The 288358-nt window shown below is 38.5% G+C and overlaps 4 protein-coding genes across 6 annotated transcripts; 3 read left to right on the top strand and 1 right to left on the bottom strand.

The window, feature by feature from the left end:
* The first annotated feature begins 40689 nt into the window (after positions 1–40689).
* LOC146004736 (uncharacterized) lies at positions 40690–43827 on the top strand. Its single transcript, XM_083143697.1, has 2 exons — positions 40690–40775; positions 42551–43827. Exons 1-2 carry the CDS (start codon positions 40703–40705, stop codon positions 43360–43362), a joined length of 885 nt encoding a protein of 294 aa, XP_082999823.1. The 5' UTR covers positions 40690–40702; the 3' UTR covers positions 43363–43827.
* Positions 43828–56398: 12571 nt separating this feature from the next.
* LOC146004845 (pickpocket protein 28-like) lies at positions 56399–136891 on the bottom strand. The gene is made up of 9 exons (XM_083143869.1): positions 136389–136891; positions 100260–100505; positions 94255–94468; positions 75302–75572; positions 73289–73348; positions 67869–68061; positions 64044–64135; positions 63305–63394; positions 56399–56592 (listed from the first exon to the last, which is right to left on the bottom strand). Exons 1-9 carry the CDS (start codon positions 136889–136891, stop codon positions 56399–56401), a joined length of 1863 nt encoding a protein of 620 aa, XP_082999995.1.
* A 15381-nt stretch (positions 136892–152272) lies between these two features.
* Positions 152273–280097, top strand: LOC146004992 (uncharacterized). Of its 3 annotated transcripts, none has more exons than XM_083144096.1 (6): positions 152273–152510; positions 252945–253120; positions 271477–271658; positions 275498–275677; positions 276365–277754; positions 279742–280097. In XM_083144096.1, exons 1-6 carry the CDS (start codon positions 152500–152502, stop codon positions 280032–280034), a joined length of 2232 nt encoding a protein of 743 aa, XP_083000222.1. In that variant the 5' UTR covers positions 152273–152499; the 3' UTR covers positions 280035–280097. The 3 variants fall into 3 exon arrangements, with proteins under 3 accessions (XP_083000222.1, XP_083000221.1, XP_083000220.1); XM_083144095.1 differs by lacking the exon at positions 152273–152510 and adding an exon at positions 182725–182830; XM_083144094.1 differs by lacking the exon at positions 152273–152510 and adding an exon at positions 230074–230307.
* A 7358-nt stretch (positions 280098–287455) lies between these two features.
* Positions 287456–288052, top strand: LOC146004844 (uncharacterized). The gene has a single exon (XM_083143868.1). The coding sequence runs from the start codon at positions 287456–287458 to the stop codon at positions 288050–288052; it is 597 nt and encodes a 198-aa protein (XP_082999994.1).
* The last annotated feature ends 306 nt before the right edge of the window (positions 288053–288358 follow it).

Raw genomic sequence — 288358 nt, 5'->3', positions numbered from 1 at the left:
GGAGGCACGAGTGGTTCGGATCCCACTTTAAACTGTAGGTTCAGTCCCAATTAGACTTACTGTGCATAAAGTGGACTTAAAACAACAAATCAATCAATGTGGGATGTGCTCCCTGGACATTTTCCAGAGCTGACCGAAGCCTTGTGAAGGGAGCTAGTGTTTCCAGGAAATAACCATGGTGCACATTTCACCCTCCTTACAACTTTGGTTGTAGTTGATCTAAAGGTCCATTGGACTACGCTTCTTGTAGAGCTACAAATGGTTCCTTTCTGTTAATGTTGAAGTATTGTCATTCCATTGTTGATATAAAAATCCATATTTACACCTTCAGGGGGCGTTCCACTTTTCTGCTTGAGGGGGGTGTTCGTCAAAATTTGGGAGAGTGTTGGAGGGTGTTAGGGGTGTGTGGATAAATCACTGGGTCCACCAACCCGTCGGCCTCCCCTCCCGACGCCCCTAGTGAGCTGTGATTAAACCTGTTTCACATATTTTTCAGAAATTCCAAACATTTGAAAAATTCTGGTTCGATCATATCAAGGAAAGACTCTCAACATTGTCTCCCTGTATTTTTTTTGTTATTAAACCTTTGTTTCTGAAATTGCATTCTTAATACAACGTACAGTTACGGACACTTCTGGGTTGTAATGAACCCCATTAAAAGTCAATTCCAGAAGTGTTGGTGACTGTACCGCAAGTTTCGGAGGGGCGGGTTGAATACTTAAAAAAATAGAATTACAAATACCGCCAGGAAACAAATTGATAACGTAGTGGTAACGTCCTTGCATTGTAATCAAGACTTCCAGGGTTCGATTCCCGGCGGAGGCACATAGTGGTTCGTATCCTACTTTAAACTATAGGTCCAGTCCCAATTAGCTTTGCTGTGCATGAAAGTGAACTTAAAACAAAACTCAATCAATCAGAGCGGAGACATGTTGCAACAATTATAAATTCTACCCATTGCAACATTCTCTGTCGCAAATCGTTCCACAGCTCGCTCTTTATGGAAAAAGCGATAATCAAGAATCCGAGAACATCCCGTGCAGGGGCGGCGACAGGGGTGGGCACAGGTAGGCAAGCGCCCGTCCATAAATTCCTGTGCCCACCCGATTTCCCATCCAATCAAATTCACTAAGTACTCTTCGCAACATCTTAATTGACAGCCCTGAAAAAATTCAGAGTCCTTGATTCGTAAATTTGACAACATAGCGCTTCAGAGTCCACAAAAAGTATCCAACTTAGCAACAGTTTTCCTTTCTGAACGAAAACGCTCTTGTGAATTTCTTTCATTCTATCACATTCCATGAAGTTAGAAACCATAAATCAGTAATATAATACGCAATTAAGTCCTCCTCCGTAGTCGAGCGGGTTAAGGCGTTCACTCGTCTTGAGATCGTTCGCTGCGGGACGGCGTAGGTTCGAATCCGGCTCTGGTCGGAATTTATTCGGCCTACGTATAGGGCCGGTGGCAACCCACCATCGTGAGGAAATTGGGAAGCTCCGAATGAGTGATCGTAACCCGGTCAAGAAGACCTACAATAACGGCTGGGGGTTCGTCGGGCTGATCACCCGTCACCCCAATACTGGTCTAAGACCTCCACGCTCTAACAGGTGACGGAGGAACAGTGTGGGAGGGAGACCAGCAGTCGGTAGGTAAGCCCTGGCCCTTCATGGGCTGTCGCGCTATGGGTTATTAATACGCAATTAAACAAAAATCGTAAATTGGAAATACAAATGTTGATATTTTTTTAAAAATGGTATTCGTTCTGAAATCGAATATAGGGGAATTTATGTGCAGTTGTAAACACTGAACTCGTTCTCCACCATCTGGAGAGAATTGAAATCACATTTCAATGCAATGAAGCAAATTTCTCTCGATTTTAGGCAAAATCACAGTAAAGATAAAGTGCACAATACCGGACGATTCTACAAACTGCGTCTTTTCCCTGATCTGTGGCGAAAAGAGTTCGGAACTCCGGCAAAATGTTATTTCAACTGAGACCAACTTGTTTTACAAAGTCTGACGTTAGTAATCTTCTGGAGCAGTTGGTTAGACGGTCGTCTTGTTATACTTTTTCGTCAAGAACTAAACATCATAGGTTCAAATCTCACCCACTCCTGATTCTTTTTTTATTGTTATTTACCGAATACGAAGTGGTTTAATAATGAAATAGGTATAAGATTATATTAAATCACTGCCAATATTTATGCAATGCATACCTCGGGAAAGTTTCTGCTCATCTTGATTTTTCAGTGATTGGCAGGATTTTTGGCAATACGCTTCTTTTCATTCAGCTGTCAAAAGCTATGTTAACACACATTAAGAATTATTATATCATAAATACATGTTCTTAAACAGCATGTTGTAATCAAGGTGTCCCCGTTTTAATATCAGGTGGAGACTCATTGCACAGTGGTTCGGATTTCCTGTTTAAACTGTAGGTCCAGTCCCGATTAGCCTATCTGTGAATAAGGTAGACTTAAAACAACGACAACAACAACAACAGCACCCATAAACACACACATACCATCATACACACACCCACACAGATACGACGTTCTTTGTTTGTGTTCTTCACTTCGGATACGTTGGATTTTCAAATGATACACCCACAAATATTATGCTATGTTCAACGTTTGAAACTACCCACCTCAGACTTTACATCGCATCTTTCTGCATCCGGAAATGCTTTGTCATAAATTACAAGAGAAATCTAATAAGTCGATGAAGCCCGTTGTTTGGTGGTTGAAACTACTAAAGCAAAGGGGAAGATAGTAACTAAGTGATAATGTAGATTCCTTGTTTACTTCAAGGTTACATAAAATATACCTCAAGGTTTTTCTTTATAAATCATTCATCTACTTTCCGGTGGAAGCACATAGTGGTTCGGATCAAACTTTAAACTGTAGGTCCCGTCCCGATTAGCCTTACTGTGCATAAAGTTGACTTAAAACACCAAATCAACCAATACTTCTCCTTTCAGAGTGGGCCTTCTACGATACTGTAGTCGGCCAGCATCCGAAAATACAGTTCTGCTTCGCGTACACCAGAGTATAATTTCATTTAATATTGTGACTAATTTTACTTTAAAACCACAGATGAAAGCGATAATAGTGTCCAGAAAAAGAACCTCAAAGTAGTCTTCACACAAAGTATTTTAATCCATTTGCCAAACATTGCAGTTATGAATAATATTATGCTTTTCCATTGACCGTATTTTCGATTTATGGTGAATTTGCTAAAAGGACCATGTCAAGAAATTTAAATATGTAACGTTTACTAGTAAATGCATTTAAAATGAACGAAACAACAGGGGAGGACAAAAATAAACATCAAAAATAAGTAAAAATGTAACAAAAACTGATGAAAATACTTACAAATAAACTAAAAGCCAAAAAAAGGCCGAAAAATGCAAAAAAAAAAAAAAAAATAGAAAGTGTTTTCAGGCTCTAACTGAACGGAAACGGACATGATATCAGGTTTAGCATTGTTTTTAAGGGTCAGAAAAAAAGTTGATTTTTCATCAACTTCCGGACCATAATTATTAATTATGACCATTGGAAAGGTTGGAGGGGGCTTACTTAATTTTTTCTTGCTGAGGGTTCGTATCGTCCCATATCTCCACTTTCTAATACAGAAAAAAATCAAGTTCATATTTCGAAAATGACTTGCAGTTTTCCACCACGAAAATATGTTTTCATAGTTTGAAGTTCGTTAGTATTATCTTACAAGGTTTCCATTGTTTTAATTTCGCACATATTTTATATTTCATACGTTGAATATCCCTTTCCTCTCTCTTTTCATACAGTGTTTGGAAAAAAGCTGAAGTTTCTTGGTAACCGGTTCTGGTTCAAATGACTCCTTTTCGCTCTCCTGTTCCTACTTTAAACAAACAACAAAAGTCTTCGTAACTAAACGATTGCTTCTTCAAAACAAGGAATATTTACACAATTTACAAAATATGACAAAACACCAATAGACATGTTCATCATCTTTCCCTTTAAACTTTTCTCGATTTTTTTCTGAATTCGATTCCTCATGAAATTTGCCATGAGGAAATTATAGACATGACATTATGTGTGAATTTGTTTCTTCAAAGTGGTAGCTAATCATAGCATGACATACTTAGGGGAAAGGTAGCGTGCTTGATTCTCGCGAGTCAGGTAGTAGGTTCGATTCTCCAACTTGGCAGGATTTTATCGTTGTATGTAAAGTTTATCCACCATTCTAAGAAGTTAACATTGGTCTCTGTATTTCACGAGGTGAAAGGAAATAGTAAGAGGAATTTTTTTCGATGATAGGAGGAAGTCACATGCCACGTGGAATGGGCAGAATCAAGTTAAATAGAGCTAAATCTGTAATGGTGGTTTCGAATATTGCAAAGTTAGTGCGGAAAGTTAGTTATATCTGATACTCGTACTTTATGTTCAAAGAAGACAAAAATTTTAGATACAAAGGCAGTGACGAATTAACGATCATTATGAGGTTTTGAATTTTTTGTTTGTCACTCACTATATAAATATTTATCAGTAGTTTCTTTTCAAATCGGCCTCCGTCACAATAACCATTTACTTATATTAATTGGAGATTTACTATTATTTCTAGATGCATGGTAAGATGGTGGAGAGGGGATTGACAACAGTCATTACGAAGAAACGGACATAAAATTACCAATTTTATCTCATTAAACGCTCTCCTTCGTTACAGTAATGCACCACATCACTACTTAACATAACTCTATATGTTTGTTTTAGTATATCGAAATCAAATAATCAATATTTTAGGTGTCAATAAAGAAAAAACAATACATAACTTAAATAACATTACATTTTGCATCCTGAATACATATATATATGATTTGCGAATTAATCATGATGTGTGTGTTAACACAACATATGAACAATATCTAAAAAGAAAAGTTTTAACCTTTAATACTGGAAATCTGCAACATCTCAGGGGAAATATGAACAGAAGGAACGTCCCTCAAGTGTGCATCGGATTCATTTTTTAAATATTCTAATATCAACGGTCTCTGTTCAGCAAACAAAAAAGGAAGGGGTGGGATTTGAACCCGCGGCCTTTCACGCTTGACGAAAAATAAGGATAGTAGCGCCAAAACAATTGCTCTACCCTAACTTAATGACACTGTACCCTTAAAAACATGTTGACTTTTATGAAGACTCCCACCTTGCAGTGTTTGTGGCGAATACTATTTATTTAGTTAGTTACCCTTCAATCTTGCATGTAGAGTGCTACCCAATAGCCCAAAAATTCTCAAAAATGCAATATTGAAAGGTACAATGTTAAAAGAAGCTGCTACCGTGATATTATTAATTCGCCCGGCCCAATGTAGGACCCTGAATCTCGTGGATCGATTTGTTTCTGAAATCCTCCAGGACACAAAACAACTTAAATCGCCGAGTGCATGCAATCTGGGTTAACGTAAACTTCTTGAGAAATGGGGGAATCGTCTAGTTCCCCCTCCCAAGAAAATTACGTACGCCCCTAAACAACCCAGGTAAATTCTTCCTAAATCGCTAGATCAAGCTACCTCCACTCCCTCTGCAAAAGAATAATCAATTAGCCTATTCTTGGATTGATCAAATTTATACTTCGTTTAAACAAACTTTTATTCATAAACAAAATCGGTTTTTTGTAAAAAGGAGTAACAATGACTTGATTAGTACAATAGATTCAATGTTATAAATTCTGCAAAATGTAACAATTCAATGAAAATCCTCAGAGTCTATAATATTTACAAATTAGAAATAAGCGGACCTCCAAGTACTTCTTTTACCTTCATTTATCCCTTACTTTACCCTTTTTTTTTGTTTATAGTTCCCATTCAAACAACGTACAATAAACAACAATGATCTCTCCCCAAAATTTAGTTCATATATACGCGCATTTTAAATCCCTTCCCAAATCTTCATCAACTATTAAAACATTTAAATATAAATACCTACACCCACTCTTGAAATACGTCTCAACAATTATGGAAAGAATATTTGAGATGATGCGGAAACAAGTCACTGATCAGGTTAACTTTATAAAAAAAAAGGGATACACGGAATATTCCAGCCGGTCACGGAGTGGAGAGACAAAAAAAATATATATATATAATTTAACACTACTTGATTTCTTGCGTAATAACCAATGCAATACTAGTGGATCATCAAATTAGAAGGAATAATCTGTTATTAAACAAGTCGTGTAAGCGAACTACCAAAATGAATTTGACAAAAGCCCCATATTGACCTTCCTCCTTCCCCGTTACGCAACATGGCAAAGATGCTGATGACTGGGACCTTACGGCAGCTCAAACGTATAACGTTAGCTTAAAACCATGCCAAATACGCAACAAAGGGGGAGGTAAAAGGTCGGGCACCTTTTTCGCGAAATATTAAGTTTACCTGTCGTCTCTCCGCTCGGGCTGGCAAGTGATCCTGGTCTGTCCTGAGTAACGCGTGTAAGAGATCTGTTTTGTGACTGTTCGTTCTCCCAGCTCCCACCGCTGGTCAAACGACAAGTCTAGATTACGCATGCGCGATTGACGAGGCGAGGCAGCAAACGGCCTCTGTCGAGAAAAACTGCGTAACTTTATAGATTACGTAACGATCCATGACTTGTTTCGGCGCGTGACGTATCTCACTCTCGTATGTTAGGAGAAGAGAGTGACTGTGGCGGGATGATATTTATGTAAAGTATATCAACCGTCACAACCTCCCTCTGCTCCGAAAAATCCAGGTCACACAGGCATAGATTTAACAATAGACAACCATAAAATTACACCCCTAAAATCACTAAATACATATTCATGAAATTGCAGCAAGTAAATTTTTATAAATGTGTATATAGTCTTTTCGTTTTTTGTTTTTTTGTTTGTTTTTTTTTTGCAAATTTTTTCTCCCATTACGCCCATAATGAACTACAAAACCCAAAAAAAAAATTTGATAGCCGTAAATATTGAATTAATTATATATATATAAATGAAATCCAAATCATGATTAGATATAAGCCACTAATAATTCAGAATTATACACTTCCTTGTGGCAACCAGTCAACAATGCATTAGAGGAGATCCACTCCGCAAATATAGCCGTAACACATTTTAATAAATATATGTAAAAGTGTATAAGACAAGATTAAAATAAGATCATATAGTTGATCTGAATAAATATTAGGAGAATGTATCTCAAGATATAGATGATAATGAATATATTATAATACTCTGATGATGAAAGACTGGCAATAATAAGAGGCATTATGGGCCCATATCTATACATACATATATATACCACTTATATAATTCAATGAGGGACACCTATATAGCACCACACAATTGTATTATTTCACTGAAAATTTTTTTTAAAGAAGGTGTCCTGCTTTTAACAAAGTTTCTGCCCTACGAATATATTTCAAGTTTATAAAATCCCATTAATTCCATGGTGTTAAAATAAATTTTACCATATAACATATGATGTCACACAATAGAGTTCCTGGTGACAGAAATCCTAATAAATGTTCATGTATAATTACAATCGTCTTCTAAGAATCCTTATGCTTCCTGCACAAGGTACACAAAGAAGAGAAAAACTCGACGAAAATTTGCATATAAGAAAAGGGGATGCTTAATTCTGTAATCGGGAACATCCAACACAGTTCATGCATTGTACAAGGCAAGACGTGTATATAATCCAATTCCAAGGAATCCTTAAACTATTCCATCTTCTTGAACAATGTAATTTCTTTTTATCACAAATTACATACCTCAAAACATTTTTATCAAGGGAAGTATCATCACTAGAGGCATTTCAAACAGCACACTAAGGTCACGATGCGGCTTATTATTTTTTTTATTTTGGTCACAATCTGCACATTAGGTATCGTAATTTCTTCTTCGGCGTAAAACACTATCTGCAAAACATACCTGAGGAACACCAGAGTCAATCGGTACTAATCCCAAGTATCCGTACTAGAATCCTTATCCATCAGGGGTCAAAGAGATGCAGAGGTGACGATCTGTGTGGAAGAAAATTTAAATCCATTTTTGTCTAGTGCAGTAGATGAGCGAAGATCTCCAGATAGACGACGGTGACGTATGACTGCAGGCAAAAAGGCAGAATCTGATAGCAGGGCACTTGCATGAAGATGTCGATATGCTCAATAGGTGTAATAGGTCATCATGGTACAATTCTCCGCGAAACGATAATATGAAAATAAATACAAACCAAAAATTACTAATAAGAAGAGAAAAGAAGGAAAAACAAGAATTATAGGAAAGAAGAAGAAGAAGAATACCATATGATTAACATATACACATGTGAATTGCTACCAGAAGGTGACATTATACGTCTAATGCATAAAGTTATTAGTTGTTTACATTATAATCAATGTGTCTACGATCATTATTAATGCTCTGATTAAATCTGCCTCCGGACCGTACATTGGCCGGTAATTTAACACGGCAGTTAGCCTTAACATGGCCCCATTTTGAACATCTATAACATTGTTTATTAAGTCTAGAACCACTAGAAGTAGGTATATTGCCTGTGACCTGATTTGAAGTTGTCGCCATCAACCTATGATTCTCATAATCCATCCTTTCATCATTTACAGGAGCGCGTGAAAAATTCCGCTCCAATGGGGAAATTTCCTGAGCTAATGCAAGTAATTCCGAAAGGGTAGTTGGTGTTGGTTTAAACAACAAAAATCCACGAGTGGTGGGGTGTAGATTTTGTAAAATGGTCTGAATCAAAACAGACTCCTCCCATATAATATTTAATGCATTAGCACAGTCAACTATAGCTGAAGCAAATGAATATAGCGTTTCGGATGTTTTTTTGAAATCTACAAACATTAGAATTTATAAGGAGGGTAAGGATATTAGAAGTCACTAATGTTTTCCAAATTTGACATTTTAATGCAAACCACGATGCATTTGCAGCCAAAGCCTCACGCCACAACATTTTGAGATTTCCCCCCGTTTTTCTGAGGACATTCGTTAAAATTAGTGATTCCGGGTACATATTTACGCTAACAATCAACTGAACTGATAAGACGAAGAAGAATAAATTATTACTAACTTCTCCGTTACATAAAGACAGTGCATCGATATCGGCATCCAAATTGCGTTACATTACTTTATTTGACAATGATGATTTGAATCCCGATTCTTTGGGGTCCTCAATGTCTGATTTATCCGCACCTGTTTGAGCGGGTGGGGTAAAAAGTACTTTGGGCATTTTAACATAATCTGGCCGCTTGGGAGTAGTTGTAGGATCTAATTGAATAAAGCCCTTAAACTGAGACATGACGTAGGCAGGTTACAAATAACAATCAATTTTATAAGTCTGTCAAAAGGAGCTGGAAAAAAGACTAAAGATTACTAAAGATTACACTCCGCAATTTAAGTTCTCCATGCCTGCTACCATCTTTTTGTGGCGAATACTATTTATTTAGTTAGTTACCCTTCAATCTTGCATGTAGAATGCTACCCAATAGCCCAAAAATTCTCAAAAATGCAATATTGAAAGGTACAATGTTAAAAGAAGCTGCTACCGTGATATTATTAATTCGCCCGGCCCAATGTAGGACCCTGAATCTCGTGGATCGATTTGTTTCTGAAATCCTCCAGGACACAAAACAACTTAAATCGCCGAGTGCATGCAATCTGGGTTAACGTAAACTTCTTGAGAAATGGGGGAATCGTCTAGTTCCCCCTCCCAAGAAAATTACGTACGCCCCTAAACAACCCAGGTAAATTCTTCCTAAATCGCTAGATCAAGCTACCTCCACTCCCTCTGCAAAAGAATAATCAATTAGCCTATTCTTGGATTGATCAAATTTATACTTCGTTTAAACAAACTTTTATTCATAAACAAAATCGGTTTTTTGTAAAAAGGAGTAACAATGACTTGATTAGTACAATAGATTCAATGTTATAAATTCTGCAAAATGTAACAATTCAATGAAAATCCTCAGAGTCTATAATATTTACAAATTAGAAATAAGCGGACCTCCAAGTACTTCTTTTACCTTCATTTATCCCTTACTTTACCCTTTTTTTTTTGTTTATAGTTCCCATTCAAACAACGTACAATAAACAACAATGATCTCTCCCCAAAATTTAGTTCATATATACGCGCATTTTAAATCCCTTCCCAAATCTTCATCAACTATTAAAACATTTAAATATAAATACCTACACCCACTCTTGAAATACGTCTCAACAATTATGGAAAGAATATTTGAGATGATGCGGAAACAAGTCACTGATCAGGTTAACTTTATAAAAAAAAGGGATACATGGAATATTCCAGCCGGTCACGGAGTGGAGAGACAAAAAAAATATATATATATAATTTAACACTACTTGATTTCTTGCGTAATAACCAATTCAATACTAGTGGATCATCAAATTAGAAGGAATAATCTGTTATTAAACAAGTCGTGTAAGCGAACTACCAAAATGAATTTGACAAAAGCCCCATATTGACCTTCCTCCTTCCCCGTTACGCAACATGGCAAAGATGCTGATGACTGGGACCTTACGGCAGCTCAAACGTATAACGTTAGCTTAAAACCATGCCAAATACGCAACAAAGGGGGAGGTAAAAGGTCGGGCACCTTTTTCGCGAAATATTAAGTTTACCTGTCGTCTCTCCGCTCGGGCTGGCAAGTGATCCTGGTCTGTCCTGAGTAACGCGTGTAAGAGATCTGTTTTGTGACTGTTCGTTCTCCCAGCTCCCACCGCTGGTCAAACGACAAGTCTAGATTACGCATGCGCGATTGACGAGGCGAGGCAGCAAACGGCCTCTGTCGAGAAAAACTGCGTAACTTTATAGATTACGTAACGATCCATGACTTGTTTCGGCGCGTGACGTATCTCACTCTCGTATGTTAGGAGAAGAGAGTGTCTGTGGCGGGATGATATTTATGTAAAGTATATCAACCGTCACATGTTTCAAGCACATTTTCTCGACAAGTCGTGAAAAATATAATTTTTTGACAACTGTTCGATATTATGCAAGGTATTGTAAAAAAAAACTCCTCACAAATTTGCTACTTTCTTCACAAACTTGATGGCAATTTCCTGCAGGTGGAGAAAAACTCTATTCAGTGTTTCAAACCCCTCAAATTTCAAGTCGAGCAAGCAGAATCGTAAATATTCCTCAAGGTACTTTTTCCTATTTTTTATTTCTGTTTGATTGTGTATTATAATCGCGGTTTATAGTTTCTAAGTTCATGGAAAGTGTTAAATTGAAAACTATAGCAGCATTTTTCGTCTAGTGGAAGGACCTACTCAAAGTTGGCTACTCTCACCTGGAGCTGAAGTTTACGATTTCCGGACTTAGAAGTCTTTCGGGGCGGTCAAATAAAATGTTGCGAAGAGTAAATATGTACTTACTATGCACCATAGGCGTGCGCAGACACTCTGATTAGGGAAGTGGGGGGGGGGGAGTCTTGATGAAAGATCAGTTGGGTAAGAAAACCTCATTTCATCTCACTTTGTATTGTACCGATGGATATGAAACAGGGAAACATAGGAAAATGCTTCACTTTCTTTAAGAGCAAAATATCGTTTAATAACGACGATAAGATTTCTGTACACTAAATTTCTAGGAGAAAGCATAATAATATAGGGGCTGTAAGGGGGGGGGGCAAGGACGGCCACACCCTTCCTTTAGAAAACGAATGTCAACGAAAAGTACATATTTCTCACGTGTAATTTGATTTCAGTCACAGTAATTTACATTAATTATTATAAATAAAATGCAGGAACACAATAATTACAAATTCAAGTAGTGTTTTATTAGGGAGCATTACTATTATCGGGGTAATATGCCTCGTTTACCTTTCCGAAAAAAAAACTTTCTTGCCCCTTTGTGGAAAAAATCTGCGGATGTTCATGATTTAGGGGGGATTGCCCCCATTTCCTTCGTGCGTACGCCCATTCCATGTACTATGTATTTTGTACCCCCATTGGTTACATTGAAAAGGTTCAAAAATTGTATTTTCAAATGCAAGGGTAATTTCATTTTGTATTTCACTATATAGTTCAATAAGACTGCAACGTGTATCTGAATGTTTACACTGTATGACCACTTTCTTGAAGTATATCATCATGGACGTCCAGGGGGAGGGCAAGGGGGCACAACCTCCCCCCTCAGTTTTGGCACCTTGTTTCCCCAGTTCTGTAAAGTTGGATGCGTGTCTCATGTTTTCTTTATTTTGAGCATCGCACCCCCTAAATTTCTTTCCGCACCCCCTCAGCACCCCTAGATGATTAATTCTGGCGCCGCCACTGTGCACAAGTGTTTTGAACATAAATATGTTGTCTAGCGTGCTATGGCCTTTCCTGAATCCAGCCTGGAAAGGGGAAATTTTGTTGAAAATTTCTGTGTCTTATGGTTTAAGATTATGTGAGTGTGGATAATATCCAAACCTGCAGGAAGAACACATCTTACGTCAGTCTCCAATACGAAATGATAAAAACTTCTGGTGAGTTGGTTTAAAAGAAAAAAATGTACCCAGGATTTTCTGAAGGGAGAGGGGTTATGCATACTATTTTTGGTGTTCAGTCTTAATTTTGCCATCGTTTTCTGTCTTTGACGTTCTTTCTTAAGGAGTACTTGGTCAAATTGGGTTATGACCCCACCAACCCTCCCTTGGGTACGTCACTGGAGATAAACGAGTAAGCTTTTGATCATATTGGGGGACGAAACATTAGATGTGTTGGGAACGGAAGGGTTTTCACTGTGCATTAATTGTTTCGCGATCCAGCTGTATTCGAGAAGACTTGCTTCGTTTCATGCCGATATATGACAAAACCGCGGAAGCTGTGACAGACAAGTTTGAACAATATGAACAATTTGGTGGGTTTCGGCTTTTAAAAGAGCTGCAAACAAAGGAGGACAAGATACATTAATGATGTTCAGGCTCGAATCAGAAAGAAATATTCGAGAACTGTCTGCGTCCAGTTTGCAGCCCACAGTTTGAATCTCGCGTTGTCAAGTATATTATCTATCCCGTGCAAGTGTAACACTCAAAGGCACCATAGATGTTTTGATGCCTGATGAGAAGAAATGGACAAACACGCATACTCAGATGGTTCCGGCACACAATGTTAATGCATGGAAACAAGGGAGTCGAGTGGTAAAAAAAAAAAAATCCGATTTCACGTTCTGATTAAAATGGCAGCCTTAAACAGTGGCAACGATTTAGGGGATAGTTGATCCCCATTATTTTGCCTCCACAGTATGGCCTCTTAATCCTTGGCCTTCTCTACCAAGAGAAAGTAAAATTTCCACTGGGCTTAAACATACAATTGTGAGGTTCTATCTATACCCCTTAAAAAGATGGTGTTCAGCCCCCCCCGAAAGGAATTCATGGATATGTGCCTGTACTAGACCATAAGGTACCTGAATCCAATATGGTCGACAGGTTCAATCGCGTCATTCGGACAGTCTAAATTACGTACTACCGCCATTTGTTGAATTTACCATGTAACTACTTGGAAACAGTAAGTGGACCATATTAGATTCAGGTACCTTACGAATACTGGCACCTCGCCTTATTTACTTCATTGTTTCCCTCCCATTTACGAAACTGCTCGCATATACCTGTATTATTTTACTTAGCTTTTCTGCCACTCTTGGCAAACCGAGACCCGCTCATACACACATAGTAAAGGCAAGGTAAGTTCCCCGTGAAAATAGCACCGTGCTACATGAAGACACATTTAGGGGAGGTGGGGGCGGGGCCTCACACATTCTGGATCTCGGCTAGTTTTTGGATGTGATATGATCAGCACCACGCTCCGGCCGCCTTTACCTTCCAGAATTGGCCCTAGTTACAAATTGATTTGAGGCTGGGTAGCCACAGAGCCGTTTTATGCGGAGACAAGGACGGAAAAATTCCGACCTTAGATCACCCACCTCGGAAATCGAACCCGGGTCTCCCACGTGGCAGTCAGACGCCCTACTGACTACACCACCGCGGCTGTCACACATATATATGGGTGTATAAAATTCTGTTGGTAGTTTTCTTTATTGGATCATTTTATAATTCTATATAGTCTATCCTTATGTTCTGATAGTACGTAGCATTATGCACTTTTATGGATGTATGGCAAAAAGCTGTTTAATTTGACAAGATAGAATGCAATTTATTAAGTTAAATGTAATTCTACTGCAAATAATAATTATTTTTTTCAAAACAAGAGCTTCCCAACATGTTCCTTTGCAAAATGAAACATTTATGAAATGCAAGACGAAGTACAGTCTCGCTCACTTCTGGATTTTTAACCATTCTGGAGTATTTATGTCTGACCGCCAAGCCCATTGTGTATAGACAACACAACTAACATTGCAAATCTGCGGGTTGTATACGGTTGCATATCTCGCAAGGAGAGGCTGCGGTTTGGGAAATTGACAGAACTTCTTGTATATTCTGTCCCCGGTATCTCTGTAGAAAGACCGCGCATGGTGGCAGAGAAGTGGGGCGGGGATCGAGTGGGGAGAGCGAAGCAGTACACGCTGCTAGAAGGCTGGTAACTGCAGTTGCTTCCTCGTCCCCTCCACGCAATCCTATTCCCTCTAACATGCTCATTGGTGGATTCGTCTAGCATCACTACTTGCGCAGAGACTTGTTTTCGTTTGCTTCTCCAGAGATAGACGGGATAGGGTAACCTACCACAATAGGGTACCCTATAGGTATTGATATGCCAAGGTACTAGCCAACGATTTCAGAGGAAAAAAGCTTCGTCTTTTATTTTGTGTGCAGATTGTCTAGAAATATTTTGTCTTCAATACTCTTACGACAATTACCAATCTGGATCGTGTAAAAAATGTAAATAAATGCGTTGATTGTAAATAGCATTGTTCTGTTTTGAATCTTTTGTCAAATATGACATGTCGATAATTTAACATACAAGTGTTTTTAAAAAATGAGAAAATTGGAAGAAAGTATGGTGAAAAAAATATTTTACTAAATATTACTGAAAACATTAAAAAGGAGTAATTCCACCCAAAATTTAAATATATTTCAGTTCATCTTTATTTCGATATATTATTAAATGAAATGTAACAAAAGCTGTTCAAGATAATAGAAAATGCGCGATAATCGAACCCAGAATCTTCAGCGCGTGAAACTGACATGCTACCACTGGACCACTTGGAAGTCGGAAAATCTCTTCACTTCATGAGGTGCACTTGGAAGCTTCGAAACTTCGAATCGTTTTTCCCTCGGAAGTGGCTTGTTAGTGCGCGCTAGTACCTTAGCATGTCAAAACGTACAGGATACACTACCACCACATACACTGTAAAAAAAATACACTTTCTGCACACTTTTGGAACACTTCCTAGACACTACTTTTGATCACTTCTTGTGCACATTTAATGTGTACATTAAATGTGCACAAGAAGTGTACAGGAAGTGCTTCAATAGTGTACACGAAGTGCTAAAAGGTGTACAGGAAGTGTACAAAAAGTGCAGCAAAAGAAGTGTACAGGAAGTGTGCAAGAAGTACTTCCAATATAAAGGTATCCCAAAAAGTGTGTAAGAAGTGTGCTGCAGAAACTACTTTTGATCACTTCTGGTACACTTTACACATTTGGATCACTTGTTGCACACATGAGATATATCGCAATTCAGTACTCATACTTAGTTTCTAGAATAAAAATACAGTTGACTCACATTTAACTTGACAATTGAAGGAGGAAAAAGCAACAACTTTCAACTGTCAACCTTAAATTTTGTGAGATGCGTGTTTGTTTTTCTGCGACACACGTACCTTTTTTTTTTTTTTTTTTTTTTTTTTTTTTTTTTTTTTTTTTTTTTTTGTCGTCCTCGTTTTCCATATAGAAGGCTACACCTTCTCTTTGGTAAGTGAATTGTTTTCATAAATGTTTTCCCTTGCAAGGTGATGGTCTAAGTGTGTTTTCAGTATTGAAGTGGTACAGATTTACTTATTCTGGGGGTAGTTCACTTAGATGTTATTTATTCAGTAGTGGGAAAATTACTTGTTAGGAAAGTAATAATTTGCTATGGTGCGGCATGTGTTGGATATATCACGTGCCGTAGTTCCGGAGGATGATGGATTATATACAGCTGGTAATCAGGATGCTGTGGATCTATCAGGAAGGTATACATGGTTAAGAGATGCTGTAATGGTGTGCAGTGGTAAGTGGGAAGGCAGTCGTGTAGAGCATCTTCGTACATTGTGCTGAGAAGTTGTGGATGGTGCGAGTTCATTCGACCAGTTATATATTTGTGACGGATGGCTTCGATGTGGGTTGTGATTTCGGGAAAGGTTATTCGCTCGTACAGTAGTCGTGTAGGACTTGGTAGGACTACTCTGAAGGCCAAACGAAGAGCATGTCTTTCCAGAACTTGTAGTTTGTGATAGAATGAGTCTGGCGCTGATATCCATGCAGTGTGGCCGTAAATTATTGCTGGTCGAAGGAAAGCCTTGTAGGTATGTAGGACAACCTGGGAGTTGAGTCCCCAGGATGTTCCAATTAGCCGTTTGAGCAAGCTCAGACGATTTGTAGCTTTTTGGACGATGTTGAGCAATTGAGGTTTCCATGTTAGCTTGGAGTCAAATATGACTCCTAGGTATTTTGCAGTGGTGGCAGGCAGAATTGGCGTTCCCCGTATTTTGATGTTTAATAATGTTGGGTTCCTTTGGATCTTCGAGCGACAGCCTGTCTGTAGAAACACCAATGCTTGTGTTTTGAGAGCATTTATTGTGAGACGCCATGTGTCACACCATCTTTGAAAGGAGTTTATAGCTGGTTGGAGAGTTTTGTTTATAGCTTGGATGGTTGAACAACAGGCGAGAAATGCGGTGTCGTCAGCGAATTGGTAGATAGAAACTTGTGGGGGTTTTGGCATATCGGCAACGTATAGTATGTAGAGTAATGGTGATAAAGCAGCACCCTGTGGAACGCCAGAGTAAGGGAAAATGGGGTATGACATCGCTCCATTTACAGTGACATAAGCGACCCTATTTGTTAGAAAGCTGTGTACTAATCTGACATAGCAAAGCGGTAGTTGGAATTTATGGAGCTTGTAAATGAGTCCAGTATGCCATACTTTGTCAAATGCTTTTTCCAGGTCGAATAGTACTAGACAGGATGGTTTGGAAGTGTTGAAGTGATTTGTGATGCGAGTCGTTAGTTTTAACAAATTATCAAGGACACTGTGTTGAGGTCTAAAGCCTGCTTGGTGCGACGGAAGTAAACTGTGTGCTTGTAAGTGCATGTGTATGCGTCGAACAATGATGCGTTCGAATATTTTGCTAAATGTTGATGTGAGCTGAATAGGTCGATAGTTTGTGGGGTTGGTACTATCTTTGTGTGGCTTTGGAAACATTAGAACTTTCGAAATCTTCCAGTCTGTCGGGTAGTGTCCTGTGCGGAGGATAAAATTGTATATAATAGCCAGAAAGGACAGCAATGCAAGCGGGGCCTGTTTGATCAATACGTATGTGATATTGTCCAAGCCGGGAGCGGTGTTTCTCTTCCTACGCACAGTATTGATAATATCGTCTGTTGTAATAGGAACAGTTAGAGCATTATTAGGATCAATATCGTGCGTATTGCTGGGTTGCAGTTGCCTGTTATTGGGGTTGGTGACTCTGTCAATTTTGGTCTGGAGGCGGAGATTTGGAGCTAATTGTGGTGTTGGAGTGAAAGTGTCTTGCAAGACATTTGCGAAGGCATAAGCTTTTTCAGTGTCGGTGTTTAGGGCTGCGTCCTTGATTGTTATTGGATAAGGAGTACTACTGGATTGTCCAGTGAGCACCTTGAAACGTTTCCAGTATTTGGTGGGATGGCTTTCATCACTCAATTGGTTGCACGTTTCAATCCATCGACGTTGTTTATAAGCTTTTATATAGTTTTGTACTGTACGCAGCCATTGACGGTGTAAGTTAAGGGATTCAGGATTTCTGGTCTGGAGGTAGTCCCTGTATGCTCGTCGTGATGCTGTGATTAGGTGAAGATATTGCGGAGGTAGCTTTGGTTTGTAACTATTCAGAGTGGTCGTAGGTATGTTAGTGGTTGCCGCACTGGTAATCTGAGCAGTAAGATGTTCCACCGCCGTATCGAGTTCCTCTGAATTGTTTGGTGGTGGATGCGGTTGAGAAAAAGCATTCTGTAGCTTTTCACTATATGCCTCCCAGTTCGCTTTGTTGTAACACCAGATTTTTCGAGGTTGTATTGTACTGCTCGTATTGCGGTTACCAAGATTTAAGGTAATTTTCACTGGGTCATGGTCACTGCCGATGGAATCCAGCACAGATATGTTCAAGCAGGCACTTAGAGATGTTGATGTTATAACAACGTCAGGGGTAGTGTTACTTATGGGACGTGTGGCTCTGGGCAGTACATGGAATTCTGCTGTAGTGTTTTGGTCCAGAAATTGTAAAAAGTTTGTTTTGTCTTGCATGGTTCGACTATGATAATTGATGTCCGCTGCTATGATATAATGTTTGCTAAGGGTTTGGATATGTTGAAAGAATTGGTATGGAATAGTCTCCCCTGGTCTTACATAGATGGTAGCAAAAGTAACGACCCGGGATGGAAAATAGATGGTACTAGCAGTATGTTCTGGCAAGTGGAAGTTTGGTGGGAAGGTAACTGTTCGATATGGTAATTTTCTATCTACTCCAATTGCTGTGCCGCCGTTTACTCTTAAGCCCGGCGGACCATCGTGGCGTAAGATGTTGTATGGTGGAATATGACAGATCATTTTTGGAGCAAGATAGGTTTCGTTTAGCGCAAAGCAGTGAACAGATTCTTCCAAAAGCAGGTGTTGCAATAAAGCTTTTCGTTTAGAAACTGATCGGATATTTAAAAATAGAAAATTATACATATTCCGTACTGCCATATTCAAAACCTTAAACCGCAGTTTCCAAGTGGGATATGTGGAAATGCACATGAGGACCAGAGTATGTTGCATGGAGTTGCAAGTTGAAAATTGTTTTTGCAGATGCTGTTACTTGGGTTAATATGTGCGTTCTTAAAAATGGGTGCACATTTTGGAGAGTCAGGGTGAAGAAACGTATTAGATCTTCCACTGTTACTGGATGTCGTAGTGAATTGTCAGGTTCTGTAGCAGTGTCATTGGTGCGCAGGGGAACTGTTAGGTCAGGGTGTTCAGGGATTGCATCTGGCTTGGCTTTGCATTTGTAACTGTATGTAGGATGGTTTTCCGTACATGTGACACATTTTGGTGGAGCAGTTTGGTTTTGACATTCTCTGGTTGAATGGGGTCCTGAACAGTATCCGCATTTATCTCGGTTTGGACATGCAGCAGTAGTGTGCTTGTTATACTGTTGGCATTTTTCGCACCGCAATGGAAGAGGTTGTTGAGAACGGGATGGTTCAACTTTGTACCTGCGTCTGTATATGTATGCTCCACTGTGTAGTAGGGTGTCTACAGCATCTTGTGAGTCCGTTAGGACCCGCACCATGTATGTGGGTCCGGTGTTATTGCGAATACGGATACATTTGCGGATTTGTACACCTTCGCATTCCAGTTCCTCAAAAATCTCTTCGTCTGTTAGACTAGGTTCTACACCCCTGATGACAACTGATAGTAGTGGGGATTTATGTGGTGGTGGTGGTTGTTTTTGAATGGAAGCATTTAGTGTTTGGATGTTTGCTTTGGCTCCATAGATTTCAAAAGAAGCTTTGTTTCTAATTAGTTTTGCAAAGTCTGGATCTGGTGATTTCAATATGATGCCATTACGGGTGAACAGTATTTGTGCAATTTGTGCCCTTGGCACATACTTAGATGTTTGTTGGAACACATGTTTTGCTGTATTGAATTTGGTGTCGTAATTGGTGAGCAGGAAGTTGTATAAGCTGTTATCCTGTTGTTTGGATTTTAGTTGGGTTGCATGAGCTGTATTTCCTGTATCTCGTTTAATTGGTGATCTAGATCGTTGACGTTGAGGTAATCCTTCATAGGAATTGCGACGTCGGTGTTTTGTGGAATAGCTGGACGTTTGCATTGGATCATTGGTACTTCGTGAATCGAGCATCGTCTCGGAGTTTGGACCGTCCGTCCGTTTAGTACCTCCGGTGAAGGTTTTCACCCCTTCTCGCTGTCGTAGCAGCGTTGCAGGAAGACCATGATGCATATCAGAAGACCACAACCGTGAGTTGTTTATATGATCCAATAGAACAAACGCAAATCCTATGGGAAAAGAGGCACAAACTCAAACCAACTGACAACTCAATCCAATGAAGCGAATCCAAATTCCAAACTAATTGTAGAGCCCAAGACAAAAGAAGAGGAAGGATGAAGGTAGTAAGGGAAAACAGTTTCAAAAAATAGTGCAAGTCGTATGTCTGCTCCACTCAACGTGTTCAACCAAAAAGGTTCCTCGCAATCACCTAACCACCGTATAGGCACAATTGGTACCGTTTGTCCGTTCCAGACTTACGGCTTCCACCTGGAATAATTGGCCCACGATGCGTGACACAAGAGAGACCGACTTACAATTACCTATACCTGATGACACACGTACCTTCTACTTATAGAATATAGTCCAGAATCAAAAGGGTTGCTCATGGGAGATTCACTTTTATTCACTGCAGTACATTTTCTTCTTTAATTTGTATCTTAGATGTTCACATATTTTTCGAAGAGTGTTAAAGCACAATTTTTCACTATGATTACAATCAAACGTATCATTATTTGTTGTACAAAAACTTATGTTTCTTGTACACATTTTGACAGAACCATCTAGCGGCCGGTGTAGGAACAACCAGCCCCCGAAGTTAACGATCTGTTTTGGTGTGCTTTAAAGATGAATAGTTCGATTTAAGAAAATCTATTAATTTCCTCGGAACATTCAACTTGCTCCTTCTTCAATTTTAATGAGATTTATCCAATTATCAAATTGGTACATTAAACAAAAAAGTATTGATAGTTTCATGATGCAATTCGATTTCCATGTGTTCCAGGAAAAAAATAGTTATATTTTGTTATTGTTTAATGTTGCTTGCTTTCAAGTGTGTTACTGCTTTTAATAATGAAATTGATTTATGTTAATAAGATATTCATTTGTCAAAAAAGTATAAAATAACAATCGATATGACCAACAACACAAAATGAAATCATGTGCTACAAAAGTGTAAAAGAAGTGTACAGACTTACTTTAAACAAAAGTGTACAGAAAGCGTTGAAGAAGTGCACACAACTTTGAATGTGTCCCCAAAGTGTGCAACAAGTGTACAAAATTTCGTCATTTCGGGTCGCACACATCTAGAACACTTTAAGTACACTTTTGCAACACCTTCAGTACACATCTTGTGCATATTATATGCAAGAAAGTGTACCAAAAGTGTACAAGAAGTGTATTTTTTTTACAGTGTAAAGTTCTGTCCCAAACTCAATTTTCTAAGCTGTAACCTCGTTTTGTGAGATGTAAGTAGTTTTGATATACACTTGTAAGTAAAAGTTAATGAATGCTGTTTTCTTTATCAATTCTTACTTCATCGTATTTTGTGGGATATGGGACATGCGTTTGCCTTCACAGCGAAACTCTGCGAGACCGAGAACGAGACGAGCCTGTGCTCATCTCGTCTCTATACCATGCGCCATAGGATCATATAGGTGGTAGGAATCCTTACAACGGTGAATGTCGAGGAATACATAGATGCTTATTTGTGTCGATAGGTGGTATGTATGGAGCATTATTGTGAACCAATAATGCTAGATGATAATGTATTTGAAAATTCGCGTAAACAATACTTAACATCCCAGGAAACAACCTTTCGATTGTTGCCGTGTCGGCAAAAGCGTTTTAGGGTACGGATGTTCTTTTCAAGCTCTCCGCTCAGTCACACGGCCTCGCACTCAATCATGAATTCGAAAGTTGCTTTTGCCCCAGCCGACCACCTGGCTGCAGCAGCCCTACAGTCTTCGGACGAAGAGGCGACCTTTGGATGCTGCTGGTCCAACCTCCCCTGCGCCCTCCGCAGGCGACGGAGAAGAAGGACGAAGAAGATGCCTTCCACCTGCGTCTTCCATCTGCAAGAAGGAGGAAGAGAGGTTGCCGTTCCTCTTGAATCGGCACCTCTTGATGACCGCGTGGTCTCCGATGTTCTTCACGACGAACCCCGGTCCTCAGAAACACTTGTTCCGGTAGTTGGTGCATCTCAAGACTTAGAGACAGTAGTTTTAGATGCCTCCCAGATCGCATCTGCCATATACACAGGCTGTGATGAGGCAAAGGTAGTAGGTAAACATTCCAGTGATATTTGTGATGAGCGCTGCCCAGGAACACTTGTTTCTCTGGTTTGCGCATCTGAGGATGAAAAAAAAGTAGTTTTAGATGCCTCCAAGATCACTCCTACCATATACACAGGCAGTGACGAGGCAACGGTAGTAGGTGAAAATTACAGTAATGTTTTCAGTGTTTCTCAATGCAAAAGTCTAAATTCAGTCGCCTCCGGTCAAACTGTTTATTACGCAGGACACAACGAGGCAAAGTCTCTTCCTGACCAAAACTATTCTATTATTGACATTATTGTTTCCGACATCTCACCAGATAGTGACAAAATGGCTGACATGATGGTCGCCTCGAATTCCATCCAATCAAGTTTACCATGTTCTGTACGCGAGATGCCCCTTGCGGAGACATTTCCATTTGCAGTTCGTGAGATTTGCAAAGAACTCCGAAATTATGATTCTTATATAAATGCGTCGGTGCCTCGGCAGACGACGCCAGTGCCACTACCACCAGTGGAAAGTGATTGTATTTCCATCTCTCACGATACATTACCCGAAAGTGACGATAACTCAGATAATAATATCTCTATCGAGAAGGATGATTTTGCGGTTAACTTAGGTACTTCTACTGATCGCCCTGCGAAACCATTTATTGAAGACAGACCAAGTGTTCCACATCCTTCAGCACACGAATCAGGCACAGGTGAGCATCACAAAGTTACAGTGAAAGATGAAAAAGGTCTTCAACTTATTCTGCCACCCAGAACTGACAATGAAGGCTCAGTTGTTAGTGCTTCTGAAGCCAGCAGCTACGACACTGTACACGCTGTTGCCCAGCAAGAGGTGTTGACCACATCCCAGGCGAACGAACCGAATGCTCCCACCGAGCTGGAGCAGATGTGTCTCAGCCAACCAATTGACCCAAATAAGCACAAAATAAAGCGTCACAACGCTAACGAATCTCCTCGAGAAAACTACCCTCAGATGGAAGCTTCTCTCCCTGAAGTCTTGAATACCATAGCATCAGCGCAGCAAGTATTGGACAAAACTGTAGCACCAGTAGATGAAGACACAGCAGACTCAACCCATTCATTGACCGCCGAGCTGAAAGAGAAGTCCTTCAGCAAACCAATTGACCCAAATAAGTACAAAACAGTGCGTGACAACGCTAATGAATCTCCTCGAGAAAACTACCTTCAGATGGAAGCTTCTCTTCCTGAATCCTTGGATGTTATAGCAGCGGCCCAGCAAGTGTTGGAGAACCCCGCAGCACCAGGCAATGAACAAAAGGCAGACTCAACCCATTCATTGCCCGTCGACCTGCAAGATATGTCTTTCGGCGAGCCAGCAGAGCGAAATGCGCAGGAAGCATTGAGTGAATCAGAGGATGAAAACATCGCAGACTCAAGTGATTCATCGACGAGTTCTGATGAAACTTCCTGTGACGTTCCGGCCAGCCAAAAGAAGAAGAAGAAAGGAATGAGCTTTCTGACTTTCCTCTTCTCAAAAAAGAAGATGAAGAGAAATAAAATTCTCACTTTCTTCGTTACTATGTTGTTGCCAATCTGGCTGATCTGTTTCATTGTAGTGCCCCAAGCTAACTCCTGGGATCTGGAAATCACGCCCATTCCTGTTGTGAAATTAGCCACACAGACATTCTTTACCCAATGGCAATATATGATGCCAATTACCCTCTCGTTCTAGGACGAACGCGTCACCCAGCATATGTGAATAATATGTCGAAAGAACTTCAAGAACAAGTACTTCCAAACGGCTGGCTTGAATCAAGCCTTGAAAGTGATGAACCACAGCTACATTCGGTTGTGGTGCAAGATAAAGTGGAATGTGCACTAAATCTTTCATATACGGCATACGATGTGCACAAACATCATACTGAAGTACGGTATGTTGTGCCGAGACAGAGCATACGAAAGACCGACCATTGGGATCGTGTGTTTGAATTCAGCCTTGAAGTCGTTCCTAGGAAGCAGCAGACGTTCGGGGGAACTCTCGTATTTGAAGTTACTCTCGACGACGTCTGCTCACCAGTAAGTTTATTTCTTCAGTCGCCTGTGTTACTCCCAATTAATGAGTTTTCTCTTCAGGAAGACCAGTGTCCAGTTATGCTCGTGGTTCCAAGCATCGACAGCGGACAGTTCTGCCCTCCTTCACGTGTAGAGAAAGGTGAACATAACTGTAACAAAACAGTCGCAAATGAACGTAACTATATTTCCCTAAACGTTTGTGAAGAAAATGAATTTTGTGAAAGTGGTGTGTTCTTGAACACGCCTGATAAGGACACACAAGAAAAGCAAAGACGAGAACATTGGAGTGTCGTTAATAAATACGACTTGCCTCGAACTTACCCAGGATTAGTTTATCCGTTTCGGGTCACTGTAGGAATAGAGCATGGAACGGAAACACCGCCAAGATGTTTCTGCGAACAAAAGCAAGATCCTTTGCATACATTCCTCTGCGCTTTCCTTGGCGCCATGCTGTGGGCGGTGTATCTGTCGACGCATCCGAATACGGAATATACGTTTCCACCTTTTGAGCGCTCTCCAGAAGAATAGTAAAAGCCGATCGAGAATATTTTGAAGAGGAATAAGGAAGCCTACCGGGCACATCTGTGGGCTTTGGGCTTGCAAAAGTCACGTGAGCTGGCTTCTGCCCCGCATGCCAGCAGGCACAACAGGACTTTAAGTTTCACCACGCAGACGGATGGCGAAGAAATAGGCCCATACTGTAGGGAACTGACAGAGAGGCCACCGAGGGAAAGTCATTTCAAAGTCATCTCTTGGTTGAAGCGTGACAGAGTACTGCCTCGCCCAGCCAGACGCCGCAAGATGACCCAGTTTGTTTCATCCAGCAAGAAGAACGACAAGTTTTTGCAGCAGGCCGAGACAGATGTTGCAGAGACTCGCGAGATGCCGGAGCCACTGAAGTCTTGTCTGAAAGACCCGGTGTCGAAACCCCGAAAGCTGCGTGTGAAGTTCACGTCACCCGCTGAAAAGGATTAACGTGATGAGCCGCTTACCCTCACGCAGTCTCTAGGAACCTCCGATGACCCAATGGAAGATCGTGGTGTTCAGGAGATGAGAGTTCCAGCGCCTGGAGACAAGGAAGAAGCGGCAGTTGTGGATCGCGGCACCCGAAGGAGGGGATACCGTCGTGTCCACCGGAAGACCAAGAGGAAGAAAGACGAAACAATACTCCCCGCAGCGGAGTCGGAAACACAGCACCATGATCAAGTCTCTCACACCAGATGAATCACTATGTACACTACCTAATTCAAATATTAAAGTCAGGAAGAAGATTTATAGAAACGATCAATATTTGTTCTCCTTCAAAGTACAATTGTAGTAGATTTTGTACAATAAAGTTACAGTGTAAAAGTATGTGAGCACTCTTGATTCAAATATGTAATCTTGAAATATTATTGCACTGCTGGAGTAAAAATGAAGCATTTGAGATCTGTGAAACAAACAGACAAGTAGACACAACAAAAATAAAATTTAATATAAGAAAGGCTCCAAAATAGTCTGTAATCTTTGCCATTTGTGCACCTATCAATTGGTATAAACATTAACATAGTAAATGTCCAGTAGGTAGCTTTGCTGGGAGGAACCAGGCAACGTCTAAGTCTACAGTGCTTCAGAGGGAGCAGATTCCGTTGCGGTAGAACTGACAGAGACGATTTCACGCAGGTAAAACAGCGACAGCGAAAAATCAGGCAAGGCCAGGCGGGCTCCTGGTACAGAGGATCTCCATGGCGGAGTGGTCATGTCGACCTCCGTGGCGAAGTGGTTAGCAGAGCTACAACGCCAGGGGTTCTGGGTTCGAGTCCCGGGTAAGGCATGGGTATTTGTGTTCGTCCAGTTGATAAGAAACAAAGAAAAATGTAAGAATTGAAAAGTGTAAAAGTGAGAAAAAGAGTGAATGGTGGGGGATACCTCCGTGTAGGGGTATTTCCTTTATAAAAAAAAAAGAGTGGTTAGCACAGCGCGCTACAACGCCAGGGGTTCCAGGTTCGAGTCCCGGGTAAGGCATGGGTATTTGTGTTTGTCTGTCTTAGTCCAATTGATATGAGTGAAAGTCGTGTGAATGATGGGGAATACTTCCGCATAGGGGTATTCCTTTTATGGAAAAAAAATGGGTGAGCAATGGCACGGTATGCCAGAAACCTGGGTTCGAGTCCTGGTCGGGCCTCTATTTTTCGCTTAAGGATTTCTAAGTAGTACATCTGTGTGTGCCTAATCTTCAATAAATGTTCAGTGTTTGTGTTAAAATGTCTTTATATCGGGAGATAGTTATTTCTAGAAAACGCCTAAAGATCACTGGCACACAGTGTTATTTCATGTAGCCTATATTCGTTACGTCTTAGTACCCGGATGAGCTCCAATATATTACGTCCCTATCCTGGGTTTCGTGGTGGTCAAGTCGGTAGGGCATCTGATTGCCACGCAGGGGACCCGGATTGATTCCCAGAGTGAGACGTCTAAGGTCGGATGATTTTCGGCCTTATCCCGCTCTGAGGTCCACCCAACCTCAAATCGATGGGTACCTGGAGGCAACACTTGGGGTTAAAGGTGACTGGAGCCTGGCACTGATCACATCACCTCCAAAATGTCCGAGATAGAGAATTTGTGGGGCCAACCCCCACAGCCCCTAAATGTGCCTTCATGGCACGGTGCTATATGCACCGGGAACTTTCCCATATCCTGGGTTTCGATGTACACATATGTCTGTGGGTGTGCAATATATTGCTTATCTTCGACATGTTCAATGCATTACTTATATTTGTCCTCCTCCGTAGTCGAGCGGGTTAAGGCGTTCACTCGTCTTGAGATCGTTCGCTGCGGGACGGCGTAGGTTCGAATCCGGCTCTGGTCGGAATTTATTCGGCCTACGTAGTGCCGGTGGCAACCCACCATCGTGAGGAAATTGGGAAGCTCCGAATGAGTGAGCGGTAACCCAGTCGAGAAGAACTACAACAACGGCTGGGGGTTCGACGGGCTGACCACCCGTCACCCCAATACTGGTCTAAGATCTCCACGCTATAACAGGTGACGGAGGAACAGTGTGGGAGGGAGACCAGCAGTCGGTAGGTAAGCTAAGGCTCTCAAGGGCTGTAGAGCTATGGGTTATTATTATTATTATTTTCCATTATATTTCATGCTTAATTGGAGAGTATAAATATGCTCGATACGCACTATCCTCATGTTCATTAAGTTTCTGTAACTGCTCTGAATTTGAAAATAGGGAACTGGTTCTCATCCACCTGGAGAGAATTGCCGTCATATTTGAATACAAGGAGGCAAATTTCTGATGATTTTATACGAAATTTTTAGTAAAGATACCTTGCACAACACCAAACGATTCTGCGAAGTGTATCTTTTCCTTGGTCCTTGACGAAAAATTTTTCGAAACTCCGGCACAAGGTTGCTTCAAATGAAATCAGCGTGCTTTACTGGCCTTTTCGTTATTAATCTCCTGGAGTAGTTGGTTAGATGACAAAACTTTTTTTTACTGTTTTCGTCAGGAACGAAACATCGTAGGTTCAAATCCAACCCTTTCCTGTATTTTTTCCTTTTATTTACCGAGTACGAAGTGTTGTAATAACGTAATATAAGATTATATGATATTAAAGTAAATATTTATTCGATGCATATTCAGTACCAGGCGATTGGGTTCCAAAACTGATGGGGCAAGGTGACAAAACTGGGGGGGGGGGGGAGTGGCAAGGACAATTTACTTTCCCTTGGTAGATAAGGTTTAGCAAAGTGCGGGGGCAACTGCCCCTCCACACACCCCTAATCGTCGCCACTGTGCATGCCTCAAGTAATGCTTCTACTAATGTTCTTAATCTTTCAGTGATTGGCAGGATTTTAGGCAAAAAATTTTCTTTCATTCAGCTGTCATAAGTTATGTTAACATATTTTAAGAACTTATATGTCATTAATATGTTTTCTTAAACAAGAGGTTGTAATCAAGTGGTTCCGGGCTCGACACCCGGTGGAGGCACGTTTGCACGTTCGTCCGGATTCCAGTTTAAAATGTAGATCCAGTACCGATTAGTCTGTCTGTGTACAAAGTAGACTTAAAACAATAATACAAAAATATATACAAATAGAATGTTATTTGCTTGCCTTCTTCACTTTGTTTTCCATGATACAACCTCAAATTTTATGCTACATTCAGCGTTTGAAACTACCCACCTCAAAATTAACAACACATGTTTCTTCTCATACCACGCTGCATCTTGCTTACTGCGATTAAAATATCAGAAAATGCTGGACGAAAATTGCATAAATATAAACGGAAATTGCTCAGAAATGTAGATAAGTATTCTCGTCCAAGGCAGTCTACTTTCTGAAAAGGCTTCCGCAAAGAAGCAAGATGTTTGAACCAACGACTTGATTCCGCAAACAAACACGATCCCCCTGCGGAACGCCGACATTCTCGCGTTATTTTAAGTACTCCGTTCGAGAGATGAAGACATAGGCATTTCTGTAGAGGTGTAGTATAAAGTGGAAAACTGTAGGTAGGGGAACGGAAGGCAGCGGCTTACGTAAATTTTCATTGCTAAGCAATTATATATATATATATATATATATATATATATATATATATATATATCAATTTTATAACACAGAAAAGTCAGGTTCATATTTCCAAAATAACGTGAAAATCAATGCCGCTTGTCACAACGAAAAAAGATTTTTCATAGTTTGTAGTTCCTTGCACTTGTAAGCTTTTCCATTGTTTTAACTTCACACATGGGTTCGAGTCCGCCTGGGTTCAGTCTCTTGGTATTTGGTCTGTGTATAGGACCGGCGGCAACACACCAAGGTGAAAACAAAAATTGGGAATTTACGAGTGAGTAGCGTAATCCGGTCATAATAATCTCCTATAACGGCTGAGGGTTCGACGTGCTGACCCCACGTCACCTCATTACCGGCTGAAGAACTCCACACCTCTAGGTAGGATTGTGGGAGGGAGACTGGCAGTTGGGAGATAGGCCAAGGCCCTTCGAGGGCTATGGCGACTATACTTCGAGGAATGTTCCTTTAGCTCAGTTTGATTTTCTCTGACTCAATACTTGTCACGTGTTAAAGTCAGTGGGAGAAGCAGGTAAGTCTCGAATTTAGCTGCAAATCAGTGCCTTCGTTACAGGAAAATCCCCAACAAACCAAGGAAATAACTAATGAATGATAATGCTTTACGATCTTTAGTTAAAAATAGGTGAACGAACTTCTTTCGATTTTAATCTTTAAAAGAAAACAGTTTTCCAGATGGAATAGGTGTATGTATGAATAGCAAACAAAAAGTAAGATATCGTATTAGCTGTGGAGTTCACTCTGTTGTAGCTTTGTGGCGCATTCGGTAAAGGCACCTATTTACAGATTCACTTGTTTCTGTGATAAGGGTTCCATCCTCACTTCATCTGGATATTTTTATTTATATTAAGACATTTTATTATATAAGACAATAATATATGAAAGGCAACCAACTGAATAAGTTGGACCTTCTTAGGGGAAAATGTGCAGAAGAGACATCCCTCAAAGTGTGCATCCGATATTTTTACAGTGTTGAAATATAAACTGTCTCTGTTCAAGAAAAAGAAGAGGAGAGGGTGGGATTTGAACACGCGACCTTTGAAGCGAATGGCAAAATAAAGGTACCAGCGTTTAACCAACTACTCTATATTAACTTACTGACAACGTTCCCTTAAAAACACGTTCACGTTTATGATAAAATCGACCTTCCTGTGTTCCAGCACGTTTTCTCAAGTCGTGAAAGAAATGATTTTTTGAGAACTCTTCCATATTGTGCAGGGTATTGTAAATAAAATGTCGCATAAACTTTTCAGAAATTTGCCTCTTTCTACTCAAACTTGATGGCGATTTCTTCCAAGTGGAGAAAACAATTGTTCAGTGTTTCAAACCTATGTGATTTCAAGTCGAGCACGCACAATTGTTACAAATCTGCAAGATTCTTATTCTTATTCTTTCTACTATTTACTATTTCTGTTTGAGTATGTATTATATTAGCGATTTATAGCTTATAAGATAATGGAATGTGCGTTATTGGAAACCTTTCACCACAGCGTTTTTCATCTAGTTGAGAGACCGACTCAATGGGCCCGTTCCGAAAGTCGCACGAGTTTAACGCGTTAAACGAGTTATGGTAACTGACCGTTCCATAAGTGTTTCCGTGCGTTTCGTGAGTTCCATTATGCTGTCCCAAAAGTCGCATTCCGTGCGTTTCGTGCAAGAACGAGATTCACCAAACGCACGGGCCAGGATGCTGGTTTGTTCCGTGAAAATCGTCTGCTCCTTGCAGACAAAGCGCCTGCTGATGGATTCAAACTGCACTAGTTCGGAAAATGTATTATAATTTTAACAGATAGCGATATGAAACAACATGCACAAGATAAGTATGCCTTGACCGTTCTTAGAATGTGATTAAAATGAGTAACAGTGGCCATAATAGAGTTTATTTTTGCCATAAGGACATTCCTTCCGCTGACGCCATGCGGAAACTTTCTCTAAACAAAACGCTGCGCCTGCGCTTTCGCCTAGAGTGTCCCATAAGTCCGTAAAATAACTGGTTTCACCAGATTCACGAGCCTAGTTATTTTCGTTGAATGCGTTCGTTTCGTTAAGACTTTCGGAACGCACCCAAAGTTGGCTACTCTCACCTGGCACTGTAGTACAATGTTGCTAAGTTTACGAATTCAGGACTTAGAATTATTTTGGGGCGGTCAATTAACATGTTGCGAAGACTGCATATACTTAGAGATATGTGAATGTTACAATAAATAAGTGTATTCTGTTGTTCATTACATGTATTTTACTAATGAATATTGTTTATACTAGAAATGTTCACATATCATCATCCCATAAATATCTGATTTAACTTTGTCAAAGAAAGCAAAAGGAATTACTAGAAATCTGGAAACAAGAAAACTGTGACCAATTGAATACTTCTATGATTAGAAGCAGGTAGTGGACTTAGGAGGCGCAAAATTATGCAGGGTATGGTCAAAATGAGATCAGGATTTAGGGTGAGCTTGAGAGCTGCAGCTCCGGGCCTTCACTGGGAAAAAAAACTGCTTTGAAAAGTACCACATAAAGGAAAAATTAGGTACTTCGGATGTGATGAAAAAATGTAGAAATACGTATAACTAACCACCTCTTCTAGCTTGGCGAAAAGTTATAACTGAAACTGTGCAGGGGATTGGGGTGAGGTGACAAAAGTGACATTGAAAATACAACCCCCCACAAATTATTATTTTGACTGTGGTTCCAGGCACCAGAGACTCGTTCGCCTGCAAGATTAATGTATTCAGGGTATACTACGCAGGATAGAGGTCGACATTTGAGCGCTTTCGAAAAGGTCACGCCATACAACCCCAAGTCGTCTGTGAAAAAGAGATGAATTACCGAGTATAGTGATCAATTTCGATGAATTCCTTGTGTCCAAAATCACATTCTACAAAATGTAAACTATTTGTTACCTCAGTGCATGTGTTCATCTAACCATACGTGTGTTACTTCTCCCGCATGATTAACGAAGACTTAGCTAACAGATTTTTCAATGTTACTTGATTATTACTTTTGAGCGATATTTTGTCAAAATAGCCTTTCTTAAGCCTGAAGATGCTGTATGCAGAAAGAACCAAGAATTGGCTTTTCCGTGTGTGCGTGTGTTTACATTCCCAATAAGACATTAATTTTAATCCAAATATCCAGTGGCGGTGATTAGGAGGAGGGGGAGTTCCCCCTCCGCCACATTTTGCCACTTGTTCTCGCCGCACTATAACCTCTTAATGCAAAGACTTTTCTACCATAAAAGTGAACTGTCCATGCGCCCATGTTTTGGCAACCGATAGCCGTTACTGCAAACGTTCAGATTACATTTGTCAGTTGTATAGAGCGACCACAAGGAAAAAAACCTTGGACGAAAAGTCCCCGTGCAGCTTTCCCTTCTTCCGCTCCGCTCGGGCCATAAGGAAGCATGGTCCACTCTCCCCCTCCCCTCCTCGCGGGAGTACGGTGCACAGGAGTCGCGGGTCTGCGCAAGGTTTCTTTTCTTGTGGTTCCACTATAATAACCTTGTAAGCCAAGAAAAGTGATCATTAACTCCCAAGTTTCAGCCAGAAACTAATATGATAAGGAAACATGCATTTAAATTACGAAAAAGTAATTTAATCCTTCACCATTGTATATCATCACAATTTCTATCACTGTCGCCTAATATACAGGGTGTATCAAAAGGAATCATCCAATTTGGCAAGTCTATATATCTGAAACAAATAAACATATACAAATATTTTTTTTTTTTTTTGCCCATGAAAGTGAAACTCAAAATGTTTTTGTTGCCTCTTCATAGGTGTTCAATATGCCCCCCGTGAGATACACGGCATATGTCCATACGGTATTCAAATTTTTCCCAAACTGCAGCTAGCATGTCTTCAGTTACAGCTTCCACAGCTGCTGTTTTGCGATGTCTCAGTTCATTCATTGTTCTTGGTAACGGAGGCACATAAACGGAGTCTTCTAGAAACACCCACAAGAAATAATCACAGACAGTCAGGTCAGGTGACCTTGGAGGCCAGTAATGTAACGCTGCATCATTTGGTCCAGTGCGACCGATCCATCGTTGTGGAATGTTTTGATTTAAAAATCCCCGCACTTCCCGATGCCAGTGTGGCGGTGCCCCATCCTGTTGGTAGATGAAGTCATTCGAATCAGTCTCCAACTGTGGGAAAAGATAGTACTCAAGCATATCAAGGTAGGTTATTCCCGTCACAGTGTTCTCTGCCATGAAAAATGGACCGTACACCTTGGTTCGGGAAACTGCACAAAACACATTCAATTTTGGAGAGTCCCTCTCATGTTGTACAACTTCATGTGGTTGTTCCGTTCCCCATATTCTCACATTATGGCGGTTGACCTTTCCACTCAAATGGAAGGTTGCCTCGTCACTAAACACTAAGCTGTCATCGTCTTCAATCTTGCCAGAAATGAAATTACAAAACTCCATACGTAGTTCCTTGTCGCCTTCACAAAGAGCTTGTAGTAGCTGAATTCTGTATGGTTTCATGTGTAAACGACGACGCAACACACGCTAGACGGACATCGGGGGCATGTTGAGCTGTCGATCTGCACGACGAACAGATTTCTGCGGACTGCATGTAAAACATTGACGGACGCGCTCTACGTCTGCGTCGGACACTCGAGGGCGGCCCGGTGATTTTCCTTTACACAAACAGCCTGTTTCTCGGAATTGTGCATGCCATCGTCTAATCCTCTGTGCAGTAGGAGGGTCCACACCATACCTAGTACGAAAGTCACGCTGAACAGTTATCACTGACTCGCACTGCGCAAAACGTAGTACACAAAACGCTTTCTGTTGTCCAGATGCCATTTTCACCAGAACTGAAGTGGGCGTTCACCGTGTAAAACTTGAGATATTCTTCTTTCCAACAGTACTCACATATCTGAAAAGACAGAAAAGATATTATTGTTTAAAATCGGATGATTCTTTTTGGTACACCCTGTATAAAGAGGAGTAGGCATGTGCCTTGTATTTTTGCACTTGAAGGACAAAATGTGATACAACCGATTCATATTTATTTCACTACATTGACATGAAGGAAAGAGTGTGATTAGAATGTATGTCTGCGCACACACAAACACTTACCTTGAAATAATTGTGTCCCTCGGAGACAAAGAAGTGGAACAAGGTGCGAGAATAGATTAGAAAAGAAAGAGGGAAGACACCAAACACACACACACATACATGTGATGTGTGTGTGCATGGCAGTTAAGCGAAACATTTGAAGAATGGAACGAGAGAAAGAGGTAACAAGCTGAGAAAGAAAGATATAAGATGGCCTTAGGGAGTAAAACAGAAAAGATGAAAAGGAAAAGTGCATCGGGAGTGTAAGAGAGAGGTGGATGGCCATACATTTATACCTGCCCACCCTAATCTATCAATATACAGCTTCTGCCCACCCGGTCGAAAATTTCTGCGCCGCCCCTGATCCCGTGACCCAGGCAGCGAGTATCAAGTGTCGCATTCCGAAAATGTCAGCCATTGTTCTCTGCAGTGGCAGGAAGCAGTGATGAGGGAGGGGATCGGAATGAAAACAAAATTACTCACTGCATTGGACTCGGGGCCCACTGCGAGTAATTCCATTGGCGTGCGCAGACTCTGATCAGTGGCGGCGATTAGGGGGGAAAGGGGGACTGTTGCTCCCCCACGTTTTGCCATTTTTGCTCATGGACGTCCTCAGGATTTTTTCCAGGGAGGACAAACAAGGCACATTTCCCACCAAAATAGTGTTGCTTAATTTTGAATTCATGGTGTTCATGCAATAATCAACACATATTATTGCGGCTAAAATGAAATTATATGTGTGAAATACATATTTTTTGGTTGACTTTCATTTTCCAGGAGGGGGCCACATCCTCACTTTGCCCCCCTTCCGGACGCCCATGCTTTTGTTCGCGCACTATGCTAAACCTTATGTATCAGGGGAAAATAAACTATCCTTGTTCCCCTTCTCAGTTTTGAGACCTTTCCCCCCAGATTTGGAACTCTGATTAATGTGGGCAGAAGCCTTGATGCAAAGATCAGTCGGAGAAAAGAAACTCATTCCATCTCAGTTATATTGTATGGATGGGTACTAAACAGGGACGTTTGTAGCGTGTGGCAGGACCCACCGAATATCACTCTATTTATTAGAAGAATTCCATCTTCTGAAACTGGCAACCAAAAAGCTATTATATGTGGTTGCACAAATGTGGGATAGAAAATGTCATCTTCAACACAGGCCCGTATACACAAGGAAAAGAGCATTCGACGAAAAGTCTTCGCGCACTTCTCCCTTCATCCCTTCAGCACGGCCCATTAGGAAGCATTGTCCACTCTCCCCCTTCCCTCCACGCGGGAGTACGGTGCACAGGAGTCGCGGGACTGCGCAGGTTTTTTTTTGCTTGCAGTTCCAATATAGCTACAACTGATCTCCAGTGGAGGTTCACGGGGTATCAAGGGGGAGCTTTGTAAACGAAGTCCATTTTCTAAAGCTTAACAGTATTAAGTGAAGGTAAATTATGTGTGTGTGTGTGTGTGTGTTCGGGGGTCATTAAGTTATATAAAATGTAGAAATATCATACAAATACTACATTTTCTATATCTTTTAAAATATCGCTTGAGTATTAATATACTGCTACTGTAATCATCCCTTTTACACACTCCATACTACTTTTGATGATGGAGTTACAGTAAAACCTCGTTAATCCGGACCTCGATAAGCCGGACTTCGCTTAATCCGGACAGGCAAGAGGGAAAAAAAGCAGAATGCAAGGTTTTGAGTGTGGCTAGAAGTCAACAAGAGAACTTCCCAAAGAAAAGGCAGTCAACTACTGATGAAATTCTGTTTCCCGCACACTTTGTACTGTACTGTACAGTGTATTTAGGTCTATGCCTTAAATACACCATAATGAACGTGTTTTGTTGCTATAAACGGAGTTTCAATGCACTTTCTACTGTTCTTTTAGGTTATTTCAGTTAATCCGGACTTTCGTTAAACCGGTCAACTTATCCCCTCCCAACTAATCCGAATTAACTAGATTTTACTTTATTTATATCACACAAGAAAAATTGCACTGAATCTTAGTGAATACCTCACATTCCACCCCCAGCCGACAAAATGAAATTCCTTTCGTTCCCAAAACTTGGGAGCTGTTTACCTTTGACGCAGATGTGGAGGAAATGTGGATGATGACTTCAAAGTCACAGATTTGTGTCTAAACGGGAAGTCGCACCAAGAGCAGCGAATGTACAGATCAAGAAACTCCCCTGTGAAATAACTTTTTAAAGTCTAGAGAATCTTCAAAATGCTCGCCGCAACTTACGGTAGACTTCTTCTTACAAATAAGATGGACGAATTAAAAATCTTCTGTTCATGTTCTGTGAATTTTTCCTTCACTAAGTTGTGAGCAAGATAATAAGTTGTGTATGTTTTCACTCTTCACTGCAAACAAATTTTCCAAAATAGTTTTACCTAATGTCGAGGGGACTGACGGCAGTTCCAGGAGGGGGCTCAGCCCACCTGGCCCCTGCCTAGCTACGGGTCTGTCAACAGCTTGTAACATAGATTTTTTCGTCTTGGTGTCCTATACACACTGTGAACATTGTCAGTGTTGTACGGTCACACCGCCGTGTATTTATGTTCAAGAAAATTAAAAGTAGAAAAGAAGAAAAGTTGTAGTAAAATAAATTCCGATTGACAGAATCTCGTAAATAATATTGTACTTAATTTCTTGAGAGTTTTGGATAACAGTATCTGTACTAGTAAAAGTACTTCGAGAATATTTAGCCAAAAAATTCTACCACCGATTCTGCTGTGCAGTGGATATTATATATTATATTATATTATATTATATTATATTATATTATATTATATTATATTATATTATATTATATTATATTATATTATATTATATTATATTATATTATATTATATTATATTATATTATACTAGCTGATTGCCAGGCGTTGCCCGGGTATTTATTTATCCAAATCTTCTATTAGACAGGAAAATAATGAATTCTAACTATAGCGTAAAATTAATTTGAACATCATTGGGAGTGAACATCTTAGCGACCCCGAGAACTATGGATTCCATCGGTCGTTTTCGATTATTTTTACATGTCACCCCTTTCTCACCCCCTACCCTAGGGGTGTCAGGGGTGTCTTATCCCCACAGTATTTCTTTCCAGATTGTAAGTCATATGTGTACCAAGTTTGGTTGGAATCGCTTCTGTGTAGGCAACCAACTTCGCCGTGCTGTGTAGCGGGAAGTATAACTTGCAGAATATGACACTAAAATGCCATGCAACAGAATGCTATTTTATGTCCCCTTCACACTCCAACCCCTAGGGGTGCCAGGGGTGTCTTACCGCTACAGTATTTCTTTTCAGATTGCAAGTCATACTTGCAACAAGTTTGGTTGAAATCGCTCCAGGCGTTCGAGAGTTATGCCGGAACAAACACACATACATCCATTTTTATATACAGAGATTGTGTCCGGGACTTCATGTTATAACATATTTTTTATTTCGCATCAGATCGACTATTAAGGTGAGATCTTTACATATCTGATAAAAATCAGCCAAAATATATGAACTTGATAAGGCATATTTTGACATATTTTCCCAATTTCGCGTTTTTACAACATATTTCTTCAATTTTCTCGTAATAAGTCATATTTCTGTATAATTTCGTAATTGTACTGCATATTATATTCGGTTATTTTATGCAGTGAAACCTCGTTAATCCGGACCCCGAAAAGCCGGACTTGGCTTAATCCGGACAGGCAAAAGGGAAGAAAAAAAGCAGAATTCAAGGTTTTAAATGTGGCTAGATGTCAAGAGGAGAACTTCCTAAAGAAAAGGCAGTCAACCACAGATGAAATTCTGTTTCCCGCAGACTTTGTACTGTACTGTATAGTGTATTTAGGCCTATGCCTTAAATACACCATAATGAACGTGTTTTGTTGATATAAACGGAGTTTTAATGCACATTTCAGTTAATCCGGACTTTCGTTAAACAGGTCAACTTATCCGCCATTAGTTCGGATTAACGCGGTTTCACTGTAATATATTCTTCGTACCTTTAGCGCAACGGATAGTTCATTATCGATGGCAGAATAGGGAAATTACGAAATAAAAAGCAGATGCCGTTTTTTCTTACGAATTAGTACAGAACAAAGATAACACCTTTTCAGTGGCGGCGATTGGGTTCCAAAACTAGGGGGGCAAGGACAGAAAGTTTAGAATAGAGCGGGGGCAAATGTGGCAAAAGGTGGGGACTACTGCCATCCCTCGTCCCCTCGCCTCATCGCCGCCACTGCGTCTTTTTTATAGCGAGCTGTCAATTATGCTTTAGTTTCCACAAAGGTGTAAATATGACATTATAGTAAATGAAACTTACGATAATTTCAGTGGACCTTACAATATTTTCAGTATTTTCCCACTAGATTCTTATGTTAAAGGGGTTCTGACTTCATCTAATACCCCTCCCCCAATCCTAGTTGATCTTCCCTCGATGACATGGGGTTCCCGTATAATGAGAAATTCGAAAGTACTGTAGTGCATATTTTTGGATTTAATAGAAATATTTCTGCATTTTTCCGATATATTTTTAATTTTTCATGACATATTTTCCCATTTTTATGACAAAATTATATACATATTTTCAAGGCTCGAAAAATCCCGGTTGCTATGGCGACTTCGATGTTTTGCTGTGATGTCGTTTTTTATTTTGCATGTACGAAGTTTTGAAGATTCTAAGTTCATATTGTAGTACAGTGTAAGTTAGATTTTTTTATCAACGTTGTGCACATTCCATACAAGTAGAATCAGTAACAATTTATTATCCTTTTGTTGTTGTCGCCTTCCTGCTTTTTGCTCGAGTACTTAGAAAAGAATTAGTCAGCGAATTGCAAGAACAAAACTTTGTAGGTTTAATGTTGGATATATCGACAGATAAATCCTCTACGTGCTATCGACTAAGTGCTTTGAATATACCAGTGTGATTCCATGTGTACCCAACAAAAGATTATGATAAATTGGGAATATTTCTTCAACAAACTACAGTTAATACGTCATTGCATCGCTTCTCAACACAACGGTAAGTTTGTATCTTTTAAATTGCAATTTAAAGCTCAAAAATGTATATATCTACAAGATGTATTTGTATTTTCATTAGCCATTCATTTTCCCCCCTGGTGCCTGATTTTCAGAACTGGCGCCTGGCTCTGAAGAACATTTTTCGAGCACTGCATATTTTACAGTTTTATAAGAACATAAAGGGGCCCTAATTATATACAATAACCCTAAGCCATTGACTGGCAGAATCGACATTAGTTACAGAAACACCCTGATGTTGGAGAAAGAAAACACAGTTTTTTTCCTTCTGCTCCGTGCATGAACGTCGGCAGGATTTTTTCCAGGGAGGGGCAAGGAAGGTATTTTTTTCCAGGGAGGGGCAAGGAAGGTATTTTTTTCCAGGGGGGAGCCAAACAAGGCACATTTTCCCCAAAAATAGTGTTGTTCCCTAAAAAAAAAGGCTTAAATTTGAATTTATGGTGATCATGCAATAATTAACACATATTATTGCGGCTAAAATTAAATTATATGTGTGAAATACATAATTTTTGGTTGACTTTCATTTTCCAGAGGGGGTACGCACCCCACTTGGCACCCCTTCCAGACGCCCGTGGCTCCGTGGTGGCGAAAAGGGACCAGACCTTGCGGCGCCGGTGGAAAGCTAAATGTCTCCTTATATGGTTGGTTTTGCATTGGAGTCATTGAGGAATCTTTGTTCCATAATAAAGAGTATACAGAATTCCCCTTTGTGCAAATTAATATGAAACATTAGTGACATTGTTATCGAACAAACTATTCAATAATCCACGGGTTCCTGTTTGTTTGTCGAGTGTCAAAAAACCGTTTTTGACTAAAAAATCGAAACAATTGTGCAACAGTATTCAGAATGTCCTACATAACCAGTACAATGCCTATGGTACCACAAGAGTCTTCCTTTATAGCACGTAGTGTCGGAGCCGAGCCGAAAAAAGTAGGGAGATGGATTAAAAAGAAGGGACTGTCCTGATAGCCTTACATCAATGTTTAAAAAACTAAAATTGCCAAATATTGCAGACTGCAGACTTCTAGAGCCTGTCTCTCTCCAGAAACAACCCATTCATTTGTGGAAGGAGAAAATCGAAATTCTTGAAGAATCATTAGGTTTTTATAGGTTCAAATTAATGTTTTTCATAGCTCGGGGGGGGGGGGTGCCACCATTGTCCCCCTTCAAAATATATTTTTTATTAAAGAGTTTAATATTGTTTAATAACAGTAATATGATTTCTCTACGTCTCTACAGTAAATTTCTAAGTGAGAGTATTGGATGGGTAACTGTCCCCCTTGCCCCCCCCACCCATGCCCACGCCTATGAGTGGTTCCATTGTTCTCCGAGGACTTATTCATACAGCGGACGTTTACGGTGCATAATGTGTCGCTGAAGGAGCGGCCGTTGTATGCGTGCGCAATGGAAGGGAAAAGTCCCCGAGCAGTGATGGGTTCTGGTCGTTCATTTGTGTGAGTCGACTCATGAGCGCTTGATCACTGAGAAGAGTCGTTCAAATGAGTCTTTCAAAATAGTCGTGAAGCTTCTATTTGTCGAAGTACCTGCCTGCAGAGGGGAACGGGAGAGGGGATTGATTAGCTGCTTGGCACACGTACGGCTCTTTGAACGTGTCGTTCATTTGTAGCGAATGAGGCGTTCACCACTCACAAAAGAGTCGTTACTTTGGAACGACTCGTTCACGAAGAACCCATCACTAGCCCGACCCAGGAGCGTCCTCACATGTCAGATAGTGCTGTAGGAATAAGCATCGCTAGTGAACAATCTGAAGATTTCGTCATGATTGTCTTCAATGGTAAGCACGAGAAGTGAACCATGTATACCTTTGTGCTTCACTTGTGTTCCCTCAAACCTTTTCTTCTTCCTTTCTCAATTCTTTATCTTTCCTTCAATCTCCTTGTCTTCTGCCTCTCATTCATTCATGCACGGTACCTTTCCCGCCTTTTTTACTCTTTTACATTCCACTTTCTTTTTTTAAATTACAATTCCTTTATTTATGCTTTCCATGTCTTTCCTTCACAGTCCCTTCAATTTTTCTCATAGCTCCAGTTCCCGAAGTAAACTTTGTATCTTCTCTTATCTTATATTGTCTTTTATCTTCTTTCTGTTTGATACTTTTTCGTATTCCTAGCAGTCCATTTTCCTTCCTTCGGTCAACTTCCCTCTATCACCCACATGATATTTATTAATATTTCTGTATTACTTTTCCTTCACACATATATGCTTACACTCTTCACTCCTCTTTCTTCGTTTCTGCCCTTCTTTTTTCTTCCGTTGTGTTCTGTCCATAGCACACAAGGGAGCCCCACCCCATCTGCATACCACACTATGGACACCTCCATTGTTTCCTTGGGTTATGATGTTGGTGAAACCATTTATCGCCGTAGTATAATTACAAGCTGTGCAATAGTTCAGCAATTCATGTGGAGTAATGTTTCGCTATGCATGTGAAAAAGTTGGGATAGGATTCTACATTCCACTTATGATCCTGGGAGTTGAAATTCGCTTGGGATATGTGTTGTGAATCATATACGTATAAACAATGCAATGAGAGAATACTACAGTGTTTGGAATTTGAATTTCTGCTATTTCACTTTTGTTAATATGTTATCCTTACAGTTAAGACTAGGATGTTTCTAATGTATTTTGGGACATTTCCTGGCAGAAGATGCAAGTCTAATGTTGAAACTCAAGTAATCGATGAATCAAGAATGCTCTGGCTTGAAATTCAACTGATTATTATTGGTTGTTGTCAGTGCAGTGGCTTTTAGCGCACATTGTGGGCACAAATTAAATGTGTTTGACTGGTAACTTGCAGCTAAATAATGTGTCTCTTTCAAATCTTATTAATTTGAAATTGAGATCAATTTCTAGTAAAAACAGATTGATCTCCTTAATGGTGTAGTGGCAATGCTGGTGCCTTGTTCTCAAACTCTTCGAAATGTCGGGACCTTATCAGCTATCAGGTTTTGTTAGTTCCACTCGCAGAGCCATACTAGTACTCTCTCGGTAAATTTCACCCATGCACATGCTCATTCAGTTCGGTATTCCAACATGTTTTTTTTTCTTCTTGTTTTTATCTATTGTGTAATACAATACTTTTCTTTAATATTAATAAAATTAGATTAATCAATAAATGTTTTGTTATTAAAGTGAATTAAAACAATTATAATTTGGCCTTAAGACTTCAAACAATTTTGTTTCTGGGTATTTTCCCCCATATGTATCTGTATGTTATGGCAGAAAGTGTGTGATTTACAGTCTTTATTTCGTATTATTATTTACATGCTTGAAAACAATTACAATTTGGACTTAAGAAGCAATTTTGTTTGTGTGCATCCTAGTGGAGAACGTGCATCCTGCCAGGTTAAAATGTACAACTATTTCCCACCCTTCGTTAGGCCTTATGCAAACATCCCTCCATCTAATAATTTGCATTGCAAGTGCTGGTAGATATGGAATAAGGTTCATAGCTAGAATAAATATAGTAGTATTTTCTGACATTATTAAAACAGATATTAGCATTTTAACCTTTCAACTTGTTTTAACTCTTTATTTCTTGGATTGCAGTTTTCTTTGTAAGGATCATCACTTGCATGGCAAACATGTTCCACTGCAAGAAGAATTTCCTGGTGGCCATGATTACCAAGCCCTTTGTGCCCTTCTGTCGCAGTATGGAGAAGCTCCGTTTGTACACAGCCTATGGCTTGTTCCTGTGTTTGATGATCATCACATCAGTTGAGTTCCTCAGGCAGCCAATCAAGTGCACCATGAAGGCTAGAGGTGTTGTAGCGACTCAGCCAATAGCAGAACGTTGCGGGTTTCTAATCGTCTTTGCCTTTCTATGCCTGAAGTTATTCTTCGACTTGGCTCTGTTTTTCTTCCCCACCAACCATCACCAATGCCCTTGTACTCGGAGGCATTTGACCATGAAGGGCAGGGTTAAGAAAGTGAAGATGATAAAGAACAGAAACATTGAGATTGATGTCTCTCTGGGAGATCGACTTAGTGTGCTCCATCTCAAGAAATCGTTCAAGGACTATCTCAATGCTGATCCTGACAATGAGATCAATGGTGAAGCACTAATGCGGTTATTCTTCTACATGACTAAGCTGTTCTTCTACGCAGACCACCAATACCCTTTTAGGTATATCACTATGATGCGCAGGCTTCAACATGTGAAGAAGATCAAGAGTGGAAAATTTGTGATTTTTGTCTCTCCGGAAGATTTTTTTCGTGTACTCCATCTCAAGAAACCACACAAGGACATGCCTGTGTTTTTTAAGAAGAGTGACAAGCAACCCAAGGACACTCTCAAAATTGACCCTGACAACAAGAAAAATGGTGATGTTGTACTCATTATCCCGGAATACCTCTCCTAAGATGCTCCCAGCAGAGAATTTCCAGGTAATCCAGAAAACATTGCCTGCAATTGTTGATGAGGTAACTGTTCAGCAAATAGATGTTTTGGGATTCTGAAGTAAGTTACGTTCTCCATTGTGGTTTTAGTGTCAATTTTTTTGTAGGTAGAAGGAACTCAATATAGGTGTAATATTAGCATGTCTTGTTAATAAATGCTCTTAAGTGAATGCAACCTTAAAATTCTGTCAGCTGTAAGAAACAAAATGTATTTGGTTGGAAGTAATTGTAAAATACCTCTTTAATAATAACAAACTCAATTAATTTTTTAGTACAAAAAGTCAAAATTTGTTGCCAATTATAACAAAAGGAATGTATTCAATTGGAATTAATGCTAAAAATTACTTTTCAATCATAAGAAAATGTTGCATATTTGTATATTCCTATATTTACAATAAACAAAGTAATACTGTAATAACGATTGGTAAATTCATATCCTGAAGTTTACTGGTTTTGAGATATTTTATAACAGTAGAAAGACTAAACTGTCCTCTGCTTGGCACAATGTGGTCATGTTTAGAACATTCTAATTTTTTGTTTAGTACACCTTGTCTTCACACCAAGTACTACAGAATCAAGTTCATCTAATCAATGATCCTCCAAACAGAAAACAAACTCGATCATTGTACACAGCAAATCATATTATACTATTGTATATATACTATCATGTTCTACAATAGGGTGACAACCTATTTATAACATAAACTCAGGAAACAATGTTGTTGGTCCAAAAAATTAAAGCAATAGCAAATATAATGAGGTATTGTTATTTTGTCAAACAAACAAGGCACAAGTCACTACTCATGTATGAGAATTTACAAGTTCATTACTAATTACAGCAAAAAGTAGTTAAATGGGTTAAAGAACTTGAAATTTTAAAAAAACTCCGTACCCATGAAAAATGGGTCAACGGATGAATAAAGATTATGGTTATGAACTGCACTTATATCATTGCTATTAGTTACGTTTCATGTACCAGTAAATCAAACCTGGACATTTTATAGGGGGTGAATACTGTGTTTCTTTATGAAATTGATTTTTTCTCTCCAATATCATCATAATATCTACCAAAGTAACAAACAGTGTTTGGCCCAATTTTGAGCCAACCGTACTAAAAATTGTTGGCCAACGGTAATTATTTGCATAAAATTAAAAAAATACTAATGTTTACTTTGTAATTCGTACATGTTAATTTGTTATATTTAATTACAGGAAGAATACAAATTAATCAGATTTCATAATCCTCATCATATGGGATAGCATAATTTGACTTTTGTAGTTGCAAGGTCTATGATACTACAGTGAGTGAGCACTAGCACTCAAGAGGCAATGACCTTCACATTTACCAGGGAAAAATATTGTCCCTCTCCCACCTTTTTCCATTGAAAGATCGACCTGATGTTTGGCAGGTCTTGTGATGATGATGTAAATATGTCATGCTTCGCCACTGATTTCCTTCCAACAATGAAAGTTACAAAAATAAAATTTAAATTGTACAATAACAAAAGCATACATAATTGGTAGGTCACTAGGCCACCATGTGTAACAAAAGTGAATGAAAAAGTATAGCATGTAGAGCTGTAATGCCCTTAAAATCTGGCCAAGTAGCATTAAAAATACAAATACTTTTTGGAAAAAAAATAAAAGTGAACATGCTTCTGAAAATGAAAGATTAGCTGGAAGAAGGCTGTAACTCAAGAAATATAGTTTGGAGCAATCAACTAAAACTATCTGCTCCCTGCATGTCTTGCTAAATTCTTTGATCACTCGTCATATGAAAAGTTCAGAATGAGGTAGTCATAAGCCACATATAGACAGTTTTGAGATACAGCCAATTGAGTGTTTTCGTTCATCCATAAATCAGCATTATAATTTATGGATGCGGGATTGAGATCAATATACACCATATTATGTTGTTAATTATATAGAAAATTAGTAAACCTGAATGTCCATGTTTTCCTGTAGTTTTCAAGCTAATAACTTGGAGAAAACAAAGAATGTGGCTTGTGACTATATCCGACCGAAAAGATTTGTGATCTGTTAAGAACGTGATAGGGAGGTACAAATAAAAGCACCATGAATTTCCTTGAAAGACAGCATGTTGGTACCATGTATTATTTACATATAGCTTATGTTGCATATGTAGAATGATTCACGATGCATATGCATATGCATATGAACATCACACATTGAAATAGTCTGTTGCAAACTTCTTTCAAAGCAGTTCTACGACAATCAATCCATAGTCATTTATCATGTAGTTTAGGTTAAAAATTTTCTTTTGTAAAATGCAGGACCAATAGTATAATTTAGAGTGGGAAATACATGCTGCATATCTATTGCTATTACATGATATTCTTGTCGATTTTCTTTTTCCTAAGAGGTTGAATTTGCAATTAACTTGAGACCACTGTCAGCCTTTCCCAAATATAATTTACGTACACATTTATTTTCATCAATTTCATCTGAAGACAGTTCTACATAGATTTCACGTTGTCATTTTATGTGGATGATTGTAATTTTTACCTATCCCTTTTTGTTTTGCTATTGTTAAACAATCCTTTATTTGCTGTTGAAAATTTCTCACTCTTCGTGCATGGTTCTGCAAGTCATGGAAAAAAGTTTATTTTGAGATTGAAATTTCAACTACATGAACCTGTAACAAAAAAGTTACACATCTTGTTGATTGCTCTTCATCTTTTGTGGATACATCCTTTCTTTTCGCATAATTTTCATGCCAGCCATAAGTTTAGTATTCTGGGCATTAAAATCTCCCAGATGAAAGATATTTCCTTTCTCTGTGAACAATTTGTCATAACCTTTTCCCTCGACAAGCATAGGAAGGTCCTATAGTGGCAGCCTTTGTTTTATCTGATACATAATGGCATCCAGCTATGTTTTGCAAAATAAAATAAAAAAATAAAATACATTCATAATTGGGAAAAGAGACAAGTGATAGTAGATAAATACAGAGAAACTAGTAACTCATTTTATCTGCGAAACTGTTTCTTCTTCTTTGTCCACTTAATTTCAATGGCCACTGAAATTAATAGAAAATTGAGTACTAGTTTCTCCGTATTTATAAAAAAACGTGTTTTCCAAAGATGCACATTTGGCCAATGTGCTGGGTGCATCCATCTCCATGCGGCTTATGACTATATTACTACACAGATTACCACCTGGTGGAAGGACCAAGAAGTTCAGTCATGTATTATACCTCCATTCGATGGGAAATAATGCAATGTCTCATGCTGCCTGGACAGAGGGTTGATTATAGTACATGATGGCAGTGGCGACTGGCATCTAGTATGATGGGTAGTGCCAACGTGATCAAGAAATTGAAAAATTTTCGCTAGCATATGTCATAGAAATCTAATGAAAGAGGTAATTTTAATGGAACTCTGTTTACTAAAATTGCAGACAAAAATTCAGAGTTCCTAAGGTTGGTTTATTTTACTTCGCATTTGTTCTACTTTTGGTTAATCGCGAAAATAAGGATGAGTGAACACTCACAAAAAACACTCATGCCCAGGCCGAGATTCGAGCCTGCAATCCCTGGCATCGTAGTGTGCTGTGCGGAGCTCGGCCAGAGTTTCTGGGAAATAAATGCGACTATTAAAATTTTGACTCCTGTCACCTCTACCATTTTTTAAATATTTATAAATAGAATTGATGTTTAAATCTGGCGTGGGACAGCCAAGTTTCTTAACTTTTAATTTAATATCGTATAGTGTATGTAATAATGCTCTAATCTGACTCAGCTTTACTAACTACTCCTCCTTTCACACACCATTGGACACTTTCACTTCACTAAAAAGAAAAACACTGAACAGTTAGAGACACCGAGTTGATCACGGCATTCTCGCCCCAGCACGGCAGATGGTACATCAACGATCGGTGTTACTAACAACTGAAATATGATTACCTGCTAAATGAACTGTAGATCTACAATTTTTAGAATTCAATGCAAGAAATTGAATTATATCTCCAAGTGTAATTCTTATACTGATAGATTTTCCGTGTGATTTTTTACAAATATTAATGTAAAAAATCCCCTGGTGATGTAAATTCCCATTGATATTTAGGCAATTCTTTTGTACAGTAATTGTCTTCAATGTTGTCAACATCAGTTGCAACACAACAGTGTCTGTGTGTGTGAGAGCAAGGGATATATATTTTCTTAAGCAAGAAATCGATAACAAAAATGTCTGGATGGCTGTTTAGATGCATCTATCTAAATGGTTATATAAATTTGGGGAAGATATTACGTTTGTTCTTGCCAAGTATGCAGGAAAGTATCTTCCTCGTGAATTACTTCTCCAACCAGTATTACAAATAGGTCAGGATTAGTCACTTCTCTGTGAAGTTTGCAACTATGTCAACACAATGACATAGCTCTCGTGTCGTAGCACGATGCGAGCTGGCACGAGTGGTTGTCTTTTGGCTGCCACCCGACATCCTTGCTCGTTAACTGCGGAGACTTTTTCATGCCTCCGCGCAGGCTTCTGCACACCGGCCAGTCTATGCTGGCCCAGAGCAAGTGAGAGAACAGCTGGGGATGCGGCGCAGGAGATTTGAATCTCCTCATTCGTAAATGTATTAATTTAACTATATTTTGGCAAAGCAAGTGCTTTTTCTTTTTCTGAGGGTAGAGCCATGGCACGACGGCTCTCTCCTTAGAGCCACCTATGCATGATGGTATGCTCAACTCAGAAAACTAAAACTTGTGGCCATGGATGTCCAGAAGGGAGGGGTTGGGGGTGGGGATGGCCTCCATGGAAAATGAATGTCCACCTAAAATTTATATATTTCTCACATAATTTCATTTCAGTCACAGTAATTTATGTTAATTATTATAAATTCATTGAAGAACCATGATAATTTCAGACTGAAATACTGTTTTTTGAGGGAAGATCACTATTATGGGAAGAAAATATATCTCCTTTACCACCCTGGAAAAAAATTCTGTGGACATCCATGATTGTGGCTTGTGACTATCTCCCACTGCCCCCTTCATATGGCAACCTGTAATTCTATTGTAGCAATAATTATAAGTATGTTTCATATTGTGGAAGAAAACTTTTAAATCAATTTCAGAAATTCACTAGAAATGGTGGGGTGGGAAGAGTAGTTATAAATGTTAGTAAGGTAACTGGGGGAATAACGCCATACTAAGCTTCTTCGATTTTTCCTGGCATTATAAAAACATATGGCAATGTAAATACGATAAGACAATAGATGCATTTTTTCACTAGCAACAAAAAAAATTATGGTATCTTTGTTTCAAATAGTAAATTTTCTGAGAGCTTTTTTCTAAGAAGGTGGGTGCATTTTGGCATTATTTTACACATAGCCGGGTAATAACGACACATGTGTAGGTGTAATAACGCCATACTATAAGAATGTCCTAATAAAATAGAATGGTAATTACTCACTTTATACACACTTCAAGCATTATTCATTCTACAACTATTTAGAAGATGCCATAACATGCAACGTATAATATATGAAGGGCCAGGAGGAAAAACGATGAATGTTCATTCGAGGCGATTTGCCAGGAAATGAAAAACAAGTATTTCTATTCATAAGTACGTCAATATATGCCAAAATAATAAAGTGTTTTTCAGGCACTTCTCACCGTTCTCAACCAAGACCATTCTCATTCTTATAGTACAGCTTCTGAGCTATCAGATGGTGCTGCAATCTCAAAATGGGCGAAAAATCGACATTCATCGTTTTTCCCCCTGGGTCTTCATATTATATTAACATAAACATATAGTAAATGGAAATGCATGTAATACACAAAAGCAAATTCTATTGTCCACGTTTATTTACTTTCTACAGAACTGATACTTTTTTTTATCTCTTGAAATCTATAACTTTAACTGTAAGTGTTCTTCCGTGGCATCTAAAACACAAACCGAAAGCAAACAAATAATGCCCGTGTTGAAGATATCTCATATTAACAATAGCAAAGTTGGCATTGTTACCCCAAATTGAAGTTGGCCCTATTACCCATAATACGCAAGTCCCTCTTTCGGAATGCATTTTGCTTCTTCATCAAAACAAAGAGAATTAGTTAGTAGTATGTCTGGAAAACATAACGACCCATGTACAAAAATAATATAGAGAGGGCGAACCTCTAACGTGAGCAAAAGACTTCTGCACACTAAGAACTTACCTTCTCAATTTTACATCAGCATCTCTGAATAGCCGCTTTCACCACAAACAGCTAACTCACACTGGGAAGAATGGAGCGACGTCAGAACAAAGGAATCACGTGATATACTTGCTAGTAACGCACACACTGCAAATGCCATCATTCGAATTCACTTTCAACTTTCGAGATATAGCCACCTGGCGTTATTACCTCAATAGGCGTTATTCCCCCCAGTTACCTTATATAAACGACTGCTGTACGTGTACCTCTAAACGTGCTCTTTGTTTTGTTTTTGGCTACTGTAGTACCCATTTATTTGCTTCTTTATTGTCTCTCTCCTTCCCCAAGCAGTACAACTTTAATATTAGAAAAGTTACAAATATATTTGTTTTCATGATATATTTGACAAGGAATGAATGCAAAATTATATTTTTACTAATTCTATTTGATTATGTTAAAGGTTTTCCGTTAATTAACATTCTGGCAAAATTGATCAGTAACAGCACAGTATATGAAGCCATGGTGATCTAGTGAGTAGGGTGTCTGAATGCCATGCTGGAGACCCAGGTTCGATTCCCAGGGTGTGTGATCTAAAATCAGATATTTTCCGCCAGATCCAGGACTCACCCAGTCTCACATCAATAGGTACCTGGGGGATAGAAGGCAGTCAGAGCATGGGGCTGATCACGTTACCTTCAAAATGGCAAAGATCGAGAATGTGTGGGGCCCTACAACCACGTGAATTGATCATTACATTGGTTTTTAATATCTTCAGTTAATGTGTTGTGACTGAATACATTATGTGAAGAAACTAGCTATAAAATCTGTAACTGTCTCCTCTGTAGGCATTATTTTGCAATGATTTACAATGAAGAAAGAAATCAACAAATTTTCTTTAACATAGTAATACATTATTTCCAGCATCTGGAAGTAACTAGTTACAACTAACAGTTACTTTTTTGAGAAAACGTAATGTAAGTAGTCACTTTTAAAAGTAAGTAACTGTAACAGAGTTACTTTCTACAATAGAAGTAACATTTTAACAGTTATTCTTACAGTTACTTTGCAACACTTAAATTGCTATATAAGTGTCGTAAATTTTTGACGATTTTGGACTTAAAAGTGAGCCGGAATTCAGATTCTGCTGAATTTATCTCATGTTGGTAGGCTCCAGCTAGGTGCCAGGAATTTCAAGGTTTATCGCATGTTTCATCTTTTGTTTGGTAGACCTGAGTTCCAAAGGGATATACACACTTCAGAAGAGGGATGGATTTCCCAGAAGCGGAAAGATAAGCCTCTAGGAGGAAAATTCCTTCCTATTGGTGACAGTTTGTCATTGTCAGTTGTGCGCTGTGAAGTGTCTCTTGTTTCTGTAGTTTGGTCTTCTGTGACCTTATAAGCAGCATCCAATAGTTTTTTTTTCCTTTGCTATTATATTGGATTAAACTGATAAGGGATGTACTGCTATATTTCAGTGTTTTTACGAAAGAATTCAACAGTATTGGTACCATGAATGAAACTGAAGAAAACTAGAACTAGTAAGTGCACATATGAATTAAAATAATGTAATTGTTTCCACATGACTTCATTTATCTCAGTTCCTGATAATTTAAAAATGGAAGTAAAAATATTTCCAGTTCGAATTAGCTTATTTACGATTATTCAACATTTCTGGGAATTTTGAAAAAGGTAATATATTTTGGTATGTGTTATTCGTTTAACATGTAAATGAGAACCCATTTTATTGAAATGACAGATGTAACAGATCTCACCATTGTTATTGATACGACAGTGAATTACAACACTCAAGTGGCAAACGAACAAATCAGGAAGACCCTAGCCATCATTCTCGCTTGTTTTTTGTAATCGTCTCAGAGAGAACTAAAGGGGATAAGTTTTTTTGCCATTTTCACCATCATTGAATGCACAATTACAGACTACTACATTATCATTTTTATCATTTTCTGGTTCATAAACACTTAAAATTGTACAACAAATTTATTTCTCTCTGACACACCCTTTATGTGCAACAGACTTCACTTGTTAGAATATAGTTCTATGTGAGTGATTTCTCTCCCTCTCCCTCTCTCTCTCTCTCTCTCTCTCTCGTCTCTCTCTCTCTCTCTCTCTCTATCTCTCTAAGCCACACAAAAGCACCCTATAAAGTCCAGCACAGATATTCCTGCCATGCGATGTGCGACAAAACTAAAGAAGCAGTGTTGCTAATGGAGCAGATAGAAAAATCGCTGCAGTGCGCCGATGCACAGCTGTTACGTACAACAAGATAATTAGAGAATTCAGGTCTATCTAACATTGAGTTTTAAACGTCATGCTATATAACAGGACTAGGATTAATATGTACTAACAAGTGGCTTTGTATGTAGCTACATACATATGGACTAAAAATTTGCAAAATATGAACTAACACATAAGTAAAATTACCAAAAATGCTGCAAAGAAGACATCTTCATACGATTCCTTATTTGAGTGATTTCAAACAAAATAAAAAAATATATATATTATTTTTCATTGCATTAATGCACTGGTGGCGTTCACTCCCAAAACCCGTATACACTGGTATGGAACTGCAACGGCAGATAATAACATGCCAACATGTTAAACCGCTACAATTGCACCACAACACTCGTCCTCAAACAGTATTATTATTTCCTCTCTGAGATCGGCGACAGTCGGTTGCCTTTGTTGTACATTTACAAACGATGCCGGTTTCCACAACAATAACAAGTACATATACTGCCACTAGACGATAAGCTTCATGGCTTTTTCTTTTGCTATGAACCAGGGCCGGTGCTAGTCATTTTGCCTCCCTGGGCGATGGTGGCTGATGCTGCTCCATTTCGACCCCCCCCCCACCCCTCCCGGTCATTGAGCAGCAAATTGAAAATTGAAAATCAATATATTCCTAACTAAAACATCAAAATATAAAATAAATAATGAGACTTCTTATGCTATTTCAATACTATTAAGTGCAAAAGAATATCTCGCTGGACCACAGTTCTCAATAGGCTTATTTTTTCTTCTCTTCAAATTCTGACATCTCAAGACATTGTCTTTCGTTCATGATAGCCCTGATTGTTCATTCAGGAACTCCAGTCGCAGCCGCTGCTCTCTTGCCAAAATTCTTTATTGGGATGCTAACACCTTGACTGGCTTCCTCCTTCATGAACTCGTATACATTGCTTAGAATTTCCTGAGCTTGGCTATGCAAGGTTTTTGATTTCAACTTTGACAGAACTGGAGGCATTATGGAATTTAACGTTCATTAACAAACACACACTTTCTCATACACACACGCAATACATGAACACAACGTCAAACCGGTCAAATACTTAGTATAAAATAAAAATATGGTGCTTCCAATCCAACAAAACTCACCACCAATTTACCTGCATTTCCCCTTCCGTGACAGAAATAGTGCTTCATTATTACAGTTGGCAACACTAGTTACTAGCTAGCCAATGAACATGCACTGCATAAAAGAAGCAACCACTACGCCATGCTATATTGCCACATTACCGTCCCTGCCGAATGGTGTGAACCGCGAGCTGGAGCGCTATTCAATTGTTTTCAATGATGTTTGCGTGAGTGTGTCCAGGAATGGAATGACAATATGGCAACAATAGCAAAGGTTGTAGAGCAGGGTAGAACATGTGATGCTAAGAGAGAGGGAGACGAAACAAAAATTCGTATCTACGCAACGGCAAAAATATGTGTGCTGTACTCTACCAGCCTATACAGTGGAACTGTAACTTTGTAAGTGGAAAATGTTTTGAAGCTCGTACATAATCATTCGACACCACTGAATTTAAACATCAAGCCAGTTGGAAGGTGGTACTTCTTGTTAGAAATATTTTTCGTTTTCACCATAAGTTCTGAAGTAACATTAGCAAACAAATATCATCACTAAAATACAGAAGAATCTATATTGAATTCATTCACTTGATCAGTTCCAAAACAAAAAATAATTATGAAATTATATACATAGTAATGAGCCTCATAAGTAGTGTTGTGTTTATTGCTATCGCCTTGTATACAATAGGTTCTCTGGTGGGAGTGTAAAATCTCACTTTAATCTGTAGGTCTATTCACAGCAGCTTTTCTGATTGTAAAGTGGTCTTGAACTCTCTTTTTTGTCAGGATACAAACTTAGATCAGAAATTTCTTGTCAACTATTAAAAAAATTATGTCCCATATTTTTGAAAAATGTATTGTACCAAGCTTATTTTGAAGTTAAATGACTAGTAAAAAGGAAATGTTGTTCGACCCCTGTAAATTGTTGAGATCCCCTTCCCCCTGCATTTATTTAGTGGACATAAAGACACACAAAACAGAGAAAATTGACATACGTGAAAATTGAGAAAATGTAAATAATGGAGGACTACCGCATAGGGGTTTCCTTAAATAATAAAAAATAAAAAATAGGCTGTTTGACTACCATGCAATAGACCCAGGTTCGATCCTCAGTGAGGGAGAACTGGGATTTTTTCCACCCAGTACCTGGAGGATAATCTTGGGTAATGGTACCCAGGGCTGTGGTGCTGATCACTTCACCCCCACCTTCGGCAGTGATCATGAAAGTGATCATCCACCCCTAATACGCCTTCATGGTGTGGCGCAAAGCACAGGAGAGCACTTTATTTTGTAAGAAATACAAATATATTCGAAGACTTATATTATGTACCAGTAGCATAAGTAAAATACATGTTAGTCTTCACCAAATATTTAATTACAATTAGTGATCTATTTGTGTAATTTGGCAGTAAGAAAATTTTCAGCAGAAAGTAACTGTAAAAGTAACTTACAGTTAGTTCTGAAGTACAGGTAACTGTAATTGAGTTACTTTTTAAAATGAATAACTGTAACTGTAACTGTTACTTTTTTTAAAGCAGGTAACTGTAACTGTAACTAGTTACCTTTTTAAAATTAACTTTCCGAACACTGATTATGTTACAAAATCACTGTAACTACTAATAACAAAGTATGAGAACATTAACATTTAATTATATGCAGAAGAAAAAATCTTCGAATTTTACAGTTAACATGTGAATATACACAAAAGCCAAATAACAAATGATTGAAAATGACTTTCAATTATAGAACTGTTACAGGAATCCCGAATTGAAGAATTTCTGATAGGCTTAGTGAAGAATATATTCTTGTAACTCATATTTGATGCATGTACAATGATTAGGAATTACTTCTTTGTACATTTTCTATGTTAGCTTTCTCGTTGGCAGAAATTTCCATTTTTTTTATGTCTAGCAGTTTTACTCTTTACAAACATCTCTTTATGCCCAGTGGCCAAATTGGAAATAAATTACTGCCAGTATGCTTGTATGCACAGACCTGTCATTTGATACAATCCTTTTCTTTTTTGATTTCTTAAATAATACATTGATTCTTATTATATCTTTTCTCACCACATACTGGGCTCCTATTTTATTTGTGCCACTCCTGAATTGTAATAACGAATAACAAATGAGACATTTAACCACTCACTACTGAAGAAGTTCCTAAGACAAGCTGCATTATATGACTGACAGACATGTCATGTTTTAGTAAATAGGTAGGCCTAAAAAATAAACAAAGAACCAAGGTGGGTAGGGCGTCTGACTGCCATGCAGGAGACCAGAGTTCGATTGCTGATCACAGCACCTGCAAAATGGCTTAGATCAAGATTTAATTACAGACACTATTGTTGTGTTTCTCATAATCTATGATTGACAAGGAGAGCTCGGCTGTGGACAGAAGGGTGTGCTCTACAGTACAACTCAAACATGCAAGAAAAAGAGAGAGAGAGAGAGATAAATGAGCAAGAACATTGTTGGCCATTGCATAGCTACTTGTGTGATCAGCTCCACTGATAACTGCCAATTTTAAGAATTTACTGCGAGTATGCTTCTCAGCATCTTAATTTACTACCTATATGCCATACTGGCTCATACCAGTCCAATTTGATCACTGCTTATGCCATACCACAGTGTGGCAGTTTACTGTGTTCACTAACTCAGGAAAATCTATTAGAAGATGAATCAGACCAACTAAAAGAATTCAATGTATGTACAATCATTATCCATGCATGTAGGAGTATGCCACTGCTACACTTATTGACTGCTGCACCATGCTAGATAGTGCAGTGATATGCATTCTTTATACAATAAAGGTGGTAGGCACATGTAATGTTTTTAATCCTGTGTCTTTTATCCTCCTAACAACATTTTATTCCACGATTATCCTTTTAATGTCAATTCTTTGGACACCCATGAGGAAGGATCTGCCAAGGGATCCAAAACGTGAGCTTTCGGTAAGAACCAGTTAAACCACATGTAAGTAATAACTTGTGTTTTATTTAATAAATTGGTTCTTACATTTAGGTGGTCCAAGGAATGCTTGAGTTTGTATGTGAGAGCTGTCAAATTACAAATTACACAACATTTACATAAAATAATTTCTCCAATCTTTTTTATGTCGTCAAGCTGAAGAAGATACAAATAATATTTTCTCTGAGTGTTCTGATCTTTGTTTAGAAATAGAATACAGAACAACTTTAAGAATTTATTTTGACTAAACTATATGGAATACAACAATGATAATTGTTATGCATCAGTTAGTAAGTTAAGAGGTCCTGGGTTTGATACCCGGTGGAGGCACAAGGTGTTCGGATCCCACTTTAAACTGTATGTTCAGTCCCGATTGTGCATAAAGTGGACTTTAAAAAAACAAATGAAATAAAATCAGTCAGTAAGTTTTCTATGAATGTCTGCAAATGGCTACAAATGTTTAATGTAGCTTCCACCAGTTATGCGGCACATATTCCATCATAATTCTAGTTCTTGCCACACTTTTCCCAAAAACTCCTCGTCCACCAAAGTGTTTCTTGTTCTCTCCTTTAGCTGTTGCACATTCTGTGCTATAGAGGGTACATAGACTTTGTCTTTCACAAAGCCCCAAATGCAGAAGTCTAGGAGTGTAAGGTCTGGGGATTTTAAGGAACAGCCTGCTTTCTCTGCACCTGTGAAAGTTGGCCATTTTTTTTTAACATTACACCAGTGCCAAAATGACCATGTTTACAATGGTCTTTTGCATGAAAACAAAACTTGAAGATTTTCTCATTGTTACACAAAAAACCTCATTGTTGTGTTTCAGATTTTTTAAATATAATGAACCTGATAAAATGTTTACGATAATAGAATAGAATTAAAATATGTTAAAATGTCACTTACAGTTTTCATGAAGTGCAGATGATGAACTTTTTATGCCTCACATGTAAAACAGAAACTACTGAATATCATAGAAAGCCACTAAAAATGCAGAAAAGTAAATATGATGAAGGTTCTATACTCATCTTTATTGGAAAACTAAACAGCGAAAATTGGGAAGATATTTATAATCTACCTTCCACAAACGAAAAATTTAATCTGTTTCTGAACAAAATTATCTTTTTACACAATGAATGTTTTCCACCCAAACAAGTTATCATATCCACTGAGTGTAAACCATGGGTCACAAACATAATGAGAATCTCAAGTAGAAAACTAAAAATGCTCCATTCTGAAAGTAAGGTTAACCCCAATCCATCCTATCTGAAATATTACAAGAGGTATAAGCAAATATATAAAAATCTACTGCACCAAGCAAAAATTAATCATAATGACCATGAAATCAATCATTCAAACAATAAATGTAAAACAATGTGGGAAATTATAAGAAATGCATTAACAAAACACCAATTTTTACGTAACAATATGGTGATATGCATTAATGGAAAAGAAGTCCAACATCCCCCTAATGTTGCGAATGCTTTCAATGAGTATTTTGTAAATGGAGTTCCAAATAGAAGGAATGGGTTTATGGCTGCTCCAGAAGAATGTTCTACACACATAACAGTAAATGACAAATCCTTGTTCATTTCCCCCATTACGGCACAGGAATGAAAGATAATCTTCAGGCATATAAAAAACAAACGATCTTCCAGCATTGAGGAAATACCAAACTTCCTAATAAAGAAATGTTATACTTCTCTGTGTCAACCATTACTACATATAATAAACAATTCCATTGAACAGGGTATTTTCCCAGACAGGCTAAAAATAGCTGTTGTTAAACCTTTACTGAAGAAAAATGACCCAAAAGATTTATCAAATTACAGGCCCATTTTGCAACTCTCAGTCTTCTCAAAAATTATTGAACATGCAATAATGATGAGAGTAGAAAATTTCTGTAGTAAACACTCAATCTTAAGCTTGTCGCAGCATGGTTTTAGGTCCGAACGAAGCACGAAAACTGCATTAGCAGACTTAGTAGAATGTGTCACATAATCGCTGAATAAATGTAATCACACGGTAGGAGTTTTTGTAACCTATCAAAAGCTTTCGATTGTGTAAATCATGAGATACTGCTCTGGAAACTTCAAAAACTTGGTATCCGTGGACTACCACAAAAGTGGTTTCAATCTTACCTTACAAATAGAAAGCAAATTGTAGAAATCGCTCACACTACAGCAAAAGGATATGTAACACATCAACACTCCACCATGAAAAGTGTAACATGTGGGGTGCCTCAGGGAAGAATACTTCACCCTCTTTTGTTTCTTATGAACATAAATGATTTACCAAATGTTATACCTGAAGCAAATGCAATATTATACGCTGATGATACAAATATTATAGTAACAGACACTTCCAAAGATGCTCTACAATCTAAGGCTAATAACGTATTAAACAAATTAGATGACTGGCTTTTAAATAATAATCTACTCCTCAACAGCAAAGAAACAAATTACAGTACTTTTTCTACAATCCAAACCAGAAACCAAATAAGCCTCAATCTAATATCTAGGAATACATAACCAGAGCCTAAAAAGTATTCGAAATTTCTGGGTATCCTTCTGGATGAACACCTTAGCTATACAGAACACATAAACACGCTACAATGAAAAGTAAGTAGTGTGTGCTTTGCCCTTCTAGGAATGGAAGACATCTCAAGCACCCAAACTGTAAAGTGCCTTTATATGGCACTTTGATGCTTTACTAAGATATGGGATTATGGTTTGGGGGTAACAAGGGCCACTCCAAAGTCCTTTTTATGCTTCAAAAGAGAGCTATAAGAATCATATGATATGATATGATATGATATGATATGATTTATTTCCATCCACTTGAGCATATAAGTACAAATAACACTATGATATGGAATAGGTCAATTACATGTATAATTTTCAGTACAAAGAATTAACACATACTTTTGCATATTAAAAAGTATAAAAGAGTATAGAATAACATAAAAAATAGAAGAAAAAACAAAATTTATGGCTATTAGTGAACATAAAAATAAAATAACATTAAAATAGAAGAAAAATCAAAGGTTATGTTTATTAATGAAAAATATGATCTAAGTACTCCTCTGTGCTATAAAACAGATATTTCATCAGCAAGCTTTTTACTGTTATTTAAAATTTGATTGGAATATGATTCTTGAATTCCTCTGGGAGCTTGTTGTAGAGTTTTACACCTTGAAATCCTAGACCACTATGTGTTTTGGATGTGCTTACAGTAGAAAGGTGGTGGAGGGGATTATGCATACGAGTGCTGTACTTGTGTATGTCCAGATTTTTTTAGAATATTTTAGAATTTGTATGAATAAAGTACAACGTTTCGAATATGTACAAACATGGAAGAGGTAACATTTGAAATTCATTGAAAATTTGTTTTGTTGGGTTTGAGAGGGATACATTCTTCCTAATTTTTAACATGCGTTTTTACCAAATAAAAATTTTCTGTATTTTGGGTGAACTGCCCCAGAAAGAGATACCATATGTAAGTACAGGTTGAATCTGTCCAAAATATACTGTCCTTAAATCATTCAAAGTTAAAACATTTCTCAAAATTCTCATCATGTAGCAGAGCCTGCTTAACTTTTGAGTTAAATTAGTAATTTGCATGTCCCAAGACAGGTTTGTGTCTATCCATACTCCTAAGAATTTTATTGCATTGCATTCTTTGATGACTTCATTGTTAATACTCCATCTGTCCCATAATTATTGTCCGGTACACCTTTGTTTGTTGTCCCATAATCATTGGTAATCGGCTGGTGGGTATTTGTTGCTCGTTGCGATAAGGTCATGTTTTTCCTCTTCACAATCTTGAAGACTGATCTACTGTGCTCCTCCTCATGTGTGTGCTTTCCATCTGCCTCTTCGTCTGTATTTCCTGTACTACCATTTTGGCATACCGGACTATAATTATGGGACTGAGGGAGTAATTACAATTAAGTTTTTTATTTGTTTTACTGGATTAAAATTTATTAGAACTGTTTTTTTAACATTCAGGGAAAGATTGTTGTTGTTTAGCCACGTGTTTAGTTGTGTTGTTGTTGAAATGGAATTCTTTTGAAGTTTCTCATATTCTAGGCTTTTTACTATGATATTTGTATCATCCGCAAAAAGTATTGTTTGAGACTCTGATAAGGTTTCTGGAAGATCATTTATGTAGAGTAAAAATAAAACTGGTCCTAGAATTGAGCCTTGCGGTACACCTGTATTGAGGAACAGTTGGTCTGATTTGATTTCGTTAATGTCTACACACTGACATCAGTCTTTTTAATAAGACATGAACCATTTTTTTGCTAAACCTCTGATTCCATAATGATCCATTTTATCTAGTAAAATGTCATGCTGAACCAAATCAAATGCTTTGGTAAAATCTAAAAATAATCCATACACATGCATTTTTTTGTCTCTCGATTTTGGTATGTTATTTGTAAATTCAAAAATAGCTTCTGATATTGATTTACTTTTTTGGTATCCAAATTGATGTTTGGATAAAATGCCGTATTTTTCTAAGAGAGTTACTAATCTATTTAGAATAATTTTCTCTATTACTTTAGAGAAGACCGACAAAAGAGAAATTGACCTATAGTTTGAGCATTCTTCCTTGCTGTCTTTCTTGAATAATGGTCTAACTTTTGCTGTTTTGTACTCACTATGAAAAATACCTGTGTATTGCAAATACTTACTAGGGGTTGTAAAATACTATTCGTACATTTTTTGAGTAGAGAACTTGAAAATTCATCTGACCCTGATGAATACTTATTTTTTAAATTTATAATTACCTTCTCGACTTCTCCCTCAGTTACTGGTGTGAGAAACATAGTGTTTGCGTTTCGGGGACTGTTGAAATATGTTCTTCATCTAGGTGTAGAGATTACTGCATTTTTATATACAGTATTGGGAGTAAAGAAAACTTATTCTTGTAGAACTCTTTTCTGTAAATTTAATGTGTTAACTCTCCCCTGCACATACATTTATGAATGCTTAATTCATGTTAAGCAAAATATTTCCAACTTTGCCACAAATGAGGAAATACATGGCCTAAAGACAAGAAATGAAGACAAACTTCACATAAAACACTGCTGCATTAACTTATGTAAGAAAGGTCCCTTAAACTCTTCCATAGATCTCTACAATAAACTACCGCAAGATATGAGGAAAGAACCAAAATTGTTGATATTCAAGCACAAGATAAAATCGATGCTTCTGAACCATGTTTTCTATTCTATAGCTGAATACATGGAAGCTACTTTTACATAAGATAAAATGTATATAATGTAGTATAATCACATATTCTTCTTGTAAATTTAAATGTCAAATGAAGGTGGAAAATTAGAATCACCTAGAAGTAGGCTGTAGTGTTCTATATATTCTCCTTATTTTTTTTTGTGATTTTGATATAATTCCAGAGTAAGACCCAATTTTTTTCACTTTTTGGCTATGCATTTTGTATTTGTATGTGTAAAATCTATTAATGTAGTATTGTATTGTAATGTAAGTATTAACATATGGCCGTGGTGGCTCAGTCGGTAACGCGTCTGACTACCATGCTAAAGGTCCCGGGTTCAATCCCCGGCCGGTTCAAATCCGGGAACTTGTCTAACGATGGAAGTGGCCCCGGTGCCCGCCCAGCGTCGAATAACATGGGTACCTGGGGGAAACCTTGGGGGGTAAACGCGGTCAGGGGTGTGATGCTGATCACATCACCCCATTCACGACCGGATCAAGAAAGTGTGGGGCGTTACCCCCACACCCCCTATATGCCTTCATGGCGTGGTGCTATGCACAGGGGAACACTTTACTTCATTTTACGTTGTTTTAATTGTATGCAATGAAAATTCTTTGAATGGGAATCTTTATATATCTAGATGTTTTTGTTCAAACATGTTATTTGAAATGCTATTGAGCATTTTACTTATTAACTGTTATATTATTCCATATTATCAGCAATGAGGGAAAATATCTGCTGCTGAAATCACAAGAACTAATAAATAAGTAAACTGTTTTTCAATTAAAGGACTGGTGCAAATCAAATAAATTTAGTCTGTGTTTTACTTAACCCTGGTTGTATTTACGATATTTAGAGTACTTAGCATAATGATTGTATTTTCATAATCTGCACATAAAATGTATATATTAACATTGGTATCTCTAAATATCCTCTCACAAAAAATCTATTTTTGATTTACTCCATTAACATTTTATAAAACCATGCAATTTTTTTATTTTATTTTTTAATTTTGATTTGCTATATTTTACTTCACTTGTTGTGCGACTTTTGGCGAATTTTCAAAGATGGAGATGAGTGATGATATGATGAAATTGATGAATGGACACTCACAGATATCCATTCCCAGGCCAGGATTTGAACCCGGGACCCCTGGCATTGTAGCATGATGTGCTAATCACTCCGCCACTCCACCAAGTAATTTTGTTCATGAATAATGATCAGAGGTTGAAGACGAGAATACATGAAAAAGTAGGATCAAATATAGCAGTACCGATGGCTAGAAACTGTATAGTATAGGCGATGTGACCCACTACAAAACAAGGACAACACGTCATTATTACAAATATTAAATTTACAGATTGCAAAGTTATTATTTTTTATTTATTTGTAATGCATCTGGATAGAGAAAAAAATGTTTCATGAGATCTTAACCCTGTGTTCCCATATTACATTGTAACTAAAGCTACGTAAATCTTACATACATTATCAAATTGATTTTCAACAGAACCTCTACATCATGAAAACAAAATTACGATTCTTTTCTAACGTTATTTTCCTTATATTGGAATTTTATTCTTTATTTTAAAATGTATAAACATGGTTTTATTAAAAATGGAATATTTTAAAAGAATGTCTTGACTGACAAGCCTGTACATACATTAAGAATGAATGCGAAAAGTTCAAACAATGAAAAATAAACAATAATAATATTTACTGTAAATAACGAACAAATGTAATTTTAATGTCTTACAAGAAATAGTGCATGCTACTAAACTTTGCTTTTCAAAATCTATCAAAATCGAATTTATGAAGGTCAAAATTATGTGACAGATTTTTCTCGTTTTACTAGAGCTAAGTAGAATTGACATACAGTGCACAACATAACAAACAGAATCAAGACGTTCAGCACTTGCAACCCCCTTACCACAGTGCTGCCTTACATCTGACAGACTACTCAAAGCACTGCTAGGTGGGGGGATGAGTAGGTGAGAGGTGGGAGGTAGGGAAGGGAAATAAGGGCACTCCATACGTAAAATTTACTTACACTAGTGTTCTAGGGTTTAAAATTGATACTAATATCAAACATTTCCTCTGTTGCTTAGTTTAGAAATGGTTGCACTTTTGATTTCCTTCCTTCATGAAAAGAGTATTGCCTGAAAATCTCACAAGGTATTCTCACAATAAGAAAGTAAAATAACTCCATCAAGCTAATTAGGCTGAATCCAAGAAATAAACTCAGTAATCCACCACAGTTTGCTGAAATGAAGAACAATGACTCATGAAATGTGTCTACCTTTTGCATCATTTTATTTACTTGTAGAAAAACCTTTAATTTGTTCTTGCACATATTAGAGGGATCAAAATACTAGATTGCATTTCAAATTCCATTACAATGAAATTAAGATAAATACAGTATTTTCATTGAACTATGATTTAACTTCTTATTTAACATAAGATATGTTTAATAAAATTGAAATTTATTAAGAAGTATGAATTTATGATAATTGAAGCGTATTCAACTATGTTGATATTAAAAAAAATGTAAGCCTGCTATATTATGTAATAATCAAGAGAAATTAAAATTTTCAACAATGAAGGCAGTTAAAAATTTTACAGACATTGAAATAATGATGTGTTTTGTTTGGAGAGTGTATGTAAATCCCTTTCTTGTCATCTACAAACACTCATGGGACAATATGAAGAATACATCACTGATGATACATTTTTTCTACATGTAGTAAGAATACAAAATAGTATATTCTTTATCTTTTCCAGCTAGTGTATTCTTTATCTTGTCCCTGTATCTGTATATTACAATATATATTTTGTAAGTACTTTGCTATATTGAAATGAAAGGATCTATAAAGATACAAAATTTACTAAAAATTCTATAAATGAAGTTTACCTAGGAAATCTGTCTGTCCATATAGCTCTGTTCTCTTGCTGGAAATAAACTGTTCTTCCTTGAAGAATATATTCACAACACCAAATGATCTCCTATAAATAAATTGTAGGTATTAGTTCACTACAAACTTTTTTCTCTATGTAGTGTGTCTACTATACCATGTAGTAAAGGTAAAAGGTAAAGTTCTCCATACATATAGCCAGTAGCGTAACTAACATGCTGTGCGCCTCCCTGCAACTTACAGTTGTGCGACACCAGGGATTTTTTTAAAACTTTCTTTTCTAAAATATTAATTCACTTCTGCATTTCTATTAGGTATTTACAAATATGAAAATACATACATGTAATTTGCTAAAGGTCCCGGGTTCGAGCCCCGGCTGGTTCAAATCCGGGAACTTTTCTAATGTTGGAAGCAGCCTCAGCACCCAACCAACGTCGAATGACATGGGTACCTGGGGGAAACACTGATGGGTAAATGCGGTCAGGGGTGTGATGCTGATCACATCACCCCCACTCACGACCAAATCAAGAAAGTGTGGGGTGTTACCCCAAACCCCCTACACACCTTCATGATGTGGTGCTAAGCACAGGTGAGCACTTTACCTTTTTTATACATGTAATTTTAATCTATTTAAAAATTTATGAAAGGATTTAAGAGATAAACGTTAAAAAATTGTGTTACAATTACAAATGAAAATGCACTGTTACTACAAAAATAACAATATTGTTAAATGCCCATTACCAGTCCTCTGGGTTTTTTGATGGAAGCAAATTCTTGTGCTAGTTTTGTCAAGTCCAGTTTTCGAGCACAATTACTTTCAATGCTTTGCAGAGTTCATCTTATGACTTCAGTTGATTCTACATTCCGAAATAAAACAATTTCTGTAGCTATAGTGCAAGATCTTGTTCATATTTCTTCCAGAAATTTGTAGCAACAACAACTACAAAAGAAACCTAACAACAGCACAATTTCACCAAACCTTGCTATAACGGGGCGGTAAGTAGGGGAGGGGAGGGGTGAAAACGTTTTCAGCACATTTCCTTGCCTGTCACCTACCCTTCGGCAACATAATCTATGACTTGAACCATTCAGCTAATGAAGGTTTTTTTCTAATCTGGAGATTCACTTCCTACTTTTCTAGTGATTAACATTTTCTGTTTGCAGTTTTTGTGGCATAAAAATATAATGTGTTCAGTTGAAAATATATTTTAAAGCCTAAATGAAAACTTTTGTGAACTATCGATCTTTCTTAATTTATCATTCTTACTGCACCCCAGAAGCTAGTGCAACCCCCCCCCCCCCGTGCCACAGGGGTTTGCGGTGGTGTTATAGCACCATACCATGAAGGCACATTTAACGGATGCGAAATATCCTCAATTTTGGCCATTTTGGAGGTGATGTGATCAGCAGCATGCTCCGACTACCTTTACCCACCCCCCTTCCATGGTGCCCATGAGCCCCAGAGTTGCTTTATGTGGGAACAATGCTGCAAAAATTTCGACCTCAGATTGGCCACCCTGGGAATCAAACCTAGGTCTCCTGCATAGTAGTCAGATGCTGTACTCACTAGACCACTGTGGCTTTACTACACCATGTAGTATTGTAAGTAAATATGTCAACTGATGCATATAAAATATAAATGTGAGAACCCAATGTCAATTTAACTTTCAGACGTACAGTCAACTCTGGATGTAGTGTACATTCAGCTAATAGTGGACCTATTCACTATTTCAAACCAAGATACATTACAAATTTTGTTTACAGTCAATCTTCATGGTAAATGAAATATCCATGAAAAATTACTATTGTTATCAATGTATGTGTGTATGAGATACTTGATATGCCTAAATCTTGTCCATGATTTTTTCAGTATGCAAAATATGTGTGAAAAATAACTAGATAATGCCCAAACAATGTCTAGTGAAAGTCCAGATAATGTTCTGTTCACATTAACATAGCACTGATGTCCAAAACATATCCAACATTGATCCACAGAATATGCATGAGACATTCTGAATATCCTATGGATGTCTCTGGATAGACATATGGATATCCATGGAATATCTACTGAATATTCTTGTCTTCTATTTGATACCCAGAACTGTGCTACGAATGTTCAAGAAACATTAATTAGACATCTCTTGGACATTTATGACTTGTGCGGATACTTTATCTGCCAAGAGGAAGGAAATGGTAAAGGATGATGATGTTGACATTATCATCCATGTCCATCTTGCTATTAGCATTTAAAGTTAAATGTTTAATAGGCCTGAGCAGATACCAACACAAATGTATTGGCATCAGAAAGTATTGATTATAATTTAATTATTGATATGGTTTCATACTTTTCCAGTATCTGGGTGTTTTGCGGAGTGTGCAAAAATGTCATGTGGTACTTTTGTGGAAGCTAAATATTACATAAATTATGCAAAATGTCAAGTTTAATTATTTTTTTCAACAACATTGTGGGTTTGATTGATTGATTGATTTAGTTTATTTTACTTCGAGTTTTGTGCCTCTTGGGTAATTTGTGAAGATGGGGATGAGTGATGAAATGATGAAATTGATGAATGGGCATTCACAAACAACTAATCCTGAGCAAGATTCGAACCTGGGACCCTTGGCGTTGGAGCACGATGTGATAACCACTTGGCCACAGGGTCCGGCAACAACATTGTGGGAAGTTATCACCTGTAACTTGTCCTACTATAACTGTAATAACTTTTGAATTTACAACCCACGTATATAAAAGTTTCTGTAATGAAATCTTTGTCACGTACTAATTTATTGTGTTGGAATTATATGAAAGTAGAGTTCAAAGTCCTCAACTGTAGCACAGATTTACATTAATGCACACAAACATGACTATGATGTAAACATGATGAACAAATGGAATACATTACAACTGGATAATATGTGTTCCAAGCACCTGATATAGACTGTTCATAGACTATTCCTTGATGCAGTAACCTTGAAGCTATCACATTTTTGTCACTAGTGGAAGCACCAGTCACACACACACACATTATATCTACACAGTGCTTTTACTCAAAGCATGACAATACATTTTCCCAACATGCTGTTGAACACAGATCAAACTTGTCTTATTGTGAGCTGCTACTAACCTGCCAATTTCTTGCATTTATTTACAAGAACATTTTGTACCCTTTCTACATTTCTTGTTAGATATCTGCTGTATACCTTCTTACAAGGAAAAAACAAATGTAATCACACAACTGACATAGTGGATACTTATTTCTCTTCATTAAATTCTTTGCTTCAATTTATTTATTCAACATATTTAAAATGGAGATCCAATCCACTGGTGCAACAATATGCCAAGTAACTGCACTGAAAATAATTGGCCAAACGTAAGAACATACAATGGTAATTTTCAGTGTCGTTCTAACATTGGCCCAATGTGTGGTTTTCATGTTGGGCCAACATATGGTTTTTATGTTCGGCCAACATAGTGAAAACTAAAGTATAGATAGGTTTGTGTTCTGACATATATAATTTATTGTGAGGCCAAATATAAACTCAAGTACAAATTTTATTTGTGTAAAATAAAAAAAATACACTGCACTTAATTTCTCATTCATATGGTATCATTGTTTTCAAGGTACCTTCGTATGGTAGTTTACTTGGTTGTTTTCCACCTTTAATAGAATTAAGTCTGCACATAACATTGTTTATTTTAGATATATGGATCTTGAACCATCTTCAGAAAATGTTCTTTCACTGCTACAGCTAAATAAACAATATGCAATTCCGAGCAATATCTTTGTTAAAAAATGGCAATGTTAAAGATGATTTATACTTACTCTTTGTAACGAGGTTTGTCAGGAAAGTTCCCTCCAAATCCCATCCAATTATAAGTAGATAGTGACATCTCAAAGTCATAGTTGATCTCAGTACATGCTGGTAAGCAATCACAATTGGAAGCATTCACTGTTTTTTTCTTGTCTCTCATTTTGCTGTGAAGATTGTCAACAAACGTGGCTTCTCGAAAATCATCTAGAAAAAGGAGCATTTTTAGAATTGTTATGCTTCTTCAATAATAATTCTTAATTGTAAGTATTGTTTGTTGATTTACACTTTAAACTCATAGAAATGAAAGTAAGTTTGAAGATGAACTGGGTAAGAAATTTCTTGCTTGATCTTTATGACGTACAGTTTAATATTGATATTTAAATACACCCAGGCAAGATACTTTCTCAACATTAACTTTACTACCAATTTATGTGAAAGGCTGTCAAAATCTGTATTTTTCTTCATTTGATGTTTTTTCCTGCTTTGAGCCAATACATTTCTTTCTGTCTATTTTGGTTATGTTACAGCACTTTTATACCTTTTCAGTTAATCACAATGAGAATGAATAATAATAAAAAAAGTTGTGCTCTTACATCAGAAACTTCTCTGGGAGATGATTGTAATGCAAAAAGGAATACAAGAGTACATATTGGTTAGATGAATGATGAACAGATGGAAATGATTGAGCCAAGACAACTACAAAATCTCAGCTAGCCTTAAAACTTGATACTTCTGGTAGACATGTGACAAAAAATTTAAAAAAATTCAAAATACAAAAAATACAACAGTGAATCAGAAAGTCAGGTGCTTCAAAAATTCTCATTCACTTGTGTCCAAGGACAGTGATTGAAAGAGGCACCAGATGTTCTCCAACTCCACATATTCTCAGAGATATCACAGAATGAAGCAGTGAAGAGGAATATGTCACATACAGTCACATATGTCACATATCTATTACAGTGAGAAGCTAGATATTTTTAGCATGAGCTTCCACTGATTTACAACATACCTGTGAAAATCTCTTCAACACAACATTAACTCTGTTTTTAGGGATCTTCCTTGCTATGAGTATCTTGTGACTAACAAACTTTCATATTATTTGAAATCATATTCTTAATATATTGCTGTACTGGTGAAAATACTATACTTCATTCATACATTGCTTACAGCTGTATTTTCTGACTTATTGTTAGGTAAGATCTATATGCGTGACTATAGATTTGGGGCACATCGATATAAATATACTGAAAACCTAATTCATTGCAATAAGGGATCGCCGGTCCCTGTGGCGGAATGGTTAGCACATTGCACTATGATGCCAGGGGTCCAGGGTTTGAATCCTGACCTGGTTCAATTCAATTCAATTCAATTCAATTCAATGTTTAGATGTTTATGAGTGTCCATTCATTAATTTCAACATGTCATCACTCATCCGCATCTTAATAAAATAACCAAACGTTGCACAAAAAATTAAGCAAAATAAATCAAATCAAGCAACAAGGGACCATATGTAAAAATAAATACAACAGCATGGCTATTTTAAACACCAGAATGGTGGGAGGAGTCAAAATGACCTCTACTTTCACTGTTTCTTTAATAACTATTTCGTTTTTTAATTTTTTTTTTGAACTTTCGTGACTTTTCATAATTTATTGTCCTTTTTAAGATGGTATATTGAAATCTACAAAATACAAATTCTTTCTGTAAAGTTTCATTTATACATCTTGCAATATCAGTGTCAGGTTGCAGTTCCTGTATCATCCTGTCTTGACCAGGTTCCCACTTGTCACAGTTTACATGCACGTAGTCATATAGGTAGTGTTCTTGGACCAGAAATTACATCTCCAAGTAGCAGAATGTCTTGCAATCTGGAGTGTTCAGTTGTTGCCCTGTCATGGCTCCATGAGTGTCCTAATATTGGCAGACTACAATGTGATCCTCCCAGCTAGATCCGAGGGATCCGCTGACCATCGACAGATGCGGTCCTCCATTCGATAATATGCCAAATTCATAAATTAATTTGTTTAATATGGAATAAAGAAGAAATATCTCAACAGTGGAAAGAATCCATAATTGTTCCTGTGTTTAAAAAAGGTGATAAAATGAACTGCAATAATTTCCATGGAATTTCTCTACTTTCAACAACATATAAAATATTATCTAACATTCTTTTAACAATAATAACCCCATATGCTAATGAAATTGTGGATGATTATCAATCTGGATTTAAACGTAACAGATCAACTATGTATCAAATTTTTTACATCAGACAGACACTTGAAAAAAAGTGGGAATATAATAAAAATGTCCATCAGCTATTCATTGATTTCTAAAAAGCATATGAATCGGTTAAAAGAGTCAAAATATATTAGTCGAGTTTGGAATACCTAAGAAGCTTGTTAGTATGATAAAAGTAAAGTATGCACCAGTGAAACAGAAAGTAAAATTTGTGTGGGTATTAATGTGTCTGACAATTTACAATTCATGATGGGTTAAAACAAGGAGATGCATTATCTCCATTGCTCTTTTATTTTGCCTAAGAATATGCTGTTAGGAAGGTAAAATAAACTAATGAAGGACTAAAATGAAATGGTATGACTCAGTTGTTAGCATATGCAGATGATGTAGACTTATTAGGGGATGATATAAATACAATTAAGAATAATGCTAAAATATTTTTCAAAACTGCTAAAGAGATAGGTTTGGAAGTTAACAAAGAGAAAACTAAATAAATGCTTACAGGCAGAAACCAAGTGTTAGGTAATAATCAAAATCTAATTATTGATAACAACTCGTTTGAACCAGTTTCCGAATTCAAATACTTAGGAGTAATATTAACAAATGAAAATGATATTAAGGAGGAAATAAAAAGTAGGCTTAATTCAGGAAATGCATGTTACTTCTCTCTTCATAAACGTTTGTCTTCTCGTTTAATATCTAAGAAACTAAAAGTTAAAATATTCAAAACAGTAATTTTGCCTGTAGTATTATATGGATGTGAAACTTGGTCCCTTACATTGAAAGAGGAACATAAATTGAGAGTATTTGAAAATAAGATCCTTAGGAAAATCTTTGGACCTAAAAGGGTTAAGGAGACAGGTGAGTGGAGAAGGTTACATAATTTCGAACTACATAATTTGTATTCATGTCCAGATATTATTAGAATAATTAAATCATGAAGACTTAGGTGGTCAGGCCATGTGGCACGAATGGGAGGGGAAAGAGGAGTTTACAGGATTCTTGTTGGGAAACCTGATGGTAAGAGACCTGTAGGAAGGCCAAGACGAAGATTAAGGGACAAAGTTGAGATGGACCTAAAGGATATCGGTACGGATGGAAAAGAGTATATAGATCTTGCTCAGTATAGGGACAGATGGAAGGCCTGTCTTCAGTGGCGTAGCGTGATTCTATGAAAGGTGTAAGGCTTCCTTAGATAAAGCTGACCTGAATATTGGATAAATAAAACCAAAAACATTTTAACTAAATAGAATCTATTTGAATCTAAGCCATGTAAGGGCATACTCAATTTCAAACACAAAATGCACACACTCTATGTTAACAATAATAGCATATGTATTTCTTAATGAAAATTCTCATTTATACTGTAACCCGTTCCAACGATCCTTTAGTCTGAACACCTCAATCACGTCGTCGTAGGATCGGGAGTTTCTGGTCAATGTCTTTGGCAGCTCCTTTTCAATGGATATCAGTCCCAAGTCAGATTTCCTTGCCTGAGTCTGTGTGCTGCGTTGAAATATATGAATCCTCTACAGTGCAGAAAACGACTTTTCCACCGACGAGCTTGAGGCAGGAACAGTGAGGAACAATTCTGTTAGTTTGTACACTTGTCCAACAGCTTCATTCAAATGGGTAGTACGCAAGTACTCGTGAAGTTCAAACACACTCTTTACTCGATATTCGGCTTCAGAATAAATTACATGTAGCTCAACTTTCAACTGGTAGCAATTGAAAAATCTTGCATACAGCTTAGTTTAGGACACAAACTCTTCTTCTGGAAAGGTCATGTCATATTTTTATTCTTATGTGGGAAATGCGTACAATACAATTTGCAAATGCAAATGCATTCGAGAATATTACTCATTATCATGGTTACGATATTTGCGCACATTGTGAAAAGCATATCAAGCAACTTAGTGAAAGGAAAAGGTAAAAAAAATCCTGTAACCTGTAAATCATAACGCTAAGTATTACGCGCATGCTTTAACATTACGGGTAACTGGGATGCACGCGCCAAACTTTGCGAGCGCTGCCGGATCTAGGATTGCCAGACATTCCTCTTTTATCCTTAACTTCGCTGCTTCTAATGGAGGTAATATCCAACATTAAACCATCTCGTTTGTGAACTTAATAGTTAGTTTACACATTAAAAATGACACTCGTTTTGTTACACCTCCCGTCAAGCATTGTTGAAAAAACACGGGAGTCGAATTTCCTTGTTCTCTTCCGACCGTGGGAAGCATATGAGTCATACGCAGCGGCAACCATGCCAACGTAAGCTTTGCCTGCCTGGGGACAGATATTCTCGCCAGTTATCACCCACTGGTAATGCGCATTACATCTGGCTCAGAATCGGGGTGCCCTGCCATTGGTTGAGAAGATACTACGTAAGCAAACACACCCGCCATGGGCGAGTCCAAATCATTTCTTCCATTCACCTACACGTAAGTCCTCTGAAGAAGCCTTACAGAGAAACAACTCGAATCAAAACAAGTCCTCAAATATTTCGTTAAAAGTTCTACTTGCAGTCTGATATTTCTGTGTGTATTCAAGCGATAAATACGGGAATGAAATAAGTTTTCTTCAATAATTTTAACTTGTAAGGTGGACTTACAAGCCTTACGTGGGCACTACGCCACTGCCTGTCTTGCTGCAGCCATGAACCTTCCGGTTTAAGAAGTCTAGAGAGTTAGTTAGTTAGTTCAGTTGTTGATTATTGTAATTTGTAATCTAAATATATCACACATCACCTGAAACCTTTGATTGTAATACATAAAATACAGATAATGATATAAAATGAAATAATAAAGTTCCCATTTCAAAATAATTTGCAATTTTTAAATGTATTTGAGGGGTCAAAATAACCCATTTCCTCTGTTCTAGTGGTATCGGATCTTCTGCAGTTCTAGTGTTAAACTGAGGCCACTAAACATGTGCTGCAAATTATTGTAAAGTAAGTAAGAATACAGCATTATATTGAAAGAAAGGAAAAATCAGGAAATTTATTTGCATAAAATGAGTGGGAATTCTATAGTTTTGTATGAGAAGAAGTCTAGCGAGTGTGTGGATGCCATTCAGTGTACATATTTATAAGAAAATCTAAAAATCATAGATACAATTAGAAGTTTTTATTGTCTTCACATAACAATTTTGTAGAAATGATTTAGCCACATTCCTCTGTATTGAGCCTTACCTTGAGCATCTGATACACAGTTGACATCCCATGGTGAGCATAGTTGTGTAGTTTTGTTTCCTGAAAGTATGGGAAAAAAATAGTTATTTTAAACTTCTATACCAAAACTTTAATAAAAACGAAAAAGTATTGTTTGCGCATTGCACAATTTTATGAAATAACATAATGTGTGTAGACATGGGGTTTAATACAGTCTTGTCTAAGAATAGTTATTGTGACCTCTGGCCACCTTTAGAGGAAAAGATGTAACAAAGTGTAATAGGATCTGTGAGTAGCATTCCAAAGGGGGGGGGGGTAGTGGGGTCATAACCCCTCCATCAGCATGTGATTCCTAAAAAAAAACGAAGGTCAAAGGCAGGAAAAGATGGCAAAATGAGGGCTGCATAGTAAAAAAATAATAATAGGTAGCCACTCCTCTTTCAAAAATCCTGGGCACGCCACTGTACATACTGCAATCACTGACAAAGGAAGGATGCTGCTAGGGGTGTGCTACATGTGCCACTGCTCAGGTGCCTTGTTAATCCAAAATATTTATATAATATTATTGAATATTTTATTACCATTCATTTCTTGTGCAAACACAATCATATTGAAATAGAACAAGAAAAGAAAAGATTGATCGATTTGCTTTATTTTACTTCGTTTTTGTGTCACTTTTGGCTAATTTGAGAGATGGGGATGAGTGATGATATGATGAAATTGATGGATGAACACTCCCAAACAGCCTAGCCCAGTCTGGGATTCGAACCCAAGACCCCTGGTGTCGTAGCTCCACCATGGGAGCCGGCAGAAAAGAAAATAAACTTATATTAGCAATACAGTACCATTTGTAATCATACAAAGAAACCAAAATCTCAAACAGGGACCACAAAGTTGCTGTGAGAAGATGATGTGAAAATAAATTTTATGCTGAAACACAGTTGTTTGTGACCTCAACCTCAAACAGATTTCCTATCATAAATTATTGTTCGAGAGGGTACAGGCATTTGAGTCTCTTCATCTCTCTTGGATTTTACAAGAGCTAAATTGAGAAAAGATGAGAAGAAGATAGACTGCAGAAGGGAAACCTGCCTGCCCCTGAGTCAATGTATTTTCTTTTGTGTGAAACAAATCTGCAGCTGAAATGGTTATGAATTTGAATTCATCTAATTGCATAATATTAACACATTGTAAATTACCTGATACCAGAGAAATAAATCATGTAAAATGCATTTCTAACTTGTCACAGGAACGTTCCACTTGAGATAAAATCTATTTTGACAATGTATCGTTGAAAGAATGGGGGAGAATTCATTGCAGCAGGCGTCCAATTATATTTTCACTATCTATGGCTCTGTATATGAAACATCAAACCATTAAAAAGGAATATACTAGTTCTGGTTAAGACAACTGGACTATGAATGCAGTTAGATTTTTCTACCTTATCATTAAGTTGTGGGATTTTAAAATGCATTCCCTGTCCACAATATATATATATATTATATAGATTTCTGCATGGCAAACATTTAAAACATTTTACGATATAACTGTCGACCCTTTGAATGAAGGCGTCCAGGGTCTTGGGTGGAGTGGACACTCCTGTCTTGATATACATAAAACAAGGCAGCACAGTTCAATACAGAAAAAGTTAAAAGAAGAACTCTTTAACATTACTAAGGAATATTATGTTCAGTATTGCTACATTTCTCATAAGAAATGTTATAATAAGTTGTTTCTGTCAGCATAATTTTCAGTAATCTGCAATGCAATATACAGGACAAATTTTATGTGCCTTTTGAATGGAAGATTACTGCAATCATAGTATATTTCTCAAAAAGAACTTTTCGAGGCTTCCCTGATGGCACAGTGGTAGTAGTGCCTTGTATCCAAGGGGTCTGGGTTTGATACCCGGTGGAGGCTCATACTGGTTCGGATCCCATTTTAAACTGTAGGTCCAGTCCTGATTAGCCATACTGTGCATAAAGTGGACTTAAAACACCAAATCAATCAATCAATCAATAAAAAAGAACTTACTTGGCATGTACCACATGACACATTGGCATTTAATCAAGGTGTAATTTGTAAGACACTCCAGTTTACAGTTGTCTTGTGTGTAGAGTTTAAAGAATTTTAGTTGTCTCTCAGAGTTGAAATAACACAGACGGCGCTCTGGCGTGTAGCCCCTCAGATCATTGCTGGTGGTAAGTATGCGTGGCTTCACTGCCAGCACAATGCTATAATCTAAGGGAAGTCTTAAGTACCTCTGGCTCATTTGCGGGAATGTAGCTGGATTGTGAAGCAGCATCTAAAATATTCAAAACTTGTAGTTAGATCACATGATGAGAAATGCACATAAAATTACATTACAGATGGGCTGATACGAAATTTCAACCCTCTGGTGGACACATGGAGGACTTTGTTACCCCAGGGAATTTTCTTTTTAAATTTATAATCACTTTCCTTTATATAGATATTTTCTTACATTTTTTATTTGTGTCTTTGAATTTGCAAATGTTTATCTTTTATTTATTTCTTTTCACTTATGCAATGATAAGTTGTTGTTCTTACATGATATATTTGTATCTTTGAGTTTAATCACATTTGTGATATAAATTTATTTTCTCTTGTACAATAATAAGGCACCTTCATACTTTGTTTGTGTCTTAGAGTTTACAACTGTTTACAAATGTTTATTTTTAAATTTATTTTTAACAAGTTGTTGTTCATCCAATAAATGGCATGATAAAGGTAGAAATATGAATCAAACTTTATTGCTTTAAAAGTTATATTTGATTAAATTAATAGTATATACAAAAGCAAGCAGAAAATAGTAATAAAAATTGAAATTTCTCTTATACGAGAATGTGCATGAGGAAACTCACTTACCCCAAAAATGTTTGATTGATTGATTGATTTGCTTTATTTTACTTCACTTTTTGTGCCACTTTTGCCTAATTTGTGAAGATGGAGATGAGTGATGATATGATGAAATTGATCAATGGACACTCACAAACATCCATGCCAAGGCTGGGTTTCAAACCCAGGACCCCTGGCATCGTAGTATGATGTGCTAACCACTCTGCCACAGGGATCGGCTCCCCAAGAATGTAAACAAATGGAGGCATGTTTCTGCTAAGTAGATATGAGAATGGCACCACCGTCCGTTGGTAGCAGAAACTCCAATAGAGTAATAGCAGGGCGAACGGTAGGCTGGCAACAGTCATGTCTAGATACAGCAAAAAAAAAACAACATGGTTGTGGGGTAACAAAGTCCCCCAACTTGTTAACTGGTGTTGTTAACTGATATTCTGCTGATGCCATATAAAATTACAAGTATTCAATGACTATGTACCTAAATGATTGATACTCAGGTGACTGCTTTGAAAATAAAATGCATATTTAGATATTTATTGTACAAAATCAAGGGACATGAATTTTTCATTCATATTCATAAAAAAATATAATGAAATCACAGGGTTGCCACTCATTTTGCACAAACATATTCCTTGAATTTTCCAAGTATTTTTAAATACATTTACATACCATTCAGTATTTTGATTTAATTTACCTCAACTTACCTTTACAATACACAAGTACTCCAGTTGCAGGAAACAAATTTTCAAGCACTGATTTGACAGATGAGAAACAGATTATTCATTATTAGTGGTATGTTTTATTTATTTAAAGAATGCCAGGTCAAAAGGGAGATGAGGTTTATGATGCTACCAACCCTCACTTGAGATGCCAGGATCAGTATCATATTGGAATTGCAGATAGAGGCAGGCATATTGGTTCAACCCTCCATTGATTGAGTTGTATATGTGAGTTACATGCGACTAAAATTGTTTATATACCTGGAAACTGACTAGGCATGTGGTTCTAATCATCTCAGTAACTTCTTCCCTCTTTGTTTGAATACAGATGAGCGCAGTCTCCTTCTGGTGCACCTTTGTGCTAGGCTTAGTAGGCTGTTTGTATGTGTGAGATACAAAGCAACTGATTTCATCCGAGTTAATGGTAGCACAGTCTGTAGAATTTATCAATAGGGTCCGGAAAACGGCTGAATTTCTTCATTCCATGCACTGCAGTAGGAATGGTGACTGCAATGAATATGATATCACCAGTGATAAGGGTCTCTCTGCAATTGTGACAATGCAGAGGTAAGAGAAGGTAATTTGGAGATTGGACATGAATGTGGTGCAATTGTGATGAACAGCAGAGTGATGACCATAAATAAATTTGTTGTAAGATGACAATAAATAGCATATGTAGTGCTAAAACAATGTTTTTAAGGTGCTCAAGAATCATTATATGTACTACTTAAATAAAATAAAGTGAAAATTTAAAAGTAATCATAAATATGTTAGTAAAACAATGCTAGAATCTCACAGATACAGCACAACCGATTTTGTTACTTTTCCAGGTGTGACTGATGGAGGATTAAATGTAAATTGTCTGAAATGATGTTACTGTAAATGTTCTGTAACTTAGTGCAAAATTCCTCCATTTGATTACAATTTTTATCAATATGAATGAATAATTCATACATCCTGGTTTTGTAAAGTAATTTATAGCTTCTTTTACTAAGGCAGTCACCTGATTACATATTTAAGGAGATTTTTGAAACAGATTCTTTGTGCACCATTCCAATTTTTAAACATTTGATCTTAATTACAATATTTCTTCGATTCTAATCAAACTTTTTTCAGATTTTAGATGTTGAAAATTCAGGTGCACCTTGGATGCAATGGAACCTTGGATCTGGGTTCATATGTATAAATATATCACGGTATCAGTAATATTTGCCAATTTCAATAATCAAGTTTTTTCTTCAATGTTTACCAAAATACTGGTATTGATCAAAATCACCCTTACCTAAATTGTCTTATGATAGTATTGTTAACTGTAAATGATACAATGTAACAATGAGGTAACTACAACGTACGAGGCATATTTTTAAAGTAAGTACCATTTTGAAATTTCACCACTGCGGTCGGTGTCCCTTGCATGCGCACTGTGTACCTACATCTGTTGGCAAGCCACAGACGCCATTGCGGCAACAATCGATCGTGAATACATTTGCTTTTGCGTATTTAAAATGCCTCCGCCGATTGAGAATCCCGCCGACTGTGAAATACACGCTGATATACGTTTTCTTAGTGCTAAAGGCAAGAAAGCAGTTGAAATTCACCGTCAGATTTGTGAAGTGTACGGACAAAACATTATGAGTGATGGAGTGGTACGCAAATTGGTAAGAGCTTTTAAAGATGGCCGAAAGGATGTTCATGATGAGGAACGGAGTGGGCGACCTCAGTGATCACTGTCGATTTGGTGCAGAAAAAGTGAAAGAGAACAGACACTTCACGATTTCTTCATTATCAGAGGAGTTCCCTGAAGTTTCAAGAAGTGTTATCTACGAAATTGTTACCGAATGCTTAAACTATCGAAAATTGTGCTCACGATGGGTACCAAAAATGTTAACTGAGGCGCACAAAAGCAAACGTTTAGGTAGCGCCTTGAATTTTCTTGTCAACATCTCATATCATCATTTGGCTGGGAACAATTTGATCATCCTCTATACAGCCCTAATCTAGCGCCTAGTGACTACCACGTGTTTCTGCAACTGAAGAAGCATCTCGGAGTTCATTGCCACGATGACGATGATAGCCTCAAAACGGCTGTCAACTCAGGCGGCAAACTTCTATGACGACGGAATACAAAAGCTTGTTGTTCGATATGATAAGTGCCTTAATATTGGTGGCAATTATGTGGAAAAGTTGAAGTGGTCTTTCATGTAACAATAAAATTATTACAAAAAGTTTACTTGTTTTTTGTACATATTGTTGTGTAAGGTGCTGCCACCTAGGCAAACAAAGCTGCACTATGCCAGTGCCTGGGGCAGTACGTCCTCCGAGCCTCACCGATATACCTCGCTTATCTCTTGCTCCGGCTAGCACGACTAAACACTACATGGTGGCAGCGGTGGGATCCACATTCGGTCGAACGGAAGAATGGAATAGCTAACATGGGATCCAGTAATCGTGGCTCTACTAGAATTTTTTGAGAACAGGAATCAAGGTACGTGAGTCTTAAACATGCCTAACAATAGTGATTCGTCGGTAACCGGCAATGTTTTGCATTCGCTAGTGAATGTGAATCCTCCAGAACAATTTGACTTTGTTCGACCAGAACTGTGGCCATTATGGAGAAAAAGGTTCGAACGTTATCTAAGTGTTTCGGGCTTGGTTAACAAAACTGAGGACGAAAAAATCAACCTACTTCTATACGTAATGGGTTCACAAAGCGAGGAATATTTGTTGCGTTTCCCGGAACCACGTTCAGTGAGCGACTTGATGAACAAGTTTGATTCTGTGTTTGTGCCACATCGTAACATAAGTTTTGAACGGTATAAGTTTAATACCAGAGTGCAAAATGTGGGGGAACCAGCTGACGTGTTTATCACGGATCTGCATAGACTGGCTAAACATTGCGAGTTTGGTAATCTCAAGGACGACATGATTCGAGACAGGATCGTCGTCGGTGTAGCGGATAAACGTGTGTCCGACAAACTACAGATGCAGCGAGAATTGACGCTTGCCGAGGCAGTTAATTGGGTTAAGCAGTACGAACAACAACAGAAGAATTCACATGAAATTGCCGACCAAGGACAGGTACAACAAGTGACCAGACGACGCGAACAGACGACCGGGAAGGACTACGCTAGTAGAACCGGGACCGGAAGTGCAACGTACAGGGGAGGTAATTCTCGACCACCAGCTCGGAGTAAGTACAACACAAACTTAGAGAAACCGAAGTATTGTCCCTTCTGTGGAGGACCATTTCACCCGAAATTAAAGGATTGCCCAGCTAGAACAGTGGCGTGCAGGTACTGTAAAAAAGTAGGACATTTTTTCGAGTTTGTAGGAAGAGAAACACGAAAACAATCAATCATTTTGAATTTGGTAATGTGAATGAACAAAACACTAACGAAAAATCGAGGGTGGAAGATAATTTTGTAGGAAATATTAAAGGATCTACTTCTAATTCAGAATTCAGTTGGTATCGTTCAATTTTCATTAAGGAACTTGGCGATAATGTTAATTTTTTGATCGATACAGGTGCTGATTGTGTATGTGTACCTGATAAAGTGTTATTTCCAAACATGTTAAGTAATTTAAATGCAAAGCAATCTGGCCTTAAAGGACCCGATGGTACACAATTAAAGGTGTTAGGTACTGCGAATTTTACATTATGCTTTAAAGGCAAGGAATTTTGTACAAGAGTATATGTAGTAGATGGGTTGCAAAAACCATTGCTTGGTCGAAATGCAGTCACTGCCTTGGAAATGCTGAATGTAAATAATCTGCAAAAAGACCTACGATCTTTCACAAAAGTTGATATTAATTCACCAGAATATTGTAAATTATTTCAAAACATTGGATAATTTAAGAAAACAGTTTCTATTACTATGAAACCTAATGCAAAACCATATGTACAGGTTGTACCCATACCAATGTTGAAAAAACTAGAAGTAGAGATTAACCGTTTGAAAAATCTGAAAATAATTGAATCGGTAGAAGAAGTAACAGACTGGGTTAGTCCTATTGTGTGTGTGCCTAAAGGTAATGAGGTTAGACTATGTTGTGATTATACAAAGTTAAATGAGTGGGTGTTAAGGCCACATTTCCCTATGCCAAAAGTAGAATCAACTCTTGCACAATTAAAAGGTGCAAGGTATTTCAGTAAAATTGATCTAAATACCTCGTTTTATCAAGTAAAATTAGATGAAAACAGTCAACTGTTAACTACCTTCATTTGTCCATTTGGAAGATTTAAATTTTTGCGTATGCCATTTGGGATTTCTTGTGCTCCGGAGTGTTTCACAACACAAATTTCCATGTTATTGCAAGGTGAAAAAAATGTAATTTTTCATGTAGATGACATATTGTGCTTTGGGAGTACTATAGAAGAACATGATGAAGCTCTTAAAAGAGTCTTAAATAAACTGAAAGCAGAAGGTATTACTATTAACAAAAGCAAAAGTATCTTTGGTGTAACTAAAGTTATGTATTTGGGTCATATCCTGTCTGAGAAAGGTATTTCGATAGACCCGGAGAGGGTAAAATCTATTGTAAACATGGAAAGACCTACTTGTAAATCAGAGCTTCAAACATACTTGGGTATGGTTAACTATGCAGGAAAATTTATTCCAAATAAATCAGATATTTTAACACCTTTAACTGGTTTGCTCAAAGATGGTGTAGAATTTAAGTGGGGTGCGGAACAAGAATGTAGTTACAAAATGCTACAGCAAGCTCTAACTACAACCCCAACCTTAGCATATTTTGATCCTAGTAAACAGTGCATTGTTAGTGCAGATTCATCTTCATATGGCATAGGTGCTGTGTTATTTCAAATGAAAGGTGCAAAAAGAGAAATTGTTGCTTATGTTTCTAGAAAATTAACACCTACAGAACAAAGGTACGTGGGCTATGGAAAAATTTTCAGAATATGTTTCAGGTCTAAAAGTGAATTTGGAAACTGATCATAAACCATTAATTCAGATTTTGGGTTCTAAGAACATTTGATGAGTTAACTCCAAGATTGCAAAGATTTAGAATAAGGTTAATGAGGTATGACTATACAGTTAATTATGTACCAGGCCGTGAACTTATATTAGCAGATTTTCTGTCCAGAAATCCTATTGATGGCTGGGAGAGAGAGGAATTAGGTGAAGAAGTTCATGCTTTTGTAAATTTTGTTATTCAACACTGTCCTGTGAAAGATTATTACTTGGACAAAATTAAACAGTGTCAAGTAAATGATAACATATGCACGAAACTTAAGTACTATACTTTGAATGGTTGGCCTGAGAAAAGTAAAATTGCAGTTGAACTGTTACCTTACTATCAATATAGTGTAGAGATATGGAGACCATTAGACCGAGAAAACCTCGTCATGTTAATATTCACACTTGTTCATTTCCTGAACTTGTCCGACCAGCGAGCGATCTCAAGAATGCGCTAGCTTGTAACTTCCGTAAAAACCAGGAACTGGAAAGGCAAACGCGTGGATCTAAACAGGATCTACCGCGTTTGAAAGGTTTAACAACCTTTCGACGCCTGAAATGATAAAAGCAAGCTCCTACCCGGAGCTCGCTCTCTTTTGATTCTGACACTCATCGACGCTACATGGATAACTAGTCCGATTACTTAAACAACACTTTACACTGCTAACTACGACGATGGAACACGGAGTTACCGCTGCCTAGCATGCTACAAGGCGCAAGGGATCGCTTGGCTTGGTGAACTGAGGATCGCTGGATAGAACCTTGGAACTTTCACGATTCGGTCTGCGAGAAGCATTAGGACAAGACATCACACACATCTACCAGGTATGAACAAGCGTGAATAACCTTTTTCACCAACTTTCCATATCTCTACCCTCCTACGGAGCAGGTTCAGCCATCAAACATTATTAAGCTCTACCTAAAATGTTTAAATGAAACTACCCTGTACCTCTCAAAGCCCAGGTAAACGGGCTTACAACATGGTGGAGTTGCTTCAGGCCCTTTTTGCAATTGCGTACCCTCCTGTACGAATTGCTTTACATTAAATTATTCCCTCCCACCCCTCCCTCCCACTTTGGGAGCATTTTTAAAGTAAATTTTTAGAAATTCCAATTCATACTCCCACAGTACGCTTAAGATGCGTCAGACCCAGTGACAATTAGGTGTATTACCCTATGGAAAACAACCCCTCTTTTTCTTTTATGCCGAGCCCCCCCCCCCTTTTTTCAACAAAAATCTAGTTCTTCTGCATAACATGTATTCAAGCATCATTCACACAGGAATGAGAACACTTGCTTATACTTCTTTGACCAGCGATATATTAATGACATAAATAACTGTATAACCATACTTTCATTTGTTCTTTGGTCAGCACGACGAACCTTCGTTTATGAATACGTCACAGATAGCGTTGCACGAACACCTAGATTCCTCCCTCGACCAAATCATAGAGTTAGCAACTGCAATCACGGCAAATCCAATAAATTCACGACCTTTAACCCCAATTCCCTCCCCTCCACTAACACGGTTAAGATCTGCTAATAGAAATTACCCTCAATTTGTCCTTGGACTACAAACACCCAACAAAAACCAACCCCAACCCTTAGCGAGTACCCCGGCTCCCGTTTCAACTTCCCCTAACATTGTTAATAACTCTGATCACTTAACTGTAGAAATTCCCACGACTAACATGGCTACCCCAATTCCAACTGCATTATACCCGGCACCATTTAGCGGAAATGACCCTACGGGCATTGACTCATTTTTCCTTAAGTTTCAAAATGTAGCACACGCCGCAGGATGGTCGGAAGCTAAGCGTAAAGAGATGTTACCTTTATTTTTGACTGACACCGCTTTAACTTATTTTCATGACATACAGAAAAGACCCAATTTTGTAGACTTGACATACACCCATATCAAAGACGAGCTAAGTACGCTATTTAGGGGATCATACTTGTCAGCAGATCCTGTACAGATAATTCTCCAAAAGAAACAGCTGGTTAGTGAACCGATCCACACCTACGTTATTGCTAAAAAGGCATTAGTCCAGCAATACTTCCCGAACGCCACTGAAGAACAAACTCTCTCTTACATCATCACGGGACTGCGAGCCAAGTACATTGGCTGTTTAACCAACAAGCATTTTGCTAGGACAGAAGAATTAATTGCCCACCTACAGAATTTCGAACGCCAGCAGTCATTAATTAATTCCCGTATGTTGGAAGAGAAATTGGAAATTGATCAGGCAGTCGCTCAAGCGAGCTTACCCCAGACATTCAACCCATCACCACTTCACAGCTGTTCGCATGCACAGGTCTATTCCCCCCTCCCCAGTAGTGCACCCTCCCCAGCTCAGCATTTTGTACCATACAACCAGTGTCCATTTCCTTCTCTCCCACCATTGACTCATCAAGTCCAAAGTCCGGCTCTCGTAAATAGTTCCCACACAGTGTATCAAGGAATGCATCATATACCGAGTTCTGATAGTGCCCGCTGCGCGGCGACACTAGCCGTACCCAGAGTAGAACACGCTCAAAATGCCGCCTCTGGTGACGAAATAAACAAACTTTCGTCACAAATCTCGACCTTAGCTCTGCACTCAACCGAAGACGCGAGCTCTCTTATCAATCTTTGCTCAAATGTGCTGGAATTTGCGAAAACGGCTAATCAAAACGCACATAACAGAGGTTTCAACAAGGGGAATACTAACTCTTCTTACAGAAATAATAATAATTCTAGAGCTAATCACAGAGGTAACTTTCGATCGAACTCAAGAGGCCAGTTCAGAAGTAATGGTAACAAGAGGTTTCAACGTCGAGATCAGGCTAATCGCGACGATGCAAATACCTCAGCCTGCAAGTTTTGTGGTCGTTATAATCACGAAAGCGCCAACTGCTTTTACAAGCCACAACGAGACAGTGATTTAAACTAAAATCGTCTTCGACTTGCAGGAACGAAATCGAAGATAATACCAGATTAGATAAAGTTCCTATAATTGAGAGAAATGGCCTATACTTTATTAATAGTAGCATACAAGGAAAACAGGTAGATTTACTTATTGACGTGGGTTCCCAAATCTCAATTTATCCCTCCCATCTTCTCCCTACTGAAAGAAAAACGTACAAAGTACAATCCACAATCCAAGGTGTGTCCGGATCGAAACTGAGTGTGTCTGAAATTGTAGTGCTTCCTATCATAATTGGAAAGCGTAAATATTCGCACCCATTTAGAATAGTAGATTCAACTAACGTCCCTCCCCTTTTAGGAAATGACTTTTTACGAACGCAGAAGTGCGAAATGTCATTAAAAGACAATACAATAACTCTTTGTCATTTAGGACGTACTCCTAATTATAGTATTTTAAGATCAAAGTACAAGACTCACCAACTGTCGCATGACATATTTACCCAAATTGAAAATGCAAATGTGTATGAGGGAAAAGCTACCCTTTCAAACACAGTTCAGTTAAGTCCACGATCCAAGACTTATATCAATTTGAACATTACCACTACGACACCTAATACCCATAAGCCTGTACTTTTTACACCATCTGCTTCCCTTATGAGCCAGCATCCAGTAGTCCTTCCCAATGCTGCAGTAAACCCGCAGTCACCTGTCATTCACATACATAACCCTACGGAAACCACAATCACTTTGGAAAGTGACACAATAGTAGGCGAAATATCGACAGGTGAAATTTTAACTGATGTTACTTCCGTTTGGGAAAAAAGTGAAGATGTTGCATTTTCATACTCTTGTAATGAAAATACTACAGTAAAGCAACAACTTAGTGAAAGTCAAAAGAAATTTGACCCCTCCCTCCTCACAGTTAACCCTGATATTCCCCGAGAAGAAAGAGAAAAAATCCTAAAGCTCGCATACACGTATGCAGATATTTTTCTCTGGCCAGGGGATAAATTAACGAAAACTAATGTTTTGGAATACGATATCAAACTGACAGATGACACCCCAGTGTATGCCAAAACCTACCCTATTCCTTTTCATTACCGAGAACCCATGAAACAGGAAGTTCAGAAGTTACTAGACCAAGGTGTTATAGAGCGCTGTGAAGGGAGTCCCTATCGACACCCAGTCCTATTAGTTAAGAAACCCAATGGGACTTACCGTTTTATCTCTGACCTCCGTGACCTAAATAGGATAATAGCTCCGATTTCCTTACAATCCCCAGACATAAAAACCATCATGACAGAGATGGCTGGAAAGAAATATTACTCAATTTTAGATATGTCCAGTGCATTTTTTCAGGTTGGATTAACAGAACGTTCTAAAGACATTACCGCCTTTTCTATCAACAATCTTGGTAGTTTTAGGTATGCTAGGTTATGCCAGGGATTGAAAACATCCCCCGGTGTAATGAATCGCGTAAGCGAACTTGCCCTTAGCGGAATAGACAGTTCAGAACTTTCTGTTTACACTGATGATATTATTATTTACAGTTCAAATCTCCCGCACATGCTTAACATACTGGACAGAGTGTTTCAAAAGTTACGAACAGCATCCCTTAAATTATCACCCTCTAAGTGTAGGTTAGCTTTTACCGAAGTTAAAGTCCTTGGTAATTTGGTATCTCAAAAGGGAGTTAAAATTTCAGAACACATTCTTAAAGCTATTTTGGAATATCCCACCCCTACCACCAAACGCAAGCTTCGAAGTTTTCTAGGACTTGTCAATTTCATTCGACGATTTGTGCAAGGTTTTGCAGGACCAACAGAATGTTTATTTAAGCTTCTTAAAAAGAATGTTAAGTTTCAATGGACTGATGAACACCAGAAAAGCTTCGAAACACTGAAAGAAATGATCACGTCCGCCCCTATCCTCCGCCCTTATGACCCTAAACGCCCCTCATATGTATACATTGACGCGAGCGGAATTGGCATCGGAGGATCGCTGTTACAGCCTGATGACGAAGGAAATTTACATCCATGTGCCTATTGTTCACGAGCCTTAACAGAAACAGAGAAAAGAGCTGACACATTTTCACTTGAAATTGCAGGTGCATATTATGTATTGAAAACTTTCAAATTTTTTCTTATGAATCAACATTTTGTGGTTCTCACAGACAATAAAGCCTTATCTTATCTTCGTTCAACTAAACACCATAGTTCTATTTTAGGAAGAAGAGCCCTTTATTTTCAGAATTTTGATTTCGAAATAAGGCATGTCAGCGCTAGTAAAAATGAACTTGCGGATGCACTCTCCCGTGCAAGTTTACCGCTTGACAAGACTAATCATGACAAGAAAGATGATGATGATGATGATGACCTATTTTTTCATCAAGTATTTCATGTACAAGCAGCAGATTTTGATATTAGTTCAGAACAACGTAAAGACCCCTATTTTAGAGACATTATTAATGTTTTAGAAAACAAAGATAAAGCTAGTGACCCTAAACTAGAAAAGCTTTCGTATTCTTATGTACTCAAAAATGGAGTCTTATACAGGACTAATAAAATCAAAACTGGTAATAGGGATAGACTTTGTATTCCTCATGCATTAAGAAATCAAGTTTTCGACCTTATTCATGCACACAAAATGAACGGAAGTCACCAAGGTGCACAAAAGACATATAATTTAATGCTTATGCGCTACTTTTTCCCCAATATGAAGAAATTTGTGTACGATAAGGTTAGACATTGCATCCCTTGTCAGATTTCAAAGAAACCACAAGGTTCTAAACCGCATACGCTGCAAACATTTCAACCAGCCCAAATTCCTTTCCAACGAATCCATATTGACGTATGTGGTCCTTTAGTCTCTTCAAAAACGCACAAATACAAATATTTCCTATCGGTAGTTGATAGTTGTACAAGGTACGTAATTACAGCTCCTTTGGCTAATCACGATGCACAAAACATAGCAACAGCCCTAGTTGAGAAAGTCTTTTTAGTCCATGGCATCCCAGAGACGATCTATTTAGATCGTTCAACGCCCAATTCAAGTTTACTCTTACGAGAGTTGGCTAATATTACAGGTGTACAACTAAAATATGTAGATACTTGTGCCCATTTCACGAATGGATTAGTTGAAAGTTCATTTAGTTACTTAAAGAAAGTTATGAGAGTCTTTGTGTTAGAAAAGAAAGCTTCATGGTGTGATTATCTAGCTAGCGCAGCGTTCAGCCACAACGTTACAATCCATTCTGGATCCCTCCAGAGCCCGTATTTTACTTTATTTGGCTACAACCCAAGGATCTTAGCTGACGCAGTCCTTCCTTCGAACCCCGACAATGTTTCCCAGACGAACGCACAGAGACTTGAACTCCTGACCTCCATACGAAAGACAGCACATGACAACTTGAACAAGCGTTACGAACAGCAGAAAAGGTACGTAGACAGCACTTCTAGGAAAATACAGTACTCACCAGGACAACATGTATGGATTCTAGATGCCACTCCAACTCCAGGCGTGTCAAAAGCCTTTGCGTCCTCTTATAAGTACAAAGGAACTATTCTTCGTAAAGTTAACGAGAATTCCTACGAGGTAACTTACATCGACGGGAGAAGTAAGCAAAAGACTGACACTATTACTATCTCTAGACTTAAAGCCCGCTACGACTAGTGCCATGATAACCCCACTAACATTCATTAACACGCCACTCCGTTGTCACTCGCTTTAGCCTCCTCGCTCCTCGTTGCGAACATTGTACATGCATGATCCAGCATTTTCTCACGCTCATCCACCGTCCCCCCCCCCCTTCTTCCACTCCTCGTGCACGCACTGCATTTCTTCGTTAGGACGAACTCATTTTTATTTTTAATACAACATGGTTATTTTTATTTTAACAAGATCAGGATTACAGAATGCTATCTCAATCGTCGGAACATTTATAATACATCTTTTGCCTAATAATTAATTTTTTTTACAGATATTTTAATGTTATTTTATAATTGCGTTTAAACGCATGGTAATAGTCAGAACATATCACTTAGCTGATTTGACTAATAAGTACTTAGTGTGTTTATGATCCGAACTAGCAAATATTTTTTTTTTTCCCCATTTGCTGGTACATATACGCTCAAATGAAGAAAAAAGTACAAAGAAATAACGAACGAATGAACTAAGATAGAACAAGATCAATGATTTAAAGAACAAATGAACTGCGTAGAACTTTGCTTGAACTTTTGGCTTTATGGCCATAGCAATTTTTTTTTTATTTACGCTTAGGTGTAACGCGAACTGCTTCTTTGAAAGCTGCAATGCACTAAATATGTTAATAAAGCATATAATATAAATATAGGCAAATGTTCCCACTCTCTTCTTTAATTTTATAGTTCAAATATTGATAGCATACAACATGGTATAGCTCATATCCCATGAAATTAAAAACCTACTCTATTTTTCAATGAACTTTTACACAAATCTATTACTTACTCTTTCTCACTTCTTTTTCAATTTTTTTTTTATTAGCAGCGAATCGAAGGCGCTTAAACCTTTGTCCACAAGACACGTAAAATTCTTGCAATTGGTTTTATAAACGACATTTACACATATTACAGAAGGAAATGTCTCGTAATCACTTAGTTCGTTCTATTATCGCTGAATTCTCCTTTCTTTTCTCATTTCATTCCCGGCTAAGCCGACTATTCTAATTCCCCCCCCCCCCGTTGCGCCCCGGCGAACTTTCCTTACAACATGGAATTATTCCACCTATTCCCCCCCCATTCCCCCCCGGCGAACTTTCCCTACAACATGGTAAACCTGTTAATCATAAACAGGTCCCCTTCAAAACTCTACATCATATAAGTAATAACGCCCCTTCGCCGTCATTCAAATCAGATATTCCCTCCCCTCCCCCCCCCAAAATAATTCACCAGTTTTAACTGAAAGTCCCTTTTCAATCGATTTTATAACCCGTCATCACTTATTGTAAAATCTGCTCCACTACCTTTTGCTTTTTCCTAATTTTTCCCTTTACGCTTGTTTCATTATCTCATCGCCACGGATGTTACTGGACCCATGACGAGACCTGCTTGAACCATCGAGCGACAGACCTAGGCTCATCGCAGAGACCAACAACGATCTTGTGGAGTTCCAGCACCAACAAGGACCCGTTTCCGTCTGGACCCATGGCTGATTTTTCCATCTCCCTCGCCGCGACCCAGATGTGGAGCGCTTTACCCAGGACGTCTCTTGACCCAAAGCGCCATCGCAAATTTGACTTCCCGACTCAACTTCGCTGACGTCACGGCGATCTTCATCGACAGGCCCCGCCCACTGAGTGCATCCTGCTCTTGTTTACTGACGACACATAATACTTATTGTAATTTTTCATCGGCTCAAAGTGTTCCGGTGCTCAGATGCTTCAAGTACCGTAAGGCACACGCAATTAATACAAACATATGTCATTTACAGTGCCAAAGTTTGTGCCCATGGGTACTACCCATATTGGATTAGAGATACGTCTCTTTCTTTTGTGTTTTTTCTTATCGTCAGCTGCACAGCACGTCCAGCCTATGGCGGCATGCAGTTTACAGAGTTGCCATAGGTAACATACCTCAAGGCTCCGCCCAGCATTGTGTATGATCCGCCGAGTGTACTTTGAACTCAACAAACAGTAAACACAACCGCTTGCGGTTCCCGGCGTTTCTTCCCACTGTGCTGATATGTGTTTTTTTTTATTGTGCTGTCATCACTCAATCAAAACTAGTTCAGTGTTACGCTTAAGCAATTATTTTATCCATGCCTCAAGACTTAGTTGTTGTGCTCGTACTTTTTGAGTTTATACGAGGCTATAACCTACAGTTTTCATTTTATTTTTTTTATTATTCTACGTGTTTTTATATTTTTTTTTCTCAACGATGTTTGGTGCCACGATATGATATGACTCTTCTGGTGATTTCAATTTTTTTTTATGGTGATGCGATTCTTCTAGTGGTTTACTGTATTGGTCTTCTACAAGTTTGATATGTTAAATAAATCCTAATTTTTAAATATAATCTACTCCGGCCGAAGTAGTCGACCATCACAGAGTGGTTCGAGTATTTCAACAAGGGGAATGTAGAGATATGGAGACCATTAGACCGAGAAAACCTCGTCATGTTAATATTCACACTTGTTCATTTCCTGAACTTGTCCGACCAGCGAGCGATCTCAAGAATGCGCTAGCTTGTAACTTCCGTAAAAACCAGGAACTGGAAAGGCAAACGCGTGGATCTAAACAGGATCTACCGCGTTTGAAAGGTTTAACAACCTTTCGACGCCTGAAATGATAAAAGCAAGCTCCTACCCGGAGCTCGCTCTCTTTTGATTCTGACACTCATCGACGCTACATGGATAACTAGTCCGATTACTTAAACAACACTTTACACTGCTAACTACGACGATGGAACACGGAGTTACCGCTGCCTAGCATGCTACAAGGCGCAAGGGATCGCTTGGCTTGGTGAACTGAGGATCGCTGGATAGAACCTTGGAACTTTCACGATTCGGTCTGCGAGAAGCATTAGGACAAGACATCACACACATCTACCAGGTATGAACAAGCGTGAATAACCTTTTTCACCAACTTTCCATATCTCTACCCTCCTACGGAGCAGGTTCAGCCATCAAACATTATTAAGCTCTACCTAAAATGTTTAAATGAAACTACCCTGTACCTCTCAAAGCCCAGGTAAACGGGCTTACAACAATAGATTAGATTTCTCAATAATACATGATATATTGTTAAAAGGTTCTCGTATTGTAATACCAGGTTTGCTACAAAAGGAGGTTTTAAAATTCATACACCAAGGTCATCAGGGTATAACGAAATGTAGACGTCGAGCACAGATGTCAGTATGGTGGATAGGACTTAGTTCACAACTTGATGATTTAGTGAAAAACTGCTCTCAATGTATTGAAATGAGAGGTAACTGTAAAGAACCATTTTTAAGGGAAAGTTTACCTGATGGACCGTGGCAACAGGTGGGAGTAGATTTGTTTAAATGTAAAGGTGTATGGTACCTTATTGCCACAGATTACTACTCAAAGTTTTTTGAGATATTTCCATTGAAACAAATGACTGAAGATGTGATAATCACAAAAATGAAGCAAATGTTTGCTAGATATGGTGTTTGTAATGTAATTAGATCTGATAATGGACCGCAGTTTCAGTACAAATTTAGCTGTTTTGCTAAGGAGTATAACTTTATTCATCAGACAGGTTCGCCATATCAGTGTCAGTCTCAAGGACAGGTAGAAGCTACTGTTAAAATTGCTAAACATTTGTTAATGAAGAATGATGACATATATAAAGGTTTGCTTGCCTATAGAAATACTCCATTAGCGAATGGTTATTCTCCTGCAGAATTATTTCTGAACAGGAAATTAAGATCAGATTTACCGATGTTACCTGTAAAATTACTACCTAAAGTGTTGAATCGTAGCCAAATTTTGTACAGGAATAAGAATTTAAAGAACAAACAAGCTAACAATTACAACAAAAGGCACAGAGTTAGACATTTAATAGACCTAAGGGTAGGTGAAAGGATCTGGGTAAAGGATTTAAAACAATATGGTACAGTTAAAACTAAATTGAAATATCCTAGATCATACTTAATACAAACGAATACAGGTACTTATCGTCGAAACAGATGGCTCCTCATCCCTGCTCCTCAGGTAATGAACAGGGATGATATTACATTTCCTGAAAGGGCTCAGCCCAGAGTAACTCCAACTACACCAGGTCGAGATAATAATAAAGAAAATAAGTTAGAAGAAGCTGAAAGTTTGGTGTATATGCATCCTCGAAGGGAAAGAAACCCTCCAGGATGGATGAAGGATTACGTAGGTTAAGATATTATTTGTGTTTTTGTTAATAGGTATGGTGGTTATGGATAAAGTTGTTAAATGTGTAATTTTTATGCTTTGGTTAAAACATTACTGTTCTTCAATTTGAGTTAAGAAACAAAAACTTTGTTTAAACTGTTTTGTAATAGGAGGTAAGATTTATGTAGAATATGTAAACAAACCTAGCTTCAATAAAGAAGGGGGATGTTGTGTAAGGTGCTGCCACCTAGGCAAACAAAGCTGCACTATGCCAGTGCCTGGGGCAGTACGTCCTCCGAGCCTCACCGATATACCTCGCTTATCTCTTGCTCCGGCTAGCACGACTAAACACTACACATATCAAAATGGTACTTACTTAAAAAATACACCTCGTACATGTAACATTTGATTTGAGTTCTTACTTTTGTAATTTTCTATCACTTTTCTACCAATTTTGGATAATTACAATGAAATTTACATGTAATACTATACAGTATTGTTCTAATAATGTACAAGTATTACAAGCGCACATTAAAGTAGAAATACTTTTTTCCCCTCAAGAGCTGAAGCAATATTTAAGATGCAACTTACATACGGTGACCATAATATTTTGACCCAGAAATGGAACATCCCAAGAAGGTCAGTTTACCACCCTCACCCCCTGCTTTCTAAGAAATAGATTAGGGCAAAATATAAAATTATCGTTATTAAAGTATGGATCCCATAAATACATCATAAAGAATAATTTGAAATATGATCTCCTGTTGTCAAAAGGTATTTATTACAATAATTTTGGTATAAGTCCTACATAGTGTTCTGGTATTTTTTGATCAACTTTTGATGTTAGCCAGAAGTTGAGGAGTGCCAGTAGTATTCAAGAATTAGTCTTCTTGGAAACAACTTTATTCTCACCAACAGTTCATAAAACTTCCAACATATCTGACACACAACGCGAGATTTGTCTTTTCAGTTTGTGTCAAGATGAAGGAATTAAAATTCTTGAAACTACATTTACTTTCCTTTGTCATTATTGTTCATTGCTCTTCAAAGATCTCAACACACACAAAGCAGCTCAACTGTCTGCTCGAACATTCTCGATGACAACTGAACATTTTGATTGTTATGAAGTGCTTGAAACAGTAGAGCCATGACACTTGTTTAAAAATTCCAGGAACATATTTCTTACACATGAAATGTCTCTCAAATTTAGATTTCATTTTCATGCTAACTCCTAGAACTTTTATAAAATGGGACAAGCCTTGGTGGAGACACATAGGGGTTTAAACTGTAGGTCCAGTCCCGATTAGCCTTATTGTGCATAAAGTGGACTTAAAACACCAAATCAATCAATAAAACTGGGCAAATAGTGTTTTTTAAATAATATCGACAGAACGACTGGGACACGACTCTGAAACGAGACTGTTCCGGTCAAAATTAGATGTGTGGTCACCCTAACCTTACATTCGATGGCATCTTCAATTTGAATAACTACAGTATAATTTTAAATATAGTTAATTTCAAATTTTGATATAGAATGTACCTGAGGATAGCTTCTCTTGAGGGAACACTTGATCACAAATGTGTCTTGAGAGGAAAGCAGTACCACTGTAATAAATATTTTATATGTTAGAGGAATTTGTATTTGATTTACCTTAAAACCATATTTTTCACCAGCACACGTTAGGTCAAAGTTATAAGGATAAAAGTCCATGGAGAAGGTTAGTCCAGCATGTGATCCTGCTCCCCAACTTCTGACTGGATATCCGTCATCTATCCTAGGTAATGACGGGTAGCCTCCTTCAGGACTCCAGCCACTGGAATTTTTCCAGCTCTGCATATCATACCAATGAACCCATGGAATGTGACTTTAAGAGAGAATGGGAAAGTGTAATAAATTTTAAAAATGTTTGTATCAAAATACAAGAAATACACACACACTACAAAGAATTTTACACAGAGAATTCTGGTATCTTTTTTTACATATATATCACAAATTTTTACATACAAGGTGTGGCATAAAAATGTTTGTTTTCTGTTTTGTTTCAGTTGGGAGAATTTCTGTAATGGTGTTGGCATCACTTATTGATTGTCATTTGCATCACCAATGTACAGTACACCATTTAGAGAGATGGATCACTGCAGCAGAGCTCAACATCCTGTAGCTGTGAGAGCATTTTATATAAATGGTGGCACTGCTGCTGCTGCGAGATGAGAACATTGACTTTTTTTAAACATTTTAATTTCGGGAGACATGCTCTTATTCCATCAGGATGTAGGTGAAGAACTTTGAATCTAAGGGAAATGTATTGAAGCAGAAACCAACAGGTTTGAGATATTGGAACATGTCATGAACGATTTCTGTTGCAGATTGTCCGGGTGTCAATGACAAAATGGGGGTCACTGTAGCACGTAATTTTCAAAGCACAAACTTGGCTGTACATATGTTGCAATTGGCAATGTGTAAGGATGTGGTTCATGTGTTTGTATCTTTTTAAAAATAAAACGTAGTATTAGTTTCATTGCATTTATAAAAGCCATTTTTATGCCACACCCTTTACATTTCATTTCTTTAATATTTTCATCTAATATTGAATATAGGTATATCAAAGTTGTCTAAGGGATCAACTAACTTTATATATCTAAAAAAGGGACATTACTAATTGAACGTTGAAGCAGAAAAGCATTGATATTTATGATGAGATGTTAAAGAAAGAAAAATCTTGAAGATATTCTTATTTAACCATTAGAAATGTGAATGATAACAACTCTACCTTAACAATCAAAAGAAAACTTGGATATCTTAACAAGTAGAGAGGAAAATGCAAAGAATAGATCAGTCATTTTTATATCCCATCAGCTAGAATTCTACTGAAGCAGAATCAGAGTTCTCCAAGCTTATTTGCTCATGCAAGATCCCACTTAGCCAAATGCTTGATGCTTTCACCTTTGCTGCAAGCTCCCAAGTGGAAGCTCCAAAATGTCTGTGTTGATTCAGCATCGTGAGGACAGGTGGGGAGCTACTTGAAAGCCAGTAGCAGACCAGAAAACAACAGTGACGGGACTTATTGAGCTGACGATGCATCACCCAGTGAAAGCTACTGGGCATGTCTTGGTTGTCTCAAAAGGTTGCTCTTCCAGAGAGTTAACCTGTTTTCTAGTATAGTTCTGTAGCACATAATAGAAGCCCCTTCTCCCCTCCCCCTTGATCTTTAGACTACCACTGCAGCACTCTCTTAAATGCTGCATTCCTACATCCCTTTACTGTTTTTTTCTCCTGCCGCCAACAAAGACTTCTATGAACATATTATTTGAACCTAAGTAAAGACTATAGTCAGTCCCAGGAATCTGTGGAGCAAGACTCTGCATAAAGGCAGAGCAGGGGAGAAAGCGAAAGTGAAGCAGTACATGCTGCTGGAAAGGCTGATAACTGCAGTTGCTCTTCCCCTTCCATTCAATCCCGTCTCCTCGCATATGTTCATTAGTCAAGTCCTCTGGAGTCACTACTTTTACAGACACTTGCTTTCTTTCACTTGTTCCAGAGATTACCGAGACAGAGCACAGCGATTAGGGCAAAACTTCGCTCTTCCCCCCTTCCACTGAGTTCCACCCCATTTGAATTTTGGTTAACTCTCTTAACTTAGCATCCATTAAATGAACACCTAATGACTTCCTTGACTTCCCATGGATATTCAAAATTGTATATATAATACACATCAATCAAATGGATATCCAAAATATCCAAAGGCCTAATCTGGACATTGTGGATATCCTATGAATATCCCTCGTCGATTTGTGTTCTGTGGGTATATATTGTCAGGATATACTTAATTTCATTCTGTTTCTCATTATTTCTACTTTTCAGTCAATTTCTGGATTTCTTATCAAGAAGCTTCCTAATTGTTCAAAATTGGTAGAGCATAAAAATCTGCCTCTCATGGAGATCAAATTCATTTCCACACACACCAAGCATAGCAAGGATCAAAGGTTCGGGTCCTGGTTGGGGCATACATGTTTCTTTGATACATGTAATATATAAAGAAGGATGAACAATACTCACGCATCATCAGTGAACATATCATAGGGTGATAACAAATTTAATGTTTCACACATGCCTTCTTCTGTGAAGATATTTCTTGAAGAGTCGAAAACATCATCCTTCCACATGACATGAAAAATTGGAACAGTATTGGAGTTCTGAAAAGTGAAATTACTGTTCCATAAATATTCTTCAAAATGTTTAATGTAAGAACACTTAAAACTATTAATACGTAATTATTGACTTACATAATTAAAATTATTTTGTAAATCTATTCTCCATTCTAATAAAATTCTACTTTTCATGACAAATTTTTCTTCAATATTAACTAATACCTAATAACTTTTTTAACTTTTTATAAAAACATTCAAACTTTTGGAGAAATATAATTGATTATGATTAAATTTGCAGAAAAAAACAGAAAAATGTCTAAATTCTTTCAATGGCACTAACTCAAACATATTCTTATCTTACATAAAATAAACTTTTCCCTACCTTTCTCTCATCTCTCTCTTTAATTGAACATTTATTTCAAAGCACCCTGCTGAAAATTCTGCCAACTGTTTTCAGTAAATAAATAGGTGTCTTGATTGATTGATTGATTGATGTGCTTTATTTTATTTAGCTTTTTTGTGCTGCTTTTGGCTAATTTGCGAAGATGAGGATGAGTGATGATATGATGAAATTGATGAATGAACACTCATAAACATCCATGCCCAGACTGGGATTCGAACCCAGAACCCCTGGCATTGTAGCAAGATGTGCTAACCACTCTGCCATGGGAGCTGCTAATAGGTATCTTGAAACTACTGTGTTCAGATTTTCAAATAGATATTGAAAACATTAATGAGGAGGGACAAAAAGTTATGTTTACAGTCATATTGTTAAGTTAAACATATTCCATACCATAGCAAATACAATACGAAAGATATATATTTATACTTATACTGTACATGTCCTGTAACTATACATTAGGACTATTAATGGTGTTCTGTAGAAAATCATTGGGTTTCATTAGATTTTCAGGAACAGAGCAGAAAACTGTAGATTTTATCTAGTGTAAGCAGTAGAAATTTCTAGCAGGAAATCAAATCTGAACCAATCGTCAAGCAAGTCACACATTTAATCAGATGAAAATTTACCTATGCACATTTCAATTACAATAGCTACTTCTGCTCTGTAAAATAAATTATGTCCAAAAATGTTATATTTTCTTGGTAGGGCACTAAAGAAATAAGGATTTTTTTTGTAAATAAATTATTCAGGTCATATGTTTCTAATTTCATGCATAGAGTCATTTCATAAAAACTATATTGCAAATATATTTAGCATTAACCTCTTGCACAAATCCATAAAAATCATCTCCAACAACAATATTCTTCTTAAATCTTCTAATTTTCTTTCCACAGACCAATGATGCAAAAGCAAGGTGCCTTAATCTGAAAAAAGATATAAATATAACAAGAAGTAGGTTCTGTAAGTTAATTTAGTGTGTAACTTATTACAGATTAATATAGATTCTGATGTCATTTTATGTTGTAGAGAAAGAAAAAGGGATGTTATTTATCTAGGATTCCTCTATTGAAGGCTAAATACCAAACATTTAGGAAAAAAAAGACATGCTAAAAACTATGCATCACAGCACACAAATATCCAAGAACATCTACTGGATATTTGTGCTGATGTTCTGGCTTCCAATAGATATCCAAGATATTCCTTAGACAGCCAAAAGTGGTTGACCCAATGTTGGGCCAACCGTAATGAATTGAACAATGTTAATTTTGGCCATGGTTCCAATGTTGGCCCAACATGTGGTTTTTATGTTCGGCCAATGAACTGAAAACTAAAGTATAGACAGGTTTGTTTTCTGATATCTACAATTTATTCTGAGGCCAAATAGGTATAAACTGCAGTACAAATTATTTGTGTAAACTAAAAAAATAAACAACAGTTTCTCATTCGTATGGAATCATTATTTTCAAGGTACCTTCAGGTGGTAGTACAAAATACTTTCTAGAGTTTACTTAGTTCTCTACCTTTCATGGAATTTAGTCTGCACATAACATTGTTTATTTTACATACATGGATCTTCAACCACCTTCACAAGAATACCTGTAAGAATGTTCTTTCTGTGCTACAGCTAAACAGACAAACCATAAGCAATTCCTTGCACAGAAATATATTTCATCCATGGCGGCTGACAAAGGACTCCTGAGTGACTACAAGGCAAAAATAGCTTCTACTTTTATTAACTAAATATTAGTATGTGCTGTGACTGAAATATTAAAATAGAAACACTGTTACATGTCACTCATTTTACATTCTAGAATTTACAGCATACTCTTCAATGTTGTCTTAAGAGGAGAAAGTAGTTTTTTCGAACTTATTTTGACTCACTTTTCCATGGTTAGGCAAGTGTTCTTAACAAATCTTGACCCAACGTAAGACCAACTTGAATTTGCCAACCAACGTAAACCCAACCTTTCCTACTCAAAACTGCAGTTTGCTCAACAGTTGTGGTTACTTGGGCATCAAGGAGATATCCACAGGAAACTCAGAGAAAGAATGTTTCTTGAATATTATGTCCAAAACATATCTAACAATATATATGTTATTGACATCAGTGTTACATGTGATTTGCATGAATTAGACATAAAATGGACATGTGGATTTTGTTGCCATAGAATAGAATATTAGACAGATAGCATACAGAAAGCAACTGAAATACTCATTAAATCGTTGGGCTACTGCTAATGAGAAAACGGTTAATAAAAGAAAGTAACAATTTCCGTTTGCATAGATTAGAGCAATCTGCAGTATTTAATTTCAGCTTACTTGAACTATTTTAACTGACCAGTGCAAAACGAAGTGAAATAAATTCTTTCCCATGCCACATACATAGTGTAGTAAATATCCTTACGTTGCTCTTTTGCTACGATTTTTTTTTATTTGCTTCATTTTTACTTCACTTTTGTTCCATTTTTGGCTAATTTGCGAAGATGGGGATGAGTGATGATATGATGAAATTGATGAATAGACACTCACAAACATCCATGCCCAGGCCAGGATTCAAACCTGGGACCCCTGGCATCTGCTAACCATTACGCCACGTTGCCGGATCTTTTGCTCCGAACTTGATAAAAAATAATGATAGGTATTTTCGTGAAATGGCATTGTTTTCTTCATAACCTCATAGTTACTAAATAAACTAATAGCCATAGAACAAAGAGAATTATATAATACAAAATAAAACTTTAAATGTGCAAAGATTTAGTCAAGATTCAAGGTTTAGATTTTTCATAACCTAGAAGGAAATGTAACCATAAATATGAGATTTCATTAATTAAAATGCTGAAGTTTGAACTTTATTTTGGTTTTAAGAGTTGAAGAAAATAATTCATGCATGTTATTTCCTAAAAATTACATTCTCTCAGTGGAGCCAGAAAATTCATCAAGTGGACTTTGCTCTCAATGTGGGATTATCGCTTCTTTTTACTAGCCAATGTTATATATTTTTTCATGTATCTAGTTTTTAAAAGGAAATCTTGGTCAAACAAAATTATTAACATCCACCAAACCCTGGGCATTCCATGAATTTGAACCATGTGCTTAATACTCACGTTTGTTCAGACATGTTTCTGCCATGTCTATGATCCTCCTCAATTTTGGTGAAATTGAAGTAGGTCCTTTGTGGGATCTTGTTCTCGGAGCAGATGGTGACGGCGGGAAACGGTATCTCCCATACAGGGGTTGCTTTTTCGGAAAATGTTACCATGACGGGGGAAGTGTTCCACTTAGTGAAGATTGTGTTGATCATGTAGCCACATCCTAAAACGCTCAGAGAAATGGCTATCACCCAACAAACCCTGCAAGCAAAACGTAAATTCTTGACATTATCACCGGAAATCACTTCATTTGCAATAATGAGTACGGGAGAATAGTCCAAAATGGGGATGGCAGGTCAAATGGGGACGTTCGGTTTCTCAATGCTGCTACCTGGAATCCAACACCATACTGCTATTTCTTGCCGCCTATATGCCAGTTTGAATCGAGTACTGGACGCCAAACCTTTTTTCTATGAAGTTTTTTGAGTTGTTTCTATACTGTGCTTGATCTCACCAAGCCACCTTTGAACAATCAATTTTGGTAAGAAAAGCATGGATTCTTCCAGCTTTAAGTTAGATTTTGAGATACTGCTTGATAGATGCAACGTCCTCCGGCATCAATGTAGACACGCACCTTTGCTCGGCGAGCGCGTTGCGGAGAACGACAACATTTCGTAAGGTGCATAAATGTACCCATAATGCTAACTGTCTCTTCAGTGGAGAGATGAGACTCCATAGTTCTCAGGGATCGGGTGTTAAAAGAGCTGCTCCAAAGATATCAGATGAAATGGGATCAATAACTTTTACCTCAACAGAACAACAGGTGATGAAAGTTTATATTCCAGTTTATTTCCTTAACAAAATAATAATATATATATACACGTTTTAAAAACAAAACTACCCAGGGTTAACATTAATAAGTACCTTGAGAAGCTTACTCATTAATCTTACTTCCCTACTTGTATACATATATACAAGTAGGGAAACGGAAAAACACATTTCTTACTTCAACCGGTTTCTTAAAAAAAAAACAATCAAGATACTTTCACATTATTAGGTGGGATTAAGCCAAAACTAAATATTATAAGGGCCTTTTATCTCTTTCACCAGAAGGTGGAGTTTAACTTCTCTATGGTGCTTGGACTCTCGCCTTAGCAGAGAGCACCTTCTCTGCTTTAGGTGTTTGGTCTCTCGCAGTAGCGGAGCACACCTTCTCTCAGACCCATTTTACTGAGACTTTCTTGCTTCTATTATCGGGTACTTTCACCTGTGTAAGTTTGCGCATTTACTTTTGAGACACCCTGTATTTTACTTTCTAGGCTTATGCTTTAATTCATAGATAAATATGTGATGTTATGTTTTTTATTAAGTGTTTAAATTTAGTTTAATATATGATTTGTTAATAGTTGATTGAAAAGCAAAAATGACAAAAATTCTTCCAGTCTCATAATTTTATTGTATTTTTCATGGTTAACTTGACTTCTGTTCTTTCAAGAAAGTTTTTGTAACAACATTTTGCATTAGACTTTGAATTTACATTGTTTCATATGAGTTTACCCAAATGGTTGTCTGAAACGGAGACATTGCATATTTTCTAGAGAAATGTTTTTCTGCCTACAATAATGATTTTTTTTTTACACAAATAAACTTGTTTTCCGATAGTGTAGAACGTACTTAGAAAAGAAAAGTTTTGCAACATTTTGAACGAGTCTCCCCTACAGCCAGGGTTGAAATTGAAGGGTGGCGAGGAAGAATTCCCCTTTTACATCAAAATTTGACCATGGGGGTTGGGACAATGTAATTTGTATCAGTAGCGGTGAATGGGCTCCAAAACTGGGGAGGGGACAAAGTGCAAAATTGGGGGGAGCAAGGACAGTTTACTTTCCCTTGGTAGATAAGGTTTAGAATAGTGCTAGAGGAAAAGTGGCAAAAAGTGGGGGCAACTGCCCCCACACACCCTGATTGCCGCGACTGATTTGTATAATATCCCGTTACTTTGAAATAATTTACTGAAATTTCCCTCTTCCCAATGAAATTCTTTCAAATACCACACCGATTAAAACATGATATTATTTTCATTTTCAAATTAGTAATGGTAACGTAGTAGTAGTAGTGCTAATCAAGGGGTCCCGGGTTCGATACCAGGTGGAGGCACACGAGGGTTAGAATTCTACTGTAAACTGTAGATCTTGGTCCGATTATCTATGGTCAAAGTGAGATTAAAAACAAAATAAATTATTAGCAACTTATCTTCAGTGTACGAAATAACTTCTGCAGTCTTCCTTGACTGAGATGATAAAAACATTTTTTAGTGTGAATTGAAAATTACCAAATTTGATTTCCACGCAATGATTTACGAGAACTCTTAACACTGTTACTTTTCAGGTGGTGAATTTTTCAAATTATATTCCTTTTACTTTAATGGGTATACAGTTTAGAAGAATGCCCAATACAAAACAATATAATCAGCCGTATACAAATCATTTCTGCTGCCAGGCACGTATCCAGGGGGGCTTAGGGGGGTCGAGCCCCCGCCGAAAGTTTTCAGTTTATACTAGATAAAATGAGGTATTTGGTTCCTTGTGGTGTGAAATAAAATAAAATGAGGATAATTTAAGGAGAGAAATAATTACCGAGGAAAGACGGAGAATGTTCTGTAACCCTATTATTGATAATAGCACGTATCCAAGTTGGGAATCAGGGGGATCAAGCTCCCTCCCCCAGGAAATTTTTCAGTTTACACTAGATAAAATTAGGTTTTTGGCTTCTTACATAATGTGACAATTATTTAAGGAGAGAAATCATTATCGAGGCAAAACAAGAAATCTTCTATAACCCTGTTATTGTTAATAGTGCGTACCCAAGGTGGGGATCAGGTGCTCGAGCCCCCACTTCCCAGGAATTTTTTTAGTTTACACTAGATAAAATTAGGCTATTGGCTTCTTGAATAATGTGACGATAATTTAAGGAGAAAAATAATTATCGAGGCAAGACGGAGAATGTTCTATAAACTTGTTATTGTTAATAGCACGTATCCAAGATGGAGATCAGGGGGCTCGAGCCCCCTTCAGGAATTTTTTCAGATTATGTTAGATAAAATTAGGTCATTGGTGCTTGAATAATATGATTATAGTTTGAGAGTAATAATTATAGAGGCAACCTATAACCTTATTATTGTTAATAGCATTCAAATTCAAATTCAAATTCAAATTCTTTATTTGCTTGGGCGAGGTTCAGCCTGAGGCTGTTCTGCCACCTAACCCGTGTCATCGATTACATTTAAATTTACATTTCTTATACAAACGTTATTACAGTATTAATACAGTGTACAATAAACTGTATGATTTAGTTACAAAATATATTGATAAAATAATTGTAATAAATGTATGAATAAAATTATACAAAAATTGTGAAAAGACAACTACATAAAAATAAAATAAAATGAATGAAAAATAAATAAAAATAAAAACATGTAGACAAAATACATAACATAAACATACAAGTTACATCATAGTATTTGAACACAATCTCTGCTCTGCCAAAAGAAAATTCTTTACTTCATTTCGGAAAGATTCTATTTTAGATATGCTCGACATGGTCTTAGGTAGGGCACTCCATATTTTTGTAGCAAAATATGAAAACGACGACTGATATGCCTGTGTGTTGCAGAGTGGAAGGTTAAATTTTGAAATTATTTCTTGTATGGTGGCTGTGAATACTGGTGCGAGGGATCAACATGTCTGCCAGATACGACGGCTTGCCAGATGTAATAATTTTATGTATAAGGCAATATGTATGCAGTAGTCGCCTACGGTACATATTGAGGATATTCTTATTATTTATGGAAGGTAAAATATGTTCACGCCTCGGGATGCAAAATATGAACCGCATGCACGCATTTTGGCATTTTTGAATCTTTGCTTGTAAAGTTTTATTTATTCTACCAGAGTACACTACGTCACAATAGTCGAGAAATGGATATATAAGTGTTTCAACTAATCGCTGCTTGATTTCTGAAGATAATAGTTTGTTAAATTTAAACAAGAATCTAAGTGTTCCAAATGATTTATTGATTTGGCGGCTAATATGCTCATTCCATGATAAAAGGGGGTCAAATATCAGTCCAAGACTTTTAACTACTTGAGCTCTAGGTATGACATCATCATTTATTTTAATTGTTGTATTAGTGTGCTCGACCGAACCAATAGCATTTCGAGTTCCAATAAATGTATAACATGACTTATTAGCATTAATTTTAAGACCATTTGCATCACACCATGTTTTTATAGCACCCAAATCATTACTTATGTATTCAATACTTATGGCAATTTCTGTTGGATTGAATGATTTGGTTAGTTGAGTGTCATCAGCATATGAATGTACGTTACAGTATTTGACAACTGAGGGTAGGTCTGCAATATAAATCGTAAACAATAAGGGACCTAGTATAGATCCTTGTGGAACACCAGATGAAATATATAAATTATTAGATAATAAAGTAGGCGACAGTTTTACACGTTGATTTCGGTTACTTAGATATGAAAATTACATGTATCCAAGGTGGTGATCAGAGGGATCGAACCGCCCCTTCAGGAAATTTTTCAGTTTACACTGCATAAAATTACATTTTTGTCTTCTTGAATAATGTGACGATAATTTAAGGAGATTCGTAATTATAAAGACTGAGAATGTTCTATATAACCCTGTTCTTGATAATATTGCACGTAAACTTTTCTTGCGCTTCTGGTGTTGTTGCAGCGAACTTTTTGGAAGCTGCACAACAAAGGTAGCGCCACAAGTAAGACGATTCGTTGTAATTTTTAATCTCTGGAAAGCGCGAGAGGGAACGTTCTTGAATAAGAGAAGGAGTCGAACTACTGGCAATATTTATGAATTGTTTTATCTGTGGAACGTTCCAGAATATAATGAGAATATAAATATGCGGCTTCAATTTACCGGTTGATCTGTACAACAGAATCGGTTAATGAGACTTCAGAATTTTCAGAGTATGGCAATTCATACAGTGGATTAGTGATCTGTGAGTGTCGATTGCTTGCTTTGTAAGATATAGTGATTCGAAAATGAAAAGGACTGAATATCGTAAAGTAACGAAGTTCGTGTCCAAAGCTGAAGACATTGACGACAGCGAAACTTTCGGAGCCTCAGTGTAGTGCAGCTAGTTCAGGTGGAGGGCCGAAGAGATCGAAGGTCTCTCTCGCTAAAGTGAATATTTCAGCGGTTTATTAAAACAGAAATAAGCTTCACAGATCAACTGAAAATCAAAGTTTTCAGTGATGATTTAGTTGTGCCCGAACAAAATTTCTTGTATGCAGTCCGAGAATTTCATGGCATAAAATAAATAATTTTGTTTAAGCCTACTAGGTTCGCACACACACAAATACTTAACTACCATGAAGGAACAGCCGAAAATTTTATGAATGTCGAGAAGAGAAAGCAAGATGATGTTGCATATGTAGTTATTTTAACGGAAATTGCAGGCTCTACCAGGACCCAAATCAGGGCTCTGGCATATCGTGCCATTGCTCTACCAACTGAGCCACCGAGCCACCATTGACTTCGACTGAGTTTGCACTAAAATGTATATGGCTACATATTACATGTTCTGTGTATGTCATATTGTAAGATGTTACCAGTTATATTATGAAGCACAGAAAATAAACGAGAAAGAAGAAATCTGAGGGGCATTCCCACCGGTTGAGGAGACATTTTTCTTCTGTGGTCAATACGGGCTACCGCTTCGAGGTGACGATGACAGTGGGCTGCTAAGGGAGATTTCACACTGTGTTGCCTGAGGATTCACAAGTCGAACGTTTCTTTGTGAGGCCTTTTGTGTCGCTACGGTGTGAAACGTTTTTGTTGATTGGCTCATTGCGTACGTCATGTATCGCGTATCCCTTCGGTTTGAAATCTACTTAAGTCTTGAAGATCCAAGTCACAAGGATGGAAAATTAGGGCTTTGTTAAGGTTAGGTGCGAAGGCAGGCAAAAGCACCCTAAAGGATAATATCTAGGGATGTGCCGAAGCCGATTACAGATGTATGAAAATCGGCCGAAATTGACATATCGGGATCGGTATCGGAATCGGCAAAAATCCGATATTTAAACCTGTACAGATTAATATTATACTAGTTTTTACCTTCTAATAAGTTTTATATTCTAGTTTTGTAAAGTTTATTGAAAATTTGGTTATGATTCGTCATTATTGTAGAGTTTTTGTAATAAAATTATTGCAAACTCATTCAGAGGATCAACCTAACTATAAATCGGAAATAAAACAGTACATTGCTGAACCAGAATCTCCTGTTGTATTGAAAATTCAAAAATGAGTATTCAAACCTGAAGCAAGTGCTGAGAAAATACTTGAGCTTACCTGCTGCATCAGTATTCAGTGATTGAGTGTTCAGTGTTGCTGAACAGATTTGCGATAAGAGAAGAAGTAGGTTAATTCCTGAAGTGCTTCCAAAACTCGTGTTTCTGAAGTTAAATCTGGCAGAACAGGAATTCATTTTGCATTTCAAAGAACTGCTTGTGTACTAATGTTTAATCTATTGAGAATCCATGTTCTTCTTAAAGGTTCACATAACATATTGTAGATGCAAATGTGCATTCGCATCTCTTGAGAAAATGTATGTGTATGATATGCAATAGAAATGTACATAGCAAATTTATTTTTGTCATGCTGAAAATAACATCCCATTCTGTTTAATAATCTTATGTATCGGAATCGGTTAAATATCGGCATCGGTATCGGTTCCAATAATTATCGGTGACTACATCGGCATCGGGAAATTTTCAGCTTCGTCACATCCCTATTAATATCCAAAGCTGCAGGAAGAACGCACTGTTCCTAAGTCTCGAATACGAAATGATAAAAGCTCTGGTGAGCTGATTTAAAAAAGAATTTGTCCGAGATAAAGAATGGCGTGCCCAGGATTATCGGTAGGGAGACGGGTTACGAATACTATTTTGGTAGTCAGTCCTCATTTTGCCATCTTTTCCTGTCTTTGACGTTCCTTTTTTAAGTAATACTGGATCAAATGGGGTTATGACCCCACCAATCCTCCCTTGGGCACGTCACTAGAAATAAATAAGTAAGCATTTGATCATATTGGAAGACGAAACATTAGATCTGTTGGGAACAGAAGGGTTTTCAGAGGCCTGAATATGAACAATTTGGTGGGTTTCGGCTTTTATAAGAGCTGCAAACATGGGAGGACAAGACACAGTAGTGGTGTTCAGTCTCGAATCAGATAAATATTCGAGAACTGTCTGCGTCCACCTCGCAGCCCACAGTTTGAATCTCGCGTTGTCGAGTGGATTGTCCATCCCGTGCATGTATAACTGCTTCGTAAGAACATTCAGACACCATAGATGTGTTGATGACTGATGAGAAGAAATGGACAAACACACACACTCAGATGGTTCTGGCACACAATGTTAATGCATGGAAACAGGGGAGTCGAGTGGTAAAAAACGTTCCGATTTCACGTTTTGATTAAAATAGCAGCCTTAAACAGTGGCAACCATTTAGGGGATAGTTGCTCCCCATTTTTTACCTATTAATCCTAGGCCTTGTCTACCAAGAGAAAGTAAACTTTTCTTGCACCACCCCCCTCCCCGTTTTGGAACTCAATCGCCACCACAGGCCTTAAACATACAATTGTGAGGTTCTATCTATACCCCTTAAAAATATGATGTTCAGCCCCCCCCCCCCCGAAAGGAATTCCTGAATACGTGCCTGTCTGCTCCATCTGTAAAGAAGAAAGATGTTCGCTGTTTGAATATTGCAACATAAAAGAAGTTGACAAAAATGCTAATTTATCGAGGCATAATTTGGTACTACAGGACTACCATTTTGAAGATATTTCGGAGGGGTATTCTTATACGAAACATAGTGGGTTTCATGTGACGTCAGGATGCGCACAGCCACAATATTTGTTGCCAATTTTGTTTGTCGTGTTCAAGGAAATATCGTGAAATAACGTAAGCTTCTGTTTAAAACACCGAATACTGCACAATGTACCATCGTTCAGATCTCTCTCCCGCACGCTTGAATTCCGCATGATTATAAGAACTAGCTTGCATCATGGCTGGTTGAAGCCAAAATGCAACAGTTTGTGACGTGGGTGAAACACACCTGTAGTTGCTTCGCGAACAAATTACACATTTCGCACCCTTCACACACTACTTAATCCCACATTAATTAATAATTCAACGCGGCTTCTTCCCATTAGGTAAAAATAATCTCCGCCATCTTTGCCACATGAGTGTAGGTTGGTTCTAATCGTCACTTCCAGAATTCAACATGGATACCATTCCGAATATAGAGCACGATCCAATTATATATATGGAAGTAATTGTTTTTAGCCTTTTAGGTGAAAGTGAAAGTCACCTGCTAGAAAGTTCCTAACAACTTTCTAAATAGTCTGGAGGGAGTAATATTTGTGTATATATAATGCCCTGTTTTTGTATCTTGTTACTTTTGTACTTGATACAGAGTCTGAAGAAGACCTTGCTAGAAGGTTGAAACGTTACGTTTAGTTTATGTTTTTAATAAAATATATTACTGCCTTGGTCAGCATATTTAGTTTTTCATAACACGATCCAGTTGGCAAAATTAGTTGAAATGCGAGTGGGCCTCTTGACAGTTCAACTACCAGTTGTGTCTCGACTGTCTTTTAGTTTAAGAAGGTCTTCATGTAACCTTTCAGGCAGTGATGTAGTCCCTAAATTTTCAGAGGGGATATGGCAAGTTCCCTGAAACATTACAATCAGACTGTTTACATTCTCTTTGGATTATGTTTGTATTATAGGCCTCCCCAGTGGCGTACTTGATTGATTGATTGAATTGTTCTTTTAAGCCCACTTTATGCACAGAAAGGCTAAACGGGACTGGATCTACAGTTTAAAGTGGGATCCGAACCACCATGTACCTTGATTACATGGGATTACCCGGGACCCTTGATTACAAGGCGACGACGCTACCACTTCTCCATTGGGGAGGCCCAGTGGCGTAGTGGTACTGTAGTTGTCTTTTCGATATCCGGTCGAGGCACATAGTGGTTCCGACCCCACTTTAAACTGTAAGTCCAGTCCAGATTACCCTTTCCGTGTATAAAGTGAACTTAAAACAAAAAGTCGAATGTTTTCATTATGAGGTTATCAGAGCTCGTTATGACGCCAGAGGTCCCAGGTTCATATCCCAGCCTGAGCATGGGTGTTATTCAGTGGCGTATACTGGGTTAAGAACCTGGGCTATCGCACCATATCATAGTGTTCGAACGGACAAAAATTTACTGGTGGGGGTGTTTTTGCTTTTTTAACTCATTTGGGGTGGCGGGTTTGAAGTGATGTGACTCTGTGATTAAAAATATATACCTCATAAAAAAACATGGAACATGAAAATATACACTATCAGTAAGGAAAGGATATCAAGAATTTCATTCTTATTTGCATAAATAAGAGGCCCATATTGTGAAATATTATGTAGGCCTATATACGAGAATAAAAATAAAATTTCAACCTACCTATTTTCACGATTTTAAGTTTGGGTATTCCTTGTTGGCGCAGTAATAACGTTGTTGCCTTGAAACTGAGGGGTCCCGGGTTCGATGTATGGTTGTTTAGATACCACTTTAACTGTAGGTTCGATCCCCCATTAGCTTATCTGTTCATAAAGTGGACATACAAGAAAAATCCACAACGATTTGGAGCTTATCGTAATTTGTAAGCCAAAAAGACAGCTTGTTAATTATGTCCCTCATTTCAGTTCACTACACAACACACAGCACACAGCACACATCATTCACAAAAATACAATCCACTCACTAATGTATTCACACGCTGCCTCTAAATAAATTCCACGCACCAAGACCACTCGACGCGATCTAGACTAGAACTGGTCCTTGTCATTTCGGTAAACCATTCCCGCTCAGCCAACAATTTTCTACTCCCCACTGTATCTCTAGTTGTTTGAAGGTCAACGACCTCTTTTTCAACTCCTCTGCAAGCGTTCAATTATGTTCTTGTCCCTGCCACATGACACTTTCCCCTTGCCCGCGATAATTTGGCTTCAAAATTCCCCATTCGTGGGAAGATTACGTGCTGGGAAAAATTGGTTTGAAACATTGACCCAGACTGTTGAGGAAATTCAGAGGGTTTTTTCCCATATGCAACCCTGTTCTCTCTCCTGTAACAGTTTGACTCCACAATTCCCCGATCCTGGGGAAATTACATGGTGGGAAAAATTGGTTTGCAACATTGATCGGAGCCCTGTCAAGCTTACCCGTCTCCCCCGTGGAGTTTCCCGCCAGCTGGGCCAGCCGTCTCGCGAATTCAAAGAAAGCGGGCAATGTTTCCAACTTCTAAGAAATAGGTTCATCTTCTTATTGAAATGAAAAATTTTGTGCACATTTTTTGATAGAGATTTTTTTCTGTATTTTATTCCCCGAGTCTGGGCTTCGCAGATAGTCTTGATAGCCCCGAATATACGCCTCTGGTGTTATTTGTGAGTGCCCCTTCATTAATATCATCATATCACTCATCATTATCGTCGAGATTAGCTAAAAGTAACAAAAGGCGACGCTAAATAACAAAAATACAATGATACAATTAAAAAATTTAAAATCATCTTTAATTAAGGTACCTTAACCCAATATGGTCTATAGCCTGTCCCAGCTAACTGTGGAGCAGGGCCGCGCATAGAGGAGAAGGAGAAGGGAAATCGAGTGGTGAAAGCGCAGAGTTGCCAACCGTACGGTCCAGACCTTAGTCCGTACGCTAAATGAACGGCTTGTCAAAATTTGCACTTGCTCTTTTATCCCTTATATTTCTCAAAGAAATTCTTAAACCAAGCGTACGGACCTGGAGACAAAAATACGGTTCGTTTGCCATGTGCGTATGGTATTATCCTTTTCAAAAGTTTGAAAAGCTGACAGAGCAAAGCAGTGAAATCGGGTAACTCCAGTCGTCCATTACGCAATCCCTTTTCTCTCACTGTTCATTGGTGGAGCCGTCTCGCGTTACTACTTGCGCAGAGACTTGTTCTCGTTCGCCTGGTCTACAGTTAGCTGGTACAGGGTATAGTACCCAATATGGCCTATTTGCTGTTTCCAAGCACTTACATGGTTAATTCAACAGTTAGTATGCCAGTTAGACTCTCTGAATGACATGATTGAACCTATTGTACAGTAACTTGAAGACAAGTAACCGAAATAGCTGAACCTCGTGATTGTGTTCTATGTCATCTAATATTGCATATGAAAGTTATTACTTACTACATCTTCCAAGTGATAGGTGTTTGTGTTTATATATCTAGTCATTATGATAGCTCATAATTTGTACTTTACAGTAATGTGCTTACTTTACACTTTAATCTAAATTACTATTTGTAACGAAAGAGATAATAACACTATGTAAGGTGTACTCAATATGGACTACATAGGAATTATCGTGAAGGAGATACGCAAATGTGACATTTGTTACTCTTATGTTCACGTAGTGTGTTTGGGAGTCACTCAGGATGATAAAGGAAGGACCTTTCATTTGCCCAGAGTGTGATGTGTAATCCATAGCCTTCCGGTGAAAAATGATGCTTATTGGTTTTTAAACAATGTTATTTCTTTGTCCAAATCTCATTATGAAAATAAAATATAAGTGTATAAAAACAACATTGTGATGCTTTCTTTGCAATTTCTGTTGAATATTTTAATGTGAAAGAACAGAATATAATACTAGGCTATATTGGGTACATATAGGTCTATACCCAATATAGCCTAATCGTAACTTTTAATAAAATCTTTCCTGCACCTAGGTTATTATTTCAAAAATTGACTTCGATTTTCAGCAGACGTCCAGGAATATTCCCTCTTTTGAATCTTGCGATTATTTTTACCTTTCTGACTTTGTGGACCATTAGAAGCAATCGCAAACCTTAGGTAGGCCATATTTGGTTCAGGTACCTTATATGCTGTATTATGTTGAACATAATTTGGAGATGTATCCTCTGCTGAACTAATAACTAACTAAGTAACTCTCTAGCCTTCTTAAACTCGTACGTTCATGGCTGCAGCAACACAGGCCTTCCATCCAGTGCCGGATCTACAAGTCTTGCCCGTCACCCGCAAATATTACCAAGACCCCCTCACGCACATTATATATATATATATATATATATATATATATATATATATATATATATATATATATCTACAGGGTGATTCAAAATTTCGTTAGCACCCCCATAAAAAGTAAAGGAGTTAGGCTGAGTACAATTGGTCACGATAGAAACAGATTAGGCTTAGGGGGAACTACATTGGTGTGTTCCAAGCGGACGTCCGCCATATTGAATTCAACTCAACATTTTTAAATAGGAATGGGGAGATGTGATATATACGTATATGTCACTGTTTTCTCACAGGTGGAAAATGATACATTTGTTACAATCATGCAGTCGTAACTTGACTGTTAAGTGCAGTGGTTAAAGAAACCTTCACCACTTCATTTCTCGTGAAATTCTAGACTGATTTGCTAGTCTGACTGGCACGCGGGAAACCCGGTGTGGGTGATCTATGGTAGGAATTTTTCCGGCTTTGTCCTCGCATAAAGCGACTCTAGGGTCCACCCAGTCTCAAATGAAATTGTACGCGGGGAGGAGGGGTAAAGGCGGCCACAGTATGGTGCTGAGCACATCACCTCCAAAATGGTCGACATCGGTAATATGAGGGGCCCTACCCCCATATTTCCTAAACGTGCCTTCATGGTGCCATTCACAGGGAATTTTACTTTACAAATTATGTACTTCTAAATTATGTAACTTTCTTCACTCACCTGTCTCATCGTCCCTTTTAGGCCCAAATATTTTCCTAAGGATCTTATTTTGAAACTGAAACTATGCGAAACTAATAAATAATAATAATAATAACTTCTACAAAATGTATTTAAAGGTAGAATGTTGCTACTGATGATGATAGATCCATAATGGGCATACACGTTTTCGACTGATCATTTGAAACAAGAATTATTTGACAGTAATAAGTTCACTGGAGTAATGGTCAAATTACATAAATAAATATAAACAAAAAAGAAAGTATACGCATGTTTCATATATACTGTAATGAATAAGATTAACCAGACACCGCCGTATACCCTGGACTACAGCCTTGCTTTTAAGGGTCTTCATTAAATACATGAACCTGCCTTTCCACTGGATGTCTTCTCTTTTCACCCAGATATTGCAAACCATGAAGACTCGAACGTTGAAGATACTCCACAAGACAGCTGACAAGCCTTGTACTCAGTTTCTGAACCTTGGGATTCTTATCACAAAATGCTTTCTTAGGAAGAGAGGCAGACCGTGTTTCTCTCATGGTGAATTCGAGGTAGAATTACTTCCCACTCGACCTACACATGATGGGAGACGAATTTATCGGCGACTGATTAAATATTTGCTCCATAGAATGAAATGCTCAAAATTGATGACTCAAGTGTTGTCATTTGAATGATTGTTTGTCATGAAGTATGCGCACTTACAATGTGTTTGTAGGGTTCTCTCCCTTACGCAAATACAGTCACTAAAGAAATGCATTGGTTCTTCTACAGAGAAGCCACGACTTAGTTTTGTGCAAAGCCATGCTTCGTTCAAACAAGGTAAAAAATTGGTCTTGAACATAATCGAATCTCGTTTTCTAAAACTATTCAATACATGTGATGAGATGATAGATTTGCCATGTAATGAATGTTAACTCTTCAATATTTGAACGAAACATGACCGATTTTCGCTGAACTAATCGAGGCTTCGAAAGCCGAGGGGAGCAGAGCGCTGGACGACACATTGTCTATACTCTATCCACGGAATGTGTGGAACAAGGCCGCACATAACGGCAGAAAAGGAGGGGGTCGAGTGAGCAGAGCGAAGCAGTACACGCTGCTGCGAAGGCTGATAACTGCAGTCGCTTTCCCTCCTCCACGCAATCCCGTTCCGTCTCACGTGTTCATTAGTGAAGCCATTTCGAGTCACTACTTGCGCAGAGACATGTTTTCGTTCGCTTGCTCCAGAGATAGCCGGGACAGAGTATAATAATCTGTCCACAAGCAGACAATTAAACAAGGAATAATTTGAACAAATTAATAAATAAGTTAATAAAAAATTGCTTGTTAAAATTTCAATATTGAACACATGATAAACGATACAATGTAGAGAAACTTACCATGGGCGTCGCCAGAAATATTTGCAGAGGGGGTCGGGCAAATGATAAAAGTTGAAAAGTAGAAAAAAATATTAAGTATTATTTCCACGGTTATAAATGTTATTATACAATAATAAATATTATAAACTAACAAAAGTTAATTTTGTTCGAAATAATAAATGATGAGTGTCGATCCACCAGACGAGTGAATACCAGCACATTCTTTTGCATTTTATGCAATGCATTTTGATATGAACTTTTGCACATCTTTTTCAAGAAAAGGCTTTATATGTTAGGGGGATCTCTTTTTCGTAAAGTTTGTTGTGTGACCTCGCACCTACATCTGTAATTATTAGAATTTTGAAAACTGTAGAACGATTTCTTCTTTGGATGAAATGGTAGAATATAACCTTGTTCCTGTATTTTTCACTCCATGTTTTCCATTCAATGCATTTACACTTTGATTATTCTTTTCGAATACTAACTAAATGAACTTTGTTTCTGTTCTTAACAATAAGAATGACAAACTTTAGGCTTTCTTGTATCTTTAAATGAACGATGTCAGTTTCCAGGGGGGGACCACCGACCCGTTCGACCCTCCCTTCCCGACGCCCATGAAAATTACAATACTTAATTACAATCATTCACCTTGATAACGTATACAAATTGCCAGAAACATAATTGCATTTCACTAGTATAACAATTTCTTACCAAACCAACTCTACTCGTAACGCTAGGGAAGTATAACTTGTGATTCCAGTAAATGTGCGTGTAGTCTGTATGCAAGTAATCAAGAACTTTGCCCCTTCCGTTCCGAATTAACGCTCCCCATTGAAATACCTGCAGCGTGCGTGTGCTATGAATGTGTCCGGCGAGCTCACCGGAACTCGAGTGGACCGGAGCTCTGTACTCTATTCCGGTAATCTCCGGAGCAAGGGAACGAAAACAAGTCTATGCAGGAGTAGTGACACGAAGGGGCATGACCAATGAACTCGTGAGAGGGGAAGTGAGTGTATGCAGGACAAAACGCGGCTGCAGCTACTGCTTCGCTCCGCCCACTCGTTTTTTCCCCTTCCCTACCTTTATGGGCGACATTGTTCCACGGATTCCTTGAACAGAGTATAGGATGTTCGTGAACGCTCGAGTTCCTTTTCGGGTACACCATCGGCGAGAAGAACGCCTAGTCATAGTCATTTTATCTTGTCCGTGTTTTACTTTGTAGAGTGTAGTAGGTCTTTTCTGAGACTATGCCTCTGAATTGATTTAGGTCTTTTGTCTTTAACTTGGCTTTGCTTTTCGTGTGTTGTCATTTGTCAGCCCTTGCAACCAGGGGTGCCTATTTCAGGGCGGAGTTTGAGCTTTTGCTTTGGGAGAAGCATATGATGTACCTGAGGGTTATTGAATATCCCCTAATTTATAAGGGGTCCGGAGACCTTCCCCCGGTAATTAAAAAAACAACTGAGTTTTAGGCCTTTTAGATTTCAAAATGTTAAATATCCTCGCTTAAATAAACAAATATAGTATATTGGTTGTCAGTTTTAAAAGAAGCAAAACAGTACGATTATTGCATTTTGCATTTCATTATTTTTTTATTGATACAATACTCGTATTACTTTTAAAAAGTTACGGTACAATAGTAAGCTTCAGAAATTTTAGAAAAATTAAGTTGAAAAGTTATTTTGATGCATCAGCATTAACTGTTGACTCAACACAAAGCCATTTTACGTTTTTCTTTCTGTACAAATTGTACACACCAATCAAATCGTCTAAGACCTGCTATTGCGGCGCAATTACCGCAAATGCCATCATGCCAAACGTCAAGATTTGCGATATGGCTTCATAACAAAAATGTAGTAACTGAACATAATCATGTGTTATTTTTTTAGTCTTTTTTAAATTGGGGGGCAGACCCCCTTGGCCCCTCCAGAACTCCACCTACGGCCTATGACGCACTCCCCACCAAAAAGGTAGAACATTTATGCCGAATTATTTACTCAAATTATTTTGGTCAGACAAAATTTGAGGAAAAATATAATACAGACATTATTTAAGCAATGTTTACTTTAGGTACTTAAGGCGCACTTTCATGTTTGTTAACATAAAACGTACAAAACTGCTCAGGCTCACTGTCATTGTTAGTGTACTGAACCCTATTCTTAGAAGTTTGTCTGCTCGACTAACCCCCTCCATCCAAACCGATTCTAAAGGCATAAGAGGAGGTGTTTCAATTCAGCCCCATCGCCAAGATTACCCACAGGTAGGTAGAAAAACTGTACATAATAACCATAACTAAAACAATAACAAGTCAATCAAACGAAACGATCCCCCTATTTTTGTGTGAAGATATATAGAAATGGTGATGAAACCCCCTGTGGGAACCCCTGCTTGCAACTGTCGCAGGAGTTTGGACCACGCCTAACGTCATGTACAACGAGCGGATAGGGACAGCTTTAGCACCTTGGGAAATACATGCTAATAATACCAAACCTAACCTGCTTAACCTATCCACGCATAGCTTTAATAAGCAAAATATAACTTGCCAAACCTATTTCCATGCTTATTTATACTATTATATGCCTACGTGGATAGGTTAGGCAGGCCAGGTTTGGTGCTGTTAGCATGTATTTCCAAGTTGCTAATGCTGCTGTCCCTAGCCGCTTGTTCATGTAGGCTACATCTGTACTTTCTCTCTCAACCGGTAGAGTTCGCAACTAACAAATACAAACTAGAGTACCTGGATGTATGACTTGACGTCATATATGACGTCAAGTCATACATCCAGGGACTCGAATAGAAACAGACAAGGCCACTGTACAAACATGGGGTGGTCTTGCCATATTTGTTACAACATTCCTCCACACTGAAGTCTTCATTATTAATTTCAAACTCGAATGTGATGGACAATTCGATCACTTGTTTATTGCTAGCAGTGGCACAAGAACGGCGGGGGGGGGGGAGGGGCGAGGGGTAGAGGGGTATAATTGTACCCTCCGACTCCGAGTTTTGCGAAGAGGATCCTTGCTCTTGAAAATCTTTTAAATGTGGCCGAAAATAGTTGAAAATCAGTGCAAAATGATAAAACATGCTAAAGTTTAATGTTGAGAGGTACACATTTCTAAACTTTAATTTGTAATATTACTCTTCTTTTTTTGTAAATTCAGATATTTCGTATTTTTTTAAAAAAAGCAGCGTGTTACGAAGAAAAATTGAATGTTATCCACACACAGATTGACTCTCTCTCTCTCTCTACATACATACATATATGAATGGTCGATGTGAGAGTGTGTGTGTGTGTGAATAGATAGATATGCGTTTGTGTTCGTATAAGGATATCGACTATTAAGTTTTTGAACCCCTCAAACATTGGCGTGCCCAGAATTTTCGAAAGGGAGGGAGTTATGTATACCTTTCTAGTAGTTAGTCAGTCATTATTTTTCCATATATTTCTGCCTCTGACATTCTTTTTTTTAGGAATTCTTGACCAAAGGGAGTTTATGACCCATACTAAGGCCCCCCCCTCCCGTTTGTAACACCACTGCCCTCAAATCAGAAACGATCCTGCGCCACTGATATCTAGGATATTCAATGCTTTATTCATCCAGGTTCATCGAGCACACAAGACAATTGACATCAGGGCTATCAACGCCATCTGTAGTATAAATTCTAAATTAAATAATTTAACTAAAATAAATTTACTGACAAGATCTTTGGTGCGTTTCGTTCCAGTATGGAGATATCGAACACGAACATGTCACAAACTGAATACACGAACTTTTGTACAAATATGCCGATTTCCTGATGGGAGTTGCCTTCCCCCTCACAAGTAAGAACGTCACATACAATTTCTCATTTGAGATAATGCTAATATATTTCGATTGAGTCGATTATGGTGTATTTAGATGTTTCAATCCAATGCGACAAGCGGCAAGTGTCGCTTGAAAACGAACCCTCATTAACAAATGCAACCTTTCGAACAGAAGCGAGACAACAAGCTTCACGTCTCACTCGGAGTGACCTGTTTTCTCAATGAAGTGCATCATGCCGCCGCCTCGTGTCGACTGTTGCTTGTCACTTCGGTGTGAAACCTTCGTATCGCATGTCGCTTCAATGTGAAAGCCTCTTTTACTATTAGCATGACCCCGCAACATTGTCTTTTCACTATTCGTTGACATGTTCACATGTAATTTCTCTTCCACATTACCTCATGCAATGATATAAAAGAAACATTCCCCGTCTTTAGGATTCTGTCATCTTACAACTTTAAGAGCCCGTATCACCGCTGGTGACGATACCTAAAAAATAGGTTCTTGCGTCGACGTTCTGTGCTCGAACAGTTAAGTGTATGGCATTTAAATTTTACTGAGTTAAAGATCAAATATGAAGTTAGTTATGTCGCGAAGCCTTTTTTTAAATATATTATTTATTACGTAGTTTTCCTTATCTCAATTTCGTAAAATTCACTTGCTCGCCAATTGTATGTAATAACTTAAATCAACATTTTAAAGCGCAAGAAAGCTTCAACTGTTCTTCTACAGCAAAGAAATGAAACTGATCTTACATAATTTTCTTTAGAATGTCTGTAGTTTGTCGACGTACAGAGCAATGTATGTAAATTTTAACTCAACTTTTCTAAGCTGGTCGCGCTAGCCGTTTCACCCTCTGTACCGCTCGCGCTCACCCTCCCCCCACTCCCCGCCGTCCCTTTTTTCTTTCACAATCGGCCAGTCTTCCAAGAAAACCGCATGCTGAGATCTAGGAAAAGAAAGAAGAAGGCAGGGAAAGGTTTTGGAGGAGAATCTATGGTTTGGGCGATGCTTGTAAACAGTTATTCACTACGCGATATCCTAATACTAAATCACGATGGGGTTGTAGTGCAATGACAACAGTGAAGGACGGGGGATTTCCCCAGTATATTGTTCACAAATAAGAAGGGCTGGTTGCACAGACTGAAGTACACCTTTACAAAAGGTTTGCCTGCAAAAGAAAAATTGTGCCAAATTATAACTTTTTTTTGTGAGAACACGAAAGGGATTTTTTTAGGGGGAAGGTGACTTTACCCAAAGTTTTTAGGTAAATATTGTGTAAATTCTATCTGGTTGTGGATTATCAACCAGCCACGCAAATGAATGACTTTTTAGCTGTCGATCATAAATAAGTTCAATGAACGTTCATTGTCAGTTTGAGATATTTCTGAGGGTCAATGGTAAAAAAATACTTGATGATCTGTTATGGAAATAGTGCTATTTTTAAACATTTTGAACGTCCGTTCAATTTAATTTCGAATTTGACTCCTTTCATGATTTGTAAGTAGGGGGATAAAATATATTTACTTAATACTTTACTGCGTTATTTTATCACCAATTATATATATATTGTAGAGATATGGAGACTATTAGACCGAGAAAACATCGTCATGTTAATATTCACACTTGTTTATTTCCTGAACTTGTCCGACCAGCGAGTGATCCCAAGAATGCGCTAACTTGTAACTTCCGTAAAAACCAGGAACTGGAAAGGCAAACGCGTGGATCTAAACAGGATCTACCGCGTTTGAAAGGTTTAACAACCTTTCGACGCCTAGAATGATAAAAGCAAGCTCCTACCCGGAGCTCGCTCTTTTTTGATACTGACACTCATCGACGCTACACGGATACTAGTCCGATTACTTAAACAACACTTTACACTGCTGAACTACGACGATGGAACACGGAGTTACCGCTGCCTAGCATGCTACAAGGCGCAAGGGATCGCTTGGCTTGGTGAACTGAGGGTCGCTGGATAGAACCTTGGAACTGTCACGATTCGGTCTGCGAGAAGCATTAGGACAAGACATCACACACATCTACCAGGTATGAACAAGCGTGAATAACCTTTTACACCAACTTTCCATATCTCTACCCTCCTACGGAGCAGGTTCAGCCATCAGATATTATTAAGCTCTACCTAAATGTTTAAATGAAACTTCCCTGTGACCTCAGAGCCCAGGTAAAACGGGCTTACAACATGGTGGAGGTGCTTCAGGCCCTTTTTGCAATTAAGTACCCTCCTGTACGAATTGCTTTACATTAAATTATTCTCTCCCACCCCTCCCTCTCACTTTGGGAGCATTTTTAAAGTAAATTTTTAGTAATTCCAACTCATACTCCCACAGCACGCTTAAGATGCGTCAGACCCAGTGACAATTTTGTGTATTACCCTATGGAAAACAACCCCTCTTTTTCTTTTATGCTAAGCCCCCCCCTTTTTCAACAAAAATCTAGTTCTTCTGCATAACATGTATTCAAGCATCATTCACACAGGAATGAGAACGCTTGCTTATACTTATTTGACCAGCGATATATTAATGACATAAATAACTGTATAACCATACTTTCATTTGTTCTTTGGTCAGCACGACGAACCTTCGTTTATGAATACGTTACAGATAGCGTTGCACGAACACCTAGATTCCTCCCTCGACCAAATCAGAGTTAGCAACTGCAATCACGGCAAATCCAATAAATTCACGACCTTTAACCCCAATTCCCTCCCCTCCACTAACACGGTTAAGGTCTGCTAATAGAAATTACCCTCAATTTGTCCTTAGACTACAAACACCCAACAAAAACCAACCCCAACCCTTGGCGAGTACCCCGGCTCCCGTTTCAACTTCCTCTAACACTGTTAATAATTCTGGTAACGTAGCTGTACAAATTTCCACCACTAACATGGCCACCCCAATCCCCACTGCATTATACCCGGCATCATTTAGCGGAAATGACCCTAAGCACATTGACTCATTTTTCCTCAAGTTTCAAAATGTAGCACACGCCGCAGGATGGTCGGAAGCTAAGCGTAAAGAGATGTTACCTTTATTTTTGACGGACACCGCTTTAACTTATTTTCATGACATACAGAAACGACCCAATTTTGTAGACTTGACATATGCCCATATCAAAGACGAGCTAAGTACGCTATTCAAGGGATCATACCTGTCAGCAGATCCTGTACAGATAATACTCCAAAGAAAACAAGTGGTAACCGAACCCATTCACACCTACGTTATTGCTAAAAAGGCATTAGTCCAGCAATACTTCCCGAACGCCACTGAAGAACAAACTCTCTCTTATATCATCACGGGACTGCGAGCCAAATACATTGGCTGTTTAACCAACAAGCATTTTGCCAGAACAGAAGAATTAATTGCCCACCTACAGAATTTCGAACGCCAGCAGTCATTAATTAATTCCCGTATGTTGGAAGAGAAATTGGAAATTGATCAGGCAATCGCTCAGGCGAGCTTGCCCCAGACATTCATCCCGACACCACTTCACAGCTGTTCGCATGCACAGGTCTATTCCCCCCTCCCCAGTAGTGCACTCAACCCGACTCAGCAGTTTGTGTCATACAACCAGTGTCCATCTCCTTTTCTCCCACCATCGACACATCAAGTCCAAAGTCTACAGTCCAATACCGCACCCGTAAATCATTCCCACACAGTGTATCAAGGAATGTATCATGTACCGAGTTCTGATAGTGTCCGCTGCGCGGCGCCACCAGCCGTAGCCACAGAGAAACACGCTCCAAATGCCGCCTCTGGTGACGAAATAAACAAACTTTCGTCACAAATCTCGACATTAGCTCTGCACTCAACCGAAGAGATGAACGCGAGTTCTCTTTTCAATCTTTGCTCAAATGTACTGGAATTTGCGAAAACGGCTAATCAAAACGCACATAACAGAGGTTTCAACAAGGGGAATAATAAGTCCTCTTCCTACAGAAATAATAATACTCATAGAGCTAATCACAGAGGTAATTATAGATCGAACGCACGAGGCCAATTCAGAGGTCATAGTAACAAGAGGTTTCAACGTCGAGATCAGGCTAATCGCGACGATGCAAATACCTCAGCCTGTAAGTTTTGTGGTCGTTATAATCACGAGAGCGACAACTGCTTTTACAAGCCACAACGAGAGAGTAGTTTAAACTAAAATCGTCTTCGACTTGCAGGAACGAAATCGAAGATAATAGTAGATTAGATAAAGTTCCTATAATTGAGAGAAATGGCCTATACTTTATTAATAGTAGCATACAAGGAAAACAGGTAGATTTACTTATTGACGTGGGTTCCCAAATCTCAATTTATCCTTCCCACCATCTCCCTACTGAAAGAAAAACATACAAGGTACAATCCACAATCCAAGGTGTGTCCGGATCGAAACTGAGTGTGTCTGAAATTGTAGTTCTTCCTATCATAATTGGAAAGCGTAAATATTCGCACCCATTTAGAATAGTAGATTCAACTAACGTCCCTCCCCTTTTAGGAAATGACTTTTTACGAACGCAGAGGTGCGAAATGTCGTTAAAAGACAATACAATAACTCTTTATCATTTAGGACGTACTCCTAATTATAGTATTTTAAGATCAAAGTACAAGACTCACCAGCTATCCCATGATATATTCACTCAAATTGAAAATGCAAATGTGTATGAGGGAAAAGCTACCCTTTCAAACACAGTTCAGATAAGTCCACGATCCAAGACTTATATCAATTTGAACATTACCACTACGACACCTAATACCCATAAGCCTGTACTTTTTACACCATCTGCTTCCCTTAGGAGCCAGCATCCAGTTGTCCTTCCCAATGATACAGTAAACACTCAGTCACCTGTAATTCCCAAAGACAACCCTATAGAAAAGACTAATCATGACAAGAAAGATGATGATGATGATGATGACCTATCCTTTCATCAAGTATTTCATGCACAAGCAGCAGATTTTGATATTAGTTCGCAACAACGTAAAGACCCCTATTTCAGAGACATTATTGACGTATTAGAAAACAAAGATAAAGCTAGTGACCCTAAACTAGAAAAGCTTTCGTATTCTTATGTACTCAAAAATGGAGTCTTATACAGGACTAATAAAATCAAAACTGGTAATAGGGAAAGACTTTGTATTCCCCATGCATTAAGAAATCAAGTTTTCGACCTTATTCATGCACACAAAATGAATGGAAGTCACCAAGGTGCTCAGAAGACATATAATTTAATGCTTATGCGCTACTTTTTCCCCAATATGAAGAAATTTGTGTACGATAAGGTTCGACATTGCATCCCTTGTCAGATCTCAAAGAAACCACAAGGTTCTAAACCGCATACGCTGCAAACATTTCAACCAGCCCAAATTCCTTTCCAACGAATCCATATTGACGTATGTGGTCCTTTAGTCTCTTCAAAAACGCACAAATACAAATATTTCCTATCGGTAGTTGATAGTTGTACAAGGTACGTAATAACAGCTCCTTTGGCTAATCACGATGCACAAAACATAGCAACAGCTTTAGTTGAGAAAGTCTTTTTAGTCCATGGCATCCCGGAAACGATCTATTTAGATCGTTCAACACCCAATTCAAGTTTACTCTTACGAGAGTTAGCTAATATTACAGGCGTACAACTAAAATATGTAGATACTTGTGCCCATTTCACGAATGGATTAGTTGAAAGTTCATTTAGTTACTTAAATAAAGTTATGAGAGTCTTTGTGTTAGAAAAGAAAGCTTCATGGTGTGACTATTTAGCTAGCGCAGCGTTTAGCCACAACGTTACAATCCATTCTGGATCCCTCCAGAGCCCGTATTTTACTTTATTTGGCTACAACCCGAGGATCTTAGCTGACGCTGTCCTTCCTTCGAACCCCGACAATGTTTCCCAGACGAACGCACAGAGACTTGAACTCCTGACATCCATACGAAAGACAGCACATGACAACTTGAATAAGCGTTACGAACAGCAGAAAAAGTACGTAGACCGCACTTCTAGGAAAATGCAGTACTCACCAGGACAACATGTATGGATTCTAGATGCCACTCCAACTCCAGGCGTGTCAAAAGCCTTTGCGTCCTCTTATAAGTACAAAGGAACTATTCTTCGTAAAGTTAACGAGAATTCCTACGAGGTAACTTTCATCGACGGCAGGAATAAACAAAAGACTGACACTATCACTATTTCTAGACTCAAAGCCCGCTACGACTAGTGCCATGATAACTCCACTAACATTCATTAACACGCCACTCCGTTGTCACTCGCTTTAGCCTCCTCGCTCGTCGTTGCGTACATTGCACATGCTAGCATACCATGATCCAGCATTTTCTCACGCTCATCGACTCCCCTCCCCCCTCTTTCCACTTCCCGTGCACGCACTGCATTTCTGCGTTAGAACGAACTCATTTTTATTTTTAATACAACATGGTTATTTTTATTTTAACAAGATCAGGATTACAGAATGCTATCTCAATCGTCGGAACATTTATAATACATTTCTTGCCTAATAATTAATTTTTTTTTACAGATATTTTAATGTTATTTTATAATTTGCGTTTAAACGCATAGTAATAGTCAGAACATATCACTTAGCTGATTTGACTAATAAGTACTTAGTGTGTTTATGATCCTAACTAGCAAATATTTTTTTTCTCCCCATTTGCTGGTACATATACGCTCAAATGAAGAAAAAAAAAGTACAAAGAAATAAAGAAAGAACGAATGAACTAAGATAGAACAAGATCAATGATTTAAAGAACAAATGAACTGCGTAGAACTTGCTTGAACTTTTGGCTTTTTGGCCATAGCAATTTTTTTTATTTACGCTCAGGTGTACCGCGAACTGCTTCTTTGAAAGCTGCAATGCACTAAATATGTTAATAAAGCATATAATACATATAGGCAAATGTTCCCACTCTCTCCTTTAATTTTATAGTTCAAATATTGATAGCATACAGCATGGTATAGCTCATATCCCATGAAATTACAACCTACTCCATTTTTCAATGAACTTTTACACAAATATATTACTTACTCTTTTTCACTTCTTTTTCAATTTTTTTTTATTAGCAGCGAATCGAAGGCGCTTAAACCTTTGTCCACAAGACACGTAAAATTCTTGCCATTGCTTTTATAAACGACATTTACACGTATTACAGAAGGAAATGTCTCGTAATCACTTAGTTCGTTCTATTATCGCTGAATTCTCCTTTCTTTTCTCATTTCATTCTCGGCTAAGCCGACTATTCGAACTTCCCCCCCATTCCCCCCCGGCGAACTTTCCTTACAACATGGAATTATTCCACCTACTCCCCCCCCCCCCGTTGCCCCGGCGAACTTTTCTTCAGGTAAACCTGTTAATCATAAACAGGCCCCCTTAAAACCACTACATCATATAAGTAATAACGCCCCTTCGCCGTCATTCAAATCAGATATTACCTCCCCTCCCCCCCAAATTAATTCACCAGTTTTAACTGAAAGTCCCTTTTCAATCGATTTTATAACCCGTCATCACTTATTGTAAATCTGCTCCACTACCTTTTGCTTTTTCCTAATTTTTCCCTTTTACGCTTGTTTCATTCTCATCACCACGGATGCTACTGGACCCATGACGACCACCGGCTTGTACCATCGAGCGACAGACCTAGGCTCATCGCAGAGACCGACAACGATCTTGTGGAGTTCCAGCACCAACAAGGACCCGTTCCCGTCTGGACCCCATGGCTGATTTTTCCATCTTCCGCGCCGCGACCCAGATGTGGAGCGCTTTACCCAGGACGTTTGTTGCCCCGAAGCGCCATCGCAAATTTGACTTCCAGACTGCCCTCCCATGACGATCTACATCGACAAGGCCCCGCCCACTGAGTGCATTGTGCTCTTGTTTCCTGACGTCATATGATGCATATGTTATTTTTCATCGGCTCAAAGTGTTCCGGTGCTCAGCTACTTCAACTACCGTAAGGCACACGCAGTTAGTACACACGCATGTCTTTTACAGTACCAAAGTTTGTGCCCATGGGTACTACCCATATTGGATTAGAGATACGTCTCTTTCTTTTGTGTTTTTTTTTATCGTCAGCTGCACAGAACGTCCAGCCTATGGCGGCATGCAGTTTACAGAGTTGCCATAGGTAACATACCTCAAGGCTTTGCCCAGCATCGTGTATGTTCCGCCGAGTGTACTTTGAACTCAACAAACAGTAAATACAACCGCTTCCGGTTCCCGGCGTTTCTTCACACTGTGCTGACATGTGTTTTTATTATTATTGTGCTGTCATCACTCAACCAAAACTAGTTCAGTGTCACACTTATGTACTTATTTTTATCCACGCCTCAGAACTTAGTTATTGTGCTCGTACTTTTTGAGTTTATAAGAGGCTATGACCTACAATTTAATTTTTTTTTTTATTATTCTACGTGTTTTTATATTTTTTTTTCTCAACGGTGTTTGGTGCCACGATATGATATGACTATTCTGGTGATTTCAATTTTTTTTTTACGGTGATGTGATTCTTCTAGTGATTGGTTTACTGTATTGGTTTTCTACGAGTTTGATATGTTAATAAATCCTAATTTTTAAATATAACCTACTCCGGACGAGGTAGTCGACCATCACAGAGTGGTTCGATTATTTCAACAAGGGGAATGTAGAGATATGGAGACTATTAGACCGAGAAAACATCGTCATGTTAATATTCACACTTGTTTATTTCCTGAACTTGTCCGACCAGCGAGTGATCCCAAGAATGCGCTAACTTGTAACTTCCGTAAAAACCAGGAACTGGAAAGGCAAACGCGTGGATCTAAACAGGATCTACCGCGTTTGAAAGGTTTAACAACCTTTCGACGCCTAGAATGATAAAAGCAAGCTCCTACCCGGAGCTCGCTCTTTTTTGATACTGACACTCATCGACGCTACACGGATACTAGTCCGATTACTTAAACAACACTTTACACTGCTGAACTACGACGATGGAACACGGAGTTACCGCTGCCTAGCATGCTACAAGGCGCAAGGGATCGCTTGGCTTGGTGAACTGAGGGTCGCTGGATAGAACCTTGGAACTGTCACGATTCGGTCTGCGAGAAGCATTAGGACAAGACATCACACACATCTACCAGGTATGAACAAGCGTGAATAACCTTTTACACCAACTTTCCATATCTCTACCCTCCTACGGAGCAGGTTCAGCCATCAGATATTATTAAGCTCTACCTAAATGTTTAAATGAAACTTCCCTGTGACCTCAGAGCCCAGGTAAAACGGGCTTACAACAATATATATATATATATATATATATATATATATATATATATATATATATATATATATATATTACAGTCAGACCCAAAGAAATCACAACATAAGATAGTTCTGTGTCATCATATACAAAAATACTTTTATACATAGGTCTTATGTAAAATAAAATGCATTAATTATATGTTGTTTTTTCTTTTCCAAAGACATTATTTAGTGGTATAATATGACAGACTTACTATTGATAATGGCCATACAAAACACGCCATAAAAAATTCATTCACTTTCAACTTTCTGGGGCCGGCCACCGTGGGGGAGTAGTTAGCACATCATGCTACGACGCCAGGGGTCCCGGGTTCGATTTCCAGCTTGGGCACGGATGTTTGTGAGTGTCGATTCATCAATTTCATCATATCATCACTTATTCCCTTCTTCGCAAATTGGCCAAAAGTGGCACAAAAAGCGTAGTAAAATAAAGCAAATCAATCAACTTTCTGGATATACGACAAATAACACTATTTCTGTATAAGGAATTTTAGGCGTGCTCAGATCCTCCGATTATGGGGAGCAAGGGTCTTGATAAGAGTTCAGCTGACGAAATAAAGCGCTCATTCCATCTCACTGTTTTTATTACATTGGTGGGAACAAAACAGGGTGTGTCCCGACCCACCTAAAATCACTTTATTAGATGAATTTCAACTTCAGTGGCACCATTGTTCTCTGCTGGCGCTTTATTTTCCATCTCTGTCGTTCAAAGACTAATGTACGTATAAACGTGGTTTAGTACCGCAAATTGAAAAGAACTACACATAATTTATTCATGTGCAATATATGGGCAATTTATTCTGCAGACACATACAGATAATACAACTAAAGAATAAAATATGTGGAGGTGTTAATAAGAAATTTGCTAGTGGGAGAGTCCAATTACATAGGAAGTAATACATTACCCTTTCCTTACGTAGTTACTTGGAACTTTCATAGGTTTGAAAATAGTATTTACTTCTATTTCTATAAAAGCATATTGTTGTTTAAGAACGGTTATTAGATTCCTCTGCACTAAATTTCTAAGTGAGACTATTAAGGGGCAACTTCTCCCTTCCCCCCATTTACTCACCGTATGCAAAGAGTGTGAATACTTTTTTGCTGAAATGGGAAAATGAACCACAGCAAGAAACTAATAAAATACGTCTGTTTTTGTGAACAGCTGCAGAATTATCTACAAACTTGTTGAAATTCACAGTTTTGCTAGCTTGTACTCATTGGACGAAATACATACAGCCAGGGACGGCGCTACAAGGAGGTTAGGGGGGATGAAACCCCAACAACAGATATAAGCTCCCTGTAGCCCCCAGATTTTTATAGTACGGTAGACGCCTTACGATCGAAAATTAAAGAAGTAGAAGCTATCTTACGTAATATTTTACATTATAAAACTTCCCTTAGGGCAAGGCCATTGCAATGTTCAAGTACATTTCCTGCTTTTATAAGATCGCAAGATTATTACAACGTGTTGTACGTAAAATCGTGGTTGGAGGTGGCAGCTGCAGATCTGCATGGATCAACAACGGACCAAAGGCTCCCCTCTACCAACCTACCACACACAAACATAAACACAAACATACCCTCTACGCTCTATATATAATATGTGTGTGTGTGTTTGTGTGTCTGTATGTATATTATAATGCATGTGTGTGTGTGAAGTTCTTGATCTCATGTTGACAAAGTCACATCTAAGAGCCTAGAGGGTGATTCAAAAGTCCCTCAACAACTCATATATAAACACATTGGTGTGTTCCAAGTACACGTCATGGCACGGTGCTATATGCACAGGGAACTTTAACTTTACCTTTACCCAGTGGCGGCGATTTGGTTACAAAACCGAGGGGGGGGGGAACAGTATATTTCCCATTGTAGATACTGTACGGTTTAGCATAGTGCGGGGACAAAAGTGGCGAAAAGTGGGGGCCGACTGTGCCCCTCGCCGCCACTGCCTTTACCTGTATATCTTGTATTCGTTTCTGAACCCCTGAGTAATTAAGTTTAGTTTTTAAATACGCATATACGAACCCTATACTATGTCAATCACTGAGGGCCTTCTAGAGACTTACTTGTCTCTACCCCCACCCCCGCACTGCGGGGTCTTGCGGCTTGTAGATCCGGCAGTGCTCGTTTCTGTGTTCTTCCCCTGTTCTTGTATTCGTGTATTTAAATTATTTTTGTATGAGATCCATATCTCAGTGCCAGTGATGATGATGTATTATTGTCCTGTAAACACATTTCCAAATTATCTCATGAAAACTGAAAATTCTGATTTTTTTACCATGCATTTCCGTCCGAAGTTAAAAAAAAAGAGCAAATGCTGTCGAAAAGACAACTTGAGGTTACTAACTCGAGAATTTGTTCTGCACATTTTTCTACCAGAATGTTATGAAGTCTGAATTACTAAGAATTATCACACTGATAATTCCACTTACACATCAGCAGGTCAATGTTCGCGCAAGACGTGTGAAGTAGGGATGGCCAAATCCAGATTTTTTTTTTACTATTCGGGAATCCGATGGAAAAATGAGAGAATCCGGATTTCGGAGGTAATCTCCTTATTTCAAATTTTCAGTGAAAAATGCAGGCTCAACGAGGACTCGAACCCAAGGATTAAAGGATGGAGAGAACATCGCTGACAATTATACGATTGCCAGCAGGCAGGGTTTCGGTGGTACTAAAGGAGCCCTCCGGAGCGGAGTGATTCAGTTCTTTTTCACATGCATGCTCGGATCCGGAGAGATAGTTCGGAACTATGGATAATAGGAGTGTACAGTTAACAGAATCAAGCATATCTGGAAACTAGTAAGCTGCGTGAAAACTGACATACGTGTATTTCAGGATAACTATGATAGATATGAACAAGAAACTGTATTAGCCTTATCTGCGGATGTTTGAAAAGTCCTGTAGTAAATTCACAAATTCGTCGTTCCAGTTCAATATGAGTAATATGCATTGGCTGTAAATAGTTTTAATTGTATCAAAAATGCTAAAAGTACACATTATATTAACTACACGACTTTCCCAATGATTCCAAATGGCTAACTTGAAGTGATATTCATGTGCATTAGCACTGGCCTCCGTGATGGAGTGGTTAGCACATCCGGAAGTCCGAATCCCGGCATGGATGCTCTTTGTGAGTGTCCGTTCATCAGTTTCATCATATAATTCATCCTCAGGCGGAGCACAAAGCACGACGCCTTATGTTGTAAGACACGTTTTTATTACGTTGAGAAAAGAAAGAACATCAAAATCATCTCACCTAGGATAATCCACCAACTGCAGAAAACACAAAAGAATGTCTTCCGCCTGTTCTGCACAACAGGGTGAATAGCTATGCACTACTACAAAACATCGTCATTATTTCCCTAGTTTACAGCACCCTACAGGAGAGATATCCTGCTACTCGATGTTATAAACTATTCCATATATGTTGGTCATAGGCGTGCGCACGGGCGGGGGGAGGGGAATTGCCCCCTAATCACGGACGTTCGCAGAGTTTTCCACAAAGGGACAAGAAAGGTATTTTTTTCATGGGGCATATTACCCCGATACTAGTGCTGTCCCCTCTAAAAACACCACTTGAATTTGAAATTATCGCATTCCTGCGTCCCCATTACATAATAATTAATGTAAATTACTATGACTGAAATATAATTATACTTGTGAAATATATACTTTTAGTTTGACCTTCGTTTTCGACGTGTGGTAATCCTTGACCCCCTTCCAGACGTTCCATGCCCCTATATTATTATTCTTTCACCTAGAAATTTAGTGGAGAGCAATATTGTTGCTGTTATTAAACAATATTGTACTCTAAAAGGAAATGGGGACAGGGGGGCATTGCCTTATGCCTTTTTCCAACCTTGGACGGAAATCAATTATAGGGGGGGGGGGCATACATTGAAGTAAAAAAGAGCAAGACTAGCAGAATCTATACTAGTAGCAGGACAAAAGGATGCTCAAGACGGAATTAGTTTTCACGTCCATCTTGCATTATTTCTTCTAGACGGTCAGGATCACTTGCAGAGGGTTACAGAGGGACAATTGTCCCCTCGACTTTAAATTTTATACAAATAAAAATACATTTCGTAAAATTTTCTTTTTTTCTTGCAGTCTTGTCAACTTCCGAGCCGTAGCTAGGAAGTAGCGGGAATTGGCCCTGGGCGCCAAACAATCTGATTGAGAAAAATTGTAAAAGAGAATGCCATGCCGTCCCATGAAATTTTTTGCGCCCTATTAAATCAATACGGTTTTCAACTTTCAAAAATTTGGATCGAAAAATTTTCTTGCTCGCTTCGCTCTCAGTTTCTTTTCTCCAATACATTGTAAATTACTAGAGAGAAAGTAAGAACAAATAAGTAATTCAGACAGTTGCTGCTATAACAGTTTGGTTTGGAGGAAAACAAGCGCTCACATTTCAGAGACAATCTATACAATTTTTGCTGTTGGTTTGTTAAAGGGCGGATGAATAGATTACGTAATGTATTTAAATAATATGTAAATACCTAGGTGTATATATATATATATATATATATATATATATATATATATATATATAATATACACGCGCGCGCGCGAACACACACACACATATATATATATCACATCAATGCAAAAAACTTAAAGAGTGAGATAAAATGATGTTTTTCTTTCCCGATCTGACTGAATTTTCAAGGCTTTTGCCCCCCCCCCCTTATGTGAGAGTCTGCGCACGCCTATGATGTTGGTACCTTCTTCTAATAATAAACACAAATTAAAATAACTGTATATTGTTATTACATGAATGGGAAAAAGACGGCATATGAATAGGAATATAACCGCACATATTCATTATCTAGCTCATGAATAGTTCAGATCGCTTCAATTTGTATAAAAACAACTGGCCTGGCAAGGTGATTGTGAAACAGATAAAGAATTGAATATTTATTGAATAACGAAAAAGGATGTTAGATCCATTTGACGAAATGAAAAGCTCTTAATTTAATATTTAATCATATTACTTAAGTAGTGGTGTGCATAAATCTTATTTGATACAGTCATCCAAAGTTGTTTGACCCCAATGTAATCCTTCCCTTAGAATATGTTTGACGGAAATAAACGTCTCTCGATTATACGACAGATGCTAAACAAAACAAGCATATTTATATTATTTAATTTTAGTACTTCGTAAGTCTCTCATGGAAGATTCGGACTCCCTGGATACCCCGCCTCCCCTAAATAGTCCTTCGCTCTCAGTTGTATTGCGATGTTCGTCAACGTGTGTTTTTCTTCTTTCAGACACTCGGAAAAAGTTTTGTCTTGTAACAGGAAACCTGTTATGGTCAGACTCTTGAGCGGGGGGAGAGTAGCGGACAGGGAACCTTAGCCTTGTGGTCTGCTTCTTTCGAGAGAGCAACCTCTCCCTCCAGCAAAGTCTCAATGCAATGGATTTGCCTTCGAAGGGGGAAATGGAATCAATATTGGTAAGACTAGGAAAAATAAATGACATCTGTCCGCTGCTTTTTTCGAGCGACGCTGATGCGGGCTCTTAAGCGGTTAGGATTATATGTATTTCGATCCCAACAGGTAAAAGCTCTTTTGCAGTGTTCTACATTTCTTGCTTTACGTTTTCATTAAGTTTTCGTCTTACTCTCTACAAGAAGGGACCTAAAATCTCAGCAGTTGACCTGTATAACAAGTTGCCCAGAGAGTTAAGACACGAGTTAAAAGTGGAAAGGTTTAATAATAAAATCAAAGTCATGCTAATTAAACATTCATTTTACTGCATACAAGAATATACAGAGGTAACACTCATCTCTTGAATGCATACAGACATATCTACTGGACAGAGTGTGAAGGACTCAAGGTCTTGTGTATGTATAATTCAAAATAAATGTTAAATGGTATGGTTAGTTACCACACATGCAGAGTTTGCAGTTGCACATCAAACTGAAATTGTCAAGTATAATATCTTTATATGCAAGTGTTATGATACACCAATATATATGTGTGTATCTTATGTTAAAATAACCAAACTTTATTATCATGTATTTCTGTTTGACATGTCCTATACTACAGATGTACCTACTTGTACAAAACTGTAGTTCTTGGGTGCAAATAAATCATATCACATCATGATTTTTATAACAAAACATTCATGAAATTATTGAAATATATACAGACATGCCAGTGGCGTAGCGTGACTTTTTCAAAAGTGTTACCGCCCATCAGACGTTCTCATCTCCACCCTACCGTCCCCTCCAAAAAACATGCCTTTGATCTTTATTTTTTTTTTCAATCCGCTCAATGATTTATTTAGCCATAATCACTCCTAGAAGGAACTGCCACTCATGAGAGAGTTACCGCGAAAATCCAGTGAATAGTAGTCGAGCCTTGTCAACCATCTCTGTTTCTTGCAAAGAGGTGGAAAGGGGTAGAAGAACCACACATTCGGGTCAGTTTGACATTTCTGCGGTGAGCAGACGACAGAATTCCCCTCCTCCAGCGGTGGGAGGAAGTCCAGATGTACGTACTTCTGTTGCCAACTTAGTTTTTTGGAGCAAGGTTTGTCCAAATCACGAATCGCAAAAAGTACTTATCTTTTCGTCTATTACTAAACGGTCTCAGTTGTAGTTAAATCCAACTTTGGTTTTGCAGTCTAGCTCTTGTTGCTTCAGAGAAATAGTATCCCGTTTTAGGCGGAATTTAGCTCTTTTCTGGAAATCCAATGTGACAACACTTGCTGATCCGTTAGGCCGCAGCTTCAAAAGGGCCCCTAAACAGGCATATGAATAACCCCCTAGCACCCTTGCCTCCAAGTCTTTCCCCGCTGTTCCCTTGCATTGGCGCCCTTTCCTCCTGTTGCCTCTTGAGGGTAGCGGAACGGCCTGTCTCTTCGCTTTTGTCGACTGCAGAAGAAATGTCCTCTGCAATATACGCTCAACTGCAACGCTGTCAGTTAACTTATTTAACAATGTTGTTATTTTATTGAGGAAAAAACTTTTTAATTTCTTTACATTTTGCTGTTACCTGCGGTAACACCGGTTACATGCACGCCACGCCTCTGAGACATGCATATTTTGTCATAACCAAGGTGTAAGTAAAACATGCCACAGTGTAAGTAAATGAGAATCATAGACTCTGAAGCAATGAATTATAATAACAAGAAGATAATACAAGTGTATATGGACACAAAGGTTCAAATATTACATTTCTCCATCTTTTCGATTACTCTCTTAACGTGCGAGTCACAAACAACAAATGCATAAGAGTTTTGATCTTACAAAGTTATTGTGTAACAGCATTGATTAACGACTCTGGTTATATATCCCAAATATACCTACATTTCATCGGAAAATTTATTTTATCTGACTATTATGTTCACGCATCTTAGACAGCTGAGCTGATAAAAGATTGCCTAAAAGCCATAAATTGCCGACCATTTTCTAATATGGCGACAGTAGCAAAACTGCGATCTGAGGAAAAAACATTTACGATTTTCATTACAAAATTTAATTCAGTATTCTTTTGCCAAATTCCTTGCTTGCTCTCATTTCTTTTTGAAGAGAAATCTATTTTTACTGCAGTACTTGTATATTTACTGACTTGTCTGTGTAATAACATATCTTCGATAATAATGCTTAATAGTACACATGTGTCGGCCCCCTTGGCGGAGTGGTTAGCACATCGCGCTACAACGCCAGGGGTACCGGGTTCGAATCCTGGCCTGGGCATGGATGTTTGTGAGTGCCAATTCATCAATTTCATCATATCATCACACATCTCCATCTCCGATAATTAGCCAAAAGTGGCACAAAAAGATATGTAAAATAAATCAAATCAAATCAAATAGTATACATGTATTTAGGAACACATTTCCTTCACAAAAGCGAGGACACCCACCACTAACCCAGTGACTAGAATATAAAAGGCTCCTTGAAGATGACTCAGTGACAATGAAATACGATCTTTGCTGACGATTTTCTTAACTCTCGCAGCATAATACTCATTTCGCCATCTATCCTTGAATCCAGCCTCTATGAGAAAGTAAACTATGGAATTGAAGTTAGCAAGGTAAGGCGAATTTCTTGGAACAACATGGGAACACATTAGAGTCCCAGCCTTCTCGCTTACTATATGCAGCAAAGGAAACCCATCTGGTGACATTAAATTGGATGTAAAATTCTGTGCAGCGCTAAAAATGTCATAACTCACAGCATCTCTCTGCTTTGCAACTCGCGTTGTTCCCTCTAATATGTTTGTGCACAACTCAGTTCTAGAAGCAATTGACTTTAACTTTGAATCCTCAACCATTTTCAAAAGATTTGCCATGTCGTTGTCGGCAAGAACAGGCAGGCCAGACTGAACAATGTCCTCTATGGTGTCAATTTCCTTCTGGTAGACAGGAACAACCATGAATCCTACAAGAAAACTTTGATACAAACTGTTTAGAACCAGAAAACACATGACGGAAAGTATGTATATAAACCTTGAAGGTCTATTTGTTGGTAGTTGAACAGCAGATATTTGCAAGGTTAGTGAAAATATGTATTGAATAGCTGTATATAGTCTTGGAACTTTACTTGCTTTGGAAATAAGGTACTGAACGAGAAAATCAGAAAGTACAATATATAAAAGTGCGCCTGCTGTGGCTGCCCAAACATCAGCATCAAAAGGTAAGAAGGGACGCTGCCATTGAGGGAAAAGACCTGCTTTTGGGGCTATGAAAGTAAAAGAGTCAAAGTGAAGCACCGGGAGGAACTCAACTAGTTGGAACAACTCATAATTCATGATTGGCAAGAAAGAATAGATGTCTGAGTAAGATGAAACAACCTCCCATAGTGTTCCAAACCATGAATCATTGGGGAACCCATGTTTCTCATATGTGTCTTTAGAGCTTTGAAATTCAACAGGAGTTAGGTTCATTTTGTTGGAGATCACTTTCAGACTTCTAACGAAGGGTTCATCAGTCAATTTGCCATTGGAGTCAAAAGTTCCTTCTATGCTGCTTATGTACAAAGGATGCCCATGCATATTCCTCAACTTTTCTTCCAGTAAAACTGCAACATCCTTCTCTGTACTTTCAACAATATCAACAACAGTATCTGTGCTAACCATTGTGTTGCCTAAAGAGGAAAAGTCGTAAGTCACCAAACTTAGGCAATCTTTCAGATCTGACGTCACATTACAACTACTGCTGCTCTTCTGCAGTATATAAGCATCCCACATCTTTTCGTGCCAAAGCATTTGGAACATATTCACCATGTCAGAATACTGACTTACTTCCTCGCTTGCTACAATAACAAACTTGGTTCTTGTATTCCAGTACGGAAGTAGCTTCACTTCTTCCAACATTTTAGGCATTAGCAATATGTTATCCACTAAAAGAAGAGAACAAGAAGGCATTGGACCTGAATAGACTGTACAACAACCAGTATCTCCCTTAGCCTTGCCTATTCTATGCACTAGAAAAGTCAAAGAATTTTTCATAAAGAGTTCTCGAAGATTCTCTGTGATTTCATCAACATTTCTTGACTTAATTACAATGCTTAAGAATGGTTGCCTTCTCAAAACTTTTGAACAAACCTTCTGAACCAGTCCTAGTGTATACATACCGTCCTTTATTCCAATAACATCTTGTAGATTATTACTTAGCTGTAAACCTTCAGATATATATAGGATGTACATTGCTGCAAACATAATATTTATCACTCGGACTCTTGATATTTTTATTTGACAAGCCATGTTTCGTAGCAATGTAATTTTCTGTAATAAATATAAAAATATTTCTTTACCATAGCAGTATTGGAAAAATACAAAACATAACACTATAGATTTAAATTGAATTAATTGAAACTTAACTTATAAAGGAAATCTCTGTGTAATATAGTAAGTTTTTATGCCTTCTCAAGATGAGAAGAAACTCTTTTACACATAAAATGTTATTGTTTTAACAAAAGAATTCTAACGATCAATTTTTTTACCCTGTTCCCGTGTCAGGACAACAGTATATTTTTTCTTATTGTAATACTGTATTAATATACTACGTGTATCAAAAAAATATATATATGTGTGATATATTATATTATATATACAACTTCATATATTATGTATATTTTTAGGTTAATTTATTCGCTGTATAGTAACTCTATGTTCCTTCTTATCTCGAACGTTTCAGGAAAAAGTGGGCGTTTTTAGCTGTTAAAAATTAAAAGTTTTGAAAGAAGGGCCGTTGGCAAGACACCCCAATAAAACACATATAATCTCCAAGTGGAAAGAGGGTGAACTGTGACTTCGAAGGGAGAGGCTGTTTCGCTTCGGTCAGCGCGGATCGGAGGACAGATCTCCCCCAATGGATGCTGTAATGAAATTGGATTGCCCGGAAGGCTAGTGCCTAAGTGTCCGATTGATTGATTTTTATGATTTAAGTCCACTTTATGCACAGTACGGCTAATCGGAACTGGAACTACAGTTTAAAATGGGATCCGATCCACTATGTGTCTCCACCGGGTATCGATTCCGGGACCCCTTGATTACAAGGCGACGACGCTACTGCACATCGTGGAGGCCTCATAAGTCCTAAGTACCTCCGATTAAGGTAGTTTGCACTAGATATTTTTTTGATTGTTACTTTTGCTGAACTATTGATTGCTTTTTGAATTCCAATGTAAAATGGCTAACGGCTGTATTTGGAATTCTCTTGTAAATAAATAAATTAATTACTTAATAAAATGATTACCGAGCGCCGGGCAACTTCGTACCTTGTCACCGTGGAGTGTTACAAAATGTACACTTAGGGCGACCTCGCCCCTGTTTTGAAGTTCTTAGGTTAACGTGAGTCTACCTTGTGACTCTTGTTCTGTGAGGATGGAAATCTCTAATGTCTGTACCTGTACGCTTTAAACTTCAATGAGTTATACACACTGATGTAATGTAATTCATTGAAATGTAAAGCATTCAGGTACAGACATTAGAGATTTTCAACCTCATAAGAGTTTTCGCCAGAGAGAGAAACAAACGTTCAGGTACGACTTGTATATATTCACATTTACGTTAATTAAAACTAGAAAATTTTCAACATTTCTGTTTTTGATTTCGCAGTTGCTGCACAAGGATATTTATCCCCTACATCAATAAGGTTTCGCAAAGATTATCCGTTGTCTCTTGTATTCCTGTAGTTAAATATTTAATTATGTTGACTTGTTGCAACCCGTGTGTATTGCCTTACAGCGAATGACTACCCCTAGACAAATCAGAGCCGAGTTCGGAGTGCACCGAGCCTCAGAGGGGAGGTAACGTGTGGGTGGGCTGCTTACTACAACTATTTGCATATATTACACCACAGAAATGTTTCCACAGTTGCACTCTGTGGAAGAGATGTGAATATGAAGGAATTCAAATTGAAATCTACGAGCAAAGAAATTATCCATCTTAAAGACTAAAACAGAAAAAGTTGCACCCTCTGTGACTCAAATAGTACAAAAGCATTTTTAGTTTACAAGAATTGAATGGAAAAATGCAGCTCATAAAACAGAGATTTGAGTGCTCCCTTCAACATATCTGCTAGGTTTACTAGTATCTATTACAGAAAACTCTTACTAGATATTCACCCAGTGTCGTAACCACAGGGGGCATGGGCGCCCCTCAATCTTGGGCGTAAATATATATAAATTATAAGGGAGGCAAGGGCAACTGCAGGGGGCACAGAAGGGCAACTGCAGGGGGCGGCGGGAATAGGGCTTTGACGTCGAATGATCTAAATTTAAAAAGTTGTGAAAGAGAATACCATGTCGTCCCGTGAAATAATTTGCGCCCTATTAAAACAATAATATTTTCAGTTTGCAAAAAATTGGATAGATCCATTCTTTTGCAAACATTATTTTCCCTTATCTTCAGAGGTCTAGTCATCACTTAATAAGACCTTGTGTTCATATTGATGTGACGCAGCTGTTATTGTATACAACTGACAAGCCATTGATTCTAATCTGTAAGAGAATCCTAATTTTCTTTCCTCTACTGGGGAGGAGCCCCTACAATGATTAGGGGCTGTTCTCTTTCTTTCGCTATTATATTTTTGTTAAAAATTTGGTTTTGTATTTTAAGATACATTAGAATGGTAATTGGCTTCATAAACAAGCTTTGTTCGTTTAAAATTATAAAACATGCGCTTATCGTGCAACAACAAACAAAAGAATAGTAGTCTTCAGTTTCATTGGCCTATTTTCATAAAAACCTATAACACCATTAAGCCTTGTTTCCATTATTATGAAAAAATATAAATATGCTGACCAAGGCAGTAATTTATTTTATTAAAAACATAAACTAAACGTAACGTTTCAACCTTCTAGCAAGGTCTTCATCAGACTCTGTATCAAGTACTTTTGAAGACCTTGCTAGAAGGTTGAAACGTTACGTTTAGTTTATGTTTTTAATAAAATAAATTACTGCCTTGGTCAGCATATTTATATTTTTTTCATAAAAACCTATTAAATCTTCAATGGTATTTGATGTAATGGCTAAAGCATGCATGCATGTTTCATGTTTTCTTTATTCTCAACATCGCACCCCCAAAATTTCATTCCACATCCCCTCAGCACTCCTAGGAATGTCTGCAGTTTTGACCTTTGTTATTACCCAAGCAATTGTGACATTAAATATGGATTCTTGCTATTTTCTGTGCATTTAACTTAATACCAATTTCCCGGAAGTAGTTGTTATTGGCTAGCTTTGAAACCTTTACAGCAGATAACAAGCTCTCCTGACCCAGCAAACAAGATTACGAACAATGTACAATATCCATAATGAGTGGAAATACAATTTGCTTAATAGAAACGGAATTTTCAACCTTATATTGTAATTAAAAATCAAAGGAGAACCTTAGACTCAATTACAAATTGCAATTCAGTATTGTAGTTTCTTAGAAGTTGCGGCATTATTTCAAAAAACTTACTTTTAATATTATACATATTTTAATTTTGAATGAAATTAAGGAGGATATTGTTTCGCATTGAGTTGAGTTAGTGTTTTAAGTCCACTTTATGCACAGTAAGGCTAATCGGGACTGGACCTACAGTTTAAAGTGGGATCCGAACCACATTTGCTTCATAGAGAACCACTCATTGTTCTAATAAATATTATTATATTTCCATTAAATATTGTGTGAACTACAGAAAGATGTTTCCATATGGTGTTCGTCTGCCGGAAATTTTTCCTACAGTGCAAGAATTTCTTTCCAAATGGAGTTAATCTCTGAAAAAGCAGGCTACTGAATTCGAGTTTTGTGTGTTTGAGTTCTAAGTCCACTTTACGCACAGAAAGGATACGCTGGACTTGACCTACAGTTTAAAGTGGCATCCAAATTACTGTGTGCGTCAAAAAGTATCAAATTTGGGCCCCTTGATTACAAGGTGATGATGAACACTGAATTCGCTTGATTCATTAATTTGGTTTATTTTACTTCGCTTTTTTGCCACTCTTGGCTAATCGAAAAGATGGAATTGAGTGATGATACGATGAAATTGATGAAGTGACACTCACAAACATCCATGCCCAGGCTTGGATTTGAACCCGTGACACCTGGCGTTGTAGCACGATGTGCTAACCGCTCTGCCACGGGGGCCGGATCTGCTGACTTTGAATTAATTGATTGATTGAGTTGGTGTTTTAAGTCCAGTTTATGTGCAGTATGGTTAATCGAGACTGAACCTATAGTTCAAGTGGGAACCAAACCACTATGTGCCTCCACCAGGTATCGAACCCGAAACACCTTGATTACAACACGTCGACGTTACCACTGCGCCATCGGGGAGGCACTGAATTAGAATATGATCCTATAGTTATATTATAAGAGTTTGTAAAAACAGGCCGGCTCCAGTGGCAGAGTGTTTAGTACATCGCGCTACGACGCCAGGGGTCTTGGGTTCGAATCCCGGCCTGGGTATGGATGTTTGTGAGTGTCCATTCATCAATTTCATCATATCATCCCTCATCCCCAAATTAAGCAAAAGTGGCACAAAAGGCAAAGTAAAATAAAGCAAATCAATAAATGAAAATAAGATAGATTATGTAAAAACATTACCAGTGCAGTGTCAAATGCAAAAAATCTTCACCGGTGCAATGCAGTCTGTGGATAACATATATGTAACTGTTGACGTTTGTTTCCCTGCCAACTGCATATTATTAGCTCTACAAAGTTTTTATTTCGAGAACAATTTCTGAAGCACCGAGAATATTATTTATGCAAACACATAATTATATAGACTTGCATGTTTGTACAGAAATTATCTATGTGCAAAAGCTTCACAACACAAGTGTAGCAATGTATCCTTATTTATGGTAAGCTCGAAGGACCTTTTATATTTGGGATAAATATTCTACTTCTTTTACTCTAGCTAATTTATATTACCTCACAGCACTGAAGCAATAAAGTGACTCCTTGTTCCGAAAACAGAGCAGTAAAAAATAATTTTTAGTTTGAATGTTTTCTTAGATGCCCATCTAATGTTTTTGCTAAGGTGTTTAACAATCACAATGTTTGGTTAGATGCATGGGCGTATTTAAGGAGGCGGGGGTTCAAAGGGTCCAATGCTCCCCTTTTGGTTCAGTAAAATTATCAGATTATCTGTTCTATTCGCTTGTTCATAAATATTTCGTCCCTCTTATTTTATTCTCATAAATTGGAGACGTATGGGACGGGATACGAATGGGAAGGAATTTACGTAATGCCACACACCACATGGGACTAAAGGCCAAATGTCTGCAATTTCCTGATAGTTTCGGAATTTCTGCGAATAAGAAACTGCATTGTTACTGTCAAATCAGTTATAATATTTTCCCTCGAGTTTTGTTTAAGGAATTTAGTTTTTAAAAACGCAGTGCAACAAAACCAGGGAAACGCCGTAACAGTCTCAAATTCTTTGACACAAGATGGACAAAAAAGTATCAATACTAAGTAGCGTGACTTGTGGAATTGTATTCACTAATTCTAGAAACAGAGACTACAATTTACTAGTAGAGGAGAAATATTTCGGCAAGCTCTTCAGTTCTTTACTGTGTAACCTGCGGGGCGTTTCAAATATCTCCACTTGTTCTAACAAAATTGCTTTCATGCAGTGCAAGATTATGTTGGCACCTCAAAACGTAGACTGTTCAGTACTGTGAACATGTCAGTATTGTAATAGAGATATTTAAAAAAGAAAAGAAAAACTGAGAGAGAGTTCTGAGAACTTTAATGACATTTATTCCAAAGCAAGGAAAGTACTATGATTAAGAAATTAAGAGACATTGAACACTCAGCCGTTAAATAGGAGGAATAATGCTCCAGCTGAGAGCACAAAAGAATATTAAAAAGTAAACCATTATCGTCCATTTTTAAAACATTTTGTAGTAGAACTGAACTTACATTTCTCTGAACACAGTCAACACATTGCAAAATTGCAACAATATTCCAAAAATATGAAATGGCTATCTTTCATTCATTGGAACAGTGTGTCAAAATGTTGGATGGCCTGGTTGATAGATTGGATTTTGATAGCCTGATTATACCATCGGATTAAAAATTATAGATGCTCTACTTTGAACTCCAATTAAAAATTAACCAGTAGACCTACGTAAAAACAAGTTTCATCAAAATTTAGATTATTCAATTATACGTTAATCTATGGTAACCATTTTTTTTTTCGAGAATGTCTTCTATTTCTTTTCGTAATGAGAACAAAAAAGTGCCGTTTTTTTCGGGTTTTACAAACGATCACTCTCTTTGAAATTCTATAAATAAAAAACGGGTGCTCCGATCGTGATGAAGTTTTAGTATGGTGCAGACAAGAAGGTTTTAAACACAATTTGTAATTTTCATGTTTTTAAAATTTGTCCAAAAACCGTTATTTGCAATTTTTCGAAACAACATTTTCTTAGTATTTTATATTCCTACAAATACAACATTAGTCTTATTTTGAAGCTCATTCCATCAGTTTTCAAAATCCAATATCATTGTCAATTCACATTGCTTAACAGATTGTATAGATTTTTATTTAACAGAGTAAAGATGTACGCAGACACGGCAAATCGGCACACACTAATGTCTGTTGAACCGTTGTAACTGCAGGCTGTCGCTGCGAGTCAATGCATGTTGCCACGTTCCGCGTACAGCTTTAATCCGCTGTATAAAATCTGTATAAAATCGGTTTCGAAATGTGAATTGACAATGACAATGGATTTTTAAAACAGATGCAAAACACTTCAAAACAAGACCAATGTTGTACTTATAGAACTACTCAAAACGAAGAAAAGTTTTTTTTCGCAAAATTAAAAAATAACTGTTTTCTGACAAATTTTAAAAATATGAAAATTACAAAATGTGTTTACAACCTTTCTGTCTGCACCATGCTAAAATTTCATCACGATAGGGCCACACGTTTTTCATTGATGGAATTTCATAGAGAGCGATCGATTGCAAACCTCGAAAAAAATGGCCCTATTTGTTCTCACAACGATAAAAAATAGAAGACTTCGAAAAAATGTTTAGCATAGATTCAAGAAGAATTGAATCATCTAAATTTCGATGTAATTCGCTTTTATGTAGGACTGGTAAATGTTTAATTGGAGTTCAAACTCGAGTATGTATAATTTTTAATCCGACGGTGGGCCTGCTATACGGGACGCGATTTTTTTTTTTCAGTTAACATGTGAATGCGGGTTCATTTTTTGCTCTCTGATTGGCTGTTGGAAAGTTAAGGTGCTCTGATTGTGAGAATATCTTATTTCCTATTTTCAGCGCAAATTTGCAGCTTTCTAATCTAACCTAACCTAACGTACAACGCAAAAGATATTCTCACAATCAGAGCACCGTAACTTTCAAACAGCCAATCAGAGAGCAAGAAATGAACATGCATTCACAAGTTGACTGGAAAAAGAAAAAGCGCATACGGGGACAATCCCGGAATGATATAATTTGTCCTGGTGTCCAGAATAGCTTCTTCGGGATGCACAAATGTCCTGCAATCGGATGGGAAATAAGAAATGATTAAAACTACACTTTGCTCAACTTCATTTATATTTAAATGCGTAATATTAATATGTTCACTTTACTAAACAATCCAACTGTACCGCTCCCTCTCAATAATAAAAGAGTTATCGAGTTACATGAAGATGCTTCACGATAGCGCCGCTTTCTGCTAGCAGCACTGAATTTTAGTTACAAATATCTTACATTACATAGTAAGCTGTTTACTGTAAACAGTCAGTGCTGTTCAATCCCCGGTTCTCAAAAAAAGTTTCGACATTGTAAGATAGCAGCTTAGTTCATTATGGCACTAAAATGGAATTGCAAGATTAATGATACACTTCGAAGTAGATTTCTGTTTCTTTCTAAGAATTGTAAAGAATATGATAATGGATGTATACTTACACACTACTTTGTCGGGTCCAGCACCCTCCCCCCCCCCCCCACCTCCCAGCAAGCTTCCTGTCAGCAGTGTTCCTGATTTTCACTTATGAAATATAGCAACCCTCATCATACCAAAAGTTGAACTCCACGCCCATGGTTATATGATATTTTGGTAATAGTAATACGTACTGCAATAAACTCATCTATTTAGTAATCACATAAATGGAAGAAAGAGTGGGTTATAAAATTTGCATTAACCTATAAGTCTTTATTTTATTGATTTATGAAGTTCGTTTTCAATGTTAATCATCAGGACTTTAAGCATAACTTGTTGAATTAGACTTAATCAATAGCATAGACTTTGAATCACACAAACATGTATATGCTGAACACTGATTATTAGGGAACGGATTTTTTAAGGTGTAAAATTATGGTAGGAAAAGGGGGGTGAGGTTCCGAAAATTTTGTAAAAAAGGTGCAAAAAGGGTGCTGATAAAATGCCTCTATTCAAAGTTCTCTTCTTCCGCGCTTTCTGTATATGATACACGCGGACCGCAGAGAGAACAGTCGTTCTGCCGAATAGGTTTTCTTGAAGTTTGTGTTTTTTCTCGCTTGTTTTGCTACATTATCTTGGGAACTACTGGGGCTGCAATGATTATATTATACCATTTCATAGCTCTCGTTCTGCTCTACAAAATGAGACTATGAGATTTTATGTAGCTGCTCAAGAAGAGCGAAAATCATTTGTTTTTCTGTCCATTTTTTTTAACAAAACATGAACGAAAAGGAAGGAAAAAGGTGCTAAAGGATCAAAAAGGGAGTAAAAAGGGGATACATGTGCTAATCTCAAGAAAAGGTGCAACAAAGTGTGTTCACTTTACTTGAGTTCATGTCCTAAAATACATATCTCAAACGATCGGTATGAAAACAGCTATGTTTTTGGAAAGGTGCTGCACCTTAAAAACAGTTCCCTCCTGATCATAGAACATATTCCTTCAGAATTTAGATACCCATATCTAGTGGCGACTCTATAGGATGTCGGAGATGATGAAATTTTGGATCTTATCATTTTTGGTTTTGCTATTACCACAAATTTGAGAAATAAAAATTATATAAAAAATTTATAGTACTGTAATATGATCAATTCATGCTTTATGGGAGAAATTCACCTTTAAATCAAGGTTATCTATCTGGTTTCAGGTAAATGATATTCGTCCGACCGGCCGTTTATGGTGCAGGGAAAGAAAGAAAGTAGCGTAATCTGATTCGATGCTCACGATGACGAAATCACCTGTTTCCAGTTTGTATCTAACGGATTGGCCCAAACGAAAATGTGGAATTGGGACATATACTGTATACCAGGCCCGCCCAAACTACTGTCCGAAGAGCCATACCGTAAAAACCAACTGTGGATCCAACGGTGGGCAACGATGGGCTTCTAAAAATTGGTTCAAACTTATGAATTAAATTTGGGAGGCGGGGTTAAGGATGAATAATTGAATAAATAGTTGAGCATGAAGGATACAATTTAAACAGCTTTACCACATGCTCATGGAACATGAACTGGAGAAACTCAGCCTCTCAAAGCAATTTATTCATTAGTTACAGCCAAAGGCGCCCGCAGAGGGGGGACCAGGCGGGGGACAAGTGCCTCCGGAGATATCTGGAAAGATTTCATATACGGTATGCGCCAAAATATACAGTACTGAAACTCGCGCACCTCGAATTCGCATGTACGTTTGTCGATGGGACATAGCTACAGCCGCTCGTGTTCTCAGTAGTGAAAAGGAAGTTATAACTCGCTAATAGCGTTTACGTTAGTGTTTCTTTCAGGATAAATAAACTAACAGATGACAACAATGTAATGTTCGTCTTTTAATTTCAGTACTGTATATTTTGGCGCATACTGTACTTTGAATGCTGAAAACTGTAGCGTGAGAACATGGACGAGAGGTGCCGTGAAATAAGTAGATTAAGTGCCTATGCAAGTTATCCGACTTGTGGAGAAGCTTTATGAGAATTTTCTCAACTGGAGGAAAGTATCACCCCCACTTTGGACACAGCTGCCCTGATTCCCCTTGAGAAAACATCCTGTGGGTGACTTTGGTTACAGCTTCCTAAAGTTTGGTGTGAATTCATCGCGACAATTCCAGCGGCATTGAAAAAGTGCACTTTACAGAAGCAGCTCTGATGCCCCAACCAAACTACTTATGAATCTGTAACTTTGCGGGTTTCCATGTGTTATACGTAAGCACAACCTGTACAAGTTTGCTTCATTTTACTTTGCCTTTTGTGCCACTGTTGGCTAATTTCCGAAACTGGGGACGGCTCATCAAAATAGAAGAGGGTCGAGCAGGGACCCCTAAGTCACTTGACATCAATGCCGGCGCCAGGGGTGGAGTGCGAAGGAGTGCTTGTGTACCCCTTATTTTTCTTCCGCAACCCCTTCAGCACACCTTTTTAGAAACCTATCTTCAACCGAAAACAGTGTCATATCGTATCACGCCGTAGGCGTGACTCGAGCCCAGGACCCCGGGCGTCATAAATCAATAAGCTAATCACTTCATAAAAAGAGGCCGGTTACGGAAGAAGCTGGAAAGAGCTTCCTTCAAGCACATTACACCGGTAACCTTCAGCGGATCTTGACAAATCCACTGATGCGAATTCTACCGTAAATCGCAAACACAGCTTTACTCTAAAAACACGGTTATCGATTGGATTGGATTGATTTGTTGTTTTAAGTCCACTTTATGCACAGTAAGGCTAATCGGGACTGGACCTACAGTTTAAAGTGGGATCCGAACCACTTGTGCCTCCACAGGGTATCGAACCCAGGACCCCTTCATTACAAGGCAACGACGCTACCACTGCGCCATCGGGGAGGCCCCACGGTTATCGAGAGACGCGCTCTATCGAAAGTTCGAATTTCACATAAATAGCTCGAGAGAATATTTCTCACCCCGGTTGATATTAGAAATCTATCGCGTGAACAGATCTTGCCTCCCCAAGTTATGGGCTGAGTTACGTTAGTTACGTAAAGAGTGGTGCGCCTGCGAAGTTTAAAAACAGAAAAATATGTGACAAAAATATAAAACATTTGGTAACAAAAACAAACACCTGAAATCAGTTTCTTTAAATGCTTACCTCTTAGTGATCTATTTTCTGGAAGAGTTGCAGTGGACCACCATAGTTCTTTTTTCCAAATTCTCCATTGTAAATCTGTGACAATTATCTCTAAAAAGCATCTTATATTGTGAGAAAGATCGCTCCAAGTGACAAGAAACAATTCTTGCATATTTGAAGCACGAAATGCCACCAACGCTGAAGTTTTCCAAAGCTTCCTCTTCCTCTACTTCACCTTCCAAAACACGTGCAATTTGGCACAAAATTTGAAAACCTTGGTTTTTCCCCAAAATTTCTGTACATTTAGACATTAGCACTTGTGCGTTAGATCCAGTGGGGGTAATATTTTCCCCCAATAGAATCGTAGGCGAGGCGCCAGAAGTCTGCCAGCGAGCGTGTTCAAAGACAAAACAAACCTAACACTCTCGATATGAAAGAGGTGCGGAGAATAAACATTTTTCCTTCGAGGATTTCGAGGTAGCTGAAGTCAATGGAGCGATTTTATGTATTTAAAATGAAAATTCGCAAAATATGTATTTACATACGGGAAACTGGAAAATATGTGTTTTTATGTAAAATAAAATTTGCTGTGTTGACATATAAGGCTATGATCAGAATTTTGGCAAAAACTAGGGTCTCTATCTTATCGCAAAAAACAACAACATTTATTTACCTAAAGTTCCGTTCCCTAATAACTCTAAAGTTTAAGTGTTGTTCTTATTTCACGGGGCTAGACCCCTTGGCTTGTTTGAGTGTTGACACCGCTCTCCAGAGCAACACCCCCACTTACAAACATCCCTCTCGCTGCCAATATACTTCTAATACCAGGCTCTCATATGGCCTGAGGTTTGATACCCCTAAATCTACTTTAGAGATTGAGACGATATTATGTCATGTCCTATTGAGCTTCGAATTTATGTATTGAAATGAGACCTCTGTTATGGTATATAACAGGCAAGTATTGATCCTACTCTGAAAGACAATCCTCATTTTCTTTTCTGTACTGGCGACAGTATAAAGATCAGAGAGCCTTTTCTGTCTTACGTCAGCATTGTTGTTAAGAATTTTTCTTCAAGTGATCTGTTTGTATTTTTCGATAATTGCCTATAGCTCAGTGTGAGCTTTTTTATGTTTCTTAGCATTGTTGATAAACACGGCATCCCATGGGGAATGGATATAATCCTATAATAGCATATTTCACAGAAATAATTTCATTTCAGTCACAGTAATTTATGATATTTTTATAAGAGCATTGCAGGGGCATGATAACTTCAAACTGAAGGGGTGTTTTTTTAGAAGCTAAAAGTAACGCCTCGTTTATAACCCCCCCCCCCCCAGAAAAGTACCTTGATTGCCTCTCCCTGAAAAAAGAATCCTTCGGAAATCCACATAAGTCATTCACCTCCCTTGAACAAGCTGTTCCTTTCAAATTTCCAAACATGCCGCTCTGTGCTAAAATGAAGCAAATTTAAGCACGGCAATAGTATTCTTCAGTTTCATTGACATATTATTATAGATATTTGATTGGTATACGAAGTAGTGGCTAAAAGTTGCATGCGTGTTTCATGTTTTCTTTATTTTCAAAATCGCTCCCCCCTCAGCTCCCCCAGATGATTAATCCTGGCGCCGCCACTGCTTGACATGGAATGACCGAAAGGTAAATTGCTATAGGTATCATTTTAAGAGGTATCGGGTCAAGGTAGGCAACTGTCTCCTCAACTTTCTCCTCTTAATCCTCATATACACTGCCACAGTTTACCTAACCGTAAATAACAAACGACTTTAAAAAACGTTCCAGCCCCCGTGGCGGAGTGGTTAGCACATCGCGCTACCACACTAGGGGCCCTGGGTTCGAATCCCGACGTGGGCATGGATGTTTGTGAGTGTCCATCAATTTATTCAATCCATCTTCGCAAATTATCCAAAAGTGGCACACGAAGCGAAGTAAAATAAAGAAAATCAATCAATTAGAAATGTTTAAAAAGCATCGCCTAGTTGGATAAATTATTTATTGCCTCTTGTTTGTATCAGAGGGGGAAGAGAGCAAGAAGGATGGACAGAAGCAAGTAAAGAGAAAGAGGAAAGAGTACCATCTCGGCATTCATCTTGATTGATTGATGAAATTCTCCGACTTCCATGGCGAAATGGTTATCACAGCGCGATACGACGTAAGCGGTTCTTTGCGAGTGTCCCTTATTTCATCATATCATTCATCATCCTCATCTTCGCGATTAGCCAAAAGTGGCAGAAAAGCGAAGTAAAATAAACCAAATCAAAAAGCTTGATGACATTTCCAGAAAGTGTATTTACATGTCAGAAATGTACATACAAATACATAAACAGGGTGTATCATAAATACTAGCTCAAACTGACACAGTTGAAAGTACACGATAGAAGTAAAAAAGTCTCAGTAAACATGGGTCTGCAAACGAGGCGTTTTCGAGATAATTGCGAATATGTGGTTACAAGCAGCCACTGACTTCATTGTTTGTAAACGACGTCCTAATTGGTAAAATGCAAATAATACAGTAAGAAAAGTCATTGGGGATCTCATTACTTACTTTAACAAACGTTCGTATGTTACATGTTACAATTACTGTACACTCGTACCTGTTAAAGGAGGTGCTTAATGCGTCGTCCTTGGATCTGGATGCAATACTGTACGCGATTCCGCATTGAGTTTCGAATTATTTCGAACAGCCCCGGTTCATTTCGGAATTGGTCACAAGCATGTACAATTCTCTGTCCTGATTGTATCCATCCTGTTTGATTACAACGCTACCTCTCGGAAATGTTCTGTTTTGTAAACAAAGAGCAAAAGTCGGAACGCGCAAAGAGTAGAGCACTAGATGTTTACAAAATGAAATCAGTGACTGCTTCTAACCACACATTCGCACACATTATTAGCATTTTTCAAACTAGGACGACGTTTACAAATAATGACGTCAGTGGGCGGCTTGTAATCACACATTCGCGATTATCGAAAACTGCTCGTTCACTGAAACTTTTTTTGCTTCTATTAGGCTATTATGTACTATTTTCGACTGTGTCAGTTTGCGCTATTACTTATGATACACCCTGTATACAATAAAAGTACATGAGGCAGATTAAAATATCAATTGTGTGGATTAAGTCTAGCTTGCCAAAGGGGGTGGGGGGGGCTGTGAGGACCAGCACCTCTAGTTTTTCGATTTTTGAACTGTGAAATTTTTATAAAAATTGAAAAGAAATTATATTGTTTTCTAGGATGTTCACAATAATTCTGTATTGTTTTTTTCATAAAAACATAAATGTAATGTAAATAGGAGGCCAAATGCACCACACTTTCTTGATCCGGTCGTGACTGGGGGTGATGTGATCAGCACCACGCTCCTTTACCCACCCAGGTACCCATGTTATTCGACGCTGGGTGGGCGCCGGGGCCGCTTCCAACGTTAGAAAAGTTCCCGGATTTGAACCGGCCGGGGATCGAACCCGTGACCTTTGGTATGGTAGTCAGACGCGTTACCGACTTTTTTTTTTAAAGGAATACACCTAAGCGGTAGTATTCCCCGTTTTTCACTCTATTCTCAGTTTTTCATTTCTCGGTATTTTTCAATTTTCATTTTTTCTCATTTGGACAAACACAAATACTCATTCCTTAGCCGGGACTCGAACCCGGAACCTCTGGCGTTGTAGCGCGCTGTGCAAACCAATCCGCCACGGAGGTCGACACTGAGCCACCGCGGCCACTCTGAATTGCAAACACGCATTTTAAAAAAGCCAATTAAATGTGAATCACCAGCTGATGTGTCAGTTGAAGGAACATAGAATGTCAAGTAGCGTGTGCAAGTGTGAATGGAAGGAATTGTCGCTTCGTGGACAACGAACTTTGTGCGTTTTTGGTGGTAAAAATGGTTAAAAAGGTTCTTCAGAATACACTATGTTTTACGGCAGTGTATAAAAACACTGTGCAGATAACTTTTGGAAAGATATTACTAACTTTGGCAACACGAGACATATCTAGGTTTGTCATGGTCGATGTTAAAGGTCGTGCGATTAGAGAAGCAAAAGATTTCCCTTTGTACAGGCGGCCAAGGTTCAGCTGACCAGAGTGGACAGATAACATCTTTTGTGACGAAGAAGGTTCAGTGGTGTTTCATTGGCTTTAGGTTTTTTAAACAACCTCGTTTTTTTATGTGCAGAGTGCTGACAGGAAATGAAGCAAGTATCCTCAGTCAGAGTAAAGCTACGCAACCAGACTTCGCAGTAGATGTTTTCCTCCCTTAGCTGTGGGCGGTAGGCATAGTGCGCGAGTCTACTTTGCAACCGAGTGCTTTGTTGGCGTAGTGCTATCAGTGAGTGCTTCGGAAGAGGTATCGTGTGACAGTTCCAGGGGTTGACGCGACAGAAGGATATGGTAGAGAGTTCGTAGGAAGCCCAACCACAATTTGAAATACATGACACCAATCAGAAGATGGTATTTATGTAAGTACGCCGCATGCATGCTTATATAATTGTCATTTATTTACATTGTTGTCAGTGGCGCAGGAACAGGGGGTACAGGGGCACAGTGTACCCACCTAAACTTTAGAAGCAGGGTACAGTACCCCCACCAATAAAGATTTCTATCCATCCCTGAGTCTGCCGTTGGAATACTCATTCTAGTAAACACAACATTAATTTTATCTCCATTATGATCCTATCCACAAGAATTCGAACTATTAAAAATTGAAGCCCGAATCACACGGAACTGGATTTCCAGTAGAAATGCCCTAGTTGGTGCTCGACTGGCTACACATTAGCTTGTGTCCGCCTCACACGATAGCCTACTTGTTACCGTAGTTGTCGATAGGCTTTTGTTCCCATAAGACATTGCGCAGAGCAGACAATCTGTAAAGATGGACGAGCAATTTGAAGAATGTTGTAGTAGAATTACTGCTTTGTGCTTTTATTAAAAAATAAATGTATGGACTAGAAATTGGCTAGAAAAAATATGGTTATCAATACTTATCGAACAAGCTTTGTAATGAATACGGGTATGCATATTCATACATGAGATTCGTAGGATAAAAAAACAAACCATTTAATACACTTGCAATAATAATGATTTTCATTTTCGGCTAATCATATTTGTCACGTACACATCTCATCGCTTTGCATAAATACCTAAATATTAATGAACTAAACACAAATGCACTGCACATTATCTCTTGTACTTTATTTTTATAGTAATAGTGGGCAAAGAGGATTAAGTTTGGCACTAAGAGCATATTTAAGAAGCCAATTTTCGCAAATTGTTTACAGCTGGACGTACCCCGTACAAAACAAGCATTTTTATACTGCGCTATCAAAATTTCATATGTTCATATACTTTAGACATTTTATTTCTCCATTCGGAATATTGACTATCACAAATTAAATAATAAAAACTTGTAGCTTTACTAATACTAATAAAATCATTTATTACTTGCTCTATTTGCATATAATGTTGTATTAGTCATCTTAACAAGCAATTCACACCATCAAAAAGAGATTGGTGTTATTAACGTGTTAAATGATAAGATTTAACATATGTAGTGGGATTCTTATCTCACGTGCTTATAGCTTGTTTGTAATATTCAAAAGACGCGGCATTTCCTTTAAAGATGAAGAAATATGATTCATCTGCATGTGTGATAGCCTCGTGATTTTATTTAAAAAGGTCATCCATAAAAGCCATTAGTAACTTATTGCTGTATCCTGTTGGTGAGTATTTTTCAGTTCTCTTTAGTCGTTAACATTGTTAACATTTCTTTGGTAAAAAGACGACTGACTACCTGATTCCTGTGTCAAGTTTATGTAGCCTGATTTAGTGTCATGATCTTTCAAAAATATGTTTGTGTTAATGCACAAGTTACGCATTCATTTTCCAATGTCTAAAAGAATATGTTCGTTTTTTTCGACTGTTTTCAATGTCGAACTCTCACTGTAGTAGAACTCTCTGGAAAACAATGCTTACTTTCATATACGGTATTTATTTGTCTTCTCTTTTCCTGGTAGTCTGTCTTATTCTCTCTATATCTCTACCCACCTTTCTATTAATTCAGGGCTACTTCCTCTATTGTTGATTCCTTTATGACTTTATCTCCCTCCTTTTCTCCTTTATTCGCTTTCTCTCTTTGTCACTTATTTTACTTCTCCCCTGCCTTTCTATGTGTTCTCTCTCTGGATTTCCTTGCACTTATTTATCTCTCTCACTTCCTTCATCTTCAATTAATTTTACTCTCTCTCTCTCTCTCTCTTTCTCTCTCTCTCCCTCTATCTCCCTCTTTCCTTTCTATCTCTTCCTCTCTCCTTTCTCTCTCTCTCTCCCTCCCTCTCTCTCCCTCTCTCCCTCTCTCTCTCCCTCTCTCCTTTCTCTCTCCTTTATCTCTCTCTCCTTTCTCTCTCTCTCCCTCTCTCTTTTTCCCCCTCTCCCTCTATCTCTCTCTCACTCACTCTCTCCTTCCTCTCCCTCTTTCTCTCACACACTCTCTCCACCCCCTCTCTCTCCCTCCCCCTTTCTCTCTCTCACTCCCTTTCTCCTTTCTCTCTCTCTCTCCCTCTCTCCTCCATCTCTCTCTTCCTCTCTCTCCCTCCCTCCCTCTCTCTCTGTCTCTCTCTCTCTCTCTCTCTCTCTCTCTCTCACTTAAAACATTTATAGCTTACTATCAGGCACGTATCTATAAATATGTTTCGGGGGGGGAGGGGTCCGAACCAAGTGTCCCAGGAATAATAATAATAATAATGTTTAAATTAAAATAATCACATTAAATCAAATTAATACTAATTACAATACATAAATTAATATATTATTATTACTCGAATAGATAAAACGACTCTATGAGAATAGAGCTATAACAGCTCATATTCATTACGTAGCTTACCTGTCGTTAAGATCGGAATAATTTACATAGAAACAAGTGCCCTGCCAATTAAATTAATGTCGAATAGATGAATAATTGAATATTTATCGAATAATACAAATCACGTCACATGTAGTTGGAGAAAAGTAAGTTTCTGATTAAAATTTTATGCATATTATTTTGAGTAGTAGTGTACATAAATCTTCTTTGAAATGTCATTCAAAGCCGTATGATCCCAATATAATCCTCGTTTTTCAATAAGTTTATAGGAAATTATACAACAAGTGCTAAACGAGTATATTTTTCATTGTTTAATTTTAGTACTTGATAAGTCTTTCGGGGGGTCCGGACCCCCTAGACTCCCCTAAATACTATGACCTATAAATATGAGGATGCCTAGACAAGGGCGCCCGAAGGATTATTTCTCAGGGAGAGCAGTCATAAAACTTTTATTATTTTATTATTATTATTATTATTATTATTATTATTACTAATAATACTACTACCATTGTTATTATTATTGCTATAATTGTTGTTATTAGTACTACCACTTTACAAATCATAAAATTCAAATTGAATTGAAAATACTTTGGCGTTAAGTACACACTCGAGTGTACTATTTAGATAGAAACTGGATTCGCCTTCCTTCCTTTCAATAAATATCTATCACTTTGTTCATGAATAGTTCTTTATCCTTTTGTACATTTTCACAATGCACAATCGGGCCTCCCCGATGGCGCAGTGGTAGCGTCGTCGACTTGTAATCAAGGGGTCCCAGGTTCGATACCCGGTGGAGGCACGTAGTGGTTCGGATCCCACTTTAAACTGTAGGCCCAGTCCCGATTAGCCATAATGTTCACAAAGTGGACTTAAAACACAACCTCAATCAATCAATCACAATGCAGAGTCGGAGACCTCTCAAACTACTGTCCTTCATGGTACCTCTGATCCATGTTTTTACATGGCGACTGTAAAATAATAATAACAACAATGATAATAATAATAATATAGTTGCTGCAACTTACGGACCGGTAAGTCAACAAATACAATATTTTTTCTTGTAAAATATCACTACAATTTCCCCAGTCGAATTACATGACCTCTCTCCAGAAATCTAGAGGAGGCAAGTGCTCCCCCTGGCGCTCCATGAGGTCTACAACCGGGTGGTACGTGCCCACAACACCAGCCCTGTCACTTTGCCCCCCCCCCCCCAAACCACATGATACAGACGATTGAAATATGTCATAAGATTCTCCTTCGTTTGTGCCGTATTGTGCCGCTTTTATTTTCGTTTGTACTATTACGGTTCTCAAGTAATCGTACATTGAATTTGGCGGGGGGGGGGGCAACTTGACGCAGCCCCCCCCGTTTTGTACCTCACACAACTAATGACACTGCAATATTTGACGTTTGTGCCGTTTTGTGCCACATTTTTTTTCGTTTGTACCGTAATGGTTTTCGAGAAAATCAAATTCAAATTTGGGGGGAGGGCTACCCCCCACTTAAAGCTAGATGACAAAAAACATATGAAATAGATTGTATTTCGTTTGTGCCGGTTTGTACCGTTCAAAATTTCGTTTGTACTCTTTCGATTTTCCAGTAATTACTTATTTCAATAGTTTGTACCATGCGGTGAGGGGGCCAACTTGACAGGGCTTTCATCACCTTCACCTTACGCCTTAAAGTGGTTGGCGTAGGGTTTCACGAAGCCAGATCCATGCACGACACAAAATTATCCTCGACATCCAATTCTTCAAGGAAAATATTAATTTATGTCCATTTTAGCGATCAATTTACGTTTACAGTGCAATAAAATGTTCGCATACATTGAGATAATCCTTTTGTTGAACTTTTGGTTAAGACGTTGGTGCTTCATGGTGTATATTTAGCTCTTATCAAAAATAACTAAAAATACAGCTCAATAACAAATGCAGTTGAACCTGAGTTTAACGTATGTCAAGGTGAAAAGAAAACAATGCGTATAACAGAATTACTTGCTTACAAATCAGATTTCGATACCATGTCATATCATTATTAATATACTGTAATTGTATCTATTTTGAGGAACAAGATACACGTAATACAGGTTATTTCTGTAAAAAATGGTAGTTTAACGCATCCAAAAGTTTGATTCTTATATACATTACATTTGTCACTTTATTAGTGAACACTTTGATACTTAAATACCAGAGTAGATACTATAGTTTTATACTTTTACTACCCAATTTTAAATAATCGTCTAAAATAACATTTCTTTCACTAATGACTGTGCGAAGTGTGGCATAAGCTATGCCACAATCTGCAGCTATTTCAGTTTTAGTGTTATGTGGATTAGCGTCCACTTCCCGTATAAATTTTCCTTTCTGGTCAAGCGTGTAACTTTTCCTCTTCCTGTTCTCCATAGCCGACCAGTAGTAACTGAAAACTGTCACTTCTGTGACATTGTTGTAGCTTCCTTACGCACAAATCAACTGTATTTTATGAAAATTAGTACATATAACACCGAATTTCGTATAAATGCATTACGTACAAATAAGGTTTAATTAATACGCTTTTAAATTATATTTTGCCGAGACCTACAGTAATTTACGTAAAGAACAGAATTACGGAGAACTGAGTTACGTATAATGCAGTCTCAACTGTATACCTAAGTACTACAGTATAGGGGCTATCCACGAGTAAACAAAATCATATCGAATCGTACAATCGATTGTAGCACAGCAACTTCCGGTTCACTGCTGGTGGGTAATTCATCCGCTTCCTTGTGGTCTTTCTTCTCTTTTTGTATAGCTATCGGATGAAATGGATCATATAAAAGTATTTAACGACGAGGAGAAGAATAGATATCAGGACAAAATAGAGGATTTTCCACATCCATTGGATAAACTCAATATGCTGACCAAGGCAGAAATTTATTTTATTATAAAACAAACTAAACTAAACGTAACGTTTCAACCTTCTAGCAAAGGTTGCTCATCCATTGGATGAGTAACTAGGAAGTAATAAGGGATTATTACAGGCTGAGATCCATTTGCTGATCGTCATTACATTTGGCGATATTTGTAGCCTACGTATTTAATAGAAAGTAATTTTTCCTACACAAAGCAAGCGCATAAAGCATACATAATTTGGATGCATACATTTATGTTTTAAGTGAAAAAGTGCGAGATGTACGAACATATAAAAAGCGGGAAAAGGAACTTTCTTTCGTCTTTCTTCAGTCAGGGCGAGTCAGACGGATGCGGTAATGCACACTTGCTGGTTTCGTTCCTGTTTGAAAGCAGAAATACAAAAACGCTCATTGTTACTTTAAGTCAAGTTTCTACTATTTGTGCTAATGATGACTATGAAGATTAATAAACTGGAAAAAAATAGTGATGGGACAAACACAATGATACACCATTGCCTGACCAGTGTTCGAACCTAGGACCCCTTCTCTATCAATGTTGCAGAGATTATCACATGCAAAAGACAAAAAATAATAAGACCTCCACTTAGTTGCTCAAACATTTATTCTCTCTGGTTCATTTAATTGATTGATTTTTTTTTTTCGCTTTTTTGCCACTTTGGCTAATTGCGAAGATGGGATGAGTGATGATGTGATGAAATTGCTGAATGGACACTCACAAACACTCATTTCCATGCCGGGATTCGAACCCTGGCGTCGTCACGCGATGTGCTAATCACTCTGCCACGGAGGCCGGCTACAGTTCATGTGTTCTTCAATAACGTAACGTGTAACCTAACTGACTATGACCGAGCATCTTTTGAAATGAAAAGTAATATTTTTGCTCATATCACTAAAACAGAAAGATAACATCGAGATTTGTTTGATTTCACTTTTACCTTTAATGTACTGGTTACTAGGGGCGTGGGACGCAAAATTTTTGGTAGGGACGGAATCAGGACGGGGTATTTTTAAAATCTTGACGTTCAAGACGCGAAAGATAATGTTTCTTTCCGACTAAATTGGGAGATTATAGGTGCGGAAAATAACAAAATTACCCTACACTGAAAAATATTAATTATACACAGAATTTCACCCTCGGGTGATGATTTATTTTGCATTCCTGGAATAAAAACTGCTAATTTCAATACATTTCGGACACTTGTAGTACCAAAAAAAATATATGTAGGGAATAAACTACTTTTAAATTCTATTATTTAGATTTTAACGAAGTCGGGATTGGGACGGAATTATTTCCAGGTCCCGACGTTTGGGATTCTGCACATCCGTTGTGATTTCTGTGGAGTCTACTGCTGCTAATAGGCTTCATATTTTCACCCATGAGAGCATGAATACAATAATTTTAGCTTCCTAGATCTGGAGGAAATGGATGAAGAGAAGTCTGTGAAAGATTATTCAGCCCTGACGGTACCTTACATTCTACTGCCAAAGACAAATTCGTTCCTTTTCTATATGACACAATCGAAACTCCCTTTAGCGCCATGTTGTGAGCCTACGAACCGGAAGTTGTTGTGCTACAACTATGGCGTCTGCGCGAAGACCCTTCCTTCCGGTGGAATGAGCAGTCTGTGAACTATACTCGAAAGAATGCTGCGAAGTGATTTTGTTTTGCATTTCCCCAACAATTCGGTACGAGAAGGCAAATGTTTACGCATAACTGGAATTTCCTCCCCATCCGTACGTTAACTGTTATCTGAGTTTGATTTACAGTCAGACTTTACCGATAATTCTGTGTGACAAATGACGGTGAATCACGTGTTAACTGGTGACCAATACGTCTTGTGTTTATATTTTACTGTGTTGCATACCAAGCCTTTCGTATTACCTCTTGAATCGATCAAATAGTGCAGTTGGTAATAATAGAGGAGGAAGAGCTTTTTTTTTTTTTTCAAATTTCAAACACTAAATTTGTGGTCTAAATATGGTGACCACTTCTTATAGCATTAATTCTGTATTCACTATTAGCGAAAGAAAAATGAGAGTAGTAGTAATAGTAGAAGTAAAAGTAGTCAGTGGCGACGATTAGGGGGGGCGAGGGATGGCTGTTGCCTCACACTTTTCGCCACTTTTGCCCCCCGTACTATGTTAAAACTTATCTACAAAGGTAAATAAACTGTCTTTGTCCCTCCAGTTTTGGCACCTTGGCCTCCGGTTTTGGAATCCAATCGCCGCCACTGGTGGTAATAGTAGTAGTAGTAGTAGTAGTAGTAGTAGTAGTAGTAGTAGCAGCAGCAGCAGCAGCAGCAGCAGCAGCAGCAGCAGCAGCAGTAGTAGTAGTAGTAGTAGTAGTAGTAGTAGTAACAGGAACAATTGTTACTTGAAGGATGTGCGCTTGATTGTATACTCGGATTTAGATACAGTAAAACCTCGTTAATCCGGACTAGTGGGCGGATAGGTTGACCGGTTTAAAGAAAGTCCGGATTAACTGAAATAACCTAAAAGAACAGTAGAAAGTGCATTAAAACTCCTTTTATAGCAACAAAACACGTTTATTTAAAGAGCATAGGCCTAAATACACTATACAGTACAGTACAAAGTCTGCGGGGAAACAGAATTTCATCAGTGGTTGACTGCCTTTTCTTTGGGAAGTTCTCTTGTTGACTTCTAGCCACATTCAAAACCTTGCATTCTGCTTTCTTTTTTGGCCTTTTACCTGTCCGGATTAAGCGAAGTCCGGCTTATCGGGGTCCGGATTAACGAGGTTTTACTGTATAAATATTTAGAGGCTCGGAACTTATCATCGTGAGACTCCTCCCCACATGTACACACATATACTACGTATAAACAAACACTGTATTTTTTACATTTAAAGTATCTTATTTTTATCCATTTGGAGACAGCTTAGCAGATGGAGGCCTGGGAAGACCGTCCAAGCCTCTCCCCCCACACACAAACATGGCATTGATTGTATTGACAGCTTTTTTTCTATGGATCTTGGTCTTACCTAGAAATTCGATTGATTGATTGATTTGTTTTATTTTACTTAGCTTTTTGGCCACTTTTGACTCTTCGTGAAGATGAGGATCAGTGACGATATGATGAAATTGATGAAGCGACAATTACAAAGAACATACATGTTCATGTCTGGATTCGAATCCGTGACCCCTGGCATCGAAGGTCAGCGCTTCGAAATTCGAGAAGGAGACTGAAGAATGTAAAGATTCGTAATCAACCTGGTCGAGACTTTCCTTAATTAAAACACTAGGTGTATGAAAATTAATCTATTATAGATGAAACTAGCTTTACTATGAGACTTACTCAGATATACCAACCTCGTACCTCGCTGATTACTCTCTTATAGGGGTAGATGGGCTTTATTATTTTTTTTATTTTATTTTAAGGGTCTGCTTTACATTTCTTCAAAGCAAAGTTCTTTTTCCTCCACCTTGTGTATACCTTATGTAGACTTTATTCAAGATTTTCTGGAGAACCTGCGGACAGAAAATATTGTAATTTTACCTGAGCGTTGGCAAAGAACTTTCCTAACAATTCATGGTTTGAAAATTTCAACTTCCGTCTTACCTTCCCAGAAGAAAATTAACTAACTTTAATGTTAACATTATGAATGTTCTCACTTTCCTTGACCTGGCAACCCTGCTTCTCTCCATCGAACTCACCACCGGCTCTAATGATCTGCTGAGCGAGACGAACAAAATACAGTGGAACCTTGATAACTCGAATCTCAACATGGCCTCTCGGATGGCGTAGTGGTAACGTCGTTGCCTTGTAATCAAAGGGTCCCGGGTTCGATACCCGGTGGAGGCATAGTGGTTCGGATCCCATTTTAAACTGTAGGTCTAGTGCCGATTAGCCTTCCTGCGCATAAAGTGGACTGAAATCAACAAATCAATCGAACCTCAACATCTCGAATTCCGTGATAACTCGATTTTTTTGTAATTCCCTTGAATTGTCCATAATACGCAATACTCTTTACCTCAACAACTCGAATAAAAACCTTGAAAAGACGAATTTATGTACAGTTTAGAGGATGTCGTTCGAGCTCAATAACTCGAAAGTATAGACTATGAAATACCTCTATGTCGAAGTTAAATTCTAATCACCTCTATAACTCGAAGTTTTAGTCGGACGGACCTCAATAAGTCGAAGTGTAAAGTTCGTACGTACAATGTCAGGTGATCAACAATCGTGTCGGGACTTGAACTCCCCCACCCTCCGTGTATGTAACCATCATTGTTAATGTGCTTAGTGTGCGTTGACGGTTCAATACGTAAAACCTAATTCAATACGTTCATAATTGTAGGGCTTACTATTCTCAAGTGATTTTATACAGTATGTACTTGTAGTACGTACGAACTGTACATGTATGTATGTATGTACATACAGTACTGTACCAAATGTTTTACCGAATCAATGTTGTACGTATGTATGTACGTAGTGCATCTAAAGTTTTGTTCAATAAAATTTATTGCTACGTACGTTGTACTGTACAGTATACGTATTAACTTACAATGATGCCATATACATTATAGGAATACGTAGTGCCTACGTTCAGAACTTTAGACCTCTATAACTCGAAGTTTATCGATTTTGGCCCTCAATAACTTGAACCTTGGTAAGTCGAAATCCTTGATAGTTGGAATTTCTTTCTCTTTCCCCCTCAATTCGAGTTATCAAGGTTCGAGTGTAGCATAAAATTTCAATAATTTCAATAGTGACAGATATATTGGGCTCGAGTAACAGCTACCTAACTAACTAACTCCCTAGCCTTCTTAAACCCGAAGGTTCATGACTGCAGCAACACAGGCCTTCCATCTTTCCCTATCTTGAGCAAGTTCTATATAATCTTTTCCATCCCTACCGATTTCCCTTAGGTCCATCTCAACGTTGTCCCTCCATCTTCGTCTTGGCCTTCCTACAGGTCTCTTACCATCAGGTTTCCCAACAAGAATCCTGTAAACTCCTCTTTCCTCTCCCATTCGTGCCACATGGCCTGCCCACCTAAGTCTTCTTGATTTAATTATTCTAATAATATCTGGACATGAATACAAATTATGTAGTTCTAAATTATGTAACCTTCTCCACTCACCTGTCTCCTCATCCCTTTTAGGTCCAAAGATTTTCCTAAGGATCTTATTTTCAAATACTCTCAATTTATGTTCCTCTTTCAATGTAAGGGACCAAGTTTCACATCCGTATAATACTACAGGCAAAATTACTGTTTTGTATATTTTAACTTTTAGTTTCTTAGATGTTAAACGAGAAGACAAAAGTTTATGAAGAGAGAAGTAACATGCATTTCCTGAATTAAGCCTACTTTTTATTTCCTCTTTAATATAATTTTCATTTGTTAATATTACTCCTAAGTATTTGAATTTGGAAACTGGTTCAAACGAGTTGTTATCAAAAATTAGATTTTGATTATTACCTAACACTTGGTTTCGGCCTGTAAGCATATATTTAGTTTTATCTTTGTTAACTTCCAAACCTATCTCTTTAGCAGTTTTGAAAAATATTTTAGCATTATTCTTAATTGTATTCACATCATCCCCCAGTAAGTCTACATCATCTGCATATGCTAACAACTGAGTCACACCATTTAATTTTAGTCCTTCTTTAGTTTCTTTTACCTTCCTAACAGCATATTCTAAGGCAAAATTAAAGAGCAATGGAGATAATGCATCTCCTTGTTTTAACCCATCATGAATTGTAAATTTGTCAGACATATTAATACCCACACGAATTTTACTTTCTGTTTCACTAGTGCATATTTTTATCATACTAACAAGCTTCTTAGGTATTCCAAACTCTATTAATATATTATGTAATTTATCTCTTTTGACCGAATCAACAGCATCGAGATATATAAAGAAAACCGATAAGTTTAAATTTGAATATTCCTCCCCCCCCCCGTGGCGCAGTTAAAGGGACAACTGCAACTGCAATTTTTTCCACATCTTGCCCCCGCACTATGTCCTCTTGATGCTAAGCTCTGTCTACCAAGAGAAGGTAAAATCTCTTGAACCCCCCAAATTATAGCACCCAATCTCCGCCACTTGCATAAAGATATAAACGATAATGAATTTCATGTAGGAAAATCAAAAACATATTTTCAAAACTTCGCTTCGCTTCGATTTAATTTATTTAGTTTCGCTTTTCAGCCACTTCATCGCTGCAAGGATGAGAATGAGGCATTGTATGATGAACCTGATGAAATGACACTAACATAGAACACTCATAGACTCCCCGATGACGCAGTGGTAGCGTCGTCGCCGTGTAATCAATGGGTCCCGGGTTCGATGTTGGAAAATGATTTACAAGCTCTTTCGAGCATCTTTACTTCGATGCCAGGTTTGTGGGGGGGAGGCTTGAACGGTCTTCCCTGTCCTCCATCTGCTAAAGTGCCCCCACTGGTATATGATGCTTTGAAAAGGGCCTCCAAATGGACAAAAATAAGATATTTTCAATGTGAAAAATACAGTGTGTGTATATACGTAGTATATGTGTATGCATCTGGGGAGGAGTCTCACGATGATAAGCCCCGAGCCTCCAAATACTTATACAGTAACACCTCGTTAATCTGGACCCCGATAAGCCGGACTTCGCTTAATCCGGACAGGCAAAAGGTCAAAAAAGAAAGCAGAATGCAAGGTTTTAAATGTGGCTAGAAGTCAACAAGAGAACTTCCCAAAGAAAAGGCAGTCAACCACTGATGAAATTCTGTTTCCCGCAGACTTTGTACTGTACTGTATAGTGTATGTAGGCCTATATCCTTTAATTACACCATTATAAACATATTTTGTTGCTATAAACGGAGTTTTAATGCACTTTCTACTGTTCTTTTAGGTTATTTCAGTTAATCCGGACTTTCGTTAAACCGGTCAACTTATTCCCCCATTTGTCAGGATTAACGAGGTTCGATACCCCGTGGAGGCACATTGTGGTTCGGATCCCACTTTAAACTCTAGATCCAATCCCGATTAGCCTTACTGTGCATAAAGTGAACTTAAAACATCAAATCAAGCAACCATCAATCAATACTCGGCATATTTTTAAAACTGAATAATCAAAATTATATTAATTAGATTAACCATGTAATAACTGTTAATATTTGAAAAACGGTCATGCCCATTTTTATGGTGATCAGGTGGCAACGGAAATTAACGGCCATCATTTCTTCAGTCAACTTTACATATACATTTGTAAAGTCGCTAACCGCCTCTGCGTCAAGTCTTAATCGAAGTAAAAATGCTCGAAGGAGCTTGTAAATCATTTTCCAACATCGACATTAACATTCTATTCCACAAAATGGACCTCCAGACCAGAACAAGTGCAATTCCCATAATTACTATCGTGCATAAAACGACCGTCAACAAACGTAACACTTAAATTTTATTTTTCCGGGTGATTGTTGTGCCCAAAGCACGGATGCATAAATCTAAGAATTGAGGTCATGTAATCGCAATTAAAGTCAGCGGCGTGTGCGATTGGTTAGCTGCTTCATTTATCTTCGTTCATTTCTTCCGTAAATATGGTATAAAATACAGCGCCTTGAATACGTAGTGCGGAAAACGGCGCTCTCTGGCGGGTTCCAATCGAATATGATACCGCTAGAGGCGCTGGTGTCGGTCTCGCTGCATGGTATTCGTCTGCTTATAATGGAAGTAAATGGGGTTTTCTCTGCAACGTTTGATTGTTTTAATTGAAGCATTTCTATGAATGTGATAATTGCTATGATATTTGGTACAGTGGTTGCGAAGATATTAACGAACATTCTAGGCAGTCGACCACGTCCTGTTATCGATATACTTTCATTAATAATACGGGAGAAAAAATACGCGTGGAATGCTCTTAGTAACTAAATTTTTGTGTATGAATTAGGTTCATTATTATCATCATCATCATCATATGATATGCACACTGAAGCATTTGTATTTTTGATATTTACTGTCTCTTTTCTTCCGATTTAAACTAATCGCGGCGTTGATGATGTTTGCATGAAACGACAAGGCTTAGTGCCATCGACATGAGTGTAAGGAAACTTTCAGACAGGGCCGCCGCTAGTAATTTTGCCGCCCTGGGCGGTGGCGGCAGATGCCGCTCCCTTTCGAACGCCCCCCTCCCCCGTCATTACGCAGCAACGGTAAATTGAAAATCAACATATTCATAAGTAAAACATCAAACTATCAAATAAATAATGAGACTTGTTACGCTATTTCAATACTATTATCTAAGCACAAAAGGATGTCTCGTTCGGCGACAGTTAAACTTTAAGAAATGCGACTCTAATTTTATATTATTATTATATTTTATGAAAATTCTCTCTCTCTCTCTCTCTCTCTCTCTCTCTCTTAAACGTATCTTGAATATAACAAGTAGGAAAGAAATCAAGGCTTGACTTCATATCTTTACCGTTGTAGGTCTGTGACATATGATTGGATTTTTAAAATGTGGATGAACTAAGGTCTGAATTCTTTCCTGCGTTGTTCCCGCATAAAGCGGATCTGGGCTGCACCTTGCCTCAAATTAATGGGTACCTGGGGGTAACCCTGCGAGGTAAAGGCGGCTGGAGAGTGGTGCTGATCATATCAAACAAAATGACCGAGATCGAGAATATGTGTGGCCCTAAATGTGCCTTCATGACATGGTGCTATATGTACAGGAATTTTACCTTTACCTTTGCATGTAATATTCTTTTTCGTATAATACTAGCGTGTTTCAGACATGATTGACCGAATATAGTATTTTTATTAGCCTCAATTTAAAAAAAAAAAAAAAAACTTCGTTGCCACTTGCTACGGTTACCGGCAAAGTTAATAAATTCGAAGTTCTACACTCACATTAGGTGCAAAATCATGACTCTTTATCAGTTTGAGGTCTCCTTTGGTGTAATTGTTTTATTATAGCCGAAAGCACTTTTAGTTCATATTTTAATTCAGTAGCCTTCATGTGTTAACATTCCGACAAGTTGTCTACATTTTTCAGACAAAAGATCAGATAGCATGTCTTTATGCTTACTAATATCATAAAAGAAATTGAAAATTCACTATGATGTTTAAGCTGCTCAAATCTTTCTCTTAGAGCTAAAATAATCGTCTAGGACCTGGTAATACAAATTAACTTTGTACCGTTTTTGTGGATCTTCAACAGTTTCATCATACTGAAACTGCTTCTTCTTTCGATTTCGGCCCTGTACAGTGTTGCCTATCTTTGGATCATATATATTTAAATTCGATGCCAATTCTTTCTCATCAACCGGGACTCACAGGTCGCCGCCCCCCTCGCCTCCACGAGTGCTGCCAAGTGGCGTCTAAGAAACTTTGAAATTTTTCATCACTCCTGCTTTTTTAAAAGCGCTGATATGGTTGCAAGAAATCTAACACATCGTAGATTAATGTTTTGAAGACATTGCTCATTATATTACGTGGAGCAAAAAGTCATACCAGATAACTAGTGAGCAAAGAATGTAAAGCTACACAACTGGTTTGCAATACACTGAGCCTCATGTGCGACCATTTGGACAGTTTTATTGTCGCCAATTATTTGAAGGAGCGTATCATAGACCTCTCCCACTTGATATCTCAATGGAGTTAAGGCATCAAATCTACTTTCCCACCTTGTGGCACTTAGTGGTTTTAAAGTGAGACTACTGATATGTTCCTTCAAAACGGTGGGTTCGCACATATTTACTTCCAAGTTATATAATATAATATTATAACTTTCAAGTTTTCAATAGGCTTATTTTTTTCTTCTCTTCAAATTTTGCCGCCCTGAAAATTTGCCACTCTGGGCGGTGGCACGGTCCCCCCCGCGCTTCCGCCGGCCCTGCTTTCAGACCAATGGGACAAGCGACACGGGATGTTCACACTCATGTCACTAGTGACACAGACACTCCAGACTGTAAAATAGCATTCATTGCGCATGAGGGTCCAAACAACAAACGACCAAACGACACGTTCATATGTCGTATTCGCGTGCTACTTGTTACTTCGGTCGGAAAGCTCCATAAAGGAAGGGTGCTCAGACCGAAGCGAGGCGTTACAGGGGGAGTTCCCAACCAAGTGACAAGCGACATGGTGCCTTCAGTCTATTAGCAAGCCTTTGCTGGTAATTGTGTGAACAACAGATCTAGGCAACACGATAAGCAACACGTGTCGCTTTGTCGCTTGCGTGTCACTCAAACTGGGCCATTTCCTCAATAGCTTGCAACGTGTTGCCCTGGTTTGTTGTTCGCGCATGCGCGATGCAATGAGTGTCTTGCTTTAGAGAGATTGTGCACCAAAGCGACAAGCGGCACGCGACACTTATAACTTGAGGATTTCTGTGGTGCTCGTGATGCCGCTACGGTGTGAAATGTTGCTCTTGATTGACTCGTTTTCAAGCGACATGTGTCGCGTGTCGCTTCGGTATGAACGTTGCCTTGGACAGAAGGACCCGTGTCGCTTTGGTGTGAAATACCCGTATCGTTTGTCGCGTGTCGCTCTGATCTAAAATCTCGTTGAGGAAACGGTGCAGTCAGAGCTTATGCACCTACGGTTCGATAGGCTGCATTGATTACCAACTGCTCACTTCCAAGCGACACTTGTGGTTTGTCGCCTCGGTATGAAATATCTCTCAGGATACTATTTATATTCTAATAACATAGAAAAATAAACTCTAGTACACAATCCAACACATGACGTCCGAAATCACATTGCGATGTTTCTTGTGTTACGCATTTTATTTTACTTCTCTTTCCAAATTAATGCCATTTCGTGACTGCAAATCGCTCCACAAATATAACTGTTTCCATCAATTCACTTACCGTTTTCAAGACAAACAAACTACACAATAGGCTATATTCCAAAAAATAAACTAAGCCGCATTACTTTCATAAGAAAATTAGCAGCGATACTGATCGCACTGCCATCTATGTTGTCATCCGTCTCTGGAATCAGTTTCATGGGTCATTTGCCACACTACGTGTTCAAGGCGCTGTAGTATAAAGCGCCAGTCTTCTTTTGAAATGTACACTCACCGGTAATAAAAATGGGACATTTAGATCCTGAAATACTCGTTTCCCTGCAAGGTGTAATCACAGATAAAGATTTCGAGATGTGCCTCTCAGCGCCTCTCAACGTATTATTCCGGAACTTCTTGCGAGGGGCCGTTCCCAGCGGGAGGTCCGTACACCGGTTTTCCTTCCTTAGATGAGGATCTGCTTATATATCTGTGGTGTAATATTTGTTGCCTATGTCTACGGTGGTGGTAGATCTTGCCATTGATAATTTCCTATTAAAATCCACTTGTCGCTTTAGAGTTAGACAACACACATAACGCCTTGCAGGGAAACCAGTATTCCAGGATCTAGATGTCACATTTTTATTGCCGCTGACTGTACGTACCACTTACCATCCCAACAATCACCTAATGGGTGCACTGTCGCAGGAACGCTTATGAATTACGGGTGTACAAAGTTCAACCTCTATATATCCCCATATATACAGGGTTTCTATAAATTAGTTATACAAAAGTAACTGTTAATTGTGAAGAAAGTGTATTTGATTTTGATTTGATTTTGAATTTAACATTTTGGGAGCGTCAGCACTTAGGCTATTTTGCCCCCGTCACATTATACGGGGGCCAGCCCCTTATCATTACACATAACAACTCTAGTGTTGCATAACTAAAAATGTTAAAATGTTCTGACTTCTGTTAAAAGCTGAGGCCGTAAACGGGCACTCAGCACACACAAGGACAACAAACAGGAACACACACACAAAATTATACTGGCCATAGTGCCAGTCGCCAGAGCCTCGTTAGTCTTTAGTCCAGGGTGCACTACGTGGAAGTGAGGTTGACTTTTGGGCGCCTACGTGGAAGGTCACCCCTTACACCCCGAAAGTGTATTTGTAACAAAAATGTTTTATACATCAATGAATACAACATATCTTCAAGTGTTCAATATGTGATCCTTTCATCATACGACAAATGTCCCAGCGGTATTCGATTTCGTGCCAAACCATTTGAAGCATGTCTGCATCGATGGTCGCTGCTGCCTGCCTTATCCGGACCCGCAGCTCATCGACGTTGTTGGGAAGAGGGGGAACAAACACGCGTGCTTTAATGTAACCCCAGATAGAGAAATCCATGAGTACAAATCAGGCGAACGAGGTGGCCACCGAATCGTTCCACCACGACCAATCCAAGTCGGCACTTCACGATTGAGATAGGAGGTTACGTCTTTATGAAAATGCGGAGGAAAATGAAATCAGCACCTATATCTTCACGCAATTGTGGCATTAGATAATTCTCAAGCATGTCCAGGTATGATATGCCTCTGACAGTCCATGATGACTGGCGCAATACTAGAGAAGATAAGCATACGCTCACGCCTCCAGTGGCGGCGTCTGAAACTAACAACTGGAAGCAAATGATGTGATGTACTGTATAAACACAGTGTGAGTGCTGGAAGTGTGAGTGCTGTGTCGTATGCAAGTGGTCACGCGTTACGGAACTCCGCGACGCGACCCTTCGAAAAAGGTGGGAAAATCCTGTGTTTAGTCCGCCACTGAACACCATCGCGAGCGCGAATGTGAACACGACACACTGTGAAAATTTAGTGCAAATCCGTCCAGTGGTTTGTCGAATTATAGTGAATAAACCGAGAGGCCCGGTAGTGAATGCGAACTTTTGTTGGAAATCAGTGAAAGAAGTGTGGACCTCGAAAAGAATACCCCCTGGAACCCCCGAGATTCGATATACCTTGGAGACCCCACTCACCCCACAGAGGAAATTCCAGGGCATGTTCTGGTGGGCACACCGACGCAGAGGGGTAAGTTATTTCTTATATACATAGGTGGCCTACCGGGGCAGTGATACTTACGTGCGTGGAACATACGGGTCTCTGTTGACGTTGCGATTCGTGACGTAGTGATCTAAGTGCGTTCATCTGATCTCCAGCACGCGGACCGGATAGAAACAATAAACAATAATAAGACCACGTGCGTCTCATTTCATTTCGCGCGGGAAACGATCAATGAGTTAAAAGGCTAACTCGGGCCTGTGAATTAACTGTAAGCAGCGGAGATGGCTCCTACGGGGGCCACCTCGAAGGGAAGAAATGAACCAAAAGAGGACCAACCACCCCCTGACCCCTTCAGAAGGGGTGGTTTGGCGCGAAGCCCCACCCCCGTAAAGAGGAAACATCTTCCGGACAGCCTGGAACAGCAATGCAACCGAGAGGAAAATGCAGCTCGGGTAGCCACCACAGGACTAACCCCCACCCTTACCCCCACCCCCACTGGAAGCGGAACATCATCTTTAAGCCAAATCGTCCCGGACACTTCAGAGGTACTCCTGGGAACTTTCCAAAAACTCCAATTGGATATCACCACCCTCATTGCCAAGGAAAAGAATATCACGGCGGACAAGAAAACACAATTTTTGGAAATCCTAGCCAAGATGGGACAAACCCACACGGAAACTGTAGCGGAGGTAAAATCACTGAGAACAGCTTGCTTAATTCTGGAGCAAACAAACAAAAACAACCCCTTACCTGATGCGGGCCCACAAAAAATATCGTATGCCCAAACGCTTGTCACCCCCTGCACCATTGGGAGTAAAGGCAACTCAGATACAACAAATCACAAACAAACCTAAACACACCGTTTCCATAACAGCTCAAGATGACCAAAACGTCAGAGCCATTTGGGACAACTTCACAATGGCAGTTAACCCAGTTAGGGAGGGGGTGAAAATCCAAGCCGTAAGGTCGACTCCAAAAACCCTTATTGTGGAAACACCCACCAGCGAAGATGTGGATAAAATCCTGAAAAACCCAAAACTTAAGGAAAAGAAACTTAACGCCGAATTACCAAAAAAACGCAACCCCCTAATGGTAATATACGAGGTTCCCACTAAAAGAGAAGAGGAGGATATTGCAGAAGAATTCTATGTCCTAAACGGCATTGAAGAGAACTTAAATATGACATTCGAGGAATTTAAGACCAAATTCAAGTTCAGATTCAAGTTCGGACCGAGAAATAATCCTGTATCTCACAGGGTGTATGAGGTTGATCCCGTAATCAGAAAACTCGTCCTAAATCAAAACAAGATACATTTGGCATACTTATCCTTGCCAATGAAAGACTACCTGGTTGTTTCAATGTGTGCCTCGTGTTGTGACTACGGGCACATAGCTAGGCACTGCAGGGGGGTGCAATGCTGCGACAGATGTGGAGCTGAGGGCCATCAAAGGGAGCAGTGTAGAAGAGAAAACCAAGAAAAAGTATGCATACCATGCTTACGTAGAAAAAGAACGTGCAACGCTACGCAGAAGGACTGTCCTACATTAAAATTCTTTCAGCAAAGGCTGATTGAAAGAACTAATTATGGACCCTAAACCAATAAAGAAAAGGAAAAACAACACCCCTAGCCGCCGACGCCGCAACGCGATAAGAGCGGCGGAGTATCACGAACGTAGCAGAAAGAATTCAGCAATTTGTTAAATAATAAATTTCACATAGAACTCCCTCTCTACCTGAACCCTATGGATCCTCGAGAAATCATATATACCCCTCCTCACCAAAGCAACTTTTCGCTATATCCCTCCCCCCTATGTCAACCGACCAATTTTCAACACCACCAACCGATTTTTAGCAGAAACATACCAAACCTCGGATACTCCGCCTTTATTCTCTCCCCTGTCTCTCTCATCAGCTACCCATCTTCTCCAGTCTCAATCTCGCCCCCTGAATCCATCTTTTTCACGCCACCACCTTCCCCCTTCCCCTCTTTTTCACACTCTTCTCTTGCCTCCCAGGAGGATCCTCTCTTTCAACAACAAGATAGTCCTCTACTTGAATATGATTTAACCGATTTACCCGACTCTCCAACACAGGAAAAACCAAAACTAAATCCTAACGCAACGCCCTTCAATCCACAAAGGAAATATCTAAATTTCACAAACCCTGTAATTTTAGAACCAGAGAAGCCTGACTCCCCAGACCCCTCCCCCACCCAAATTGATCAGGCCCCTATTTATCAAAAATTCGAAGTTAATCTCCAATTAAGCCGATTAGAGGAAAGGGACAACTTAATAACAGCTCTTCGGCTGCTTGTCCGGCTAAAGCATGATGGTGGCAAGTCCATCACATTCCCATATCCTGAGGTGGTGGACAAAATGATGCTCAGATGCAACAACATCCCGGTGGACCCAGACCTCTTACACAACTTGTTGAAGACTGCCTTCCAACGTAGAGACCTGGAACTGAATTTAAATGAGGTCTACGAGGACTTCGCTAGGGGATATGGAAGGGTTATACAAGATACTGCGAAACCATGGCCTTCATGGACCACAGTAGTAAGACATTAGAAAAAGAAAACAAGCTAAGAATCATCCAGGTGAACCTAAACGGAGCAAAATTGGCTACTGAGGAAATTTTCATCTATGCAAAAAGAAACCATATAGACATGCTGTTACTCCAGGAACCATATTTACAAAATGAACAACTAATACATGCACCAACTGATGCTACCTTAATCTATAATCCACACAGCAATACGAAAGCAGCAATTGTATCGTTCAATAAAAACATCACTATCCTCAAAATTTCGAATTTCTCAGACACGCATACAAATTGCATAGAAGTAAACTACGGAAAGATGAACTTCATCATAATAAACAGCTATTGCCAATACTGCCACAACATTGAAATCTACACTGCCCGCATTAGGAACGCCTGCCTGGCCAATGCCAAGAAGAAAATTCTTGTAACCCTCGACAGTAACTCTTGTTCTCCCCTTTGGTTCGGCAGGGAAACTAATGATAACGGAAAAAAGATGACCGACCTCATTGCAGAGTTGAATCTCAACATTGAAAACCTACCAGGGAATCCACCCACGTACAGGGGAAGAGCAGGGGCAAGCAGCAACATAGACCTAACCTTAACGAACAATCAAATGTCAGCGCTCATAGAAAACTGGGAGGTATATGATATGGTAACCACCAGCGACCATAATCTGATATCTTTTAATATAAAATTGGGAACCTCACTGGAAAACAAAAATGATCGAGCTATAACATACAACTGGAACAGGACGGATGCAAACATCCTTCTCGAAAACATAAATCTTCCTGAAAATCTAGGACCGGATAGAAGCATTGACGATTGGGCAACCCTGCTCACAAAAAATCTACAAATGGGCATTGCAGCATCCACACCGAGAAGAGGACAAAATATCCCAATCAGACCATGGTCGGCAAGGATGGATGTACTAAGAGCCAACATGCGGAAAAACCGCAAGTTATACCAAAAACCTGTCATACAAGGCAATAGGAACGAATATCTCGAGGATTATCGTAGAGCAAAGGCTTTATACGCCAAAGAGCTTAAAGAACTCAAGCAGAAGAGATGGAAAAAATTTGTAGAGGGTAACCTGGAGCGGGATAAGTGGGGTCTCCCATACAGAATCATGACCAAAAAAGTCAAACCTAGCCAAGAAATAACAACAATAAGAAAACCAGATGGCACCCTCACTAGAGATCTGAAAGAGACTGGAAAGGCCCTCCTCAGTGGACTTCTTCCGGATGATGATGAGGAAACTGACAATGAAAATAATGTAGCGACGAGAAGGGAAAACGAAGGATATCCGAACAACAGACCCATAGTTCCTTTCGAACCGGAGGAGGTTACCCGTGAACTGGCTACAATGAAGAGCAAGAGGGCACCGGGCCCTGACGGCATTCCAGCTGGAGTCGTTAAATTGTCCTTGCCAAAAACGATTCATTTCATAACAGCATTGTTCAACCACTGTTTGGCAAACAAGAAATTCCCTACCCCATGGAAAGAGGGAAGGTTGGTAATAATAAAAAAGGATGGGAAGAAGGACGAAACAAGCCTGAAGTCATATAGACCGATTTGTCTACTCAACACCTTGGGGAAGTTGTTCGAGAAGATGATAAATAAGAGATTGCAGGAGTTTCTGATCATGATTGGAGGCTCTGGCCGCCAGTACGGTTTCACGAAGGGTCGCTCAACTGAGGATGCAGTCAACGAATTAAAGAAGGAGGCTCAAACATCAGACAAGAAGATAGTGGTGGCAGTATTCGCGGACATCAGCGGAGCCTTCGACAACCTATGGTGGCCGTGGCTATTCCTTACCCTCAGGAAGTTGAATTGTCCGTCAACAATAATCCAACTACTAGAAGATTACTTCAGGAACAGGAAGGTTCAACTAACCTTGAACGAGGAAACCTTCTCCAAAATTTCAACTAAGGGATGCCCTCAGGGGTCGGTGCTTGGACCTCATTTATGGAACCTTAACCTAGAACCCTGCCTTCGTGATCTCAGTAATAACAGTAACATTACAAAAGTTATTGCCTACGCAGATGACATAGCTATGGTATGTGCAGACGACTCCCGTGCTAAGGTTGAGCACAAAGTAAATGAAGCTCTAGAGGCCCTAAGAATATGGTGCAAGGAAGCCAAGCTAGAACTATCCGCAGAAAAGACAAAATACTTGTTTCTAAAGGGTAAAATTAGCACCAGGAGAAACCCATCGATAAAACTATCTGGCTCTATCATTCAAAGAGCAGAACATTTTGAATATCTTGGGGTAACCATAAGTGAGGGATTAAAATTCGATAGACACATACAAAAAATAACTACCAAAGCCGAAATCACAATGCAAAAACTCACCAGGTTGACATCATACCAAGTTAATCTAAATTCCAGCATAATGGAAGCATATACCAAGTCAATTTATGAAGCAATAGCCACATATGCGTCATCCACATGGATGGAGGGGCTGACACTGAAAAAGAACATCAGAATGCTTAGGGCCTCTCAACGTAGGATTCTTCTGCGAGTAACGGGGGCCTTCGGAACAGTCTCTACGGAGGCATTGCTTGCCCTTACGGGATACCTTCCGCTGGATCTGGAGGTCCGCTGGAGGGCGGCCAAATATTGGTTTAGGAAAGGAGACGAGGAAAACCTTACTAAATGTGTTGGAATTTTCGTGCCTACTCTACGGGAGATAAGAGAAAGATTCATGGATGCCTGGCAAGGGGAATGGGACGTTGCCCGGAATGGAAGAAGGACCTTCGGCTTCGTCCCAAACCTACGTCAAAACAAACTGATAACTGCTCATGCCACAAAGGGCTTAATGCACTTCCTGACAGGCCATGGCCCTTACGGAGAACATCTACACCGGATAGGGAGCAGAACTTCCACAAAATGCATCGCCTGCGAAGCTCCGGAAGACACCCCAGAGCACAAGGTTTTCTTCTGCCTAGGATCAGGTGAGAACATCAAAAACATGAGGAGGGAACTTCCAACATATGATATAACAATCCTGCTCTCTAAGCAACAGATAGGAAGATTCAAGGCACTCGCAGACGCCGTGTCTTTCGAGGAGCTGGGAAGATTCGAGAAACAGCAAAGGCGACCACCCCAGCCAATACACATACCACAGACCCAATCTGCCATGGAAACCAGGAGAAGAACTGCTGGAAGGCCCCTTACTTCTCGTGCTTTGCCTCCTACTCCTGTAGAGGAGGAAGGTGAGGAGGAGGAGGAAGCACTCACCAATGTTTCCAGACGAAGGCACTGTGTGGTTTCCACTGGACGAAGGGAGGCCGCAGAGCGGAGAAGAATTCGCCCCTTCCGATTACCAAGAGTAAGACATAAGGATTAAATGGAAAGAGAAATGGCTTCAAAACAAACTCACAACACCTAGCTGGCACACCAGCTACCATTCAAACGTCGGTATTCCGGCGTTATTCTCTAAACTACATATCATACAATCCATTTATAAATTATAATCCATAAATCTCATTCAAAATTAAATTCATTAATATTTCAAATATTTTTACCTTTTGTATTGTACTACCTCTATTTTATCAATCAATAATTCATATCTACTATGCTGCTTTCTGCTGAAGTGTATTCATTTCAGCAAACAGATATACAAGACAGCAGGTAACTTTCTTCCACACACACAATACTACACACATTTTACAATTCCAAATGGGAACTGACCGCGCATAATCACATCAAACTATCTTCAAAATATGGGAGCTGGAGACCGACAGCGGAACACCTAGCCTCTGAGGTGAAGCATACCCATCCAACTGAATTAATATAACTCAAATCAATGGTCTTAAACCACATGCTGATCTACTGTCGCTCTCTGGCTCCCTATGCACTATTTGTAACAAGAAAATTGTAACATGCAGGGCGCGTGAGCTCTCAACACTATAGATTTCGGATCCCGAAATCCGGTATATGTTAAACAATGCATACTTATATATATATATATATATATATACACACAATACTTATATCGTATTTTAACCCTGGAATAGTACCTAAAAAAATCTATGTTTAATGGTACCTATACGTCCCATAGACGTACACATAAACAAAAAGTTACTATACCCTCTATAAATGATTTAATTTTTTTCCGTACTCTTCTCGCTGCATTTTAGATACTTTTTATTGTTAATGAATATAATTAAAATAACATTTTTCCGTAAACTCATACATTTTAAACATTTATAAACTAGGTTGCATAGAAAGAGTCATAATATATATGCAAATACGAGTAGGTAACTCGAACAGCAAGAAAATAATAAACAAATAAAGATTATACTTAGGTATAAGACAATCCCTTTAACTAGGAAATGGATGTAAAAGTATTAATGAAGAATACATGAACTAAAATTTACTCTCTATCACTAACAAACAGTCATTTAGACTAGCCACAATAACTAGAAAAAACTTCATGAATAAAAATGTTCACTCCTCCTTCCACATCCAGAACAGTAAATAGTTACAAACAAATCAGTCTTTAAATTATCATTTTTTACAAATGTGGCAAACGATGAAAGAATGCTCGCCACAGATAGGCTTTTGCAGTTACAGCAGATCATTTTACTCATCCTTCTCTTTTTATACGAGCAGTAAGTACAGTACTGCCTCTTTCCAGATTTCGCTGCAGGTTGAACCACAACAGGTGGATCCACAACGCCAAGGCAATTTTGTATGCTGCTTCTTAGAGTGTGAGGCATATGTGGCTGTTTCATTGGTTCCTTCATCCATGGAAACGTTAGTTGATTTGCCAATTTGATGAGGAACTGAAATCTCGACAAAGGCTTTGCGTCGTCATCTTTTTTCTTTTTCTTGTAAAAGTTGAGCACATATATTATGTAAGAGTTGTAGCATGCAATATTGAGCATGTTGTAGAACTGGTTTCTTTGGCCACCTTCTTGTTTTTCGTATGCAAGAAGTATTCGTGACACACTGGTCAAAGGCATCAACTGCTCCCTTTGTTTGATTATAACACAGAATTACCTCAGGCTTCATACTGTTTTCATTTATTGCATCGTCGTCATGCATTGTGGAAATAAGAGTGACCAGTTTGTTAACACGTGGAGTAAATGAAACTGCTGTCAGATCCTCATGAAAAAGAAAGAGCGATGACTGAGGAGGTCGTGAAAGATAACTGGGGTACACAAACTCCTTAGGAAACTCAGGTTTATTTTTCTTCGTCGTCCCAATCATTGTGAGGCCTCTTTCTGCCATTTTCTTAGCTAACTGGATGCTGGAAAACCAATTATCCATTGTAACATTACGACTTGAATTTTGGATGATGTCTGTTAGCTTTTCAACAAAGTAATCTGCTGCAGGCGTGCCTGAAGGTGTAGTTCCTTTACCAAGGTACAGGATCTCATTTACCATGTAATTCGTTCCTTGGTCGCAAAGCATCACAATTTTTATCCCATACTTTGCTGGTTTGTTTGGGATGTACATTTTGAACCCGACTCGTCCTCGGAATGGCACTAGTTGCTCATCAATTGTCATGTAGGCACTTGGTTCATAATTTGATATGCATTGCTCAATCAGCATGTTCCATATATCCCGTACGGGTGCAAACTTATCAGTTATCTTCCTTTCCTCACGAGTTTCTCGAGAATCAAAGCGAAGAGTGTTGAGCAAGAAGTGATGTCTCTGCACAGAAAATGATGCATGATATTTTTCGCCGCATTCCTTTATGTCATGTAATGTTTGTAACTTCATATGGTTGTCTTTCTTGGCCCCTGCGAGAATTGTCACACCGAGAAGTGCTCTCAGTTCAGCCAATGAAACGCCCTTCAAAGCAGAAGCGTTCTTGTTTTTATAAGACTTCCTTTGTCTTGCAATTTCCTCATTTGTGTTGTGCAGGATCATGTCCAACATTGTTGAGGTAAAGAAGACGTTAAAACATTCAACAGGGTCAGAAACATCTACAGCTTCGTTTTTTGTTTTTCGTTTGACATGTACAATGTTTTTAGCTGCGGCTTTTCCAGATGTGTTAGAAATGGGAACAGTTTTCCAAGCAAACCCGTTACGCCCGAACATATCGTCACATTCAGGTTTTAATCTTTTGTTTGTTGAATGGTCATCATTTCCTTCGGCTGACCTCTTCCTCTTTTCACCTGACTTTGGAGGTTGTTTTGCAGGTCCTGACTTTTGCTTGCCTTCAGCTCTTGACGAACTTGATTTAGAAACAGCTGAAGGCCGAGATGATTGTGCTGCTGATTGAATGATGGCCTCCTCGATATCTTCTTCTTCTGACGAAGGTTCATAGTCTGGGTCCAAGTAGGTATCGGCAGGATCCTCAGGAAAGGTATCTTGATCCACTTCAATTTCGTCTTCAACCTCGCTGCAATCGGATTCGTCTAACTGAAGTTGCAGTTCTTGTAAAAGCTCATCTTCAGTAGTGAATGTTTTGTTTGTGTTTGTGCCAGACATCTGGAACAATAAGGTAGGTACCTATGTAATCATAAACTCATCAACGGTACCAACACGCCTGGCAAACGTAGGAACACTACCTCATGAATGGTACCAACACGTCTGGCAAACGTAGAAACACTACCTCGTGAATGGCACTAATACGTCTGGCAAACGTAGGAACACTACCACATGAATGGTACCAATACGCCTGACAGGCGTTGGAAAATTTGCGTTAAATGGTATCAATACGTCTCACAGGCGTACTAGGCTTTGGAAAAAACAAAACACTGATCTTGACGTGAACTGCTCGGCAATCTGAGGAACACTGACTTGCCAAGAGAGTTTCCGTTGAAGCATACCTGGGAGGCGGGAGTAAGGTTCCCCCCCGAAACAAGATGGCCGCTGTTCTTCCACTGAACTACGTCTCTTAGACGCATAGGTACCATTCCAGGGTTAAACATATTCCAGCTAAGGTTCATGTAAAAAATGAAAGGTATAGATGTATTAACATTGTACTGTACTGATATCAATGTAATTATACAAAATTATATTTATGTTATATATTATGTTATTAAATATTATTGTAATTGTCAATTTTTTATTTCCAGATTTATGTAAAATGCAAATTTCAAATAAAGTAATGGAGCGTAACAATAACGGGGGAACCGTAAAACGAGCAACTGCCGTCCCAGTTTTTCACAGAGGCACTGGGACATGCGCATACCCTCGAATGTATGCGGGTGGAGGTTAGGATACATTCGGGGGTTCCCCCCTTATTGTATAAACCATTTCTGTTACACATACACTTTCTTCACAATTAACGGTAACTTTTGTACAACTAATTTATAGAAACCCATGGACTACTCCATTTTAGAACAGGCTACATAGCTCTCAATTGTATAATTGAATTGCCTTTGTGTTTAATTTTAAAACTTTCTGAATTATTTATTTCTTTTTTTTAACTTTGTGCACACCCAAATCAAAAGTCTATGCTCCGTGATAATACTATATTGTCTCCCCTTTATTTTGGCACTATCTATTCAAGTAACATAAAATTCACATTTCACATAAGTTTACTTAACTATTCAGTAGGAAATACAACTTACAACTTGTTACGTTCCCCGGTTTAGTCTCAATGGATCTACTTACTTTTATTCCTCGACGGCGAGTACGAGACTTATCAGCCTACTATGAAGCCCTCAGGTTGTCGAAAATCAGATAAGGATATGCTTATGTAAACCTTACTAACTCTCGCACACAAAAATATATTTAGATGTCAGTTAATGTTAATATATTACACTTGCACTCGCAATTAAACTCCTTATTACAAACAAAATTGTATTGAGATCATAATTGTTATTGATACACAAATTAATACATTCACATTTCCAAAATCACTTCCATTATCCAGCCACATTCATAATATCTCTCAGCTCACAACCCACAATCAAATGTTTTAAGGTTAGTCCATAACCATAACAGACTACCCAATTGAACAAAACAAATTACGTCATCATAGACAATTAACATATTAAACATATGAAACACTTAAAATGATACAATAAGTGGGTGCGTATCAAACTATTAACGAGACTTAGAGATTGACATTTTTAAAAATATTTTTAGAACGGAGAAGAAGTTTCGTAATTGCAGAATAGATCGGTATAGGAAGAACTTGACATGAAAATTTCCGAAAAATATATTTTCTAGAAATAAGTTGGTAGTGTGGAATGAACGTAAATGAGACATGACAAACGAAGAATATAAATCTCACATGATGAAAGGAAAGTGAAGTATCAGGTTTTATCGCTGATTGTTCCTGGGTTAAAGCCATATATGCATGTTTTTTGGCCCCAGCGAGTAAGTACCCCTCCGATTGTGCGAAATACATCATGCTACTTGGAAACTAATGCATCTGGAGTAAATATGAGAAACTTGCATAATCAGTGGAGAAACACTGCGTTTGTTAGTTGGCATGAGGGATTTCCAGACAATAGCCAGTTCAAAAGAAAGGTGATGGAAGAAAACATTTCAATGGGCTAAGGTAGAAATACGACATTCTCCGTGGCTGTATGCTTATGGTACTGTACTACAGTCAGGCGGTCTAGGTTCGAAACCTGTCTAAGGCATTTTGTTTGTTCCTCCATCTTATTTCATCAGTTCACAAGTCATTCTCATCGCCGCGATTAACGTAGAGAGGTACAAAAGTGTAGTAAAATAACCTAAAATTACACAAAGACACAAAAAAAATCAATACTTTTAAAATTTGGTAGTAGACACTCTGTCATTTACAAATTCGGATGAGAAGAAAAATGCATTAGCACATATTGCAGACTCCGGGCTGGGAACAAATTAAAATAGGTGAGTTTACAGAGGAACAACCTATATATTGTATGTATGTATGCAGTGGCGGCGATTGGGTTCCAAAACGAGGGGGTAAAGATACCAAAACTGTGGGGGGGGGGGGGTCAAGAATAGTTTACTTTCCCTTGTTAGTGGCAAAAGTGGCAAGAAGTAGGGGTGGGGGCAACTGCTCCCTTACGCCCCTCTAATCGCCGCCACTGTATGTATGTATGTATATGTGTGTGTATGTGCATGAGCCGTGATGGAGTGGTTAGAACATAGCGCTGTGACGTTAAGGGTCTCGGGATTGAATATCGGCTTGAGCATTAATGTTTTTTGTGAGTATCTCCTCATTTCATCATGTCATCATTCATACTGATCTTCGCGATTAGCCAAATGTGTCATAAAAAGTGAAGGAAAATAATCCAAATCAAGCAAAAACAGTTTTGTGTGAAAATATTAAAAATGCATTTTGTGTATACATTTTCTTTTCTTTCAGAACTAAAGTGATTAAGATGTGCAGTTGGAGATAGTGAAATAAGAAAAGTCAAGCTGTAAAGTGATAATGCAAGTTTCAAGTTAATAAAAGTAAACAAACACTTAGAAGTTATCAGTTCCTCTACCTGTACTTGATATCAGCGATTAATAGAATCTCAAGTAGAATTATATATAGTTTGATAATAAGATTCGGACACGGACATCTTCGTCTGCGTTATCTCTATGCTACAGTTATCATCACTCAGTAACACAAGTCTCGTGTATCTCTTTAAATAACGTTTATACTTGAGTTCATGGCATATCGGAGTATAATATCGATTGTGCACAGTTCGGGGCGATAGCTTAAGAAGCTGCTTGCTTCTGTACGTGAGCGGACATGCCATCAAACATGTACATGTAAGTAAAACATAAATTAATTTATTAGATGCCTACTATATTTGTTATTCCAGTCAGTATTTAAGCAACTTAATGAAGTCATTTTGCCTAGCTTGTTTGCTGCTTATATCTCGTTTGCTGCTTATTTCTTGTTTTCTGCTTATTTTACTGTTTTCTGCTTATTTCTCGTTTACTGCTTATTTCTTGTTTTCTGCTTATTTCTTGTTTACTGCTTATTTCTTGTTTTCTGCTTATTTCTTGTTTTCTGCTTATTTCCTGTTTTCTGCTTATTTCTTGTTTTCTGCTTATTTCTTGTTTGCTGCTTGTTTCTTGTTTACTGCTTATTTCCTGTTTTCTGCTTATTTCTTGTTTACTGCGTATTTCTTGTTTACTGCTTATTTCCTGTTTTCTGCTTATTTCTTGTTTTCTGCTTATTTCGTGTTTTCTGCTTATTTCCTGTTTTCTGCTTATTTCTTGTTTTCTGCTTATTTCTTGTTTGCTGCTTGTTTCTTGTTTGCTGCTTACATCTTTTTTCTGCTTATTTCTTGTTTGCTGCTAATTTCTCAAATTAGTTACTATTACAAATAACATCATTCCTTCCTACATGTGATATTTTGCCTCACGGTATGCGAACGTTTACCCCACCAGTGGGATTAAAGTACGTTTTTGCCATTCGTTACAAAATTATATATTACAACAAATACAGCGTGTATCATAATAGAGTAAACAACTTATATTATCAGGTTTATTATTAACAAAGTATCTGAAACACAACAATGAAGTTTGTTGTATAACAATGAGGAAATCTTCAACTTTTGTTTTCATGGGCAAAACTTTTGTAAACACAGTCATTGTGGCACTGTTAAGGAAAATTGTGACTTTCACAGGTGTAAAAAAAGCAGGCTGTGTCTTAAACAGGATTCCTACTATTTTTTTATTATGAAATTCCCTGACATTTCCAGGTTTTCCAGTCCAAAAATGATTTTTTTCCTGACATGTTTATCATCATGATTTTTGCTTTTGAACCTTTTGTTTTTCAATTAAATATATAATCTGTTAATTATTATGAATATTCATTTTAACAACTTTTTTTTTAGCAAATTTCATTCTACACACACAAGAACACGTGGAAATTCGAAGAATAAAATGTAAAATTACATATATTGGGTGCTACAGTCACGTGCATCTAGCTTTCAGGCTAACGTAACAGAGGTACATTATTTCACCATAACAGATCTCCACTACATAAAAAATTTCATAAACCATACACAACTTTTCATTTTCTGGCGGATTTATCGTGCTGTAGAAAATGCTGCTTTTTTTTGGCTTACATTTATAAGTACACAGCGTCTTGAGAAATTTTTGTTGCATATTGGAATTCTATAGGAAATGCCAACAAGACTAAGATCTATAAAATAATAGACGATAGCCTCATCTTCACCAACCTTTCCTATAATTATGATCATATTGTCAATTTACTTCGGATATCTGAACTGCAAGTTTTACTTTGACATTCTTTCCAATATCTAGTATTATAAAAGTGAAAATTTATTACAGAAATTCGAAGGAACTATAATTTTGCACAAGATTAAGAATCATAAGAATGAAAGAAACAAGTTTCTAAACTGAATCTTTATTGGGAGTGGAATCACAAGAACCAAATCCAGAAGTGAAAGTGAACTGCTTGTTCATTTTGCAACTTGCAGATTCAAAAATTCACGTACATTCCAGACGATGTGCAAAATGTGACAAGCCAAATTCCCTGACATTTCCCTGTTTTGCAGGTTTTCCAGACGCGTAGCAACCCTGCTTAAAGTTCCCAGACCTTACACACCTAGACTTTGGCATTTGGGGCTTTGTGAAAGATCAAGTTTATGTACCACCTATGCGCCGCAGAATGTGCAACAGCTAAAGGAGAAAATAAGAAACGCCCTTGCTTTGGTGGAAACTAGAATTTCGATCGGACATGTGTCGCATAACTGATGGAAGCTACATTGAACGTTTGTAGGCATTCATAGAAACTTGAAGTGTTACTGATTGATATCCAATAGATATCACTGTTGTATTCCTCATAGTTTGGTCGAAATAAATTCTTAAAGATGTTTAATCTGAGACCTAGAGAGAGTGAAGTAAGAATGTTTGAAGTTTGTTGGGTGTACATTTTAGGATTCTCACTCTTTTGGTAGCAGAGGTATATGGAATCAAAAACTAAGTGCACACTCTTACCCCTCCATACTCTACTTCTGACTACCACACACAATGCTTGTTTATGTAGAGAATGTTAGGGCATTCCCCGATGGCGCAGTGGTAGCGTAGTCGCCTTGTAATCAAGGGGTCCGGAGTTCAATACCCGCTGGAGGCACATAGAGATTCGGATCACACTTTAAACTGTAGGTCCAGTCCCAATTAGCCTTACTGTGCATAAAGTAGACTTACAACACCAACTCAATCAATCAATGTAGAGAATGTTAAGTGAGAGACGGACTGTGCGCTGAATATTTAGTATGTTGAATGTGTGCTCTTTATCTTCTTTCGTCACAATTTTCAACTTCCATGAACTCACATCTTTGAAATAAAATTGAACCTGAGTTATACGGTGTCACGGTGAAGAGAAAATAATTCGTATAACTGAGAATTACTTACAGTGCCATGTCATGTTATTTGAAATTCTGTAATTGTATCCATTTTTAGGAACAAGATATAATACAGGTTATTTCTGTCATAAAGTGGTAAATTAACGAATCTAACAGTTCCGTTCTTAGATAGAGGTAAGAAGCGCTTTCTCAAAATCTGCATTTCTTCCCTCTTGTCCACGGCTGCGTTTAGTTGATTTACTTCCCAATTTTAAAAAAAATTGTCTAAGATAACATTTCTTTTACTAACGACTGTGCAAAGTGTGGTATAAGCGACGCCTAAATCTGCAGCCAGTGGCGTCTCGTGGCCTCAAATTTGGCCGGGACTTATTTTTAAAAGAATTTAAAATATAATGACAATTCACATGAAGTACAAAAAGTAGGTATTTTTCTTCTTCTAGACTACAGAACTGGACTTATTTTTTAAACAAAGTATTTAAAAGGTAATAACAATCCATATGAATTACAAAAAAACAGGTATTTATCTTCCTCGAAACTACAAAATTGGACTTATTTTTTTAAAGAATTTAAAATATAATGACCATTCACATGAATTACAAAAGAAACAGGTATTGCTGTGAAACGTACCTTTCTACGAACATTGGTTCTCATTTAAAGAAGAACTGTGCTCTCCTGTTCTTCTGCTCAGCAAATTTTGTAATTATTTTTTCATTGAAGCTCTCTATATTTGCAATGTATTCTTACACTACAACACGCGGGATCGAATGAACGCGACGCGACGGAACTAGCCCCCGAATCAACACCCTAACCCATTGCTCTCCCCCCTTCGCTCTCTCTCTGCTAGCACGTGACCTAATTTTACACTGTAGCGTGTAGCGTTGACCACGCCTTCCTCTGCGATGAGCCCCGAGACCGATAACTGACATCAATGCCGCTAGGAGCGCTGTCGTATCCATTGCAGCAGACGATGAACTTACGTGGGTAAAAATCGCCTTTTAAAAGATTGTGTGATAGTTATGTATTATAGTGATTGAAAATTACGCTAATACGTCCGTTTTTCTTTAGGGGCTAAGCCCCGGAAGCCCCAAGGGACGAGACGCGACTGTCTGCAGCTATTTCACTTTTAGTTTTATGTGGATTAGCTTAATTTTACTTTCTGGTCAAGGGTGTAACTCTTCCTCTTTCTGTTCTCCATTGCCGACCAGTAGCAACTGAAAACGTTCACTGAAGCAACCGCTGTTCTGTTTTTATTATGGAACACGAGAAAAGTCAGCTATCGGCACCTTTTTAACGTGTGTACTTTCGTATCAAAAGAAAATGCATCTCATGTTCTGAACTGCCGCGGCAAATCTTGAGCCTGTGATTTCATGCCGCCTCTCCTTGCCTTCTCTGTGACACCGCCGTGCCGCACTCGTCTTTCTCGCAACTCGATACCGACCGCTACCATGCCAGACAATCCTGTTTGGTATTTGACTGGCCTTGTGTTTTTGTAGCAAGAAAGGCATGCTTCTGTGACATTGTGGTAGCTTGGTTACTTACAAATCAACTGTATTTTATGGAAATAAGTACGTATATCACACAATTATGTATAAATGCATTACGTACAAATAAGGTTTAATTTATACGTTTTTAAATTATCGTATTTGCCGGCATATAAGACGCAGCGGCGTATAAACGCACCCCCTTTTTTGTATAGCTGAAGTCTTGAAGGTATTGCCAGTTCGGCATCTTTGACACAACTCCAGAGGAAACCGACCGGAAAACTGACTGGACCTGTATCTCGTTTCGAGCCAGACCTGTATTTCTGTAAAGAATTGAGAACTAAAAGTGGTAAAAGCGAAAGTGTTGAGAAAAGCATCGTTCACCAAATCAGCCCGCAAGGACGTTCACACGAGTGACCTCTTTACACGCCCTTTGAACTACTTAGAGGGCTACCAGCCACATTTCACGTTTACCACATTATAAAGCATGGCACATTTCACAGTTTAACGTAGAAATCGGGGTTTGAATTATTGTGGCACTTACAGCGTTTACCAATTTTAGTCTTCAATTATTGTCAGTTTTCCCTGCAGTGTTTACACATTCATTCATTCACTGTGACGTTATACTCCCAAGGTCTATATATTGCATAAAAAATAGCACCACAGAATAACACAACCTTGCAAAGATACAGAAGAGCAACCTCGCGTTCAGAAATCTCGAAAGAAACTAAATTAGCAACATCTCATTTACTCCACGTGGAGTTGAAAAGAGCTGTCATTTCTTGAACGAATGCTATTGCTGGGAAATGTTTCAGGGGAGGATTTATTGGACTCCACGTGGACCTGACATATGGTTGTTGGGGGGAAAACTGATCTTTCGGAACTTTCTTTGATGTAAAGTGGTGATCCTTCAAAGACTTCAGCTATACATTTCTTTTGACGAAAAAGCTTTATCACTGAATTTATAATTAATTTACAGTATTTCAAAAATAAAGTAGTAATATGTAGGTCTATTTTCAACAATAACGTATCTAATCTAACTAGGAAAGAATACATTTTAATCTTCTTCGTCAAAACCAGACATTCGTCTCCAGAGCTAAATGAAGAGTTACTTGAAACCTCTTCTAAATCAGAATCTGAGTCCTCATACAACAAATGGCCCTCTGTAACATCCAGTGCATTACTAAAGGTCTTTTCTACTGTTACGGCGGTCGGTCGTATGCTGGCAAGGGAAGTGGGGAGCGGGGAAGCGACCAATCCAGCACGGTAAGAAACGCAGCAGCCAGTAGAACGAGGTTCACGTCATAGACGTGCTCAGACATTCTGATTAGGGGGGGGGGGAAGCCTTCCTAAAAGTTCAGTCGGGGAGAAAAACCCACTTTATCTCACTGTTATTAGTTTCATTGCATTGATATATACATATGCAGCAACATAGGCGCACTGTAACGAATAAATAAATTGTCCCTGAAATGTGCCGCGCTCATTTTCATGCAAACAAATGTGTTCATGCATTTAACACAAAACTGTTTAGTAGCAAGTCTGAAGCAAACTTCCGCACTATAGAAAACAAGAAAATTGCGAGCGAAGCGAGCAAAAAAAAAAAAAATAGATCCAAATTTTTGCAAACTGAAAACAATATTGATTTAACATGGCACAACAAATATCATGGGGTGCCATGGCATTCTTTATTCAATTTTCTTCATTTAGATCGTTCGGCGCCCAGGGCCAACTCCCGCCGCCGCCCCCTAGCTAAGGCTCTGAACTTGACAAGACTGCAAAAAAAGCAGATATTGCGAGCGAAACGAGCAAGAAAATTTTACGAAATGTGTTTTTATTTGTATAAGATTTGATATCGAGGGGGACAATTGCCCCCTTGCAGGTGCTCTTGGCCGCCTGGAAGAAATAATGCAAGAAAAACGTGAAAACTAATTCCATCTTGAGTATCCTTTTGTTCTGCTACTCTTAGATTCTACTATAAAAAATAGTCTTGCTTACTTTTACCTCAATGTTTGCTCCCCCCCCCTTGGCCCTATAGAATTGATTTCCATCCAAGGTTGGGGAGGGGAAATGCCCATTGCCCCCTTGAAGTTGCGCCACTTCACCCCTTCCCCCCGTTGTTGCTTTAAACTTTAATCGGCTTGAAAATACTTAATTTCTTTAAGAGTATAATATCGTTTAATAACGGCGATAAGATTCCTCTACACTAAATTTCTAGGTGAAAGTATAATAATGTAGATGGCCACCCCCCCCCCCTTAGAAATAGAATGTCAACCTAAAAAGTAATATTTCACACGTATAATTTGATTTCAGTCATAGTAACTTACATAAATTAATGCGATAGCTTCAAATTCAAGTAGTGTCTTTTAAGGGGGCAACACTATTATCGGGGTAATATGCCCCCATGGAAAATTACCTTGCTTGTTCCCCGTGAAAAAAAATCTGCGGACGTCCATGATTAAGGGGGGAATGCTCCCCTTGCCCCCGGCCGTGCGCACGCCTATGGTTCACATAGTACTTTTTCCCGCAGCGTCGTGTCTCTCGGTGCCACTGCTGTTGTCTGGTTGGTCTGCGGCATAATGCCCCCTCCCCACTTCCCTTGCCAGAACTAGGACCGGCCGCCGTAAGAGTGGAAAAGACCTATAATGCCATACTTCTTAAATTATTTAACCACTCTCTTAGTTTACACAACATCCCATGAAGCTTTGAATGCTAGGCCTCTTCCTTCTTAATGGTGGTTAACCTGAGTATCGGCGTATTAGACGCATCCTGTTTTTCAGACGTATTTTTAAAGGGAAAAAGTCCGTCTTGTACAGTGTCTCTCAAAAGTTTTAGGACAACGACATTTTAAACTAGGCAACCCAATTTACACAAGCCGTTGGTGGGTTGCGTGCAGAGTTAGGCTCAATTTCAGGGTTGCCACATGCACAATAGATATTTATAAAATACGCGAAAGAAATATAAACAAGTATTATTGTATAAAATTATTAAAAATATCACTATTATATCGCAAATGAAAAAATTCTTTCTGAAAGAAAAAAATAGGTTTTCTAGTATTTCATGGCTGATGAGTCTACAGTAAGGAAAAGAGGTGAGAGGAAACGAAAGGTTACAAAAGAGAGGAGAAAGATAAAGCAAAAGGAGAAGAGGAAAAGTAGAGGAGAGAAGAAAGATAGGATAGACGAGGAGAGGAGATGTAGTGAGGAGAATGGAAAAAGATTCGAGGAGAGATGAGGAAAAAAGAACAAAGAAGGGAAAAGAGGAGGAAAACGAGAGGAGAGGAGAGGAGGAGACGAGAAGACGAAAGTGGAGAGTAGAGTAAAGGAGAGAAAAAGAGAAGAACGAAAAAAGAGAGAATAGTGCACTGGAGTCGGAAATCTAAGACAGTAAAGGAGATAAGAGGAGTGGAGAAGAGTGGGATGGAGATAAGATGCGAGAAAAGTAGGGAAGGCGATATGAGATAAAGCAGAACGGAAAGAGGGGAGAGAAGAAGGAGAAGGAGCTGGAGAGAAGAGGTAGTTGCAGAAAATATCGTCTGAGCTTCAAGAATGGATGCATTGGTCAAATTATCGACATGAAACATTCAATAACATTTTGAAATGTACTGGAGAATATATTAGATTGGTGCGAAATGCCTTTTGGCTGAGTTCAGAGCAAATTAAAATCTTCCATGTAAGATCTTTGATTTTACCTGCGATTACACCACTAAAAAAATGAATGTAATTTTTAATATTTATAAGAATTATTCAATTTTTCTCCACTTCTCGGTTCGTTGAAATGGAGATTTTGTAATTCAATATTTCCCCTCCCCCCATCGTTAATTCCAAACTGAATCATTCCGTTTCACATGGCGTGGACAATGAACACAATGGGATATGTCTAAAACTTACGAAAATTTTCTGCCACCGGAAGGGTTTGAACCTACGACCATCAGATTGACAATCCTGAACGGTAGCCACTACCCTACAAGCTTTAGCTCCTTAAACCAGGTAGAAGAACCACTACACAACACGCCTTTACCTTCGAATGAAACAACAATTTTTTTTAAGTATTCTGTCCCTCCAATATTGTAAATGTCGTTTGGTATACGTGTAGTTGAACTTTTACTTTGATTTTGATTTGCTTTCTTGTAGTATAACCGATATATTCGAGAAATAATTTTCGAAGTGATTAAAAACGAGAATATTGGTAGTTGTGAAAATGCGAGTTATTTCTTCTAACTTATTATTGTGATTAGACATTATTAATGGAAAATATCTAGAGGCTTGAACATTACAGGACGATGTTCTTTTCCTGTGATACTGTAACAGACAAAATGCTTGTTTACTGATGCAAGTCTTGTGTCCAGAACAGTCTTATGAAATGTATTTGCTGTTGCGTAAGATAACACGAAATAATTACACCGTGTGCGAACTACCAAATCTGTGCAACGTTATACGTAAACAGGCGGAAAATTTTATTCATAAAATCACTTCACATTTGACAGTGTTAGTCAAGAGAGACTCGTGGGACACTGTGTTAAGGTGCTGGAGTAAATCCTTCTAATTTTTCTTCCTCGAAGAATAACAATTTCTAAGGAAGAGCAACAGTGATGATCTTTCTTATTTCTTTTAAATACTTACACTTTCCTTTAATTGGGTTAAAAATAAATAAGAATATTGCTTGCATTTCTGTCATTGACGTAGACCAGAGAGAGAGAGACAGACAGACAGACAGATATTACAAAATAGTTCAAATAGTGCGAGCGCCATTAAAAAGTCATGATAATTCTATGTTGCGTACTTAGAATTATTCATACAATAAAGAACATGTCTAATTGTGAGTTAACAAAAAAAACAATAATAAAGAGACATTTTAGCATCACGATTGCAGTTCGAAAAAGTCGGGACAGGAATTGAAAATAACGTACTGTCCTGACTAAATCGGTGAATCGGACGTCTGGTAGCCTTGCATCAATGATTATAAAACTAAAACCACCCAATATTGCAGCTTGAAGACTTTTGCGCAAGAAACAGATTATTTTATACAAAAGCAAAATTGAAATTTTTACTCATTTCAATAATCGACGATGTTATTTTCGTATTTATTTAGTTATAGGTTCACATTTAAATATTTTAACGTTCGAGGGGGAAGCATGGCCCACATGGCCCCTCCCCTGGGTACTGACCTTACGTAGAGAGTGGAAGAGAAATTTTTTAGAACCTTTCTATTAAATTTAGTATTTGCATTTACCTTATGCTCAGATAGGTTAAACCGTTTATTGACAATCGTGAACTTTTCGTTTAATAGATAATATTTGGTTTTAAACGACGGGAGAACATTGGTCGAATTTCCTTTCTTGCTCTTTTGAGAGAATATATACTTCTACAATAGCAATCGCGTTCGGAAACCGTGAAAAAATGACTTGGTTTTCTAAGGCAGACAAGCTTGGTAGTCTAGCTTGCTCGCGATCAAAGTGACTCACTCACGCTATTCAAGGCCGCTTCTTATCGCAAAACACTGTGCTTCCATGCACAGTGTCTGCACCCAGCACGTTACAAGTGACCAGAGTCGGATTTTAAAGAGAATCTGAAGAATGGTAGATTTCATCAGAGGCGGCTAGGTAGGCACCAGCTCAACATACAGTAGTTTAAGTGATAATTCCTGACAAACAAAAAACCGTATTGAATAATTATTGGGATAGTAATACGTGTATCCGCTCCTTTTTAACAATGTAACCTCGAAGACAATCTGTATTCCATTTATTTATATTGGCAACTTGGTCAACCGGAGGTTATTTTATCGCCTTCGATAATCGAATTGTCTGATCGATTATTTTTTGTTTACCTAGGAACATGCCGCATAGGAGATTTCCGAGACCGGGTTACGCTACTCACTCGTAGCTCCCCAATTTTTTCACGATGGTGGGTTGCCACCGGTCCCATACACAGGCCGAGAACCTAGAGAGTGAGCATAGGCGGACTCGAATCCATGCCGTCCTGCAGTCGGAGGCCACGGAGGAGGACTTTTCTTATTTTACCTTTGGCTAATCGCGACAATGAGGATGAATAATGAATAGAAAAATAAAGAAGGTCACGCACAAAGTAGAGGACGATCTTCAACCTCTTAAGTGACGAGTTCAAGCCCTAAATATGAGGATTTCAACCTTAGACAACCTCAATTTCAAAATTATAAACAAAATGCCTACTTACACTAAACTTCTCATCAAGGCCAAAATAGTTTGTAACTGTGAAACTACCCCTGAATACAAATTGACATTTTCTTTCCATGTGAGTAAGAATTAAATGTGATGATACCTTTTTGAGAAACAATTAACTGTATTCTGTCCCAGCATCTCTGGAGCAAACCGCGCATAGCGGAAGAGAAGTTGAGAGAGGGGATCGAGTGGACAGAGCGAATCAGTGCACGCTGCTGGGAAGGCTGGTAACTGCAGTGGCTTTCCTCCCTCCACGCAATCCCATTCCTCTCACGTGTTCATCGCTGCTCAGATACTTGTTTTCGTTCACCTGCTCCAGAGATAAGTGGGACAGAGTGTAGTTCGCATACATGTAGCAAGTAAAGAAACTTATCCCAGAATGAAAATTCCACATAGTTTTAAAACGTTTGTTTAAGCAATGAATAACTGGAAACGGATCACACATAATTCCCTTGCCAAAATCTAGTGGTCGAAAATTAATTTCAAGACATTTCATATCTATTCACCATATTCCAAGTTATAAGGAACTATTTCGTAGATGTTCATGAAACCGTTATAAAATTACAAATAAAATATATTCACAAGCTTAGATATACTAATACGAAGAAAGAAATTCAGAGTTAAATTTCAAATGCATGTGTATAAAGTAATTCTAGAAGTACAGAGCTATATCTGAGTATTTAACTTCTTTTTTGCAGATAACGTTTACAATATTGAGGCGAAAGAATAATTAGGAACAGTAGCTCCAAGAAATCAAAGTGCGTAGTGTATTGGTTAGAGTTCTTGAAAGCATTGCGGTCCCACGTTCGATCCTCCATACTAGATGTTCCTTAAAAAAGAATCCCTTCTATTAAACAAGAGCATGGTAACATTATTTGTAATAGCAGTGTATAGTGGCTACATTGTTCGACATATGGAATTTATAAAAAAAAAATAAACAAATAAATGAATTGACACACGTTCAACGGGATATTTTTATATATAAGACCATGGATTATGATACTCTAACGATAATTGTGTACTGCTTCAAAGACATTGACAAATATTAATGAAATAACTATTTATATGTGTGGCAATTCAGGACATGTTAATTTTACCCCTTTCCCACTTGAGTTCAATGCAAGGATGTGTAAAAATTTCAATTTTGCTCTTGTATAAATGAATCTGTTTCTTGGCCAAAAGTCTTCAAGCTGCAATATTGGGTGGTTTTAGTTTTATAATCATTGATGCAAGGCTACCAGACGTCCGATTCACCGATTTAGTCAGGACAGTACGTTATTTTCAATTCCTGTCCCGACTTTTTCGAACTGCAATCGTGATGCTAAAATGTCTCTTTATTATTGTTTTTTTTTGTTAACTCACAATTAGACATGTTCTTTATTGTATGAATAATTCTAAGTACGCAACATAGAATTATCATGACTTTTTAATGGCGCTCGCACTATTTGAACTATTTTGTAATATCTGTCTGTCTGTCTGTCTCTCTCTCTCTGGTCTACGTCAATGACAGAAATGCAAGCAATATTCTTATTTATTTTTAACCCAATTAAAGGAAAGTGTAAGTATTTAAAAGAAATAAGAAAGATCATCACTGTTGCTCTTCCTTAGAAATTGTTATTCTTCGAGGAAGAAAAATTAGAAGGATTTACTCCAGCACCTTAACACAGTGTCCCACGAGTCTCTCTTGACTAACACTGTCAAATGTGAAGTGATTTTATGAATAAAATTTTCCGCCTGTTTACGTATAACGTTGCACAGATTTGGTAGTTCGCACACGGTGTAATTATTTCGTGTTATCTTACGCAACAGCAAATACATTTCATAAGACTGTTCTGGACACAAGACTTGCATCAGTAAACAAGCATTTTGTCTGTTACAGTATCACAGGAAAAGAACATCGTCCTGTAATGTTCAAGCCTCTAGATATTTTCCATTAATAATGTCTAATCACAATAATAAGTTAGAAGAAATAACTCGCATTTTCACAACTACCAATATTCTCGTTTTTAATCACTTCGAAAATTATTTCTCGAATATATCGGTTATACTACAAGAAAGCAAATCAAAATCAAAGTAAAAGTTCAACTACACGTATACCAAACGACATTTACAATATTGGAGGGACAGAATACTTAAAAAAAATTGTTGTTTCATTCGAAGGTAAAGGCGTGTTGTGTAGTGGTTCTTCTACCTGGTTTAAGGAGCTAAAGCTTGTAGGGTAGTGGCTACCGTTCAGGATTGTCAATCTGATGGTCGTAGGTTCAAACCCTTCCGGTGGCAGAAAATTTTCGTAAGTTTTAGACATATCCCATTGTGTTCATTGTCCACGCCATGTGAAACGGAATGATTCAGTTTGGAATTAACGATGGGGGGAGGGGAAATATTGAATTACAAAATCTCCATTTCAACGAACCGAGAAGTGGAGAAAAATTGAATAATTCTTATAAATATTAAAAATTACATTCATTTTTTTAGTGGTGTAATCGCAGGTAAAATCAAAGATCTTACATGGAAGATTTTAATTTGCTCTGAACTCAGCCAAAAGGCATTTCGCACCAATCTAATATATTCTCCAGTACATTTCAAAATGTTATTGAATGTTTCATGTCGATAATTTGACCAATGCATCCATTCTTGAAGCTCAGACGATATTTTCTGCAACTACCTCTTCTCTCCAGCTCCTTCTCCTTCTTCTCTCCCCTCTTTCCGTTCTGCTTTATCTCATATCGCCTTCCCTACTTTTCTCGCATCTTATCTCCATCCCACTCTTCTCCACTCCTCTTATCTCCTTTACTGTCTTAGATTTCCGACTCCAGTGCACTATTCTCTCTTTTTTCGTTCTTCTCTTTTTCTCTCCTTTACTCTACTCTCCACTTTCGTCTTCTCGTCTCCTCCTCTCCTCTCCTCTCGTTTTCCTCCTCTTTTCCCTTCTTTGTTCTTTTTTCCTCATCTCTCCTCGAATCTTTTTCCATTCTCCTCACTACATCTCCTCTCCTCGTCTATCCTATCTTTCTTCTCTCCTCTACTTTTCCTCTTCTCCTTTTGCTTTATCTTTCTCCTCTCTTTTGTAACCTTTCGTTTCCTCTCACCTCTTTTCCTTACTGTAGACTCATCAGCCATGAAATACTAGAAAACCTATTTTTTTCTTTCAGAAAGAATTTTTTCATTTGCGATATAATAGTGATATTTTTAATAATTTTATACAATAATACTTGTTTATATTTCTTTCGCGTATTTTATAAATATCTATTGTGCATGTGGCAACCCTGAAATTGAGCCTAACTCTGCACGCAACCCACCAACGGCTTGTGTAAATTGGGTTGCCTAGTTTAAAATGTCGTTGTCCTAAAACTTTTGAGAGACACTGTACGCTGCAAATAGGGTATATTTTGCCGTGACGTACAGTAATTTACGTATAAAACAGAATAACGCAGAACTGAGTTACGTGTAAAGCAGTCTCAAATGTTTCCCACTGTTTAGGCCAAATGTTCTATTCTGAGTTGGACCCGAAACCTATCGTTGAGAGGCCCTTTAGCTCGGGGCCTCCCACATTGCGGAACCTTTATTACCGCCACTGAAACTAATGTTGCACTTCCCTCAGAGATACCTGTGTTTCTTCAGATTCTTTACATTCGTTTATTTCAAGCTATTTCTCAGGTTCAAGAACAAACTGAATGAAATTGAATTTATCTAGCCCCTGGTTCGAATCAAGTAGCATAGCAACAATCTATTGTTTTCTTACCTTCAAAATGTTGACAAACTAGACACGTGTGCGTGTTCCGATAAGATATGTTGAGGGATCTAAAAAGTTCTAACAATAGCGCTCCTTCCAGTGTTGAGATTGACACGAAACTTTGAACCGAATTTATACCATACGATAAAACGGATTTGTGGCAGCAGTAATGCTTTCATTTTTTGGCCTTTCTTTAAAGAGAATTAGGGTAACCACATGCCCTCTTTGTTATCAGGCTATTCAAAATCTTGATGATCCCTGACGTTAAGAAATGACTATGAGAAAACCTGCAGAAAGGTTAGTGTGCTACGTCGTACCAACGCCAAAGCTTTCTTGACGTTTTTCTTTTCTTTTTGTAAGTATTGGGACCATAGATTGGGACCATTGAACCTTTGACTTACTATCGTGTTGTTTCAGAGTAATGAATGGGCAACACTGCTCTTGCTAAAACCGCGGTCGAATGTCGGACGGGATTCGGACAATAGTTCGTTTGTATTATTTCTATATTTCAAAATTATTTAGTCTCTTTCTATCATTGTGCATTGACGGAGGTGAAAGGCGGTGATTGATGCTTTTCAAGACGTACAATATTCGTGTGTAGTGCTAGATGTACTTCATATTTAGTGGCGCAACCACAGGGGAAGCATTGCCCCCCCTCCAACCTAGCACGGAAATGAGTTCCGGTGGGGGGGAATATTGACGGCTAAGGGTACCTGCAGGGGGCAATTGCCGTCCCCAATTTAAAATTTTATGCAAAAAAATACTTTTCGTGAAATTTTCTTGCTCGCTTGACCCACATTGCCTGCTTTTCTGTTTTAGCAATTTCAGGGCTAGGGAGCGGCAGAGTGGGCCCTGAGCGCCGAGCGATCTAAATTAAAAAAGTTAAAAGAGAGAATGCCATGGCGCCCCGTGAAATTATTTGCTCCCTATTATCTCAATATTGATTTCAGTCTGCAATAAAATTGGATCTAAAAATTTTCTTGCTTGCTTCGTTCGCAATATATGGTTGTTTTCTGTAATGCATTGTAAATTACCAGAGAGAGAAGTAAGACTTCTCTTAATTAATTTTGTCTCCAATGCATGAACAATTGTTTTGAGGAAAGGGAGCACACACATTTGAGACACAATTTATGTAATTTTTGCTTTTGGTTTATTAGAAATGGATGAATTGATTGTGTAATGTATTTAATAATAAGAAACTTTGCATACGTACACAATTTAGTGTCGGCATGTTGCATACGTATTTTCTTATTTCACGTCGCTCCATGTTGCATATGTGTGAAACATATATCGTGCATGATATATACAAAATACTAAGTGGGCAGCAACAGTAGTACGTATAGCTGGACTTCCCTTCCACAAATGAGCGGAGGTCTGTCGTCTGCTCAGTGCGCACCACACAAACGCCAAACTGACCCGAGAAAAGTGTGGTTCTTCTTCTTCTTCCCCTTCGCACCTCATTGCAAAGAAACAAGAGACAGATGAAGAATTGACAAGGGTCTACCACTATTCATTGAATTTTCGTGGTAACTGTCTCATGAGTGGTAATTCTTTCTAGGAGTGTTTGTGGCTAAATCACTGTACTGATTGCAAAACCAGAACGAAATGAACAAATATCTAGCTCGAAGACATGTTATCTTTACCGGGGGGGATTACGTCTAGCAGGCATAATTGTCGTACTGATAGCCGGTAACACTTTTGAAAGAGTCACGCCACTCCACTGCTGTGAACTTAACTACAAGATGTGAAAGAACAGTGTTGCAATATGCACGTATAAAGAACAACGAGCACATATACTCTAAATAACTGTTGGGAACAGACAAGTAGGAAAGATTGCATTCAAGTACTTAATGTTAATGGAAAGAACTAATATTTTCAGCAGACCTGATACATTATTTTACAGATTCAGCATGGAATTAACGTTGCTGGATTATAAACATTAGGGGGGATCGAAAAAAGCAAATTTTTTATGATGCTTTTGCGGTAGAGCGGAAAAGTTGCCTCTATACATAAGTAACTTCTGTTCAAAATTTCACCACCCTAGGATAATGTCTTCTGTTCTGGCAAGGGACGTGAAATTTCAAAAAATTAGTAAAATCAGCATTTTTTTTTTTATTTTTGAATTTTTTTTTCAAATTTCACAGCACTTTGCGGTAGTGTGCAAAAGTTGCACCTATGTATGGTTAATTACAGTGCAAAATTTGGCGCCCCACGGACAATATGTTCTGTTCTGGCAAGGAGCCTGAAATTACCCAAAAATCGACAAATACACTGTTTTTTCATTATTTAACTAACATTTATTAAACATAAACCAGAATTGTCATACACTCACATACTATTAGATATAAGAATTAAGAAATAAGTATTCAAAATTAAAAGTACGAAAATGTGTGTTTTGTAGGTAATAATAATGTAAAATATGTGTCTTTAGGTTTTGTACTGTCTCTTGCACCTAAATTCAGGCATGGCCTTTCTCGATTTCAGAGTGAGAGTTCGGACATTGACAATGATCATTTAACAGGTCTTTACTTCGATGGCCGACGTGACAAAACATTGTCAACAGAAAAGGAGGATGATAAATACTACCAAAGAACAATTGTAGAGGAACACTATTCCTTGGTGAAACAACCAGGATCTAGCTACGTTGGTCATGTTACACCAGCTTCAGGATCAAGTCTGGCCATTGCTGAAAGTATTTACGACTATATCACAGCAGAAGTGCCCGGAGGTTTAAACCATATTCTTGTTCTAGGGTGTGATGGAACGGGCATAAATACTGGAGTTCACAATGGGGTACTGCGTCGTCTTGAACTGAAGATCGGGATAGCTGTGCAATGGGCTGTTTGTCAACTAAATTTCAACGAATTGCCTCTTCGCCACTTGTTCGAGTCCCTCGATGGTCCCACCTCAGGACCCAATTCCTACACTGGTTGCATTGGAAAATCTTTGAAGGCGTGTGAGCTGCTTCCAGTGGTAACATTTGAGCCAGTTAACTGCACCTTGCCATCAGATGATATATCCACTTTGAGTAAGGACCAGAAGTATCTGAGGGATATTGCTCTCGCCGTTAGCTCAGGCATGTGTCCTCCAGGTCTTGCTAAGCGCGATCCAGGTCCCCTAAACATGTCCCGCTGGTTGACAACAGCCAACAGGATATTAAGACTGTATGTTTCCACCACGGAACCATCAGACAACTTACGTACCATAGTAAAGTTCGTTATCAGGGTGTATGTGCCATCTTGGTTCCGCATCAAACTCCATCATTCAATTAAGGATGGAGCTCGGCATCTTTACCATTTCATTCAGTCATCCAGATACTTGGATCAAGTTAACCGCAACGTCATCGACCCAGTGATTTCTCGGAATGCTTACTTCGCATCTCCAGAAAACATTCTGTTCGCGATGCTGACTGATAAGAGAACACATATCAGAGCCCTTGGCATTCGAAGAGTCATAAAAGCACGAGAATCATGTGAGACGGTTGGACACGTTGGGATTAGAAAATTCGATATTCCAAAAATAAACTTCGAAGCAAACGACTATATCGAACTAATTGACTGGTCGTCCAGCGAAGTAACTCCACCACCAATACTCGATGATGTGACTACAGAAGATTTGAAAAGTATGCTGAAAGAACCAATACCAATTGACTGGACTTTTACAAAGTTCCCATGCCACACACAAGCTGTGGAAAGAACAGAAAATTGGTTACGGAGGCCTCAAAGAAAGTGTGTGGTCATAAAAAACGGGATGGATTTATTCGCTGCACTCTGAAATCGAGAAAGGCCATGCCTGAATTTAGGTGCAAGAGACAGTACAAAACCTAAAGACACATATTTTACATTATTATTACCTACAAAACACACATTTTCTTACTTTTAATTTTGAATACTTATTTCTTAATTCTTATATCTAATAGTATGCGAGTGTATGACAATTCTGGTTAATGTTTAATAAATGTTAGTTAAATAATGAAAAAACAGTGTATTTGTCGATTTTTGGGTAATTTCAGGCTCCTTGCCAGAACAGAACATATTGTCCGTGGGGCGCCAAATTTTGCACGGTAATTAACCATACATAGGTGTAACTTTTGCACACTACCGCAAAGTGCTGTGAAATTTGAAAAAAAAATTCAAAAATAAAAAAAAATTGCCGATTTTACTAAATTTTTGAAATTTCACGTCCCTTGCCAGAACAGAAGACATTATCCTAGGGTGGTGAAATTTTGAACAGAAGTTACTTATGTATAGAGGCAACTTTTCCGCTCTACCGCAAAAGCATCATAAAAAATTTGCTTTTTTCGATACCCCCTAATAAACATGCTGTCAAATGGATTTAGGGAGAATGGCAGACGTTCAAAATCGTTTGAAAAAACTGTTACTATTTTGGGTTGGGTGAGAGTACACACACTTTAAAAAAAATATTGTGTTCTTCCCCTGTCCGATCTGTTACTCAAATATTTGCAGATGTATTGTAACATATTAGATATCAATGTATTCTTAGCTCTTGAAGAAGATTACTGTACGTGTAATATATTGAAATGTTACTAAATTAAATAATTTAAGGCTTATACGAAACGAAAGTTCTTATTTTGGTGTAGTATTATTTGTTAATCTGTTACATTTATGCAGTTGTGCTTTCAAGAGGTATTCAAAATGATAATTCACAATAACTGCAATTTTTTATTTATTTATTTATTTATGTTATTCTTGTTCATGGCTAATATACAGTAGTTGTTTTTAATACGTTAATCTAAATGGATGTCTTGTATTCGAATGAAAAGTTTCGATGGCTTTCGTTTGTTATCACCTTTGAATCAAGGTGTCCTGAATGCGATTCAAAGGTTTATATCCTAATTTAAGCTGTAGGTCGAATACGGATTAAACTATCGAAGAAAAAGGCGAGTTTAAAAGGGGAAGAATTTGTTATTAAAAAATTACGGAATCAACTGGGAAGTGACTAGGTTCATTTATATGCTATATTTAAAATTTATTTAATGCACAATGATCTTAATATTTTGCGAATAGACTCATCATACAAAAACGCCACAAAACACTAATAAAACGACTTTGTTGGTGACTGCGCACATACTCTTCTGCATTGAAATATAAACTATACGCATTTCTACATGTTTTATATTGCTATTTCAAGAATCTGAACAATTAAAAAATGTAAGTATTGTATTCAGAGTCCTCCACCGTGACCGTACGGTCTAAGGCGCTGTGCTTTGGACTCCGACCGCGGGATGGCATGGATTTGAGTCCGCCTGGGTTCAGTCTCCGGCTTCTCGTCTGTGTATAGGACCCGCCATCGTGAGAAAATTGGGAAGCTACGAGTGAGTGGCGTAACCCGGTCTTGGAAATCTCCTATAACGGCTGGGGGTTCGACGTGCTGACCTCACGTCACCCCATTACCGGATGAAGATCTCCACACCTCTGGGTAGTATTGTGGGAAGAAGACTGGCAGTCGAGAGATACGCCAAGGCCCTTCGAGGGCTGTTGCACCACGGGTTATATTGCTAAGATCTTGACGCTTGCAAGCACGAATTCACTGGTCACAAAGGGCACGAATCTTTTGGAATATTTCTGTACGAAATGTTTGTTTTTTGTATCTTTCGACCGCAACGACAGATACTACTAGTGCGTATTATAACGTAACCATATTAATATAACAGCTTAGTATATTTATAAGCACAATACAACTTTTCTCATGTGTAAAAACTGCTTATGAATCGTTGATATGGAATATGCTGCTTGAATACTGTAAAAATCACATAAACTTTCCTAACTCAGATGAATCACAATTTTGATAGTTTTCTATGTCGAAAGAAAGAAATGAAATGCTCTTTTATGACTACAGAAAATAAGTAAAAACATTAGTAATGTATTTACTCAGTTGAAAGATTGAGTTCTAAGACATCATTGTTTTTTGAGAAATGATGAGGTTTTAATTTCACGATTCAATAAATATTGATCATTTTAAAATGGATTGTATTTACCAATCATGATACAAATTATTCATAAATTATTTCTAACAGTTTTCACTAAAATAAACACATATTTAATTTTTTTTAATTAAGTGAACCACACGATGTTTCATGAAAATATCATGTTATGCGATACAGTTAAGTGACGAAGATAATCAGAATCAGCAAAATACAAATAAGAAAAAAATCACTACCGGATTCGATCTTACAACCTTCAGATTGTGAAGCAAAAACGATAGGGTAAATTTGCCAAATATGGGGAGGCTTTTGTAAAATGCTGATCCTGGAAAAATTATTACAAGCAAGTCTCTCATATTCGCATGAGTGATAGATAGGTGTATTCCCCATGGATCTATTGCAGTCATCAAAATCGACAACCATGTACATAGAATGCATAAAGGGAAAAATAAAAATCTGACAGTACTACTTTTCACCATATTACGAAACCGGGTTCCTAATATGGGGATGTGAGATTTCCTTATGGAATAAAAGTACTGCAAAGAGAAAATCTAAGAATTGTAACTGGCATGCGTCATATTACTATTTATTGCACATCTAAGAAACGTGGAAAAGAACAAAAGGATCTGTCATGTCATGTCTGCCCCTTTATTGAAATTATTGGTACTATCTAGAGTACAGAAAAAATCCAGAGAAACGGAGACAATCTTTGACATAACAATACACGAGATGACTACGATCGTGCTGAAGTGATAAGTAATTAATTTTGGTTTAGTGAGTAAAAGGCAAAGAGTCAGAAAATTGCCTCAATTAGAACATAGTTCACAAATGAAAACATCTTTTTCCACACCGGCACAAAGAGTATGAGCCCACATGTAACACACTACACATCGCACCCATTCTTCCCCTTGATGATCCTCGGAAAAAAGTCCACTGCAATATAAGCACTCAGTGTTAGCCGTAGCACAGTCATCTGATGCAGTAGACTCTGAATTATGGGAACCTGAGTCAATTACATTTGGAACAAGTTTCAGTTGCTTACAAACAGAGCCTCCTATTGAACTTTCTTGTTTACCACACACACACACAGCAGAACGTGCACTCTTCTTACGCATCTGTCATCCTCTGGATGAGTCTGTGGATTTAGGATCAGTTCTGTTCACGCTACTATCTCCTAGGTTCTGTGCAGCACCTCCAACCAACAAACTATTTTTGTAAGGTGAGCTGGTTATGGCATTAGCAGATCCTTTGCGTTTTGTTGTAGGCCTAGGGAGGCGTCCAACAGGTGGAGGAGAAATGTCACTTGCCTTCACAGTAGAACGTGTAATATGCGGTGTACTTGGTGTAGGAGAAATGTCCGTGGGCGCAATTGAATGTCCTGCTGAAGTGGATGGCAGATCTAGAGCTGTATCTGGGCTTTCGTCTGCAGGCACTGTTTCCTTTGGAAAATCATGATCTCGGAAGATGTCTCTATTGCATGGATATAATCCTGCTTTCTTAAATCCGCTGGCAGCATTTTTCAGCTGTTGCTGCTCTCATGTATGCATTCCCGAACAATTCCCCAACCTGATAAAAGTTGTGACAACACGACCTGCATTTGTACGCAACCACCGTACTATTTCTTGAGAATAATAGCACTTCAAAGGCCCCATGAACGACAAGTCTAGGGGTTGCATTTTGTGAGTTGCGTGTGGTGGTAAGGATATTATGGTCACATGGTTTTCTCTTCCTACTTTTATGACATGTATATTTTTCACGTGTGAATAATGTCCGTCCAAAATCAGAACAACAGGGTGTTCTGCGCTGGGTTTAACATAGTTCACGAAATGTCTGAACCAGTCTGTAAATATTTCACTTCGAATCCAGCCTGACGGATGACACGTGTGAATACACCCTGGAGGTGTCCCATTCATGAGTTCCATTTTCATATATTTTCTGGGAAAAATTAGGAGAGGCGGAACATAATTACCTGCTGCACTCATGCATGGTACTACAGTGATCAAGGTTCCTCTTTCAGCTGACTGGAGGGTAGAAACCTGACGCTGCCCTTTCAAAGCAATGACTTTGCTGTGTTTACTTTGAACAATGGAAGTACCCCTCTCATCACAGTTGAAGAGCCGTACTGGAGAATGCCTGATTTTATCCATAGCCGGTTCGAATAAATTGAAGAAATGATCCACTGCTTCACGAGTGAACATGGCTCGAGCGTTAGGTGTTCTAACTGCTAGTTGTGGATGACGTTGTAGAAGCAGCTTCAACCATTTCTTCCCTGCCTTTTCACTTGCCTTTGAAAATGTGTTAGGTATACCATTGCGAACTGCCAATTGGTAGGCTAAACGTCTCACATCACTCATAGACAACCCGAAGAAATATTTTTCGATCGTAACACAATAGTTCACGAGATCATCTTCGACATCTGGAGGCAACACCTGTTTCCTGCCGAGTTTTGTTCTTACAGTAACCTCGTCACGGTCCTCCCTTCATTAAGAGACTTATACTGTTTAACATATCGTTCTAATGTTGTCTGTGGATCACAAACAATGCGCGATGCCTTGAAAGTTCCCATTTCTTTCTTCCTCACAGCTGCAATAGCTGCATCCATGTTTCCTTGGTCCCATTGCTTCCGTTTGGCCATCTGAAAAGATTAAATGTCACCTTCAGTATCAAACGTCCAGTTGCAGCTCCCAATTTGGGGCTCCCCATATTAGGCACCCGGCACCTCCCAATATTAGGCAACTTCGGTTGGTATGTTATTTTCAGTACTTTCTCAGTAACCATTGTTTCGACCTGACCTGCCTTTTCACAGTATATTGCAGCTACCAACCTTATATATACTCGTATATTCAACTACCAAAACAATACAACACTTACAATTACCACAAAAGGTGATTTCTTCACGCGACTCCGAATATTCGTGACCACAACAAAGAAAAACAAAGAAATTCCCTCCACTACTGCAGCGCACCAAGTGAGCCCGCCAATGAGTATTATCAATATTGCCAACCTACTATGCGAATAACCTCCCACTATAATTTCCCTCCTTTCAATTACCTTTATTGACGAGAAATCCCACTTCCCCATATTATGAAACCTCCCCATATTTGGCGACTTTCCCCTACCACTGGACTAATTTGCCACTACAACATATGTGAGTTATGAATCGAATATATACTTTCTACTGTTTTTAGGTTATGTTTTATTTAACGTATAGGGTATAGCAGTAATTGTGTAAAAGAGTGGCACAAAACATTCATTCTGCAGATCTGAAATGCTGAAGCGTGGCCTCGAATTGCACGTTAGATAGCTTGCATTTACATCTGAAAATCAGCAATTTCAAGCCCTTTGAAATGAAAACCTCTAAAGATTTTTAGTAATTACGAAGCATAAATGAACTGGGATATCAAGATATAAACATTTCTGTGCTCCATTTCAAGTTTTCGCTTTGTGCTCTTTTTTGATATGTGGATAATGCAACACTTTTATGTGAACTTTCGGAGGTTAGATTCACTTGATCCCACGATTCGTCATCAAATCGCATGCATTTTGAGTAAACAAGATTACGACCAAACGAATCTTATATAATTCTAATAATCTTAATTGCACTTGTGACCTAGAGGTCGTTTCTGATTGATCATGCTACGAAAAATGCTACGGAAATAGGACGGGTTACATCCTTGAGAAATGCCATGAAAGATGACATTAATATTTTTTACTTTACACGGTAGCATTTTGGTCATGGCGTAAATGTTACTAAAAATGCTAAGGAAAATGCTTTCTTCTAAAGCGGGTCTTAAACAGAAATATTCACTCTACGAAATTCCATTCCTAATGATATAGTGAAGCATACAACTCGGAAATGCACATTCTGCGAATTACAATGTCACCTTATTCGTTCACATGCTTATCATTTCCCATTGCTACACTGTACTTTCGCAATTTATTATTTCAAACAAAATCAAAATATCTTACTTGCATTTCAGAATGATGATAAAGATAGCTTATACTTCGTTGCATGAATTTTGATTATGCAGGCAACTTTTTATTTCGATGAGGACATCAATTAAATCACGAGCTGTGGGCATGTCATGATCATCTTAACTTTATGTGACAAAGGGTTATTATTGGCATGTGTCACACATGTCAATGGAATGTTTATGGAATAGCAGAGTTATATCGTCAGAGAGTTAATTTCCATTCATTGCTTGAGTGCCGCTCTGTCTGAACCAAAAGGCAATCATTGGACTATAAACTGACTACATGGTATCAAAGAGGCTCCAATCTATGGAAACAATTACCGAAAGTTGCTTTTTTTGTTGATTCACAATGTTGTATAGTCATCCACAACGATATTCACAACTATGTTTCCATCCATATTTCTTTCATATCCTATATCTTTGCACGGAAAGGATACACAATCTTATTTTAATTTTTATTAACATATTTGCTTCATTGATTGAAACTTAATGAGAAACCTTAGTTGTGAATAATTTGGGTTGTTATTGCCTCTACTTGATCTGGAATTAGGAAAAGAACAAAGGCAAGAACTTGTAAGACATTTATTTAAAATACATAATTTGGAGGTCATTAATACAAAATTTGCTAAATAGGCCTAGCAGTGTAATTAATAGTAACAGTTATAATAACAATAATAATAAATATTATTATATAGTAGTATTGGAGAGACACTCTACTCGATACACCAGATCGAATATTTATAGAGCGACAAACAAAAGAACATTCGGTCAGAAGCCTTGGCGCATCTTCCCCTCCATCCGTTCTGCTCGGCCAGGGTGAAGTCTGCTCTACTCTACCCGTCCCCTACACGCGCGAGTATACAATGCACACGACACGCGGTTCTGCGCAGATTCTTTTGCTTCTGGTCTCACAATAGCACAACTTCTTTTCTTTATACTTCAAATTTAAAAACATATAAAGTTATACTAATGTATGTATGTACATATCACTTTATTATTTTGTTACAACTGTTACCAACCTAAATATTTTACCAAAGGATTTATGATTATGTGACATCTTAGATAAAATTCTAGTTTTTGTAATTTGAAAAAGCTGGCATTGAACCAATTAGACAATGGCAGGATATAAGAACACACTACTTTTCAAGCTAACTCAAATTTTCTTCTTCCTTTTCTACAATCAGTAAACTTATTCGATCCCAGCTCATTTCCTGGTAATACCTATGAGAATGGTATTGCTCTGTAGCTCTTAGAAAATATCTCCATGACTGCGTGTCTAACGCTTCAGGCTTTCGTGTTATTTAGGATCAACATTAGCATTTCTCAACTTTCAAAACACTCTGCAGAAGCGTACCATAATATTTTCTTGTCTGATAAATCAGCAACATAAATACACTGTAAACTGTTCGATTTGTTCTTCTTTCAAGACCATCTCTCACAGTTGAAGATGTATGTTTCAGGTATTGGAGTGTTTGTTGATGTCTGTAAACCTGAAATGCGCACTTCAATTGTTTGTCGTTAAGTACTTGCTTGTCTAGAGCTTATCTGGTGTCGAGAATTCAAAGCAATACAAATTGAGTTCTTCCCTTGCACCGTGTTCTATGTAAACTATGCAAGATCCCTGACTCAGTTAGTCTGTGAAGAGTAGTCTGGATGAATAATTAACTGATAAAGATTACTTTTGTTCGGAATAGAATACCGCTGAGCCCTTACCTGTGACGTTTATGGCAGGCAGGAAGAATGAAATAAATCGAACCACACAAAGCAAACATAACTCGGAAATCACTAAATATAGCTACAAATATTATAAAATTTCGTTGACTGCAATATATGAAAAGTGCTAGTATAGTGCAGCAAAAATTAACACTACCATCCCAGCTATTTTCAATAAATAAAGCATGACTATCGGAAAATCTGAAACTGCTGAAATGTAGAGGTATCGGGCCAAATAGATATTTCCAACACCTTTCCGATCTTTGTGTAGAAATTGCAAATATGTGTTTGTAATTAATATCTATTTATAATTCTGAATTTTCTGTTTTAATTTATCTATTTCTTTATTATTATGTCAATTAATTAAATAGTTAAATCGGTTTACAGTAAGATATAAGCCCTTGCTCTCTTCTTCTGTTTGAGAGTTCCATTTTAACCATGATAAAAGAATCATTAATCATAAAAATATTGCCTAATATTACAAATTATACTTCTCACTTTAACATATCGTCATAGTAAAACATATCATGAATATTCTGTGATCAATTGAAACGTTCACACTGGTCATGTCTCGTTTGAATCTTTCCTGAAAGATCTTTTTGAGTTCACTTTGAGCTTAGGTAGGCTGATCTGACTGGAACTACAGTTTGAAGTTGGATCCGAACAACTGTGCAATGCGTCTCCATAGGGTATGGAAACCAGGATCCTTTGATTGCAAAGGAATAACTTTACCATTACATCATCGGCGAGGTCTCCTTGCTACTCCTCATGCGTTTTGGCACTGGTTTTACTATTAGGTTCTCAAGTAAATAGCAATGTAAAAAATTATTTATTACATTAAATGTATATTATTCTACACAGTTTCCTTGTTGGTTCATTCAATGGTTACCTCCGAATTAAAAAAAGAAACATTGTTATTGTTTTTCTTTACGCTGGCTAGAGTATCGTTTAGTGTTCGTTGCTAAATAGTAACATTTCCATGAAACCCCATGCATGTCTGCTGGGGATTTTAATATGTCCGTTATTTAGAGTGTTTTACTGTATACCCTTACTTTGTTTTGCAATATAATTCGAACACAAAACCCCTGCCATCGTAGCGCGTTGTGCTAACCACTCCACCACAGTGGTCGGCGAAATGCTGTTGAAATATTAGGTGTGACCGCCAATGATATGATAATATTACAGCTAAAGCTAAACGTACAATTCTAGAGTTGGTTGCAATATTATGGTCTAAAGTAATGGGATAAAGTCAACTCATCGTTACCCTATCCCCTCATCCAAAAAATCAGCCACACAGTTGCTTAGACAACGAAGTCACACGGCGTACAGCTTAGTAATTATTGTTTACATTCAATTCTCGGAAGAATTCGGATAGTTCTATGTTCCACAAATTAGCAATGTTTTCAAATTTTAATTTTTTTACAACGGTACCAGTGAATAGTCCTGACAATTGTAGGTTTAGAAAATAATATATTTATACATTAAGTGATACGTATTAGCAATTATCGTTATAATAAAGAAAACATGTCTAAATATAGGTTAACAAAAATGAAAGACATTTTCATCTCACGACTGCAGTTCGAAAAAAATCGGGACAGGGATCAAAAGGAATGCATTGTTCCGACTAAATCGGTAAATCTGGTAGCCTTGCATCAATGGTTATAAAACTAACCCAATATTGCAGACTGCAGACTTCTGGAGACTACCTCTCAACACAACAAACACATTTATTTATGGAAGGACAAAATTGAAATTTTTACAAATTTGAAAAATCGTCGACGTTATTTTCGTACCTTTTTATAGGTTCACATTTAAATATTTCATAGTTCGAGGGAGGGGCCATTGCCCCCATGGCTCCTCCCCTAGGTACGGGCCTGTGTCAAGTAGTGTATTTGGTGTCTGCACCGTTTGTACGTACTACGTAGTGTGTGGTTAAACACCGCTTTCCGTGTAGTTGGTTGAACGCAGTGGCGTACGCAAGGGGGGTTACCGGGATTAACCCCCCTCATTGAGCTTGTGAAATATTATGAAAAATGCTGTGGAAAAGAATTTAAAAGGCCAATTTATCACAGTCAAAGATCTGGGACAATACTATTACTATTACTACTACTTCTACTGCTACTACTACTACTACTACTACTACTACTACTACTAATAATAATAATAATAATAATAATAATAATAATAATAATAATTTGAATTATTATTTCCATGCAGCATGGAGAAAAGCACAGCATTCCAAACACACGTGTCTTTCAGAGTGATGCCTTCAAAATAAACACGAAATATTGAAAATAAAATATGAGGGTAACTATGGTTTAAAAGAGAAAAAAAAGTTTTGTATCTCAGTTGCAACAATGTTCAATACACTGGCGTACGCAGGATTCTTTTTTCGGGAGGGGCTGGAATAGTAAATGTGGGGCTTCGTTTTGCATAATAAAATATTTCGCATTTTTGGAGCTTTTCAGTCGATTAAAATTGTATTCAGGGACAAAAATGATAATCGGGACTCACTTTAAAGGAAATTTCGCATTTACACATTTTGATTTTTTAAAGTTCTTAACGGATTTTTATTTGAAAATTCTGATTTTCTCAAAATTTCGGTAGGGGCTGTAACACCATGGCCACCCCTCTACGTACGCCAGTGTTCAACGAACATGTATTTTTTTTTGTGTGTGAACAATGAGAATTAACTAAATAAAGTTCTTGGTTCGTTGTAAGAGGCTAATGTATAGACAAAGGCTAGGCAGACAAGAATACAGTCACCAGTCCGCTTTCCCATTCTATTATTCACCGCAGCACGTTTGAATGTCTCTCTTGACTAGACAATTATCAAACGACAATAAGCTTAACTATTGTAAAATGTTTTGTTGGTAAGAACAGCGAGACAATCCAGATATGAATTATCGGGGACATTTATGTGGGGAAGAAGCCGAAAAAATTCCGACCAATTTCGGGAATCGAATCTGGATCTCCCGCGTGATTGTCAGACGCTCTACCGACCAGACCACTGCATCTCCTTGCATAACTTCCATACTTTGATTATTTCAATTTATTTTAATATATTTTCTTATTTTTATGGATTTTCTTCATCCTTAAAATGTCTCACCTCGTTGACCAGACAATTATTTCGTAACAAAGAAACAAAAAATGCTCGCAGGATTTGATAAAAATCGAATGACTACAAAGTAATTTCGTTCTATTGTTTTCATAAATACTATATTTATGTAGATCTCTACTACTTAATAGTAGTAGTGGTATAATTCAGCTAATTAATTAATTATAAGTATTATTAATTAATTGTGATTATTATTATTTAATTAAAGTATAATAAAACAATGGTAATGTGAATTTGGAGAAAGTTTTAGAAATAACCTCCCTTGATGAAATCCTGCGTACGCTACTAGTTTAACGTCATTTCCTTGCAAAAGCCTGACACCGGGATACACCTGCACTACAGTGTCAAAAAGTTCAGCGAACTATACGGGTCTATTATTGAGAATGGGACGAGATTCCGCTTCCCACAGCACAAACGTTTACAGTGTAAAGACGCCATTGAGGCAAATAACTTATCGTAACAATGTTTTTCTGCTTAACGCGTCGTATCGATGCCACGAACACTTTAAAAGCGACATTTTATCCTTTATCTATGTCAGCACGTTGCACATTCACAGTTGACACGTCCTTTCCCATTGCACAAATATTTATTGTTATTAATTATCTTTTCTCTTGTGCAAATGTTTATTAAAGGTAAAAAAAAAGGTAAAGTGTTCCCCTGTGCTTAGCACCACGCCATGAAGGCGTATAGGGGGTGTGGGGGTAACGCCCCACACTTTCTTGATCCGGTCGTGAGTGGGGGTGATGTGATCAGCATCACGCCCCTGACCGCCTTTACCCCCCAGGGTTTCCCCCAGGTACCCATGTTATTCGACGCTGGGTGGGCGCCGGGGCCGCTTTCACCGTTAGAAAAGTTCCCGGATTTGAACCGGCCGGGGATCGAACCCGGGACCTTTAACATGGTAGTCAGACGCGTTACCGACTGAGCCACCGCGGCCACCTGTGCAAATGTTTATTGTTCTTTAATATTAATTTCTGTAATTTACCTATCACTGATAATGTCAGGATAGTGACTAACCTGTATATACTTATCTTGTTAAGAGCTGTTGCCATGGCAATTACGAGTGTCTTTTGTCTTGACTTGGAAGTTCGGGCTCGGTTTTTTGAAAGAGAGTGGTTTTATACATTTAATATACCCAGAAAATTTTTAGTTTTAATACTAAGATTGAGATCAGGTCACATACGTTTAAATCACCATTTATATAAAATTAATTTAGTAAATTCACCTATGTGGAAGTGCAATCTAGACCCGGAAGATGCTAATCATGTTATATTTCAATGTCCACTTTATACCACTCAAAGGGAGATGTTATTCAAGAATCTAATAAAAAAAGGAATACCTCTTCCAACTTCTTTATCCTGTTTAATATCGTCACCAGATGTAACAATTGTATTTATCATTTGTAGATTTTTTCATGATATTAATATAGACATATGAAAATTGTAAATATTCAAAATGTGTAACTTGATATAGTCACCAGAAATAACAATTATATTTATTATCAATTTTAAATTTGTATGATAATGATGTAGATAAATTATGTATAAGAAAACTGTATATATTCAAAAATTTTAATTTGTGTAACAGTGTCATGCATGACATATTTTTAGGACACTTGGTGTAGAGCTGGTATAACAGCTAAAACCAATAAAGTATGAATGAATGAATGAATGAATGAATGAAAGAGAGTGATCAAGTTAAATTGTAAGAAGTTTAATTTGTTTGAGTGACATGGATTATATGTTAGAAATATAAGTATTTAGTTTGCAAAGAAGTAAAATAGACTTCCTTTTTCTTAGTGCAAACTTAACTTTGATTTTTATTTGGTTTGAACAACGAAGAGAGATATTACCCCATAACCTGAGAGGCATCACGTATATGCTTTCGAGTCTTTCATGTGAACTTATTATTTGTTCTTTTAGTTAAATCATGTTCTTTTGACTAAAGAACGTGTCAAGATTTTGGCGCAACAACGCGGGGCCCGAAATCTGTTGTTTCCTTAGTGGTGTTCATTTTTGTGTGTTCGTGAAGAGTAATAGATTTGTGATTGTGATGGAAATTCTGTACTAGAAGGATATGGATAAGAAGATGTTGAGAAGTGCAAGTAAATCGTCGGCTGAGGAAAATGAATCTCCAGTGCAGTCAGTTCCAGTTACAGCAGACTTGCTTTCTTCAATACGGATTATGTTGGAGGAAAGTACAAGGGCTATGGAAACAAAAATGCAAGAAAACTCCAGTGCTCTGGAATTTAAAATTCAGGAAAACATTAGACAAAGTTCCAGCAATCTGGAAGCTAAGTTTCAGGAGAATGTAGCCATGTTGGAACGCAGTTTGAACTTAAAGTTAGAGGAAAGTGGTAGAAATCTGGTGGAATCAGAAAGACGCTTAGAAGAGAAGTTTTCACAGTGTTATTCGAAACTCACAGAATCTGCTTTGGAGATGGGACAGAGACTGGACAATTTGACTGTAAAAATGTAAGAAAATCAACAGAAGATAAAAGAAAGCATTCAAATAGAGATCGTTAACTTTCGTCAGACATGTGAAGCAAACTCTCTACAAGTGGAATCAAATGTGCAAAAAGAAATTGCCCTGTTGAGAGAAGAGTTTGAACAATCTCAGGGTAACTTTCGTAAGGAAATCGCTGAAGAACAGAGCAGCTTCAGAAAGGAAGTGTTTGAAAATGTGAATCACCAGGTAATTGTTATCACAGACAACTTAGAAGATACCATTAATCAGAAAGTGGCAGAGAAACTTGCTGAGAATATAAATGAAACCGAGGGATACAGAAAAGCTGACGGAGAATGGAGGAAAACAGTTGAAACTAAACAAGACAAATTTTCCTCAGATGTTGGTCATATCTGTAGTGAAATTGTTCATATTTCTGATCAGCTGAATAGGTTACAAATCCAGACGAACTCTGATCATCCTAAAATCCACACCGTGTTGATGAAAGTTCTGGAAGATCGACATTTTATCCCATCTGTTAAGATGAAGCTTCAAACCTACAAGGAAAAACCTCACGGAAAAAGAGGTACAAGAAGATGAACGAATCCAGCTCCTCAGACAGTGAATCAACTGCTCGCAGCAGAAGAAACAGAAGAGAGCCTTCTTCACGCATTGTACACACTGGGGTAACTCCTAGGATGGCAGACATCAATTCTATGAGAAAGTTCGACGGCAATATTATCGCTACTTCAGCTGAAATATATTTAAAGGAATTGAATACAAACCTTGAAATTCTACAGATTCCTCAACATTGTAGGCTTGAAATCATTCCACGTTTGTTAACTGGAAAGGCCTATCACTGGTTTTATTCGCATAAGAACGATTTCCGCACTTACTTTGATTTTTACAGAGAATTCAAGAAGCTGTTTGCTTCAACAGAAGCGAAAGAGAGAGAATTGGCGTCTGTGAGGACTAGGCGCTACAATAAGCAGAATGATAACAATGTGGAGGAATATGTTTGGTCTGTGTACTCTGCCTATAGGAATCTGAGTAATCATTACACCGAGCAGGAAGTAGTTAACCTAATCATCGGACAGCTACCTTTTAGAGTAAAGCAATTGTGCTTGGCTCATGCTCCGAACACCGTGGATCTCTTAGCGGATTTTGTTAAGAGATATGAACAAGCAGAGGAACAAGATGCTTGGCGGTCTACATGGAGACGAGAAACTGGCTCTCAACAAAACAGCAGAGATGTTCAAAGAACGTCTAGAATTCGCTTAGTTCAGCAACAAAATAGGAGTAACCCAGCTGAGAGTCCATGCCATAGAAATGGAAATAATTACCGTCAACAGCGTCAGTTTAGATCACGACGAGAATATCCAGCTTCCAGAGGTAATCCTTACGATAGACCGTATCCTAACAGCGGGTTTTCTTCGCCGAGTCAACATCGTTTATCTCCACCGAGAGATACCAATAATGCTCCCGGGACTCAAATGACGAGCAGTGGCGTGCAGACAGACATTGTTGAACCATATCCCAGCACTGAGCAAGTGCGTAGCGTGGAAGTAACGAGGAACTTCTGTTGGGATAACGAGTATAATCTGGATCAGGTGCGGGACTTTACCCCTCGCCTAGCATAGAACTATCCTTTATGTTAGGCAGTCTCGGAGGAAACTGGCGGCTAGAAGAGAGATTTTACAGTCTGGTGACAATGATATTATGCTGATATTCATACCAAATCAGAATTTACCTGTACATTAAGGCAGATCGTTCAGTATAAAAATTCAGTGAGCTAGAACTAGAATTCAGAATTTGTAGGCAAGCGTAACTCAGTGCTCGAAACTACTGAAAGCACCATTCTAATGGAAATCTTAATTGTTAAAGATTTGCCGTAAAATCTGCTGTTGGTTAATCGTTTCTGCGAAAGTATAAAACTGAGTTCAGTCTTAAACTATGAAAAGTATTTTTAATGGTGGATGGAGTGTCGATTTAAAAAGGAGCTAGAAGAGAATAATTCCGTAGACAAGTAAATGAGGGTCCGGAAATTTAAAGCTAGCCATTAGAAATGGATTCCTTCACCAGAAGATATGAAGAAAAAGATAGATTCTAGTAAAATACTTGAAAATGGAACGAAGAATCTATTTAAGTTGAAATCTTCACGATCCATAGAAAGGTGTCTTTGGAAAGGCCTGGCACTTGAAACGTTTTCTATGAGTTTGTGGTTACGACATGTTGTAGAACGAGAGCATATTTGAATAGGCTGCTGAATGTTTACTTGATCTGGTTTTCTTATTTGTATGAAGAGTCATCGTTTATTTATGATGTATCAGAAGTCCCATGCTGTACAAAAAGTTGAATATTTCTTCAAGCATCCAGTTAAATCATGCTCTTTTGACTAAAGAACGTGTCACAGTTGCCACTAATGCAACTACAATAAACTCAATTTACCGTGATATAAAGAATTAGATAGAAGTCTGCTTGATGTGTCCGAATAAGTGGCATAGTAAAAGTTATTATTGTAATGATATTTTTTAACAATTACATTATACTTTATGTTCTATTAGTCTGGGTATGGAATCTAAAGTGTTACGATATTACCTTATTTTATAACACTTGCTCTTATGTTTCCCATTTACTCTTCGTTGTTAATTTTAAAATGTTCTGCAAAAGCGCTAGTCACATGCTAAAACAGAATTGTTGGAAAGTTGCCAGAAAGAATGGTCATCTACAGGAAAGACTTACGGAAAAAAATATTATTAAATTCAATCACTTATACACAAAGAACCTTGGTATCGAGATATTAATCGTCCAAGAAATTCTTTAACAACCCTTTTTAGATGTGTCAAAAGACTTGTACACTAAGAAGATTGTGCAATCCCCAATCTGTCAGTGTTGTGCAACTGAAGACACATCTGATCATATTATATTTGAATGTCGTCTCAACAAAACTACACGTGATTATTTCTTACAAGAACTAAAAGAACTGGGATATAATGGGACATACGCATTGTCAACGCTTTTGATGAATCCGACCAAGAAAATAATATATATATATAATTACAAACTATATTAGAAGAGAAAATGCTGTATTATAAAATTATGGAATGTAAAACAAATGTAACTGGTGCATAGCTGAAAAGCTAAAAACCAAATGTATATTTATATAAAAAATATATACAGGGTGATTGGTAATTCGACCTATTCCTGGAAAGGGGTAATACTAGAGCACATTTGCAACAAATATGACCCTATGCACCGGGGGTCGGAAATCGATGGGTTTCGAGTTATTGCAGTTTGTAGATTTTCGTGACATATTCCGACTTGCGACCAAAAAACTACTAATTGTGAAAAAACTACTACACCCTGGGCACTTAATCGACATGTTGCTAACAGCTGACGAATGAGTGACTACTGGGGGGAAAAAATCATGCCCAAAATTCCCATACCCACAGAAAAAAAAGTCATTGCAGCACACGTCATGAAGAAATTTGGAAATTATTGTTTAAGTAGAAGAGGATTACTCAAAAAAATGGTAACACACTTAGCGTAAAAATTACGGAAAAAACTTCCTCGTTTCATAAGCTCTCCAAAACGATACAAATGTTGTCAACTGGCAAACGGGTTGGGGGAAAAATCTAAATAAAAAGCGGAGAAGGCGCGTTGTAGACCGCTTTGTAAAGTGAAAAGAGTGAGAAATAAAGGAACGAAAATGAGTGAAATAATGTTATTTACCATTCTCATGATTCCAGGTTGTCAGAATTAACTGTTACGAAAACTACAAATCCTGTTCAAATTGTCTCCCCCGGTTACGTATGCAAGCACGCAGCCTGCGGCGTACTTCAGACACAGTCACTCGCGTTGACACTCAAGTCTCTTATGTATTGGGCGGCTGTCACAATTCTCTCTCTCAACTCTTCTTGGGAATCCACTGGTGTACTGTAGACTAACTCTTTCATATGACCCCAAATGTAAGAGTCACATGGCGTCAAATCCGGACTCCTCGCCGGCCAAGGGGTCGGGCCGCCTCGACCAATCCATCGCATGGGATAATTGTCGTCCAGCCACTGTCGCACACCCCGGAAACAGTGAGCTGGGCAGCCATCATGGTGGTAAATCATACCCCTTTTTGTGGCGAGCGGCACATCCTCCAGCAGCGTCGTCAATTCTTCCCTTAGTTTTCATAGGTAATGCCGTTTAGGTTAGCCGTTTAGAATGGTCCGATCACATGATTGTGGATGATTCCCATTTAGTGAGAATTTTCTCTGGTGAGCCTTTTCTTTAGATTTTCTGGCGTTATGACCAAAAATGCGCGTTATCAAAATTCGTAATACCATCGCGGTCGAATTTGGATTCGTCCGTCCACAGAATTCTTGTCAGATGATGGGGGTCTACAACGCACCTTCTCCGCTTTTTATTCAGATTTTTACCCCAACCCGTGTGCCAGTTGACAACATTTGTATCGTTTTGGAGAGCTTATGAAACAAGGAAGTTTTTTTCCGTAATTTTTACGCTAAGTGTGTTACCATTTTTTTTTTTTTTTTGAGTAATCCTCTTCGATTTAAACGATAATTTCCAAATTTCTTCATGACGTGTGCTCCAATGACTGTTTTTTTCTGTGGGTATGGGAATTTTGGGCATGATTTTTTTCCCCCAGTAGTCACTCATTCGTCAGCTGTTAGCAACATGTCGATTAAGTGTCCAGGGTGTAGTAGTTTTTTCACAATTAGTAGTTTTTTGGTCGCAAGTCGGAATATGTCACGAAAATCTACAAACTGCAATAACTCGAAACCCATTGATTTCCGACCCCCGGTGCATAGGGTCATATTTGTTGCAAATGTGCTCTAGTATTACCCCTTTCCAGGAATAGGTCGATTTACCAATCACCCTGTATATAAAAATGGTTTGCCTGTTATGGTTAAATATGTATTGAGATGTTTATACGATGGACATGCCAACTGGCGGCAAGAGCGATAAACTAGTTAAGTCGTAACAATTCATTTAAGCAATGATCCATATTACTAAAGAAAATTTAACCGTAGCAAATTGTTACGTTGGTTGTGATCAGCTGTTAATTGAAATGAAATTATATCACGCGCGGCAAAAACGAATAACTTGAAGCAAAGAAAGGAAAATAACCCAATAGACTTCACGCTTTACAATCGCTCACTCTCTTGCTTAAGCCCAGTTCTGTTTCTCTTGCAATACGCCATCAGGTCAAGGCAGTTCGCCTCGTTTAATCACTAATCTATAAAGGAAGTAACGTTGTTTTTGTTCTGTCGATCTTAGCATGACTTTTTTCGATAATCAGGATTGACATTATTGTGGATGTGATCTAAATTCTAAATACATATTGTTATTCATGCATTTATGAGCCAATTGGCTAGAACTAATCAGAAATCAAGTTATCGAAGTTCATGGACAAAAATATTATGACGTAGGAAACGATTGCGATTCTACAAACTCCAGATTGAATTAGATATAACGAACAAATAGTTTCAGCTTGCTGGCACGGGTGGCGCTGTAGGATCTACCTTTCAGACTGTTTTTTGGTGGTTAACTGTTCAATTGCGTCATCTTCACTACAAGCAGTAGACTGATAAGGTAACGAAATTCATGCTATACTTACATATATTGTGTTCAAATACTTCAATATATCTTGGCGTGTTCCAACAATATTATGTTGCAACGCTGTGAACTTGTAGCATGTGACATAATGATTAGGCTATTCATATCCTATTTCATTAGTTGCCACAAAAACGTCACTTCCAGCAAAAATTCATGTCATTAATAACTTGACATAGCAATCTTCTCAACGGCAACGCTTCGGACTGTGAGTGTGAAATATAAATCTCAGTTTCCAGCAGTTACTTGTAAAAACTAGTCCCTTGAAGATTCAACGCATCCATATGCAATTCGATGTTATCCGCAGAGGGCAAGACCACCTGAGTTTTTCGTCTGGCATGTTACGAGAAACAGTGCCAGCCAATATACATGGTGTATTCCTTTGCAACATGATCAGCGGAAACAATTCTAAGACTGTCTTGAGGAACTGCAAATAGCATCGACTGATCTAAAATGGATTGATTATATTTTCAAGAGACAGACCTGTTAAATCACAAGTAATCTGAAACTGGCTGAAAAGTTACACACAACGGGTGGTACGCAGTCTCGAGACTGCACCCTACACTCCTTGGGTGAACCGTTTACAATTTCTTCGCCAATTCCTGATAAGAGGGCAAGAATTTGGCAGATAAGTTAAAGCTATTGATATACTACGCTTCTCTTCGTTTAACAAGGCAATCTACGTTATTCTACTAGATACATTACGAAGAATTTCCTGAGCAAAAGTAGCAGATGTCAGCCAGCTCTCATCAGGAACTTCTTTGTAATGGAATCAGCTAGAAACAATTGGATGGTCTTGTGTGATGAGGAATTGCTTAGATTAAAATGGCTGTATTATATTAGGTAAATGCTTGCTTACGAGGTATTGGTGAGAGAAAGAAAACCATTTCGCTGAACTGAAATAGCAGAACCACACCCTGCAAATTCAATGACACAAAAGAACTTCCGCACGGGAGTCGCCATCTTGTAATACACCTACACCGCTGTGACTGATGGGAAACAAATGATAGGGTAGCATACTTCCACAGCCGTTCTTATCGTACATGTTCAATATAGACATTCACCTTCGTCCTTTGTAATATAAGGTACCTGGACCCAATATGGCCTACGTAAGGTTTGCAATTCTTTCTGATGGTATAAAAAGCCCGAAAGATAAAATTAATTGCAATATTCAAAAGACGCAACATTTCTGAACGTGTACTGAAAATTGGAGCCAATTCCAAATAATAACATAGGTGCAGGGAACATATTATTAAAAAGTTACGTGATGCCATATTGGGTACATATGTACCCAATATGGCCTAGTTATATATTTTATTTTTCACGTCAGAAAATGCAACAGAAATTGTATAGAAAGTGCCAGAACGTTGTTTTCATAAGTAGATAAGTACATTTGTGCACTTAAATTTTATTTGCAAAATGACATATGAGATTTGCAGAAAGAAATAACATTGTTTACAAACCAATAAGCGATGGAGTGTTATCAGAAGACCATGGGTTACACATCACAGTCTGGGCAAATGAGAGGTTCATAAGTATCCAAAGTGAGTCCCACATACTTTACGTGAACATAAGACTAACAAATGTCACATTTGTGCATGTCCTTCATTATATATTCCCATGTAGGCCATATTGAGTCTATTTTATATAGTGTTCTTATTTCCTTTGTTATAATCAGGACTTTACATTAAAGTCTAAACTAAGTACATTGTTGTGAAGTACAAATTATGAGCAATAAGTATAAGAATTTGACTATGCAATATTAGATCACGTAGAACCGAATCACAATGTCCAGCTATTTCTCTTCTTTGTCTTCAAGTTACTGTAGTATAGGTTCAATCAACATGTTCAATCACGTCATTCGGACAGTATAAGTAACATACGCATACTATCTATTGAATTAACCACGTGACTACTTTGAAACAGCATGTAGGCCATATTGGGTAATATGCCATATTGGCTTCAGGTACCTTACGAACTATTTGAAACCCCGATAATCATTTTGGAACACGGTGTATATTCTCTTCCTTATCAACTATTTATGTTATTTTGTTTTATTTTTATCCTCGAAACAAAAATTTCAATTTCGGCACAACCAAATTTTCACGTAACATAAAACGTTTCACAAACGACTAAATTAACATTTACACTCTTACAACGTTCCCCTTTCCTAGACGGAAAATTCTGCATAACTCCTGCTAAAATTGCGTTTCCTTTGTTAACGCATCGCAACTGCAGGAAAGTATGCAGCCAGCCACCATCATTGGGCTGTGTCCTATCTAATACACCTATGTGAGAAGGAGATAGAATTTTATTGTACATGGAAAATTTCGCATTCTTCTAATGTACAAAAGAATGAGGAATTCCATGAACGGCTTTCTGACATTTCACCCAATTAAAGCTTGTTTACGTTGTCTTGAGATAACAGCGGTCAAAGAACAATACAAGAGCCAGTTACGCTTTGCACTTGCTGTCGAATCACCACTAGGCAATGGAATGTGAAAGTTGTGCGGATGAGGAGAGAGTATAATGATAAGGAGCATAGGCGGCAACTTAAAAAAATTGGGGGGGGGGGCAAGGTTGGCATAAACAATATTTTATATATGTAAATATATATAATATCTGTCCCTCTCGTGAATTTTTGGGGGACTGAAAGTGCCTTGGCCCCCGTAGTCGGCGCCTATGATAGGGAGTGCAAATACAAATACAATGATGAATTCAGAGGCTCACCCTCGGGGATCCCCCTCCGGAAATAGAAAAGTCCCCCCGCCACGAAAAATTCAATAACCTATTTGAGCATTCGGACAGTATCTAAGAGATTTAACAACCATGTTAATTTTGGCTTTTATTAATTTACATTAGTTTCACGTAGAACGTACTTTTTTGACTTTTTTGTAATAATAAGCACTGATTCAGTCCTCTTTATAATTAAAAGTCAAAATACAGTGAACTCTCGTTAATCCGGACTTCGCTTAATCTGAACAGGCAAAAAAAATCAGAATGCAAGGATTTAAATGTGGCTAGAAGTGAACAAGAAAACGTCCCAAAGAAAAGGCAGTCAGCCACTGATGAAATTCTGTTTCCCGCAGACTTTGTACTGTACGATATAGTGTATTTAGGCCCATGCCCTTTAAATACACCATAATAAACATGTTTTGTTGCTATAAACGGAGTTTTAATGCACTTTCTAATGTTCCTTCAGGTTATTTCAGTTAATCCGGACTTTCGTTAAACCTGTCAACTTATCCCCCCATTAGTCCGGATTAACGAGGTTTTACTGTAATGAACGAATTTAAATTATCGTTCGTCATTGAAACTCAACAATGGATACAAAGAGGCAGGGCGGCGGTAATGCAAGCTTCTGTTGCTGTAACGAATTTAAACTTCTTGCAGACAGTGGCGGTGATTGGGTTCCAAATCTAGGGGTGCAAGGTGCCAAAACTTGGGGGGGGGGGGTCAAGACCAGATTACTTTCGCTTGGTAGATATGGTTTAGCATAGCGCGGGGGCAAAAGTGGCAAAAAGTGGGGCCACGCTCCCCCTAATCGACGCCACAGCTTGCAGATATTTTAACGGTTAGTCAGTCAACATTTTGCTGTGAATGATGGTGACGTGCTTTGTGCAATCTTATCGAAATTAAAACTTAATTTAATTTAATTACATACCAGAGGTAATAGGCCATTAATATAAGTGGGGCTCGACAGCCTCAAATCAATGGGTACCTGGGAGCAACCCTGAACAGGGGGCGGTGGTAAAGGCGGCCGGTGCGTGGTGCTGATCACATCACTTCCAAAATTTCCGAGATCGAGAATGTGTGGAGCACTACCCCCCACATCACTTAAATGTGGTCAGTACTTTTATTGTTCTCACGACGATAAAAAATAGAAGGCATTCTCGAAAGAAAAAAATGGTTCGCATAGATTAACGCAGAATTGAATAAGCTAAATTTTGATGTAACTTGTTTTTATGAACATAGGTCGACTGGTTATTTTTTTTATTGGAGTCCAAATCATCATCTTGCTAATAGTTTATGAAGCAAACCTATGTGGAGTCTTGAACCACTTTTTTCTGTAGATATAGCCGCAACAAATTTCTAATTCAATAGAAAGTAACCTTACTAATTCGATTTAAAGCAATCACTGAAAAATTGCAGAGAGAGGTTGGTTGAGGCTTGTGCGATAATGAGACCCAATCCATCATTTGTGTTGCATATAGCCACGAGCTTGACTATTGCGCCCTCTAGTTAGAGTGGCAACTGTTGTGCAGGCTGGGCTGTTGTTTCTCGTGTTTGACCGTGCACTTGAATTGCGATGTGCTTCTCCTTTCGTTCAGTGAATAATGTTTTCAATGGTTCTGTGTTAGCGGAAGGAACATGACTAGAAATTTGTGCATCAGGCATTCGCAAAAGCTGCTTCAGTTGACGGTGGAAGTGATAAAAAGGACGAAGAACAACGTCACATGGGCGAAAGCAGTTGCTTATGCAGCGAGGTGAGTAGCTATCTTCTCCTTGCCAGCAACCAAGATAAATAACAGACATCCGAAGTGACCAACGTAATGGAAATTGCATGTTGTAAAGCCATAGGGATATATGCAGAGTTTGTAATCAATTGTAGTTAACATAGTTGTCACTAACAATGTGTAATCAGTGGCGGATTCAGCAGTTACAGTAGGGAGGGGCGAATTTTAGTCGGGTTCCTCACGTCACCTAGAATCAATTCTAACCTACACATGCACTGCTATAGATAAACAGTAAAGTTACTATAAACAGGAATCAAAATAACTTGCAAATTTTAGAGATTAGAGTATAATTTCCCAAAAATAAGGTTCCAGGGCTGGAATAGATTGTTTGAGTTCATTTAATTTTTGTTATTTCGCGTCGATTTTCTGCCACTTTTGGCTAATCGCGACGACCAGGATGAGTGATGATACGATGAAAATGATGAAGGGGCACTGGCACCCTTGACCCTCTGTACGCCGTTTAGAAAGTAGCCCAGTCTAGTTCCCGGCACTTTTTCACACACTTGTGTAGTGCAGGGTGGTGCAAGGAAATGACGTTCAACCAAGTAGACTTAAAGCCTTGTTCTACTTCAGAAGATTCTGTTACAGTTCCGTATATCGGAAACACATTTCGTCATTTTTACAGAAGAAACTACTTACGGAAATGAGTTTCTGCAAGCTTTCCAACGTTCGTCGAGGTATTTTCTTCCATTTTGGAATCTATTTGACAAGGAAATCATGTATTTTTCAAGAGAAATAACTCACCGACGCACAATTGCCATAGCTTTTGCTACGTGAACTGCATGCTGCGTACGTTTGATGACGTAAGCTCCTGTCAGTGTTTCCAACCCCTTTTTTCACAATGCTTGCCTAACCGAACTAAACCTAACCTAACCTTATCGGAAATGGTTCGTGGGGCTATCCGTCAGAAACCCGGACTATCCGTCAGCTACCCGTGCATAATGTACAATTTCCACCGGTGACGAACACGATAGTAGGTATTTTTCGGTGAAGAGGGTTGGAAACAATGCATAACCACAACGTGAGTCAAGATGTGGCCGCCATATTGTGTGTTAAGGAAGAAAAGAAAGGAATAAAAAAAATCACTCTGTATGTGAGAAATTGTGTTTGTTTTCGTGTCAAAAGCATAATGGCACCTAGAACTATGTTCCGCAATACACAATTGGTAAGTACGAACCATGCGAAACACAAAATATTCTATTTTAACGTGTTTCCGATATACGGAAATTTTACCGAAGATTCAACAAATGCCTGTCTGCTGCTTTAAACGTTCATTTGATTAGATAGCACTCACCACGTGACCATACACCACACGTACACCGACCCAGAACGTAGTGCAAACGGTGCAAACACCAAATACACTACTTGACTCGAAATCAACAAACTAGACGCTTCGGTGCAAAGAGAGTCAAAAAATGCAGCGAACTAGACGGGGCTAGTGAAATATTTTATGCTTCATTAAAATGTATTGTTTATGAACGTTTTCAGTTGATTTTAGCTGGCCGAAATGTGTTATTGTGAAGTAAAGTACATCTGTTAGCTTGTTACTTTAGCAAGTGAATATAGCACCCAAAACGACTTTCCACAACAGCAGATATCAATTTACATAGGTTAGGATTTCTAGATTTCTAGTTTCGGCCCGGTTCCTCACCTCACCGACAATCAATTTCTAACCTACACTTGCACTGTTTAGATAAACAGTATATGTACTATAAACAGGAATCAAGATAACTTCCCATGTTTTAGAGATTAGAGTATACTTTTCCAAAAATAAGGTTCCTGGGCTGGAATAGATGGTTTGATTTCTTTTGATTTTTAATATTTAGCGACGCTTTCTGCCACTTTTGGCTAATCGCGATGAGGAGGATGAGTGGTGATACGTGAAACTAAGGTGCGTTGTAAAACGATAAGAACGGTATGGAATTTGAACATATCGTGGGAACGAAAAGGAAACAGGAAACGAAAGTGATGCAAACTGACAGAGAGAGGAAAGCATGTTATGAGAAACGTGGTACTGTTCAGGGAGATGTGTGTGTGAAACAGCAGGCAAGGTCGAAGTCAAAAGGGCGTTGCAAAATGATAAGAACGGAGTGCGGTTACCCCAGTAGATGTCGTTGCCAGTGGCTACAGAGGGCGCTGTTGCAGCTAGCGTGCAAATGACGATGTATTCATGCCCTGTTGAGGAGTACGACAGCATTGATGAAGGTGCAGAATGGGCCGTCGAGCAGGATTTTCGGAACGTGAAAAGGGGCAGATATTGGCATATAAAGAAGAGGGAGTGTCTTCGGATGAGATTGCACGCCGAATTTGTCGCAGCGCCTGTGTGGTGAACAATTTCCTAAAACTTGGAGACGGGTATGGAATGAAGAAAGCACCGGGAAGGCCGCGGAAATTGACGCCCCGACAGGAACGTGACGTCCTGAGGAATCTGACTGCTGGTGAAACATCCCTCGGACAGTTGGCTCGTGATCCTCATATTCATGGGCATCAATCCACGCTATCACGGGCTGTGAAACGCAGCAATCGTCTCCAATATCGCAAGGCCAAACGACAGCCACAACTCTCAGCACAACACAAGGAGCGTCGCGTGTCCTGGGCGTGGAAGGAGGAATGGTGGCGGGTAATTTTCAGTGATGAAAAGAAATTCAATTTGTATGGTCCCGATGGCTGGAGATACTATTGGCATGATCTCCGCAAACAGGAAAAGATCTCCAAGAGACAACAAGGGGGACAGTCTGTAATGGTGTGGGGTGGGTTTGGTTATCATGGGAAAACGAATATCGACTTTCCCACAGGCCGCATGAATGTGCTCGGATACCAAAACGTCATAACGGACAATCTATTGCCATTTGCCAACGACATTGGTGGCGATCAGTGGCGTTTTCAGCAAGACAACGCCACTATACACACTGCTGAGTCCACTATCTTCTGGTCTCTTGACAGGAATGTCACGTCATTGATTGGCCTGCGATTAACCCCATGGAAAACCTGTGGAGTCTTCTGTGCCGTTCAGTGTACGCCAATGGACAGTAGCTAAGAGATTTAGCAACCATGTTAATTTTGGCTTTTATTAATTTACATTAGTTTCACGTAGAACGTACTTTTTCTGACTTTTTCGTAATAATAAGCACTGATTCAGTCCTCTTTATAATTAAAAGTTAAAATACAGTAAAAGCTCGTTAATCCGGACTTCGCTTAATCCGGACAGGCAAACAAAATAAAAAGCAGAATGCAAGGATTTAAATGTGGCTAGAAGTCAACGAGAAAACTTCCCAAACAAAAGACACTCAACCACTGATGAAATTCTGTTTCCCGCAGACTTTTGTTTTTAGGCCTATGCCCTTTAAATACACCATAATAAACGTGTTTTGTTGCTATAAACGGAGTTTTAATGCACTTTCTAATGTTCCTTTAGGTAATTTCAGTTAATCCGGACTTTCGTTAAACCTGTCAACTTATCCCCCCATTAGTCCGGATTAACGAGGTTTTACTGTAATGAACGAATTTAAATTATCGTTCGTCATTGAAACTCAACAATGGATACAAAGAGGCAGGGCGGCGGTAATGCAAGCTTCTGTTGCTGTAACGAATTTAAACTTCTTGCAGACAGTGGCGGTGATTGGGTCCCAAATCTAGGGGTGCAAGGTGCCAAAACTTGGGGGGGGGGGTCAAGACCAGATTACTTTCGCTTGGTAGATATGGTTTAGCATAGCGCGGGGGCAAAAGTGATAAAAAGTGGGGCCACGCACCCCTAATCGCCGCCACTGCTTGCAGATATTTTAACGGTTAGTCAGTCAACATTTTGCTGTGAATGATGGTGACGTGCTTTGTGCAATCTTATCGAAATTAAAACTTAATTTAATTTAATTACATACCAGAGGTAATAGGCCATTAATATAAGTGGGGCTCGCCAGCCTCAAATCAATGGGTACCTGGGAGCAACCCTGGGGGGGGGGCGGTGGTAAAGGCGGCCGGTGCGTGGTGATGACCACATCACCTCCAAAATGTCCGAGATCGAGAATATGTCGAGCCCTACCCCCACATCACTTAAATGTGGTCAGTGCTATATGCACGGGGAACTTTACTATTATGGTTTTTATTAATGAGGGGTGTCTATGAACCCTCCCCCCAACAAGTTTGATATCTCCCCCATAGAAAAGTGGTTGGATTCAACACTGTTTGGCATTTTTACGTGAACAATAAGCTTTAGAAGTGTACAAGATTGCAGCCAAGATTCTAAAATGCTCAAGAGAGAAAACGTACAGAAGAGCTGCATAAAATTATTTGGAAATGTGTGAAACTCGAGTAGTGGACCACCTTGATAAAATTCAATGCACAGAACAAAGATTCCACACTGAAACCTGCCTTAAACGGAGTCACAAGAGATCAGGACGTTTTCCCGCTTCCGTTTAATGCAGGTGTAAAATACAAATTGAAATGAAATTAAATAGTACCGTTATGGAGGGTAGTTTAGCAAACCTCTCCTCATACATTTTACTACATACATCACTCGATTCATAAAACAGGTCGCTATAGACTATCATTATTTTGCGAAAACTCTCCAATCATCCCTTAGATGCTTTGAATTCAGTCTTCCCCAGATTTTTAGCGACCTTTTATAGCAAGTTCCTGTAAAATAGGACCGGACACAGGACAAAGCGATCCACCACTGTCTCATTAATGTCTTCGTTTGTCTTTTCTTAACCTTTTTTCCTCTCCGTTAGCACAGTTTTTCTACAGCTTCAAAATTTCCGTTTAATTAGAATATCGCACACTTTAGTTTTACAGACGTTGGATATTTTCTCGATCTGCTTAACACACAATTCATCTTGCTCATTCCCATGACTCACTTTATTACTCTCGTGTTAAGATCGAACATAACTCTTGCCGGCCCCCGTGGCAAAGTGGTTAGCACATCGCTACGACGTTCCCGGGTTCGAATCCCGGCATCGGCATCAATTTCATCACATTATCACTCATTCCCATCTTCGCAAATTAGCCAAGAGTGGCACAAAAAGCGAAGTAGGATAAAGGAAATCAATCAATCAATCAAGGACAACTCTTGTTCTTTGTAACAATGGACAACTGCCAGACTAAAGTATGAACAAAATATAGGCCTACAGTCGGAGTTTATACTCCAATTAACAATTGTGGTGTTGTCACGTACCACGTACATCTTTACTTTGTTGAATAAAAATCTGTATAAAATCGTTTTTGTAATGTGAATTCACAAAGATAATGTATTTTAATAATAGATTCAAAGAGCTTCAAAACAACACCAATATTGTATTTGTAGGACTACCCGATACTAAGAAAAAGTTGTTTCGCAAAATTGATAAGAACGTTTTTTAAAAAAAAAAAAAAAAAAAAATTGAAACTCAGAGAAATAAGAATTGTGTTTAAGAACTTTCTGTCTGTACTGTACTAAAATTTCATCACGATCGAGGGGGCCACCCGTTTATTACTCATAGAATTTCAAAGAGATCGATCGTTTGCAAAACTAAGAAGACTGCACTTTTATTGTTCTCATGACGATAAAAAAATAAAATGCATTCTCGAGAAAATTGGTTAGCATAAATTAACGCAGAATTTAAAAGCTAAATTTTGATGTAACTCGTTTTTATGTACGTAGGTCTACTGGTTATTTTTTTTTTTATTGGAGTCCAAATCATCATCTTGCTAATAGTTTATGAAGCAAACCTATGTCGAGTCTTTAAGCAGTTTTTTTTTTCTGTAGATATAGCCACAACAAATTTCTAATTCAATCGTAAGTAACCTTACTAATTCGATTTAAAACAATCACTGAAAGCTGCAGAGAAGGCGAAAGACTGGGAGGTTGGTTGAGGTTTGTGCGATAATGAGACCCAATCCATGATTTGTGTTGCATACAGCCACGAGCTTGACTATTGCGCCCTCTAGTTAAAGTGGCAACTGTTGTGCAGGCTGGGCTGTTGTTTCTCGTGTTTGAAAGTGCACTTGAATTGCGATGTGCTTCTCCTTTCGTTCAGTGAATAATGTTTTCAATGGTTCTGTGTTAGCGGAAGGAACATGACTAGAAATTTGTGCATCAGGCATTCGCAAAAGCTGCTTCAGTTGACGGTGGAAGTGATAAAAAGGACGAAGAACAACGTCACATGGGCGAAAGCAGTTGCTTATGCAGCGAGGTGAGTAACTATCTTCCCCTTGTCAGCAACCAAGATAAATAACAGACATCCCAAGTTACCAACGTAATGGAAATTGCATGTTGTAAAGCCATAGGAATATATGCAGAGTTTCTAATCAATTGTAGTTAACATAGTTGTCACTAACAATGTGTAATCAGTGGCGGATTCAGCAGTTACAGTAGGGAGGGGCGAATTTTAGTCGGGTTCCTCACGTCACCTAGAATCAATTCTAACCTACACATGTACTGCTATAGATAAACAGTATAAGTTACTATAAACAGGAATCAAAATAACTTGCATATTTTAGAGATTAGAGTATAATTTCCCAAAAATAAGGTTCCAGGGCTGGAATAGATTGTTTGAGTTCATTTAATTTTTGTTATTTCGCGTCGATTTTCTGCCACTTTTGGCTAATCGCGACGACCAGGATGAGTGATGATACGATGAAAATGATGAAGGGGCACTGGCACCCTTGACCCTCTGTACGCCGTTTAGAAAGTAGCCCAGTCTAGTTCCCGGCACTTTTTCACACACTTGTGTAGTGCAGGGTGGTGCAAGGAAATGACGTTCAACCAAGTAGACTGAAAGCGTTGTTCTACTTCAGAAGATTCGGTAACAGTTCCGTATATCGGAAACACATTTCTTCATTTTTACAGAAGAAACTACTTACGGAAATGAATTTCTCTAAGTTTCGAACGTTCGTCGAGGTATTTTCTTTCATCGTGGAATCTATTTGACCGGAAATCATGTATTTTTCAAGAGAAATATTTCACTGACGCACAAGTGCCATTGCTTTTGCTACGTGAACTGCATGCTGCGTACGTTTGATGACGTAAGCTCCTGTCAGTGTTTCCAACACCTTTTTTTCACTATGCTTGCCTAACCGAACTAAACCTAACCTTATCGTGGGGCTATCCGTCAGAAACCCGGACTATCCGTCAGCTACCCGGACTATCCGTCAGCTACCCGTGCATAATGTACAATTTCCACCGGTGACGAACACGATAGTAGGTATTTTTCGGTGAAGAGGGTTGGAAACACTGCATAACCACAACGTGAGTCAAGATGTGGCCGCCATATTGTGTGTTAAGGAAGCGAAGAAAGGAATAAAAAAAATCACTCTGTATGTGAGAAATTGTGTTTGTTTTCGTGTAAAAAGCATAATGGCACCTTGAACTATGTTCCGCAATACACAATTGGTAAGTACGAACCATGCGAAACACAAAATATCCTATTTTAACGTGTTTCCGATATACGGAACTTTTACCGAAGATTCAACAAATGCCTGTCTGCTGCTTTAAACGTTCATTTGATTAGATAGCACTCACCACGTGACCATACACCACACGTACACCGACCCAGAACGTAGTGCAAACGGTGCAAACACCAAATACACTACTTGACTCGAAATCAACAAACTAGACGCTTCGGTGCAAAGAGAGTAAAAAAATGCAACGAACTAGACGGGGCTAGTGAAATATTTTATGCTTCATTAAAATGTATTGTTTATGAACGTTTCCAGTTGATTTTAGCTGGCCGAAATGTGTTATTGTGAAGTAAAGTACATCTGTTAGCTTGTTACTTTAGCAAGTGAATATAGCACCCAAAACGACTTTCCACAACAGCAGATATAATTTTACATAGGTTAGGATTTCTAGGTTTGTACTGACAGTTATTTTCGACGTGTTCTTTCGCTATTTTATGTGCGTACAAACAGTTTTTAATAACAAAAAGCGACGAAAGTACTCAGAAATTGCAGGTTTTAACTTACGCGGGCTATACTTTGGGATCAAATATCTCTGTTATTTGTGTTTTTCGCGTGCTGGAACCAATTTTATATTACGTAAAACATCGAAATCTGTAGATTAGAAATAAATTCAACATAATTCTTGAGGGAGTACAGTGGGTCAACGACTCCGTTTTCACTGACTGAGGGGCGAGTTTCGGCCCGGTTCCTCACCTCACCGAGAATCAATTTCTAACCTACACTTGCACTGTTTAGATAAACAGTATATGTACTATAAACAGGAATCAAGATAACTTCCCATGTTTTCGAGATTAGAGTATAATTTTCCAAAAATAAGGTTCCAAGGCTGGAATAGATGGTTTGATTTCTTTTGATTTTTAATATTTAGCGACGCTTTCTGCCACTTTTGGCTAATCGCGATGAGGAGGATGAGTGGTGATACGTGAAACTAAGGTGCGTTGCAAAATGATAAGAACAGTATGGAATTTGAACATATCGTGGGAACGAAAAGGAAACCGGAAACGAAAGTGATGCAAACTGACAGAGAGAGGAAAGCATGTTATGAGAAACGTGGTACTGTTCAGGGAGATGTGTGTGTGAAACAGCAGGCAAGGTCGAAGTCAAAAGAGCGTTGCAAAATGATAAGAACGGAGTGCGGTTACCCCAGTAGATGTCGTTGCCAGTGGCTACAGAGGGCGCTGTTGCAGCTAGCGTGCAGATGGCGATGTATTCATGCCCTGTTGAGGAGTACGGCAGCATTGGTGAAGGTGCAGAATGGGCCGTCGAGCAAGATTGTCGAAACGTGAAAAGGGTCAGATATTGGCATATAAGGAAGAGGGAGTGTCTTCGAATGAGATTGCACGCCGAATTTGTCGCAGCGCCTGTGTGGTGAACAATTTCCTAAAACTTGGAGACGGGTATGGAATGAAGAAAGCACCGGGAAGGCCGCGGAAATTGACGCCCCGACAGGAACGTGACGTCCTGAGGAAGCTGGCTGTTGGTGAAACATCCCTCAGACAACAATAAAGGGGGAACCCCCGAATGTTACCAAACCTCCACCCGTATGCATTCGAGGGCATACGCTTTGTCCCAGTGCCTCTGTGAATAAACTGGGACGTCTTTTGCTTCGAATTACGGTTCCCCCGTTATTGTTTTGCTCTACCACTTTATTAAATTTCTCATTACAATATTTGAAAGTATACAAGAAAATAACATTACTACATACATGAAATTATTACATAAAATAGTGTATGGACACAGTATTACAGTACACAATTATTTCTTCGTGAGATGGAGATTCTGTATGAAAGTGTTTGCAGTTTATTGTAGTTTGGTATGGCTGTAAGTACCGGATTCTGTGGAACCAGAATCTAAGAAATTGAGGATTTGTATGGCTCGAGTGCTCTATTTAATATAGTTGGTTTTTAAAGGTATGATTAGGCTCCTGGACCAGCCACCGAGAGAGGGTGAGTTGATGGTTGAAGACCATTTCAGTTTGTATTGTTTCGTCGTTTGCTCCACCCCAGAGGCTAGGTGTTCCGCCCTCGGTGTCCCGTCCCGTTTCCTTTAGGAGGAAGTGGACAAGGTATAGAGCACTCGAGTTCCATCACTATAGTGGAGTATTGCAATTTGTAGTGAGAAAGAAAAAAAAACAAAAAAAAAAAAAACAGAAGTTGTAGATAAAATAAAAGAAAAGATCGTCGCCATGTTGTGTATGTGTAGGCCGAAATGTGTGCACTTCAGCTAATTCATGGCGACGGGTATGATTACAATCAGATAACTAGTAAATGTAAAGTAAAATAACTTTTAATAAAATATTAATGAAAATAACAATGATAATACAAAAATAAGATACTATATTATTATTAGTATTAATAATGAATACAATGGTTTATGAAGCTCCGGATTTCCGGTGCTATGTTCTTACTGGCGTACCATTACGTGTATCTACAGAGGGGTTTTATTTGATAATTTTATGAATTTGGGTTGTGTTGTTTTGAGGCTGTCTCCCTCAGAAGGTAGTCCTTGTGTATTTCTCCTTGCATTCACATGAGACGAAATCTTCTTCTTTCGGCTGCTTCACTTCTGCCTGTAGATGTCACGAAGAATTTCCTTCTGGGGGCATTTACTGGTGCGTCCTCCTTATCGCTCTTCTCCCCGGGAACTACTGTGGGTGATCTCTACGCGTCGAGAGAGCATTTTGGGACCTCGTCACCCTTCTATCTTGAGGCTGGCTGGGAGTAATGAGAGGTGTAGTAGGTCGAGTCTGCAGCTGTGAGTTGAACCGTTTCATTTCCTCCAAGGAAACTGCGTTTGTCAAGCATTTCAATTTGTCTATTTGTTGCTGACAGAGAAGGATTTTGATATTCGTCGTTGGTAGTTCCTTCCTCAGATTCTTGATGTAGTCTCCAGCTGCCGGGCAGAAGAAGACCTTATGTTCTGGAGTATCCTCTGTCTCTCCGCATGTGGCGCATACTGTTGTTTGCCTGCTGCCAATTCGGTGCAAGTGAACTCCATAAGGACCATGGCCTGTCAGCAGGTGAATAAGTCCTCTTATGGGGAGATCACCAGTAGGAATTTTGGCTCTTATGTTCGGGATGAATTCATATGTTCTTCTCCCGTTTTTCGCTCTTTCCCATTCTCGTTGCCAGTCCGTGGTTATTTTGTCGTGAATTTCTTGGAGTGTCGGGTGGAAGGTCCCTATAGTTCTTATTATGTCTCTTTCATTGCCCTTCTTGAAATGGTATTTAGTGGCTCTCCATCTCGCTTCCAGATCCATTGGCAGGTGTCCTGTGACAGCCAGAAGCGCCTCAGTCGATGTTGTACCAAAGGCACCTGTCGTTCTTAAAAGTATCCTTCGTTGTGAGCCTCTTAGTGTCCTTAAATTTTTTTGGTTGTTTAGGCCATCTACCCACGTTGAAGCCGCATATGTTACCATTTGTGCATATATGGATTTAATGTAAGATTGTATAATGCTAGGATGTAGATTAAAATTCTGGGAGGCCAACCTTGTCAGTTTATTCATGGCTAGCTCCCCTTTACTTGTAATAGATTGTATATGAGCTCCAAATTTTAGCCCCTCTTCCAATGTTACTCCCAGATATTCTACTGCATTTGCTCGCTGTATAGATTTTCCTGATATTCTGATTGTTGGATTTCTACTTCTGCTGAGGCGACCTTTGACGATCAGATACTTTGTTTTAGCAGCCGATATCTCAAGTTTAGCATTAGGGCACCACCCGTTTAGTTCACTTAGAGCGTTATTTGCTTTTCTCTCCAACTGAGCTCTCGTGTTTCCCGAACAAATGAAGGCAACATCGTCTGCATAGGCTATGACTCTATCGACATTATTGTTCCTTCCTAATAGTCTCGAACAGGGCTCGAGGTTTATATTCCACAAATGTGGTCCCAACACTGATCCTTGTGGGCATCCTTTTGTTGACATTTTGGACACAGTTTCGCCATTTAAATTTAATTTAACTTTCCTGTCTTTGAAATAGCTCTCCAGGATTTGGATTATGGTCACGGGACAATTCATTTTGTATAGTGTGGAGAAAAGGTGCGGCCACCATAAGTTGTCCAACGCTCCACTGATGTCGGCAAAAATAATTATGATATATTTTCCATCTATTTCCCTTGTTGCTTTTGTTAGTGCATTTACGGCATCCTCGATGGAGCGACCCTTCGTGAAGCAGTACTGATTTCCAGTGTTACCAATCATTTTGAGGAAGTCCTGAAGTCTTCTATTTATAAGCTTTTCCAGTAGTTTACCAATACTATTTAACAGACAGATAGGTCTATAGGTTTTTAATGCCAGCTCATCTTGTTTTCCCTCCTTTTTAATTACTATCAATCTCCCTTCCTTCCATGGGGTAGGGAATTGTTTCTCAATTAGGCACAAGTTGAAGAGTGACGTAATGAATTGAAGCGTCTTAGGGAGAGACATTTTTAATATCTCAGCCGGAATGACATCAGGCCCTGGAGCTTTGCCATTTCTTACTGTAGCCATTTCGCTCAACACTTCTTCAGGTGTAAAAGGAAGAATTGGGTTATTATTTGGGTACCTTCCCATCTCCCTTCTAATTATGGCATTAACCTCGTTGTCCGTGTCTTCATCATCATCTGGCAATAGTCCATACAGCAATGCTATGGCAGTTTCCTTTAAGTCCATGGTTATGGACCCATCAGGTTTCCTGAGAGTAGTAATTCCTGAATCCTGTTTAATTTTATTTGTTGCAATCCTGTACGGTATTCCCCATTTGTCCTTATTGAGATTTTTATTTACAAATTTTTGCCAATTTTTCTTCCTAAAATCCTTGAGCTCCTCTGCGTACCTAGCCTTGGCCCTGCGGTAGTCATCGAGTAGGATCGCTCTAGTGTTTGGAATATTTGATTTTTGATATGCCTTCCTACATCTTCGCATGTTTGCTCTTAATTTTGTGAGTTTTTCTGTCCATGGTCTCTTTTGTATTGCCATACCTCTCATTGGGGTGGATGTTTGTATTGCAGTTTGGAGTTCTTTAGTAAGTATCTCTGCCCATTCATCCAGACTATGCTCAGGTCCAGGATAATCCGGCAACACAATACTATCGAGGAGGGTTTCCATGTTTGGTTTCTTCCAGTTGTACGAAAGATTTTGCCCTGTTGGAGCATTTGGGATGTTTGGAATAGCATCCAGTCTTATATTAAAATGTATGGCATTATGATCACTGGTAGTGATCATGTCCAGTACCTGCCATCCTTCTATTAATGGACACATACTTCTATTTGATAGTGTTAGGTCGATGTTGCTGGATGCTCCAGCTCTACCTCTAAAAGTTGGCGGATTGTCTGGTTGATTTTCTATATTTAGGTTAGTTTCAGCAATGAGATCCATCATCTTCTCTCCATTGGCATCGATTACCCTACCAAACCATAGGGGGAGGAAGAGTTGCTATCTAGTGTGATCAAAATTTTCCTGTTAGGGTAGGCTTCATAGGCTCTTCTTATACAGGCGATGTACTTGTCAATATTGTGACTGTATTGACAGTAACAGTTAATTATTATAAAGTTTATTGTTTCATAGCAAATTTCCACACAATTGACATGGGAGTCTGATAATTGATCAATTTTTAAGATTTTAATTTTCTTGTTCAGTGAGATTATTGCTGCTTTTGCGTTTAAAGATGGGTTGTATATTGCTGTGGCACTAAGTGGTGCATGAATTATTTTACCATTTCGAGTGTAGGGTTCTTGCAACATTAATAAATCCACATTGTTTCTTCTGGCATAGATGAAAATTTCCTCTGCGGCCAGCTCAGCCCCATTTAAGTTCACCTGTAGGCAGCCTATTTTATTTTCCTTAAATGCCTTAATATCGAAGTCCACGATGGCCATGGTTTACTGGTGTCCTGAACAACTCTTCCATATCCCCTGGCAAAGTCCTTGTATACCTCATCAAGGTCCAATTTTAGATCTCTACGCTGTAGTGCCTGTTCTAGTAAATCCTGCAGTTCATCTGGATCCACGGGGATATTGCTGCATCTCAGGAGCATTTTATCCACTATCGCCGGGAAAGGAAAGGTGATGAAGTTTCCGTTTTCATGTTTCATTCTGACCAGTAGGCGCAGCGCCGCAACGAGGTTGTCCCTTTCTTCTAGTCGGCTTAACCTTAGGTTCAATTCAAAGTTTTGGTAAATGGCTTCATGGTTTATATCAGTGTTATGTAGATCTGGAGTGTCAGGTTTGGGGGATGTCATTAGTGTAGGTGCCGTGAAGTTTGGCTACTTATTTTGGTAATGGTACGGTGGTGCTTCCGGATTGAGGTTGCTGGACGTGGTAGGTTGAGCCCGGCAGTTTGAAGGAGCAATTCTTTGGGGTTGGTTGTTTGAGGTGCAGGAGTCCTCCGTTTGGTATGCAGGGCTGTCCGGGGGTGTGGGAATTGTAATAAGGGGTGGGTGTGTGGCTATAGTCGGAGATATGTCCGTAAGGAAGGACATAGGAGTAGCAATTGGTGATGGGTTTAATGATTCTGTTTCTGAAAATGAGGAAGTCTCCAAGAGAGTGGGTACTGGCGACAAATCAGATTGTGAGATGAATAAGGATTGAACAGACTCAGAGGGTGATGTGTGAAATGATTGAGTTAAAATGGGAGATTGAGGGGGTGAGTTGTATACATATTGGCTGGGCTCTGGGGTTGAAAGACTCAAATAGGGAGGAGAAGGTAGAAAGTATTGGGGGTAGAATATCGAGCAGGGGTTTAGGCCTGGAATATAATTACTAAGAAGGGGTTGATAATGTATATAAACCTGGTTAGGTTGGGATACAGTGTTGAAGGAGTAGTTATTTAGGGGTGGTGTGGAGGAGAGTTGATGCAGTTTGTTGTGGTTTAAGTCATTTAAATGTTGGGCTAAGTCTATGGTAAAAGTAGTTTCAAGAGTTTATTTTAATTCTTGTTGTTTTCTCAGTGCGTAGGCCGCCGCTCGTCCCGAATTTCGTCGTCGACGGCCAGGAGTATTTCTATTTTTTCTTTTTCTTTTAACTTCACTATTCATAGTTGGTCTTTTCAATCAATCTCTGTTGGAAAAACTTTAATGTAGGGCACTCTTTCGGATTTTCTTGGCAATTTCTCTTCCTTCTCTTGCAAGGTATGCAAATTTCAACTGACTTGTCTATTCTGCATTCCTCCCTTACGTGATCCTCCAATCCACATCTGATACAGCATTTGTTACCCTTGCAGTGTTTCGCGACGTGTCCATAGTCTCTACACAGCAAGCAGAAAGGGACTACCAGAAAGTCCCTCATTGACAATGAGAGGTAGGCCAAATGGATCTTTTCCATCTTCAATATGGTTCTTCTTAGAGCAGGGTCCACCTCATAGACTCTGTGGCATGTCGTTTCGTTTCTTGGACCAGTTTTAAATTTAAACTTGAATTTGCTTGAAAATTCCTCTGGAGACATAATTCCCTCGATTTCATTTAGCACGTAAAATTCTTCAGTTATTTCTTCTTCAGGCTTTCTTGTTGGTACATCGTAAATAATCATGAGTGGATTCCTCTTTTTCGGTAGCTCCGCATTCAATTTCTTATCTTTGAGCTTAGGATTGTTTATAATCTTTTCTGCATCTTCTTTTGTGGCTGTTTCCACGATTAGTGTTTTTGGTGTTGACCGCATTCCCTGTATTCTTACTCCTTCTCGGACTGGATTTACCGACATGGTGAATTTATCCCATATTTCTCTCCCCGATTGGTTGTCTTGCGCCGTAATAAATACTGTGTGTTTTGTATTCTGGGTTGCTTTTTGGATTTGTTGTACTTTTGTGCTTTGAGAGAGTCTGGGCATAAGTTGGCTTGGTTTCCGTTGAGGTAGGGTTTGATTCAAGGATGAGACACGCCGTTCTTAGGGATTTAGTTTCTGCAGTTTTTTCAGTGGACAAATGGCTCATTTTTGCAATTAACTCCAGGAATTGAGCTTTTTTATCTGAACTTAGAGTTTTTTCTTTTGATACAAGGGTAGTAAGATCAAGTTGCACCTTCTGGAAGGCACCTAATTGTACTTCCGTTGAATCCGGCAGGATTTTTGAAATTTGACTTCCAGAGGGGTTGGAGGTGAAAGAAGGGTTGGGGGTTGAAGAGGGGTTGCTGGTCGCTGCTCTATTTTCAAACGCACTGAAGGTTTGTTCTGGGCTATCCTGGACGTGTTTCCTCTTGGGCAGGGGAGAACGTGTTAAACCACCCCTTTTGAAGGGGTCGGGGGTTTGCTCGGGGGGCTGCTCCATGTTGGAACGATTGTTGTTTGTCTTTGGGGTGACCCCCGTAGGAGCCATCCTTCACACTACACCGTAATCACTCAAGAGCGGCTCAGCACCCGCGCAGAAGACACAGATACAGCGCTCCCACCAAAAACGCATGTGGAGTTTGTTTTATTATTGCACGTGCCGCAGCTGTCAGACAACGTCCTGCATTTCTCGCGTGGCACTACGTCACCGCCCCGGATGACAGAAACACGTCGAACCAGGGTCGCTGTCCGTGTCAACGCTCGATCGCTATGGCCGGCCAGCACCGACACATGCAGTCACTTTACTGGGGTTGGAAAAAAACACCCTTGCACGTATGGGGGTTGTGATGGTCCCAATACACAGGGGAGGGATGAGGCTTTCAGGGGTATAAGTCCCACCCCTTAGCAAAGTCTAGTTTTGGAGTATTTGAGTTGGAAACACAAAATTCGCTTCCGATCAAGTTAAGCCTAATTTGTCCATAAGATTACTATGGGGGAGGTTTTTTCACAACAAGTTCTTTATTAAGGGTAGTATCGCAATGCGGTTTTTTTGGATATGATCCTTGATCCTTCCTACGTGGGTTAAAGGTCTTTCAAAGGATAAGGATTCATATTCTGGTATCCTTAGGGGCTTACTTTCGGTTCCCGGCGCGATTGTTCAATATCCCTATAAGGATAACATAGGGGTGGTTTTCCCCTGATAGAAGGCCAGTACTTACCCTCCTTGTGCCGGTTGGGATGTCAGAAAGTCCTCTGGGGTTTCCTCTTGACAATTGGGGGGGTCACCACTATATAACGCACTTGGGGGGTTCACAGGGAGGATTTGTTCACACCAAGGTGCACTTTCTTTTTAACTTTCCAAGCATAATGGCACTTTCTCTAGATTCATAGACGAACTTTTCCTCGTATCTCAGGCCCCCGTGGACCAATTTTCATGAAATTTGGGCAGTAATCAATAAACACATTCCCGCTCCCAATGATGTTCAGTGGCGGACCACACACAACTGTTTTCCACCCTTCCCGAGGGTCGCGTCGCGGAATACCGGAACGACACAACCACTCGCGAGCGAAAGCTGACACGTGTCCATCCCTCAGACAGTTGGCTCGTGATCCTCATATTCATGGGCATCAATCCACGCTATCACGGGCTGTGAAACGCAGCAATCGTCTCCAATATCGCAAGGCCAAACGACAGCCACAACTCTCAGCACAACACAAGGAGCGTCGCGTGTCCTGGGCGTGGAAGGAGGAATGGCGGCGGGTAATTTTCAGTGATGAAAAGAAATTCAATTTGTATGGTCCCGATGGCTGGAGATACTATTGGCATGATCTCCGCAAACAGGAAAAGACCTCCAAGAGACAACAAGGGGGACAGTCTGTAATGGTGTGGGGTGGGTTTGGTTATCATGGGAAAACGAATATCGACTTTCCCACAGGCCGCATGAATGTGCTCGGATACCAAAACGTCATAACGGACAATCTATTGCCATTTGCCAACGACATTGGTGGCGATCAGTGGTGTTTTCAGCAAGACAACGCCACTATACACACTGCTGAGTCCACTATTTTCTGGTCTCTTGACAGGAATGCCACATCATTGATTGGCCTGCGATTTCCCCTGACATTAACCCCATGGAAAACCTGTGGAGTCTTCTGTGCCGTTCAGTGTACTCCAATGGAACCCGGTACGACAACGTTCATGACCTGAGGAATGCTATCGTTGCTGCATGGGATGCCCTTGATGCTAATCTATTGAAAGTGCTGGTGGCCAGCATGTGTGATCGGGTCTTCAAAATGGTGTACTGCCATGGTTCGTGCATTGGCTATTAAAGCAGGTCTGGGATGCCGTTCTTATCATTTTGCAACAGTTAAAATGGTCACTTTTAAGGTTCGTTGCTTTGCACCTTCTCCTTCCCTGCACATGACTTCTGGTCAACACGTTTTCTCTTTCTGTACATTAGGTGAGCATTGTAATGTGCTGTGTGCCTGTACCTGTAACTTAGTAAACATGTCACACTTACTTTTTGATTCGTTCTTATCATTTTGCAACGCACCTTAGGATGAGTGATGATACGATGAAATTGATGAAGGGGCACTGGCACCCTTGACCCTCTGTATCTCCTTAAGAAAGTAGTCCCGTCTAGTTCCCGGCACTTTTTGACACTGTGTAGTGCAGGTCTATTCCAGTGTCAGAGTGGTGCTAGGAAATGACGTTCAACCAAGTAAACTGAAAGCGTTGTTCTACTGCAGAATATTCAACAAATGCCTGTCTGCTGCTTTACATGTTCATTTGATTAGTTAGCACTCACCACGTGACCATACAACACACATACACCGACCCAGAACGTAGTGCAAACGGTGCAAACACCAAATACACTACTTGACTCCAAATCAACGAACTAGATGACTCGGTGTTGCACCGTGTAACGAACTAGACGCTTCGGTGCAAACAGAGTCAAAAAATGCAGCGAACTAGACGGGGCTAGTGAAATATTTTATGCTTCATTAAAATTTATTGTTTATGAACGTTTCGAGTTGATTTTAGCTCGCCGAAATGTGTTCTTGTGAAGTAAAGTACGTTTGTTAGCTTGTTACTTTAACGTGTGGAAGAACAGACCAAAGGCTTTGCGCAAGTGAATATAGCACCCAAAACGACTTTCCACAGCAGATATAATTTTACATATGATGATATGATATGATATGATTTATTTGCATCCAAGGACTACAATTTTGTACAAATAGGTACATCTGTAGTATAGGACATGTCAAGTAGAAGTACATGATGATAACATTTGGTAATTTTAACATAAGATACACGCATATATATTGGTGTATTATAACCCTTGCATATCAAGATATTATACTATACAATTTCAGTTCTAGGTTTGGTACTGACTGTTGTTTTCGACGTGTTCTTTCGCTGTTTTATGTGCATACAAACTGTTTTTACTAACAAAAAGCGACGAAAGTACTCAGAAATTGCCGGATTTAACTAACGCTGTCTATATTTTGGGATCAAATATCTCCGTTATTTGTGTTTTCCGCGTGCTGGAACCAATTTTATATTACGTAAAACATCAAAATCTGTAGATTAGAAATAAATTCAACATAATTCTTGAGGGAGTACAGTGGGTCAACGACTCCGTTTTCACTGACTGAGGGGCGAGTTTCGGCCCGGTTCCTCACCTCACCGACAATCAATTTCTAACCTACACTTGCACTGTTTAGATAAACAGTATATGTACTATAAACAGGAATCAAGATAACTTCCCATGTTTAGAGATTAGAGTATAATTTTCCAAAAATACGATTCCAGGGCTGGAATAGATGGTTTGATTTCTTTTGATTTTTAATATTTAGCGACGCTTTCTGCCACTTTTGGCTAATCGCGATTAGGAGGATGAGTGGTGATACGTGTAACTAAGTATGAGGGGACACTCAGAAAGAACACCCATGCCCAGTCCGGGATTCAAACCCAGGACTCGTGTCTGTAGCTAATAGATGGTTATTATTATATGCAGTGGCGGCGATTGAGTCCCAAGGGGGGAGGGCTAGGTGTCAAAACTGGGGGGCAAGGACAGTTTACTTTCTCTTGGAAAATAAGGTTTAGGATAGTGCTGGAGCAAAAGTGGCAAAAAGTGGGGAGGGCAACCGCCTCCCTCGCCCCCCCCCAATCGCCGCAACTGCCAGTGATTGTATATTATATTGTTATTATAATTCCTCCCATTGTCACGGTAAACTGAGTGAACAGATACGAGGATCAACGTGAATAAACTGGAAACTAAAACATGTTCTCTCAAGTGGTCTCTGGTCCGATCGTTTTTTCAGCCAGTTTGCATGGTGGCGGGTACAATTTAAACTGTACGTCCAGTTCCGATTCGCCTATCATGAGCGTAAAGCAGATTTTAATCAATCTTTAAAAAAATATTGTCTAGCCTTTTAAACTTGGTGATAAAAGACTGAACGTTTAAGTCTTCAAAAATATTAAGCATAATAATATGTCCAAAAACCTGGCAGTTGGGATGGGCGATTGCCCCTATCGTCCTCCCCGTGGATCCGCGCCTGGGTGCTTACAAAAAAAGGCGGAATGGGCAAAGGTATTGTGGTAAACAGTAAGATAGGAACGACTTAAGATGACCGGACCCCTCTCCGATTTTCTTCATATTTGGTATACTCACTAATTGAGGCCTCCTAATCACGAATCTGAAGTTAAAAGTTGTCGGAAACGTCTTGAAATTGCAAAATAAGCGAAAATAAGGCGTTAGTTTCCGGAATGGAAACCGTCGATTTTCGCGAAATTTTTTGTTTCACAAGGAAATATATATATTCCTGATACTACCACGACACCGAATTTTAACTATGTTTGCCTAACCTAACCGAAACAACCTAACCACACGTCAATGGTTCGTGGGCTAGCGCCATTGGTTCGTGGGCTAGCGCCATTGGTTCGTGGGCTAGCGCCAATGGTTCCAATTTCGGACGCCTAGACACAGGTAGTAAATTTTTCACCTTGAAAGTTAGTTGTACAGAAAAATTCGACGGTATGCAGCATCAGGCCCAATTTCGTCTTAATCCGACCCTGCCCCCTGCTAGGTTCAATTCAAGCCCACGTGTTATTTACACAACTATTTTCTACGTGTTGTTTTATTGTTGTTTATGCGTAGTACTAAATATATGCTTGAACACTTGTGCGTTTAGCAAACATGAATAAGTATGTGCTTGGAACGTATATTCTTCGTTGAGTTAATATCACCTTTCAGTTTTTATTGCAACGTATTTTCAAATAGATTTTTTGAGCACAGAAGTTCTCAGAATATTGAAATCATGCTTTTATTTCAAGTACACTTTATGCGCAGATAGGCTTATCGGGACTTCACCTACAGACTAAAGAAGGATCCGAATTCCGAACCACTGTGCAATGTGCCTCCAGCGGGTATCGAATCCGGGACTTCTTGATTATAAGGCAGAGTATCGAAGATGTGTGGTTAGATAAGGAATTAGGAGGACCAAGGGTTAATTTTCCATGTTTCATAAATACTGGCCAATGGCCAATTCCTCTTAGTATTGTAGTATTGTTGCAGAGAATAGGGCGAGGGGGTTATTATTACGCTGTTTCCTTTCATTGCTGATGTTTCCGTGACTTAGCAGTGTTCATACTCAATTACAAAAAGAGTTTTAATTTCAAATCTTATTACGTTATAGTGGCCATATTTTAATCGTAATAACCCTAGCTTTCCAGTTCCGTACTTGCTTACTTACCTGAGGGCGTGGGGAGGGTTAAAATTTAAGTTTGCAGATGAGCGTAACTTTGGAGTATAGTGAAGTCCTGATTCGAACGCCAGTTCGATATCTTTGACATAGCTCGAGAGGAAGGCGACCGGACGCGTATCTGGTTTCCAGCCACCACCTGTTTTTCGGCAAAGCGTGTTGTCACTTTTACTTTTAGTGTTTAGACATGCATTCATTCACTGCTACGAATACCTTACACTTCGTTCTCCAAATTGTATTAAAGAAATAGCACAACACAATAACACAACCTAGCAAAGATAACCGCAACCTCTCGTTATGAAATCTCTAAAGGAACTGAATTGGCAACATCTCATTCACTCCACGTGGACTTGACAAGAGTTGTCAGTTCCTAAGACGGACGCTATTGGTGGGAAAGGTTTGAGGGACGATTTACTAGGCTCCACGCGGACTTGACATATGGTTGTAAGAGGTAAAGTGATCTTTCGGAACTTTCTTTGGGGTAAAGTGGCTTTCGAATTAGGACTTCAACTTTAACTGTACCTATCTGCCGAACAGTTTCGACCCGTTTAAAATATTTCTAAACGCACGGCCATGAAAATAGGCGGCTGGGCAGAATTGCGCTGGTGCCACATGGGGGAAAAGCAAAGCGAGAGCGGGACAAAAGTCGCTGGTTCCAGCGCACTGTGTGGCAACGTCAACCGGGCTGCGTTGCCTAGTTCAAGCGTCAGACCGACCTCTCGCCGGGACACTTTTGTGTCATCCCTGACCTTTCGAGCAACTACTGTCAGTTTATATCACATGGATTACAAAGACCAACTCTACAACGAGATCTTTCATTCTCTTAAACCTCAGAACACATGGCTTGTGCTCCGACGTGGCAACGGGACTTCCCCGATGGCGCAGTTCGGATTCCACTTTTAACTGCAGGTCCAGTCCCAATTAGCCTTACTGTGTTTAAAGTGGACTTAAAACACCAACTCAATCAACAAACAACAATCCGACGTGGCAACAGCGCGAACGTCTGCAACCCGCCTAATTTCATGGCTCTGCGTTTAGTACTGCTATCCAAACACTAATTTGAATTAGCATCATTATCTGTGTATATGTATGCACCAGTGTCGTGCGGTGACGTCGACTCTTGGGGTAGCAATCAGTGGCGTGCTCAAGGGGGGTTGGTGTGGGTCATACCCCTCCCCCCTTTAGGACCCAGTATTCCTAAAAAAAAGGAATATCAATAACAGGAAAAGATTGCAAAATGATGAATGAGTACTAAAAAAACTACACGTAACCCCCACCCCATTCGATAATAAAAAGAACGATTTGATTTGAGTACTAAGCCAGAGATCCTGGCTTCGAATCTCGGCTTCACCATGGGTATTCTTCGGGTGTGTCCCTTCATCAATTTTATCGTATCATCTTAGCAATTAGCCAAAAGTGGTGGAAAAGCGAAGTAAAATAAAACAAATCAAGCAATCAATAATTTGATTTCATTTTTGTTACTTAGCGTCGCTTTTTTGTCACATTTGCTTAATTGCGAAGATGATACGATAAAATTAATGACGGGACAAACACAAAGAACACTCATGCCCAGGTCGGGGTTGGAACCCGGAACTCCTGGTGTCGTAGCACGCTGTGATAACCACTCCCCCACGGTTGGTTGATTTGGTGTTTTAAGTCCACTTTATGCACAGAAACAAAACAGGAAACAAAGCACACTTTTTTGTAGTTTCTTCAATAATATTCATTTGGCTTTTTGAGTTCTGAGATACATTTTTCATTTCAAATTATTTCATTATTCACTGCAGAGTACAACACATAGGAACAAGAATGCGCGCTCATCACGGGTCCGAATCGTGGCCTGGATTGTTCATATGAGGCCCCTTCATCAATTTCATCATATCATCACTCATCCTCATTTTCGCGATAACCAAATGTGGCAGAAAAGCAATGTAAAATAAACCAAACCAACAACAATATGAACGCGCGTTTTGTTACCCAAATAAATACATCCGTATTTATGACTGTTAGAGGCCAAGAGAAGTATATTTAAATAAAACACTACTAAAACAAGAGTGAGAGAGAGCCTGAGCACATATTTGTAATTTAATCATTATATATTCCATATTTGAAAAAAAAAGCATAACATTGTCTGCACATAACACGTTCCCATTTCATAAATAATAAAACTACATCCCATATTATACATACATGTTGTACAACGTGTAAAATGTTGGGTAAATACAGAGAACATAAGTACTGCATAAAATTTTACCCTGAGTTCTTTAGAGGATTTACAAAAAAATGTATGGGAAACCAATCACCTATCTGTCCTATAGGAGATAGACTGGGGGAACTGAAAGCACGGGCTTTCAACCATTGCAGCGGGGGAGGGGGAGAGGGCAAGGGAGGTAGAGGCAGAAATCTTCCCTTTTCCTTCGGACGGCCGTTTCTACCTGGAACTGGTGAGGCGGAGGAGAGCGAGCTAGGCCAGCTTTGCCCTCGGATCGCATCGAGGGACGAGAAGCGCGTGGAAAAAAGTGTTGCATATGAACTGTGGCTTTAACAAGACAATAAATATTGTGATTTGAAAATAATTAGAGATTTGAGATTGATTGACTAGCTAGTCCTCGATACACGTCACTGGTATGCACGCAAAGACAGAGTTGGGAATTGGTGCACTATCACGAAATCATGAGCATGCGTGAAACTGGAGCATCAGCCTATCAGGTGAACTGATTAATTGAAGAAGCTAAATCAGTGTCAGGTGTAAGATTTATCAGCTATGAAGTGGCTGAATCACTTGAGACTCTGAGCAATGTCTATGTGTGATGATATGAAAAAAAACTGTCTACTCATTAAATATATTCAAAGCAGGTTGATAACCCTCTCTTAGAGATATCAAAGCCAATCTGCATCACTGAAGATTGCTCTAGAGAGCTTGACTGCATCATTAATTGAGTGGCGTCACTGTGGCACAGCAGAATTAGCCAATAAAATAACTTTCACACTAATGGGAATTTCCATTCTAATATGTGTTTTCATTATTTACTTCTCTGTATTTCAGTGGGCTTATTATCGTTTACCATGTCAACCAGTGGCGGTGATTATGGGGCATAGGGGCAGTTGCTCCCCCTCAATTTTTGCCACCTTTGCCCCGGCATTGTGCTAAACCTTATGGACAGTGGGATGTATAAGTACACCACCGTGTTTATTGGCATTGTTTTGTGCAATGAGTGTTTCGGGAATTGAAACAAAACGCGAAATAAACGGCTGACAGCCTGTTCAACATAAGTAAAGACCCAGTTACTAAAAACGTGAAGGATATAAAATAAAAATTAATAAAAATAGTCATGTACAATATACCCCCCCCCCCCAGTTTTGGCACCATCCCCCTCAGTTTTGGAACCCAATATCGCCTCCACTGATGTCAACATAAGTGGTCTTATCGAATCATAGTTAATAGCAAGCGTAAGTACGCTGTCTGATTAAGCATGAGAGGTGTCCCGCTCGATCGTGGTAACGTCGTTGTCTTATAATGAAGGGGTTTCGGGTTCGATACCATGTAGAGGTTCAACGGATCCCACTTGAAACTGTAAGCCCAGTTCCGATCAGCCATTTTGTGCATAAAGTGGGCTTAAAAACAAACTCAAACCCGAGCATGAAGGAGAATGGAGCGGATTAATTACACCCCTCCCCACTTTCTTCAAGAAAATTAAAGCTATCCATTCTAGATTAAATTCCCTTCCCTTTCAGACCGTCACTGATTGCAATCACCACACGTCTCCTGTGCAAAATGTTGATAAATGCTCTTTCATTTTTACAATGTAACCTTTATGCCGTTAAGATGTAGTGTGATGCTGAATGATACCTTTATATCACCCAACTAACTTGCTGTAAATGTTTCTTTCCTTTATAAATAAATTTTCGCGAAATAAATGTTTACATTTTTAAAGACTTAATGGATATGTTTCAATACTTTTAACAAAATAACAATTTGCACATTATATTTTTGTCAAGTACGATTTGCTTCAGGCTTCGTTGATAGCCTAGAATATACGCTCCTGTTTGTTTTAAAATTGTCCATATGTTTTTCTTCATCTTTCTTACTTATTTAGTATTATTATTTTTGTCTTGTTCCTTTTTTCTTATTATTGGATATTATACCGTTTGTAACTGTAGACTGTATTCTGACAAGGGTTAGGTGGGAGAACAGCGTAGGCTGAACCTCGCCCGCTCAATAAAGATATGTTACGTCAATATATAAGTTTCCGTATGCTGTAAAAAATGTTATTTTTAAGATACATTAGAAAACTATATATAAATGTGAAGGAGGATCCTTCCTCACTTCTCCACATAATCCCCATAGAGATTCAGGCATTTGTCCCACCGTTGCACCAATTTGTCCATACCCTTTGCAAGAAAATCAGGGCTCTGGCTATTGAACACTATTCTCACATTCCGCTTCACTTCTTCATCTGTTTCGAAACGGTAACCTTGCAATTCAGACTTTAACACCGGAAAAAGATGGAAATCACTCTGCGCTAAATCGGGCCTGTATGGAGGGTGGGGCAGCCGTTCCCATCCCCTTTCTTCAATTTTGTGTTGTGTTTGCACTGCTGACTGGGGCGAGCGTTATCGTCAAGAAGAATGACACCAGCTGACAGGAGACCTGGTCGCTTATGTCGAATTGCGTTTTTTCAGTTTATCCAATGTTTGACAATAACGGTCAGCATTAATTGTTCTTCCTCGTTCCAAAAAGTCCATAAGCAGAACGCCCTTAGCATCCATGCTTCTGAACTCCTTATGACGCGTGTTTTCGCCCTTGAGCGCATGCGCCTTCTCGTCTGATAACGAATCGATTGTTGTTCCTTGTAGACGAATGATAGCGCTTGTCAACCATGTGCTTCTTTTTAATGGCATTGCTTTATACAATATTTTATAGCACAGGGAAACTTATATATTGAACGTCCCTAGTATTATCATTATAACGGCCATTTCAATATTTAAATGTATAACTTTGAGTCTTAAATTCAAGGCACATCTGCTCGTAATAAAGGATGGAAATTTGATTAACAAATATCACACGACATAGTCTGTTAAATTTGTATAACTCTGAAAAAACTCGGAACACTTTCTACTATATCCTGTTTCGGAAATCTCTGGAGCAAGTGAACGAAAACAATTCTTTGCGCAAGTAGTGACGCGAGACAGCTCCACCAATTAACAAGCGAAAAGGGGGGGGGGGAAAGCGACTGCAGTTACCAACCTTCGCAGCAGCGAGTACTGCTTCGCTCTGCCCACTCGATTTCGCCCCTTCTCTGCAGCTGTGCGCGGCCTTGCTCCAGAGATAGCCGGGACAGGGTATAGTCAATACGACACACAAAATCTGAATGCAAGAGAGGGGGAGCTCGAAAAAAAATGCTATAAATTCCGAAATAAGATTGTTTAGTTCTGGAAAGATCAGTTAGAAACTGTCTTTCGACTTTCACATCTACTTAGTTTCCTCCCGCGGCATCGACAGTAGTGATGTTGGTTGTTTGGAAAAGAGACTGTTGTTGAGCCGGCCTCCGTAGCGAAGTGGTTAGCACACTGCGCTACGACGCTAGTTGTCCCGGGTTCGAACCCCGGCCTCTTCATGGGTGTTCATTGTGAGTGTCACTTCATCAATTTCATAATATCATCACTCATCTTCATCTTCGCGATTAGACAAAAGTGGTAGAAAAGCGAAGTAAAATAAACCAAATTAATCAAAGAGACTGTTGAGGATCTATGGTCATCCTATAACCAGATATAGTGCAATTGAATTTTGTGTCTAATTTGAAAATGATATTTTTTCCCCATTTTACCAGACTGAAGCTTTAGAAATTTATGCTAAACCGTGTCTACAGTGTCGCTTGACCCTTCGCTACTGCGTGTTTGTTGGTTTCCAGCTGAAACGTCAACCATCAACTGTTGAGAAAATTTAAAGCGTAGACCACGCTTTAACTACGGGAATATTATAATATTTAGCACTTAGCAGTGGCGGCGTTTAGGTGTCAAAACTTTGGGCAAAGAGGGATTACTTTTTCTTGTCAGACAAGGTTAGCATTAAGAAGCCATTGTGCGGGACAAAAAGTGTCAAAAAAGTTGGGGGTACAACTGCCCCCTCGACCCCCACCCCAAACCTGATATTTAGTTTAATACTTGTAATGGTCTAACGCAGTGGTTCCCAAAGTGTGCGGCGCGGCGCCCCGGGCTTAGGGGCCGCCGAGAAATGGTCAAATATTTTCACTGAAATGACACTTACATGTTAGTCTGCACATGGTTTTAGATATGAGTGTTACAATTGTGCTTATTTAGTACTTTTTACATTAAAATGTTCCTCAACTTGAAATATGTGTTTATTTTTTAACTTAAGGCAAGTAACCTAACAACACTAACTGAGCGTTGTAAGTGTTAGATAGGCCTACATTCTGACTTGAGCGCCGAGGAACAATATTAAAACACTACGGGCGCCTTGAAAGGAAAAAGTTTGGGAAACCCTGGTCTAACGGATCATCACAACATGCTTATTGATATTACTAACTTGACAATCAGAGGCGAGGCGTCCGGTCATCGGGAGATGCGGCGATGGCACAGCAAAATAATAAAAAATATTGCTTTTTTAAATATTTTAGAGAAGAAGAAAAAATAAATCAAAATATTCGCATATTTGAGCGAAATTAGTCAAGTAACACCATTAAACAGCTAGAAATACGCAAGAGATTCGCTAAGTTTAGCGCATCGAAAGGAGAGCCCAGTTCTACACCCCCTCCCCCGTGCCCAACCGTCCCGCTGCGTTTCCGTTGAGTGCAATGGTGTCAGACGGGCCAGCTCATCACAGCAGGTCTGCGAATCCAAGGTCCTTCGACCGCTTTTCCCCCGCTTTTGAAGGTCTGGTCATAAGATATCTTTTTTTCAGCCTCCTTGTTTACAAACACGGCAGGGTTTCTGTGACATGAAGATGAAACTTCTCAGAATGGCCAGCACTGTAAAGCATGCAACGCTCTTGTTTTTTTGAGAGAAAAGAAACTATTGAAGAGCATCGCAACGCAACTTACACAGAATACATGAAAGTAATGGTGCATAAAAAAAATATAAGTAAGCAAAAGCATAAATTTCCCCATGGTCACTGCTTGAAAGAACTGAAAAAAAAGCAGTTCTGGATCCATTCTATTTTCTTCATAGTATTTCTTCTTTTAATTTTTTTGGATCCTGCGGTTCAAATATCGATTTCTGAAAAAAAAATGTTTTGGTTTACAAAACACGAAGTACTTCCTGCTGTCTTGTGTTTACTATGCTTACAAATGACAAGAGTGATCAAGATTTTTGTTTTTATACATACTCAAACAGAACCTTTTCCCTAACATATCATACTTTCACACCAGGGATGGCCAAAAATATCAGGATTCCAGAAAATCTAAAAATCTTGATTCAAAAATTCTTCTGCGCGGATTTCGGAAGCAATCCTCAGGAGGTGAGGAATCTTACTGTACGACCATGGAAAATGTGACTTGTTCGAGAGGAGAAATCCAAACATGAAGGGGAGTAGGTAGAAAAATATACACTAAGTTTCAGATCAGTATTTTATCAGCTGTAGTTTGATTTGTCATCGCTGTCACAACTTGTAACAAACCCTCTTGGCGTGGAGCAGTTTTCCCATTCCATCCACAGCCGTCACACCCATTTTGCGCTGAAATTTTCAAGTTATTCTTCTTTCAACCAGCAGAACCTAATGGCTATGGATCTAGGTTCACCTTTTTATCAATTGAATTTTGTAATTACATAATATTTTCCTATCTCAACTGATTATTCACTGCTGCTAGGCTCAGTTCATCTATATGTATTACTGTTCTTCCTGTTGCAGGTACCGAAGTGCCAATCGAGTAAGGAAGCCGTCGCACTTGCGTCTGATGGCGGCGAGGAGCATGTGGGCACTGCAAGAGGTGGAGGAGCACTTTGGCCTGGTGCAGTTCCTCAAGACCTTGGTGGCTTTTGTTGGTGCATGCGCACTAGCACCCTGCCTGCTGGTGGTCTACTTTGGTGAGTAATGTGTGTACAGAGTTCGTAACTTTTGTTCAGTGGTATTCCTATTTCAGAAGCAGTAATTATTTTGATCGGTCACTGTTCATACTGACAGGGAAAAAGCGTTAGTAGAAACCATGGAACTGTGCTTAGTATTTCCATATATAGATGGAAATTGTAGTATTTTGCAGCGTGATACTGGGTGTTCAGCACAAACTCCCATAATATGTTTTAATTCTTGGGAAGGCATTTCATTGATGTGCCAAGCTGAATAAAGTGAACCGAGCCCAGTCATCATAATCTTATTGTTTTCCTTTAAATAAATCTTCCTCCTCGATGGTCAAGTGGTTGCATCGTCGCCTTGTCATCAAGGGGTCCCGGGTTCAATACCTGGTGGAGGCACATAGTGGTTCGGATCCCATGTTAAAACTGTAGGTCCAGTCCCGATTAGCCTTACTGTGCATAAAGTGGACTTAAAACACCAATTCAATCAATCAATTCAATATAAATAAATCTGTCAATGATGGTCTATGCCGTGCCGAATAATGAGTAATTGTAATTGTAATTTATTCTTGTTCTGTTGACTACATTGTAGATATTTCTATCTGCAGCAGTATAGAGCACATCATTTGTTACATATAACATTAGCATGATTTCAGTCCAAAACATCCACTTGATTACTTATTTGGGATGCAGTATAATTAAAGTTACAAGTATATATTATTACATATCGGTTTGATTACATACATGGCATAGAGCAGTTGTGGTTACAAATATGTATTACATATCCTTGATAACATATTTGGGATGCAGATCAGTATAATTGAGTTACAAATATATATTATATACTCTTGATTACACATTTGGGATATAGATCAGCATAATTGAGTTTCAAATATATATTACATCCACCAGATTACATATATGGGACGCATATCAGATTAATTAAGGTTTCATACATGTTGATATATATATATTGTGTCCAATTGATTATGTACATGGGTGAGACAGAGAAAGTAGTTTTAGATATGCTGTAGAACTTCTTCTATGCTGTAGGGTGATGTTTCTAAGAGATAGTTTTTATTTTATTTTTGAATAGCCTTAGATTTCTTTCCTCCTTTATTTCACATGGAAGTTTATTGTATAGTAATATTCCTGTGTTTCTGGCACTCCTTTTGTATAGGTTCAGTCTGTGGTTGTCTATGTGTATATTTGCCTTTGTTCTTGTGTTATGATTATGTATATTACTATTTTTATTGAGGTTTTTGATGTTGTGCCTTACAAATAGGAGGCATTCTAATATATATAGGATGGTACTGTGAGTATTGAAAGTTTGGTGAACAGATTTTTACAAGATGTTTGTGGAGGCTCTTGGACCATAGTTCTGATGATTATTTTTTTGTAGAATGAAAACCTTCAACAGTTTTGTTGAGTTCCCCCATAGCATTATGCTATACCTTAGTCTACATTCTACACTTGAAAAAATAGAGGATTTTTACCATTTTTAAATTAGAGATACTGCTCATTTTCGGAATTGCATAATGTAAACTGGCTAGATGTTTTCAATATGATGACCAAAAGACATGTTTTCATCAAAATGTATGCCTAGAACTTTTATTGTTGTAGTTTTTTGTATGATTTTTGAGTATATTGCGAGTGTTGGGCAATCTTTGTTTTTCTGTTGTGTCGTGTGGAAGGCCATGTTGCTAGTTTTTGTTGGATTTAGTATTACTCTGTTTTCCTTGCACCATCCATTTAATTTTTTTAAAGTCTTATCTGAATTATGCTAAAGAGAGTTCATTTTATAATCTACAATACTTAGGGAGGTGTCATCTGCATAGAGTAGTGTAGTTGATGCAGGCACAGCAGATGGGAGATCATTTATATATACCAGAAACAACAGGGGACCTAGTACACTTACTTGTATTGGTATTCGAAATGTGCCTGTTAATGTTCATAGTTGGATTTGAAAGAAAATATGTGTTTAAGCAGGGAATTGAGATTGTTTAGAAATACTTCAAAATCACCATCCGGTGTTCTATATTTACATATTACGATTAGTTGCATTTCTTTTCTCATTGCTGTTGAGAATTCAAAATCTTTTTCTACTTTTTTAATATTAAATTGTAATTGATCTACCTTTATGTTTGACTTGGTAAAAATACATGTACTACCATGTTTGTATTTTTCTCTGGAGTAGCTATTTACTAGATTGTACCCTGGCAAGTTTATATGTTTGCATTTCTCACTTTGGAGCCAATGCTCGGTGATACATATTATGTCTGCCTGATTTGCATCTTGAATTATCATCTCTAAATCAATTTCTTTCTGTTTATTTAAGTGAAGAATATTTAGATTTGTTATTGCATTTGTATTATGGTCTTTTCCTTTCTTGTTTTTATTTACGTTAGCCTTTTCCCTGATTATTGCAGATTCTTTCTTTGATGAGTCACTTGTTTCTACCATAAAAAACCATCTTGTAGTTTGTTTGGGATGCACTTTCCGATTTGAGATATGGATATTTTAATCAATAATTTGATCACATACCTGTGAAGCCACGTGCGTGCATTAGATGTCTTGCTTGGAGTGGCCTTTGATTATACTTTCTTTTGAATGTTCTTTACCTGAAGTTTTTGAAGGACTTTTTTCCACCATTTTCTCTTCATTATCTTTGCATTCACTTTTGCTTTCTTTTGGTAAACATATGCTTCCCATGGGTAGGAGCACTTCACTGGGGATGTTCACGTTTACTGCACTTGCTCTTCCAACTGATGGTTCCTTCCTTTTACAGATTTCCTCAGCAGAGTCACCGTCCACTTTTTCATCTTCTCCACTATCCTTAATATTATTACTGGAAAACTTTTCACATCGCCGGTGTTTTTTATTCACCATTTCTTGTGCACTTTTACTTCTGCTGGGAGAGCGTTCGACATGCTGCCCTTTTTCTTCAATGAAACCAATATCACTCACAGTTTACATAGCAACGTTCTGTGTTTTTCCCTTGTCGGATTTAACTAGTGCTGCTCCACTTATCCACTTCCTTGTGTCAGTATACTTTTTCCAGCAGGTGGAATGATTTGACTTTCCTGTGATTTTCTGTTAATAACACCATGGATCATTTGACATGCATACTGTTTTCCTTTGTGGTTCAAGTGCTGTCCATGTCTTGTATGATATTCTCTGCTCGTGGTGTCAAGGTGGATTATGGTTACATTTTTGAAGTGTTTACAAGTTTTCTTCATCTGTTTATTTATTTTTTGTATTTCGATGTTTACACACGACTGAGGGATGAGATCATATCTGTGCGGTATAGTAGTTACAATTACATTTGTATGAGTCGGTGAACCTAGTGAGTCACGTACTGCCATTATTGCATCGCTGCCCTGATTTGTCGCAATATCATTGGAGCCAGTGACTATAATAACATAGTCATTCAAACTGACATCGAAAACTCCCTCCTACTACTTCTAGCACATGTTTTAACTTTGCCCCAGGTTTCACTGAACCATATTTTCCTGGTAGAAAATATTTCATATTGGTGGCCAGGTAGCACCCATGGCTGTATACGAAGATCACTGCTTTGGGTCTCTTTTCTTTGATTTTCAGTTTTGTAGTACTTTGAACTTTCCGTCTTGAAGTGCATTGATTGGGTCTGTTGTATGCCTCTTTCTTCTTTCTTGGTATTTAAGCTCCCTACACTGATTGCATGCACTTTCAATTTCACCAGGTTCATCGGTCAGTGCTGCAAAGTGTTGGTATGCTCGAATGTATTATCCAAGCACTTTACTTCTTGGGCATTAGTGGATGGATAGTGCCGATTGAATTGAACTCTACCTAGTTTCACTACTTCACTCCAACTATCTTGCTTGTTTGTCTTGCAGAGATTTTGGGCGAGCCTTCTTTCTTCTTCTTCTACATCTCGAAAGTCCGATTTCAAAACGTCAATATTTTTTTCCTTTGACGCTAGTTCCAGTTTCAGTCTCTCACACTCGAGGCATAATGATTTACGGCTGTCACAATTCGGCATCCTGTTTTTTGGCTTTAGTGATTCGTTTGCCACAATTTTTGGCACAGTTGTTGATTAGGTTCGATCACTACACCACACTCACGTCACAGTCGAGAAATAGAACCTACACTGAATTTCTTACACTTTTGTTTTCACTGCACTTACTCACTCCCGAGTTGGGAAACATGCCTGACAATGGTATGAATACCTCATATGGTTTATGAATGTGCTTCATAAGCAAATTACTTATACTGCCTAATTAATTTTTTTGTACATGTGTCCCGAGATTTGTTCTTACTGTTCTGTTGCTAACCCGTTCTTCCGTATGCATGTATGTCTTGCGACTTGTTGTCACTGTTCACTTAAATGACTCATTCTTCCATATGCATGTACCATATGTCTTGCAACTCATTGTCACTGTTCACTTAATGACCCGTTCTTATGAATCAGGATGAACCAAAACAACTCGCTGTCTCCGCGTCTCCAGGTGGTACAGTTTTCGGAGATTCTTGGCAATTTGCCTTTCACATTGGGATCAATTTACTTGCGATAGGCACTGGTTGGTGTCTGAAAACACTAAGGGAGACTCATTAGCTTCTACAATCATATTTTCCTTTCAGAATATGAATAAAATCGGGAGCACAACTCACTAATTACCGGTTCCATCCGCCATTTTTTCTGACTTAGTGCCAAAATAACATATCTGAAAGATGACACCAAGTTTACAAAGGTTCAATTCTTAAACACTATATTTAGAAATACTGATACAGTGCTGCACAACAAAAGGGGTACAGTGATGTAAAAAGGGAACATAGCCTCAAGAAAGCATTGCTAGCATCAAAAGATGTCAGGAATGGACTTGTTTAAACTACAAACAATTGAAACCATACAAATAATTGATTAGAAGCTCTGAAACAAGGCCGGCTGCTACACAGAGCTATAAATTTTAATAATCTGTACAGTACAAAAAGAATGTAAAAATGAGTATACTCTGGAATTTTAATTTTGTGGGTTTGTTCAAAGACAGAGCGGCTCTTACAGATTAGCTCACACCATGAAAAAAATTTAATTTGGTTCATTGTGCTTCTTCAATTGGAAAGTAAGATAAATGTTATTCCCTTTTCAAATAATTCAAAATAAAGCATTGCCAAACTTTCGAAATATGTTTTTTTTTGCCCTTCTAGGAAAGTGTTGTTTGCATCCTTGAAAATAGTTTTGTTTGCCTTCTCTGAATAAAAGTTAGTTTTGTCCTTCCCTGCTCATGCCTTCTACCACACTAAATGGGTATATCATTGCATGATGCATGAAAATAAATGCAGGTATTCTCTTTTTTATAATACTCACACCCAAACAACATAATACAGCAAGAAATCTGTAGGCAAAATTGCACCAATTCAGTGTTAAATTCATGCAAAACCTCTACAAGAAATCTCTATTTTGAAAACTGAACCTAAGTTCACTTCTTAAAACAAGACTTCCCTGTGGCTTAAAAAGAGAGTGCACATTTGCCTATTGGACAATGTGCATTGTTTTTCTGTGGAGTACAGTAAGTTGTTGCAAAATGCTGACAATTGTTTTGAATTGAATTTTTTTTGCTGGAAAAACATTGCAAAAATCATGCATTTTATTTTGCTACATAACTCCAGAATGAAGTATTTTTATTATTATTATTGCAATAATGTCAATATCATGTCATTGTCAGTGTCATGATCACTAATTATAAAAATATTGTTGCACGTCAGTGGCAGAGTGAGTGGGTGTTAGGCTCACTATCTCTGGGTTTGAATCCTATCTTGGGCATGAATGTCCCTTCACCAATTTTACAATGCATCCCCATCATTATTGTTAGTCAAAAGTGGCAGAGAAGTGACAAAACGAGATAATTCAAATACAAAATGCCTAAAACATATTTTTTCTATTTTGACCACATCCAATTTTCAAAATGCTCCTGCACATACTATTTGTCATCATTTTAACATATATCTTACAAAATCATACTTTGAGTTTGCAATTTGCAATTGAAGTGACGAAGAAAACTTTTACTAAATCTATAACTTTGCAAACAATATGAATTTAATAGGGTACCAATACTGTCATGTGCTTGTTCAGTGTCCTCTTTCTCTATAGGTATGGTTCTCTCTCTCTCTCTCTCTCTCTCTCTCTCTCTCTCTCTCTCTCTCTCTCGCTCTCAACACATTCATGCACAAAAGCATGCATGCACACATACAATTGAATTTGCTAAGTACGTTTATGCAAGCTTCTAATATTTCTTGTGTAAGTGCTAAACTCTATAAAATGATACATGGAGAGGAATAACTATTGTATTATTGAGTATTATCTTTCCAAGTAGTTTCTCTGTTTGTAAATTCTGTGATTTTGACCGTACTACATGTATAAATAAAACAATCATAAGTTTTGTCAACAGCAAAATAATACAAAGTTCACTGATAGCATGGATGATTATAAACAATATTTCTATATTGACTCACTGATAGGAACTTGCTCTCTCTCTCTCTCTCTCTCTCTCTCTCTCTCTCTCTCTCTCTCTCTCTCTCTCTCTCTCTCTCTCTCTCTCTCTCTCTCTCTCTCTCTCTCTCTCTCTCTCTCTCTCTCTCTCTTCTCCATTCAGACCATGCTGAGCTGTACCTGTACCAAATATTCAGTTGCTAATATATTACACATTATCTTTTACTTTCTTAAGTAAACATTCTTATGTATTTAGTTTTCTTTTCATTTATGGCAAGCAATAATGTTGTTTCTTTTACCATTACTTCATATAACTGGTGCAAAATTGCTATACTTATGTTTAATTACATTGTCATCTACAAATGTGCATATGTTGAGGCAGGTTCAGGTAAAAAAAAGAAAGGTAAAGTTCTCCCCTGTGCATAGCACCACACCATGAGGGCGTATAGGGGGTGTGGAGGTAACGCCCCACACTTTCTTGATCCGGTCGTGAGTGGGGGTGATGTGATCAGCATCACACCCCTGACCGCCTTTACCCCCCAGGATTTCCCCCCAGGTACCCATGTTTTTTGACGCTGGGTGGGCACCGGGTGGGCACCATCTTTAGAAAAGTTCCCGGATTTGAACCGGCCGGGGATCGAACCCGGGACCTTTAGCATGGTAGTCAGATGCATTCCCGACTGAGCCACCGTGGCAGGTTCAGGAGATAACAATAAAATGATAATGTACACATGGCTAGTTTTAAAAGATATTGTTCTCATAAGCTAAATAAAAAAGTAATGTTTCATATTCCTCTCCTAAAAATATTCTGCAGCTCTTTACAACTGTACTGCAATTGACAAGCTAACAAATTTCTAGGTGTAGCATCCAAGGTAGAAGTCACATATGGATTTACTCCTTCACTTTTGTCCTTGTTCAATATGAGCTTTCAATATATATTTATATTGACACTGTATGCTGTTACTTTTATTTCTCTTGATTTGCATAAACATTCTCAAACCTTGTTATCATACATGTTTATTCATTTATTGCATGTTAGAAATTGGTGGCATATATATGCTTGTTATTGTTTTACTATGGCAACAATGCAAAAAAACATTTAATATTACAGGCATTTTTATAAAAATGCAATTTGTGTGCGTGTGTGTGTGTGTGTGTGTAACTTGCATTTAAATTTGTAGAATTATTATGCACATGTGTACAGTCAAGATTTCAGTGTTTCAAGCTTGCATTGTTTACTGGATTCTGTAATATTTGAACATGATTGTTCTGTAATTTCTAATGCATAACTACACCCTATAATTCATTATTTGCTCTTGAGAAAGCACATGTGTGTATCAATATTTTGTTTTGTTTTCTTTTGTCTTATTGGATATATACAGTATACTGTTTGTAGGAAATGTGTGTCAGTTATTAACTATAGACTGTATTCTCACAAGGGTTAGGTGGGAGAGCAGCATATGCTGAACCTCGCCTGCTAAATAAATATATTATTATTATTATTAAAAAATGCTTAACATATAAAGCAGTATCAACCAAAAAGTACATTTTTTGTGGAATATTTCCAGTCTTGTCCCTGCACAAAGCAGCTCTGATGCTCACCCAGCTTCAAATCAATGGGTACCTGGGGTTTATAGGCAGCCAGGCATGATGCTGATCACATCATCCCAACTATGGCCAACATCAAACTCTACCTCCACATCACCCCATATATGCATTTTGGCATGTGTGGACATGCACAGGGGTACATTTACTTTTACCTTATAATTTCACAAATAAAATGGCACATGAGGTAATGTATTTAATGCATGTAAATTAAAGTGCAATTTTACCTGTGACATTTCATTTGTTACAATGGAAAATGTGTGAAATTATGAACTCATGATATATTTCACAATTAAGCTTCTTAATTCTTTTCCATAAAAAATTGCATTTTTCACTAATTAAAATTTACCATTTTGTTTTAATTTTTGATTGCCATAGTTTTTCTTTGTACCAGGTGGTTATAATTAAAGTGACGGTGTTCAGAGTGGTACAGCACGGGCTGTAATGAGAACAGCAGTCTGAAACTTCGTAGATATGCTAATGAAGCAATGCGCTCTCGAATTATGCCCCCCCAAAAATAGTTCCAATTCTCGCCACTAGGGTAAAAAATGGCACTGTAAGCAGTCACAACTTGGTATAGTAACAGGAAAAACACTATAAATCGCAGAAAACAATACTGTTTGTAATAAAGTATCGCTACAATTTCACTATTCGAATTACATGAACATTACTAAAGGAAAAAGCAACAAGCGTCACCGACAACAGCCAGGGAGCTCACACAATGGTTAGGCAATTTCACCGACTTTGACATCAGAGTTAAGGAAAATTCCACGTTTTGACTGCTTACAGCGCCGTTTTTTACCCTGGTGGCGAGAATTGGAACCTTTTTTTTTTTAATAATTCGCGAGCGCATTGCTTCATTAGCATATCTACGAAGTTTCAGACTGCTACTCTCATTACAACCCGTGCTGTACCACTCTGAACACCGTCACTTTAATTATAACCACCTGGTACTTCACAATTTTCTTTGGAATACAAAGCTTTTATATCCATATGAATTTTTTGTGATACTTTGGGATGCACTTTATTTCTGACATTTGTCTAGTAAATACAGGGTGTACAGCACTACATTTTTATTGCCTGATTTTCTGACATAGCAAATTATTTCTAATGTATTTTCTTTCAAATATTTTATGCTATTCTTTTTTGGAACTCTGGTAATCTTTGTAAATTGAATATTTGCATTTGTGAGGCATATCTCAGTTGCATTTCATTTGATTGATTGATTTATTTGTCTTGTTCTACTTCACTCGTCTGCCACTTTCGGTGAGCGTGTTTTTAGTGTTCTATGTGAAACTTTTTCATACCTTTTTAACCATGTTAAAGAAACAGCCAATGAAAATTAACTTTTTGTATTCGTGTATGTGCGTGTGTGTGTGTGTGTTGTGTGTAGTGTTCATCTTTCATTCTATGTAATTATGCTCGAGCTGCTCAGTTGGACACCCACAAGGATTTCTCTCAACGTAAGTACGCTGTTTCATATCATTAATATACGTATCTGCTCTGTTCCTTCACTCACTAGTAAACAATGTCTCAAACTAAGCAGTTGGTAAACCTGCCAGCGTACGGCGCATCTGGAACTCGCCCCTTCCCTCGGACCCCTAGGAAAAGAGGTAACGGTTTCACAGGCTGCCCGTCACCCCCGACACTTCCCAACCGGATCCCTCCCCTCCAGTGCCTCACAATCGCGTCAGTAAACATGAGGTCCATCTCGGGGAAAATAGACGAGTTCAGACACATTGTTCTCGAAAGCGAATATGATGTAGTAATCGTCACAGAAAGTTGGCTGAAAGACAACGATGACGCTTCCAGTTTCCACGTCGAAGGCTACATTGTACTTCGAAAGGATAGAGTCCACAAACGCACCGGTGGCATTGTTGTTTACTGTCGTGCTGATATTCCTGCCCAGATGCTTGACTGCGAAAATGTTGCTCCCGGTGATGACATAGAAATACTATGTGCGTCATTGAAAGTAAATAACAAATCACTTGGCATAATTGCCGCATATAGACCCCCAAATATCCCCTATACTAGGTTGTCAGTTCTTGAAGATTACATTGCGCACGTGTTTCCTACTGTGGATAATTTAATTGTAGCCGGTGACATGAATAGTGATTATTTATCACCTAATAAACCAGAAACAGTTTTCCTCAAATCAATAGTAGATACTTTCTGCATGACGCAAGTCATTCGTAAACCCACTAGAATCACAAGAACCTCTAAAACATTAGTGGACGTCATCATTGTAGATGATCCATCCATTGTACACTCCGCTGACGACGTAACGGTGCCGATCAGCAATTCAGACCATTGTTTGACTTACATCACGGTCCTTCTTGAGAAACCCGACAAACGTTTCAAAATAATTTCGTACAGAAACTACTCATCATTCGATATGGAGAGTTTTGAAACAGACACTAAACATTTTCACTGGGACAATATTAAGCATTTCGAGAGTATTGACAAAAAAGTAAACTTTCTTAATAATGGTATTAAGACTATTTTCGATGAGCATGCCCCTGTACGTACTGCACGAATAACCAAGAAAAAAGTACCGTGGATAACCGACAATACCAAACTATTAATGAAACTTGAGATAATGCTCTCAGAAAATATAAACTGACGAACAATCCGTCACATTGGGATTATTATAAAGAACTGCGGAATTTCACCACGTCGGTTATAAGACAGGAGAAGAAAGCCTACCTCTCGTTCCACATCAATAGAAACGTCCATGATTCAAAATTAGTGTGGAAAGAGATAAAGAAATGTGGTATTTACGGAAAGGTGGAGCCGAGTGTCCCACACTATTTAAATGATCCGCATCTGTTAAACACCCACTTTATTGACAGCGCCAGTCCCTCTAACCAAGAAACCGATCTCATCCTCGAAGAGTGCGAACGCTTCCTTACAACTACATTTACTGAAAACGGCGACACCTTCTTCTTTCGACCCGTCAAAGAAGTAGAAATTGCACAACTCGTGTCCAAAATCCGTTCCAATTCCTGTGGCACAGACGGCATAAACCTAAAAATGATAAAGCTAATTCTTCCACACATTCTTTCACCTCTTACTCACTTGATAAATTTCTTGTTAGATAAGAACACCTTTCCCCTTGCATGGAAGGAGGCTAGAATCCTGCCCTTACCGAAGAAACGACACGTGACCGACATGAACGATTTACGACCAATTAGTATATTACCTGTCTTATCAAAAGTTATCGAGAAAGCAGTGTACAAGCAGATAGAAAGTTTTGTTACGAAAAATCAAATATTGCCTGCAGTACAGTCTGGTTTCCGACCTTCCCACAGAACTGCAACGGCGCGCATGAAAGTAACAGACAGCATTTTACAAATGCTAAACGAAAGTAAGGCTGCAGTCTTGGTGTTGCTTGACTTGTCCAAGGCGTTTAATCTTGTATCTCATCAGCTACTCCTTTCGAAAATGAGTTACTACGGTTTTTCGCCGGGAACAATAAAATGGTTCCAGTCTTACCTTACTGGGCGAGTGCAATCGGTGACACTTCCCTCAGGAGCTACATCGACTCCCCTTACGATACCCTCAGGGGTTGCGCAAGGAAGTATTCTAGGCCCTTTTCTATATTCCCTCTTCACCGCCAACCTACCCCTAAATGTACGACACAGTGTACCTCATTGTTATGCAGATGACGCGCAGCTGATGATGCCAGTAGACCCCAAAAATGCAAAACCAGCAATTGGTCTCCTGAACCGTGACCTTGATGCTATTTATAAATGGTGTAAACATAATGGTCTTGTAATTAACCCCTGTGAATGCTGCTTTACATTAATTGGTTCTAGCGCTGCCTTAAATAAAATTCAAATAAATGGGTTATCAATTAATATTAATGATGAGAGGGTCCCACACTGCACAACTGTTAAGAACTTAGGTGTGATATTTAATGAGAAACTTGACTGGCAAAACCACGTAACGTCACAGAGTTCCAAAGCTTATGGTATACTTAGATCACTCTATAAATCATCGCATTTACTTTCGACTGATGTTAAATTGCACCTTATGCAAGCTCTAGTTCTTCCAATTTTCGATTACTATGACGTTGTTTTCGGTGTTAATTTAACAAAAAAGAATGCTAAAAGTACAGAATTCTTGTATACGTTTTGCATTTAGCTTGAAACGAAGGGATCACATACTGCCTTACTTAAATTACGTTAATTGGCTGAATATGACACGATGCAGAAAACTACATCTGGCCTGCACAATATTCAAAATTCTGCAAACAAAAACACCGACATACTTATACGACAGACTCCAATTTAGACACGACATACACAACTACACGACTCGACACTCTAAGAAACTTAATCTGGGCAGATTCTCAAAATCCATATTCCTGTCATCCTTCAAAGCTGCTTCTGCATATTGTTGGAATGCGCTGCCACCAGATGCTACCTCGTGTGCGACATACAACAGCTTTAAAAGGGCAGTAACAAAAGTACTTCTACACGAGCAAGGACAAATCCTCAGTACACATGACTAGATTCAGCATGCTTACAATGAAATCAAAACAAAAATAAGCAGATTCGAACCCAAGATGAACATTTTGATGTGTGTGAATGAGAAAAATTGTTTTTTATCTTTTAGTGTGTTAATTACTGAAATATTTAGAAGTGAAAATGTAATGGAATTCGTATGTTATAGTAGTAATTGTATTTTGTTTGTTTTATTGTAGTAGATTTTGCGGGTTAAGTGGTACAGCAGCCACAGGCTGAACTTCGCCCATGAATAAAGAAATTCTAATTCTAATTCTAATTGCGAAGATGGTGATTTGATGAAATTGATGAAAGGACACTCATGTGAAATAACACACATGCCCAGGCCGGATTCAAATCTGGAACCCCTGGCATCATAAAATTCTGTAATAACCACTCTGCCATGGAGATCAGCCTGCATTTTAATTTCTACTTAGTTCACTATTCTAATTAAGATTTTACAATTTTGTCTATCCACAGCATAATGTACATCTTTTAATATTCCCATAACAAAGTATTACCTTTGCAATCAGAATAAAAGTATAGAAATACCACATACAGAAGAACCTTCAACCAAAACCCTTTTGTGCTGCTTCTCCTCCATTACTTCAGCTCGGCCCATGGTGAAGCCTACTCAACTCTACCCCTCGTCTCCTCACATCATTCTGCACAGGTTCTTTTGCTTGCCATCCTGCTATACTAAATCTACTACCATGCTCATTTCAATTTTTTCCCACATTGTTAAAGTTTTAATTGATTAGCAATCATTTTTATCATCGACAGATCTTAACTTGAACAGATTCTCTCGGGCTATCGACAAAGTGAGTTGGAATCTGTACACATCGGGGAATCCAGACACATCAGGGAATCCGAACACACCATGGGACACGGACAAAGCTGACCAGAAGATAGCCACCCTTCCTTACACCGGAAATCTCTCCGGAGTTATCAGCCGAATTCTAAAGAAACATAACATAAAAACCATTCACAAACCACCTCCGAAGATCAGAAGCCTACTACGCAACCCCAAGGATGAGTTAGGACTCAAAACACCGGGAGTCTACCATATTACCTGCAAATGCGGGAAAGCATACATTGGGCAAATGCGTAGGACAATAGAACAGCGCTGTAAAGAACATCAAAGATCCATCAAGTATTTCCACCCTGAAAAGTCGGGACTAGCAGAACATTCAATAAATGAGGGACATAGACCAGATTTCAGCAACACAGAAATCATAGCCAAAACTTCAAACTACTGGAACCGTATTATCAAGGAAGCAATAGCAATTTATGAAGAAAAATACAATCTTAATTGAGACACGGGGCTCGAACTGGACCCAGCCTGGTTAGCGTTAGTTAACCAGAAATGCACATGTAGCAGACGCACCACTCGATTGGTCCGCCATGTTCACCAGGATCCCTCCTCAACGAACGTATATACACCGGGTTGACGCTCAGAACTGCACTTCTACCCTGAAGATGAGAGTGATGTTAGCTCTCGAAACAACTCACTTGGTCGATAGCCCAAGAGAATCTGTTCATCATTCGTCACCAGGAAAGCTTCAAGTCTTACTTCAGATCTTAACTTGAAATTATTACTGAGTATAGTGTTTGGGTTAATTAAAATGCACTTTATCTTCAATAGTTCATTATTTAATAGAGTTTTGATGAATAAAAATACATTTTACATCAATATATCTTTTTTTATTGCAGAGGTTGGATAAATAAACATATATTTCTTTTACCTTTAGTATATTTATATGGAATGGTACTTTTCAAGATTCAGCAGGATGTAGTCTGGGATTTTATAAAAATTGGAGCTCTCTCCCCATTGGTCAGGCAGATTTCTATTACTACGAACAGCACAGTCCTCATCTGGACTATACTATTTACACAGATATCCAATGATGCCAAATGTTATTTTCGTTTCACTAGGTATTGATAGACTGTCCCATACAGCACACAAATATCCAGGAGACATCTAATGGATATGTTCTGGATATTCATTTTGGAAATTCTTCATATTTATAGTGATGTCCTGGAATGAACAGTAGATATCTATAGGATATCCCCTGGATGTCCAGGGGACATTCATAGGATATCCAGGAAGGATATGTTTTGGAGTTGATCATTTTTGGATATGAATTGGATATTCTGGATGTGTTTTGGACATTCTGGATATGTTTTAGACATTCTGTGGATCATTTTTGAACAAGTTTTTGACATTCTATTGATTATTTTTGGACATGTTTTGGACATTATGTGGATTATTTTTGACATTCTATGAATGACTTTTGGACATATTTTGGACATGGGTTCACGTGATCAGAATGTTATTAAAAAGTTGACATAAATGTTTTGGTATCCATGCAAAGATTCATTCATAGTATCTAATTTTAAGTTAATTATGTGAGGACTCAAACTCTGTGATGCAGTAATAAATCGTAACTTAAAAACAACTCTCAAAGGAATTTCGTCATCCTTAGGCCAAGTCACGCATGCATGTCAGGGAGATGAAAGTTGCCATGAGGCTTTCTTTGTGTCTCGTCTCGAACACAACATCAGTTTGCATTGAGGACATTGCCTTGTTGTGGTAGTGAAGAATAAGCTCTGCATACTCTGCTTATCATGGATGCGTGTGTGAATGCAGATCACATTTCGGATGTGTAGATATTTGTGTGTGTGTGTGAATTTGTGTGCGGAAGTGCATGTAAGTGAGAGAGAGAGGAGTATTTGTCATAAGCACATGTGTACCTGAGATCTGCCTCTTCTAAATCTGCCTCTCTCATGCTCAGCTCTGTTACTTCCCTTATTCTTTTCTCTAATATTTTCTCATACTCCTTTGCAACTTTTTAATAACACGTGGACGAAATATTATTTTGGACAATTCTATGAATGACTTTTGGACATATTTTGGACATGGGTTCACGTGATCAGAATGTTATTTGAATGTTTTTATTTCAATTGTGGATAAGGATTAAAATTGGATCTAATCTGGACACTATGTTGAAATTTTTTGCACCTACTTTGCATACGAAAAGAACATTTCTGGACTAGATTTACATATATCAACAGTAGATCTGATATTCACCATAAGGCAATTACAGCAAAGGCATTAAGAACATGGCATTCCTAGAAGGCATATCATAGCAAGGAGAGTTTCAAATATCTATATAGTGTACATTTTTTAGAAGCGATATAGGAAGGCTCTAAGAGAGAGAGGAGTCGAGGAAGAGATAGTGTGCAGAGTGCAGAGCACATACAAGGCCAACTAGAGCTGTGTGAAGACACCAATGGAAAGAACGGAGTGGTTCAGTATAAGTAATGGACTAAAACAGGGAAGTGTTCTTTCCCCACTGCTCTTCATAATTACAATGGATGTAATTAACAAAGATGTGGGGAAGAAGATAGGAGAAGAAGAGATGAAGGCCCTGTTCTTCCCTGGTGACTTATTATATGTGGAGAAACAGGGAAGAAGAAGTACAGAGACAGCCTGATAGTTGGAATAAGGAAATCAGAAGAGCTGGAATGAAATTCAGTGCAGAAAAGAGTGAACTGCTAATAAGAAGAAACAGAGCCAGAAATGTACCAAGAATAAAGATGGTTTTGAAAGGGTATAACTTTAATACCAAAAGTAGTATTCTACAGAAATGTTCACAGTAGTTGTAAAAACTCATAAAGTTTTCGTGGTGTCCATTGGAATTACAAATGCTCAATGTGCGTGCCACCTGTTACGCGGGAAACATCGAGACGATAATCCAGCTCCAACCACACCTTCTCAAGTGTATCCGGTGTGATGAAGTTGACAGCTGTACTCATGCGTTCTTCAAGATGATTCATGGTTGTGGGTAGTGGAGGTACATAGACCTGGTCCTTCATGAACCCCCAAACGAAAAAGTCACAAACTGTTATGTCCGGTGATCATGGGGGCCACTTGCATAGATTTTGATCATTGGGTCCAGCTCATCCTATCCAACGGTGTGGGAGGTTGTCATTCAGAAAGCTGCATACAGATTGATGCCAGTGTGGGGGTGCTCCATCTTGTTGTAGAATGTAGTCACCTCTCTCTGCAGCAAGTTGTGGAATTAACCAGTCACGTAGCATTGTTAAGTAGCTTTCACCTGTGATTGTTGGCCCCTCAAAGAACAACGGACCGTACACTCGATGCTCGGACACTGCACAAAAAAACATTCAACTTGGGTGAGTCACGTTCCACTTCAAGAGTGGCATGCGGATGCTTGGTTCCCCAGATCCTAACATTATGCCTGTTCACTTTTCCATTCAAGTGGAAGGTCGCCTCATCACTACAAATGATCTTTGTCAGAAAGGTTTCATCGTCCTCCATTAAAGTGTGGATAGTCTCGCAAAACTCACTTCGCTTTATCTCGTCTTGTGGACATAACTTTTGAACCAATTGCAGCCGGTACAGGTGCAAACACAAACACTTCCGTAAAATCTTGCTTATGGTAGTTTGTGGCACCTGCAACTGCCTGCTGGCTTGACGTGTTGATTTTCTGGGACTGCGTACAAAGGCTTCTTGCACACACTCCACAATTTACTCAGAGATGGATGGACAGTCAGCCAGAATGTTCTTTTCTTTGATCACAAATGCATCCTCTCTCAACAAATGTTTTATGCCACTGTAGAATGGATTTGTGTGTAGGTGGATCAACATTAAACTTCCATTTAAATGCATGCTGCACTCTCACAACACTGATTGTTTTGGCAAATTCTAACATGCACCAGCTTCTTTGCTGTGGAGTGAACGCCATTTTCGATGTTACTGCCCTCTAGCTACCGAATTCACAACTAGCGATTCTGAAAAGAAAGATATTATAATATTTTGAGTTAACTGAGCTTTGGATATCAATTTTATCAAAATATTCAAGTAACTATCAATTTTATGACATCTTGAAACCAGGGAGTGTTTTTGTGCTCACGCTTATGTTTCGGATTGCCTCGGTGGTGGATTGTTTACCGTAGCGTGAAACGAATTCACGTCCGAATCCTGCAGCAAAATTTGTATTTTGGAACATGTAAACAGAATTAAAAATATTAGCCTGGCAAAAAAATTAAAATAATAATAATAATAATAATAAATTCAACTACACTTGTGACACACTGTGGTGGTAGCAAAAGTGTTGAAAACATTTGAACATGATTGATTGATTTATTTATTAGCATCCGTTCAACTTTTACAAAAGTCACATTGTACATGTACAAATATTAACTATAAAACTACAGGCATAATATATAATATAAAATACAAGAGATAAAATAAAATAAATTAAATGCATGCTCAATGATATTTACATGAGACAAATTGGCTAAGATTTGGTTCCTATAGTCAGTTTTCTCTTCATTTGCTATGATATTACATATACACATACATATTGAGTATCAAATAGTCACTTATATTTACATCTAGATAAATGGAAATCAAAATTTCAAAGAAAAAGAAAATATAAATACTTATGATAGGACACCACTTGCAGCTTGTTCGAATCTGTGTTGGCAGTTGGTGCATGTGCTCCTTTGCCTTCTAGCAGAAATTGTTTGGTAAGACGTAATGCTTAAATTTGCCTTAACAAAAGGGAGTCTAATTAAAGTTTCCGCCACTCTAAGCCTTGTAATATGTATTGAGCAAAATTCAAACATGTCAATGAAAATTAAATGAAAATTTTGTCCAGAACTTCTACCAATTCGCTTTGTATTTTATTTTGTTTGTGTCTGTGTGTGATGTGTATGTGCACATATGTTTATATAATTAATATTTTCTTGTACTTCAGTTGTGAACAGTGTCCGTAGCATATGGTACCAGTTCCTTGAGAAGAGATTCCCAGAAGTGCAGTTCGTGCGGAGTTATTCTGTGAGGACAGCAATAGACACGAGGCGGAATCAGGGAATAATCACACTCCTTTTGCAAGTGAAAGGGAATTTGGATCCTGATTTCATCAAAGATAAACTGCAGGTAATAATAAAAGTTTATAATTGTGTTAAATATATCGGACATGTATATGGATTTGTTATATTGAAGTCGGTTGTAATGATATTTGGTACAAGTGTTTTTGATACATTCAGGTGAAATGGATTATTATGTGAAAATTCTTGTTATTTAACAGTTAAGTAGTAAACTTGTTTGGTCACATATTATTATGTATGAGAATGTGTCTGTCTGTAGGTGCGTGTGTGTGTGTGTGTAAAGGAGGCAGGAGGTAGAGATGCTGAGGGAGTGTATGTGTGTACATGTTTTAAATGTAATACGAGGACCACTATTTATATTTTGAGCCTTGGCAACACTGTTTAAGTTAGGCGCGATTTGACGTTTGCACGGAATCGTCTGGCATTATTGACCATAACGTACTTCAAATGTTTTGTCAATAGCTTGATCTGTGTTGTTTATGTTGCCTTGGAGATTGCGCGACAACAATAAAATGGAATTAACTCGTGAACATTTTCGTGCGATGATTTTTTACGACTTTCGACGTGGATTACCAAGACAAGAGTGCATCGATCAACTTACTCCCACATTTGGCGATGAAGCCCCATCCTTTGCCACTGTGAAACGCTGGTATAAGGAATTTAATCATGGCCGCCATTCGCTCACCGACGAGATTCGCGAAAGTCGTCCAAAATCAGTTGTTGTTCAAGAAAACATTGATGCTGTGCAAAACCTAATACTGCAAGATCGTCATGTGACATACTGTGAGATTGAGGCAACCATAGGCATTAGTTCCACCAGCATATATAAAATATTACATGATCATTTAGCTGTGAGAAAGGTATGTTCTCGTTGGATCCCACACAATTTGACAAAAACTCAAAAAGACGCTCACGTCAATTGGTGCAAACAAATGCTCAATAAATACAATCGTGGAGCTTCAAAAGACGTATATAAGATTGTAACAGGTGACGAATCATGGATATATGCATATGAGCCGGAACGTAAACAGCAGTCGACTGTATGGGTGTTTCAAGATGAACCCAATCCAACAAAAGTTGTTCGCGCTCGAAGCACATCGAAACAAATGGTCGCCTGTTTTTTCGGGAAAACTGGTCATGTGGCAACTGTGCCTTTAGAGGAACGTAGAACGGTCAACTCTGAATGGTACACAACAATTTGTTTGCCAGAGGTCTTCGGTCAAATACGGAAAACAAACAAACGCCGTCGGATCATTCTTCATCAAGACAATGCCAGCTGTCACACATCTCGTCTAACAACCGACTTTATGAACAGTCAAAAAATCGAATTGATGGGTCATCCACTGCACAGTCCTGATTTGGCACCCAATGACTTCTTCTTGTTCCCGAGTGTCAAGAATAAATTGCGTGGACAACGATTTTCGTCTGCGGAAGATGCCGTTGATGCGTTCAAAAACCATATTATGGAGGTGTCTCAAGAAGATTGGGAAAACTGCTTTGACAAATGGTTCCAACGAATGCAAAAGTGTATTGACCATAAAGGAGAATACTTCGAAAAATAATAAAGCAGTTTTCAATGCCAAATTCCTGTTTTTTCATTGTTAGGCTCAAAATATAAATAGTGACCCTCACTTCTGTGATTGGAGACTTGTCTCTGTTGAAGGTAAATACATAAATAAATATCGACAGCTTGTGAATACTTAATTTTCTATTAAATGTTGGTAAGTACCAAGAACTTAAGCCCTAAGGTTATAATTTCCTGTACCTGCAAGGACGTTACGTTAACTCATTTAAACCTTGCTAGCGAAATAAGGTTTTCAGAGTGCAATTTCCTTTGCATAGATATATAATAATTATGCTCTTACTTCTGACTTGCTTCAGTTTCACACTAGTGCAGTTTTTTGTTGGTCTAGTCAGTTGGGTTTCTGACTGCCAAATGGAATAGTGATCTAAGTTTAGAATTGTTCCAGCCTTGCCTTGTCCCTGCATAACACGGCTCTGGGGCTCACCCAGCCTCAAATTAATGGATACCTGGGGCAACCTGGGGAAGAGGGGGTAAAGGCTGCTGGACCGTGGTACTGATCTCATCACCTCCAAAATGGCACTATCACCACATCCCCTAAATGTGCAATAATGGCATGGTGCTACATGCATGGGAAACTTTACATTTAGCTTTTACCTTACTGCAGTTTATGTATTATTTATTTATTTATTGTATTAAAAATACTATCATGCAAACAATATACAGTGTGTCCGAGAAAAAAATATACCAATAAAGAATTTAAATAACTCAACAATCGTTAATGACAGAAATGTCAAATAACGTTTATTTGGAAGAGAAAATCATAGAATTTTTTTAACCAAAGAACAAGAAAAAAATTTCACCTTAGTAGATCTCAATTTGTGCTCCTTTGGTGGTGCGACAAACATCAAGGCAGTACTGAACCTCCATCCAAGTGTTCTTCAACATTTGATGAGTGACGGAGCCATATGCATCGATAATTCTTTCACGGAGATCATTGAGGTCTTGCATAGGTGTTTGCTAAACCATAGTCTTCACATAACCCCAAAGAAAAAGTCGAAAGGAATCAAGTCTGGTGACTGTGGTGGCCATTTAATGGGTCCACCCCTCCCAACCCAATTACCAGCGAAATTGTTATTAAGGAAGTTAGTAACATAACGGGCATAATGTGGGGGGGGGGGCATCCTGCTGAAACATGTACCCATGAGGTATACGAGGTACAGCATACTGTTGCAACATTTGCAAGTAACTTGCACCTGTAACTGTAGCTTCCTCAGAGAAAAAGGGCCCAATTACGGAATCTCGTGTCAAACCACACCACACATTCAACTTGGGGCTGTCGCGTTCATGTTCAACAACTGCATGAGGATTCTGCTCACCCCATATTCTACAGTTATGCCTATGCACTTTTCCGAAAATGTGGAAGGTAGCCTCATCTGAAAATGTTACGCGTGTCAAGAATTCATTGTCATCATCAATGCGTGATAGCACTTCACTAGCATAATCAAACCTAGCAGGTTTATCACTGCACTTTAGTTTCTGAACAAGCTGTAACTTGTAGGCTCTAATCCTTAACATTTTATGTACGATATCATGCACAGTAGAACGTGGAATTTGAAGTTGAGAACTAGCACGTCTCACAGATTTACGCGGGCTTCTCTGGAAAGCTTCCTGAACTGCAACCACTTTATCCTCGCTCACACGACCACTGCCTTTCTTCCTCAACAAAGACCCTGTTTCCAGCAATTGTTTATGCCATTTAACAATGTAATGATGTTCTGGTGATTCCTGTCCATATTGTTGCCGGAATCTTCTTTGTACCGTTACAGGAGACTTCAATTCTGCAAACCAAAAGCAGCACTCAACTTTCTGACGAACAGTAAATGGCGCCATTGTACAGACTACTCACGAACAAAGCCGCGCATGCGCTTAATTATGTTACGATTTTTTCCCTTCTGGTGGTAAAAAAAATTCATTTCTTCCCTCTTCCAAATAAACGTTATTTGACATTTCTATCGTTAATGATTGGTGAGTTATTTAAATTCTTTATTGGTATATTTTTTCTCGGACACACTGTATTATAGTGCAAGTGACAAAGTTTCACACTGATTGATTAGGTGCTATGAGCCTTGATAAATGACAGATTTTATCCTGTATATATGAAAAACAAATGATATATCTCTAAATATCCCATAATTTAATTTCAAATTCTGCTATTTTGTTCAGTTAATGTTTCTTGCACAAAGACATGGTTATTGCATATTCCATCTTGTACCCAGATTTTGATATCAATGCTTTTCTATAAATGTTGTTTCTATATAGTTCTAAACTCAACCAGTAAACATTTCCTTTTTATGCATTCACAGAATGACATCTTAAACAGAAGAGATGAAAAGGGTCAGCTTGTCTTCCCACACCTCAGAACAGTCCTAACCACACGGTGGGGACAGTATGCTTGGGAGAAGAAAGACTTCAACATCAATAACCATTTGGTGGTTGGGTCACCAGTGTACCGTGGACGAGCTATCACTGAAAGCACAATCCAGGTTTGTATTAGCATTTTGTGATTTACTAATTTATGTAAAAGGAAATAGGAAATACTCAACGGACACTTGAAATAATTAAATTTTCATGTGGACCTACAAGGTTATGAGGTCCAGAGCAAATATACAGTTGGAATAAAAAAGTATGTTTCTCTTGCCAGGCTTGTCGAAAATTGTGATTGGTACGGTGGTGTGATGTGTGTGTTGATGAAGGAGTGGTCTCAAATTGAAAGGAAATATTCTGATGATATACATGTGACCTAAAGATTAGAAAATATACCAAATTCTCACTTCCTAATGTAATAGGTATATTATCTAAATATACGTTCTACTCTCTTTTATTCACTATTTATTTATTTTAATAATTAATATAAGATTAATGTAGTTTTCAATATTTAGTAGAGCATTGACATAGATTGTGGATGGGAGACCTAGATTATTTTCCTGCTTGAGCCAAAATTTATACATAGTATGGCTTCTGTGTGCCATAAGCTCTCCATGAAGCTATTCAGTTCATTGGTCACTTTTTCCAAATACATTACTTTGGAGTTCAAATTTTGTATTATAGTAAAGGCAAGACAAATTTGTCATCATTCGAACTTTTTATATATTCTCATAACTAGTTCTTTTGTTTCTGATTATCTTTCCTGATTGACACACTAAAAAAAAACTTTTCTTTCGTCATTCTAGGATTATGTCAGTGACATTGTGTCGAAGTACTTACCACCAGACACTCCACCATGGCAAGTGGTTCTCATCCCTACGATGAGTGCCGAGGAAAAGTTTTACATCCTGATTCGTCTTCATCACTTGGTAGCTGAAGGGTTGGCCCTCAAAGAACTTCTCAAGACGACCCTGCCAGATTTTTGGAGCCACAGTACAGCTACTGGAGCATCTGCAGAGCATGGTGCCAACCGCCCACTGTTCAAATCACCAGTTGCTTTGATGAAGATATGGCACCAGTTTCAAGATGGCTGCAAGAACAAATGGGAGGAGCTAGTATCGAACTACGACCCTTTGGAGAACCCAGCTATCTTAAAGTCGCCAAGCCTCTTCTCATGTGTGATGCTGGTTGTGATAACATGTGCGTCAATTGCGAGTGAATTGCGATGTGCATATCTGAAAGGTGTGAGGGTGGTCAGCAACGAAACCCAACTGACACAATGGATAAAATTCATTTTGGTGACTTTGCCTGATGTGATACAAAAGGAGCTAGATCGTCGACAGTGTGTTCCGCATGTCATTGGGAAGCAGATTCTCAAAGCTTTGGATCCGACAGACTATATCTATTCAACCATGAAATATCCACTTCCTCTCATTGCCAGAGTTACGCAGTGGTCGTGGTGGATTTCGACACTAGGATTTCGACTCACTTACACACTTCTTCGTGAATACAGGGTATTTGTTAAAGGAGAGAATCCAAATTACAACCTGGCATACAATGCATTACAGGAAGCGTGGTATCTGTGGCGGATTATATTTGCCGCACCGAGACTTGTACTGGAAGAATTCATGCAGAATACTGGTTCATCTCATCAGCTCCAAACGGTGTCTCTCTGTGGCAGAAAGGTTGTGGCATGGTCAGATCCTGTTGAAATGGAATTCGTGATGAAGCTAAAGGAAGCCACAGGAGCAACCATAAATGAGATTCTCATGACGGCTGCATCTGGGGCTCTCCGGGAGTACTACCGGCAATTTGGATTGGTCGCTCCTGAGTCAGTGATGGCCACCGTTCCGGTACACACTGACAAGTTCTCGGATCTAACTGGAACCCAAGGAAGTGGCTTTGTCACAATGTCGCTGCCAACCCTGCAGGATGATGCTTTAAACACGCTGGGTCTCCTTCAGCATCGATTGAAGAACATCCGACGACAACCGGCGCTGTATCTGGCAAGTGTGTTTCTTCTTGAAAACCTAGCACGAGTTTTGCCATCCATGGTGGTTCGTCTTCTGTTAAATTACTTCACAAGGAAGTATGCTGTGATGCTGACAAATGTTGAAATTGGTGAACCTGGATTTCAGCTCTGGAATCAAGAGATAGAAAATGTTGTTATTTGGAGGCCTCCACAGTCCAACATCAGTAAGTACTTACGTAATGTAATGTATTAATAGCAAGTGCAAATTAAGGAGAGAGACAGAGAGGGCCATCACCCCTCCAACCTAAAACCCTCGAGGGGCATCATGGATGCCCACCTGCTTTATGGGCTTTATGTAGGGTGTCCAAGAAGTCATGCAACCAAGATGTCAGGAATACCTGGTACTGTCCTCTGAAACAACCAGTGTTGCCAGTACAGCTTGTAACTTAAAAGAAGCATACTTCTTCATAAATACGTCATAATTAACCCCCATAAATCATCTGCAAGACCAAAATGCATAAAAATTTATATTTATTTTTTCAATTGGATAAATACCCACAGATCAATACACATCAAAAATGTTTACAAGCTGTCTTTTATTCATGTTTCTTTTTACATTGAACATTTTTTTTTTCACCTTAGTAACTTCTCTCCATATTGAATATTCATTTAGAGCATGATTTTCTTGTTTAATGTTTCAAAAATATCCACATAAACAAAGTTAATACCCAGTGCAAGGTTCATGTGTCTATCGCTTTTTGTACAAAAGTCTCGGTTGCATCACTTTTCAGACATCTTGCATTATCCTATGCTTGCAAGGAAGGCAAGAGAATGTTGTCTTTACCACAACTTTATGGATTATATCCATTTAAAACAGGACAAAACAACACATGCAACACTTCACATAATTTCAATCTCTGCAAAAAGTTTAAAATTCCTCCCCATCCTGAGGTCAGTACTTCACATGACACTTGACAAGTTTTGACCATAAATTCTCTTTTCCAACCTTGTGGACCAAGCCTTCGTCATTGGAAAAATTTGGGGTGACTAGAATGTTTACATTGCCATGGACAGGCTGTAGATACATCTGACATAAACCTAGGGATCCTATCAAAGGGATGTACCCTATCATGAGCATAGGAATCAAGAGAAAGCGGGAACATAAATGCAAACTTCATCGGAAATTGCAAATTCTGGTATAGCAAGTTCTACAGTTTGCTATCATTCCCATAATTTAGTTACAAAATAAAATGTTCCCTTGTATAAACTTTTACTTCTTTTTGTCAACATGTCAAATACACTCTGCTATTAAATATGCTTTACATTTTTATATACATTTCATTTATCGGAGCTAGTGTTTTAGTGAGTTTGCATTCCAGTTGTTGGCAACACTGAGGGGAGAATGAAGTCACCATCAAGTATGTCATGTGTTGGAAAATCTTCATGCAGAAGTCTCAAAATTTAAAGGAAACATGCCCATAGACTATCTTCCCCCTAACCCCGTCCTAGTCATTATGTGAGATTGAAGCATCAGTCACATTTGCTAATCAATTATTTCCTGTGTTTTGGTTTGAGCTTCGGAGATTTCTTAGCTAGCCTAGAATATACATGCGTGGCAATGACATATTCTCTGATATCACATGAAACAGTTATACTTATTAAAACCTGAACACAACATTGGTGTAAACAAGATTGACGGACCAGGACTGGATCTACAATTTAATGTAAGAATCGAACTCTGTTCAATGTGGCTTGACCAAGGATTCTTAGATTACAAGGCTACAACAGTTTTATCACTATGCCAGTGGTGGCCTGAATTTGAGGTGAAGCCAGGGGTTGGTATGGTAGCTCAGAGATTGAGCATTGGCATGAAATGCAAAAGATCCAGGTTCTGTTTTTCTGGAAACTAAAATTTTCAGAACCTCTTCAGTAAGGTGCCTTCAAGTGTTATACCCAGTTTGCATTTCATCTTAATCATATTCCCCCTGTCTATGTAATCTTGTAGTTGTAATATAGAATACAGTAATTGGGCATACATCTGTCAATATTACAAATAAAGTGATTTTCCCAGGTTTTCAAATATTAAAGAGAATTTAACCTTTCTGCCACAGATATGCATCTACAATAGCCTATAGGCATGAAATAATTTTACTATACACTAGAGTAATTTCGTTTTGTGAATACCTAATATCTTTTATGTTGCTTTTACAGGCATGTCACTCACGCTGATGACATACCAGGACAAATCCATGCTTGGAGTGATGGCTGATCGCCAGCTGTGCCCCCAACACTCGGCGTTAGCAACAGGATTTGTTCAACAGCTGAATGACATAGCGTTAGCAACAGGCGTTCCACCCGTAAGAATCCGCCCCAGGAGCAGAAGCGGATCACCCCGTCTCTCCCCAAGAACATCCCCAAGACCATCCCCAAGAGCATCTCCTCCCACCAGTCCTAGCACTGGGAGAAGCTCGTTTCTGTTCCCGCCTGTTGAGGGGAGCAAATAAGACTTTAATCTATTGTATATTGGTGATATTCAATAAACTATCTATACATTTTTTTAGCTCAAACTATATGTAGTGCTAATATTTACGAATGTGAGCACCCTCATTTTCTAGGTTTTGAACTGCAACTGTTTGTTACTCAAAGCGTGACAGTTTCAGATTAAAACTTAGTAAGTGAATTGCGATGCAGTATGCATGATTAAGAAAAATTATTGTCCAATGCAAGAAAGTTGAAACTGAATGCATTTTACAATCCTAAGAAAGCCTGCTGAATCAAATTTTAACTGCTCATGTCTTTAAACATCTCCTTTACACAATAATGTAAGCACTCCCTCGCATTTCTAAAGACTAAATTCATTAAGACATTGATGAAATGGTTCATATTTCCATACATTATTATGACAATAATTATGTTAAGGTGTAATCTGTAATCATGCCCTCACAAGTTGAATCTGACCCTTTAGACTTATTACGATGTTTGGATGTAATTATATTAACACATTAACTGCCAGGATGGTTTAACCAATTTTGCCTCCTGCGGAAAAGTGGTTATTGGACTTTATTTTGCAAATTCGGAAATTTCGCTTATTTTTCTGTAGAAAATAGAACAGTCAAAAAACTTGTAATGTGTACTCGACTCCCACACCTTGTCAGTTATGCCTTATGTGCATCATTGTTATACCCATGACCGATAGCACCCTAGGAACAACAAAGTCAAGCCAAATGTTTCGGTCATAATGATCAATATGGCAGTTAACGTGTTTTAACAATCTTCCAGGGCCTTTCTAGTTGTCAAATTATTCATTGTTGAATGCTCAGTTAGTCTGCTCTTTTATCAACCATCATCATCTGAATATCACATCATATGGTTTCAGTGTTAAACTGTTAATACATTAGGATATAACAATGGAATTTATTTTATTTATGAGTATTATAGCCTGTCATAAAGCAATATGGAAAAAAATGCTATTTGATTTTGCTGCTAGTCTTATAAATAAAGAGCCAATATCTAGCATAAGATGCAAGATTATCTTGTACCAAATAATAACAGATTGTTTATATGCAGTATCATATTGTACTGCCATGCCCTATTTTGAATGCTTTTCTGGAACAAGGTAGATATCTGATCTCAATGATGATCATTCTTTTTGTCCCTGGGGTGCAGAACATTTCCCACTCCACTTGCGTTGATGAAATGTTATCTAGTGGCAAACCATTGTTTGCAACCACAGATGTAATCCATAAAGATGCTAGTGAAAACACTTAAAAGTATAAATATACTTTTGGGCTATCTGGTCCACATTGCTTAGGAGACATTGTCTGGTAGTGCCAACTTTTTAAAGTCTTCCAGGCATTCTTCTTCTTCTATGTGACCCTATAACAATATCTTGTTGACTTTGGTCAGCGTTTCTGTTATTGAAATACTTCCAGGTTCAGTAGATTGTCACACAAGTTCACCAGTAATACAAACACAAGTCGATTATATAAATTACTCACTCTCTTTCTTGCACTGTTACATTATGACGACATTTTATGTTTCAAGCCTACATGTTCATGCAATCCGTATAGAATCCAAATAAGTGGAGAAGATAATTCTGATAAAAGGAAAGACAGTGATATGGGGAATGGAATTTTCAATCGTTATATTCCTTTATAGAGTAGAAAATTTGACATTCAATTGATAAATGTTGCACATCAGGGTTTTCACTACCACATTTGCAATTTTGCTGATTTGTAATATGCATCTTTGCTAAATGTGCTGGTGTGCACAAGTGTCCCGCCCTTAATCTATTGATGAAAACTATGACATGCCGTGGAAGTGTGTGAATAAAAGCACGGGTTTTTAGTTGTAAAATCTGGTATCCATCAATATGTATTGCTGAAAATCTTAAATTGTTCTATACACCAGGAACAATCTGTCTCCCATGCAGATTTCTGGATCAAGAGATAAGTTCCATAGAATCCTTATAATCTTACGAAATATTTGACTCCAGCAATGTTATGAAGACAGCCTCGGTAATGTATGATGCAAGAAATAAATTTTGGAAATGTGTGTATTGCTACACACACCCACACTTGCATGGATACATTATATTAAAATTTTTAAATTTTTAATGAACCCTCGTATATTTTGTGATTTATATTTTGACATTAGAGAGATAATAAAACTCAATAGAATCATATGAATAATTCTAATATATAAATTTAATAATAAAAGTATTCCATTGCAACAATACTTAAGTTAGTTTATAAATAGAAGAGAGTAGGAATAATGCTCAGATTTATACAATAAATTCAAGTTTGTTTTGTATTTGACACTTGATGTGGAAAATCACAAACTAATGTTTTATTCAAATTTATATTTGTTTATCTAGAAATTTTAGCGGCCCACATCACTTGATAACACACAAGTGAAAGCAATAATAATAGTGCAACTTAAACTAGTGGTAAAATTGATTCACCGACCTTCAAATTGTCATTGTAGGAAAGTAAATTAAATTTTACAGCATTATGAAGACTGTGCAGGGTTTTGTAATGTCCATTAGTTAATTCTGCAGAGCATGAATAAAGATTGTTTTTATCTGGATGTGGATAAAAGCTAGTGTTATGTAATGAATTTACTTTTACCTCAGTTCCTATCTGGATTTTAAAAAAGAAGTATGATCTGTATGCTATGTACCAAAGAAAGAAAATAATTACCAGTCTTCTACTGCATTTATAATGTACTTAAAGTTGTCATTGTAATGTAAGCAATGACATATATATGATTTCCTTTTGATTGTTGAAAGAAGTGGAGGGGGACTAAGGTTTTTGTACATGGATTTTTTTTTATGTTTACTCCATGTGTGTATTGCATTGCAATATGCTTATACAGTATGAATATACTATATGAGCAGTAATTTACAAAATAAGAAGTTTTAAGTTAACAAATGATTATAACCGTAGTAAATTTTTAGTTCAAGGGCTCAGGGGAGTGGGGCTCAAATCTGAAACCTCTTCGTTAAATATGACACTGATTATAAATGTGATGCCATTTTTGTTGTAATACAGAAAGGTATGCCTTCTAGTGAGGACGTAATTATTAAACTCCGTACCAGCTAACTGTAGACCAGGTGAACGAGAACAAGTCTCTGCGCAAGTAGTGATGTGAGATGTCTCCACCAATGAGCAGTGAGAGAAATGGGATTGTGTAATGTGCAACGGGAGTTACCCAACTTCCTCCTCAGCATTGCAAACTTTTGAAAAGGATAATACTGAACACACATGGCAAACGGACCATATTTTTGTCTCCAGGGCCGTACGATTGGTTTAAGAATTACTTAGGGAAATATTAGGGATAAAGAGCAAATTTTGACAAGCTGTGCATTTAGCGTATGGACTAAGTCCTGACATGTATGGTCAGGAGCGTACGGTTGGCAATGCTGCACTTTCACCACTCGATTTTCCTCTGCCGATCTGCATGGCCCTGCTCTACAGTTAGCTGGGACAGGGTATAGTTGGTTTATGTTTGGAGTATCTAAATGTTAAATAACAAACAACAAAAATGAAAAACCTTAAATGAAATACTTATTATGTATATACAAGAGCCTCTGCGGGGAGAGACCAATATGGGCCCCTCATCCATTTTCAAATTTTACATTCATAAGTTGGGCTCAAAAGTTAGTAACCTAAAAATATTCATAAATGGCCTTAATATTATCAAAAATGACCTATAAAGCTAGTTTAGATATTAAAATAAACTTTAACTTTTGAAATAATGCAAAAAGGGGCTACCACATTTGTACTTGAAAAATTCAATACAACCAGATGTTTAGTGCTAATAAAGTTAATGAAAAAATTATGAAGCACTGTGATTTCACTTCAAGATTCATACAATATGATTTAAGGTTTTGTCTCTCTCCTCTCTCTCTCTTTGAACTTGAGGTAAAGGAAAATATAGTTGTTTTTTTTTTGTTTTTTTTTGTACAATTTTGCGAAAAGTAAATACAACTAAATATACACTGTCCTCCTCTGTAACGGTGCGGTCTAAGGCATTGTGCTTTGGACACCGACTGCTGGATGGCATGGGTTTGAGTCTGCCTGGGTTCAGTCTCTGGGTTCTCAGGCTGTGTATAGGACCGGTGGCAACCCACCATCGTGAGGAAATTGGGGAGCTACGAGTGAGTATATCTCCTACAATGGCTGGGGGTTTGACGTGCTGACCCCACGTCACCCCATTACCGGTTCAGGATCTCCACACCTCTAGGTAGGATTCAGTGGCATGGCGTGACTTTTTCAAAAGTGTTACCGGTCATCAGATGTTATCATCTCCACCAGATGTTATCATCTACCCAGTGATGTGCCCGTACACTGTAAGTTTACGTCTACATGCGTTGTATACACGTAATCTACTCGTAGATTACATTTGGTTGTAGTTTACATAGACCACGTAGACAATCTAAAGTACATTAAAAATAATTTTGAAGGCTTTCATGAAAAGAAAATGACATTTTCAACTATGTTCCTAACGAACTGACAAGACTCCTATTTATGTACAACAAGATTTCTCTCCTCTCGAAAGAAAATAAATCTTATGCAAAAAAAGACAACAGATGGCAATCGTGAGGCAAAAGTAGTCCTTTTCCCACAAAACACTAAAATATTTCTTATGTTAGGCTTTTTCCCTAAGTGAGAAATTGTTGAAATTGAAAGGAAGAGTATGAAAGGTTTTTCTCACACATTAGCAACTGATACGCGTATAATTTTGCTTTACTTCTACAGCACCCTTAGCTAAGTTTTCACCTTTCATCATGTTGTTTACATAGATTACGTTATCTACGTGTATGAAATAGTCTACGTGTAGAATGTAGACTATCGTTGTTTACACGTAGACGCACATCACTGAACCTACCCCCCCCCCAAAAAAAAAACATGCCTTTGATCTGGATTTTTGTTCATTTTTTTCTTTTTTCTTGCAATCCGCTCAATGATTTATTTAGCAACAATCACTCCTAGATAGAACTACCACTCATGAGAGAGTTACCACGAAAATCCAGTGAATAGAAGTCGAGCCTTGTCAACCATCTCAATTTATTTGCAAAGCGCTGGAAAGGGGAAGAAGAACCACACATTCGGGTCAGTTTGACATTTCTGCGCTGAGTAGATGACAGAATTCCCCTCCTCCAGCGGTGGAAGGGAAGTCCAGATGTACGTTCTACCGTTGCCAACTTAGTTTTTTTGGAGCAAGGTTTGTCCAAATCACGAATTGCATCAAGTACTTATCTTTTCGTCTATTACGTAAACGGCCTCAGTTGTAGTTAAATCCAGCTTTGGCCTTGCAGTCTAGCTCTTGTTGCTTCAGAGAAATAGTATCCCCGTTTTAGGCGGGATTTAGCTCTTTTCTGAAAATCCAATGTGACAACACTTGCTGATCCGGTAAGACGCAGCTGCAACAGGGCCCCTAAACAGGCATATGAATAATCCCCTAGCACACTTGCCTCCAAGTCTTTCCCTGCTGTTCCCTTGCATTGGCGCCCTTTCCTCCTGTTGCCTCTTGAGGGTAGCGGAACGGCCTGTCTCTTTGCTTTTGTCGGCTGCAGAAAAAAATTCCTCTGCAATATACACTCAACTGCAACGCTGTCGGTTAACTTATTTAACAATGTTGTTATTTTATTGAGAAAAAAACTTTTAATTTCTTTATCTTTTGCTGTTACCTGCGGCAACACCGGTTACATGCACGCCACGCCTCTGTTAGGATTGTAGGAGGGAGGCTGGCAGTCGGGATAGAGTCACGGGTTTTTTCGTTCAAAGTACATTAAATGAAGGGAAAGATGTAGTTTAAAAAAAGCTTTCAAAAGTGTTTAACATATAAGGAAAACCTGAAAATTCTGATAAAACTTACCAATAAGTGAGTGTAATAATATTGATTTCATTATTGTTCCAATATTTTTAAAATTTTATACCAAGAACCTGATTCCCTTACAAAAATTTCTAGCCTAAGAAAGAAACATTCTATTTGCTCTGATAAAAGTTATTCTTGTCTCTTCCTCAATCAATTTGTGCTGACCCTTGGTGTATATACTTAGTTTTTACAATTTCAGGAAATTTTCAGTTTTGGTTTTCCTACCTCCATCTGGCTACATTTTGATGACTCTCATTTCAATAGTCCCAATGTTAATAATATATTGAGAAGTATGCTGTTGTAAAGCATATTAAATGCCATAGTAGCTGCAGTGTATTTTAAGGTTTTCAGTTTAATAAATAATAGATTAGGATGAGTATAAGCAGGTTTCAAAATACAAGTTTCCCTGAGCAATTGCGACCCTTTTGATATAGACATTTCTATATCAAAGTGGCGTATTCTCCCATGCTATCTTGTTTACCGCTGGTAAACCAACTTTGTTCACATATTTCTCTTATATCTAATTAATACATACAATAAATAAGAATCGTTGGCAGTAACAAGGATGGATTTTCAGAATATGCCACTGATACAGACAAAGTTATTTAGCTTTATATTCAGGGTCCTCGAGAGTTGGGGCAAAGTAGGCAATATGGTGCCCAGGCTCCCAAGAGACCCCCAACAGAGCCAAGGGAATGGCATCCCAAGTGAGTGGAAACTGTAAATATCACATAAAATTGTTCATGTTAACATGGCTTACAATAAATCCAATTCTGTGAGAGAATTTATGCTTATTGCTTAAAACTGTTATTGTACAGTGGGATCCATGAGTATTACCGTGCAAATTGTCCATGACTATTTTCATTAATTTTTCTCTAACGTCCTATGTGATGTTAAGCGATGGATTTTTACGTATGCTGATGCAGAAGTTGTCAACAGCTTGTTTTGAGTTTTCTTTTAATTCTTGAAGCTCTTATTGGGTCAAATAAAGTGCACGAACATGGTGATGGACAATTTTCACGGTAATACTCATAGATCCCACTCTACATGAGTGGTGATTAATATAGTTTATGCAGGAGCATTTTTCAAAATCAGAAATGTTTAACATTTGAAATATATTGCTTGGTTGAGTAGGTGGTGTGGACATCATTAATTTTTTACCTTGCTAATCATCAGAAAATTTTAGAGCTCCTTGGACAGCTGGTCTGATATTACATTTAACCAAAAACCTTCAACATATTTAAGAGAAACAGACCTTAACAAATTATTATTATTATTATTAAAAAAAGTCACAGTTAATGTACAATACTTTAGTAATTTATGTTGCGGACTGGCAACTATGCTCACTTTACGCGGGATTGAATAGTCTGTGGGTATCCGGTAGAATGGCGGTCTCGAGGTGAAGACGTCATAGAAATTTGTACAATATTGTATCTTACCGTTTTGGCAGTAATAAATAGTTGTTATTGTTAATATATGCGTCGTCGTATCTGTAAGATCCTAGAAACGGAACTACAGTGGTAGCAGCCTCGTGGTTAGCAGAATGGCAGACGTGAGTAAGATAGAATTACTGAACAATGGCAACTATCATGTCTGGGCACTAAAGGTAAGTGCAGTGCTGCGAAGTAAGGGATTGTACAAGGACGCAATATTGAATAATGAACCAACAGAAGAAAAAGCTAGAATTGTTTGGGAAAAGAAAAATGACGAAGCTTTTGGTGTCATAGTTGTTACTTTATCGCCCGACCAGGCTGGACTGTTCATTAACGAGACATGTGCAAAAACAGTGTGGGATGAACTTAAACGCATTCACACGGGAAACACACAGGACAAAATAATAGATATAGGTGTGGAAATGAAGAATATAAAAATGGGTGAGAAGGAAAGTGTTGACGAATATGTTTTGAGAGCACGAAACATAATGTCAAAAAGTGCTGCATTGGGTCAACCAATTACGACACGAGAAGTAGTGTATCATATTGTACGAGGTGTTCATCAAAAGTATGAAAACGTCGCAGCAGTATTACGAGCACAAAGGGGTGCGACAATTGAAGAAGTGCAAGATACCTTAAAAGAAGAAGAGGTTAGGTTGCATAAAATGGACTACAATAAAAAATCAGGCATACAAGGCACGGGATAAGAAGTATTGGAAAAATAAAGAAGCTGTGCGAAGATGCTGGACGTGTGGAAAAGTAGGACATTTTTCGAAAGAATGTTGGCACAATAAAGAAGGTGGGAAAGCTCAAGCTAGGAGACCTTCTACGTCTACCTCTGCATCTACATCTTCGAAAACACCGAAGGGAAAAATGAAACAGACGGGATTCACATGCGAAGACAACATGGAAGCTGCTTACAGTGTATACGACATGCAGGAAGACAGAAGAGAAGTGCAGGTATGGTGTATAGATTCTGGTTGTACATCTCACATGACAAATAAAGAAGACTG

Source organism: Lepisma saccharinum, chromosome 22 (assembly GCF_977018435.1).
Source record: "Lepisma saccharinum chromosome 22, izLepSacc3.1, whole genome shotgun sequence".
Taxonomy (NCBI): domain Eukaryota; kingdom Metazoa; phylum Arthropoda; class Insecta; order Zygentoma; family Lepismatidae; genus Lepisma; species Lepisma saccharinum.
This window is presented reverse-complemented; position numbering and strand designations above follow the sequence as displayed.

What these genes read in the sequence shown, in the direction of transcription:
- LOC146004736 (XM_083143697.1), top strand. Translation starts at nt 40,703, where the DNA reads ATGTCAGATAGTGCTGTAGGAATAAGCATCGCTAGTGAACAATCTGAA. An exon ending in CGTCATGATTGTCTTCAATG is followed by an intron (nt 40,776 to 42,550) that starts GTAAGCACGAGA and finishes CTTGGATTGCAG; the next exon opens with TTTTCTTTGTAAGGATCATC.
- LOC146004845 (XM_083143869.1), bottom strand. Translation starts at nt 136,891, where the DNA reads ATGTTGGAAGAAGTGAAGCTACTTCCGTACTGGAATACAAGAACCAAG. An exon ending in AGAAACATGTCTGAACAAAC is followed by an intron (nt 94,469 to 100,259) that starts GTGAGTATTAAG and finishes TCTCTCTTAAAG; the next exon opens with TCACATTCCATGGGTTCATT. An exon ending in GTGAAAAATATGGTTTTAAG is followed by an intron (nt 75,573 to 94,254) that starts GTAAATCAAATA and finishes TGAATATTTTAG; the next exon opens with ATGCTGCTTCACAATCCAGC.
- LOC146004992 (XM_083144094.1), top strand. Translation starts at nt 230,192, where the DNA reads ATGACTAGAAATTTGTGCATCAGGCATTCGCAAAAGCTGCTTCAGTTG. An exon ending in TCATCAAAGATAAACTGCAG is followed by an intron (nt 271,659 to 275,497) that starts GTAATAATAAAA and finishes ATGCATTCACAG; the next exon opens with AATGACATCTTAAACAGAAG. An exon ending in TCACTGAAAGCACAATCCAG is followed by an intron (nt 275,678 to 276,364) that starts GTTTGTATTAGC and finishes TCGTCATTCTAG; the next exon opens with GATTATGTCAGTGACATTGT.
- LOC146004844 (XM_083143868.1), top strand. Translation starts at nt 287,456, where the DNA reads ATGGCAGACGTGAGTAAGATAGAATTACTGAACAATGGCAACTATCAT.